Here is a 231,349-nt window from a genome sequence, read left to right on the forward strand (position 1 = left end):
TTCTTTTATTAATATTTTTTTTCGTATTTGCATGTCTTGCTTATGGGTTCGCTTTGAAAATTTTACAAATTGTCGTACATTAAATGCATCTAACCAGATCTTAAGATATGTACCTTCGATATCCGCATGCTAGCTGCCCATCACTGGCTTCAAAGGACGACTGCCGGAATGGCAGGCATGTGGTGCCGTGCAGGAAGGAAGGATCTGATGCATATGTGTACGGCAAGCCAGTAATTCCGGGCTGGGAGGAGCAGGAAGACCTGCATAATGAAGCGCAGTGGCAAATGCGTCACATGCCGTGAGCTGTGAACTATGTGCTATGTGGCAAAGGGAACTGTCAGCAACCAGGATGACTGACTGCCACAGAGTCGTATCTTTTGACCTGTCAGTGCTGCCACCATGTGAGCTTTCGACTATGAACTGGCAAACACATTCATAAATAGTTAATACAAACTTAAGTAAATCCTTCGAAAAGCGCGCTTCATTGAAATGAGTTTAACAGATGGATTTTCATATTGAAAATGAAATGGAAATGCACGCCATTTTAAATCCTTCATCCGCGCAACTGATTCCCGGCTGTTCGTCAGGGAAATGCAAATAATGCAGTTAAATATTATTCCGATTAAGGGGTTTTCCAACGCCATAATCTGCTTTAAAAGTGTGGTAAGTTATTGTCAGCGATTTAATCGAACTATTTGCACAATTTAAGCTATTGGCTTAATTAAATAAAAGTAGCTAAATTTGAAATGAACATAGAATATCTATTTGCAAGTGTGATAGCTACTGAGGCGTTTTGCAGAAAATAACTTAATTTGCAAACTCACTTGTATAATGTCATTAAAGTGCGTGTGCTAATGTGTAGCCATTAACTATATCGTTGTTTTTTCATCTGATTGTCACAAATGACCAAATTAAGAGTGCTGTCCAACTATTCGGCACACAGCCATTTGCAACGGACTGTGATTACCGGACAAATGCAGGTCAGCTCTTAATTATTCAAGTCCATTAGTTTTTTATGCCTTTAATGCGCTGTTTGATGCAAATTCATTTGGTGGCAAATTGTTTTGCTTTTTATTCACAGATTTGTTCGCTTTTTAAAGCTTACTTAGAACTACTTCAATTTATGGTGCGTTGCAACTCGCAGTGGCAAATTGTTTTCACATTTTTTTTTGTCTGCAACAATTAATTAAGTTAGGATCAGATCGAATATTTTAATTTTAAATGAAACCGCACGTGAGCAGCAGTTAATTAGAAAAACAGATTTTAAATAAATTAAGTGTATAGTTTAATTGTGATAATTTTAATATGTAAATGTATGCCCCTTTTTTCCCAACATCAACATCAATTCCTATCGTCAATTAAAATAGATTGCTATGGCCCATGCAAATGACTGTAATTCACCCAGTGGATGGAGTTGGGTGCTCCATCTGGGAGATTCGCCTCCTTGGCGGCCTTCTAACCATTCAAAGCTCACTGCCAGTTGGGCATTAATAACGCACGATAGCCCGTTTGAAGAATGCGGAACCCAGATGGCTGACCACCATCCATCGCACCATCCATAAATCAGCCGGGCGGTGTGGGAACAAAATGGTTAATTGGATGGATGCTCAGCCATTGCTAATTGTCGCTGGCAAAACGACAATTGTCGCAGCCAATTGCCGATTGACATGTGCAAATTGTAAGTAAATTATTTTATAAAAGTCAAACATTGTGACGGCTGCTATCGAAACGGGCACTTATCCGATACACATATATGTGTCTTATCTATTGGATTTTTTCTCGACTGAGCCCACACAACGCCAAATCTGTGGCAGCAACGTGTGGGTATATTTATAACCATTTTTGTCACTTCTAAATCGCCGTGCACAGAGAGAAAATCGGTAGTTAGAATAACACATTTAGCAAAGGGGAAGAATGACCCCTCTTACATTTGTAATATATTTAGTTGAAAATATTTCATTACAAATAAATAGGAATGAATAGGCAGAAAAGTATGGTCATTCATAGCATTCATAGGCTGTATAAATCAAATATCATAAACAAATATTATAAAAATATTTAAGTATAAATTTCCGGGTCCGTTATATTTTGTATGGCTATATTTTAAAATTACCTATTTTTCAACTTCTGTATTTAATGTTCAAGATGAATGTAATTTGAAATATATCTGTTTTTTATAACACTACCCTGTGTACTTTCAGCAGTATATACATATATGTTCTATTCGCGTGTGGACCTCAGTTGATAAATCATGTGGCAATAGCCAAGAGTGGGCAGCGCTCACTGGTGTCCACATTGCAATAACTTGCAGCATTGCAGTTGACCGCCGTCCCGCAACCGTCGACCCAGAATCGCATTGCACAACCGCCCTGGGTGGAGGCTGCTGGCCAAGTGGGTGGTGGGCGGTGGGCGGTGGCCGGAGTGAGTGGTGGAGTGGGTCACTTGCCTTGGGAAAATGGAGCCATTAAGTGGCCTGAGAGAGTGGGCTACTTTCGCCGTTCACTGCGATACTTTCATTAGTCAAATAGCCGGACACTCAGACGCTCTCGAGGGCGGGCAATTGGCCTCATCGGAGTTCCGCCCCAAACGCGCCAGTGGGTCAGTTAGTCAGTCAGTTACTCGGTCACCCAGTCGGTAACCTCTCCATCCGGCGGACTTCTATTTAATTTTATGCTGCGTGCGTAGGAAATGCGCTTAAATTGCCGCTAATTGCAATTTGCTGTGAAAATTGCAATGCAATGAGCGCGAATTGAATTAAAACGCCGCCGCACCGCAAATATATATAATTTGTTTCGCCTCCCCTTCAATTTTTGATCGGCAATTGTTTGTCGAGCTCTCAATCAGAAAACGGTCAAATACCTATTGGCCGGACAAAATATTTAATCAATGTAAATGGCATCTGCCATCGCCGGCCCCCTTTTCCATGCAATCGACCGACCGACTGTCGCCTTTTCTGATGTCAGTGGCGCCTCGTTTAATGACTATTATTGCTATGGGATGGTATACGTAATAAATATACTGGTGCAGGTTAATATTTGCACTGACCAGAGCGAGCAAACAGTTCTTGAACAGTAATTAATATAGTCGCTTTTTATGCAATCAAATTTGATTAAATCAATAGATTTTTGGATCAATATTTGGTTGGACTCTTTGTACATTAATGAACTAAATAAAATATTTCTTTATTTGGTTCTCTAAAAACTAAATTTTCGTTGTTGACACACCTCTGTGCAGTTTCTGTACTTCCTTATTTGGAAATGTAAAAATCCAAGCAACGATGCTAAACGATAGATGTATAGGCTTTATTAATTTGCAATATAATATCACCTGTCTGGCACATCATTGTTGGTAGCCATGAATAACATTTGCTTTGCATAACGTGAGGTAATTAAATGCAATTTGTATCGCGACTCATCTGCAAAGTCATAAATTAAGTATCCAAGTATGTGCGATGTTTTCAACTCGGCCTCAATCATTTATCACTCGGATTGCTACGTCGCCCATTGGGATAGTGGCAGTTGATTGTCGACGTTGCTGACTCAATCGGGCAACTGACGTCATGTCCAGCATTTGGGATTCCTCTTTTACAATGACGCAGCTGCATTCGCAGTGCAAGTGGCGCCAGAAAGAAGTCCCAAGGTTGTGTGCCAGCCATTTGGTCACCGATTTCGGGCTACTGCCACCCCACAATCTAGCGCCCGCTTGGACGACCTTGCCCCGCAGCGGCAGCGGCAGTAGCAGCAAAATGGGCGACAGTGCCAAATATCGATTGAAGCTGCGTAATGCATTTTCTACTAGGTACGTAGTTTGTTGTCCTGAAGCGAAAGCAGATCAAGGTCGTCTATTCCGGATGACTCATTCAGAGACGAAATCAAATAGCATGACATATTAATATACTTTCGACGCAATTATTTTTAGAAAGTTGTTATTGTTACTTTTATTTACATACTGTCATAGGGGGTGGTTCTTCAGTTCGTTCAAGATCCTTATGAGGTAGGGTCTTAAAATATTATCGTCATATCGTTTCGTATGTGAAATTGAGTCTCCCACCAAATCTGATTCCTTCACTGACCCTGTTCATCCGCATCTGCATCTGTATCTGTAATTTCGTGGTCATTTAGTTGGTGTTCGATGGACCGCCAGAGGATTGCGGTTGCATCCCCCGCTTGGCATTTGCGTTCTGATTATGTTGTTGCCTTTGATGTAACAACACCGCCATTGTTTCGGTTAATTAAAATTTGTGGTTGCCGCATGCATGCCGTTGGCTGAGTGTGCGAATTTCACTAAATTAGTGCGGACTCTTCAGTTCAGCTCAGTTCGGTTTGGTTTGGCTGGGCTCGCCTTTGGGTTTGGTTCTGGTTTCTGGGCTCTGCGCCTGTTGCCGTTGCCTTAAATATTTAATATGCAGAGCTTCGATGCGGACGGGCATGAAATTGCCGCACTTGAAGCAGCCCGGGCTGTTCTGGTTGGAGTCTGGAGCTGGGCAAGAAGTTATCTGCATTCCAGCAGAACCAGTTTGCCAGCCTCATCCAACGATTCCTGCGATGCAGGCGCGGTGATTCATGCACCATCCACCAGACTCAGCAGCGTCCGATTTGGCCGTCTTTGTTTCGCCTCGCTTTATTTTACTTTGGCTTCTTGGTGTCGCGAATCTGTTGGATTCCCACGCCGCGGTATGAAAAGGCTAGAACAAAGGGGCGTATACGTAATCAGGCTAGGGTCGTTAGCCAGTTGGCTGGCCCCAAAAACTTTTCGCATTTCGCAGCCACGCATGCCAATCTTTTCATGACAAACTTTAATGGCCATCTAGCCATCACAGCTCGAAATACTTCCCCCGGCTGGAGACTCAGTACGCAAAAATCTTGTTAAGCTCTAAGCCCCTTGTGCTGCCACCGATGGCAACTATTAAACTTGTTTCCTGCTTTTTCCAGACGGAGTTGGCTGTAAGGAAAACGAATTTTATAGAATTTATGGCTGTCTCTTCGAAGGGATCCTAAAGTTTTTACAGAAAACTTACAGTTGAAAGTTATTCGTATCTTTTTTCGTCAGCTTCGACGGACTTACTGAAAATTCTCAAGGATTTTCGGTTTTTCTAAGCGAAAGTTAATCTGAAGTTATGCATAGTTTCAGGGTAGTAGGACAATTACTTGCTTCCTTACTTACGCAAGGAAATAGTAATTTCCCCTTTTATTTACGTATTCAATAAAAACATATATAGTTAAACAAAAAAATCTGTTATAAATAATATGAATTATGTAATGATCGCCTTCGGTAAATAATTTATGACTAGCAATAATTTGCAAATATTTCAAACATTTCGATGCTTTTGTCATGGGGTAAACAATGTGAGGCGCAGATTTATTTAATCTGATATAAGGCAATTTTAAAATTTGTATGACATTCCAGCCTTTACCTTAAGCAGCAACACATTGGGGAGGATAAGATTTCGATCGCGTATACAAATATTCCATCAACATAATGTGGTTCAACAAATTTTGAGCGGCCCAACCGCCTGCAAAGTCAAAGGCGATGGGATCCGCGATAAGATCCTTGCGACACACGACAATGGCAAAGACGATCCCGAATCGGCATAAATAAAAACCGCTGAAGATTTGTGTCTCATGGATAATGTTTGAGCTACTACACACACACTCGCGCTGAGTGGAAAGTGAGGACTTTGTGGCTGAAACCCTTTTGGGCCACAGCAACTTTCACGCGTTCCGCCGAAGACAATGTTATCATAGGCCCATATTTGTGCAGGATGCGAAGGCAAGGGAAGGAGCTGAGGAAGCGCTGGTGCCGCATAAGAAGAACGCAAAACTCGTATTTAAAAAAGAACGGGGAAGAAAAAAAAATGTTTAGGTACCGAAATGAAAGAAAACGAGCCACAGAAATTCCAGGCCAAAGAGGCCGCCGCCCAGGCTCTCAGATACATTTACACAGATACAGATACAAATGCTCGCAGTACATTTGCGAGTGTATTGGTTCGGGGGAGCTCTTCATGCGCAGACGCGCAGGCAGAAAAGTTGCACGAATTCGCGAAATTGGCCACCGCAGCAGCAGAAGTAGCATCCACGGGAGCCACGGATCTCGGGATACATATTGAATTTCATGGATTGCCATTGCCGGCTGACCTTTCCCCCGAAAAAAGCCAAGTCCAGGATCTTCGCTTCCTTCCTTCGCTGAGTTATTAAACAAGTAAAGCGAATGCGAGCGCAGTCTGCTCAACTTAATTACGGCCGAACTGGGGAGCAATGTAAATTGCCCGGACGCCTGTCGTTTATTTATAGAAAATAATGAATTGAACAGGTGAGATCGAGCCGATGATAAGCATAGAAATTCCAGCATACCCGCACACACAGTCGGACCAACAAAAAGCCTGGAAAAAAAGTTAAAATGAAAAGAAAAACAAAACAAGCCCGACCAAAGGAAGCTCAACAGCAGTTGCGAGTTGTGGCATTGCGAAATCGTCGAATGGCGAACTGCAAACTGCGAGCCGGGCAAAAAGCAGAAAGCAATCCAATTTACTGATTTATTTCTTATTTTACTTTGACTATGCAGCAGCAGCAGCAGCAACAGAAACCACAACGGAGGCAGTCACGGCAGTAGCTTCTGAGCCTCGAATTGAGCTCAGCGTTCAGCAATACACCGAGAGAAACAATGTAAACTAGATGCTTAAAGCTAGTAATGCTATGTTAAGAATACAATCTTTTTGATCTTGGTTTAAAAAATATATTATTGTGCATATTGACATATGGCAGTCACTATACCATTCTACATAGGGCATATATAGTAGGTATTATATAGAAAGTATCTCAAATTTTCGTTCTGTGCACATCGAGCTTCAGTGTCAGCTTCACCGCTCAGTTGGCTCTCCTCGACCGATGGAGTTAGTGGGCCTGCTTGGCTTCGCTTTGATCTTGATGCTGGGCTGCGACGCCTGACAACGATGACGAGGCACAGCCCCCGACTCCTTGCCGCAGCCCCCGCCCCCAACATCATCGTCATCTACATCTGCCAGCCTCAGTCAATACAAAAAAACACAGAAGTACAACGAGCCAGACAAAAAGAAGTCCAGGAGGGCAACGTAAAAAATGCAAAAATAAGGGGAATCCTTGCTGATTGCGAGAATTCAGAAATACCCTATCCATTTAATAAGTTTGACTAAGCAATAAAAATAAATAAAAAAAATATTTAATGAAGATAAGTTATGAACCAGTAATAATACACATATTTTTGTATATAAGTTGTCAATAAAGAATTTATATTTTTATTGATAACTATTCGCTTTTAAAAATATTTTCTCTGACTGCTCCAAAATTCCCGCACAGTTTAAGAAACGGAGAAGAGAAAGGAGGACTCCAGTGTTATTTGGGCAAGGCAAGAACAATTTGAAGATTCTTGTAGGCAAAAGCTGCTGGCTGCTGCCTGCAGTTGTTGTTGGCTGCACAAATGCAGATGCCACGACATTATTTTTGCCACTTGGCCGATGGAAGCCGCTCCACCATCCACCATCGAATATCCACCATCAACCATCCACCGTGCCACAGTCATACAACAGGACCGGCCGCAAAGCGATGACTTGGTTCGCATCTTTGTCGCTCATGCTTTATTTAAGGTTTCATGTATAAATATTTTTATTTATTGTGCAACACATTCGCACACGTTGCGAGCCTCACTTCAGGATGCCTTACTGTATGGCACGACTGCAACTGCAACAGCAGCAAGGCGACCCGATCTCAAAGGCAATGGCAACTATAATGATGATGATGTGTAAACTCGCGGTGGGACGCTTAATTTCTACCTTGGCCAAGGCCCCGGATTGGAATGGGTATTGGGTTCGGCTTTGGCCAACCGATGCCATGGGTAGGGCAAATATAAATACCACTGTGCCCGCATTTATATGTGCCGCATCTGTACATACTTGTATTTATTTATATATGGCAGAGTTCTCCCTGTTGCACTGTTGCCAAGTGCAGTCCGTCCGCCAGTCATCGTCGTCCCGTCCATTCGATGCGATATCGGCCGCCCAGGGCTAGTTTATGGGCCCGGTCAGAAGGAGTCTCTGGGTCCGTTGAGTGCAGTGGGAACTGCACTCCACTCCACTCCACAGCCGCCGGCCGAGATGCGAAAGTGATAATACAAATATGATGGGGACCATAAAAAGTGAGTGGGCCAACGGTGGGAAAGTGTCTGAGGTTCTTGGCATGTTCTCCATTTCGTGACGCCAGTGGGTGTGGGTGCTTAAAATGTAATGGCTGTAAATGTTCTATTTATAAGTCTGAGTGGGTGGAAATAAAATGTTATAATTCGGATTTGTAATTAATTTTAATGGTGAATTGTGTAGATTTATCTCAATGTCATGGCAATTATACTACTATTTAATATGAACAAACAAATATAAGGGATACGCTTATGGTGATTTGAAAGTCTCATAGTTTGTCGACCAGTTCTATTGCTCAACATTTATAATAAATTTTATAACAAGAAAAGTTATTTTCGTTAAAAACTTCACTTATTACGCCATGCTGACATCAACGATCGACTTATATTACTGACACCCGTGCTTCCATTCAAAGCCATTGTCATTACTATCATCACAACAATCATTATCATCATTCTCGTGGACTGGAGTTATCCGCAACCTAGACCCAATCATCAAGAGCAAGAACAAAGGCAACAAAAAAATCGATTTCATTCATACGCAATTGCGTTGAAATCTGTCAATGACACGTTCTCGATGCTCGCCGGCCACCCCCTGCACCTTCGCCTGCTGCACACCACCCCACCACACCCCAAAAAGGGGGATCCACCGGTCCGCCCAAAGGCAGATCCACTCTGCCCGTTCCATTTGCTCTGGAAATATCCCTGCCACTGACAGACTGTGGCCCAAAGCTGTTTCATCCGAGCTACTAGCACCTGCATAGAGGATTATGCACTGAGAAAAATACTTCTAATTGGAACTCCCATAAGAAAGAGACATTTCCTTTTAAGATTCTACATCTATGGGATTCTACTTCATTGTACTTTACTTTTCTACTTTTCTTTAACAATTAAGATCCTTTTTTCCCAGTGTACGCAAACGATAGGTGGTGGTGTAAGGGGGGTATAGTGGGTGGCGAGGGGGCACACACTCATCACGGCCATTGACAAGTAGCTGTCAGGCAGAAGGGTCAAGGGGGGAAATTCGAGCGAGCTAAACCGACGAACGAGCATCAGGAGCACTTTTTGACACAAGTAACTGGGCTGGCACCCTTGCCCAGGGTCAAGGGGATGGATGTGAGGGATGGGATGGTTGGTGGTGGATGGCGGCAGGGGGTTTTGGCTCACGCATCACAATGTGGCAAATCAGGCACAAAAATCCAATATCCTGCAATGAAATACAATTACACGGTGCACACAATTCGATTTGGCCCGGCCAGAGTTACTTATCATTTTAGATTTTCCAAAATAATTGCCACAAATCGGAATGTGATTGAGGTTGACTGTGTCGAGGGTCATGCGTGACTTTTCTCGCAGTGTAGGGCCCCTGCAATTATTGTTACATGATGAAGTGCTATCGATGTCTGTTTCGTTTGACTGATTCTCAGATTCGATGGAAAAACGAGCAGCCCTCGAGGGGCGGCAGGTGTGTGTGTGCGTGAGTATCTGTGTAAGTGAGAGTATCTGTGCGCGTAGCATGTGCGACTGTGTGCGGGGGCATGGAATTTTCAAGACCCTGTTACTGCAAGTGCCGCCCAGGTCTTTTAAAATATAAGAAGACGAGGCTGGCATTCAAATCTCTGCCCCCAGCTCGATGACTTCACACATTCCACAGCGAACGAGAGGGGTGTGGGATCGAAGAACTTCCTTGAAAACCCCCGTCTAAGCCAAGTGAAGAACTTAAACGTCGAACCAGTTTTTGGTGAATGAAAAGCCAGCAAGCCCAAAGTTGCACACAAACTCCAAACTCAAAGCAGAAGAAACCCGAAGCGAAGTACCAGAAAAGGGGGGCCCCCACTGAAAAGGGGCAGCCTGGCAGCTAAAATATAATAAAAAGAAATTAAAATAAAATTCAAAAATGTGCAAAACGAGACCGAGAACGAGAAATGCTGCATGCCAGTCTTCGGGCATGAGGGAGCGGTACTGGAGAAGAATCTCCGTGGAACCTGTTGGACCAGTCACACACACAGGCAGGCACACCAACAACCGAATGCCACCAACGTGTTTGTGCCAGGATAAAAGGCAAGCCGGGTCGCTCCATGGGTATATATATCCATCTCTTTTCGACCCGCTCCGGAGGATTTCAAGTGTAAAACGCTGTCGCTTGTGGAATGCGCGCACACACACAAACACAAGCGGATACAACTGCATAGATAGCCCAACATTTGGCCATATTTTGCTGCACTAAATCAAGCGTTTAAACGAAATTCGAGTTGGGCCAACAAGCCAACGAGCCGAGCTAAAAGCGTTCATATTTTCCCGATCGCCAAAAAGAAGCACCATAATTTATAGATGCCGTTTGACTAAATTCGTTTAATTCCAGTCCTACCTTTACCCACACACCTATATAATATATATGCCTACGGTTTACCTGTGCGATACAAAAATAAGGAGGAAAAAAAAACGGAAAATAAGGCGAGAGAGCGAGAAGTAAAAGGGTTTTGGTTTTGGTTTCGGTTTCGGTTTCTTTGGGACCTTCGCTCTCATCGATCGTTCCGTAGTGTACATTATAATTTATAACTTTATCTAAACGATGTGGTGGTGTTTAATTTTCGACCTCACCTTTTCCAGCTCGTTTTTGTTTTTTGTTGCCGTTTCGCCATCCCATCACCATCATCATCATCATCATCATCACGGTTGTTTCTGATGTGGATTCGTTTCATTGGAGAACTGTTTCCGCTTCGCATGACTCACTTTTCGCTGTTTGCCCCGGGGTCTTGAGTCTTCTCCTTTTTTTTTTCTTATTTTTTGGGAGGTCTTTCTTTATCGCACACTAATTTGAATAGGATTCCATTTCGTGATGAACATATCACCGGGAACGGAAAACATCCATGGGGGGTGGGAGGGCGTTTGCGCCCAGCTGGACGCCCGCAACTGACCACCATGAAGTTCCCGCTGCCCTGGCTATATAGTATCTTGTTAATGAAGAAATAGATACACAGACGCCCCGAGACGCCTAGGTATTTAAGATCGAGGTCGGTGCCCGCGGGGTGACGAGTGAAAGTCCGGGGAGAAGAGGCTGGTGTGTTCGGGTCGTGCATTGTCTGCCACACCGCTGCAGCCTCAAGACAATCGCTTCGTTTTCGCAAATTGCAAAGGGAAAAAATTAACAAAAGAAAAGAAATGAAGAAAAAAAAACAAACGATACCACCACACGTGCTGTGCGAGGTCATGACACGGCTATCAATTTGAACAGAAACATTTAGCCCTAGGGAAATAGCTGCCAAGCATCTGAGACTCTTCAAAGGCGTGAAATCTGAGCCTGCTCCACGGGTTCATCAAGCCGATCGTAAAACATAGCCTATGAAATAAAATTAGAACTCATTCAGACATCAATTAGAACCGAGCATGCAAATTTCAACCAGCGGCATCGATAAAAGCCCGGATTAAAAGCCACCGGAGCACCCGAGAAGACCACTGTGAGATGGATTGATTTACGTTGAATATGCAAATTGCAGCGAGCCAACGTTGAAAGCTTTTAGAAGAGCATTTCGAGAATTTGAATAAATATTTAGGCCCATCGGACACAGAGAAAAATAATCAGAATCAAGCCAGCTCCTGTGGCAGATGACACGGCCAGGGAAAACTCGAAGTTGGTCCTGAAGAATGCCGGAACCCATAAATAAATGCGAATCACTATTGAAATATATAAAACGAAAACAGGATATGTGTCATATCAAATTTTATGGAACTACGTAGATTCATTGGCTGTCGAAATCGTTTGGCAATCATCGAAGAGAATAGATATCTTACGAAAGCTAAGCTTGCGTTACTAACTTTAATTTCCCCTTTTACTCATACTACATGCTGTTAATAAATACAACATCTTATAAATTGTGGTTGGGCATTCCTTAATTAAAATACTTTATAATATCTAATAAGCATTACAAAGTTTGTGGTTTAGTTCGAAGCTCGTTTTCCAAAACTCTAAAGACTCAAATTAATTAATTCATTTCAGATTGCGCCCTTGTATTACTCATGTATTCTCGGCGTTAACCTGTGAATTAAATTGAGTTCGCATAAACACCTCTATTCATTGCACCACTGTGCCAACATCTGTGCTCGCCGTTCTCTTTTGTTCGAAAGAGAGCGTTCGGATGGTTCTCTTAGCGCCGATTGTCGAGTGCCGAGTGTGGTTCGTGTTCGCATCGTTAAAGTTGTAGCACTCAGGGCGGATGTTTGATTTCGATGGCAAAGTCAATCTGTTCGGGTTTCTCGTCGTGGAAGGTTCGTTGCGCGCGCGGAAAAACTGAAAATATCGGTGCGAAATTCGAGCGGAAAAACGCTAGAAAAGAAGGCGAGTGCATTTCCTCGACCTGAGAACGCCGGTGGCCAAGGAGCTTTGCAATTAAATCTATTTTCGCCGACCTAAGTACACAAAACGTAGGAGAAAATTAAAAAGAAGAAAAAAAAAACAAATCTAATCGCTGGCAAATCAATTGCTAAGGAATTGAGTACTATTCGTTGTTATGTCATGGAAAGTCTCTGAATAAGTTAAGAAAATACTTGTGAGAAATTTAGCGACCTTTCAAAACTAGAAAGTAGAAAAGCAAAAAGTGCTAGACACGCGCTCTCTCTTCGACCACCACCCACCACCACCCACTATCGCCATCCCACGTTTACTACCACGTTTATTGCTCACGCGTGTTTTTGGGGCCTTTTGTTTTGTGCGCTCGTGTTTGTGGCCGTGTGTGCCAGTGTGTGTGTGTGCGTGTTAGCCGGCAAGTGCATTTGTGTGAGTGTGTGTGTTTGTTGCCGCGAACAGCTGTTCACCCAGACAGCATGCAGAAGTAAATACGAAGAAGTGCTGCAAAATAGAGTAAATAAAATAACCGGCTAAAATAAAAATAAGAGAAGCATTCAAAGGCAAATCAAATTTAGCCCCATCATCCACTGTGTCTGCACACAGAAATCACCCATCAAAAATGGCGGCCAGGAGCGTGCGGCTAGCGCAGCTTTTGCTATTTACCCTGCTCTGCGGCTTCGTCGGCCTGTCAGCCGCCAAGCACCTGGACCTGGATGGTATCCACCACCACCAGCACCACCTGCACAGCGCCACCACGCACCACAGACGTCGCCTACAGCGGGACTCGCGGGCGAAGGACGCCGTTGGGGGATCGACCCACCAGTGTGATGCCGTCAAGAGCTACTTCGAATCGATCGACATCAAGTCGAGTGGGACTTACAGCGAAAAAGGTAAAGTTCACGCCATCCATCCGTAGAGTTATAATATCGAGTATGCACTTGGACATGCGGGCTGGGGAAGAAGCGGGGAACGATGGAGGAAGTTAAAGCTACCAATATGGTTAAGGCCCCTTAGGAGCAAACGTACTAACTTTAAACTATGCAGAGGAAAACGTATGTTATTTCCCCAGGTCACTAGAGTGGTTCGAATACTTAAAGTCTAAGTTATCTACTCCATTAAATAAGAAAGAGGTACATAAATTGGGATTATTGATAATGGTTTTTCAATTTAATTACTTTTGCATCCTCTCCGTTTAAAAACATTTCTTTTGCGGGAAATTCATTGCCTTGATTTCAGAGTTTGTCTTAACCCTCGCCTCGCCATCAGTCTTCCATACTTCAACCAAGTAAATCGCGCGTCAGCCAAAGTTTTTGCCATCCCGCAGCTGCAGTTTCTCTTATTTCTAGTCCGTTCTAGACCCCATCCGCTTCTCAATCCCCGCCAGAAACTAGAAGCATATGCAAATTCATTGAACTGAGTGAAACCCTCGAGCGGGCAGCCACTCGAGGCGAACTATGACCACTCGAACAGCCGGGCGCCGTTTGCAATTAGAAGATTGCGCATTGAGCAACGCCTCGGAAAAGTTTTCGACGTGCCGTGGATAAAGTTTTTGGCCGCGCCAGGTTCATTACATATCGGATCTGGCACCTCGCAGATGCAGAGATACATAGATACACAGGCGGCGGCATCATTTGTTATTCTGATTTCTCGACACTGCCATATCAAGTGGCACGCATCTGAGGCCAAACTGTGTGAAGGCTATGGAAGGTATATTTATATTTACCACAGCCGATATCCACAAGATACTCGACATATTTTTGTTTATGCATATTTCATACCCGAAGTCAAAAATAAGACCGAATAACCAAATAATGCAATACAATCCGATAATATCAGTCGAAAACGAGCGAATGTACCCAATATATATCTGTTTCGTGTAATTGAGTGAAAAATAATTATTATTGATTAGCCGACCTTGACTTGGTATTTACGCGTTTACGCACAATTACATGATACACAGCCGCAAACTCGACTGGAATACAAATGTATCTGGCGATGATGTTGCAACTTTTCCCTCCAATGCTTACCTGTCTGCAGAGGTTCTCGGTTCTCTTTGCTCATTCTGTTCAGTCGTTCCCACACGCAGGTAGTTAACGCCAAGAAGAACTATCTATGAGATACATTGCTGAGCAGACCGCATTGCCATGGCATCAAAGTGTGAAGAACCGAATAGCCAACCGAGAGTTGGCGTTACAAGTGCATGTTTGTGTGTCCCAGAGACTTATCCACCTGAATGCCAGAATGCCCAATTGAACTGGTAGCTGGAAGTTATTAGCGCTGGCTTTGAGGAATTTCAATTTGGCTAATGCCAGGCGGCGTATCTCCGATCAGCACCTATGTATGTATCTCTGTATCTCTGGTCGTTGCTCCTGCTTAAGTATGCCGAACCTTGTTTTCGACATTTATTTACTGTTTACATAGTTCCACTTGCGCCTGCCTCCGCCTCCGTAGAATTTATGCCCCGCCAATGTATCTATGTATATCTGTTAATGTATCTGTATCCGTACAGTACGTATCCGTATCTCCATCTATATCTCTTTCTGTTTGCTCTGGAGTGTGTTACTTTTACGTTTATGTGCTGTTTGTGATGCTAATCTCTCGTCGGTGCCATGCATACGATATGTTTCTCCCGATTTGCTTTTGCCGTGCAGTTCCCGGTAGAGGCGCTCGGCATAAAACTAAATTTTAATTTAATTGCGCACACCACTCGACTGCTAATTGAGTTGGCTTTGCTTTTGGGCCAAAAAAAAAAAACAGTATTACTCCGTGCCTATTAAAATGAACATTAACATTGGCGCGTTACAAAGACGCACAGGAAGTCGTAGCTGCAGTATCTAATCGTATCGCACAGTATCTGTATCTGTTTACCTGCAAGTATCTGTAGTATCTGTATCTATGCTTAAGGCATAGCAGTTCCAATGCCCCCGACCGTGTTACTAAATATTTAAGCAACTCGCAACAGAAATTAGAGCAAGCCATGAGATATGAGCCCATGTATCCGCGTATCTCCTCCGCCGGCAAGTGTTTGTGTGCCGCCTGGCTAGATAAGTGAAAAGTGCAAATAGAGAAGGCAAAGGCAAACGTGACTCGTTTGGAGCGGGGAAAACTGCTTAGCAGACAACTTTTCAAACGGATTCCATTTCCCTGACATGTACGTAGGTATGCATACCTGCAGTTTGGGTGCGTGGGCCTACGCTTATGCTTTTGCCATCAAAGGAGCTCATCCTCGAGTAAAAATTTTAATTAACTAGAGAACTGCGCATATGCCCCAATCCCATACCCAAATCATTAGTGGTTAGAGGAAGAGCAGCACAGCTCACTATCGCTCGGCACTGCCAATTAAAAGTTGAAGTTCCATTCCATGTGAGATGGCAAATGGCATAGAACTCCACTTAAGGCTTAACTGCCAACATAAATGTGCCAAATTTCGACTAAGCGAAATTCGTCAAAAAGTAGCAAAACCCATCAAGCTGAACCAAAAACGATCCATAACACTTATGTCGCGACGATCGTAAAGATCGTCAGCCAAATTCCGATTGCCCGAAACTCGTTTTGTATTTTGTTTTATTCATGAGATACACGTTTTATCCGGAATATCTGGTGGATAATTAAATATTTATTTCTGTTCCAGTTGCAGTCTGAGCTACCCTTTTACTCGATGCCCACCTCCATTCAAGCTTAGAACACAACACTCTCATCCCAAACTTATCTCATCAATTAAGTTCTGAGTTCTTTTCAGTTAAGTTTAATTGCCGACTCTTTCTCCCAATCGATTAAACTCTAAGCCAGAAAAAATTCTTAATTGATTTGGTGCTGGACACAAAACTAATTACGACTGCGTTTTAAGTATTTTACGAAGGTTTCATCCAGTTGCTTAATGGCTAGAAATGAGTTTTCCACTCCGCTTTCCACCGAATCAAGTGGAAATAGTCAATGGGTTCGGGCTTAAAAGTTGGCTTAATCGTCATTCAATGCGGCACGTCTTTGGTTTAATGCCATGGAAAAGCTAAGACGTGGGAAAAGCACTTGGCAATGTCTGTAGAATACGTCTGCCGTCAATAAATCACGGCTAAGGATTTAATGAACTCTACGTTTAGTTTCCTTAAAACTCAATTTAAGTATTTTCAAATTTTCAAAAAATTCAAGCACCTTAAACTTACATCTTCAACTTATTACATTCTATTCTATAGTTTCTTTGTGGCTCATATTTAGTGTACTACCTTAGCCAATGCAATCTTTATTAAGGACAACATTCAACATTTATAAGGCACCATAAAACCATTAAATAATGGTATAAAGCTTAACTATAGATAAGATACAATAAGCCCGCTTCCAACACCTTGATACCCAAAAGTTTATCATCAATCTTAGGAATGCGTTTTACGCTCATATAAATTGAAGGAACCTCTTTTGTACCGAATATTTTAAGGCAAAGGTCTCTACGATATTACGAAATGCCCAAAACTATTTTAGATTTTTTTATATTTGCGCTAATTAGTTTCAATTAAAATTAACGACGCCTATGCCCATCGATTTCACACGCATATAAAAAAGGCGAAAAAGCAAAAAACAGACAGCGAAACATAAAAATCTTGCCTTTGTATGTGGCCACTTTCTTAATGTTTGCTTTAAATTTGTGTTTTTTTACACATCTGACCTCAATACAAAAGGCAATTCGAGAGTGGCTCGATTCGGTTTCCAGTGCTCAGTTCAGTGTTCAGTTCAGTGCTCAGTTCAGTGTTCGAGTTCTGTTTAATTTCAGATGGTTGTTTCGAAGGCGGAATGATGTCATTGATTGGCTTTCTGGGTTTGCGTGCGCAAAGTATCTTGTAGTTGTCAGAGATCCATGGATCCAGATGTTGTCGACTTCAAATTGGTTAAGCACATATGTATCATCCGTCTAACTCTCATTCATTCTCAGGTGTGTCCATTGAGGGGAACAAAACGATTTCCAGGAACACACCGTTCTGCATAACAAAACATGAGCGGTAGTGACAATTTTGTCCGCGGGTCTGTAAATACATATCTCATTTTCATTCATGCCTCGAGACACTGAACTTCAGACATGACGGGTTCAGTTCGGTTCAGTTCAGTCCGGGTTGGCCTGACTTGACTTTCTGAACCTGTTTGGGTTGCGTCCAGCCATCAAGAGGTCGTCTTGCTGTCCGCACATTTTAATTAGAATCAAGCCAAATTGGAAGTAATTAAGTATGTACAAAGCTTGTCCAAAGGAAGTTGTCAACTTGTTGGACTCTTCCGCTCGGACTTGTCGTGATACCAAACTCATTCCTATTGTCCCCTTGCTGATATTGCTGGAATGCATTTCCCGATAAGACAACCTGTATGTTGGCGGCGATAAGATAAACTTCGAATGGCAACCAATTAAACATTTAGCACTGGCCACTTTGTGTGTATCTGCTGGATGCGCCCCCTTAGGGCCATAAAATGTGTGAAATTCGTCTAGGCAGCAGCACGGACAGGTAGTAGATACATTTGTATCTCACGCTCTTCGTTACCTGCCGGCATCTATTTTTAAACATACACCAGTGAATTCGTCAAACAAACAAACAAACGCCAAGAGGTTGCAGACAGCAATTGTATGGGCAAATGTATCTGTATCTAGATATATCTGCATTTGTTTCTGTGGCGATACAATTTTCCACTCCCTTTGACCGATTTGCTCTGGTCAAGATGGTCGGGGCAACTCGTTGCTTATGCAACGATGATGCAGCCGGCAGCACGAGCAGTGAAGTCAAAGCCAAATTCGCCGACGACTTACTCTTACACACTGGGAACACTTAGCTCCGTCCCGAATATCCCAAATGCTCGGATGCGATACTATATGCCCTCGATACCTTATGCTGGATCTCCATCATCGTTTAGAGTTCTTGGCTCATTGTTTGTCCATGTCTTTTGTGCTGCGTAATCGTTGTTTCCAATGAACAGACACACACACAAACACTGTGAGGTACAAACGTCGCCGGATTCTTTCGTTTTTGTGTTTTTTTTTTTTTTTGATTCATGGATGCCAGTGGCGCGTTGTTGTTTTTGATTCTTTACTTTTGGATTGTTATGTTCACGGAAAAGGTAAAGGTTAATGCCTAGTGAAGTGTGCACAGCATCGGCATAGAATGAGGGGAACTCGAGTCGAATTCGAACGCAGATACAGATACAGATACAAATGCAGATATCTGGATACATAACTAACTAGTTGGCATTTCCGCTCCGAGTGGCGTTACCCCGGGGTTTATAATGCGTGTAATCGGATTCGGTTTGTCGGTGGAAAGCATCTCATTCGGTTGCTATAATTTGGTAAACACTTTTGGCACCATTCATTATTTATTTTCTTTTGGAGATACTAACTCTTTTTACACCTTTTTGATTGGGAGATTTCAATACCGTGGATATTCTTAAATAATATGTATCTCTAAGTCGCCTTCTAGTCCCTAACTCCTATTTACATTGCGCCATGTCTGCGACCGCACATAAATCAATTATTTGCACCTAAAGCCCATAAATCATTTTATGACGAGCTACAGCAAAAGACAAACATTGGACTGGTCAAAAAGGCCAGACATATAGACAGATAGAGGGGGTGGAACACGAAAAGCCCTCCACTGAGCCAAAAAGGTTAGCAAATTGCCAGAGTCGATTTTGTTTTCGCAATCTTGTTTTTTATTTTTATTTTTATTTTTTTTTTTTGCTTGGTCCTAAGTGCCCTGAAAGCCTGGCTAATATGGCGTTGGCGGTCTTGTCTTGTTATCGGGAATCAACAAAGGCCACAATAAAAATATAAAACACACACATCATATGTGTGAATGATTTCTCAAAATGACCTAAGGCACTTTGATTTTTTTGGCAGAGCTTTTCGCTAAGCCGGGCTTGTTTTGTTTCCCTTGAGTATTTCGACTTCATTCAATCGCCATCCGACGCGCTCTCTTTATTTTGTTCCCCTATTTGCTCGGCCTTTTTGTCCTGCCTCTTTTTGTTATTGTACATTTATATGGTTTATTGACTTTGGCCGGAGGTTTTTCGTTCTTAGCCAGTTTTTTTTATGCAAACTGAGCTGAAGTGTAAACAAGAATGGAAGTAAGTGCAAACAATAAAAAAAGTGTTAAATATGTTTAGGGGGCGTCAGGGGAGGTGAGATTAAAACAAATCAATAGAAATATTTCAAAGTTCAGAGTATAGCTTAAAGCTGCTTTAAAAATTTAGAATCAATATAGACTTTTTTAATGATATTTATCTCTTTTCTGTTTTATCTAAGTATTTAACGGCTTATAAACGAAAGAAGATAAAGTTCTGCAGGTGAAAACTTCCCTTCCATGAAATCAGACATTTGGCATTTTAGCACGAGGCTCCAAAGTTTAGCACTCCAATTCACACACCTCGATGATTGACTAATTCGCAATATCTATTTGTTCTTCTCCATTTGCAGGTGCGTATGTCGAACTAAAAGTCAAAACAAACAGGGAAATGCTATCTGTACAAATGTTTGCCTTCGCCGGGCAAACACTTATGTAGCAGATACAGATACAATGTAGCATACACAGATATAGATATACTCGTTGGGTACCTGTGCGGTAAGTTGGTCATATCCAGATAAGGTGCCCGAATGCGCAGTCAACTAGACAGCTTGACGATGCGACCCCATGGCGAATTAAAATACCGGAGGTGTTCGAGTGTGGATGAGTTAAATCCAGCCAGGGATCATCAATCATTTAATAATAAATGCGCGACTCAACGCCAACGCGCTGCAAACTGACAAAATTGACTAACTAAAAGCCAAAAATAATCATAAAAACAAAAGGCGATCCAAAAGCGGTATGAAAAATCCCCCTACGCTTGAGCGGTACAGAAATCCACCAAATATGAATATAAATGCGAGCTTAGCTCCAACAGAACAGTAGGAAAATTTAATAATATTAATAAAAAAAACCAACTTTGGAGAGGGAGGGCTGCTTTGTCTGCAACTCGATGCCACCATTCACTTTTCGTTATTAATATATACGTATTCTTTTGGTTAAAATTATGCTAATCCGTTGAAATATGATTATGCCGAATGACAACAGCGTGACGGGGGCGGAGGGCGTGGCTGGTCTGGCCTGGCCTGGCGGATCAGTCGCATATATGTCGGCAGGTGTGCCCATTAAAACGAGGGTTTTGTGCATAATTTGATTGCCTTTCGCAGCTAATTTCGTTTACTGCGAAACCCGAGTGCCGAGCACTCTCGTCTAATTAAATACATGGCGGAAATTTTCATATTAAATCATTTGCGAGTTCCCCTCGCCCAGCGTGGAAGTGAAACTTTTTCAATTAAAGGAAAGTCGACCTTCAAAGCAAACAAATTTCGAAAATGGAATTGCTAGCGAAAAAGTAATTTAATTAGCTTAGCCCAAATAGGAATAAACAAAACGAAACCGATTCACAGAAAAGTCCTTTTCGCCTCAGCGTCTCCAAGTTGAAAACGAAAGGGTTAAGCGGACCAACATTCGTCGCGTGCTTTTTCTAGCCAAGAAAGTTTCACTTCGGTTTTGAAGGCAGTGCCAGTCGCCAAACTTGGAGGCGCCAAAAGCAAATGGCTGAGAAATAAAACAAAAACGTGGGTCTAAAAGCTATGCAAATTGGAACTGGAACTCGCGGCAATTCGGCCAAGTGTTGACTTTCGTCATCGTCAAATGAATTTCTAAAATTTCTAGGGACCATAGGAAAAATAAAGGAGTTTACAGGATCTGTTTCATAAAAATCCAAAATTCGAAAATTGCCTTTCCGGTTTATAGGCTTGAACAATATATCATAGTTCGTAACGTCACCCGACTACCAATTGATCGTATCTTCCTCTCAACAACTCAACACTTCCGGGCTGTAATTTTATCAAAATTTCAGTTGACCATGTCCGGCAATTGGTTCAAATGGACTGCTCTTCACGGGCGGCCAAGAACTGTCGGCTTAAACACTAATGGAAGAATTCTACGGCTTTTGGACGATGCCGTAGTTCGATTTCGGCAGCCATTCTACGAATCTTGGCGGCGTCGTAGGCGCCTTGAAGACATTGAAAAGAGAGAAATCCCAGTGCGACAGCAAGTTCCAAGGATACGGCACAATCGTTGTCCAGGGGCGAAGGAAAATCCTTGCCGCAAAATGCCCAGTGTTCTTCCTGGGAAGGGTGAAGTGCTTGTTCCCTCTCGCATTCAACCGCCACGGAATTCAATGGGTTTCTCAGTTATAAGATTATTTGGAAGCTCCACTAATGATGGGGGTTCCGGTGAACCACCGGAAAATCGCGAAGGAAAGCTCATTAAGTTTACAGTGGGTTCTCGCATAGCCAAACCCAAAACGGGCAAGATTGAAATATCAAAAAAAGGACCATTAGGTTTTGAGACAACTAAACTACCAGTTCAAGAATCATTACCGCAGTCTGATTACTTATCAGGACTATCGAAAAAAAGTCCAGACAAGGATACAACTCCAGACACCAGCACCACACAAGCTTCAGATCGATCGGGAAAAGAAGGGAATGAGGAAAAAATTAAAGATGATATACCTAGATCATTCTCAGAATACATCATACATTGGGATTCCGAATCCAAAAATCCTTCAGGAATTCAGTCCCAGCAACCCGAAAGATGCGAAAGTGCTGGAAATCCTCCATCTGGAGGGAAACCACCCACCAAACCTCCAACAGGACCCAGTACTCCGTCAGGTCCCAGCAATCCTTCAAGACCACCATCAAGAAAGGATAATAATCCATTTAGCGGAATGGGATCCGAACCGCCTAAGAAGCCACCTTTGGGAAGTAAGCCTCCTAGCAAATTACCACCAAGAAGTACGTCTCCCAAAAAACCACCAACAGGCAGTACACCGCCCCAAAAACCAACAAAATCTAGTAAGCCGCCAAATAAACCACCAGCGGGACCAGGGAAAAAGTCAGCCAGTAAACCACCCACAGCAAGTAAGCCTCCTGTTAAATCTCCAGCAGGAGGACAAGGTCAGAAAGGTGGAGCTGGAGGTAAGTCTGGAAAGGCTTCAGGTGAACCGAGGGTCATAACCCTAATGCCAGGCGATGGCATCGGGCCAGAGATATCGATGGCAGTGATAAAGATCCTTGAGGCCGCAAAAACTCCTTTAATCTTTGAGCCTGTTGACGTGACCCCCGTGTTGAATAGCCAAGGTATGACATCGGTGCCCGAGCAGGTGATCGAGAGTATGAACCGAACGAAAGTTGGTCTCAAAGGTCCACTGATGACACCCGTGGGCACTGGCTTCCGCTCCCTCAATCTTACCCTGCGCCAGCTATTTAACCTATATGCCAACATTCGACCGTGCAGATCCCTGCCAGGTGTGGAAACCGTTTACGGCGATGTGGACATAGTGACCATACGCGAGAACACCGAGGGTGAGTACTCGGGCATCGAGCACACCCTGGTTAACGGTGTGGTGCAGAGCATCAAGCTGATCACTCGGAATGCCTCGCTCCGGGTGGCCGAGTACACCTTCCAGTACGCCCTGGCTATGAAGCGGAAAAAGGTTACGGCCGTGGCTGAATCGCAGGTTATGAGGATGTCGGACGGGCTATTTCTGCGGTGTGTCCGCGAAATGGCAGCAAAGTATAAGAGCAAAATGGATCAGGCAGGCATTAAATATGAAGAGTCCACCATGACTACCGTCTGTCTGAATATTGTCCAGGATCCCAAGCGATACGATATGCTGGTGCTGCCCAATCTGTACGGGGATATCATTTCGGACACCTGCGCCGGATTGATTGGTGGATTGGGTCTGACGCCGTCGGGAAATGTAGGCACCAATGGCGCCATTTTCGAGTCCGTTCACGGAACTGCGCCTGATATTGCTGGCAAGGATTTGGCCAACCCGACCGCCTTACTGCTTTCCTCCGTGATGATGCTGCACTACATCGGATTGCATGAGCATGCGGACAAGATAGAGAAGGCAGTGCTGAAGACTATTAGGGATGATAATATTCGCACCATGGATCTGGGCGGCAAGGCCAAATGCTCCGAGTACACCGATGCCCTGATCAAAAACCTTAAGTGATTCACTTTTAGAAACAGCAATGCTTTTTTATCTTTCAACTCAATGTAAAACTTTATTAAAGTTCAATCGGTCCTTGTATGATCTTCATGTTAGATTCTAATGGACACAGATTAAGCATAAGGTAGCCCAATTCAAGCATAGATAAATGGTTCCCTTTTTAAATAAAAAATTACAATATATATTTGTGCCTTCCGACTGTAAGCCGACCTCCACTTTGGTTCATTTAGCGTCTTATGATTTTTTGAAAATTCAATAAAACAGACTCCCTTTCGTGCCCAAATGACTTTGTCAAAGCATCTCCACCCGGCATGAGTTATCTGATGGCTCTGATCACACTAATTTTGCAACAGGCTATGAAGTAACCAAACATCAGAGGAAACCGCCTGCTCTTGGACGAGGAGTCAAAAGCCAAAGCAGACTGAATCAGCCGAGACCACAATGCCACTCCACCACCGATCCCACTAACCCTCCGACTGTCCTGGAAACGGCTGAAACTCCCCCATCCCGACAAATTCCCAGCCAGCCAGTCTAACCAGTGCCAAAGTCAAAGTCGGACTGCCAGAAAGCCAGAGAGCCAGTCCCACAGCCAGAGTTAGTCACTCTCTGGGCCCGATGCAAGTCATCAACCGCAGCACATGGTCGGTAACTGGTAAGTGGGAGCGGGGAACTGGGAACTGGGAACTCTGGTTCCAGCCCATTCCACTGTCCCCTGGCCAAGTTACGTTGCATTTTTACATGCATGTTCTGTTCAGACCGGGTCCCAGCACAAACTAAAACTCAAACTCAAACTCCGACGTGGAAGTCGACTCCTCGGTGTGCTGCGTTTAAAAGAACCGACCCTGCTCCTAAACAAACCGAAACTACTAGCCAACAGCAGCAGGCAAACAAGTAGAAAGTCTAGGCTGGAGGAATCGACTAGGACATACCCAGTTTTTTATGTATTTATATGTATACGTAGCAGATTTAAAGCCGCTTAAATTAGACTCCATGTGATTTCCATTTAAGGTTGCGATTAAGATTTATGATGGTATAAAAATTCATGGGTAACTTACTAGATTTGTAGGGTAAACATGTACACTTGAAGAATCGTTGACGACTTTAAGAAGCTTTTAAATAGTTACTTGTATCTTTCTAACCTTTAAATTATCAAAAGTTATAGGGCCAGAAATCCTAATCATATTTAACAAAAGTCGTTTTAGAAGTAATATACCTTCTGTATGAGCCAAAAACACTGGGTAAAAACGGAAAGAACAACACGTAAGGGCACTCCTTGGTTCGAGGTTCAGTGGAGCGTGCAAGAAAAAAGAGCAGGAAGAAAATGCCACAGAATCAGCCAAAGAGCCATATAAAAATTAAAAAGAAACCAAAGGAAAAAATTTAATTTTGTGTGCAAGAGCGGGACAATGCGATGGTGTGTGCGCGGTTGTGTGTGTGAGTGCATTTCAAAGAATTTTGATAAACAACAAAGCGGTCGGAGGGAAAGAGACAGGGAGTTGGAGGACCCCAACAGAACCAAAAGATAAACTCCGTTTTGTGTATGTGAAACAAAAGTTGAGAATTTTTCAACGCACAGTAACCGGTTTTCGGTTTCATTTTCCCCCTGCGCTTCAACACCCCCTCCCCAACCGACCAAAAAAAAAAAAAAAAACCCAAAACTTCTGAAGCTGACACCATGAGCTTGGTCAGGAAGCGGAAAAGGGGATGGCCCCCCAACCAAAAGGAAAGGGGCGCGAAAGCGCCTGCAACTCGATGCGGCCTAGTTGTCGCTGTCTTCCATTCATAAGCGCCCCTCCAACTGCAGTGTAGCCCAATTTCAATTGGCCAAAACACGCAAAGGCCAAGTTCTGCTGACTTTATTTTTTCCAACGAATTCTGGCCCACTTGCGAATAGACAAAGAGCAGCTGAATAGAAAAACACTGGGCGCCATAATTGCCATGCACCATGCCTCTGCCATTGCCGCTCCGCTCATTAGAATGCTAATTTGTAAATGCAATCCGTCAGTTTCCCTGGAGCTGTGAACATTTGTGCCCTCGTAATTGCCCCCGGTGATTTTGATTTCCCTGGAAATGCCGCAATACGAGTCCCATGAATGATGGCCAGCGAATTATATGCATATATGTATGTTTAGTGCGCCGGCCCAAACAATGTAAACAGATTTTAATGGGGAGGCAGTGGAAAACCAAATGAGATCACTTCTCCCTTCAAATAGAACACTAATCGCATGGGCAGACCAAGTAGAAATTCTGCGAATAACTAAAGTACAGGCCATTTGATTGCAAAGATATGGCCTATGTTTTATCTAAGAATATTTACTTTGCCAAGGTAATTAGCCAGTCACAACGCTAGATAAGCAAAACAATTCATATATTTCGCATTTGCTATGCGCATATTGATTACGAAAATAATCAGTAAATTTGTTAGCTTACCAAGTCCAAGGCACTTAACATTTTTAGCTATCTCGTTTCTTTCAATCTATCTATATATAGACTTTCTTTCTATTCGGGTTACTTTTCCATTAGCCGATAAATTCACTCAGCCATAACCCCGTTGGCTGCTTGAAAAGTGGGTTTAGTTTGATGGTTTGCGGAGTTAACCCCAACTTAAAAACTAATTTCCCATGTTCGTACAAACATTTTCACGCCCAACCCATACCCAAGTTCGACCCACCAGTGTTTTACCCCCATGACATGGGTTCCGAGCACTTCTACAAAGATTTACGACCGCTGTCAATAGAGCTTTGCATAACACAAACTTCCACTTGGCAGCAGAAACAAAACAGCGCCGGCTACAAAAAAAAAGAAAGTATTTTCGAATTTAAATCTATTTGTCACTTGCAAAACTTTTGCTACCTTTTTTGTACAAAGGTCGGACCATCGGACTCTGGGCACAAAAAAGGTAATGCAAAGTGGCAGTTACAAATTTGCTGAAATCAAATGCGGCATGAACAACAACAACAACAACAATACGGTGGTGCAAAATAGAAGACCGGATATATATGGGCCATGCACCAAAACGTTCCATTTAAATGAGTTGGATTGCCCACACTTAGGTGTTTGTCCCAAGTTCCCCAACTCCCAAGTCTGCATTGTCTTGGCCAAATCGCCACCCTTGTAACGTTTTTCCCAATGACCTTTTCAATCGTGGCAGCCTCCCCAAAACCCAGAGAGGCTAAACACTCCATTGCAGAGACAAGTGGGGATTGGCTCTTAAAAGGGGTAGGCGTGTAAGTACCCTGCATACCACTACTTACTCTAATTTTTTCTTAATAGAACTTTAAATTGGGCTATAGTTGTAAAATTCTAATAGTTTTACAAGCTCAGCAATCACTTATTTATTGTATAATCATTTTACCTCCACATTTAATAGAACCCAATATACCCCTGGAAGAACAATTACACTGGGTGCGCAATTCTCCATCTAGATGGAACAATAAGAAACAGAGGAACAAAAATGATTTGCATTTATTTATCTTGGTAGCTCTTCATCGTCCTGCTTCTGTGTTTGAATTTGTTATTATTCTCGCACTCCGGAGGTCTCTGGATTCGGTTTGGGTTGGTTACTACTGCTCCGTATTGTTGTGTCCGCTCCTTCCACCTCATCAACCCGATTCCAACTCCATTTGGCTCCATTCTGGCCCCCTCGCTTCGCCAAACATTTCTATGCGGCGATGATAAAAATAATCCCATTTATTGTTTAATGCTTAATAAATAAAGCAATTTTTATTTATTTGCCAGCAGTTTGTTGCTGTTTGCGTTTGCGTTTCAGTTGTTTCTTCTCCACCATCCCGTTGTATCGCCTTCGTGCAATTGCGTTATGTGAGCTTTATTGATTTTTATGCCTCGAAGATATGGTTGTGGCGATGTGGTTGTTGTTAACGCCGGCAAAATACCATCAATTGTTTATTGTTTTGATAATGCGTTCGGTTGTACTTTATTGTTTGTACTTGTGTCGAGGGTTTTGCGTGCAATCGTGGGAGTCATCGATAACGGTTTCGTGTCGACGTAACAATTGCCAACAAAGCGATAGTTAATTGGGATCAAATTGAATATGGTTTGCTGTCTGCGTATGCAGGGTTCCCTGTTAATTGAAATATTTGGGGAGCAATAGAGTCCCATTAGGAACCACTTTATGGAATTGGAAGCAATAAAAAAAAAAAACAGCTTCAATCACAGACTTTAAAGTTTTTGCTTTGAATAAACTTGAATGCGCGTTATTGGCCTCATAAATATCAAAAATCTATAGCTATTCTTATGGCTGAAACTAGTTTTTGAATTTATTTATAACAAAGATTGATAATAATCTTTGGTTGGCGCCTCAACTTTGTCTTTCAAATATTCGTTTAATAACCGCATTGTCTGTTATTCAACCTTTATGTTACAAAACTTAAAGCTTTTGAGGTTGACGTGATCACGTTAAAAGATAGATGATAGAAGATGAAAACCAGCAATGAACGCTCTTAAATCCCAACGTGTATATCTGTTTTATATAATCCAACTTTAACCTTTTGCTTAGTTTACCTATACAATACATTAATTTACCCTTATTGATTACCATGGTCACACTATTCGGCATCCGTTGCTTCAAGCAACCATTTGGTCCCACTTCCTTTTCCCCACCACATCCTTAACACAATCAGTAATTTAGTTCGACTTGACTTAACTTTAATTTGCTGTAACATAAGCCAACGATTAAGATAGTGCTCTGGATCCAATCCTTCTGGCAGCCAATTGGCCTGCTTCAGGATAATGGCGTTCAAAGCCCCATCGGGCTGGCATCCGTTCACTCCGGCTGTCTGCCCCTCCGTTCACGTGTTAAACAGGAAACCCGCTCGGGGTCTCCGTTGTTCCGCCGCCAACTATCGCGATTCACATCTACGTACATGTATGGCGATGGCTGCCGTGCATCCTGCCGTTCTGCCTGATTTGCCCAATTGTGCAGCTATATGTATATATATACTCACATATATCTGAAACTGAGGAGAGCGCTGCAACCGGGAAGCATAATAAAATTGATTGCAATTTTCACGCTGGAAGCTTGGCTTTCCCGGAGCTCACGACCCAGTTATTCCACATGAGCCGCCGTCAAGAGCCGGTGCCCCTTACATGACGGCCAAAAAAAAAATAAAATAAAAAAATGGGTAAAGCCATGAAAATAGCACGGAAAATGGAATATAATACAAGGGAACAACTTTTGCATAATGCGCTTGCACTTGCAAACAAAACCCCAAGCCCACTTGCTAGCTACATAATAGATTTTCCGTCCAGCCGAACCTGAAGTGGAATGGAACTCTAGGTGCACGATGACCTTAGTCGGGGTTCATTGCCTTGCAGGTCAACCGGTGCTCGAGCATAATTTTGGGCCTGGCTTGTTTAAAATTGCATACTGTTTATTAATTTCCAACTGCTCCTGATTCTATATACTTTCCTCGGCCCTGTTTGTCCAACTTTTACCACAGCCTCCACAGCTGCGCAGGCGAGGCTGTCGCATCATTTAAAATTTACAACTTTTAATTGAAAAAACACTAAGCAGGATCTCGTGATGAAATATTACTGCAGCAGTTCGGATACTTAATTACGTGCATATATATATACACGGGCGTATCTCAAGCTCAACAGGTTACTGTGCAGATACTCTGCGCCGTCCCGTGTCACGTAGCTCTGGAGGTTGGCTAGTTGGTTTTGGTTTCGGTTTACATTCTTAATCACCGGAACTGGCTGCACTGAGTCCAGGTAGCCGGGCGGCAATTAGTGTCTCGGCCACGCCCACAAAAGCCCCACCAAATCCTGTAGACCACCCCAAACGATCCACCAAACCACCCAGCTACCCACAAGGGCAACAACAATGGAGTTCAGAACGCGTAAGTTTTCTTTGGCAGGTTCGTGTTGCTGCTCTTGTTGCGGGTTGTTCTAGTTAGTTGAAGTGCTCTGACTTGCCAGCGTTTACAACTTTGCTTAAGCTTCTTTGGAATTTCGCAAAACATTTGAAATGGCCGGGAAAGAGCACTTAGGGAATTAGAAACTTCCTGAATGCAGTTGCGGAACTTATAACTGCAACGATTGGTAAATAAAATTTAATTTCTATTGAAAGGGCTACCACAGAGGCTTAGTAAATAAAATCTGTCCCTTGTACTTTGTGGGGTTTTCTTTACTGACTTGAAAGCTTATTGCGAAAATTCAACTTAAAATCAGAGAACAGCTCAAATGGCATTTAACCTTGAATCACTTATAGAATCGATCGAAATTCGAGTATAAAGATGAAATTATTTGTTTGGTTTTTTATGCTGATCCCCAATGTGTTGTCAGCTGATTCAAGCAAACATCTCCATCGTTTATTTGTTGATATTTACTCGCTTTTTTGTATACATGGAGAAACATAAGTAAGCTCGAATATCCCCTGCGATGCGTAATTCTTTTATGGGATTCTCCGTCATCTTCTCGCGCAATTTCAATTATTCACACTCGACATTTAATTGTATTAATTAAAGCAGCACGAGAATGTTGAACATTTATTACATGTCTCTGCAGCAAAGCCGCACTCTTTTCCTCCTGGGTGACCGTGTCCTTATCAGCGACTTTTCCCCTTCTCCTTCTAGCGCGCGTTTCCGGCGTTAATTGAATGCAGATTCCACAGACATAGTGGGCCTGTGGGTGGTGGGGCGTTGGGGGTGGATTGTGGGTTGCAGGGACACTCGCTTTGCACTGCCAATTAGCGCAGGGTGTGGTAAAAGTGAGGGGGTAAGGGGGAGCGGAACTGAGACATTCTGACCTCTTGGCATTCATGGACTCTTTGCATTGCCAATTTATATTCTTTGATTGATTATGGCAAATACATTTTTTATTTTATCGATCGGTTGATTGATGTTCTGCAATTGCCGATGGATTCGAAAATCGACGGTAATTTATTTATGCATATTAATGAGCCATTTTTGATTGCCGGGGTGTCATTGAGTCAAGTGGGAAAAGTGCAAAAATAGAGGACAACAATATGTAATGTTTCGGTTTTAAGTGTCCTTCTCCTGGTTATGCAAACTTCCTGGTTTTTTCTTCTTCTGGTCCATCAAAGGCCATTGCCACGTGTCTCCAGCTGAAGCGGAATACAACACCTGCCTCTCAGCCTGCCCCATAAATAATTTATTTAACAAAAAGCATTCCCAATGGCAGCACTGACACTTTAAGCAGCGCACTCGTAATTCCGAAATGTCAGCCAGCCCAACATTTCCATTCCACCCACTCTTTTTGCGCTCCGGCAGCCACTTCAATTTGCCAGCCAGACAGAAAATCATCTGAGCTCTTCCTCTTCCATGGATCATTGTTTCAATGGCATAAAAACAATGGCAACAATAATAATAAAGCACATAAATAAATGATAAGTCGACCACATGCACAAAAGGACGCGACACACGTCACGAAAGGAGATGGCAATGTCATCGGGATGGGGACAAAAAATATAGTACCACCTAAACTGTAATATTCAACACGGTGAAATATGGCTGAAGTTGCTCTGAAAGACGTGTTTTTTTTGGTACGCTAAGAGGATATATAAGAGGTATCAGAAAAATACACGAAGACAGCATTAAATTGGCTCAGATGAAGAAGAACTTTAATGGAACCATGACCAAGAACCATTACTTTCTGAAACAACGAGTTAAATGTACTTAATTATTGATGTAACTTCTAAAATTACTTAAAATTTTCTCATACATAGAGAGAAGTTGCAATTCTCGATAGTTAGTAAATTAAACAGCACATGGTGGCCATAACGACCATAAACTTGGTTCAACTAAAGCTACTCCTTCCGAACCACACACATTGCCCCAGTTGAATCTTCTAGCTGATGATTGCAATTAAATACACATAATTCCCGGCTAATGACTTGGCTAGAAGCAGCGGACAAAATCAAAGCGAGCCGCGCTTATCTCAGCCACGTTAAGCTGGCAACATAATTTAAGTCCCACAGACACGCAGACAGCCTCCCTCGAATAATCGCAGATGCACAAACACATGCGCACACACAGGGAAACTGACGCCGGCAAGTGTTGGCCACTTCCGTTTCCGGTTGGCGCTGATGATGCGACTGCTGCGACTAACTGTGCCGCTGATATAGGTTAAAGCTCTGCACTAAATAGAAACTGCCATTTAGTCTGCGTGACATCATCCCCCCTTTTCCAAACCTCCGATTCCCAGTCAATTTCGCAACTGGCTAAACTTTGACAATTTCCAACAAAAGATTCTCCCACTGAATTTAGGCAGAATATCAGCAAGTTGCCAAAGTTTTTGCATTTCGCCAGCTGTTTAGTCTATAAGGAAAACAAGAGACCAACATTACTTCCCCCAAGCCCTCGAAGTGCTGGCCATAATTTACATAACTCTGTGCGCAATAAAAATTAATTTGCTGCCCATTTGGAAGTGCTTAATTTGTAAACGAGACCATTGGGGTCGTCATGGAATCGCTTCAAATTGCTGACTAAGGTTGGAGCTTGTATCCAGAAATACATACAAACACGTACAAATATATATATATAGCTCTGGTGTTGGTGGCTTTATCGGTGCTGCCTTTACATGTTTAACAAGCTGTGCTTGCCTTTTGTTGTGGGCGCAGGATAAATTAACTTCAAGATGAAAAAGGGAGCAGGAAGGATCAAAGGGGAAGTGTTGACATGAAGTGAAACAGTGTAGTTACTTTGTGTGCAAAATAAAATCTAACAAACTGCGAACTTTCATTTTAAGTTATACAAAGTATATTCTAAAGAAAAAGAATAATATTATTTCACAACAAAAAGCTTTTCTATCAGCAAGAACGGTGTATCAAATTTTATACTTATATAAAAGATGTTAACATCGCTTATGTTCATAAGGTATAAGCCATTTTGCAGTACAGTATTTTTTAATTGTCTTGTTTACAAACCATTTCAGTTGCACTGGGACCTTTTTGATATTTTCTATGACCTTCAAAAAATCAAGATTCCGTGTATATAGGGTATACAAGATTCCGCCTCAGCTGACCGTCATTCTTTGGCATTTATTTCAGAGATTTTATCGCTGCTCAACGGCAAAAGCAACATCAGCAATCCGCAAAACACGAGCAACTTTTATGGCAAAAACGCAAATGGCGATGAATGTTTGCAATAAAACAAAAGTCGAACAATGCCTGGTTGTTTCTGTTTCTGTTATTGTTGTTCCTGTTTTTGTTGACTTTTTGTTAATGTTTTTTTTGTTGTTGTTAGTGGTGTAAGTGTTCCTGTTGTTCCCGTTGCCATTGCTGTTACTGCTGTTATTGTAGCATTTATTGTCTGACCCCCAATAGCCGGTTGATTTTAAAATGTCTCTACTGCCTTCGGGTGCTGTTAATTATGCAGTTGACTGGGCGAATTTATGGTTTTTTACTGGCTGTGGAGGAATGGGTTCTGGAGATCGCACTCGACAATCACCAAATTCCCTGCACTTGACACCCATTCAGAGGAATCAAATCGAGGATGTAGTCTCAAGTAGCAGCTTCCTCATTGTCACCAAATGGGTTACAAGAGCGCAATTGTTCGTCGTTATTTATCGCCCAGTTGGTAGTTGATTAATAATTGTCATAGGCAAAATGCGAGACAGCACAAAGATCTGAAAATAGAATCATCAACATTTGCGCTCTTGACTTTGACCTCTGTGGGTGTCCCTCGATTGGAGCTTCCGCTCGGCCTCGAATCCCAGTGGGCGGACACATACATACATATATGACATATGCAACCCCTTGTGGGCTCGACAAATGTCAAGTAAATCGCGTCAACTGTACAAGAGCTGCGACCTCGACAGTCCGGGGATGAGCAAAAACCCCAAGCTACGTACATCCATCCATCCGCATGGAGAAGGCCAAGTGTGGGGCGCTAAGTGGGAACCCGGGGGCTGTCTGGATATTTGTCTGTAATTCCGTTCATGTGGGCGTGCGTTACGTAAATCCAGACGAGCCATCTAGCTAGCCTGTCGCCGTGCATTTAATGCATACAAATTGGTATGATTTAAGAGAGCCTGAAAAATGTTGAAAAAATTGTTGACGGGGCTGGGCCGCAGATTAAACAGAAACTGGGTGCTGGCATTAAGGAACGACTGGTGCATCATCATCATCATAAGTCTAATGCGCCACTCAATGAGGGTGAGCAGAGACATGGATGTCTAGTAACATCTTGTGGAGCTTATACTTATATGTATGTACTGCCTGGCTGTAAAATGTTGGGCATTCAGCAATGGCAATATACTCTGCATTACTAGGGCTTAGTCTAGTCTAGTACCTTTCCTCAACCTTTTACACAAACATACATTTGCACTTGGCTTTTAGCCACTCGAAATGGGTGCATTCAATCGAGTGACGGCCACTGAAAGTTTCCATCTGTCGAATAGAAAGCCAAAATAAAATGATTAATAACTTTTGGCCATGCACTCCACAAACGCTGGGTTTTTTGGCTGTCAGAGACAGTTACCCCACCAAAACTTTTCCAATAAGCCCCTCAGTAAATCCGAAATCTGCGCAGGGCATCTGGTAAGTGGCTATCAAGCCATCCCAATCCCAGTTTTTCCCGGATGCAGCTTCCCCCAACATTTTCAAAATTGTACATTGCTTTTTGTCAAGAACTTTTCACGCTTGCTACCCCATTTCTGGTTGCATGTCAACGCGCTGCCATCGAATGCTGTCATTGTTTTCAACTCGGCTGATTTCTAGCTAAAAAATTGAGCTTATCAAATAAATATATAAACAAGATAAGTACTTATAAAAATGGGGCACAATTCGGTGAACATTTTAATCTAACAGTGCTGAATCATCATCTTCTAAATTCGGTCACAGATTAAGTGGTTCCTAACATTTTAAATCTTCCCAAAGCAAAGTTATTTAGCTTTTTTGTATAGTGCACCGTCAACTCTGCTGGAAAAATATTAGCAAACTGTGTCAGCTGTCATGTGGCACGACCCGTGGACTTGCCGCCCGACAAACTGCAGTGCGTGTGGCGGTGCAATGTGGTGCAGTGCAGTGCGGTGGTGGTGGGGTTGGGTTGATGGTGGTGCCGTGTTGGAGCCAACCACTTGACGATGCGTTATTTGTCTTTCGACACGGCGCATCATCAACAGCGGGGTTGCTGTGGCTCCTCATATTTTATTCAAGGCAAGTGTCATGTGCACATGAACTCAGTCAGTCAGTCGGTGAGTGAATAGCAGCCACTTCCACTTGGCCAGGCATGAACTCTGACCCCCCACAGGAAAGCGCCTCCTTTGCTCCTCTTTCCACATTTTCCGCCCCCTTATTGGCCATGTCCAGCTGGTAAATGGCTTTTAATTGCCGCCATGCTGGCGAGACGATGAAGAGGTAAATGGAGGTGAAACAGTGCATTTTCCAAACATTTTCACTCAATAAACTGCACTAAAAATAGACGCCGCCGCATGTTGAACTTTGACACACAAGCAAGCAAACAAATTACCTCTAGAGGCCGATGAGGGAAAATGGGGAAAATCTTCCTTCACGCACAAGTTGCAAGTTGTATAAACAAATCTGTTTCCATCAGATCGCCTTCTCCGTCACGATGTCAGTCAAATGCATCCACTATTGCAGCTGTGCCCCTGTTGTTTAGCCCGTTGTTGCCACATAATTAAATCTGAATTCAAACAAAATGCGCTAAACATTTCAAAGTATTTTATGGTTGTCGGATGGATATTAAAATAGGGCGGTTACATTGTAAATAGATAATAGAAATAGGGGAAGTTGATGTGAAGGATGATTTGAAATTCACTCGATTTGGGCAACTTCAATATTTCATACAAAAATATCTTGTCAATATATCCATTTCTACCTATGAACAATTTTTGGAGTAGTTCTCATATAAATTTATTATACAAAAATCCATTTCATATCATTGACTAAATCTGTGCTTAATTTCTTTTCTTTCGTTACAGGTAAGGGGCACCGATTTCCTATGGCAGCGCATTTGTAATTTGTATCTGGTTGAGTACACATAAGTATAAGTATCTGCAAAGTTGGCACTCGCCGCTTGGCTTGCCAGACACGCAACAAATAAGTGCAAGTGGTGCGAGCTGTTTGTTGCCTGCTCGATGTCCTAATGCCCCAAACAACAACTTTTAGCGGCAACAGGCCAAGAAAGAAAAGGAGTAGCAGCAGCGTTAACAAGGAGAACGAACAGGGAAATCACAACAATTGCCAGCAAAGTCTTTAAACGGCAAACGGGGACAGATACAGATACAGATACAGATAGAAAGACAGGGCTACAGACAGCGGATTCTGCTGCTTGACAACAAATGATGGCAACAATTGTTGCAGACACATTGACGGCAGCAACTACGAGGAAGGAAACTCACTTGGCAGGGGTTCAAGTAGCAGTTTGGTGGAGCAGCAGGGGAGAAGTTGTAGGATTTTTGCGTTTAGTTTTCCAGCTTCTTCTTTATCTTTTGGTCTGCCGCTGACAGGCGAATGTTGCATGACCGACTGAACGCACATTCCACTTGGCAATGCTGATAAAAAAAGCTAGAATGAGCAAAAATTTCAGTTTAAATACCATTTTATGGGATTTCAATTACAAAGCTTGGATAATGAACTGTTCAACTGAAATGTTTATATTAACTATACTAAATAGTAAGTTGTTATATCACAAAAGGGAAATGTACCTAGGCAACTCCAAAAAATGAACTGGGGTTTTAATGATTGTCAGCTAGATTCTAGCTAAATTAGCCGCACTTCCCGGAGTGCCTGCAGCATGGAAAATTGATAATGAGGCGCAGACCAGACTTCAGAGTCTGCCATATTTGGCAGCAAATGTCCGATACTCCCTGTGGACGGATGGAACTGAATGAATGGCCGGCTGGAGTTGCATGAATGACTGGTTCGCTGACCAACTGCAGATGCTATATACAGATATAGTAGCATGAAGTGATATGGCATGGTGCACAAACTCCCCGTCAGTTTGTCTGGGGGCCGTGGAAAGCAATCAAGCGTGCGATAAGATAAGCCTGAAGCCTGAAGCCCGAAGCCAGCTTACAGCTCACAGCTGAGCGGACTCAACCTGACTCCCTCCCGAGGGCCAAAGTTTTAATTATGATTGACATGCGGTCGGCGTCGACGTTTCGGTTTGGTTCGGTTCGGTTCAACATCCCCTCGCAACGGCATCGATTTCGACACAACTTAATTTCTGAAGAGGGTTGTTGATTGCCCCGCTCGGTATCCCCCAACTTCCATTTGAATGTCCCCCTGCCTTTGAAATGACGGTGTTGAAACTCATCAGTCAAATGCGAGACAATTGCAACACAAGTTGCTGCCACGGACCACGGAACCATCCCTCAAAACCGGCAAATCTGCCCTAGATGAGGGTTGATTGTGATCCACAATGGGCGCACAACTTGTTACAGAAGGGCGCCGAGACAGTCGAGGGTATTGTAACATTTTGCACACAGAAATATTAAATTATGGTCGCATTAACTGCAAACACGCAACACGAACAAGTCACTCCGTTTGCGTGCTTGCATAAATCTGGCACGCAACAAAAAATATTTAACTGATGGGATTACCGGCGATAGGGTGGTCCGCTTTAAGTCCCGAAAACGGAACAGTTGTCATATCGATTTATGAAAATTGCAGAAAGTCAACTATACCCTCGAGATGATATGGCAGATCAAAGGCATAATTTTTGACATATTTTATTGGATTTTACAGGCTGATTCGGGATGTTCGGTAATTGCAGGATGTCTAATTATATATATACAAACAGTTCAAAGGATCTAACATGGCTAGATACCTTCCGCTTTATTTTTATTCGAAGTTATATGTATATGCACAACATTCTATTGCTTTGCTCTAAAAAGTAATACTTGTTAGTTTAAAAAAAATGCGAAGCTCGGTTGATTTATCGTTAGTTTCGTTTTTATGGTCTTGTGCCAAATACTGCTGAAACTTTTGGCAAATTGTCCATTTAACAACAGATAAAACCGACTTTACCTTTCAAGTTAAACCTTTTGGCTTATTATCCTTCGTGACAGGCTGGCAAGTGTGCGGGAAAAAGCTTCCTCCGGGAAGACTACACATTAAAATGAAACATTTCCCTTTATAATCCTTCGTGACAAACATCACTTATCATTCACACTGTCGTCCCGACATTATGTCAGATTTCTTATTTATATAATGGTCGTAAAGCAGTATTTCCTTTTCGCCTCACTCAGCCCGCATTTGAATATTAAAGATTATGCAAACGGATGGGATGTTTTAGTTGGCCGCAGGGGGTCTTTCGCTTCCTTGAACTCTCCCAGGTTTTTTGTTTTTTTCGTTTTTCTTCTATTTTTTGTCATATGAGAATGGCCAACCCATTCAATAAATACACTGCAAGAAAAGCAAGTAGAGGAAGGAGTAGGTAGGAAGCCTGAAGCAGACAGACAGACTGCCACCCGCAGAGCCCAAAACTTCCGTTCCATTTAAGCCGTTAAACGCGCAACGCATTCATCTTAATTAACAATCGCGGAGCGGGGGGAATCAGGTGGGCCCTGTCGCTCAGTGTACGAGGGTAAACAGCCAAAAAGTTTGCCGACGCCAGCTTTGACGTCGCATGCAAAAAACCCCTCACACACAAAAAGGATTTTGTCCGCAGGAGCAAACAGCCCCTAGATTTTGAGCCACCCAACGACCACCACCCAAAATTCCTGTCCACCCGGCAGACGCAACAACAATGCCGCCTAAATGCCACTATGAATGATTGCTGCGGCGCGCTTTGTTCATGTTCGTTTCAAGCTTTCAAACTAATCACTGGACAAAAACAGGTGCCTAAATGAACAACTAAATAAAACATGTAGTACATTTTGAATATCGCAAGTTTTCATTTCATTTTAACTGCTGTACTTCACCAATCAAGAATAATGCTTTCTTTGCTATTAAAAATGCATCTGAATGCCAAGCGAAACACGTCGAATTTTCTCCGCGTGCATACAGGATAGACAGACGGGGCTTGGACTTTTTGTGCGGCGCAGCGGAAGTGAAGCAAAGCGGAAGCGCTCATACGCCATGTTGGCTGGCGGTGGGGCGATGTTTGAAAATTGAATAAGCGCAAGTTTCGCGTGCCAAAAATTGTGTTTCTTGTTGCCGTCCGTTTTCTTGGCGCTCCCCTTTTTCATTACCAGAAACTGGCACTAGGAAATTACTCGAGACCCGCCCGTCTTGCGACTTGCGACTTGCAGAAACTTGGCCAGCGATAAAAAGGTCGCGACTCGGGCCGTACAACTCAATAAGCCAAGTTAACAGTCGACTCGGTATCGACTCTTTTGCTGCTTGCGTCTGTGTGTGGGTAACGCTACTACCCTTGTTGCTGGCGGAACTGACAGTTACCTAATGGCAAACATAGATAAACCATTAAGTTTTCGGTGGAGCCCAGACCCAGTCAACAAAAAGGAAACCGAACGAAAAGCGGCAAAGTGTGCGCAGGGCACAAAAGTTAAATTTCAAGCGATGCCCCGGCCTGTCGCTCATATGAAATGCGATCGATAATTCGGGCTAAAAGATAAATTGCCGTTATGGCCAGGACGGGGCAGCAGCCGTAGTTGGCTAATAGCGTCGCTGATTCCATTAATTTGCCCACTGACAGCATCGAAGGAAGAGCAGAAACAGAAGCAGAAGTAGGAGCAGGAGCAGCAGGAGACTGACCTGCCCTCATCCGGAGATCCAAGCTCAGGTCCATTAGCTCCAGGAATACCCAAATCCGGCTACGGCTTGCGCCATTTTGACACTAATTAATTAAGTTTTATTCTCTATTCTTTTTTTTCTGCTGATGCTGTGGTTCCCCCTCTTGCGAATTTATTTTGGCCAAATCAGGCAAATCATAGCTGACGTATTATGTGGCATTTATAACCAAATAGGAATGGAGCCCAAACATAGCATTATTTCATTTCTTTGAAACGAAAAAACTTAACAATCTCTAAAATATATTCGCAATAAGCGTACAATCATTTCCTTTCTTCAAACTATTGTAGCTTATCTCCTCAAATATTGCGGAAATTGCAATGCCCTCAAATTTCAACGACAACCACATAAAATCATACCCAAATATTTAGTGTTCTACTCGTAAAATACATCAAGCAGCAGCATTCCAGAAATCCCCTTGGGGCTTCTCCATCAACAGCTCATTAAATAAAGTGTGTGAACTCGTCGTATCTGAAATAAATATCTATGCAAATGGATCGATTGCAAAGTGTCGCCACAGAGAGCTCTGTCTTTGGGCCTCGTGTAAAGTCAACTATAAATAAATATTAATTAATTCTGGGGCACACATAAATCTCCAACTGAAATGCATTCCGAATGCTCCCCTACCCGAAATTTCTCATATTTTTTATTTATTGTGAACATCGTGTGTATATGTTTCTTCAAAAATTTCGAAATATTTCCCTTTGCTGATTTATTAAACAAATATTTGACCAATAAAATTGACGAAAAATACCGCGGTATGCCAGAAAAAAAAAACAAGAAAATATGTTTGTAATAAATATAAGCTATATATAAATATTGACCGAACTGTAGGGTATATGTATTGTATATATGTGTATATCGGCCAAATGCGTTGCCTATATCACGTTCAAAGCGACCAACCGAAATGTTGGCACCCAATCTTTACAGCATTAAAAAATATAAAGAGAGAAAATTTGGTAAAATAGGCAATGTATGTTTGAAACGCTTGGTCCGTTGCCTTTTTTATGTTTTATTTTTTGGCGCGCTGCTAAATTTAGCTGGCAAATATTTGCGGCCCAAAGTAAAGAGAGCAGAGCCCAAAGCCCACCGCTTATGCAATGCAATCCGGATGGTAGATGGTCGGATACTCGGATGGGGGGGATGTTCTGTGGGGCATGGGGATGGGGATATTTTCGGGGTGCCCCAGCCATTTAATTGCCCCAGCTCCCAAGTGTCAAAGACCCTGTGACCGAGTGGACCAGAGTGGGAAATCAAAAGAGAAATAAAATATCAAATGAAATGTTGACAACTTGGCAACTTTCATCGTACAGCGCTTCATTGCGTTCAATTGGATGGCAGCAGGGCAATCTCAAACCAGATCGTTCAGTTTACTTACTTATTTGAGTGCAATGTCTGCTATTGAAATGCATAATAAAATTCAAAAGGAAAATCCAAAAAAAAATTGCACAGAAATGTGCAAGTGATTAGGCAAGATGGGGGAAATTTTAAATTCGCAACGAAGTGCATGGCAAGGGAAGCAGAGATAATAAACGAATAATTTTAATATATAATATATATATATATATGCATATTTAAAAAAAATTCACCTGAAAGAGCAGTTAAATAAAAAAGCTTGCAAATAAAAAAAGAGATAATAAAAGAGAAGATATAAAGAAGTCTGAAGGTAAGATGCATATGAAAGTACTAGTACGTCATCGTAAACCATTTTTGTGTGAGGGGAACTTCTGGCATAAATTTAAGTTCCCACTGACAATGGGTAAGAAATAAATGGCGAAAAAAACGAGGCACCGGGGAGCACAGACACGTTTTTGCAGTTGCCAAATTAACGGGGCGCAGACTTTCAGCACAGACTGTCGCCGGTCGTCATTGTCGCTCGCTTGGCTGCAAACTGCAACAACTGCAGCAACTCGTTGCAATTTTAGTATTGCCGCTGCCGATGAGTCAGGCCGCATCTCTGTGCCGACGTCTCAGTCAGCAGTTTGCATTTTAATTTTCATTTGTGCATTTGGCTGTGAAAATCGCTTTTCTATATGCCACACCGAATACAAAAAAAAAGTTATTTAGAAAAAAGAGCCAAATGCAATTTTAGTCTCTCCTTTTTTTTTTGGCAATTTTCACAGAAATGCGATTTTGAATATAGTCTCTTCTATGGCCTTTTGTCTCTAAATTGAATGCGTTTTAGTTTGCATTTTCTTGGTTTTTCTGCTCCTGCTGCTCTGGTGTTTTTTTTTTTTTTTCAGTTTTATGTTATTATTTTATATACATAGCATGCACGTGCTTTTTGATGATGCAATTGAAAATCGACACGCTGCCAGAATTCATTATACACAAACATAAAACTGGGTACATATATGTATCTGAACGGCACACTGTTTGGCTGCTCGAATAGCAGCCGGCCATTGGCGATTGGGTGCTGTGCTAATTGTTAGGCCAACACGCTACAAAAGCAAAAGCAAACTGCATCGATAAATGAATAAATATACATTTTAGAAAAAAACTGAAATAGTGGAAAAACCCAGGCAACTGGATTTGTACAAAAGCAGCTTTGAGTTGTCTAATCAAACGCGTGCAGAGTGTTGATAAAGAACTATTTACACAATGTCTTTGCTGTAAAGACTCTCAATCAAACAATATTCTTGAAGTCCCACTCCAAACTAGTTAGGTTTCAGTTTTGCTTATTTTGTTTAGTGGGAAGTCCCGAAATTGGCACTTCATCCACGTACCTTTCAATTGTCAAGTTCAATGTCATTTTAATAAAAGCAGTGATAAGATTGTGGGTTGCAATAAAACGATATTATTTTGATAATGAACTTGAAACGCACATATGTTCTTGATAAGCACAACGCAGTCTACAAAAAATTGTATTTTTAAATAAATAAAATATATTGTGTTAGCTTGTATTTCTATCTAGCTAATAATAGCAGCAGCAACATTGCTGCAGCAACAACAGCAATCACAGCCAGTTATTACAATTGACCCGTTTCGCAGTTGGCCAAGTGACATCAGCCAGCCAGCCAGCCAGCCCCGACCGAAAGGCAATTGAATATAATGCGTCTGCCGGATTTTGTGAAAATGAAATCCGAACATCGCATCTATTGCCAACTCATGGCTGGCTTTTAACCAATTTAATGACTAACCAACGGACGGCCAGTTAGCCACATGTCCCATGTGATTGATGCATTTTTATGACATTATTCGAGCGTGGGTGTGTTTGGCGGGCAGTGTGCTCGTAATTGCTTTCAAATAGCTTGTACTAAAAAAAAAATAAAAATTCCACCCACCGTGTGACAAAAGTGCAGTAGAAAGTTGGTGCCATAAAGTCTCCAGTTGGCAGCTTCATTAGGTTATTTATTTATGTATTTATTGCCGCCGCTCAACTGCGCGGCAGCTGAACAAACTTTCCCGGGTCGCGGCGTTTAACACTTAATTAATGCATATTTAACCGCCGGCAATTTGAGGCGGGCTAATTACAAGAGACTCCATCCAAACTGAAATTGGAAAAATGCGAGAGGGGTCTTGGCGGTGTTAATTTAAATAAACGGAGGTTTTTTTTTCTGCGTTTCAAGCCCGCAAAGTCAACTCATTTGCCTAACTGCCAAAAGGCTTTGGGGCATAGACAGCAGTCACAACATTCGATTTCAAGCGAAGTTTTGTATTTTTGCCTTTTTCCGCCTTTTGACAGCCGACTGACTGTCAGCTGCATTTAACTCGAGACGTTGTAAAATATATAACATTATCGCTTTATCGTAATTATTTACCCCTTACATAAATTATCTTCAAGTTTTTGCCTTATCAGCGGCTTTTGCGACTGGGTTTGCGTTACTCGCCTTTTTTTTCGCAGACCTTGCTAAAGTGCCATAAATTTGCTTATTTATTGTTCATGTTTTTAAGAGTAAAGTGCACAAGTTTTTTAAGCCCTTTTTAAAGCAAAAATTATGTTGTAATCAAAAGAAAACTTAATGATTGATGAGTTCCTTCACCTAAAGGTACACGAAATCTTCTCTAATGAAGTTAGGCAAAGTTTGAAACACTAATTGATTAATCTCAAAATTGGCTAAACTTCGTATTCCCTTGGTTCAGAAATTGCAGTTCTTTCGTGCTCTTTTTATTTTCAGGCATCTTCGTGCTCTGCCAAGATTTTAATTAACTTTAATTTAGTTAATTAAATGTAGTATTGCTTGCGGTGCCGCCATTCGCCTTTGGCACTTTATTAACAGCAATTAGTTAATTTTAGTTATTTCAGCCAGTGAACTGTGATCTCACGTTGCGCCACTCAGGCCGCCAGTCAAATAAATAAATAAAAATAAAATATATACAATATATGCACCGATGTGGGCATACTCGTATATAAGGACACATATGACACATGGCAATGTCGGCGCCGATTTCGTGACAATTTATTGGACATATCAATGACAACAAAAAAGGAAAATGCAATTGCCCGAAATCCATTTGGCATAAAGTTTGCCAAACTACTTTCGGGTTTTTCACTCAACACACTCGTATTTTTTGCACAAAGGCTGCTGAAAATCGCAATCGTAAATGTCAGTTTGCTGTGGTTTCTGTTGTTTGCTTTTGTTGGCTAATTCTGAGATTGCAAAACTGAGAAATTGTCATCCAACTTTTTTTTCTTCGGGTTTTTGGCTTTGCTGCCAGCCCAAAAATGGTCATGATGCAAAATGTCAAACGCAAGTCATCGCCATACACGGCGAGAAATAAGTGGTTGGCATAACAATTTGACTTGTCTTCAATTAATTAAACGGCCACTACGTTGTAAAATTTTACTGCTAACTAGTTTACTTATATCTCCCATTTTGCTGAAATGCCTTAAATTAATTAAGTTAGAAAATTAGACAAACATCTATAAATCAACACTGATTCGCGAAACTTGTTTAAGTAGCCGAACGTGTATTCAAACCAATGCCTAAGATAAATCGCAATCAGCTCTGAGTTCCTGACCATCTCATCTTTTCTACCCGACTGCCCGACTGCCAATTTATGGCCTGTGACCGACCAACGAACGAACGAACGAACGGGCCAGGTTGTGTTGGCCAAGTTAACTTGCGGCTGTTTTGTGCCGCTGTCTGTGCCCTGTCATCGTCATCCTTTTAAAGCTGCTTAGGCGGCACGCCTCACTACCAACAACGGCATTAGCAGCTGAGCAGCAACAAAGGCCAAGGCATCCATCCACAGCAACAATAGCAATAACAGCCGGCACTCAACAACTTCATTTGCACCGCTCTTCTTGGCATAGCTCATATTACACGCACCGTCTGCTTGTCGCCATCGACTTTGGCTACATCGCTATAAGGTAGATCCTTCCCTCTCCGCCGCTCTCCATGTCGAACTCATGCACAATTAGTCACTTGCAAGTCAATTAAGTTCCCAGCGCGCCAACCGCAACAGAACGCCGGCTTTCCTGCCACATGCCCCCAGATACCCCAGCTCCCTCAATGCCACATCCCCTGACACCCTGCCACACATGCCCATTCGTTTGGTGGGCTGGGTGACGATGATGATGATGGGGGAGACACACTCACGGATACCTGTGGCACCGTCTGGGACAGGGACATCACGGAGTCCACGGAGAAAAAACCCGATTAGTATATTAGTCCCATGACTTGTGCTAAAAGTTTGAAGGAATATGTGTTTATATTTAATAAAGTACTAATTCCCCTTATATGAAAACTTGCCAAAATATAACCATTATAATTATATAAATCAAAAAATGTGTTAAATGATCACATCACGTATGTCTTAACTGCAAAACAAAGCATATCAGAAATGCTTTCTATTGTTGCTCGTAGTTTAAGGCACAGCCCTATTGGTTTTCTAACTTCTAAATAGATGGCATTTCGCTCAGTGTATCGCTGGTAGTGCGAAGGAACTAGCACGGATCGCGGCACTCATTTGCAGTAAAAAGCAATGACAATGTCGGCGACAACGACTGCGACAAGAAAATTAAAGACAGACCCCGTAGACATGGTCTGGAACACCATGGACACTGGGCCACAAGAGCTCAAGGAGGACGAGGAGGATGGGGAGGCGGAGCAGAAGCATGGGGTTTGCGGTGGGTGAGCCGGGCTAAAAGTAAAACAAAAACCATATTATTAACGCCTCATTAAATTTTTAACGATTTTAAATTACAGACTGCGGTGCGGGGCCAGCTAATGAATACAAATTGGCCGTACTGTGTGTGCGTGTGTGTGAGCCTCAGATTAAGATACAATAATAATAATGCCTGTCTACAAGGCTTCACCTATGGTTTCAGGTTAGGAATAAGACATCGGGCCATTTCTGGCCTAAATGCTTTTCAGTGTTTAACAATGCGTAATTGACATTAATTATTGAAGCGGCCACCACACCCAGCTGACTTCAGACGCCTCTGACGTAGCCAAAATCGAATATTAATCAGCCTGTGCGCCGATAGTTGTTGTTATTCCTAACATTTTTTAATTGTATACACTTGTAACATGCAAATGAGTTTTGGACATAGACAGGGGACATGGGCACGACTATTCGCTGCTAGAAAAAAATAAAAAATTAAAAAAAAAAAAACAGATCAGCGGGACGGCGGAGAGGTTAGGGTGCTCTGATATATCACGACTTTGACTTTCCGAGGCAAACGATCCAAAATACCAATCCAATCCAAACCGATCCGATTGGAATGACCACCAACACCAGGCCTATGAATATTCAAATGTAGTTTTTCCATTTTTTTAGACCAAATCGCTGTGAACACTCAGCCTTTGTTCATGCTCGAATTTAATGATTTTTTCTATGTTCGCATGGCAAATTAAATGTATAATTAAGAAATAAATTGCTTCCGTTGACGTTTATTATGTGACAGCCTCTCCAAATTCTTGAGACAAACAACAAAGAATGAATTTGTATGGAACACTCTTTTGACAAAACTATTTATTTTGGGTATCTGTCCGTTTGACACGTTTTAAATATGTCTCAGTTATTAGCCAAAGTCCAAAACTTTGTTGGAAGAATTTAAATTTATGGTTTTGCGACAGAGACAGCTCCTCCCAAAGAATTATACAAAAACAGGTATTCATTCATCACTATTTTATTGCTCATAAAAAATGTGTCACAAGTATCTCAAGCAATTACTTATTTGCGAAATATAGCCAAAACTAAAACAATCATAATAAAAAGAAAACGAAACTATAAATTATATAAGATTTGAGTGCCTTAAAGATATAATAAAGTTTATGATAAATCTTCCGTCTGCATTGGGAATTTCTGCACAACTAGAATTTAAGTTAACTTATTACTTTCGATCCAATCAACTCGGGGGTTAAACATTTTCTACAATTTACTTCCGCATCCATTGGCAGCATTTTCGTCGATTTTGTTGGCATTTCATTTGGCAATTTCTGAGGCAATTTTTTTTTGTTTGAATTTCTTTTATATTCTATAGCGAAAAAATTCGCCTTCCCCCTGACATAATTTTCTCTAAAAGAAAATAAACGAGTGGCTCGCACGCTCGCCGGCTTTTTTGGCCATTCCTCATGCGGGGTACTGTGGTTGTTCTTGGACGGACGATTTAATATCAAAGCAAGCCGCCAGCAGACACAGGGCATTTATAAACATATAGTGTATAGTTATATACGACTGCTGCCACGCCCCCCGTGCCATCGGAATCGGCCTACGCGTCTGTGGTTGTTTTTCCACTGTTTTTGAGGGGTGCAAAATCGAAAACAAAACTTAAATGGTTCGAAACATGAACTTTTTGGCGAATTTGCCTAGTGTGCGCTTTCCGTTTCGATATTTATTTTGGCTTTTAGTTTCACACAGACTGCAAGCAGTTTGCCAAACAAAGAATGGCTATAAAAATACAACGTAGAAAGTGTCAAAATTCAAGGAATCGCAATTTATGCAAGCGTCACTGCGATAAGACATCTAAAATCGGTTTCTTTCAGCCCGATTGCGAATTGAGGTCTGAATCAAAGTTGGCTCTTTAATTTTTGGTGGCTGTGTGGGCGCGTGTTTGGGCCAACATTATGGTCGAGATGGGGAGAGTTGCGGTCAATAACTGGTTTCTGCTTGGGTCGTTTCGTCGTTTTCGAAAATAGATTTCATTTTTATTGAAATTATGACATTCATCTTAATTTGCACCATCGCATAACTTACTAATTCTGTATTTGTCTCTCCTCCTTTGCAGGTGTGTATGTGACCGCAGGCCGAAAACTGGTTTCTATCCCGCCACCACCAGGTGAATCCAGACAAACGTACAGGTGGGGCATCCATCCGGGCATCGTTAGGTGGATGTGCCAAGACAATTTGCTGACTTTCGCAACTCATTAGGAACTGCAAAACGTTGCACAAGAGAACTTGACAGCTAACGAAGGTCCTTAGCCAGTAGTCCTTTTCCTATTCCTTCTATATTCGCACTACAATTTGACTACAAGATACAATTTCTTTTGCTGCCGAAGTGCAGGAAAAGCTGATGTGAAAAATCGAAAACGTTTTGCAGTTTATATTAGGTTGACTAGGTGAATAGTGATTTTAATGGTATAGATATGACAGGACGAAGAAATGCAACATTTCAGCTGTAAAAAATAAGCAAATTTAAGGGTATATCGATAGATATTATAGATATCTAGATATATAATTTAAACACGTTTTTTGAAAATGTACAAATTTAGCAACACAAATTTGGAATTTTTAGAACCCTTAAATTTTCTCTCGTACATTCACCACACGACTTATCATTTCATGTTTCCCGTCAGTTCCTTTGACCTTCCGACCCTCAATCATCCTTGAACCCAGCGAAGTCACCCCTGGAGTGCAACTAGGACTCCCCGGCGGAGGCCACATGCAATTACTTCAGTGGCGTTGTCGTCATGCCTCATTGCGGCTCAGAGCATAGCTGGCACATGATAAATTTCCGGGGACTCTCGGGATGGTAATCCGCTCGTTTGTAATTCAATTAAATGGAAACGAGAAAACAAAACTGCAAGTGTATCATTAATTTGAGCCTGTGCCAAGGCCTTGCACATAATAGGCATACACATTCGAGTATGCACAGACTGGCGTAATAGTTATCCAAGTCTATCTCCATATCCATATCCATAGTCATAGCCACATAAATATCCATGTGCATGCCTGCTGTTTGGAGCTGTCATTAATCTTTCGACAGCCACAGCTCCCCCGCCCAAATGGCAAAAACTGTGAAAATCATTTTCAATGGCAAGGCTTTGTATGCTGTATACTGTATAGTAAGCTGGATGCCTTTGTCTAATGATCGCGTGCAGTTTTTCACATGTTCCCCATAATGGGGCCGAGTGCTCATACATCATATTTATGCCAAACTATTTCAATATCCCCATGCACATTTGACAACCCGAACGTACGTGTACATATATCTATGGATATATCTAAGTAGGCCTGCTCCGACGGCCAGATGGAGAATTATGTCGGTTGATTAATGTTCGGCTTGCCATCCAGATGTCAGCTTTGTGTATGCGCACAGCGTTAATCACGGCAGCAGTTTCTGCTTTAATTACTGAACCTGGTTTCCATTCCAATGCAATTAAATACTCACATTGAGGCGATTGATTGATCCTGTGTCTTGACACAACAACAATTTATTCATTGTGAGAGCTATTCACATTTATTTACATACCACCCACAAAGCTGTAAAGTGTGGCAATTGAATTTGAATACTGGCTTAGGCAAATCACCAGGCACGGACAAGAGAAAAAACTGTAACAGAAGTGTTGAGATCGCACTAATTACATGTCAACAGACACACACGCCCAGCGGCAACAGCAACACCTATTCCCGCAACAACTGCAGCAACAGCAACTGCAGCAGCAGCAACACCAATTCCGCAGCAACGCCAACACCTTGGCGCATAAATTTACAGCCAACGACGCATGTCACATGACCCCTTCCTGCCTGCCTGCCTTCCTTCCATCCTATCCTTCAGATATGGATATTTATATATATGTTGCATGTGGAGCGGCGGCTGCCTCAATAGTGTCAAATGTGAAATTTATGTGGGCAAGTGAGCGACAGGCGGAGCATGCGCAGCCATCCAAGCTAAAAGATTATACAAATTCCAGATGAAAGTTCCTTCAAACTACTTAGCATTTTTTTTTAGTACCAGCAATTAGTGGTCATGCAAATTGCAGAGACATGATCGCCGAACGGAGACCAAAACTAGGACGTAGCTCATAACTTCATCGAAAGCGGGTCATTTAACTGAAATGCACTCAGTTCTTGGGTATACTCATTTATTTAAAATCAACTGTTGCCATGCTACATATGTGAAAGCCAAGTGAAGATACATTTTATTAATCACATTTTGCATCTAGAAGCTTCAAGATAAGTATCTACATACATAGCACATGCACCCAATGAACAATTTGATAGATTGATTGTCAGTTGCATTTTGCAATGCAAATGCGGCCAAGATTTATACAACAAATAATGCATGCGCATCACAAACTAAAAGTGTTCATTAAAGTGCGGAAAACAATATATATATAAGCATGTTTTAGACATGTCTGTTATAAAATGCATTGATACGTTTGCAGTTCGATTTAATAATCTGCATTATTATTAATTCAGTTCATTGATTTATGTTTTTGATATTTATTTATGTTAGCATACCCACTGTTTTTTTAGCATTCATTAATTTAAGAGCATTTGCGATGCAGTGCAGACAGGCACGCATTTTTTTTCTTTCAAACTATTTTGTTTTCTATGCGTTTCTCTTTAAAAATGCAAATTTTTTCGCTCGCATATTGTTTGTCGGTCTTTTTTTATTATGCCTTGTGAGATATGTAGCACACGTCCATGTGGAACCGGCGTCTGTCCGTCTATCTGTCCGTCCGTTTGTCAGTCAGTCATGCAGTCAGTGCGTCAATGCCTCAGTCCTCAGTCATTCAGTCAGTTGGGCAGACAAGCGTGTCACTGCATTGCCATCGGCTATAGTTTTACAGAGAAAAAGCAATTCATTCAGTCACGCACACTCATAGATCCAGATACATTCATTCAGATTTTCAAGCGTTGTGCACTGCTGATTTTATGTTATGTTACTTAAATGCTGTCACACAAAGGCGCACAAATTGAGTCTTTACTGTGCCTGCATATGGGTGGACAGCGAGGAGGAAAATTCTTAACATTCAAATGAGCATGGAACACTGCACGCCCACACTGTCAATTGTGTTCGAAATAGTTCTCTTTTTGCTGTTCTATATTTATCAAGTGACAAGGCCTGTTCGATTCAGAAAACTATAGTTAGGCTGTCATACACGGTTCAAGGGTATTTTGATTAATGAGTTGGTTGTGCGAGTGACTCACTCGCTTAAATGGGAGAATTATTTTTGGGTATCAAGTTAATCAATTTCACTGTTTCGGGTGCGTGGGAAAGTCCCTTGTAATGCGCTTTTAATTGCAACGAACACAGAAATAATTGCACTCAACTCGGTAACTGAGGCAACTTTCACTAGCTGTAATTCAAACTGACATCTCGTCCCCAGGGAGAACTCTTTGCCAGCAATTACAGACACAACAAAAACGCATAAATTACGTCCCAAAATTGGCATCGAACCGAACAACAAAAAAATGAAACAAAAACTTTATAAGGAAGTTGGGCACCTACGTGTCGTATACGTAATTACAAATTTATGTGAATGCCGGTGGATGTGTATGAAAAACAATTACACGACCGCACACACCACACTCTCGAATGCATAATGCAGCAGTTGCAGTTGCACTTTCAGTCGCTCTGTCATTGAGTCCGTTTTTTTTTTCTTAATTTATTTAGTTTTCAAGCCAGAGTTGCCTTTGGGCCACACTTGCCAGGAGTGTTGGCAATTGAAATCAATATGCTCGAGCACACTACAAATTTGTGCGGTTGCCAAACTGGATGATCGACCCACGCCCGAAAATCCGCTGAAATAAATGTAAGAAAATTTTAAAGCAGTCATTTTGCAATCGTATCTAATGAGGTGCGAAGAGAGGCGTTACAACGCCCCAAAGAAACTAAAACCAATGCAACAGAATATTGTCAACAGCTTTGCTTACAACGGTTTGCACTTTAGGCCTAATCCCCCGAGAAGCCTATGTGTCTATATATCTTTATGTACTCATATAACGACAGCGAGTGGGCAGAAGTCGGGGAAAACTTGCTCCTTGGACGGCAAACCACTGATGATGAAGCCATTAAATGGAAAATTATATGCCGGCGCTCGGTAATTGGCCAAGTGCATTGAAATTAAACCTGGTTTAGTGTCTTGCAATTCGAGTTTGAGTGTGGCGATTACATGAAAATTTAGCATTCAATAAAATTCAGCTTTAATGCAGGGAAATAAAGTTCGAATACTTTGGCTCAATCAATTTTCATTTCTTTGTTTAAATATAATGGTAAATGAAAATGTACATGAATGAATTTAAAAATTTATCAGAACACACTTAATTTTCCGTTTTCCTTCCAAGATTTTAGCTTGGCAATTTCGACATACATTGAAAGCCAAGAACTCGCGGATTAGTATTTAAATTCTTTCAGTATTAGCTTTGCTGAAACATTCCGAGCTGCGGCTTAGATTGAACCAATTTCCCTTCTTCGCATGCATTATTCATTCCATTGTACGAGTACTTGGCCTATGCATATAAAGTACGCAAAAGTTCGTTGAATTTTAAGAGTTTTCGCGCACATTTAAAAATAAAAACCAACCCACGCCCAGAAAAAACCGCGAAAAAACCGCGGCGTGCTATATACATAAGTACTTCTAATTGCTTCCGTGAAATGAAACAGACCAGGAACCACATAGACAAACATACACTTTTGTATAATTTAAACAATGCCAAGGAAAGACGAAAATATATGAAGATGATTTTCCGCAGAAATACGTATGGTCCAGGGGAATCGAAAGCGAACGATGACGTAGGTATTGCGTATTTTGTTTAGTTTTTTTTCAAATTCTTTTTTTAAGGAAACTGATAAATAAACAGCACGTGAATTATAAAATGCAAAATGAAAGAAAACAAATCGCGCACAATCGACAAACAAAACGAGGCGAGAAAATACACATGTATAGGCGAAATCATCTAGGAAAACTTTGCAAATTTCTTCGCCCCAAGCGACCTACGTGAGCAGCATGAAAAGATTCCCTACGATCCCGAAGTGTTTGCCCGAGCAAATGAATGGGAAACCCAATGACTGGCTGTCTGTCTGAGTGACGACTGACTACTACGATGCTTGGTAAAACAATGGCCAAGAACGAGTGAGAAAAGCCGGTGGTGAAGTTGGGAAGAAAGCCTGAAATGAAAATCTCCGCCAATGTTTGCCCTCCGTAGCGGCGTCTTTCTTTTATTTGGCTTTCTGTTTGCTTGGCGGCCCTAACGCCAAAACTCAATATTTATTCTTTTCGATTTACCCGCTTGCTTTTCGAAATCTCCTTGGTCTGGCGTGTATCCGCATTAAGTTTTATTTTTATGGCGAAAGCGTAGAGCGTAGAAAACGCTCTTGGCTTTTGGCCGAATCTGGCTTGTTTGTGGGCGTAATTGAAAAACCCCGACGCTTAAAATGGCCACAACTAAATTTGTAAGGCAACTATTTAGTGATGGTTTCACTGCTCCATCTACTGGCCAGTCCCCCTCCAAAATTCCCCGCAACCTCAAGTCGTTGCGATAAATCGCTGGCTGCAGGCTCCAGCGTGGCCGGCCAATGCGGCGTATGCGCAATTTGTGCTGCACTTGTGAGGGCTTCTCTACCCCGAAATAAAACTGTCGAAAAGAAGACTTGCGGCCATTTGCCAAACGCTTGAGCTTAGCACATACAAACTGGCCAAGGTTTCAATGGATTCCATTTTCTTTTTCCAACGATGGGAAAAACTGGGTGGGTGTCTCTGGCCGCAGTTAGGCAAATATTGAAGCATTGAACACGTTTTCGAGTAAATTGCTATTTTATTGTCCCACCTTTTGGCTTTGTTCGGTTTTGGAAGCCCGGTGCTTTGGCCTCGGACAATTTTATTACAGGCGTTAAAATCGGGGTGACATTTGGCATCATATGGTTATAGGTATTTGCAAATACCAATTTCCCTTTTTGAATTCATTCTATTACTTTGAACACAGTTCCATTTTTCTATTCTTCTTTTTGTTCTAAAAGATTTCATCAGCATTCACCTAAACCATCAATATAAATATACTTAATAGTTGAAAGTAATTAAATGAACTACCAATATTTCTGGCTGTTCTATTTTATTTTATTTTTAAGAAGAGACTATTTGAACTCTTTGTTCTGCTTTCGAATCCAATAATTAGCCATCTGTTTGTAAATACCCTCTTAAATGCTAACAATTCCGATCGTTGGCTTATCTCATCGCCTGGCACCTTTAGTTCCTCAATTTAATAAACATTTACGAGAGAGTTCAGGCCAAATCGAAAGGAAGGCAGTAGGGGCTGTCGAGGGAAGCCGAAGCTTTCATTGTTGTCATGCAATGCGCAAACACAAAACTAATTGAATTTTTCGTAGCTCTTTTCCATCCTTGCCATTCTGCAAGTCAGCAGTGGCGTTGGCTGTCAGGGGGCTCGTTGGAAAATCGGTGGGAAAACAACGGGGCCTTTTGTCTATGCCGTACGTGCCACAATTCCTAGTTGACACGATGTTGTTGTTATTGTTGGTGCTGTGGGCTGCATGTTTGCTGCTGATATTGCTCGGAAACATAATCAACATATAATTAAAAGCTACTAACATGCAACACATTACACGCAAAGTATATTGTCGTTACACAATGCAAAGTGGGTAGGGTTCTTCAGCATCTAAGCCCCTAGAAATTCCATACCACCCCTTCGTTTTTTTTTTCTCTGTTGTTTATCTAGCGTCGGACTGACCCAAAAATCCACTTCACGCCCAAAGCAAAACATGCTGGGTTTTATTATATTTATTTTATTTTATTTTATTTTGGTCTTTATGCTGAGTCTGGGTCTTGGCTCCATTTTAATGGCCTGCATGGTGCGTTGCAATTATAATACGTACAACACAACCGACGACAACAAGTGCTGCTTAAGTGCTCCATGCAACAACAACAGCGGATTCGGATTGTCCAGAAATAAATGTGACCTAATTCAGTGTTTTTTGGGGGGTTTTCTGTTTCTGTTTCTGAAATATTGTAGTTGTCATAATTCACTTGGTCTGCTCCATATTTTGTGCAAGCTCTGCACTTATTTTGCTTGGCCTGTAACCTGAGTTTTCGTTCATGGGATTGGCATTACTAGAGTACGAAATACTTGAAACACGAGACAATCGCTGCGAGAGCGTAATTGTATATATATATATATATATGCATATATAGCACCGATGTCAAACAATAATACTTAATAATGCCTCGCTGGGCATGGCCCATATTTAGTAAATTGGAATCGTGGCCGGTCGTTATCAGTTGCAGCAGCTAGAACACTAGAACACTAGAACATTGGAACCCCATTAGCAACAGAGACAGCAGTCTTAAATTAAATTAAATTTAGAACATGTGCTTGAAAAATCTGTTCTGTCGGCAATAAACTTAAATGGTTAATGATCCGTGGAGCAATTAACATTTTACAGCATAAACATGAAATAGAAAAAAAACGGGGCTAGCATCATAGTACTTACTTAATCTGGCAGTTAGTATACGATTTTAATTTTCAGTTCCTGCAATTTCATCCAGGTAATCCACTTGATGGAATCATTTCCTGCACCTAGCATCATCAATTGGCTGCAATAATGCCAGATGCTGTCAGCAACACTCAATAATTTAGCTATATTACGCAGGTTTTTGCTGATAACGAACTTAATGATCCTAAATTCTTAAGTTCCCATTCTGAAAAACCTTTCCCATACGCATCACTTATAGTTACGAGCAGCCAATGGCAATCAGTAGAAATTTGCGTACATTAAGACCATGGCTTTTTGCTCTGCAATTGCCGGCATGACATTTGCCGGCTGAAACGGCCGAAACGGCTGAAAAAACAAGTTAATTACAATAGGATTACCCGGCGCAAACAAAGGGGCAGCCACTGCCACTGCGACTACGACCATTGCCCATTGGCCTTCCGTTCGTGCCGCATATTTTCCCATTGGCATAATCTCATAAAATGGCATTTATGCGGGGTCCCGTGCGGATTTTCATTCCCCAGCGCCCAAACCCCAAGGGGGCTTGTTGATGCGTTAATTTGCATGCAACATGCACTATGATTACCCGCAATTTGCAGCAGCAGCAGAAAAGCAGCGGCAGCAGTGCCGCCAACTAGATCGCCATTAGCGGGCTAAACACTCAGAGAAAATAAAATAGCATTATTATATTATTTAAAGTTAATAGAGCAGGACCTACAGGATTCTTCAATTAACATAGTTTGCATTATTACATGCATACATTGAGACCAATTTACTTTTAAATCATAGTTCTATAAAATGTCCTAAGAGACTATTCCAAATCGCTTATCCAAATTTTCCAAGTGTGGCAGCTGGGAAATCGTAATGGAATCGAAATCGGACAGCTGGCCACGACCATCGGCCAACTGGGCGAGCAGAATTGGTTGCTCTTGGATCGCGTTTATTTGTTTGTTGTGCTTCTGTTTTTGTTTGACGCCGATGTTTGCACAACTGCAGTGGAAAAATCGCAACAACAAAAAAAAAATACGTAAAAATTGCTGAAGAGCCATGGGGAATACGCCTCGCTACTGCCGTTTTCGATGGCTTTCATTTGCTGGGCGCCCAGTTGTATAATTTGCAATTGTTTGTTGTTGGCTTGCCCTGCGAATGGGAATGCGAATGTGTTGCTGCCCGGCAGCAACATGCCCAGCAGCAACTTGCAACAGCGGCAACTTGCAGCAGCTGAGCTGGTTTTAATTATAAAACTGCTGCTACATCTGCGGCTCCTTTTTCGTGTTTGGTTATTGTCAGCGATTTCCTCAATTATTTGCCTTCGTTTGTTGTTCTCTTGTTTTCACAAAAAAAAAAAAAAACGAAAAACGAAAAAGAAACAAATGAAAATAAGAAATGCACATAAGTTCAACAATTTTGTTGTTCGTTTATTTTCGATTTGTGTGTTTAACATTTGCTTGCGACCAGCTTGTTGTAATTTGATTTCTTTGTTTACACAAGTATATTTAATGCCCGGTTCCTTTGTGTTTCGGGTGCTGCACTTCATCATCATCGCCGAAGATGGGTGAATCATGATGATGAGGATGGGAGGATATGCATTCTGGGGTTTATTAATAGTCCGTTCTTTGGCATTTCTGATGGATGCCGTGCATTGGCATTAAGTTCTTTGTTCGTTGCATTTGAAATCTCCCTATAGAGATATTTTTTTTTTTTTGCAATCTGTCTGCCGCTATAAAGTGCAGATCGAGATCCGAGAAATTAATGTTCAAAGATTCTCCGGGCCAAAACTTTCCATCCAGTTTCATTAGTTCTGCACATATCGCTGAAATTTGCATATAGATTGACTCAACTCAACTTAACTCGACTCGCAGAGGCAACTCTCTTTCTGCTGGCTCATAAATCTAAATAATTAATAATTGTCACTGCCCCCCGAAGACGGCGACTGCAATATGCGGCTAAAATGCTTTTCAATTAAATTTTTAATACATTTAGCGAGGCCGCTGATGCAGACAACGGGAATTTCGCGTCTGCCTGGCGCCTGCCGAAATCGCAGACCAATCCGAATGAGCTGGCCAAATATGGGGGCATGCAACCAGTAACTAGCAGATTGCAACTACCATGCTGTGGCACGCATAATCTCAGCTGACAGTTTCATCGCTAGATTACCACAAAGTGCAGTGCGTGCAGCAGGCCGAAGGAAGCTTAGGTACGGATACACATGCGAGATACAGATGCAGATACAGTTACGCCGAGATACATTTGTGTGCATTCAAATGCGAATGCAAATAAATGGCAAAGAGATTGTCGCTGCAGCCGACGCAATAAATTTTACATGCCACGCAGACGTGGCGCCAAAATCTGCCAGCTTCGATGTCAGCAGAGCAACAGCCACAGCAGCAACACAACGTGCAACTGCGACACCAACACCAACGGCAATGTTGCAAGTTAGCATCCGTGCGGAATTTGCCACACAAATTGAAAACTTATGCGGCACATTAACAATTTACCAGCAGAATTGTTGGGATTTTCCCGCGTGGCAGCTGCAACGCCAAATAATCGCTGCCAAACATATGCAAAATAACAAATATTTTAAAATGCCACCACAGTGGCACAGTGAATACGAAAAATTTTATATCGGCTTAAATAACGCAAAACATCATTTAGGAATCAAAAATGTGTAACATTATATTCTTAAGATTGAATAATTTTTCCATCTAACAAAACGTCAAATTTGTGTGTCAATTAGTATTTAAAATAAAATATTGAATCAAAACTTGAATCCTTTCCACTGTGTCTCATCTGGATATTTACACGTACGATTTACCTGGCTGTGTAGCTCCCACAATTGATATCAGTTTCGTGGTAGGCAGGATAGGTTTTCCCGACATTGATTCGGCTCAAAGTGAAACAGTTACGATAAGATATGAAAATCGCAAACATACAATTGTGGCCAATAAACAATGTGGGCACGGGGCTAAAAATAGACGGGCATAGTTCAACGAACCAGAAGTTAAGGTAGTTTAATGTATAAGAATGAAAATGGGGAAAAATGTGAAAACGGAATGGGGGGAAATTCGAAAAAAGAACTCGCCATCTGATGATGATCTATGTTTGGGACAAACGTGTCATAACAGCAAACAGAAAGCAACGAACCATAAAATGAACAAGAGGCCAACAACACCTTGATATGGGGTGCCCTAACCCCTGAACCCCTGAACCCCTGAACCCCCGAACCCCACAGCCCCCGACCATTTCGCCATTTGTTGACTTAATTGTTATCACCCTCAAACTGCCGCCGCCGCTGCTGCACAAATTGTTCGTGTTTGACAAGTAGTTGTCAACAATTTTTTGATAAAAAAGCTGAAATAAAAATGAAATTATTGTGTGTGACATGCAGGCCCAAAACCCGTCGTCTCCCCCTCCCCTCCCCCTTTTTAACACCACCACCCTGCCACATTGATAGGAAGCCTCTGCCAGCCGCGACGGATGTTTTTATTTGGTTTGCATCGCAGTCGCTGCACGTTCGTAAATTTATTAGAGAATTTATGGTTTTGGGCAATCGCTTGGACTATTTGTTGCGACCTGAGTAGAAATTAAATCGATTTTCAATCAAGGCCGTAAATTATACTCAAAATATATCACACATTTTTTTTTGGGGGGGGATTATATGTATTTCATTAGGTAAATATTTGGACTGATTTCAGTGGAATTTAAGTTCGTCAAAAAACGAAGGAAATTAAAGGGATTCCAGCATTCATTTTGTAATAAGTCAAAAAGTTGTTGCCATTGTTTGCATAATCAATTTAAAGTTTAATAACGTGCATTTTTGTAGGGCAGACAAGCTGCATGCTGTGCACTGGGCAATACTTTACTTTGTAATTAAATTATTTTTTACACAATGCATGTCAAAATATTTCGGCAGACATGGCAGGGATCTGTTTTAATTACAGCATCCAGGTCCAACTTTCTGGCATTCGGACGGGTAGGAAATTCTCCTGGCTCTTGGCTTCATTATTATCAACACGTTTACAGTAAATTGTGCAAATTGAAAACGCATACAAGTTGCATATGCCACCGGGAAATGCCCCGTCGGAAGGAGTGGGGGGGAGTGTTAAAATAGCTGTGGAGGGGAAGTGGCAAGGATGTGGCGGAGTAAGGACACTCGAAATATGTCAAGGTATGCAAAATCCACTCCCATACGCAAGTGTTTTGCGGGCTAAGCGCTTTCTTGGCTACCAGCCAACTTGGCTAATGCCAAAAGACAAGTAACCACAGAGCCAGAGCCTATTTGAGTGGATATTCATACATACATATATGTTTTGTGTGTGTGCGTATGGCGCTGTTCATCTGTTCATGTATGCCATCCACCCGCAACGCCCCCCTTTTACAGTGAAGACAATTACAGTAAACAAATTCGCACACGTCGTCAGTTGCATTTGCGGTGACAGGCTGGAAAACAAGGCCTGAAAATATAGAGAGACAGTAGCACAGAGGGGCATGGCTTTTGAAACGGGTGGGGGGGTGCTCTGTTTCGGAGGCGTAATGGGGCCACTGCCTCTGCCCCTGCCCCTACCCCTCCTCCTCTGGCCCGTTACGCCCCCTTTTTGCGGTCAGGGCCGTTGCTTGGTATTTTTGGCAGAGCATTTTCTGGCCATGCATGAGATTTGCATTTTTTACACACCCTGCTACCAATTGCCTTTGAAGCACGGCGAGAATTACTAACAATAGTATATAAAATAGTACACAATAGTACAGGATATATATATCAAAATTTTAATGTTTATATTGTAGTATTATTCTCAAAATAGTGCTGCCATTACTTAACTTGTTTTACCTAGAACAAGACTGCTGATGTAATCTTCAGTTTGAAGTTATCCTCTGAAATAGTCGTACTAAACTTTCGTTTATTATAATGGTGCCAATTTTTTTCCCCAGTGCAGTTGCATCTCTCTATATTCGGAGCATCCCCAGCTCTCCACTTTAGCCGTCTCCGCTTTGGGTCTCCCTTCACGTTCCTTTTGCAATTTGGCAGTCCGTTGCCAGAAACAGTTTGCCATAGCATACTTTTCTGGGCCACGGCATGATATATGTGTGTGTATGTATGCATGCAGGACCTCCCAATGCGCCTGTATGTGTGCATGCACGTTGCAGCAATTGAATTGAATTTCTGCTCCTCGAGTTTTGAGCTCTTGAGCCACAGAAAAGAGTTGGAGGCGAAACGTTTGAAAGCGAAGAATTCCAGCATTCCCAGTGCAGTTTTAACTTGCACTGGCTTCCCTTTTTCACTTTTCCTCCGCTTTTCCTCAGTTTTTCCAGTTTCTCCTTTTTGTCCCCCCTTTTTGTGCCCTTTTTTGTTTTTCCCCCCCAGACAGAGTGACTCGCTGACTGAGTGACGCCTGGGTTTCTGGCCAACTGCCATGCGGGAAGTGGTGCTCCCTTTTGGCCCACAGCTCTGGACCGATTTATGGCCGAATGGCAGTGGCAAAAACGCATAAACACATCATAGCCAAAGGAGACTGGAGGACACGGGCCCTAATCGATAACTTACACAATGCAATCGCAAGGAATAGGAAAGCCAAATCCTTTTTTGGCCCCTCGAGGAACACAAACAGCTCGCAAATCGATGGCACATAACTAAAAGCTGTTCGGTTTTCATCTCTGTCGAGCTTTGATTGACTGGCAGCAGGTCAATTCGAGGGGATATGTATATCATTTTGAGGGTAATGCCTTTGCGCCAAGTCTGTTGTCATTTTCCAGGCGGGAAAAGCGTGTCATGGCCCCGGCGATTAACTGCAGCTATTGATGTTTGCCATTAGTTAAACCGAAATAGACGCTGACTGCATCTGCACTTTTAGCTTTTGTCGAATTCATTCATTACGCTTGCTAATTTCACAACAGCCAACATATGGCCACCGAATCGGGGCACTCAGCGATATGCATATGAGAGATATTTTAAGCGCTTCGAACATCGTGTAAAAGCCATTAATTTAAATTATATACAACAAAGCGGGCAGATATCCATAAAAGTCGTATCTGTTCTTGTCATTGCAGTTGTCATAAAAAGTCTGTCACACGATTTGTTTTACTACTAATTTATGGCAGCAGCAAACTGCGGGGATTCCCCTCATTAACGCATACAAGTACGAGTGCAGAGGGGACTTTACAATTGAAAAAAGTATCTTAGAGATACCGAAAAAAAAACAATTTCCTTTCAATAAGCCCTTGCAATCAACGGTCTTTTGTCCACATATTTATTGTCCTAGCTTGTGCGGTTTTTTCGCTCTTTTTTTTGCTGTTTCTTTCTTTTTTGGGCCACAGCGATTAGTAAGTTGAAAATCGTTTTAGCCCACTTTCCCCCCCATCCATTGTCATTAGTGGAATGTGCTCGTATTTCAGAGGCAGCTGAAAACACAATCAATGCCCGCTGCGCGTTTTATGGGCCACAAAAGCCAAACAGCTACGATTTTTGTCATTTAGCCAGCTTAAGAAAGACAAAAAAAAACAATTGCAATTATGAGCAATTTAAAAGTTATTAACACGACCGCCCGTAATGAAACAAGCCGGCCAACTTGGTTCCTGCTTCTGGATTGTGCATTTGTTCATTGTAAATTGCTGAGCCCACGCGGCCAATCGGAAACTATGGCCACTTTGCTGTTGCATTCGAGCTGGCCAACACGCCCACACGCCATTTTAAAGTCATAAACAATTTAGCAAGCCAACCCAAACGCCCACACACACACAGTGAGCCGCAAAGTCATGAGTAAATATTTGATTTGTGCGATAATACGAAAATGATACAGGCGCAGCAGGCGTTTCATTATGATGCAACTAAAGATGAGCTGTGATGATCGATAAAATGGGTTTATTACCAGACAGCAGTATATTAAAATCTATCTTTACTTTTATTAACAACATGCATATGCGGCTGTGTGGATTCAGCAAGATTTGATTATAAAATGTATTTTATGAGTATAAATGTATACACAGATTGTGCAAATGTTATATCGAACTAAGATAATAATTGTAGTGGATGGGATATGCTTTTGCAATTGAAGTATAGCAATCTTTTGCCTAAAAATCCCCTTAAATCCCCTGTAATTTCTCTGATTTTCTAGCTGCCTAATAATAGACAAAATCCCAATCGCAATCCAAGCTCATCTCCTCTTTTCTTTTTTAATTTTCCAGGCGCCATTTGTGGCGGAAACTGCTGCAACAATGCCACGGAGCTGGAGCTGCGGGACAAAGCCGCCGGAATGTTCGAGCAACTGCTTCATCATCACACCAGCAGCCTGCGCGGAGTCCTCGAGACGAATGCCAAACAGTTCCAAAGTGAGTATCCATCTTTTTGGGGGACAGCAGAAAGGATTAGTGGGTATGGTCGAGTGAAATCGAAAAGAGCCAGAATGTCTTTCTATGCAAATCACTGGGCAAAGAGTCTGAAAAGTTTGCTGGGCGTTAGACCAAAGTATATTTTCGTGGCAATAAATAATTTATCATATGCAAATTCATCTGGCTCAGCACAAAAGTTATGAGGATAAAAAACAGCTTTTGCGAATCGCAATCTGCGAAGTGAGCTAACCAAATTAAACTTGAAACGCGAAATGCGAAATTGATTTGTAATTTGAATTTGTATGCAGATCAAAGCGACTGTATAATAAACTGATATGAAAGTATATGTACGTTATGGTATATACATATATAGGGATTCATAACCATAAGCGAGCTGTTTTAAAATGCAGCGAACGCGGCTCTGACTGCATCTAATTAAAAAAGCATTAAATAATGTTGTACCCTGTTGTTGTGGCCGCTGTCCCTTTTTTTTTTTTTAGACAATTTCGCAAACTTTGTCTGGGTCACGTTTCGGCGCTGCCACGCCCCCTTCTGGGAGCTGCCCCTTTCACACAATGCCTGCAAATTGTTGTCGTACATGCTGTAAATCTCGCTTCACTTTAAGGCAGGTTTTTGGGGTGCTGCTGTTGCTGTTGCAGCTGCTGCTGCTGCTGCTGTTGCTGCTGCTGCTGTTGCTGCCTCATTGTTGTTCTCGCCAGTCTGAGTTTGCAATTCTTGGAAATGGGCGCGTATTCGAAAAGACTTTAAACACGCCCCACTCGTTGTACATACATATGTATATGCCTACACGAATATAGGGAATATATACTATACTCGTACTGAATGCGGATTCACCATATATATATATATATACATAAATACATTTGGCGAATTTGTTTGCATTTTGTGTGTTGTCATCAGCTTAATTTATGCAAGCCCATTGATTCATTCGGATGGGGGCTCATTAAGTTTTTTGGCTTCCTTTCGGCAATATGAGTACTGAAAACGAAATGTTCATTAAATTCATTTGGGACTTAGGGTGAACGCTACTTGGTTATTTAATTATTTAATTTCTTAATAGGTAATTGAGCAAATCACATGATTAAATCGCCAATTAAATTGATCAATGAAATAAATGGTGTATATATCGTTATCGGCTGTAAAAATGACAAGAACACAATGAATTCTTTATTCGATTTCCAGCTAAATTCACTACCAATATATTCGAAATGCAGAGTGTTCCTCAAACAATTAGCATTCAATTTGCATTGGAGAATTCAACACACAATGATGTCACACAAGGCAAACACCGATGCGTCCCACGTTTTATTAGGTAAACAGAATGTGCAAAAAAATTAAAATGCAATCGGCAAAGTCATTTAGCCTAACAATCGAGGAATAATGCAAATTACAATTATTTAAAACCAATAGCCAGTGCAATTTATTTGTTTTTGTGAGCAAGGCTAAAAAATGAACCATATGGAACACTATCATTTCGATTGATGGATGAATGGGGTGCAGCTAATGGTGGCAGAGATTTGTGAAAAAGTTGGCTAATTGATTAAACATATACATACTATATTTAACTTTCAAATCATGGCCTGTTACTGATATGACCGTAACTGATAGTTAAAGGGTAACTTGACTGTCGCTGATAACGCGTTTCTTGTTTGGGCCAAAAACTTGTGTCCCAAATGGTGTACTCTTGTGCTTATCGGCGCGACGTTGCTATGGCACGCGTTTCCTTTACTTGCACCAGAGTGGCCATAAAAATTGATTTACTTTCTTGGCAGCACACCCGGCGTATGCGTAATGTTTTGCCATTGGAAGGGAGGAAAGCAGCACGCCAGACTCCCGAAAAATGCGCAACTATAAAACTTTATGCATTTCTTGGCAATCGCTGGTGTTATTGCTCTTTCTCCTGGTCTGCTAACGCATAAAATATTATGGTATGCGAAATAAATGCATATTTCTATTTTGTACCATAAACTTGCCAACTACAACAGCTTGTGGCATATGCAATACAAGCCCAGGCTTCCTTCCTGTTCGAAAAAGAACCCCACCTTCTCCACCACCCGCCGCCTCCTTCCGGTTGCAGCTCATCCGCCCTCGTGCCACGCCCCTTCCGTTTCCGCGTCCATTGTTGCAACTGCTCCTGCTCTCTCGCTCTAACCCTGCCATTGTGCCGCTGACTGCTTTGTTCGGCATATTATTTTTAAGCAAGTATTTGCGTGTTTAAACACGTTTCGCAGCTTACGAATTATACGGGGCCCCCCTAATAACCCCAATCCGCAGATCTGCCCGATCCCCAATTCCACATTTCTGCCACCAACGCACTGCGTTCCCATTGCACTTACCACGTAGTCGTCGTCACCACCATCATAATCATCATCATCATCATCTTTGCAGCTACTTTCGTTGTCACTGATTCACTGGAAAAAAATATTTCAAAAATTTAAGATTGATATGTGGATTGATGTTCAAGGAAGATATTGATATTCTTTTTAATTTTAAAGTAGTTTTTATCATTTTTAAATACATTTTTATTGGTTTTTTTATTATTAATTTCTTTTTTTTTTTGTACACTGTTTAATGTCATTGCCGTATTGGTGTGTTGCTCACGCGCTTAATGCGTTTGGCTGCAAAACATCTCGACTCTCCTTCCTGTCACCTGGCCTCCACCCCCGTAGGCCCCCCTTTTTGTGCCCCATCCAGACCCCCCACCCCCTCTTGTGTGCAGGGGCGTGCGCCAGCATAAAAGTTCCAAATGCTGACTTACTGCTATGCCTGCACAACTTTTGCCCCTTTAAACAAAACAAAAACAAACAGCATCGTGGAAAAAAAGAAAACAAAATTGTAACTGCAAAAATTATTTCTTTATTTTTGTGGCAGCAGCGGCAGCTGCAGCAGCAATGCGTGCACTTTCATAAGTTGCAACTAGCAGCTAGCTGCTAGCAACTTGTAACTTTCCCCACCCCAACCCCATCCCTGCCACCCAATTTCACAACTTGGGCCGGGCTTAAGTCTTTTCGGCCATATCTCGTACTTTGCCTGGCTGGCTGGATGGCTGCCTTCTTGTCTTTACGGCTAAAGTGGTTTTTTGGCCGCCATCGCTTGTTAGCCGGCTTTTGTTTGCCTTGTCACCGAGTGCAGGCTGTGCGAGCGAGCTTGTGTGCCACGGCAACAGCTATGCCTCTGCCTCAAGTTGTTGCAGCAGTGGCAGGTCCCCAAGTTTGCTGTTGTTGTCATTAGGTTTTAGTATGATTGAGGTGACACCGATTTTGGGGTGAGCATGGTATGGCCAACACCCGCTAAGCTCTGCATTTTTCATCGCCTATAGGGAACTGTTTCGGATTTGGACGCAACTATTGATCTGCTATATAAAGTGCTTAAAAATGTTAGATATTTTTATTACGTGTATAAAAACATATTCGACCATTAAGCTGACTTATCAGGCACTTAAACACATTTAACTAAATTATCCCACCGCCAAAGTGTTATTTTTAGCCCAAACTCGTTCGGATCTTCGCCATTCTTTTTTTGTATCTCTTGTTGATGTATCCAACTTTTTTCGAGCTGCGACCTTCAGACTCCAGCTTCGATTCCTCAATGAAATCGAGAGGGAACTGAAGTTCAGACCCAACGAACACCTGCTAATCGAGGGACTGAGGAAAACGCCCACAACTAAAACCAGTTGTAATTCTATTTGGCATCGAAGATCTTTAATTATTGGCGTGTTTGACAAAGCAAATGGCGAATTACTAATGGAGCTGTTTTAAGCAACTTTAATTTCCACTCGTTTCATTAATTAGCAGCGTCTCAAAAACAAACAACATCGATGCCATTTCGTCTGGCACTTGCGTTCCAATATCGCCATTTGTGTTTGGATATATAATTACCATAATTAGTTACTTGGCAAATTAAACGCTAAAAGCTCGCGCTTGTAATTAACGCGCCACCAAAAACGGAAGGCAACTCGATGCCGCTCGGCATAAATCAGCAGGGCTTCCACATTTGGTACGCAAAGTCTTGCCAGATCAAATAACTACCATGCCTCATGCCCCTTTGGCCAATTGATGCATATGCTCTGAAGCATTTCAATATGTCAGAGCGGAACTAAGCCGAAAAAGGGTCGACCTCCGCTTTGAAAACTCCAGTTTCCCAACTCCACAACTCGCCTCCAACAATGAAAAGTCATCCAATTACTTTGACATTTTGTAGGGGCTCCAGTCGACGAGGCCCCTCCGGTTTGGATCGGTTGGTATACTGGTAAGATGGTATGGAGGCATGCCATGGGCTTAGGATGAGATGAGTAGATTGCCGCAGGGCTCACAGCTGTTGGAGTGGCGAGTTGGATAGCTGGATAGCTAGATGGTTGGATACTTGGATGCTTGGATAGCTAGATTGCTGGATGGTCGGGTACTCCGGCGAAGGGGCGTGCCAAGTTGGCACGCCTGCAGATAGCTAGTTACAATACATGCACTTAAGCCAACTGCCACGCACAATGGGCTGGATTGGGCGGAATTGGGTTGGGTCACCAGATGGTGCAGTGGAGCAAGCAGTGCTCAAGGAGCCATGCGAATCTTGAAGGACAATTTGTACTACCTACCTATCTTAAAAGCAACACATTTTACAAGGAGCTTAATTACCAATTCATAAGTCACTGATGGCAATTAGTTACAAAAGATAAGGAGTCTATCGATAATGAGATCTGATTGGAATAAGTTTTAAATTATAAAATTCAAAAAATATATATGCTTTAATATGTATTTCAATGAACTACGAAGTGACTAAAGTAATAAAAGTGATACTCAAGCCACTGTGCCTATCTCGTGTTTCCATCCACTTCCTCCCGATTGCCGGTTGCTGGTTGCTGGTTGCTGATGACCAGGCCCAGAGAACTGCTCCCGCCAGACGGACAGACGACCAAGGAGGCGACTTCAGGGCCGGGTAAAAAGTTGCCACAGTTCAAAAACGAAGCTAAACGCGGCTAAAAAGCTAAGCCCGCCAAACGGCAAGAGAGCTAAAAAAAAAAAGAAAACATGAAGTGGGGAAGAAATGAAGAGCACTAACAAAGTTGCTGGGGCATTCATAAGGCGGCAACAGGAACGGCAAACGGATACCGCAGTTGGGATAGTGGGCAAAATACATGCATATAAAATGCAAATAAAAATGCGGCAGATACTAAAATTGTAATATCCGCACAGGAACGCAGGCAACAAACAAAATACAAATAAACGAACCAGCAATGTTCCCAGTGCCCCGAGCAGCAAAAGAAGTCCGGCCACAGAACATAAAAAAGCAAAATAAAGGAATATATATGTATGCATATATATATATATATATAAATACAAAGCGGCAGGGAAAAAGCGGGCAAAATAAAACTAAACCTGTGGGTTGTGCTCGCTTTCGTTCGAGTGTGTGTGCTGCATATTTTTGCCAAGGCGTGGGAAACAGCAACACAGCTTGTGGACCGCGGTCGCATCTGCCACTGCCGCTGCCGCTGGCCCCGATCCGCCACCGCCGCCCTCACCGCCTTTCGCACCATTTTGGGGCTTGCCCCGGGCCACGAATCCCCATTCGAAATGCCCCATCCGCTGCCGAAAGCGAATCCCAAACCGGTCGCTGCCTGGAACTTGGCATGCTAATCTCGCTCCTGCCAACCAGCCGCCGACTTCTAATGAAGCAATGAAGCCAAAGACGCCAAAGTCCGCAGCATTTTCCGATATTTACACTATGCGAATAGCTAAGCAAAACACTGATACAAAAAATGCAACAAATTCTATTAATAACAAAACATTTTAGCTAGTATTTATTGATTTCAACTGGTTTAGGCCATGGAACTTAAAAATATCTTAAGGAATTGCTTATCAGTAAATATTCATTAAAAATTAAACCTTTACACAGTAGAAGTTGATTTTCTCTTCTGAAAATCTACATAACTCAATATTTGAGTAGCAGGTTCGTTTACTTTTGCCCTGTGTAAATCCTAAACTTCCCATTCATAAGAATGGATATTTAGTGCCTGGTCACGGGCTTGGTCTTTGTTTTGGTCTGAGAGTCGGAGGAGCTCCATTGGGCCCTTTTCTTTTCAATCTCGCAACCTCCAACCACCTGAACTATGCTAGCCGCACTTTGTTGTCTAATTCAATTTCATTGTCTGTTTGCCCATTAGTGCGATTTTCCATGTGTGACGAGCGTGAATCCCTTTGCCATTTTCCTCCCACCCGGAAGGTCTTTAAAAAGCACAGCACAAAACAAAAAAAAAAAAAATAGAAGTGAGTGGCCGAGCTTAATGAAATTTTCATGTTTCATTGGGAAAGCCATTTGGCCTGCTTTATATTTGATTGCAGGCGAAGCATAGATACGGGTAAACTCCTAGCAGCCACAATAAAAATGCTCTTGGTTAATTGTCAAAGGTGTGTAAGTGTAAGTGGGTGTGAGAGCGAGAGGGCACACGGACGGACAGAGATGGCGAGATAGAGCTGGACAGAGATTCCAATTAGTTGCAAAACCCGGCAAGAGTCCAGCAAATTGCACATATGAAGTTTTGTGTGAGCCCGCAGGTGAAGTGCTGAGTTAACAATTTATGAGATACAAAGATGCAAATGCATAGCACCTGAGGCGGCTCTGCGTTTCTGTGGGCCCCAAACCTAATTGAGCGTATTAAGCCAACAAAAGCAGATGCAATAATACATATCAAGCATACGCAGCGTTGGCTGCTTTCAACATTTTCCCCCCCTGACAATTGCTCACATTGAGTTGTTCATTAAAATTGCAATTAGACATTGAATCGTAGGAAATGCCACAGCAACCAGCCAGCCATCCGAATATCCATCGAAAGTAGTCTGGGAATCCGGATGGGGAAAATTGCCCGGGCTGCTTCGGATAGATACATTTGCAATCAATAGAAGCTATTTTGGGCATGTCAATCATGTAATTGTTTTCTGCATCCGCACTTCCTCTGCAGCAGCTCCAGCTCCACTTTGAGCCCCATTTCGCGACCCTTTCCGATTTAATGAGCCAATCGAGCTGGGATCCCGATGTAGCCAGTGTGAGAATATATATAAACTGATACATATATCCCAGCGCGTCAACACGTTCGACGCGGCGTGTTAATAATTAAATGTTTCCGCTAGTCGTCGCACCATTTTAACTGTGCCACGTCAATGAGATTAGCGACAGGATGTGTGAGCTCCGCATTCCCAATTCCCCTCCTGGATCTCTATCCATCTATCTGGTATTTGACGTTATTATGGTTGTTATGTATCGCTAGCGCGTTAAATAAATTGACTGGTATTGTTTATCGCATCCTGCGCAATTGTCGAGCGATTAGCAATCCCAGCAGATGGTAACCTTTTTCGCACCTTTTAATAAATAAAAATAACACATAATTAACTATAAGTTGTTTATTAGCTCCTATAGCAAATATTTTAAAAGAGTTGAAGGGTTTCAAGGGAACAACACATTGAAAAATCTTTAATATTATAATTTGAAGATGGATAAAAATTTTTATTTGATCTCCAAATTCTACCCTTGATCTGTCGCACCAAAAACTATTTTGATGTGAAACCCCAAAAAATTGATGATCCTCTTCTGAACGATTAGGTTGCCCAAAGTTCGGGGCCCAAACTCGTAAGTTTTGCTAATTAAAAAGGGTAAACTCTGCTCGCCTCGGATGACGCATCAAAGGCCATTAGCCGATAAATGCAGAACCGAGACCCTCAAGAAACTGACACATCGACGCGGCTCCAAGCCAAGCCCAAAAACCAGACCCCCAGACACACAAAGACTTATTCAAACGCTGAGAACGGAAATGCTCCAACATCAAAATCAAAATGAGCCGCAGAACACACATAAAACCAAACGGAAAATAAAAGAACAAATCTGGAAACACTTTGGCCCTGTCGAAATGTGTGTATTCTGTTGTTCTGGTCTCTCCGTTCTTTTGTTGCCAATTAACAGAAAGATTGACACTTTCGTTTGAAAACGATATACAAGACAGCATATTGCAATTTAGAATTTGTCAGGGGCCAAAAGAAGGCGGGTCAGTATGTGTGTGTGTGTGTGTGTGTGTGTGTGTGTGAGAAATCACACGCCGATTTGACAGTTTCCCCCGATTGTATACAGATAACTCCCTCACTCGTCTATAGCATATAGATGCCGATATCTGGCCTTGGCCATTTGTAATCTGCGCTAATGACAGGCTGCCAGAGGAGTGTATCTGTATCCGAGCTTACCTTTGTATATCTGAGTATCGATAGCCAATCTGTGTATCCAAATCAATTCGCACAACTGCTGCTGACACCTTGACAGATAACGTTGTGTCACATTTGGTTTTTCTTACGCTCAGCTCTGTGATTAGTGTCTGAATATAAAGAGAATTTAACAACCTGTACCGCCCGAATCGCCGGATGATTGACAGATTATAGATAGCAGTCGATAAATGGTAATTAAAAGGGGAGTCTAATAAAGAACATCTGATTCCAATACAGCAAAAACTAGTATTCATTTATTGGTAGAAAATATATTTATAGAACTTATTAAAGCCTTATTAAAGTAAAAACTTTTACTGGTATTTATTTTACTTGTTTTTTTAGCAACAAATTGCTAACTTAACCTTTTTTGGGGTTTAATAATGCCAGTAATGGAATCACTTTTTTAAGTAGATTTCAGCTTGTATTTCAGCAACTTTATTCATATTTCATTTTACCTGGCAAGGATAACAGCCATATTAAATTGTATTTCATTAACTAAAAGCTTACTCATGCCCAGAAATAAAGAGCAATGGCAACAATTCTTTTTTCCAAGTGGGCGGAAGTGGAAGTCCCAGCCAGTCCATTAGGGCAAAAGTTCCCAGCAAATCCCAGCAGGGGAAACTTTTGGCGGCAAAGTGATTAAATTTCGCTAGGACTAACAATAACCATAACAATATTTTCATGGATGCTTTTCTCTCTGATTTCATTGCGGCAGGTCACGTCCTGGAATTGGCGCAGATTTCGGAGAACATGACCCACTCGCTCTTTTCGAAGGTTTATACCCGTATGGTGCCTTCATCGCGTATGATGATCCATCAACTGTACACCGAAATCATGAAGTAAGTGCTCGTATTTACTCTAATAAAACAACGAACTAGCTGTATTTAATTAATTCGAGTATAGAAGTTTAATTCTAATTGAGTAATTTCTCCTTTAGCCATCTGATTTACACCTCCAACTATACGAACAGCAATGGCCAACTGGGCAGGCGAGGAATTGGCAGTGTCCAGAGCAACTTGGAGGAGGCTGTCAGGCACTTCTTTGTTCAGTTGTTCCCCGTGGCCTACCACCAGATGGTCCATCTGTCCAAGAACAATTTGGGTGACTTGCACGAGGACTACGTTAACTGCCTGCAGCACAACTTCGACGAGATGCATCCATTCGGGGACATTCCCCAGCAAGTGCAGTCCAACTTGGGCAAGAGTGTCCATATGTCCAATGTCTTCATGAATGCCCTGCTCCAGGCCGCCGAGGTCCTCAGCGAAGCGGATGCCCTTTATGGCGAACAACTGACGGACACGTGCAAACTGCATCTCCTCAAGATGCACTACTGCCCCAACTGCAATGGACACCATTCAAGTTCTAGGAGCGAAACGAAATTGTGCTACGGCTACTGCAAGAACGTAATGCGGTAAGTTGAAATGCGGAAAGGGGTTTCGATATGTTCAAAAGATTATATCAATTTATTTACATATATTTTCAAAACTATAAATTGTTATACCGACCATTTGTAATGCCTCTGTTTTATGATCTTCAGCGGCTGTTCGGCGGAATATGCCGGACTACTGGACAGTCCCTGGTCAGGTGTAGTCGACTCCCTGAACAATCTGGTCACCACCCATATTCTCTCGGACACCGGCATCATTAATGTCATCAAACACCTGCAGACTTATTTCTCTGAGGCAATCATGGCTGCCATGCACAATGGGCCTGAACTGGAAAAAAAGGTAAGTAGATCCTTTCAAAAATTTAAGAGCAAACGAGCGAATAAGCGAAGCTTTAAATAACTTGCTCACATTAAGTATTCATTAAGTGCACTCGATTTTAAATCGCATTATCTCTTATTGCATAAACATATAAGATGTATGAGTGGAAGATATTTCAAGGACACAGCTCTGATTTTCAGACATCTATCTGCAGATGCGATCGATTTCGTTAACTGGCGTCCCAAGGACACGATCGTTTAATGGTTTAATTGCCAGTTAATTTATGAACATTTTAAATGAATTTAATGGATCGGAATTCAGTTCCGGCCTTCGAACTTGTTCTGCTCGCTGCAGCGGCAGTAGTCTTTAAAAAAATATCTTTGGCATTTCGAGATCTTGTTAAACATGCACATGACATCCAATTGATAGCCGTTCGCACGATTGGCATGTTGCCGGGAATTTAAAATGCTAAATTCGAGTGGAGTCAGAGTTCAGTTCAGTTTAGTCCCGTACCCACCATAAAGTTGCAATTTACATGCAGGGCGATGAGCACTTGGTCAGCTTAATATAATGGGTCAGTTGGGAGGCGGGCAGACACGTGCGCCTTGCATGAGCGGCGGCGATTAGCAAGTGGAAATGGAACCCCCCAAACCGAAGCTCTACATGGTTAACATTCCCCCAATTGTCTTGCAGGTAAAGAAGACATGTGGCACGCCCAGCCTGACGCCCTATTCGTCCGGAGAACCGGATGCGCGGCCTCCGCCCCACAAGAACAACGTAAAGTGGGCCACTGACCCGGATCCGGGCATGGTCCTCTTCCTGTCCACCATCGACAAGAGCAAGGAGTTCTACACGACCATCGTGGACAAGTGAGTATTTAGACGATGCCACAAACTATATTGATTGGGTTGGGATTTCAACTAGCAACTACATTGACTGACCAAACTATGACTTAAAAAGGATAGTGTCCTTGGCGAGGATTAACGCTTCTTGGGCTTGGTTATCATGGCGATCACGTCCTTCAACAGGCAAAAGTACAACGGCGTCACAATGGCCACAAAGAAAATCAAATTGGCGAAAAATCCATTCTTCACTGGCACACGACAGCCCTGAAAATTAGAATTAAATATTATATTAACCAAATTCGAAGCTTAATTATATGCTTTAATATTTAAAACTTACATGTCGAGGTATCGGTGGCATTGGGCGAGCCAAGCAAAAGTCGTGGGCCAAATGATGCATCCACAATACTAGCTCCTTGAACATTTTGTTTTTTTTTTTAAACTTATTGAACAACACAGAATAGTTGTTGTGAATTTCAAAACAACGAAATAGTGAATTGTAACAACAAGCTTACTAAGCTCATATAACTTTTTCATTCATCAGCTTCTGCGATGAGCAACAGCACTCTCGTGACGATCACTCCTGCTGGTCAGGCGATCGTTTCGGGGACTACACTCAGCTGCTGATTAATCCGGGCACTGATAGCCAGCGATATAATCCCGAGGTGCCCTTCAATGCGAAGGCTCAGACCGGCAAGCTGAACGAGCTGGTCGACAAGCTCTTCAAGATTCGCAAGAGCATTGGAGCTGCGGTAAGTTTGGTCCACCATTTGGGCATTTGGAACACTTTATTCATTTTTCGGCACACCTCCACAGGCACCTTCCAACAGCATACAGGCGACGCACGACATCCAGAATGATATGGGTGAGGGCTCCGGCGGCGGAGAAGGTCAGATCGGCGACGATGAGGAGGAGTATGGAGGCGCACATGGTTCCGGAGATGGTTCCGGCGATGGTAAGTTGTTACAAATCTTTAAAAGTCCCTACATGGTCGCTTCCTTCCGTAAAAAAAAAAAAAAACATTCCTCTTAACCCATTTTCTTGTTTTATTTTCAGGACCCCATACGCCCATCGAGGAATCCGAAGGCACCACCACCAACGAAGTGGAGTCGCGTGACAGCGGCAAGACCAGTGGGTCCAACCCACTGGAAGGCACCGCGACGTGGATGCTCCTCACTCTAGTCACAATGCTCTTTAGTAGCTGTAGTTAAGGATGCTGCCCCAGCCCAAGGGATTGAACACAAAAAACGCAATGCCCCCCACTGTGCGAGGGCAATGAATGATGTAACCAGAAGAAGAGCAACAGCAGATGCACACGAATCGAGTTAAATCATTAATTAATAACTATTATCATTATTATTATTATTTGTGTAATTCTTAAGTTGTTACAAGTAATTTATAGGCCCTAAGCGCATTCATCTAGCAATCGACTAACAACTTTACAAACCAGAAGCGAACCGTGAAACCCTTGAAGTGCACCTCTCCTTCTAGCTTTTCCAAATTTGATGCTCATCGAACTTCCATGCCGAATCCAACTAGACTTGTGTGCCATATAAATGCGTTGGATATTTGCATACGAATCGAGCAATTGCTAAACACAACTAACTAAAAACGAAAATTAAACTAAATAGGCTCGCAATCAAGCAGAATCCCTTTTCCATAGAGTGTGCAGTTTGTTCAGATACATGTTAATATATATAGCGTACAGTACACAAAGCTCAATGTTCAAAGCAAGTTGTTCCTTTTCGGTGTAATTACACAAGTAAACAGATCTAAAATCAGAGGCGTGGCACCACATTCAATTGCTAGGTTTTTTGGGGGCGATCACAATATATTATATACGTAAAGGATATAAATCTGTTAGCTGTAGCTCAGTGAATGTTAAACTAAAATGAAATTATTGTTGTCTACACCTTTCGAACTGAACGAATGCGAACAATTTTGAAATTGATCAATTGGGTAATCGAAATGCGAAATGCATACGAATGGAATTTAGTTGAGTAAACGCACGGAAAAACTAGAAGACTTACAGCTTTATACGCAAACAAAAACGAAAAAAAAAACGAAGGCAAATCGATGAAAATCTATTGATATATTAATACGTATATTATATGTAGCATTACTTAAATTATATGAACAAAGAGAGAAGACGACCTTGGGGGGATAACAAATGGAAAAAATGTCATACAATGCATTCAGCTAATTAGAGTTCACAGAGCACTTGGATTTCTTCTTGGGGAGAGAGTGCAGAAAATGCAGAGTTCAGCGCACAAATCACAGTTCGCAAATTTGCAATTTCAATCGAAACTAATGTTGCAATCTTACGGATACTTTACAGTGGGGCAGAGCGCTGCTGAATCAAATCCAGAGAGCAGCGCTGGCGGCACTCTAAAAAAAAAAACAAGTAAATATATATATATACAAATGAATATGAAATATGCATTAAAACGAGTATGGCGCCAGCGATAAGAATGCAGTCTATATATATACATATATATATATATAAATACATAAATGAATTAACTAATTAAATCGTAATTATATGCTAGTGCGTAAACGTAACGATTAGCGCGTAATGTGTAAAAAGCAAACAGTTGAACGAAAACAACAAATTTAGTTAGTAGCAAATTAACAAAGGAAACGCCAACTGCCGCCGCACACAAATTGGCATATAGGCATATATACATACATATATCGCATATACACTTCGATTCGATCGAAATTAGATCGTATTGTGCCGGCGAGCTGGTTGAACTATGTATAATTATTATTTGTATCATTATTATTTAACTATTGCATGTGATTAATAATATTTAAGTTAAACGTAAACGCAACATATTAAATTGTAACTCGTTGTAAATCTATTCGGAGATAACCAATGCGAATCGAAAATTGCACTAAAAATAAATGTACTACTTTTAGATGCCTAAAAACCAATAAATAATTATGTAACAAGAAACGCAAGTCCAAGAAGTTTATTGAAAGCGATACGCAATAGTGCTATGAGTGTAACGGCAGACAAGCGAAAATGAGAACTTTTGTAAATTTCATTTAAAACCTGAATAAACGTCAATATTTGAAATTCAAATTTAGCGCGTCTTAATTATGCAAGCAGGTGGCAACACCATTGAACTCAGCATTCTTGACTAGAATCGAATACACATGTGTAGAATTGCGGGTGGCAACTTCCATCATATGAAGAAGTCAGAGTGGCAGCTCCGGACATGTAAGCAAATACTCTACATGTTTCCCGACATTAAAAGTACGTGTATTTTAAAGATATAATGATATGGTAATAAATATTTAAAAGTGTAAGTTTATGGTTCACGAACATTTAAATGTATTAATTTTGAAGTTATCTATAATTACAATTATCTATAACAACAATTTTCATTATACATTCTACATATGTAATTATGTAAAAATATAACGATAGTTTTATATTTTTAATTTATCTCACATCTCAATCTATAGTACCATCTCTAATCAAACGCGTTTTTGGCGGGAAGCGTTTACATTCTCATTGTTTTCCCCGCATTTCCCAGCAAACAGCGTCCGAAAAAACACCTTTGGCAAGCAGCTGTACGCAATTTGTTGTTCATTGTTGAAAGTACAAAAAAAAAAAAAAAACCAAGCCCAAAATGGCTCGACGAGATTATGCCCAAGACCGAGGTAAGTACAAAGAAGTCTTTATCTTGGACGAAGCATCAAACATTCAATGTTTGTTGATTTGCAGAATCTATCAAGACCTTCCTTTCGGAATTCTGCAAGTGCGACGATGATGGCAAAAAGGAGTTCGTCTACGGATCTCAGCTGGTGAAGTTGGCCCATCGAGAGCAAGTTCTGATCACCATCGATCTGGATGATCTGGCGGAATTCAATGAAAGTCTCGCGGAGGCGGTGGTCGACAATTGTCGGCGATACACGTCCATATTCAGCGATGTAATTGCTGAACTCCTGCCCAGCTACAAACAGCAGGAGGTACACGCCAAGGATGCTCTGGATGTGTACATTGAGCACCGCCTGATGATGGAGTCCCGCACCAGGAATCCCATGGAACAGCGCGATGAGCGGAACTCTTTCCCCTCGGAGCTGATGAAGCGATTGTAAGTTTTTCAATTGAGCGATTTTCGCAGTTTTCCTCCGAATCTAACTCTAAAAATCGAACTCCTTTTAGCGAGGTGGGCTTCAAACCACTGTCCACAGAGAAGGCGCACTCTATTCGCGAGGTTAAGGCCCAGCACATTGGTAAACTGGTCACCGTTCGCGGCATTGTTACACGCTGCACGGAGGTTAAGCCCATGATGGTGGTTGCCACCTACACATGCGATCGCTGTGGCTCGGAGACGTATCAGCCAGTTAACTCGCTATCCTTCACGCCCGTGCACGATTGCCCGTCGGATGATTGCCGAGTGAACAAAGCGGGAGGTCGTCTGTATCTGCAGACCCGCGGCTCCAAGTTCGTCAAGTTCCAGGAGGTCAAAATGCAGGAGCACAGCGACCAGGTGCCCGTGGGCCACATTCCGCGCAGCATGACCATCATGTGCAGGGGTGAGGTCACTCGAATGGCCCAGCCTGGGGATCACATTGTGGTCTCTGGAGTGTTCTTGCCACTAATGCGCACAGGTTTCGCTCAGATGATTCAGGGTTTGCTCTCGGAGACATTCCTTCAAGCTCACGTGAGTTACCTCGTTTAAGTGCAACAATATTATATAAATGTTTAATATATTGTTACCTTCCTAATAGCGCATCATCTGTATCAACAAGAACGACGAGATTTCGGACAAGGATGCCGAGCTGACTCCAGAAGAGCTGGAGGAATTGGCCCAGGATGACTTCTACGAGCGCTTGGCCACCAGCTTGGCACCCGAAATCTATGGCCATTTGGATGTTAAGAAAGCGCTGCTCTTGCTGTTGGTCGGAGGAGTTGACAAGCGGCCCGATGGCATGAAGATTCGTGGCAACATTAACATCTGCCTGATGGGAGATCCCGGTGTGGCCAAGTCGCAGCTGCTGGGCTACATTAGCCGATTGGCCGTGCGATCGCAGTACACCACAGGGCGAGGTTCTTCGGGGGTGGGTCTTACCGCTGCGGTCATGAAGGACCCTCTCACAGGCGAGATGACATTGGAAGGAGGAGCTCTTGTGCTGGCTGATCAGGGAGTCTGCTGCATTGATGAGTTCGACAAGATGGCGGATCAGGATCGTACAGCCATTCACGAGGTGATGGAACAGCAGACCATTTCGATAGCCAAAGCAGGCATCATGACGACCCTAAACGCTCGCGTTTCCATCCTGGCCGCTGCTAATCCCGCTTTTGGACGCTACAATCCTCGTCGTACCGTGGAGCAGAACATTCAGCTTCCCGCAGCCCTGCTCTCACGTTTCGATCTGCTGTGGCTCATCCAGGATAAACCGGATCGCGATAATGATTTGCGCTTGGCCAAGCACATAACCTATGTGCATAGCCACAGCAAACAGCCACCCACTCGAGTAAAGGCTCTGGACATGAATCTTATGCGGCGCTACATTAACCTGTGCAAGCGCAAGAATCCAACTATTCCGGATGAGCTCACCGACTACATTGTGGGAGCTTATGTGGAGTTGCGTCGGGAGGCGCGCAACCAGAAGGACATGACCTTCACCTCGGCACGTAACTTGTTGGGAATCCTGCGGTTGTCCACCGCTTTGGCTAGGTTGCGTCTTTCCGATAGCGTGGAGAAAGATGATGTGGCTGAAGCACTGCGTCTGCTGGAGATGTCTAAGGACTCGCTCAACCAAATCCACGAGCACCAGAAGGGACAGTAAGTAGTTGCAAAGGATGTAAGTAAATCCTTGTGCTAACAAAAATATTTCTCATTTTCAGCGTACCCAACACTTCGGATCGAATCTTTGCCATCGTTCGTGAACTGGCTGGCTCTGGAAAGGCAGTCAAAATCTCCGACATCATGGACCGCTGCACAACCAAAGGATTCAAGCCCGACCAGGTGGACAAATGCATCGATGATTACGAGGAGCTCAATGTCTGGCAGGTCAACATGGGACGCACGAAGATCACATTCATGTAGATCGCACGCTTCATCCCACATCTTACATTTAGTAAATAAGTTTATGTCTCTTTATCGCCAATCGTTAAAACTACTCTCATACATTGTCACTTTACCATTTATCATTGTCATAAATAAATAAGAATTTTGTATTTGACTTGAGGAGTGTGTCTCCTTTGTTCCAAAATGTATGCTGTTTTTCTGGTTAATATGATTTTATTTTATATACTTTTTAAAAGACATCCAAATAACAATACACACTTTTGCAAATTGCATTTAAAACTACAATAGATCTGTTGAATTCCACAGCTTAATCAAGTTACGAGAACAGCCCATGATCCTTGCCTATAAATTCGATGTATTATTCCTTTCAGGACCTCACACAATACGATCGTCACATACACACACGATCCACGTCACTGTGGGACAACGATTTACACACACATAGAGATATATTAAAAATGGTGCAATTTTTCTACTAAGGACGATACACAGATTTTGTTATAAAGCCAAGTTCCTTCGAACGAAGGGATCTACATGCTCTTATTGAAGCTCAGGGCGGCTCGGAGTTTATTCCGGACTCGCGGCGAGTTCCATCGATTTCCGCCTGCCGATCTCAAACCGACGACGGATCGCAACTCGTTTGGGGATATACCCTCGTCCACGTCATCCGCCTCCGTCTTGATCTCCATCTTTTGGACAATGAGCCGAACCAGATGGTGCTGTTGCTCCAGCATGCGACTTATGTCGCGCAACTTTCGCCTCTGCCGTTCCAATTCTGCGTTGATGTAGTCATCATTGTTGTCGAAGGAGATGACGTCCATGGAGGCTGCATAGAAGTTGAAAGTGTATTGGATGGACCTAGTACCAGATCTTTTCCCAGACAACTTACAATCCTCGGTGAATGGATTCGAGAACCACTTGCGCAGGATGAAATCGCAGAAGCCCAGCTTGCACTTGGTTTCATTGGGATACTCAATCAGCTCCATCTTGTCAACTCGCTGCAGCCAGACATGGGGCAACTTCCTCTCCAGCTCCGTGTGGAGCACCACCTGCATGGCCAGTCTCTTGAGCTGGGCATTGCGACGCACTGACTCAATATCGCCGACGGCCAAACCGATGAGCAAGTTCATCAGAAGAATGGGCATAAGGATCATAAAGACACCTGACATAATAAATTTAATATCAATTGAAGGAAATGTAATGGTGTAAACAATACTTACTCAAAATCAAAAAGGATGTCATGGGCACTTTCAACTGATCCCGATAGTAGGTGTTCACATAGGTACCCACAAAGTCCAGCTCGCCCAGCATCATTGAGAAAGTTCGCAGCAAGGACATGGGTATGTTGGAGAAGGACAAGTGGTTCGGTTGGGGGTCAATAATCTAAGGGATAAGTAGGAAATATCTCACTCGAAAAATCCAAATAAAAGCACCTACCTTTGAAAGTAGTATATAGAAAGCCAGACCAAAGGCGATTATAAGTATGGAGAATACCATCAGCACTTTAATGAGCGTCTGCAGAATCTCCAAGAACATGACCACATAGATGCCGACCTGGTCGAATCTTTGCAGGAACAGTAGCAATCGGAACCACGACAGAAAGACTGCTATTGAAGCGGCCGAGTAATGAATGGTATTGATTCCTCCATCCGGCTGAAATGCCGGTGTTACCATCACCAAAGCCGAGATGTACAGCACCCAGGATATCAAATTAACTGTCTCCAGGATATAGTGCAATTTCTGCTGGTATATCTGTATTAGTTCCCGCATCGAGTTGAGCAGTATATAGACCACGATGACCACCGCACAGAAAAGTATTGCAGTGGTTCTATTTATACGCTCCTCGCAGGAATCCAAACGAATCTGTGATGCCACCGACGGGTTCTGCGAGAGATTCATGGTCAGCTGCTCCCATCTGAAAAATGGAGGTGTTGCTATATGTTTTCGGGTAACTATGATCTCAACTCACCCCATATTGCAGTATTGACTCATCGTCTTGTTGTCCCCAGCCTTCAGTTCGATGTTGTTCATCATCAGCGAAGAGTAGATGGTTACAAAGACCAGGAATATCGAGTAGATTAGCAGGTTGGCCAGGTGAAAGTACTTGCCGTAGGAGTTCCACTTCATCTGCAGATACTTCTGACTGAGCGGATGGGCCAGCAGCTCCACCCTGCCATGTGTTACCATGGTCTGATCGAGGGATTATAGGGAAACATATATCAGAAATGGGTAGCATAAAGTCTAATAAACACGCACACAACATACAAGATACAAAAGCCGGAAAGTGAGTCGGTTAGTGGGTTAGTTTGGGGGACGGTTCACAATTGCAGAGCTCTGGGACCTTTAAGAGAGTTCGGGGACACTCACGTTCACCACGGCCAAAGGCGCGGGTCGCCACTTGGGGTCATTGAACTCTTTGCGCTTGGCCTCAATCTGTTCGGGTGTCTTTTGGTAGGGCCAAAACGAATATTTTATCTGGATGGTAACCAAGTAATGAGTATCGATGTATGGAACTTAGCCATTAATATGAATTATGGATCATGATGTGCCCGCTAAACCTCATTCTATACTCGATTGTGGGCTACATCCCAGCCCACAATAACCCCAAGATCACGTATCAAGGCCAGGAAGGAGGAGCAACATTAAAAAAACACGCATGCAACAGATCTGGGAAGGATTCCAGTTTCCGCTTACATTCAAAGCCGGCAACGGAATGGGACTGGCGGTCGTAATCGACTCTCCGGTTTTCTCATCAATCTTGGCAAACATAAAGGGGCATTGCAAGAATGCGAAAGAGTATTTGATCTGGTCACGGCGATGTCAATGGGGGCGAATAGAAATCAATTAGCTTCGATGGAATGAGATGATGATTGGGCTTCACCCTGGGAAAACGACAAACTTACGTAGAAACTCTTCGAGTCCTTCTTGCAATTGGCCTTGGTAATGCACTTGTCCTGCACCGCCTCGAATACCTTGGGCATGGAGGCAATTAAGGCGAGGGTCACGCACGGATGCTTGTCGGAACGCAGAGCCATCACCTCGTTGGCCCGCTCCTCGTGGGTGACCATGGCCAGGGCAGCCTCCGGATATTTGTAGTAGATGGCATAGTCAATGGCACTCATGTCCAGAACGTTATAGACCAGCTTACAGCCCATAGACATCAGCACGGAGATCGCATGGGGCTTATTCTCCATGGTGGCCAGGTGAAGAGCGGTGTTCTAATGGGGATTAGCCATGTTTAATGGTTACCTTGATTAACCAAGTTGCCAAGTATTATCACTCACCCCATCCTTGTCCACCTGATCGAGCAGATGCGAGTGCACCGAGTGCAGCAGCTCGATGGTCTCGGTGTATCCGGACATGGCCGCTAGCTGGAGAGGATTGCGTCCGGTGTGGTCCCGATGGAGCAGGGCTCCTCGATTGAGTAGCAGCTGCACCACTCGCGTGTGTCCTTGCTGCGAGGATATGTGCAGTGGTGTCATCCCTGCACCGTCACTTTCGTTGATGATGAAGGATCCCTTCTCGGAATCCAAGAGCTGCCGCACCGTATTGTATCTTCCGTAGCGTGCGGCAAAGTGCAGCGGACTCTCGTTGTTGTTGTTCTTCAGGTTGATGCAGGCTCCCAGTCGAATGAGGTTCTCCAACGAACGGATGTGTCCATCCCGACTGGCGTAGTGCAGCGGCGAGCAGCCCATGCTGTCCTTCTCGTTGAGCAGCAGCTTCAGCTGCGCCTGCGTCTGGCAATTGGCCACCTGCTCCGCGAAGTCCGTCAGCCGGCCGCCGTTCATGATGACGAAGTGCAGCACATTGCGGGCGGCGGCGTCCTTGACACTAATGCACGCCCCCAGGCGAATCAGGAGGTGGACTGGAAAAATGGAAAGCCAAGTTTACACAATAGATATATAAAAGGGTTAACTAAGGTCACCTGTTTTCCAACCGCTACGAGATGCCGCCAGCAGTAACGGAGAGCGATGCTCCTTGTCCAGGGCATTGATGTCCGCTCCCTCGGCCACCAGATAGGACACAATGTCCGGATGATCGAACATGGAGGCGCAGTGCAGCGGCGTCATCTTCTGCACATCCGTGCAACTCAGACATAGTCGCTTCTCCATTGGCTGCATCTCGAACATGAGCTTTACAATGTCTATGGCTCCCTAGACAAAAAAAAAAACAAAAAGAACAAGAAGCGGAAATGGAAATGGAAAACCATGTCGGAATCATTCATCCGTAGTATGTATTTCCCCAACATGAAAAGTGCTTTGTTTTGTTAACGGCAAAGTCACGTTCTTCTTAGTGAATTTGCATAAGAATTTGTCAAATTAAAGTCAACTAAGGACACCAAGACACGAGGCAATCCGAAGGAGACCGAAAGGAAACCACCACAGCCACTTTTCACCGCCCATTGGATATGCTTTAATGCTGTTTTCCTTTCGCTTACTGGCCAAGAACGCTTTGTTTGCTCAACTCCACGTGGAAATATGAGAGTTTTCAATTGCTTGGCAGACTGTCAGTTGGTCGCCGCTGAAGGATTTCCCAGTCATCAGCACACCTGTGCATCCAAAGCATACACTCACCTGGGCACAAGCCAGGTGCACTGGCGTCGAGAGATCGTGTTGCTGCGTAGATATCTTGGCCCCGGACTTGAGGCACAGCTCCACAGCCTTGATGTCGCCACCATGGACAGCCGAATGGAGCGGCACATTGCCCTCCGAGTCGTAGAAGGATATCATCTCCTCGCGGGTGCAGCCGCGCTGCTCGCCCCACTGGAAAATGAATAAAAACATTAGATGAGCTCATTCCTGCAGAGATTTAATTGTGAAAAAAAGAAATTAACAGACTTGTTTGCGTCACCGTTCTCGTATTTATCCTCAATGGTCTTAAGACAGCTTTTAAAAGCAGGTGTCAATATATTAATAACAATAGCTACACAAAAGATTAAATTACTATTAAAAAACTTGAACAAGTAATTCTATGAAGCGGCAGTGCAGTCTAAGCTCATACTTATATCTAAGAACATTCCTTCTATAATTGATTACACATTTAAGTAAACCAAGTCAAGAAAAGCAATCAAAATAACACATCACTCTGTTTTTTTTTTCTTTTTTTTTGCAACGCTTTAACTTTTGGGCATCCTAGAAGTGTCTTAAGGCGACCAGTAAACTGTTGTCCAAAGTGAATGACCGACCCCGCCTGAGTTATCCAACATCTGATATTTTTCTGCAGCTTAAAATTTTGTGGAAAACATGTTATTCTCCATGCCTTTCAACTCTCGACAGCGACAGTGTGACCCATAACAAATTTGATACTTTTTAAAGAGGTCGCTGACAACGCGGCGTATACGCAACTTCAATCAAGGAGCAAAGCAAAATCAAAAACCAAATAAAAATAAACCCAAAACCGAAGAGAGTGCACGAAAGGTCTGGATGGGATGTAAGTAAGAAAGTAAGTAAGAGGGGTAGGAGTTGTAGGAATCAAGCAAATCGGGTCAGTGTCCAATGGGGATAGCTTCCACAATAGGATCAAAGCTGGATGAGATGACATACTCGTAGTTGTAGCATGCAGCTGGGACAAGTGCGAATCGGGAAATGGAAAGGATAACTTGCCTGGAAGAAGACCTCCATTGTCTTGGAGCTGGCATTCTTGGCCGCTTCGTGTATGGGATAATAACCATTGTTACAGGGCTTACGTGGGCATGCATCGAACTCAGTTATCTGGAAGATACGATGAGTTATTGTAAACAAATATAAATGCGTCTAATATAATATGCTAGCACTAGGAACATACACACACGCACACAGACACACTCTTTAATATTTGGGTCTAGTATAAAAGCAGGCAAAACAATTTCAATTTTCTTCTACTGCATATACCAACCTTTATTTTTCATGTTCTCTATGATAAATTAAACTTTTGTACGGATGAGTGTGTTTTTCGAAAGGACGATGGTGGGTGAATCAAGTTGATTAATGGCTTAATATAAATCAAACCAATGCAAATAAAATGCATGAGTAAATACAAAAGCAAGGCCGAACATAAAAAATAATCAAATGAAATGATTGGCCAAAACTCACACCACTTACCAGGATGCGAGCGCACTCCTCGTGATCATAGATGGCGGCCAAGTGCAGAGCGGTACGTCCATGTTCGCCGCCCTGCTGAATATCGATGACATTGCGGTACTGACCCATCACCCGAAGGGACTTCACTTTGTTCAGCTCGGTGGCCAAGTGCACTGGTGCCTGCTTCTTCTCGTTCAGCACTCCCGTATCCACTGGGCTGTAAGGATTGTCGGCAAGATATATTTTGAAGTTCAATCGGGCTAAATCAACCATGGCTTGAGCCACTTACATGGACAATAGATAGTCCAGAGCGTCGTAGGCATCGCTCTCCACGGCGATGTGGAGCGGGGTATTGCCGGCATTATCCTTCGCATTAAAGTCTGTAAATCACGCTTGATAAGGAGTCCGGGTTAATGGCTTTATCCGTTCACTTACCGCCATTCTGGTCGCGAATGTACCGCAAAATGTTAACCCTATTACGGGCCGCCGCCTGATGGGCAGCCGTTCGTCCTTTCGCATCCTTTAAAGCAATGCGCGAGTTGTCCGCCATGAAGAGTCGCTTGAAGTCGTCAAGGTTTCCGGACTCAGCCGCCTGAAACAGGAAAAACAGGTGTCTTTCACTTTGCAGCAACATCAATTAAAACATTAAGCTATGTTTGGTTTGCCAGCACTGGGAAAAATACTTAATTAAGAAAAATTTTAATTTATAAAACTGATTTTGAACTCTTGTTCGGAGGTGAGGAACATTCCTAGTATTCCGAGTCTTTAACTTCCTTCGGGTTAATAAATTAAAATGTCATAACAATACAAAATTCTTTTGCATGCAATTTATTTTTTCTTTTAATTTTTGTGTTATAAAGGTGCTTTGCTAGTTCAAGGCGAAGTTCTTTTAGTTTCATTTACTTTCTCTAAGAACTTTCTGTTTGCCTTTCGTAGTGCAAAGCAAAGAAAGTGCAAAACATTGTCCTACAGCAAAATGTCAATAGATTTTAGGACATTAACGCCTTCCGGCGACTGAGTAATTTGATTGTCTTATTGCCTTTCCTGTTTTCTTCAAAAAAAAAAAAAAAAAGAATTTGAAAACACTGTATTGAACAGCGTTTTTCTGGAAATGTCCAGGAGTATAATTCTGTGAATCACTTAAAAGGAGGGGGTGAAATGAAACTTTTAGCCAACCCAGAGAGGTCATTTTGTGATTCGCGCGTGGCTAATTTAATGAGTTCGCCGGCTGCAGTTTTACCTCCAGATAGTCCACGATTGGTATCTTTGGAGTCGAGGACATCCGCAGGATGCGTGCCCACTTTTTGGGCAGGTTAAGCGGCGCCATTGCAGTCATTTCCGGTTCGCGGGCACAGCCGCCCATCAAGAATCGCAGCGCACTGGCGAAATCTTCCCTCTTAGGAGTCTCCTTGTCGCCCGAAGTCATTGTCGACTTTAATTACATTTGTGTTTAGTTAGTGGATTAACTCTTATTGTCCTTACAGCTCAGCTGGCAACATCGGACGAAGTTTCGAGAGAGCCTTGACTTGTTATGGATTTTTTCCAATATGATTTCCATATGCGTTCGCCTTGTGCCTTCTGAATTCAGTTTCTGATTTTCTGCCTTTACGTGATGACTCAATGGGTCCTTAATGCCAGTGGACATTCAATTAGAATGCGTTTTGCATTCCAGAAATAGCGTTTCGTTACGACAGCTTGTAGTTTGGTTATGCGAACTTATGAACTGAGTCCTTTAGCTCATCTTATGAATTCAGCTCTGTTTTGCAGTTCGTTTGGTGTTTTAATTCCGATCGAAACTCAATTAGATTGCGATAATCAGAAGACTTGCAGCTTTGATATGCGTACGTTTCATAAATTGCAGTTTTGTATATATTGTTATTGTTATAAAAAAAAAAACAAGTTCAGTTGTTATCACTATTTGAGCAATATTTTGTATATTTAATGTTATATTTGTACTGTGGAATGTATTAAAGTTAATTTTTCAAAATTCGCGTTCACTTGTCATACGAATTTTAAATGTGTAAAATATCCTTGGTGTTGCACGGTTTTGTGTATAAACTTTTTTTTCTTTAGCACAAGTCGTTATTGAGTTAGTTAACTGCCACAAATGTAATAAATGAAATTGCTGTGCCACTGATTTGCTGCCAAGTTAACTTGATTTTTGGTAAGCTCGACGGAGAGTAAATATATCCAGAGGAAAAAAAAAGGTTGAGTCCACGCGGGAAGAGTCGCTGAATGACTGAAATCTCGGACCAAACAGTCTTGCTTTTATAGCCAACTGGCGGCAACTTCGGGTGCGTGTGGCACAGGTCCTTTTGGAGAAGGATGCGCTTCGTGTTATTTTGTTGAACTCGCCGGTCAATTTTGGTTTCAATTTCAATCTTTCTTTCTCTGGCGCTGAATGCGAAAAAGGACTTGTTGCTCCAATCACTTCTAGGTAAAAATATCCTCAATGGATCTGTTAACTGCTTGAATATAAGTCATTAAAATAACTTATATTTGCTTAAGTCTTCATAAGTGTTCTTTTATATTTTTTATAAAAAAAACGATTGACATTTTATTGAATAATATCTATCGGGCTTCCTTGGCCGCTTCTCGAACATTCAAAACACGAGGCTAGGTGCACATCGAGAAGCATTTATCATGGCTCTCGCTGCGGGAATTGCCTCGGGTCTTCACTTTGGAGAATTGCCGGCCCGCACCTGCATGGAACCCATTCTGGATCTACTCACCCGCAATATCCTGAAGGGGCTGTCACGCAAGAGGCAGACCTCCGCCGGCGGTTCGGCTGGCAGGATGGCCTCCAGCGGCGTGTCCGCATCATCGCCATCGATTTCAATCCGCTTGGGACCCGCACTGCGCTCGATTATCATTGAAAATATCCAATACTGCAAAAAGATGTCAAATTGGTTAAGTTATGTTAAGTCATAAATTATTTATAAGTGCTGGCTAATTATAAAATGGAATATTATCGAACGAGTTCGAACTGAAATTCGAATAGGTCTAGTATATTTAATCCACTTCACTTCTTAATTTAGAATATAATTAATATATTTTTCTAGGTTCAAACTGCTTTAAAACCAATATTAACATGATTTTAATAAAATAATATTATCATAAATTTCAAAATGTGGCGCCGTGGCTTAGTTGGGCAAAGCGCCTGTCTAGTAAACAGGAGATCGTAAGTTCGAATCTCATCGGGGGTTTTTTTATCTGAGAAGAGCACATCTACCTGGCGTCACCATAGGTGAGGAATTGGCACAGATTTTAAATAAAAGCTATCCCTATTATACAAAAAAGAATCATTTTTCTTTTTTGCTGTTTCATACCTTGCTGTTCCGGCCGGTGCTGCCGCTGCTGTTGCTCCTTGGCTTGGGAAGTAGCTTCGGCTGGGCCTCCATGAGGTCAGGTGGCGATAGGGCGCCGCACTGACCGCTGTAGACTCCGTTGTAGAGCTTGGGCATCCTGGTGCTCTTGGAACTCTGGTTGCGTTCCGTGGCCGTGGCCGGAGCTGTAATCATAAAGGGCCGCTGGTCGCGACTGTACGCGCTGGTTAGTGCCTCGTTTGTATTTTGCAACTTATCAAACATCATCGGGCTGGGCAGCAATCAGTGGACTAATTAGATATTGATTGGGTTAAACGGTTTGCAAACGCGTAAACCGACAGCAAAGCAATTTAGATAAACCGTGTGTCACATGATATCGCCAGATATAGGAGATACGAGCGATACGACGATTCACACTAGATACAACTGTGTCGGACTAGAACTGAAGCGTAACTGCAACTAGGGCTAATTTAGCAGTAACCCTTGGCCAATTTACACGCACTGAGCCGTATATATATACTGTATGTATAAAAGTACAGCTGGCTAGCAAGTCAATGGCCATTTGTCATTCTACACATTTATAGCCACTGCCGCCCGAGGGAATCGAAGCCGGGACTCCCTTTCGCGGGCCCATTAACTGGAACTGTCTAATTAATGGTTTGTTTATTTTCGCCACTCGACTGGAGAAATTTGCATAATGCCAAGCCTTTGTAAATCCAGACTTACTTAACTTCCGCCAGCCCCATTTTCGAACTGCTTTCGACGAGCAAAGGATTCAAACTGCAAGGCTTCTCATAGTGCGCAGATATTTCTAGGCGGGTATTGAACATTTAATTACATTGAAGAGATACTTATCAGATGATTTGGACGATTTCCGTCTAATGAAATTAGAGGTACTAAGCCTTAGGTGAGAAAAAAAGCTCTGATTATTTCTACACCCAATTGGATGAGTTGACAAAACTAGAGGCTTTTTGATTAGTCTAAGTGGTGATGGTGGGCAAATATCAGAGCAAACATTGACGGGCCATCGGGTAAATAAATCCCTTAATTAAAGGGAAATTTAAGGGGTTACTTTGGGTCATGAGTACACTATCTACATGGTCTTGCAAAAATGGTGGATATATTATTCAGATTATTGCCTTACCTTTGCTATATTCCAACTATTCAAACCCTAGCTCGTTTTTCCACTCAGCGCGTTTGGTATTTTCTTGGAGAGCAGCTGACAGGATGCACTTACATTTTCAATCGACTTTGAATTTAAAAAACTTGAATTTGATTTTGATTTCGGCCAAGACTAGAACGGAGCACACGGGGCAGGCACAACTGCGACAGCAGCAGGAATTTTCCGAATATTTTCGCACTGAGTTTAGCAGCATTTAAGGCTGCTTGCCATATGTTTCACTCTCGATCCTCTACTGCGACGTGGAGGAAGCACTATAAGAACGCGAGCAAGGACTTTGGCCTCTGCCTGCAAAGGCAAAGGGATGGTGCTTAAGGATATAGCTAAATTGTGCTCAAACTTTCACAGCTCTGATGGACACTGATGGATTTAATTATGAAACTTAATTAGCACCTTTTGATGTACAATTTGTTCAAAGGGGTCGAATATTCCTGTGAGTTTCCTGCTGAGTGATTTGCGAACCGACAGCCTCGATAGCTGGACACCAACTGAACGTGGCAGCCTTTGGGCCCTATAGGTTTCCCAGCCAGAACGGTTCAGACCAGTTCGGGGCGGTCCTGATAAGCAATGTCAGCCTTTCGTCACTCTCGTCTCGTTTTGCCGCGACTGCCGCCATTAGCACATTACCACTCCGGTATAATCAAACCGATATATTGTAGATACCATATGCACACATGAACATCCACAAACAAGCGAATCGCCGCTTTTGTCACCCACATGGTGAAATACCAGAGAACCCCTGGGATAGTTCTGGATGCTTTAAAGGCTTCTAGCTCAAGAAATAACTGGAGATGGGATGTTTCTATGCCAAATCGTGTACAAGGTAGCATAGGGATGTATTAGTGTATAATCCATGTTTTAAAATGGCCAAAGAACAGCTACCATTTAAACATTCCTACTAAGAATATTCATTTAATTTTAATATTAACAATAATGCTTTTATAACTGCAACAAAGATGCATATCTACTTCATAGGACATTTTAAATATTGCTTAGCCTTAAATGTTTATATGTATGCAGTCCTTTGAACTCCTTATATAAACCGACGTCATAACCATTCAGTGGGGTTGAGTCCCAGTCCCAGTCATTATCGCATTCACCCCACTTCGGCACTGGAGATGGCTATTAGCCAATGAAATTAATTACTTTTTAAGTGACGGAGTAGCAGGGCAAAGAAACAACAAGCTAATTTATTGAAAAACTTTCAAAACGCCAGGTAAAATTCAATTTAGCGAACAATAAAAAACAACAACAATAAAACAAACAGGAAAGAAAGAAATAAAAACAGTAGTCCTCACTCAAGTGGAATGGTCATGAGTTTGGCGGGCAGATTGGAAAAGAAGAGCACCAATCCCAGGATAACGATCAATATGAGCAAAGTCCACAGGACATACTTTCGAATGACTGGCCAGAGGATGTGCTGAAAGGATTTGCAAGGATGCGTTAGTGGATTGAACGAGCTGTCCGGTCTGCTGTAGGTTAATTTAAAGAAAACATTGTCAAGTTGGCCAGAGCTAAAAACAAGTGGAAACATACTAAGGCGGCTCCAAGGCCATCGGTGGATCCTGTCCACGACCAGCCGGCCGGTTGACGGCCTCCACATCCGTGCAGACTTCGATGCTCAGCTGCATTTTGCCCTGGAATCACTCAAGAGGTCACGGATAACAAACCAAGGATATTTCCACCAACACTCACATTTTGAACTGCGGCCTGGCTGCGTTGCGATGGATGTGCATTACTTTGCAGCGGAAACCAGCCGTTGATGACCTTGCGCTTGAAGAGATTGATGCGCTTCCTCTTCTTGGGATATGGCTTACATAACTGGGCAGCTGGATACGGTGCGTACATGTTGGAGAGATTGAGCTCCAGTGCGGCCAGATACTCATCCTTGGTTAACACATCCTTGTCCCACACCTGCAGATAGATAATAGGCGGCTTCTTGAACTCGATTTCCTCCAGCAGCCCCGCCTTTCGCCGGATTACCATCTAAAAAATATATAAATTATAAAAAGAAACGGGAGCCCACGGAATAATTAATGGTGAAAAGGCGCCGCAGTATTGTTTACCCTGACCAATTAGGCAAGGTCACGGCTTACCAGGTCCTCGTTGGGGGAATACTTGAGGCCGAAGACCATGCGCCAATTAAATGCCGCATCTCCTGCAAATGAGCGGTAATGGATATCGGTCGATTGGCGCTTGTCCTCATCCTCGCACCATCTGCCAAGTACAGCGAAAAACGTCGGTAATTGCATATCGTTTACCTAGATCCGCTTGTAACCCATGGGGTAATAAGCAGCCCCTCCGGTTCAACAGCCCCCCCCCCCGCACACCCGCACACTCACCCTATCACGTAAACGTCGCTCATTAGTTTGCCAAAAATGTTTTTGTCGCCCGCCTGAATCCCGACCAGATTCTTAACCACAACACGCACCTCGAAATCCGCGGGCGGCACAGGGGTTATATCGATGGGACTGGGCACATAGATGTTCGCCTCGAACAGCTCTATCCACAGTTGTAGTTTGCCCTGGACAATGGGTTGCATTAGTAGTTTGGTTTATTATAAATATATATCAAATAAAAATAATACTTTTTTATATCGAAAATAAAACGTAATATGTTTTATCAACATTTATCAACATATTTCTCACAGATTAGTTGAATATTGATAGAGACTGTCTAGACACTTTTTGGCCATATATGTATAGCTTTAATTTGGCCATGCTATTTTTAGATATTCTAACTATGTGAGTGAGTCATTGCATTGGGATAGGTTTGCACCTACACTTCGTTGCCTAACTTACCTGTTCGACATTTGGAAAATCATCGCGGCAAAGGGAGCGGGTTTCCACATGTTCGGGAACCAATTTGTAACCAAAGGATGGCAACTTATCCATATTCTTAAGCACGGCTAAACTAAGTCTCTCCTGCAGCTCCTCATCTAAATAGTTATATACTGATATAAGAAAGTATGATTTTAGAACGAGTCAGTAGTAACCCACCTTTTGAGATCAAAGTTTCGTCCCCAAAAAGCATTCCGTCCACCTCAATTACATTACCATAATAGTAAGGGGCCTGAATGCCTCTTTTCTGGCACAGATCTATGAGAATTTCCGAGGGCAACTTAACGTCGTGCCAATGATTATAGCCACTCTTTGTGTACTCATTGGCCAAACCCACTGTGGCACGATGCCTAGTTCGCCAGCGATCCTCCAGATCGATGTTTGTCTGACCGATCACCTCGTCCTTGATCTTGTCATGATCATATACCATGACTTGCAGCATATGATCTCCTGGCAGCGTAGCCTCCATTTCAAATAGACGACCGAAAACTGGATTACTGTGGTTGGGTGAGAAATGGGCTCTATCGGAGAACGTCTTGCCGCCCAGGAACAGCTTCACATAGCAATCGGAGTCACCTTTCACATCTCGAGGACGCATCTGAACCCCCTGGACTACATAAACACGTACCAATAGTTTTACGGTCTCACCCAGCGACTGTAGTGTGGACTGATGTCGAGGATGTATGGGATTTGACATGTTGCGAACCATGTCGCCACCACCTCCGGGATCCTCAAGAACCGGGCACTGACAAGGGGTCAACTTGAGTTGCAGCTTTAAGGTGGCATAGATATCTTCTTTGGGTGGACCATGCTTTTTAAACTTCACGCCATGAACCAACTGAACGGGAACCGCCCAATCCTGGAGGTATCCAAACTGGGCCTGCTTCTCCAGCTCTTCGTAGTAGATAACCAGGCGGTGCTTGTGTTCGTGGCACATTTCGGCCGCACTCCAATACATCGAGTTGTAGAACTTAGTCCACCAGGTGAACTCTCGCTCCTCGACCAATTCGTGGTCATCCAAATCATCGTGGAACCTTAAAGCGTGTCGATTGGCATAGGGGGCTGGACGCAGACCGAACGCGAAGAGCAGTCGCATCCACCAGCTGCTAATCCTGGAGGGTTTGGTCTCCTCCTCTTCCCACTCCAGTTCCTCTTCCTCATCCTCATCATCTTCATCCACACTAACCGTGGTGGAAGCTTCTGCTGCCTCTTGTTCCTTTTTGAACACACACTTGAGGGTCCTGTCGCGTTGCAGGAAATTTGATGAATTGGGTATGAGAGCTGCACCCAGAATGGACTCGCTGCTAAATCCGGAGAGAAGGACATCGGTGGCTATGATCGCCGGCCAGTAATCCTGTTGATCTGGCAAACTCTGATCGGGGTACTATATAGGTGGGACCTTACTTTTCTACGATATGAACTTACAACCACTCCAGATGCGTAGGCCACCAAAAAGTTTATGCTGTTCCGGATGCGTGCTGTGGAGGGTCCACTGGACAGGACCAGATCACCCATCATTAAATTGATTTTCCGCTTACCAGCAGAACTCATGCTGCTCTTGGAGTAATTGCGTAGACCCACGAAGAAAACCTCTAAGCTGTAATGGGCAATAGATTAAACCAAGTTTCGAAAAATATTTACCAAGCTTACACAAAATTCTGCATAGTTGGCCTGATGGCCATTGGAATGCCCGTTGCAAGTTGTGGTTCCTTTTTATCATTCTGACCAGTGGTCAGAGATTCCATGGAGATTTGAATGATCTCGGCTGACATCAAAACCTCTGCTTGTAGAGTTCCTTTTCTAGCAATTGGCACCCATTTGAGAGGAGGTGGTGTCAGGTACTTCAATCTCTGTAGTTTTCGCAACGGATTCTTTGAGCAACCGAATACTCCTGCATCCTCCCAATTGGAATCACTTGCCCGATCCTCGCTAATAACACTCATGGCCACGCTTCCCATGCCCACAAGGTCTTCTGGTAGACTGCGTTCCGAATTATAGAATTCCAAGGAAAGTAGAGGAGGGTTCTTTAGATAGAGACCAATGCCTCCTGGTAGTGACACCCAGTTAAATGTGATCACAGCATTCCAAATTGGCGATAGGGTACCGGGAGACGTATACGTTTCACATGCCTGGTCGGCAAACAGGACTCTCAGATGTGAGTCACATATGTTCTTTTTTTCACCACCAGGACGAACTTTGGCTTGGTGTATGTAAACGTGACAGAGGAAGTGTGTCTGTTCAGGATTCAGCTGCCACAACATGGGCTCAATGTTGGCCCACTCTTTATTGACAACCGCAAGAAATCGTTTTCGCTCCCGTTCCACAACAATGGATAAACATCCTGATACTATGGCCGTGGTGCAACCACAATTGGGGCAGGTGTGCGAACAGCCCGCGGACTTGAAGGAAAAGCTCTTTAGACGCCAACAAAGGGTCTCCTGATCCTGATCCGCATCCTGATTTCGTAGATTCAAAAAGAGTTTGGCGTTCAATCGGCAAACACCCACATCTTTACCGCTTGCACTTAAGGAAAGCACCAATTCTGGCCACTCGTCCTGGGTGCGTGCCATACTGGAAAGGGATCCGATTTCAGCTACCAAACGCTGTAGCTCATTAACCACATCGCCAATGGAAGTGTCTAGGTGTTCCAGAAAGCAGCTGCGTAGTTTCTGTTTAAGATTTTGAAGTTCCAGTGGCAACTTGGCGAAATAGTCCAGGAGGTACAGCTGCCGATTGATATCCCAGGTGGTGCGCTGTGGTTGCACGTCGTGGTCGAAACGGTGGGCATCTAGACCCTCCTTGATTCTGGTCAAAATATTGTTCACAATGACCTTCAGGCATTTGGCCTGCTCATCATCCTGGAGTGGATATTTGCGTTGAAAGAGCTTGAAGGTGTCCAGTTCTGAACGCTGCCATTTATTATGGATTAAAATAGAAGGTGGAAAACCGCAATAGACGTACCATATAATTGACTATATCCAGCATGAAGAAATCACTTTCGTACTTGGCTCGATTGTCCGGCAAACGGACACGAAACATGCAGGACTGAAAAGGTGCCTCCCGCCGGAAATTCTTTGAGTTCATTGCCGACTTGAATCGATCTAAAGGTGTCCTTAGTTGACCCTCCAGCACGTTCGAGGTGTGTTCGGCTAATCTCGCCGAGATCTTGTATGCCGTACCCGAGGTCAGGATGTGGTGACCCATTAGTGGAAGAAACTCAATCAGATAGACATCGTCATGCCAGAAACGGGTCTCATCCAAACCTGGCACCGTCTTGGAGGACAGCGTGTGTGTGGGCTGGGAATCCGTTAGCATTTCAGACCGAAGTTCCATTAGAAGACGACCAACATAGATCATAGGATTGACAGGATCGTAGAGATGCAAGTAGGTGGGTCCCAGAGAAGGAGTTCCTATTTAGTTGTTACACAAAATCTGCCTTTCGTGCCACACATGACTCACCATTAAACGCGATCTCCTCAAGACACAATTCAAACTCAGCCACGCATTTCCATTGCAGATGTTCATGGGCAAAAATTAGGATGAGGAATCGCTGGGCCACCGACGGATACATCCAGGCAAAGTTGATCTCGTAGTTCCACACGGGCGTCGTCGTGTTCTTGACCACCGGCGTTTTGCCCTTGAAAGGATGGAATCTGTACTTTAGAAACGGAAACATATAAGTCAATGCCGAGAGCCAAGTACATTGAAGCCGGCAAACGATACTTGAATCATGTAGTTGCTCTGCTTGATGAAGTAACCCCGGTAAAAGGCGACGAAGTATCGAATATTACTTGGGGCGAAGATGTTCACGTTGGTCAGTAGATTCCTAGGGATGTTCGGTTCTAGAGATACATCGAAGAATACTTTAATACTTTAATACTCACTTTTCGATGTCATCAAAATCATGATCAACCGTCCACTTGTTCAGATTTTGTGTGTCCTGCTCCTCAGATCCGAGGGCATAAGACACCGGACTGTGCTGGGATACGATGGCCAGATCCAGTTGCAAATAGCCGTGCGGTGCAACGGCATTCTCTAGGGTCTGGTTTTCTCCAATAGGAGCTTCCAGGCGACCCCACTTCTTGAAGTAGCCATGATTGGACTGGTTCCACACACTATGTAGATCAACCAGTAGTTCACCCACTACCACATTTTTCTTATACGTCATGTGTTTCTTTAGCTCAAAAAGGATCGTTAAGCGCAGGAGTTCGGTTAACGTACAATGGAACTCAAAAACGAAGTACTGAGAAGGCGTAAATGGAATATCATTAAAAAAATTTAGTTTTATATGCACAATTCCCATCAAAACACACACCTCATTGAAGAAGGGATTTTCTGTATTAGGAAAGGATTTGGTGCTCTTCGTCATTTTGTCCAAGCTAATCCGCACGTACAGCTCGCCGGTGGTCACTCCCACTTGGGCAGCCTTGTGCACCGTGATGCAGATGAGAAACTCCTGCGGAGCACCTGCGAAACAGTCGTCCATGTAACTCATTATCTGACCAACTCGACTAGGAAATGGGTCACGGGAATAGTCATTTTCAAAATCGCCTCGAAATTTGAATGGAAAGCAAGTGCAACGGCTTTTCAGTGTTTCGAATGAGCAAAGGCTCATGGCTTGGTTCGTTCAGTTCCAGATAAATTCTTTCTAAGGTATACAATATTAGGTAAACAGCATTATAAAATATAAATACTTTTTATTAAGATATATTTAAAATATTATATTTCATGTATAAAATATGCAAACCACTTGTTTTATACCCGTTATTCTTTTAAGTTTCTATTTTGTTAGTCGTGTAAAATTCTATATCCACCAACTATATCCACCTATCTGGCAGCACTGTAAAGCTCCCAGTTAGACTTTTGATGTTGGATGTTTGCTGGGGAGCCGAGCTTTCAGCTGGAGCAACCTGCTTCCCGCGCACGTATTGGTGGGGTTGCTGTGGCAGCAACGAGCAGCTCAGAAGCAAAAAACGACTTCAGTTCGAAAGCACGCTTCCAAGCAGACGGTCGCACATTCCGATTGGCAGCCGAGTGAGTGACGAGTGAGATTTAAGCCACGATTCGAGTCGAGTTGAGTCGAGTGACGAGCGCAGCATTTAACGCAGTGTTTGGTGCCTGGGAGCAGAGGCATCCAAAACACACCCTACGCTCTCTTCTTGGGTCCCAGTTTTAAGCCATCGGTGCGTCTCTATCCGGATTTCGCTGTGTGCGTGATTTTGTGTATAATTTTTTGCGCGCGCTCAATCAAAACAGTGCTGCGTACTACCCGTTTACTTACCAGCATCAACAATAACTCAACGACTAAAAAAAAAAGAATACTATAAATATAAATAAAAAGTGCTGTGCTCTTCTGTCCGCTCTACCAAAGTTCTCGAATAATCAAATATTCCGGAATCATTGCAGTTTGATACATCCAGTGGGTCGTAAATCTTCGACGAACCGTAAATTATTTAACAGCTCGCTACGCAGCGTGCTCATATTTTACAGGTAAGTTTTTGCCTTAGTTTCTGGGAGTGCGCATATTTCTGGAAACCCCCACAAACAAAAAAACATCAGCACATCGAGTGCTACTGTTCCCAGAGAAAAGCCACCAATCCACCCAAAAACCACCCAACACCCACGCCCTGGGCATCACATCTTTATCCTGGCCCAGCCCTCGACCATCCGCTTTTGTTGATACGCACACACATTTTTTTGCGTCGCTCCTGCTCGTGCTCCTGCTCCATTGCCACCTCCACTCAGCCGTCCCCTTTTTCATGATTGCTGATGCTGCCCCCACTCCGCTCCTGAACTCCCTTTGGCGCTCCTGCGCTACGGTACCGTTGCCTTTTGGGGCCGCTGCCCTGGCATCTGTGCCACTTTTCAATTGCGCGGCCTTTCTTTAAGTTTATCACTAATTCTACCTTGCCCGTCCAAACGGGACACGCAAAGAAAATGATGTATCTGGTATAATCAGTTCTATAAAGGATTGATTTTTGACATACTTATAACATTAGAAACTATAGTACAGCATGTGTGAAAGTAATTTTCTAATCCTCGAACGTTAAGAAAGGAAAGTCGTGAAAACATTTATAGTTTTTTTTTATTTCTACAGTTTGCTTTGGAAACCATCGTGTCGATTCTTATCAATGCGTAACATTGAAAAATATTTAAATTACTTCTTTCGCAGTAACCACTAAAGTGATTTTTGTTAGCTAGGTTTGCATATCCCTACAATAGGCGTATCATTTTAGAATTTTTTAAAGTGTACCTGCAGTGAAAGGTTCCCTTTTGCAGTTCCCTCTCTTTGTAGCTCAACCTCTCTCTCTCTCTCTCGTTTTGCTTTTGTTGTAGAGTGTGTAAATTTTTTCTGCAATTTCTTCGGCTCCGCCGCCATTCGCTTTTTGATCTTGAAAACATGCTGACTCCGAGTTCTCTCCCCTTTGGAGCAACCTGTCCGCTCCACGAGGGTTCCGAACAAGTTTGTCCGGAAAACCAATAAAGCAAGTAGAATTGCCTATTGGAAATGAGCAAGAAGCGAGACGGAGGCACTGGCAGAGAGAGATAGAGCCAGAGCAGTAGAACAAAATCGCACAAATCTCGTATTTGATATCGCACTAAATGAGGGAATGGGGCTACGAGGCTGATTATGATTACTTTGCAGAACTGCAGACTCACTTTTATTTCGTTAGTTTATTTACTGGCCAAATTACCAATTAAATTATTCGAAAAAGTTTATCTCAGCACGGAAATGTGGAAAATTATATAAACGTTACGTGACTATTAATTCAGGTTTGATATTTATCTTTTAATCTGTCTGACAACAGTCTGCATTAATAAAAATAAAAAAGGGGTAAAAATAGATCCCATTTAAAAAAAAAAAAAATAAACTCAATTAAATAAGAACCTGGAATTGAGAGTGCAAAATTAATAGCTCTCATAGTTTATAAATTAAATCCCCATAAGAACTACAAAACTGAATAAATTTAACAACCAATATTTTACAAAAACTCGGAAAGAAAAGCCCGCCAGCATTGTTGACATATTTATTCAAATATACGTAAAACTGGCTTTAAAATTCAAGCTAATTAAACATTTACAGCTTGTTGAACTATAGAACGTCAGAGGGATTTACAAACGTATGTACAACAAAATACAAATTGTAATTTAAATTTGCAATGAGCTATGGGACAACAAATATAAATATTTTGTTCTTACTGTATTTAATATTGATGAAGTTCCTCATAAAACTTAATAAGGCAAGAGGAAATATGCATTTTATTGGGTCAAAATATTTCATACGGAAAAGCATTTTGCAACCCATGGTTTCACTCTGATCTCTAAGGCTTGAGGGTTCGATAATGCACCTGTCAATAAGGGGGATTGGCTAAAGAGTGGCTTCCCTGGCTTTCTATCTACTGGATAAATGGAAATCCAAAAGGGTAACAAATCACTGAAACTAGCTTAAGCGGGTGATGAGGTACAAACTTATGTACGTACTTTGCAGCTGCAATCTGGACCTGCAACTGGGTGCCAGAAACTTGTATAAATATTTAAGTAGGGATTTTTTTTTGCTTCTGTCCAGAATCGAAGGCGTGACAAAACGATTCTCAGCACTCCGAAAACTGTTAACCGTGTTTGCCAAGCCAACCCGGTTTTTGGCCGATGTGCCAGCGCACACACACAGAACTTGGTCTAAAGAGTTGGCCAAACTTTCCATTGCGAAATCGCAGGTGAGCGCACGCTAATGCACAACCAAAAGGCAATAACTCAATTGGCAAATATCCGCAGCAGTCGGAGAACCATGAAGCTGACTTGCCGAAATGTGCAACATAACTCAATTAGTGGAACAAGAGCACTGTACAAAACAGTAGGTTGTCGAAATGACGCCTCAGCGAGCATGAAATTGGCCAAAAGGCCAATGGATATAGGCCAGGCCCTTTCATATATCAGTTTTACCCCTGCTTATTTAGACCAGCGACTTATTGGACTTATTTAGCTACCAAAACTCGATGTTAAACGACTTTTTTAAGCGCCGTTCCAAGGTGAACGAGCCACCCTGAACAGGGTCGAACTGGACAGTGTATCTGTATCTGAATCTGTATTTGTATCTGCAAGTTCACTAAAACGTATCTGCATCGGGTTACGTGTTGCGCATGCGTTGTCTCTGCATATTTTATGGTAATTCGAACTTGATCCACTCGCCGCCATGGACTTTCACACACATCCACCACCCTCGCGAGTGAAGTTCTTCACTGGTCCGCTGGAATGGAATTTCCCACAACCATCTTGTATTACAGGGGCTTTCTGTTTGTGGCTCGAATTACGTCCGCCTGGTGGCAAGTTCATTGCTTCTAGTCGGTGGTCAGTGGCAATTAAAATCAAGCCAGCCATTCTTCACCCGGCAACACTTCATTCCACCATTAGATCTCCGCCTCTTTGGCTTAAATTGCCTGCACTTTCAGCGGAAATACGGCAGGCGAACAGTACACATATTTCGAATGGCTGTCCCACTGTGATTTGCGGCAATTGTCCAGCTGTCCAACTGTCCAGCTGTCCATCTGGCTGACCGACCATCCGCCTTGGGCCTGGGATACTTAATCGCCCTGGCCATATCTGCGGCTTTCCACTCCGATCGATCGATTGGAGGCTAGTTACTTTGTCATTGTCTCAATGCAACAATGTTCAATACGAAACCAACTGAAATCCCTAGCTGGCCATTTCGCAAACGTTTCTATTGGCAATGTAAACTGTCATTGATTTAAGTTAATTAAAAACTTTAACCCAGCCAATTGGAGCTGAACAAAAAGGGGGAAAACTAATCAAGTTATACAGCTTAAATAGGCTTATACGGGGGAAATTGAAATTGTTAAGTTACATTTTGTGTGTTTTTTTTTAGGCTGAAATAAGCTTTCAACTGATATGCAGCATCATTAATGGAATCAACATGTAACATAGCTTAGCATTTTACCCTTTGAAAACAGAAGGGAAACCGACTGATTGATTTTCAAGTCTTACATTTGTGAAAGTAAATTAACTTCTAACTTGAGCAAACCACAAAGCTGAAGATTGTTAGCCCATCAGATCTAAACTAAATTTTCATAGGTAAACACAAAGAGAAAATCCTCTTATGTCACGATAAATTTTGCCCTTTAATCATGTGGTTTATTCATAATCACCTTTCGGAGCCCTTGGCAATTTTCCCATCGGTATCTGTGTGTCCCATTTTCTCATTTCTTATGCCCAGCAGGTGCACATAAGTGTTTCCCCGTCACATGATTAATGAACCAAAACTAGTAATAACTGCACGCATTGTTCGGGAAGCCAAAAATAAAAAATAAAGCGGATTGTAAAAATGTTTACTTTCGCAAGCCATGAAAATCTACAGACAGACAGCCAAATAAAAAAAAAATTGTGACGATTACGCAATTGGAAATGCGTAACTTTGATTTCTGGACTTAATTGCGGAGGCTAGGGAAAGTAAGGAGTATCAGCAATTAACGCAGTTACCCACTTTAATCGCTGCTCGCCCACCGAACTCGGAAGCCCCCAATTAAAAGATACATAATGTTTTCATTTGTGTTAACCATTTGTAATTGATTGATATGTCGACGTGGATCGAGTGTGCGTCTTAAGTTCATTTTGAAATCTTGTTTAGCTTTTCGTTTGACTATTTTTTTTTTGTCAGTTTTCGTAAAGAAAACAAAAGTGAAAGTCCAAATATGCAAGGCGACGTGCTGCTGCAACAATGCATATTAATTTTTGGTTTTTGTTTTTAGTTTTGTGATGGCACGCCTCTGGCTGAATTTTGGAGTTTTCTTTGCTTCGCATATGCAAAGTGATATACGCCAAAGAGCGCGTTGGCAATTGTTTGACCAATTTTAGCCCACCCTCTTGGCCAAATGCGCATGCTTGGCTCAAAGCAGAAGTAGGCAAAGGTTTACTTTAGTTGCTGCCTTTACTTTTGGATTTTTTTCAAACACTGATGCAATTGGTCTATTACGCAGAAACGGACAAGTTTTGGGATATAAAAGCACAGCAGGTGGCTGGGCCAGTTTGCTGGGGGTTTTATTTTGGAGTGTAGAGCAGTGGTTCAGTTTGCCTATTTGGTTTAGTTTTATTTGCCATCAATTTGGTCTAGTCAAGCGATTGCATAAGTTTGTTTTAAGGCCCGAAAGTTGCACTATGTAGAATACACTTTATATGATGTTAAAGGCGTCATCGTGTTTATTATGAAAAGAATTTAAAGATTCTATTCATAAAACCAACTGTGCATCAAATATTATTTTATCTTCTTGAATCAATTTGTGTCTGTTTGAATTTCGTGACGAAAGACACTTTATCTAGTTGATTCTTAAACTTCTCTTCATTAAATATGAGAAATTCCCGAACTTATTACCTTATCTCGCAGAAAATATGTAGAATATTCAATTCGAGGCATAAATCTTAAGTGCAGATTATATCAGCAGGCATAAATGCAACCCTTTTCGCGATGACTCTCTGCGTTCTCACATTCCCGGCAGGCTTACAGGAAGTTGTAAGTCTGTCTCCGTTATTAGATAAGTTGCATAGTCTGTGGGGTGTGTGCGGGGGGGGGGTGTGTGTGTTAGGGTCTGAAATTACGAACGTCATCAAAAACTTCCCACATAAATTTATTCCAGCTCTGGGTGGGATATATGCGCGTACTCTCGCCGAGCGATGCGATATTTCATAGTTGCATAGGCGGTGGCAAACACTTTTTTCCACATTTTTTTTTTTTTTTTTTTGTACTCCCATGCGTTGGGAGTAGCATGTGTATCTACACTTTTTCGCCAGTCTGAAATGAACCGAACCCAAGTGAAGCGAACAGAAATGAAATGAAAAACTTGCCCCACAGTCGAATGAGTGAGCTTGCTAAATATCGAATGAGAAGCATTGATTGCACTGCACAGCCAGCATTATTGCCAAATTGCAAAATGTGAATCGGCTTGGCCAACACAAAGTTACGGGAAAAATTATCTTTGCATGTGGCAGGAAGAGGAGGAAGTGCCAAAGGTTGTGAATGTGAAAGTTGAGCTTGGCCGAAAGGAGAGGCGTATTAGCCGCAAGTTAAGCGCATTGAACTTGGCCCCTTGGGGGTCCAAAAGAAAGTTGAATATGTTAAGTAATCAGCGAAGATCCCAGTGCCAACACAATCCTCCGTTTTTCGCACTTGAGCTCGCGTGTGTGGATGCAACTGTCACTGCAAATATGTATCTGCCAGATACTTATTTCATTTAAACATATGAAAAGTAACGTGTGAGAGTCGAGCTGCTGCGACTGCAGCCGCCGCTCGTTTAAGCCCGCAATTTGCGCCCCGTGACTCGAAATGGTCATTATCTAAATCTAGGGGGGGCACCTTTATACCTTAATGCCTCGCCGGGCCCCATGAATCTCTGCTTTATTTCCGAACTAAGCATCTGTTTAGCCTGTCGTCCGCCCACACAGCGCACTGAAAATGGTCGCCCAAAAAAGGGTAATGTGCGGAGACCCCACCAACTTTAATGGAAATTTATTTGCATCTGTTATGAATTGAAGTGACAGCGGGCGTTGGTTATGCTCCACTCGGTTATGTTTTGTCTCTCAAAGGCAGGAAATTGTCGCTCCACACAGCACACATGGCGTATGTGTAATCTCGCTATAACAATAGCTTATGTACTCTCAATTGGAAACAAAAAAGTACAGATTAATAAAAATAAATAGGGACTACCCCTTAAATGGCACAAGTGAAGTGGGAATGTTTTATTTAAAGCTAGAATGGAATATTTGGGCATTACATCATAGTAGTTTATTATATTTAAAAGGGCTTATGTCTGTAATGTGTTATTTGTTTATCTGAGGGTAGAATATTATTTATTTAATTTAAATATACGCACAATTTCAACATAAAAAGAAAAACTTGCATAAGAACCAACTGAAGTCGGTCGTTCTTGTCAACTTATTTATATGCATAGGTTATATAACTTGACTTCCATTTTTATTCCAAACTTTTTGTATTCTACCTCAACTTTGATTTGACTTTGCAGCATCTTTCTTCTTTTGTTTATCTTTGTCAAAACGCCTCATTATGTTGAGCAAACAAACAGAGGCTGTTTAAGGCATTTCATCAGTTTATTTTATTGATGAAAAGTGAAAAAACCAGTAACAATAAACCTGCGAGCAGCAGACAAACATTCAGACAAAGGCAAATCATTTGCCAGCTCATTATGAGCTAAATAAATGTAAGTGTGTCAACCTCGCTCAAGCTCTGTAATTCAAACAGACAGCCACAGATATAGATACATCTACATCTACAGATACAGATACATTTACAGACATAGTACATTACCCGTCTTGCAGCTTAACTGGAGCAATAAACCAAAAAGCCAGAGACATTGAACAAAATTCTGGTTCGGAGCATTTCACTTTTCATAGAAAGACAAGGCACACAACTGAATAATTAAAAAGAAGAAAAAAAAAAAATTAATAAAGAACTGGAGTGGGTTGACCGAGGGCGGGGGAATATACTCAATTAAGTAAAAATATATGTATGTATATGCAAAGTTTCTTTTCGCTGTCCACAACGATGGTAATTGGCCCCAAATAGTTTCATTTTTCTCCAGCCCCTCTCACTTTGATATTTACCTTAAAGTAGGTCAGTGTCTGAAATGTTATTCGACTTCTCGCGTTCTTGACAAAAATTTGATGCATAAGCGAAAATATTTGGGTGGGTCAAATAAATAATGTTTCGAGTAAAAGAAGTACTTTAATTATTGGGTTTGGTATAAAGTTCGCAATTGCTATTATCTTATGCTATCAAATATTAGTGAAAAAATTCACGTATGCATAGATAAATGAATGGAATTTCACTTTCAAAGATCGTTTAATCTACAGAAACGTAAAAAATGCATTTTAGCCAGCATGCGTTCTATCAATAGTCTTTGCATAACTAAATTATGTGCTCGCAAAGTTCATCAAAATTTTGACAATCTCTGATTAAAATCTTTCAGCAAATTGAAGTTTTGACATTTTACCTATGTCACCAGAAAGTTTTCGTAGACATTTGCATATCAACTCCACCCACAGCTCTTTAGTAATCAAATCTAGAGTTTAACTTTGGAAAATTTCCTCAACGAACTAGAAATATATTCGCAAAAATGTATCGCATAACTCTGCTAAATGGCCAGACGTGTCTGGGTCTCTCGTGGCCGGTTGGGCTATAGTAGTTGACTTGTTTGCTGGTGACAACCCACCGGCCTGGCTACCAGATTGGGGTACTGCACTGTGAGAAAAACTAAGCAAGAAATTCGAAAAATATTATGTATTACGTATTATTACTTTTAAGGGGTTTCTCATTTGATGCCAAGATACTGAAGATAGTTCACATTTAGAATAGCTTTATTTTTATCCAAATGTATTCAGGACTATAGCGCTGTTTGGTTTCAGTGCACAGTGGTATTGCTCTCGTAACACTAGCCTGTTGTGGGCGTGGTCGAGGGGAATTGAGACCGGGGCGTTGGCATCTGCGCTCGCTTATGGCACACGGCTTGGTCCAATGCACATGGCCCAAACGAAGCTGTCAGGTGTTAAATTGGCAAGCCATCAAATGGCAGCAAACATGGCAACAAACATCGCCGAAGCGAAGACCATTGACCTAAAAAAAAAAAAAAAATAGAAGAGCGGAGTCAGACAAAGGGGCTTACTCTTCAACTCGAAGACCTTTTGGGACTGTTGGGCTTGGGTTTGGGTTTGGGCCAGGGGTTTCGACTTCGTCTCGTGCCGGAGCCCACTAATTATGTCAAATTAACGCACTTCATATGATTATATAAGCAAACTAACAAAAACTAACAGCCAGCGAGTTGAATGACTTCGCAAAGTGAATAATGATATTAACAAAACTGAATTTGAACGACACTCTGTTAGCCCTTTGAATGTGAGGTACTGTCGGCTCGTAAGATTCATTTAATTAGACCACTTTTAAGGTATAATTTTGGCAGCGTCCTGTTGTAAAATTCTGGCGCTTTGCCTTTGTGTAGATTTTGAAATTTGCCGCTCCAAACGCTAACGAAGTTATGCGCCCGGCTTTTCTCGTTTCGCCTTACATTTGCATTAATTAAGCGAAATTTATAAATAAATTGATTGTGTGGCTCGTGCGGCTGCGAAAAAAGATGAAAAAAAAACATCTAAAGTAAAAACAAGAGCGTCAATATTGCGCTATATTTTGCTCGATTAATGGATTTTTATTCCAGTTCGGGTTTAAAGCCTTTTTTATTGGAGACACAAATTTCGCAAGCTGGGGCGACAAAGAAAAAACGCAAATTGTTGGGTAAACTTTTTCAAGGGACATCAGTTGGGTAAGGTTTAAATAAAATGTATTTTGTTTTGATGACAAAAATATGATATGACACACAAAAAGAATTAATTCGGATTAATTAAAAAAAGGGTTTTAAATGGACATATTAAAATAATTGTTAATTAAATTTAAGCCCTCTGCTATGTCAACCAAAATAAGATTTATTTTTGTAAAGTATTAACATTTTAGTATGAACAGCATGTTGGGTAGTACAATGAATGAAACGAATAAACAAATACTCCAAAATCCAAATAATCCAAGAGTAAGCGTCAATAATCGGATTATTAGAAACATTTTTAATTATTAGAATACAGATTTAGAAAATAAGCAAAGCTTTTATGAGTTTTGTGCTTTTATGTTCTTTACTGTGCTAGCCAACAGATTTAGCCATTAACATTCCATTTACTTTAGCCGTTTAAAAGCCGAGCATTTCCCACACACATCCACTCTCATATGCATACTTAAGATCTCGAGCAAACGGGCGGCTGAGCCACCCACCTGCATTTAAGTACTGTTTGGAGAGTGCGGTGACCCAATTGAGGCTTATTACCCTATAATTTAATTACCCATCTTGGGAGTTTCGGTGCCGAGTAACCGCAGCTAAAGACCCAAAGAACGGAGTGCACAGAATTTTCCCACGCTTTGACAGATGGAAAAGTGGCTCTGTGGTTCTGCGGCGGCAGTTTTGGTTTGCAACATGATGGGTTTTTCCTCGATTGCCATTTCCAATTTCCCAGCTCCAGTGAGTCTCGGCCACCACCCGGCCAATCAAATCAAAAGCAAAGAGCCAAGAAAAATGTTTAACGGCCAGCGGAGCAGGGAGGGAAAGCAGAAAGCATTGGCAATAAATAAAATTTCTAAATTCTTGGCAAGCCAACGAACGTGACAAGTGTGAAACACACATCAATACGAATGAATGTGAGAGTGCAACTGGGAAATTGTCTTGGCTTATATGAAGCAACTCTGGTCGAGAAGTTATGGCCAAAGGTTTCGACTAGCCTTTCGAAGTTCGAGCGAGCGCAGCTTCCCTTTGCCTTAAGTCTGTTTTTTTAATTAATACGAGTTACGACTTTCTTTAACCCATTTTGGTGTCGAAAAGAGCGGCTGCGAGTACAAGAAAATGACTTCCAGTCCCACAATTGAGACCCGCTCGAATTTCCTTTCTGCAATAGAAAATACTTTAATCACCGTCGAGATGCCAAAAAAAAAAAAATGTGCATTGTTTCGAGAGCTCTCAACTTCCACTTCCCCAGCAGCCGGTAAAACAAAACTTTCTACGGCTAAAAAATGCTGCACGAGCATGTGCAAGCATTTAATTACGCAAATAATAAACAAAGCCAGAGTCAAAATCCAAATGCAAGTCAGTGGCGAGAGCCATAAATTTGCAATTTATTTGCGGCTTTTGGCGTTTTTTTTTTATTATTATTTGTGGATGCCCATTAAGCTAAATGCATATAGATGTAAATAGATGTAAATTGATATCGGTAACCAATGAAAATATTCGTATTACCTGTATAACACATGTGTGGGTTAGCTTTTGATTTGAATATTTGCAGTTTATTATATAACCATATAAAAACACAGACACATACTTGTCTCTTATATTTGATACAAATTCATTGAATTTACCTATAGCTTCCCCTTGAAATATGTAAAGTTAATTCATATTTGTTTTATGAAAATTTTATGTTTTTCAAACAGCTATTTGAGTTTGCTGCGCACACATGTATCTTAAGTAGATATCCAGACTTAATATTTGAGTTAGATGAAAAGCTGATGCTGAGCTTGCTGAATTTTTGCCAATATTTTGCATGGGCCACTTGAAAGTTAATTACAAGATTCGCCCCCTCACGTACCAGTGAGTGTGTGTGTTAGCCACGTTGCGTTGCAAGAGTGTGTGTGATAGCTAATGGCAAGCTTTTGAATTTGTATGGGGCTCATGTGGCATCGGAAGCCAGAAACGAGAAACCAGCAGTGGCAACTTAGTGGGTGGCTGCTCGAAGCTTTTCCGATTTTCCACTCAGCCAAGGAATTAATTAAAGCTCAGAGTCAAACTGTAGCATTATTTAATATATAAGGGCAAAGGTTGGAAACATTTCGAGATAGAATTAGAAACGAAACTGCAGATATATAAATAAATTTGAAGCTTTAAACTGAGAATTAGCAGAACACAATACTTCATATTTATAACATTTTTTAGAGCCTTCAACTTGAGTTGTTATCAAGTAAGCCGGTTTTATGCAAATACTAAAATCCCTGGTATAAAATTCAAATTAGAATGCAAATACAAATTCTTCTTTTTGACTTAAAACCTCCCGCAAACAAATGACTTAAGCGTCAATATTCGTAAACAATACCTTGTTTTTGGCCAAGTCCATATTATAAATTCAATGTCACAACCATTAAGCGCTTATATGCACATCCGTTTGGCAGTCATTTGCATGTCTTATCACAAGAAAATTTAAACTAATTTAAAGCCAGAACGCCGGATGTCTGAAACAATGGAAAAGCAATTAAAAATTCTGTGATAAACTTTTGTTGTGTTGAAGGGTTTTTGGGTGGGCTAAAAAACAGGGGGCGGTATGCGGGCTAAAGTGGGGAATGTGGCGCCCACAGAAACTCGGCTTATGTGAATATGTACACATATGTAGGTCTGGAAAGCGTTTTGCACTCAAGTACTTTATGCACTCAGTGCCTCTCTGGGTTAAAAGCTAAAGTCATAATAATAGAATTTAATATTTGCACCATAAACGTTATTTAACAAAAAAATTAAAAACTCAAAGAAATCGAATTTATGTCAAATAAATGCTTAAGATGTTGCTTTGCTTTTGCCTCTTGGTTTCGAAAATAAATTGACATTTAAAGTGCTATTTCTTTGACCGCAACTGTGTGGGTGTGCGAACACAATTACATTTCGGCCAAAACATCATTACGACTGCAAGAGGGGCAGCGGGACGTGGATCCCAGCTTTTACCGGGCTCAAAGGGACCCAGGCAAAAGAATGAGAACAAAAATGTTGGCAAGGAAAATGTTTTGCCCGTAGCCGCGACTTGGCAACAGTACAGTACAAAACAGAAGTGAACAGAACACCGAGCAGCATCGAAACTGAAAAACCCAGAGTCTGAGAGGGCTTAGCTCCGCTGCCGAGTGCTCTACTTTTCCAACTTCAATAGCTCGTGACATTGTTTGTGTATGTGTATGCATGCATACATACGTACATATGTATATATATTTACCCAAATAACTAGGCACACATGTACAGCTACAGCTGAGAACTTGGCTCAAACCAGATGGCAACGGCAACAACAACAGCATCATCTGAAAAGAAAAGTGCTAAGCGCGAGGGAGAAATGGTGAAGAAATAGGGGGAGGAGAAAGCGGGGAAGTTGTTCTACTGCTAATAAGAAAGTTAACGTGGAACAAGATGCTGGAAATTGAGATTCCCGCCGACTCAATGAATTAATGAATGAACGAAAGCTTGTAATTTACTTGAACAATTTTTTAGCTGCTCTTGGAATTAACGTAGCTCGTTATCTGATGACGACAGGCGGTGTGCTTAGTACACACTAAAACCTTAACTAATTTGGAGTTAAATTGCATTTCGAAATTGTTTAGAAACTTGTTTAAAATACATATTTATAGATATATGTTTATTGTTTAAAGCTCTTTAATGGGAATACCTTTAAATTTCTCTATAAATGTATACAAATGTAATACATAATAATAAAAAAAATGGTTTTAATCTTTCTATAGCCATACACCATTTCATTACAATTCTACATATTTGAGGTATTACAAATTGAACTTTCTTTCGTTTCGAACATTTTCTGCTGAAGTCGTTCACTAATTTTGAAGGGCCAACTTTACATGTTAATTTGTTAGGCACGGGGCACGTACATACAAACATGGCCGATAAGAAATGCAACCTGGCTAGAAACACTTTTCTTGTTTATATACGCTTCTTGGTATTTACGTTATTATGTTGTTTGTTCGTTGTTTATTTCCTTTGACACTTTCTTTTCTGTATGTTTTTTTTTCGTGTGTGTGTGTGTGTGCTGTGCCCAACCGAGTGTGCGGCACTTAACATGAAATTAAGTAAATTAAGTAAAAATATTTTAATTCAATTAGAAACCTCGCAACCCAGAGTGCTAAATGTGGAATTTCTCTTTGTCATTGCAGTTGAAGGTAGCTCCGTGGAGGAAAACAGCCCCAAGATTTCGAAAACAACGAAAATGGTCTTCGACTGCGGAGTCTGGTGTGCAAAGTATTTGCTTTGCATATTCAATTTTATATTTTTCGTAAGTACAGATGAAGTAATGTGGGAAGGGGGTTTATTATGCTATATGCACCAGGTAATGCATATGGGTAACGCATAGAGGTGCGTTCATGTCATCCGATGGTATCCCATGCCACATCGCCCATCCATCCAAATTCCATTGCAACTCAATCAAGCAAATCTCTGCGCATGCGCTGGTGCTTTTTGCATTTTCCCGCATTTTCAACTTGGCGGTGGCGGTTCATTGACTTTCAGCCAACATCGTCATCATCATCATAATCATCATTACCATCATGTTGATTGCCAAACGTCATCATCGGCATTTTCAAATGCAATCAAGATGGGCAGGCAACGTCATAATAATAACAACAATCATCAAACTGCGTTTGCATGTCCAGCGGGGGGAACTATGTTGTGTTTAATGCTTTATGTTTCAGTGTACACACATAAATGACCACTACCACTACACACATATACATATATATTGTTTAATGTTTTTTTTTTATATATATATTTATATTGCAGGTGCTAGGCACAATTATATTCGGAGTCGGACTATGGCTGGCCGTGGACAAGCACTCGCTGATTGCTCTCCTCAAGTTGGTCGAGAGCGAGCGCATTGAGGTAAGACCAAGTGAAGACGGGGGTTTCCCCAAAATCCCGCCCAACTCCGGGTGAAAGTGTTGCCGCAGAAACACCCCCTTTTTTTATGTCGAAAAGGCCCCAAGAAAGCACTGCATTCCACCCAGTTACAACGCAATTTATACGCAACCCATCGAAGTGTGTAATTCACATATCGAAATCGTAGTGAATCAACCCCGAAATATAGATCAACCTCACGTGCAGGTGCTTCAATAATAGCTGGCACTGGTACTATGATTATTAGAAAAATATAATTATATTGTAAACATGCGGTCCGGGTGGAAATGGTCAAAATGTGAGGCACGAAAACGCTAATCAAAGTGCACAATGCACTGTGCTGACACACTAACAAACAATAGGGGATGGCTATAAATGCCACTTTAATTGGGTCGAAATTGTATATAAGACAGCAGAAATACAATGGAACTGAAAGTAGTGGAATCTAAAATTTAAATAGAGCGACAGGAAGAACTTTTCCACTACTTTTACATTTCGGTTTTTTAACTAATATCAATCTATAATTATACACATCAAGCATATTCAAAGTAAATTTTTCTTAACCTTATTTGTAATGGATGACAAAATGTATTTTTCATGGGTTAAGTGCATATAGACACATTCTGTTGTTGTGTCTACACATCTACATTTAATATAAACTACACAACATTCGACTAAACTTTTAGAAATGTACAAATCGTTGTTTAAAGCCACCCTCTGGGGTCCTTTACTCAATTCACACAGATAAACTTTTTCAACTATGACAATTTCCATCAAAGTTTGCATGTTCAGTGTTAACTAAAGTTTGTAGTGAAAATTCCCTTTGCTATCTGACTGGGCGTAAAGGGTTTTTCGCTTTGGCAAAACAAATGAAAAGTGCATGTCCATACGGTTACTAATTGTGGGGTCACCTAAGATAAACATGCTAAGGCTAATTGAGAACCTTTACACGGAAATGTTTCACGGGTTGCGTTTGGTCAATGAACTTGCACTCTAGCTTTAAAAGACATACATATCTCAGATCTGACAATTTGCCTACGGCAATTGGGTAAAATGTGCACATAATTCAATTATACGAATGAGGATGGAGACAATTTTTGGCCAGTTCAAAGTTTAATTACGTATACGTAGCGTGGACCCCATCTGAATTTACCCACACATTTCTGATTCGTGTTTCTGCTCTGCTCTTTTTCGTTTCCATTACAGCAATTTACACAGCCACAGGCCATAGAGCAGCTGGCCTATGTGCTCCTCGTCATCGGAGCCGTCATGTTCTTCATGAGCTTCTTGGGCTATCTGGGAGCCATGCGCGAGTCCCGCTGTCTGCTGTCGACGGTAAGTGATCGAATGGAATCTGTGTTGGAGGTTTGGACCCGGACACACAGACAGTCCGTTTCAAAACTGAAAGTCATTTGCAGGTCTTTAAGATTTTTATGGCAAAGTTGCCTACTGTGCAATTTAAATTTATTGTTAAATACTATTGTATCTATCTTCATTAAATGTCACGTTTTTGTGTTATGAGTATCTTAACTTCAACATAAAGATACTAAATGATGGAACTAAATAAGAGTTGATTAAATGTTTCCTTCCACCTATTCAAATTTGAACTGAAAACCAAACACAAAATTTAAATTTAACTAGGAATATATTGGAAATAAACCCGATTTCTTGAGGAGGAAACAAATTTGCTTTTCATTAGCGAGTGACTACCATACAGTGCCGAGAAGCATTGTCACACATTTACATTTTCCCCGCCCAATCATTGAATCCAATCAGAGTTGTACGAGCTTGCATCATCGGGTACATTGTAATGGATGACAGACAGCCACCGAAGATTCACGGCTCCGGGGAGTGGAGCTGGTGGATTGCCACTAGCGTTTGTTTGCATTTTCCACCGAATAACTTTAAAGAGTTGAAGAGGATTTCCATTTGACTTTGACTCTTGGCTGGAAAAACTATTGACGGCACTCGAGAGAAAGTTGTACATAGCGGGGTGTATCTATAGGTGAATTATCGTGCATATAGATACAACCATATCGTGAAGCCAGGGCATGTTTGAACGATTGGTTAAGCGGCGACAAGCCCTTCACTTGGCCATGTCTCTGTGGTCTGCGCCTGTGAGTGGAATTGTAATTTCTTTGGTCTGGAAAATAATTTACATTTGCACCACAAGTGGCCTAGAGGGACGGACAGAGGACAGACTTTCTATGGTCGAGAGGGCTCACTCGGGGCGATTGTGGTAATTAATAAACCGTTTTATCACATTTACCTGCATTACTTACCCCGGACGCGCCCACATTTCTGGGCTTGGTCAGCTTAATTGCAGCGACAAAACAGGTGAATTTAATTTACCTTATCGAGAAGGGGAAAATCAGTCGAGGGGAAGGGCTTTGCGCATGCGCAACGGTGCCGAACACGCGACCTGCATGCGACCCTCTTGGGTTTTGCACTTAAATTAGCCAAGGTCGTTTGGTTAACGCATCTGAAGGCCGGCTCAGCTCTTGGCATGGCTAACATGTCTTAGCATTGATTTTTTATAAGACGGCAATTTATTATTTAGCAAAAAAAAAACTGCAGCCACTCGCGTACCTAAACGGTTTCAAATCGCTACACTTGGCATGCAAACAAAGTGAAGCTGCTCTCCATAGGCCGCAAATTCGGTGAGCTTGCATGTGTATCTGACAGATACACTGGCAGGCAGGCGGCTACCAACGCCCACGATGGCTAAAATGAAATGCTGCCAGGCGTAACAGCCGCAACACAACCAGCTAAAACCGAGCATATCAGAGCAGCGTATCAGGGCAACAACCACAACGACAACCACGAGGGCGACAACATTACGGAGGCACTCAGAAAAAAGACTTCTTAATTGGTCTCAGATTATGAAAGATGCTCTGCAATAAGCTGAATTTTTTCCTTTGCAGTGAAGAAATATACATAATGAAACTGCTCTTAGGTATAGGATAATTTGAAATGTTGTTGTATATTTTATTTCTTTATGTGCGCTACCTAGCTAGAGTAGAAGAATGAAAAGCCACAAGAGATTTTCGAAACATGTAAGAAAACATTAAGAAATGACCTTCAGCATTTGTGCTGCATGCTGCGCGCTTCCCCAACATCCGCCCAACCATCCCTTCGCCCACTCGCCCCTTTTGAACCGAATATGTATCTGTATCTGTATCTATACGTGGACTTTTGCGGCTAAATGTGTACTTGGGCCTAACTCACCACCAGCGGCAGCCGACAAATGCTGCACATTTGGCTCAGGGTCAAAACGGCTAGATTTTTCTGCACGGCTCACAAAGTGCCCATCAAATTGGGTCAACCGCGTGCGAGAGTTATAAATAAACCAGGCAACCGTAACAAGAAATCATTGAATAAATGTATTATGCAATAATGAACGCATTTATATTTAAGCGTGAAGTTTTTATTAATGCGTGCAAATTGAAGATAATTTTTGTGATCATAAAGAGCCACTAGAAAATGTGGCTTAATAGATAAAGCTGCAGATACAATTTAAATACAATTTTTTTAAATATTCATTAAATGAAAATCGCTCTCTCTTCACAGTATGGAACCTTTTTGATCCTGCTGCTGATTGCCGAGATCGTTGCCGGCGGATTGGGTGCCTTCTTCAAGGACAAAGTTCGTGCCGAGAGCAAAAACTTCTTGCAGACGACCATTACCAGTTATTCGCTGGGCGAGAATGTGGATGCTACCTCACTGATGTGGAACCAACTGATGGGCAACTTTGGGTGCTGTGGCATCAATGACTATCACGATTTTGATGCCTCTCCAGCGTGGGTGAACGGCAAGGGTAACCGCACCATTCCCGATGCCTGCTGTATCCTTAAGGATGTGGCCAAGTTGGTGCCACGCGACGAGGACTGTACAACCAACCCCAGCGACAGCAACAGTTTCTACAAGAAGGTATGCTATAAGATAGCTACATAGATACGAATTCGTAATTAATGTTGTCTATCGTTTTAGGGCTGCTATGAGGTGTTTACCGAGTGGCTGATTCGGCAACGTGAACTGGTCATCGTGGCCATTGCGGTGGGCATTGTGCACCTGGTCCTCATTATTCTGGCCTTTGCTCTGTGCAAGGCCTTTGCCAAATACAACGATATGCGTCTGTAAATCGGAGATGACGAGGACAGCGGATGTTGTGACAGTTTTCAGAGTTAGCAAAGTAGACGTAGGAACGAGCCAAAACAGCAGGACAGTGAAGAGCGACGATCCCTCCTAGAACTCCCCCAAAAAATACAACGCCCTACCGAACACCGCGACGTGCTCAATGGAAACATGAAATATATTCAAATGCATTTGCCGCATGGAACGGGACAGACACGAGAACACAAAACAGTTTAATACAGCTCTAATCTAACAATAAGCTAAGATCATAGCCAGCATAATCCATTTACCGATAATATTCAAGAATATCTTACAAGAAATGTTGCTCAATGTTTTGCCAGCAAACGAATGGGTCGGATGGATCGCGAAGGTTTTTACGAATGAAACTCACACTTGGAATATTTATTTGTAAATCTGTTTTGATAGCAGTTTTTTAGTTGTTAAGTAGTAAACTACAATATGCGTAATATTGTAACTATTTTTCTTAGTCTATTACGATTTTGTTATGCAATCATGCAAGGCATTCGAAAACCACTCAAAAACATCACAGAAATCACATAAGTTAAGACGAATGACAACACACATTTTTGAGATTGAGCGAAATCGTGAGATCAATTTTGAAAGATGACTTTTAAAGAAGCATAGAGCATAACGCCCATTAAATTACAAGCATGCATATATACAAATATCGATTGAAAATGATAAGAAATGAAATGGCATTGACATTGTACTAGTATGTGTATTAGTTAATAAGTCTCTAACCTTAAGTTGTAACTTTAGTTGTTTTTTCTATGGCTATCTTCGAGTTTTTAACTACATACGCCGGGGCGCGCAACTTCGTGTTCCCGGCTCTTTTGTTAAAAATGAATGTTGTACATTTTTGAATTCTATATATACATATATAACTATTATTAATGCATATTATATACACGTATGTCTGTAGTTTACTTAATGTACTTTTTGGAAATCGCGCAATGAAAAAGCCGTAAATCGAAAGCATGAAACTAAAACACACACAAAAACGATAAAAAACCTCCCAAGAACGCGAGGAAAAATCCCCATTTAAAGATGTACATTTATGAACGTGAACGAAAAAGTAATTAAAATAAAGAAAAAGTAAATGAAATTTTAATGGTTTATGTGTATGGAAAATATGGTCATTTCCGGTTTTGGAAGTTTGCGCATCTTAATAACAGCGACACACAAACAGTACAGTTAACAGTATGTTAACAAGAGCTTAAAAGCTCCAATATGAAAGGCGCCAGTTTTGAATCAAGTAAAACTCATTTTTGTGCTAGCACTTTGCTATCATTTATTTATGAAAAACTTTTAAATATATTTATATATACGTGGAGCTAAAATGATTTACTTAGTTGTGTAGCCTGGAAACAACCGTGTAAATGATATTTCGTAGTTATTGTATAAATTGGAACCCAAGAAAATAGTTTCGTTCTCATTTGGCAAAATATGCGGATCCATTTCCGCTATTTCATAATTTAGTAGCGTTCTTTTTAATAGTACAAACGCTTAAGTACATACATTTTATGGTTGATCATCGATCAAATAACCACATACTGCAAATAAAATTAGATTTTCTTATTTAAAATTCACACGCATTCTAGGACTAATCTACTTGGAATATATAAATATATATGTATAGGTGTGTATATTGTAGTTGTTCGTTAATAGTGGATTACTTATAGAGCTGTAGATGCCTGCATTATCCTATTGGAATACTTGTCCTGATGACCTCACAGAGCGGCTGTTGCGGCATATTCAATATGCTATATTCATCTTATGCGACTTTCTTGATATTTGTAGGTGAAAATTATTGTAGCTAAGATTGGAATTGTTCTGGAGTTTCAGCAGAATGTGATGAAAATAAGCGTTTTGTAACTTGTCATTCGGAATCGGTCGTCCCTTGTACTCATCAATCATTTAATGCGATTAAGTATTCGAAACCGGAACTGGAGATCGAAAATTTAATCTAAGCTTGAAGTTTATATCAAAAATAAACAAGGTAAACATAAAAAATCTCGCTCACACTTTGTGTTAAATTCATCGAATATAAATTGTATCTCTTTTCTTATTCCCTGCCTTTTCCTCTATATTTTGGTATTTAGTTGGCTGCGTTCCCTTGATCCTCATCAAAGTTGGGGTTACTCAGGAATGGTATGGAGAAGTCTACCATATTTGGATAGACCAGAAACTTGTTTACAGCCTCGCACAGTTTGCTCTCAATAACATTGGTCACAATGGACCAATCGACGGATTTGTCGCCCACTTGGGGCTTGGTGGATATCCAAAGGCGAGGCGGTCCGCGAAAGCTAACCCACACTCGATCGGATGGTGGCGGTGGCACATTTAAAGTGCCACGGGCCACCAAACCCTTGAGATCTACGCGCAGTGTGATATTCGCGTTCATGTTCTCCATAGCTCGTTGCACGTACGGCAGCTCGGTGGCGTATTGAAATAGATTAGAGGCGGCTATGCGGTCGACAATCTTAAAGATGCGACGCGCATTACCGGGTGAATTCTGAAAAAATCTGGAAAAAAAGGTGAAAAGATATTAGAATTGTAAGCACTAACGAAACAAGTAGTTGCAATATTTTCTATACTCACTCCGTTCCAGCCGCATTCTCTGGGGCATTTCCCGGCGGTGGGCTCTCGGATTCAGTTGATGAACCGCCCGAGCTCTCCGCATCACTGTCATAGATGACGTTCTCCGAATTTACCTCTGAAAGGCTGCGCAAATCCTGTGATTGCTCCGGCAGCATCGAGGTGGTGGGCACATTATCGGTGGCCATTGGTGACTTTGTCTTGCTGCGTATGCGCAGCAGATTCAGCTTGGTAGTAACTGTTATGTGTGCCAATCCCTCGTAGGTCACATCGGCATCAATCCAAACACCGCGTTCATCCAGCATCGGTTGGGAGACACGATGACATAGTAATGGGGACTCACCCAAATATATGTTTGTGATGATAACCTCCTCCATGAAGCTGGGCAGCTTAATAGAGTTTAATTTCTTTTGCAAAACCTCCTTGAGCTTCTCGTGCAGCATGGCATCGTGTAGCCAGCTGTATAGGCATCGTCCCAGTAGTACATTAGCCCACACAATGCTGCCGGAAGGACCCAAGAACAGCGACTGATCAATGCCCTTCCACAGCTCATCTTCCTGACGTTTGGCACGGCGAGACTGCAAATAGTTTATTGATTAGCTTTCTGCTTACTAAATTGACATCTTTCATATAATGAAAATTCAAAAAAAAAAACCATATAAACATACTTTTCTTGGCCGCCGATCAGTGGTACGCATTGTTCCAACGGAACTTCGGGTAACAGGAATAGTGCTCTGGTTACAAGCCTTCTACCAAAAGCCAATTAGAAATAATAAATAATAATAAATCAAATAAATCAAAACTAAAAGACTACAAACAAAGGTAGCTAGCCAGTTGCGTACCTGGTAAACGGCCATGAATCGAACGTAGTCTGGCGAATTCCTGGCCACATTGGCACTCATGATCATGCCATCGAAGGACTCCTCCTTGGGTGTGTCGAGTAAATCCTCTTCGGTGATAGTCTCAAACTGCCCATCTGGCGTCTGCTGATCTGTTTCATCATTACCTTTCCCAGCCGAAATTTCATCTTCAGACTGAAAAAAAAAACGGTATAGATTCAAACATAAGGAAAAAACTCTTGAATTCCATTCCTGTTCGCTTACCTTGACGCCAGCCTTTCCCATTCCAGTGACCAGAAGCAAAGCCTGTCTAGCTGCCGCCGCCTGAAGATCAGAATCCTCCACGAATCGGGCCATTGGCACCTGAAGGTCCTGTTCGTGAACTAAGCCCCTACTGGCGTTTGTGAAGCGTCGATACCAGTCTTCTTTTTCCCGATCACATCTCGAGAAGAGCAGTAAACGCACCTCATCGCCACAGGGCACGGTAATGTCGTTGAGCTCCTTATCCGGATTAACCGTGTTCCGCAGTTGCTGTAACTATGGATAATAATCAAAATGAATAATTTTTAAATCAATCATTAAGAATTATATTACATCTGCCTGCATAACCGTGCCCGCAAAGTCCACTAACTTCTCCTCCTCTCCTCCGGGTGGTGTAGTTCCCGATGATGAAGCAGCTTTAGCTTCTTTGGCATCCGTCTTAACCGTTGCCTCTGACTGGCTTTCAACGGAGCTTTGCTCATCGGGCACATCCCTGTTACTCTTGATGATCAGTTGTATGGGATATTTGCGATTAAAGAAACTGAAGGGAAACATAAATACTGTGAGTAACCCAAACTATAAATTAGAGCCAAAGCACTTACCGCTTATTGGCGAGACCCAAAGGCAGTAGTTCTATCCGGCAGTCTCTGAGATCATATGAACGATGATCCGTAAACGGGATCTTGTGACGATCGATTGGCGGCTCGTTCCACATGCGTCGCTTGGGTATGCGGGCATTTGTACCCGACATCTTTAGGATACTGCCATCCAAACGCACATAAACCGCTCTTGTGAGGCTAAAGGAGAACGTGTTGGGGTCATAGCTGTTAATCTCATTCATCCATCCCGCATATGTTTTGATCGTCTTGTGCTCCTCAACGGCAGGAATCTCGCAAATCGGCATGAATTTGTAATTGGGAATGGCGAAGGCCACTCGTTCCGGATGCGTGGTCAGCATGAAGTCCTCGAGCAAAGCTCTCAAATGACCACCACAACAGTCCATAACCGTGAAGAACAAGAGGGTGGCGAAGACTCCTCGCAGAAAATCGGGCACTGGCAAAATCATCAGTAAGATCAGTAAGACGGAAAGAAGCACTGGCAAGGCAAATGCCGTGGCGCCCTGATGCTTCTCTCGCCACTGAGAAACACTGAGCATGCTTAAGTTGGAGAAGAAGCTGATCCTGCTCCTGGTGTCCCGAACACCTGATTCTTTTTCCACATATGAGCTGGCAAGCGTACTAAAGCCCGGCGCCACAGGAAGAGTTAGACTAGCTCGAGAATCGGCATCAGCTCCAGCATCGGTCACTTCTTCCGCTCGCTTATTAGCGACATCCTTTGAGTGATCGATGTGCACTGCAGTTGAAGGAATCATATCCTCGAGCACCTCCACGCCGGACTCGATCTCCACGTCCTTGCGGGCCAGCAGGATGCCCCGTTTCTTCACCTTGCCACTGGCGATAGCAATCTCCGCCTGCTGGCTAGTGGAAGGCTCGCTGCCCGCCTCCACCACATTGCGCCGCCGCAGAAAACCGGTTCGCACCGATGTTGCCGGCACTGTTGAACCACTGGGACTGACATCTTTTTTGTTCATGGCCGGTGCCGCTTGTTGTTTGGCCTTTACCTTGGATCGAATGTGGGCCAGGCCACGTCGCAGACGAGATCGCTCCGAGTGGCCAGTGGCTGCCACTGTTGGCACGTCGCCACTGCCCAAACTTATGCTATCGTGCTGCAGCAGCTCGGCCTCCACGTCCGAATCGGAGTTCTGTTTGTGTTCCAGGTCCAGGGGAAGCTCCTCACTAATGGATGTGTTCACGGTGAGGCACTCGGTGTCCGAGTCGGGATCGTTGCTCCAGCCTGTTGATGGTGGATCGGCTACTATAATAGGTATGGCTGCAGTTGGTGGCAGCTTTGAGGACTTGATCTCCTCGATGGTTTGTGTGACCTTGCCCTTAATTAGTCGCCAGGTGCCACCGCTGGAGTTGCTATCGCCAGCGGCGACAGCTCCGCCCACGGAGCTGCCTCCTCCACCTGCTGCACTGGCCGTCGACAATGTGGATATGATACTTGGACCGCTGGACGTCGGTGATACACCTTCAATGCTGCCGGATCTGAAATTTTGAATTTGTTTTTGGTTATTTTATTGTAAGTTCTAGATATATTCATTGTTTGTTTTGTCATTATTGACTAAATAAACGGAGACGTGTAAGTAAATGTTGCCCAGAAAGTATGCTACGAATTTCAATCAATGTTGATGATTTTAAAAGAACACTTTCCTAAAGTTCATCATTCCTTTCCCAAAACTAAGCAGAATATAGAAAAACGTTGGCTTTGTATTATTCCAGAAAAAGTATTTTTATTTATTTGAGAAGATATATGTTTTTTTTTTTCATTTATTTGTTTATTTACTTGTTTCATAACCTGCATTTTTGCCTCAGTGACTGAGAGTGTGTGTTTATGTGGGGTGTTTAGTGTTATTCCAATTTCGTTTTGTCGTATATAATCGCTTAAAAAACGACCTTGTTCTTGAATACATTTTGTTTATAATATAATCCTATATGTATACTTTCCTCTGTACGGAATTACATATTTGTATTAATTAATTTCATATTTGACTTGCTGGAATTATGGTTTGGTTTCTGTTTACTTCGTTATCCTTGTTCGTTTTCCTTTGAAATATTGCATTGGAGTACTGCTGATATCTTGGTTTGCTATTACAGTTTATTTTTTTGACTTTATTATTATTTTGAAAAATCGCGAATGTCTCTAATATATGTTTTAGGTTTGGATTTCGTCATTGACTTCTATTCCTGTTTATTTTATTTTAGTACATACTTTTAATCTATGGTCTGTTTCGTTTTTTTTGTGTTTCGTAACATTTTTTCCGGTAATTTAATTGAAAACGCTTCAATGCCTGGAGCAAAAACACGCAAGAAAATCGAAACTGTTTACAAATATTATGTTAAATCAGTTTTTTTCCCTTCAGATTGATTTTTCGGGCTTTAGAAAACTACAAATATTTTTTATTGATTTTCCATTTTTTCAACTTTAATTTTGTAAAAATTAAAAAAATTACGTTTATTGAAAATTACTATAAAATATGGAATATTCCGCTAGTTTCTTGTTTTTATACGCTTCATAAAGATTACGTGTCATATATATATATATATATTTATTTGATTCACTATATAGTTTTCATATCTGCCAACTGGTTTTTGGTTTACTATTTATATGGTTTGTCTGTTATATTTCCACTTGTATAATGCTAAAAAATTATATGCCTTTGCTTGGTTTGTATTGTTTTTTTTTTTTCTGAATATTTTGCTAAAAGGAATACATTAGTAAGGGCGCTCAATTTCAGTTTATTCAAAGTACTAAACATTATATATATGTACATATATATATATAGACGTAAGTATATGTATAGGCGTATATGTCACTCTGTTTTCAGCGCATACGATCAAAGACAAATTAAAATGGAAGTGCTGGTGCCGTACACCAGCATTATAGGCTACAATTTTTCAGTATCAATTTGATGCTTTATAAAATTCATTAATTATGTTTAAAAGGTACCGAATGTTGTTTTTAATATTCATTTATAACCTTGTCTTTTGATGTTTTTAATCTATTTTTTTACGGCGATCTAAGCATTGATCCAATTAGCGTAAAATTGAAATTGTTTCCACATCGTTCTGGAGCTCAAGTGTTTGAGGCTAAAAAATTGTCTATTTAAAACGGGTTTGTTTACTTTTTTTCGCTAGCTACAAAACCATATACTGTACAAAAATTGTGCTATGAAAATACTCAAAAAATAAACAAATTTCTCTCTTCACATTATCAGCTAAGTGCCGTCCAACCCGAAATGAAGAGTATTTTTGTCCTTAGTTGCCAATTTTATTTTAGAAGAGTTCTTTCTCACCAGCAAAATCAAAATGCGACTTAAATATGCATAATGCACTACGCACGGTTTGACTTAAGGGTATTTTTCTATATATTTTGTTTTATCTTTCGTTAGCAGTTACTTGAAGCATTCATTTGGGGTTCGTCAAAAATATTATCTTATGTTTTAAATTTATTGAATTGTACTACGTGTAAATTTCATATAATTATGCAATTATTTTCTTTTTTTTTTGTTTGGTATAAAAAACACATATTGACCAATTTGCTGTTTAGATGTTCAGTTAACATATTTAAGTATGTATGTAATAAGTTCGAATTTCAATACTTTCCTTTTCAGAGTCTTTCTTATCGTTTAAGTATTTAATTGTATGTACTAACAGTTTTGTGTTTTTTGTTATTTCTTGTTATATTTTTTTGTGGTTCAGCTAAGTTAAAAGTTTTATTTATTTACAATGTTATAAAAATTACATACAAGATATATATAAAAATAAATAAAACACAATTTACTTTATGTCCGTTTATTAATTTCAAAAACTTTTTTTCATTCATTTTCCATTTTTTCTTTTGTATAAAGTGTATATATCAAATATTGTTTTTTGTCATATTTTTTTAAAAATATGTATACGTATAAAAGAATAAACAAAGTATAAAAATGTCTCAACGGAGTTTGTTTTTTTTTTTAAACTACCAGGAAACTACTTGCAACTACAAAAGATACAAAAATATATTTAAGAATTAGGCATACAAATTTTCATTGTCATTATCGGTATAATAACAGGATCCATATAAAAAAGTCAACATAAACATTATCTATAACAAGATTCTCTATAAAACTAAAGCTGTCAATCCGACTTATATCCGTAATCCAAGCTCAGAAGTAGGATAACTTAAACGTCTTTGCCTAATTTTTATGGAATACTCGGGAAACAAAATAAATAATGAAACAGAACAAAAAGGATTAAGGATTGCTTATTGATATAAATATTTTTTTAACACGCTACACAAGATTCCAGATTCCTACGTCGTTAGCAGCAAAAACATTGAGCGGTTTTCCGTAAAGAATTCTCATCTCTATCAACTTTTTTTGGTATAGTAAAATATTTGTTTGATAAGTTACTTCTTTATAGCACATTAAGTTTTTTTTAACATTTTCATTGAGTTTTTGTTAAACAGGTAAAATATAAAGTATATGTTATATAAAAGTATAAAAATCTATAAAATATTAAATTTTACTACATTTAAAAAAACACCATCATTACGCACAGTTATCGATAGCCATTGACCGATTGCCGTTTACCGCTAACCGATTTCCGTTTCCGTTCCGTGTTTGCTTTTGTAACAGATTTTGCCTTTATAAAGACTAGCATTTAATTACTTTGAAAGTTTTAGAACATATTTGCACAAATTGTTTAACACTACATAGAGCAGGCTGTTGTATTTGATATAATATTTAATTGGGCTTGTTGGTTTTTGTTTTGTGTAGAATCATTCGCTTTTAATACACGATATTTCGGTAAGTATTTAAAAGTAATAAATTATAACCAAAACAAACGAACGCTTCGAGTCCACTAATTAATTGGTTTTGCGGTTTAAAAAATATATATGTAGTATATATATATGATACATATTCAATAGTTCATTGTAATATAAAAATTCTAGAAAAATTGCTATAAACTTGTTTTTCTTTGAAAGTGCCACGCAATCAACTTGAGTTACAACTTTGCATGACTTAAATTTTGTTTTTTCTTTTTTTTTTTTTTGTTGTCTTGTAAAGAAAGCGCGAGCAAAAATTTGCTAATAGATTTGACTATTATTTATTAATTATATCATAGAAGTCCAAAGCGACTTGACCTCTCACGTTTTTGGTTTATCAATTCGAATTAGATCTTTAGTACTTTTGCTGGTAGTATAGAAAAAATATCGTATTGTTTGCATGCACCGTAGCAAATTTTGTCTCGTTCCTTAACGCGTATAATTTACAAAATAATTTTGCTCGATTTACATTTTGATAATTTTCCATAAGTATTGCCCTAGGTATAGATAGATATTCCATTTGATTTTTATAGTTAGGATTCACGGGGAAATAACCAAACGCGAACTTTAAGCCCTGTTCGCATGTCAAAAAACGCATGCCAATTAGTTGAAAGTTTGGGGAACCATTGGGTTTTGGTAATATTTGACTACTTTGGTTATACGATTGCAATTATCTTGTATACGTTATGTTTGTACAGATACATATCTTTTTTAAGTTGTTTATATATTTGGTATTCAATAATACGCTTGAATCGTTCACGAAATAGTATTGCACATAATTTGTATATATTTAAATTTTCTTTAAATGTTTTAGCATGTCTATTTATCTTCGCGTTTTTGGTTTTATTTTTGTATTCAGTTGTTTGGACTAAACTAACTTCTGAATAATCATAAGAGTAATAAAAAAAAGTTTATACAAAAGTTTCTATATAAAAAGTTGTCTAATACAAGTATTCATAGTGTTAATAGATGTATGTCGTATATAAAAATTACTTTTTACATTACAGATATATTTATATATTTGCAATAATATATACGTTCTTCTATAGCTTCGGGAGGTGAGCCCGCTGTCCCTTAGTTAGCAACACGCCGTAAATTAAATAACAAAAACAATTGGTTAATAAATAAACAAAATATGACATTTCAGTGGAAAATCATAAATAAATCATAATACTGAACACAAGCAATTTGACTGTTTTGTTTTTTTCTACATTTTAGTTCTAATTATATGTATATTTTTATTATTATTTTTTCTTCATTAAGCCAAATGGCAACAAATGCAAACAGACTTTCAGTGTAAATGTGTTGTTGTTGTTGTCTGTGTACGTACGTGTATGTATGAGTGTGGACTAGATTATAATTAAAAATGAGCCATCAATATTAGGAAAGAAGAACCTATCTCAGAGTGTGGGGTTTAAACTCATTAATTAGTGTGATTTCAATGTGCCAGCAAAACATAAAACGGAGTCGTGTGAAAATCGTAGTGAAAGCCACCTATTGGCAGGAGTGGTAACAAGTTAAGAATCGTTTAGTAAGTGTATAAGCTTTGTACGATTTTCACATACCCTAATTATATAATTAGATAAGCAGGAATAAGTAGCATGTAACGGGGAAGCAATCGCCACCTATTGGTTTTGTGTGTTTTATAAGCTTTGTACGATTTTCACATACAATAATTATATAAGTGTTAGATAAGCAAGAATTAGCAGCATGTAACGGAGAAGCAATCGAATATATTGCACAGATAATATATACGATTCTTCAGTGGGAATGCTAATAGACCGTATTATGTAAGGATTAAACAAAAATAAATAGGGATTATAACTGTATGCAGATATGATATGATTAAGCGATCTCTTACCAATTGTGTCGTAAGAAATGGCTAGCATACAAATGTCAGACATTTTGCATATTGTCTTTTCTAAAGTCTTTTGTAAGAATTTTATAAATTGATCTAATTTCGGAAAGGGCTAATACAAAAACCGATGTAGTTTTGATTTTGTCACAATTTAGGAACTTAAGGACAGCCCCTGCACACTCAAGCAAAAAGCCTTTTCGAGAGAGGGTGAGCAGCTCACTAATAATTTTAGGACTAGCCTCGATTGGCATACAAGATGATGGCTACTAAGTTATCTAGTTACAAAAAGATTATAATATATGTAAACGGCCCTTTGCGAGGAAATTGGCTGACTACGAGGGTTCCTTTTTTTTTTCTTTTGTGAGATTAAATAACATATTAGCAAACATAAATGTTGCTAAAAATATAAAGTACAAAAAATACTGTGCAGGCATCGAACGCAAAATCAAAACTAAAATTTCGGTTAAGCAAATGTAAAACTAGCAAGCGCGAAACAAAAAAAAAAAACTGATTGCCGAATAAATAAGAACTAAAAACTATGTTGCTTTCGTTTCTCGCCTCTAAAACTGTAGACTCTGGTGGCTATTCAAAGGGACACCTTTGTCCAGCTCCCGTTGTATTTGCACCTTGCCCTTCGGAATGGGTGATTCCCCCGGGCAATTGTCTTTTGCTTATGAGAATAGTATCCGACTGTTGTGTGTGAGTGGGTGTTGGTGGTGCGTGTGTTGTCTCTAATGGTTATCTACTAGATTCTTCGCCTTCGATCCGCATCTCCGCCAGCGGCATCTAGTGCTGCCACTCCCGCTCCTTCTGCGACTCCTCCCGATCCTGATGATTCTGTTATGATTCTGGGCACTGCCAGCGCTGCGTTTAACAACCGGTGTCGTTGCTCCCTCTGTTGGCGTCTCTCGTCGTGCAGCGCGGCCTACCAGCGCCGCCGTTAACACCAGCGAAAGGGGACCGCACGCGGCCGGTCGGCTCCCTCCTTGACCAGCGGCTTGTGATATTCGCGTCCAGGTCGCGAATGGATGACGGCCCAACAGTGTTCGCAATAGTACTGCAGACAGGTGACATTGGCGCAAAAGAAGGGCGCAAACTTGCCACCACAACGCTGACCCTCGCACTCGTCGCACATCTGATCGTCCAGGACATAGGGCTTGACCTCCACCCGCTTGTCTATATCGCCATGCTGCAGCTGCACAAATCTGGCTGAGATGGCCGCTATGTAGCTCTGCTGATTCGAGAAGGCCACACGTCCAGCGCCCTTTGGATACTTTAATTCCGGATCGGTGTCAATTCCAGCATAGCATACTCCACCGTACAATCTATCCATGATCATTGCCAGTTCGAAGGCCTTCAGAGGACGTGGCACGCCGCCCACAAACACCGTTTTGCGTGGGTCCAGTGACATGGTAGCATCAAGCACATAGTCCGCATCGGCCAGGCGCCAAGGACGAATCTGCACTGCCTTATCCTTGATCGTCGGCGAAGAAACGCATAGATACAGCTTGTCCTCATCCGTGATGCACGAGTCAATTAGCTGCTGCACACTGCTCTCGTCCTGGAACAGCAGGAAGGCATATCCCTTGGGCGGAAAATACGACTTGGATTCCGCCTTGTGTGGCCAATCGACGACCAATGGCCCGAAGCGCCGAAACGAAGTGGTAATCTCATCCTCATCGATGTCCGGTGGCAGACCGCCAACGAATACCTTCCGGGAGAAGCGAGCCGTGCCATCGCCGACGTTTCCTCCATTTCCGCCCTGGATGGGTGAGTGCGGCGAGTGTGGAGAGAGCCTCGATGGCGAACCCATTTTGAGGGCATTTAAGTAGACGGATGGATCATTTCCACTGGCTGCTATGGCCATAGCATCGGCCTCGCTCAGATGCTTCGGACCGCCCATCACACGCATCCTGTCCTGCATTAAAGACATGCTGTTGCTGCCATCGCCACCACCATTTCCACCCAGCGACATGTTGCGCATATAATCGCACAGTGAGTTATCCAAGCCGCCACCGTGGTGCATTTGTCCATTGGACGTCATCATGTTGCCATAGCTGTTGCCCAAATAGGGCGCATCTCCGCCACCAGTTGCTCCGGCTGAGACCATGCCAGTAGATCCGCCACCACCACCGTTTCCAATCGAAAGTGTCGGTATATTCATGTGCCCACTACCCATGCCGTCCATGTGCATATTGCCATAGATAGCTGTGGGCGAGTTGCCCTTGATGGGAAAGGATATGCTGCGACGGTATTTGGGCGACACGCCCATCTGGGGAGGAATGGGCGAGATGCCGCCGCTGCTGCAGCCCGCCTGAGAGCCGTTGTACGGCGATCCTCCGCCTCCTCCACCCGGCGACGAGGGGCTATGTGATCCTCCGCTTTCCCGAAGCTGCTGCTGCTGCTGGTGATGATGGTGCAGGGCACTCAGATTCGGCGACAGTTGCTGTTGGTGCTGATGGAGCTGTTGCTGCTGTTGATGTTGCTGGTGCTGCTGATGCTGTTGTTGATGCTGTTGCTGGTGGAGCTGGGGCGGCTTGTTGAGATTGAGATTCGGCAGGCCACCGCAACTGCAGGAAGAAGGGACAACAAGATGAAGAGGCTTTTACAACATTGGCAATTTTTAGTGGATGATTTTTGAATTTTGGACTGATATTGTGATTCTGATTGATTCAGGTCTGTATAGTTTGTTGCATTATGAAAAAGGAGCAATTTGTTCAAGGATTTGCTTCGGATTCGGATTTGTTTCGGTTCGGTTTAGTGTAGGTGTAGGTGTAGGCTTAACCCATTGCCGCCCGGCGTTCGAAAATTAAAAGTATTGTAAACGAAAACAGTGAAAAACTGAAAGTAATCGTGGCGGAACTTACATGAAATTAACAAATTTGTTGTACATTTTTACGGACACTCACAATCACACACAAAATTTTGGGTATTGTTTTGTCGAAACATTAACTAGAAATGACTTATGCGAATATGAGACAAGCTACTATAATATACTACATTATTCTTAAAGCCTACTGCTATGATGTCAGTTTAACAAGAAACGCAATGAAATATTGTAAAATTTATTTATTTGTTTAAATTCCTAAACCATCCGAACTATCCTAACTTATCTTCTCATATCCTAAATTGCTCCTTTTTAATTTAACTTTATGCTCGACGTTGCTTTGGTATTATTTGTTATATATATAATTTTCCCGATTTTTGTTGTTGTTGTTGGCGGTTGTGGTGTAGGATTACTGTTGCTGTGGTAAATAGTGTGGGTGGCATTTGGTGGTGGTGGTGGTGGTGGAACGAGTTTTGTCTTGGTGGTTTTCTTTTTTTTTTCTTTTCTTTTTGTGGTGGCTTGGTGGCTTTGGCTTTGGCGACACATCCAATCAAAATGAAAATTTCAAGTTACGCTGGCGCTTTGTGGTTTATTTTTGTTTGTTTTTGGCGAAGGTTTAGCATATTATCTTTTTGAAAGAGGCGCAGTTATATCGGCACAGCAGTTGAGTATATTTTTGGATTTGTTAGTTCGGTTTTAGCACTGTGCCCGCGAACGATCGATTGCTTTATATACATATGTATGTATGTATCCTTTTTGATTTTGATGATTTTCAATACGAAAGGGAAAATATCCAACACTTAGCACCACAACAAACGTTTCGAGGCAGTCAAAAAATTTGCCCAGAGAAACAAACGAAAACCGAAAAAAGGACAATCATTGGTCTAGAAAAAAGTAACAACTGAAAGCCAACCAAAAATAGTCGCGCGGCACAGTGGGCGGCAAGGGGTTAATACGAGGTAACGAGTACACATGTCCGCTAATAGAAAACTAAACTATGTGTATAGTTCAAATGTGTATCAATTCGTTACGTTTATGTTTGTTGTTGTTGTTGCTGCTGCTGCTGCTGCCGTCGCATACTGTTGGCCAATACTTGGGTGTGTGTTTAAGTGTGTGAGTGTTGATGCTTTGACACGTTCATGCTAATTGATTGGGCCAAGTGCAGTGCATGCCCAACTGTAAGGCCACCGAGACATGAAATTGCATGGAAATTTTTAATTTAAAACGTCGCCGACGAGACAACTTGCGTTGCTGGGGGCCTGCGGTGTCTCTGGTGGATGGGGTGGGGCGATAGCGAAAATGTAGGGGGGGGGGCGGTGAAGTGGGTGGCTTAAGGTGGCATCCACAGCCCGATGTTGCTGCTGCTGTTGCAGATGATGATGATGCTGCGGGTGCTGATGACGATGATGAAATGTGTGTATAACAAACATGTAGAAACGTGTACAAGTGTAAATAGATAAAAAAGCGGCAACAACATGGAAAGGCGGTGGGTGGTTGCGTGGGTGGCTAACTGGATGGATGGTTGGATGGTGGTGGTGTGAAGCTGAATGATAAGGGCACGCGTAACAAGAGCAACGGAAAGGCAAAAAGCAACGACAACTAGTCAGTAGCACCATCATCGAAACGAGAGGTTTGGATACGATAATAACGGCACCAGGCAGTGCTGAAAAATGCAATTATAAAATGCAATTAGCCCCCGGAAACTTAATTAAAAAGGCAACGGAAATGAATGAATACAGTGTGCTGCGAAAGCGAGGCGACACAAAATAGTCAACTCTGATTGATGGCCAAATTGAAAATCGGACAGCCAAATGCTCTTCAAGACCGCCAATAGACGCTATAGACGTGTTTGCATACGATATCAGCTCACGGAAATCAATAAAGCGAATCAGGCAAGCGCAATGACGTCAAACGGTTGAAGGTGGCAATAGCTTCTTCTCAGGTAGCAAAATCCCAGCTAGACTTGCCTTTTTCAATATTTAAAAGCGAGCGAGGGAAATGGTAAAAAAGCAAATGGAAATGGAGAGCAGACAGAAACAGAACTTGAGCGGAACGTTGGTGACGTTGATGTCCCGTTGACGACAAACCCACCCACAACAAACCACCGCCCACTGGGCCAGACGGGGCGGCACTTGAGCTGAAAGTTGCAGACGGGCAGAGGATACAAAATAAAAAAAAAGAAGGAAAAAGGTACACACGTATATATATGTTGCATATTGCAAGGCAGCATAAACAAAGCGCACCCACCACCGCTGCTGATTCAGATCCTTTAGCTAGTGCACTCCACAGATGCTCCAAACAAGAACAACAACAGCAGTAGCAACAACAAATGCAGTTGTGCAGTGACAAAAGCAACAAAAGCGTAGACCGACGGACGGGCAAGTTTACGGCCATTGGCACACGCCGGCTGCAGCCGGAGTGCATTAAAAATGCACGAATGGTGCAGGATATACATACATACATATGTATGTATGTATGTTCATGTGTGTATATGCGCGCATAAACAAAATCAAAGTCACAAAACTGCAGCCAAGTAATTTGTTGTTGTCAACGGTCAACGAACTTGGGGCCAAAAAAAAACTTCAAGGAAAGTGGGTTGCAGCAAAATAAGGCTTTTAAATGTGTAGCAATCTAAAATCTTTTACGTCTATATTCCAGATAACTTGCAGTTTTCAAAGCGGCAACTCTAGAAAATAAAATCATATCACAGAACAAAGATTTTTGCGCGCAAATTTAAAGTTTCCATACGAGCAAAGATTTCATTTCAAGGAGATTTAAAATTAAAACATCCCTATAGATAGATACAACTAACTCGTAGGATTGGCTTTCGAGGCGATCACTAAGCTCTGTGAGTCACTAAGCAAATGTGTCGAATGCATGTATTTCCGGTGTTTTGTGTGGATGGAACTATGGATATATCTTGTGTGGGATATGTATTAGCTCGCATGACAACAACAACAACATTAGTGTTACGATGGTTCCTTGTTAACTCTACACACTTGGACACACATCATCCGCCCAGGAAAGTGTTATACAATTTCGGCACTCACCTTTTTCGATTGAAGAAACCACCGGCTTGCATGAAATTATTGCGCAGACTAACTTCGTCGTTCTGTGTTCATATCAAGCATCCACATCGTCATCATTGCAGTTGTTGGGGGGGGGGGCATCGTCATTGGCAGAGATGAAACGAAAAGAACATTTTGCAATAGTGAGTAATAATGCCAAATGAATTTTGCAATCGCCAGCGGCACATCTGTTGCAAATTTTGGCAAATGTTCTGCGCTTGCAGCAAAAGTCACATACTTATGTCGCCCCGAAACCACCGAAATAGCCACACGCGACGTTCGCTGCGAAGCCAACGCATCCGTACCCGTTGTATCTGAATGTGAATCCGAATCTGAATACGAATCCGAAATCGGACAGCCAAAAAGTGAAACTATTTGTGGCCGTACACAGAAATCAAAAGATAAGTGTTCCACTAATTTGGCCAGGCGAATGCTAATTGGCGACCGACAACGATCAGTGAACAAACGCGGCGCGTTCTGTACAATTTATGTTTAATTGCGACAAACTTGGACTCGCGACGAATGAATATGAATCATAATTTGTGGCGGCCTGTTTCGATAAATGATAAGGGGGGCCCAGGGAGGGCGAACGGTGCGGAAAATAAACAAAGTATTGAGTTCACTGCCAACGGCTCTAGATTAGACAATTTCCTATCCATTCCAGTTGGATTTTATACAGCGACATAAATGGGCTTTGAAGTGTCCAAAGAATACACCTAGAATTCTTTCCCTCATTAAATTTCTATAAACCTAAAATCATTTTGTATTTAAGTACTTAATGAAATTTCTATAGTCATGGCTATTTAAGCATGTTTGAAACTGCTAGCCGTAAATAATTTGCAAAATAAGCATATTTGATAGCTGGATAGATATGTTTAGTTGTGACTATACCAACACGTGTAACCTATTAAAGCGGACTCCCAACGAAACTAATAATAATTGCCATGCTGCGTTAATTAAAGATAATATCTATAACTTAGATAGGCGTTTTCCTATTTCTTGGACAGCATTTCACTATTGCTGCACTTTTTACTTACGCCGAAGAGGGATGCGGATCCGGCATGCATCTGGGGCTGCGATGGACTGCTGGAGAGGGAGTCACAGTTGCCCACGACCAATCCCAGCCCGTTGTTCTTCATCCCGAGCAGATTCGATGTGGGCGAGGCATCTCCGCCGCCACTCGCTCCTCCACTGGGACTATGCTTGCTGTGATGGAAGGACTGTAGGATGTCGTCCAGGGACTCCTCGTTGGCATTGAATCGCACCGAGATCGGGGTGCTGCTGCCCAGGCCAGGTGGCGATTTTGGGGCACCGGATAGAATGCCACCCACTGCAGTTCCTGACGATGTAGGCGATGTGGCTGCGGATGCGGACGCGGAAGTCGAACCGGACAGGTTGCTGTTGCTGCCGCTGGCACTGCTGGTGGCACTGTTGGCTGTTGAATGGAAAATACGGGTTAAGTTGTCAGCAATCGAAAGCAATTCACAGGAAGGGGTCGTGTCTTGGAATTGGATAACTTGCTCATTTAAAATCATTTTGAGTGCCATTTTGTTATAAAAAAAAATTCAATTACTTTTAATCAGTTTGATCAAAAAGCGAAATAATACAATACATATAATCAAAGATACGATTAGACAATATAATAAGTAACAAATGATTAGTTGACATTTGAAAAAGTTCAATTTGCAAACGTGAGAAATCAAACCGGGCATTGATTTATTTATCTTCACATTAAGTTAACTGTGTGACACCAAGGGATTTCCACTTGAGCAGGTTAAATTCCGCCGAGATCTCCGGGTGTGGACACTTACCCTTTGGTAACTTGAGCGAGTCCATGGCGCCCGCACCAACACTTTCTACAGCTGCACTTGGGCGGCTCCGCTGCGCCTCAGTTCCGCTGCTGCCCTAGATGCCCTTCATGGGAAATGGGGGAAATGGGAAAATGTGAAAATTGGAGCACGTGGAAATCGGAATCGTTGTGGAGCCGCGCAATCGGAATCCGAGTGTCCCAAACATCAATCAGCGGCACATGAAAAGATAGTGAAGTAGAAAGACGAAACGTTAGGCGGGTATATAGGTAGGTAGGTAGACAGGCGATATGTTGATCATATTTTGGCCTGAACACTTGCTGTTTTCGAAATGTCAACGTCATGCGTGTGTTGTTAGGGGGAAACGAGCCCCTCCACCTCCTCCACACGCCCACTTTTCGCCGCACAACACCCCCCCCCCCCCCCTTTCTCATTTGCCATCGCAGCACTAGAGCCGCACGTAATTGCGTTTAAAAATAAATAAATCGTACGGGGAAAAGGCGAAAAAAAAAGCAGCAGTGGCAGCAACAACAAAGCGACCAAAGCAGCAGCAATAGCTATTTGACATTAATTTTTATTTTGCTATTTTTAAAACCCTTAATACATTTTTACCAGTGACCGTTTGGACGATCTTCGCCAGCTCATCAGAAAATCATTTCAAAGAAAATTTATTTTCGCAGAGCATTTTACCATTTAACGATGAAAGGAAAATTTATAAGAAAATATAAGTTACAAATTGGGTGAATAGTTTCACTCCAATATGCTGACAAAACATTGTATATTAAAATACTAATATATTCAACTAAATAAGCATATGCTTAAAAAACTGGGATAAATGTATATATCCCATTGAACTTTAAATTCTAAATTGGCTATTAGAAACTGACGGTTTGCACAGAGCGCATTGGTAATTGCGTTTCGATGTGACTGAGCTATTTTTATGGCCAACAAGAAATTCCCTATCTATTCACGTTCTTTAATCGGGCTAACAACGAAAAGCCAAAGATAAAATGGGTCACAAAATGTGCAATGCGTGTTGTGGGAAAAAAGTGAAAGAAAAAAACAATGGAACCGAACAGCAATCAATCATATTATTGATAAAAGCAAACTTGGCAAGCGACGGGCCAAAAATAACAAATAAACAAGTGCTATTCTAAACTTTTGCCTTTCGTATTTTGTGCATGAGTAATAAAAGTGTGTAGATATGGCCTGATAATGGGGTATAGCGAGTTCTAAATTGGTAGCGCTAGTCAAGTGAAAACCCGCCTGGTGGGGGGATTACAATTGATCGCTTTTCCAATTACAAAAGCCACCCCCGGAGGCAAACGATTTTCAGAGCCCGCTGTTCCCGATGTCGGTCAAATATGCTACCCGTTTTGCATATAATACGCGCAGCATATAGAAACACTGAGGGAAATAGGTGCCACACATTGCTATGTTTAGTTTCTCAAAATATGCAATTTAAATCAAAATTAAACTATTATAATGTGGTCAAAGTATTATTATAAATAATTCAATAAAATATTTTAATCATAAATAAAGTATTGTTCCAAAATACTCGAAAAAAAACTGTTTTTGAACAAAATATTGCCTACTTAAAGGAGCATTTACATATGATATGTATTGTTTTCTTCTTAAGCTTCTTACATTTTAAGTCCAAAAATAAGATATGCAAAGTATCTGAAAATTTCGTTGAGTGCACTAAACTATCCAATTTCTAAAGCTTTTCGTCTGTCCCTGGACACGCACTTCATTTTGGGCTGAGCGACCGGAAAACGTCTATTGTTCTGAAAAAGGGGGGAGATGGGCAGACAGAGGCTCTTAATTAGTTAAATGCGGAGAGACAACGAAATCGCTGTGCCAATGAAATGGCTCAGTCGGGCATGAAAAACAGACCGCAGGTGCCCCACACTTTTCCAGTTTTTGAAACTGGGCTGGGGATGTAGACAAAAGGAAAATAAAACTGGCATAATCAATACACAATTTTGCCCTACAAACGAGACGAGAGCGACCCCCAAAAAATAGCCGAAGAAGGAACGACGACGACGTACAGCAATAACAACAACAAAGACAGTAACGCCCCCATGGAGCGCACACACACACACACACCACGAAGCACTCACATACACACAGGCGTATCACACGCACACTTCAAAAGTAAACAAGTGTAATGTGCCGCCAAAAGCACAGACTGCTTGGCTCAGCTTCAAAAAGAGCGGCGGCTTAGGATTGGGGCATTATTTTAGGGGTACTTTCCCAAGTTTCACAGCTTCTTCTACAAAATATACTTGGCAGTAGTTAAGGAGTTATTTTCTAGATCAGTTTTTCTTTTTTTTTACATCTTTGGTTTTCTGTATTTTTTAGTTGGTATTGAATTTAACATTTCTTTATTGTATCGTTTTCAAAATTTATTTAGTTTTTCCATTTAGGGTGTGCAGCAGCGAATAGTAAATCTTAACTCGTATTTGTTGATAATGCTTTAAAGTGATACGAAGAAACCCATTAAAAAACTACCCCTGAATGTGGCCAAGTGTTAATTTATAAAACCAGTTATTCTACCTGCCACCCCAAAAAATTCGAAATTTTGTTTACCAACTCGAGAGCTCAGAAACCGAGAAAAGTGGAAGAGCCGCTCATCTTCAACTGAAATGCAATTGTATCTTTGTATCTCTATCTGTAGCTATGAGTGTGCAAACAAATTTGGTTGAAAGGCTCTTGGCAAATGAAGTTTGTTTTTGTTTGTCATGCTGCTGCTGCTGTTTTTTATTCTCCCCTTTTTGGTTTTGGTCCCACACCCACCCCTCTGGAAATATTATGCTTTGTGTGCACTTCTATTATCACGTCTGCAATTAGAGCCAAAGTAACTGGGCCAAGTTGCAGCTTTCAGCCAGCTTTTCTCGTGCTTGCTTCACGGGGTTGGAGATTTTTTAGGGGTTTATTGCGGCGTTTGCTTTGCTCCACCGATTCGTTGCCGTATTTGCCAGTTGCCCCAGTTCCAATTGGTTACGTACACACTCTCTCACACACACACACTCGCACGCACACTCACTTAATATACACACGCGCTGACGGTAGATAATGCCAGCCCTGGATAAAAACTGGGGCAAATAAGTCCGAATTTTAAATAGGATTTTTGACAGGTGCACTGAATAGCGGATAACTAACCTTTTGCTGCGTTATTCAATTTATTTTTTTTTGTGTTATGTCGAATGCCGAGAGCGCACGAAGATGGAAAACACGACGAAAACTTTCAGGTGCAAGTTTTTCCTGCGCCAGTGTGCGTGTTACATTTCCGGGGGTGCACACTCACACAAACGCACAGCCTGTGACGTAGGAAAATTCCTTTGCACTCGATTCTCTCTTTCCGTACAACGGTAACTATTTTTAACACAGCACTAATAAGCGATTTACACTGGTAATTTTTGGTTATAAAACGATTTTAACTATTTACACTTTTGACTAATTTACGCTATTTAGTTGCATTTAATTTTCAAATTTAAGAAGAGCGCCCTGACGCGTTGTTTTCTTTCCTGATTTTCCCGAGCTGCGGTCCCTTCCGCTCGTCAGCAACGACTGTGATGCCAAAAGTTTTCACTGCTGCCCGCTTTTCCACGAAGCTGCCACTCGCCCGAAGACGCACGACGAAAAATCAATCATTCTCGCTTGTTTTGCTTTCGTGCGATGCACTGTAGGCTTAATGGTACCTTTTTGTGGCCAAAATTAATAACTTTAAATCGGAGAGATATTTTGTTTATGTTATTTGCATTGGGTGACACTAGCCCATATCTTTTATAGTACCAAAAATTCTGGTCGTGGCACCGCCCCTTATATTAAATTAACTCGTTTTTTTATTGAGATTTCTCTATTTTCAGTTTAAATCTCAAGTTAAACATAAGTTTTTGTTTCAGCTAATATACCTAAAAGCGCTATTTACAACACTCAATTACAGAATGGAGTTTTGGCCACAAAAAGGTACCATTCAGCCTATAGTGCGTTGTTTGGAACCCCTTCTGCCATAACAAACCATCCAACGAGCCAATCGATTTATCGATAACTTTACATGTCACTCGTAATTAGCAAGGAAAATAAATAATGGCCCCAATGTTGTAATAATTAAGCTAAGCACAGCAATTATGTGTAATTCAGCCCTATAGAAAATTATATAAAGCGCTATGTTGTCTGGCAACGCCACAGCTGTTTTCATAGCGCAGAAACAACAACAAAGACTGGTCAAAAAGAGCACACACACAAGTGAATTACATAAATCTGCATTACTTACAATAACAAAACAGCTCCAACGATCCAAATGGATATTTGTTTATATCCGCGTTCTTTTGGCAGCAGCACAAACGCACACAACCACGCACATTCAACGACACACGCGCTGCGAATTTGTTATTGTCTTATTGTGTTCTCCTCTTTCTGTTGCGTTTCGCGTTTGGCCAAATCTTTCAAATAATTGCACAAAAACACTGACGAACAACATGCGAAACCACAAAATATACGTGTACGCTGTGTCCTTCTCGCTAATTAAATATTTTACAAAAATATGTTCATGTTTTTGTTTTTTCCCGTGTGTGATATTTTCTACAAATTTTTCTATCGAGAGAACGAAAGCTAATAAGACAAGGAAACGGACGAGACTCAGAATTTCATCGAAATTCGTCGCCTGCTACACGGCGAAGCTTATTATTTCAGAATAGAAGTATTGTTTAAATATTTACCTAATGGCAACAATGGAAACTATTAACAAAAAAATTTAATCTTTCACTGATATGCCCTTATGCCCTTATTACTACAGCGATATACCGCAAGCAAAGTTATCGATATACCACAATACCACAAACAGCTGACACGTTAGAGTTGGGCAACTTCGCTGTTTATTAAGCGGGCTTTTTAAAATCTCTAAAATCATCTTTAATAGAAGGTTGTACATTTTGTCCGTATGTTCTTCTTTATTCTTACTCATACTTCTAAAAGCTTACTCTCAATGGCTGTGATTGGGTAAATCCCAAATTCTTCTTGTGGGAGTGTTGTCGCTCTTCTCTAAACATTGGCAAAAAAATCTCAAATAAATATTACACTTAGAAAATACTACCATTAAAGATATTTATATATAAAAACACCAAAATTATTGTATTTTACTTTTTATTTTCTTGATTAAATCGCCCATTGTTATTTTTAGCTACGATGGCACATACTTGCTTCAACATAGGCTTTAGACTTTAGAATCTGCGATAGCACTTTACGGTGTGTACTTTTTTGCAGTGCACCTTTAACAAACAAGCCTCGACCGGTTCTTGATAAGATTCTCAGATTTTCAAGTCCGAGTTGTCTGACCGCTCATCGCAGTTTTAATTGGTATTCCCACAATGGCGGATGCATTGCGCTTTGTGGCCTGGAGCTGCTGCCTCCAACTGCTGTTCCTGCTCCTTGGCGTTCAGGGGTATGAAGTACCCAAGGCTAAGATCGATGTTTTCTATCCCAAGGGATTCGAGGTCTCAATTCCCGATGAGGAGGGCATCACCCTGTTCGCCTTCCATGGCAAACTAAATGAGGAGATGGAGGGCCTGGAGGCTGGCACCTGGGCACGGGACATTGTCAAAGCGAAAAACGGACGCTGGACCTTCCGGGACCGGATTACGGCTCTAAAGCCTGGCGACACCCTGTACTACTGGACATACGTTATCTACAACGGACTGGGTTATCGCGAAGACGACGGGTCGTTTGTGGTCAATGGGTACAGTGGTAATAATGCCTCACCACATCCACCTGTGGTTCCAGTCTCCACAACGCCCTGGACTCCACCTGCCGATCCGGATATCGACATAAGGTTGGGTTGTACTACTCCCAAAACCGAGGTCAATGGAGCACCCACTCGCTGTGCCGGGCAGCTGGTGTTCGTGGATGAGTTCAATGCTGCAAAGCTGGATCCCAATAAGTGGAAAGCGGAACGCAGGTTTTCCGGTCAACCCGACTACGAGTTTAATGTGTACGTGGATGACGCTCCGGAAACCTTGTGCTTAGCCAATGGTCATGTGGTGCTCTCGACGAACACAATGAAAAAACAATTCAAGAAGGGTTCGGGTGAAAGTTTGGATCTGGGTGAAAAGTGTACGGGACAAGCGAATACCCACGACTGTGTAAGAAATGGGCGAACCCTAAATGACGGACTTCCGCCAATGGTCACCGCTCAGTTCTCCTCCAAGGATTTCTCCTTCAAGTATGGTCGCGTGGAGGTGCGAGCCAAAATGCCGCGGGCACAGTGGGTGACTCCACAAATCTGGCTGCAGCCCAGGCGTCCGATCTACGGAGTGGATGATTATCGGTCGGGACAGCTGAGAATCGCTTATACCCGTCCGAATGGAGGTAATCTGGATTTGTATGGCGCCGCCGTGCTCTTTGCAGATGAGCCGCTGCGATCGGTCAAGAATTGCCTGAAGCCAGGTACTGGAAATAACTCCGAGGACTGGAGCGATAGTTTCCACAATTACACCCTCGAATGGACACCCAGGGAACTTCGCTGGCTGGTGGACGGCAAGGAGTGGTGTGTCCAGGGAAGTGCTAAAGGGTCTTTCAGCGAGACGACTGCCGCCGGAAAGAGTTTACCGCAGGCCCAGAAACTGGAGGAGGGCACTGGACTGGCACCCTTCGATCAGGAGTTCTACTTGACCTTCGGACTCAGCGTGGGCGGTTTTAACGAGTACCAGCACGAGATCAAACCCTGGAACGAGAGGGCGCCGCAGGCGCAGAAAGCCTTTTGGAAGGAAGTCAAGAAGATCAGGGACCACTGGCTGGACGAGGGCCACATGAAGATCGACTACGTAAAGGTGTACTCTTTGTAAACTCTGTAATCGAATTACAAGCATAGGAAATAAAACAAATATAATTAACATTTATACAATACATTTTATACATTTACATCTAAAATTATGCTAGAAAATGGAAGAACTTTCTTAAATGAAAATCAAGTTCAAAGGTTCTTACCTGTTTATTTTTTAAATAAATTTCCATGCAAAACAAGCAAAAACAAGCAAAAAACAATTGTAAATTAAATTATTTATTTAGCGGTATTTAAACGTTACTTTTCCAACCATATGGTTTTATTTAAGCATGGCACTGCCGTTCAACCAAATATGTTGAATGCAGCCCTGGCTGTTTATCGATAAACTGCTCACATAACCTGCTGCTGCGGCCCAAAGAATTTATTTTGTCACCCGAAAACCGTAAGTAAATGGATATTAAATGATAGTTGAACGCTTTTCTAACTTAAGACTTGCAGATACCAATAAGATGCACATCACACGCCTCGCCCTTCGCCAGATTTCGCGCCAAGTGCAGCTGCATCGCATGTACAGTGCAGCGGCTCCGGCCGCCGCAGTCTCGGGTGCGGAAAAACTGGTGCCTCCCGCGCCGGAAGGAGCCGCCAAGCCACCCAATCCCAAACTGGACTCGATTGTCAACAACATTGCCGCGCTCAATCTCCTCGAGGTGGCCGAGCTGAGCACCCTGCTCAAACAGAAACTGAACCTGCCCGAGACCGCATTTGCCCCACAATTCGCCGCTGGGCCGGCACGTGCTGCTCCCGCCGAGGATGAGGAGGAGGCAGCGCCCAAGAAGGTACAGACCTCCTTCAAGGTCAAGCTGGTCAAGTTCGACGAAAAGCAGAAGGTGGCGCTGATCAAGGAGGTGAAGAACCTACTCGAGGGCATGAACCTGGTGCAGGCCAAAAAGTTCGTCGAGAGCGCACCGACCATCGTTAAGGAGGACATCCCCAAGGAGGAGGCCGAGAAACTCAAGGAGGCACTGTCCAAGGCGGGCGCCATCATCGAGATCGAGTAGGATCGGCCACGGTGCCTTCGTTTATCCACTTTGCGTTTAGCTGCTAGTTACTGTTTTAATAAAAAGCCAGGCAACATTTGCTGTAAACTTTACGTTTTGTTTAACCCAATATTTTGTTTTTGCAAAACAGAAGGATAGGTTTTTAGACAAAAGTAGGTAAAATACTTTTCGCCTAGAAATCGCAAAAGTATTTACATAATACAAACTTTCTTGCAATGCTGTGGTTAGTTTACTAGATCAAAACATAATTATATTTGTTCATTTACATAATTATATTAAGGTTAATATCTAGAGGAAAAACTTTTAAAAAAGTCTTTGTTTTTTGAAAAGCCCTAATCGCACTCCAAATAACTTATATGGATTGCTCGTAGTTGGCAACGCAGCAAATTACGTGCAACTTTCTAAGCGTCGGCCTGGAAAACAATCCAGCCCAATCCACTTTTACCTTCCTTTTGGGATTAAACCTTAATTAGTGTCATAGTCGGCGATTAGTGGTGTCCTGCTAATTGGTGTCGTGCGTGTCGTGCTGCGTTCTAGTAAATGCACCAAATCAGATCAGTAATCAGCTCTTGCTGACTCAAAAACACGCGCCAAATCCAGCTAGATGGTACCGTTACATCATCATGGTCTGTAAACGGACGGATCACAATGGCGCCGAGTTTTCGATTTTATTTATAGCCACTAAAACTGGCTCGAGCGGAAAGAAGATGCCAATGTGGAGCTACGTTTACATACCGCAGAGATGAGCAAACAGACGGACACTTTCTTTTATCCCATCCGGGGGAATCATGCGGCGCTGCACGCGTGCGCAGCCCGGCAAATTGGGTATCAGTGCCAGTGCCAGGCATTTCTATCACTTTCCTCGCCCAGAAATCGGGTTGTTTTTGTCTAGAAGCGGTACGCGTAAATTCGGGTAACCACTAAAGCCAATACGAGTTAGAGGCCGAGCACTTCCCATGCGTGAGTGCTCTACATTCTCTCCCGGACCAGGTGAAATAGGCGCCACACGATCTTCGGACAGGAGCGGATTTGGGTGCGAATCATATGGTGAAATTCACTCAATGAGAATAGCAAATGCGTCACGAAACAGAAAGAAGTTCGTTCATATCCTGCTTAAGATATTTTTAAAATGTTTGTAATTATATTCGACATTTAAACTATTGCTTCCTTTTTTTAATATTAGAATATATTGAGATAAGAAATGACTGTCCACGTTTCCTTTGAGCGATTTGGAGCCGTCCCTGTGCACGGTGCATAGGTTGTCGGGTTCTCTCAATTAGCACCTGAGCAGCCCACTGGGCTGGCCCATCCGACTGTGCCCCCAAAACTCGGGTCTCCAGCGGCAGTATCCATTGTGTCACACGCGCGAGTGAACGTCTCTCTCGATCGGTAGCCAATCCGTACCAGCTCCGTTGCAGCAGCTCTAGCTCCAGCTAACCCGAGTGAAAACCGAAAGTGAAACCGTACGTCAATCCATCATCATGTCCGCCGGTGGCCGTTCCTCGCAGCTTTTGGCCCTCGTGGTCATCTTCTTCAGCAGCTATATAGTGGGCATATACAGTGCGGCACGTGCCAGCAGTTTGGCATTAGCTCCACTGTCGAAGGCTAATGAATCCCTGATCCTGGCGAATGATACCCTCCTCGCGGAGGATGGAAACTCCAGTTTGGTCCACAGTGGATCGCGCCATCCTCGCTGTAAGTTTGAGCTCCTCCTCAGCAGGTTACTCTTGACGAGATCGGGCCGGTTGAATGCCGGCAGTTTGTTTTTCCGTCGTGGTGGAAGTATGTGGGTCAGGCCTCAATTATCACCCACTGTGCATGTACCGCAGGTGGATTCTTTAGTCTTAGCTGTCCCCATGCCCTACAATCATCATTGCTTCCGCGGAAAACGTTTCCATTTGCGCATTGCATTTCTGAAATATAAAGTGGAGCATCGCTAAGTCATATTTGTTGTGTTTTGAGGTTTGATTTCTAGATGTTCAAAAATAGTAACTTTTCTATATTTGGCCACTTATCTCTTAGAAGAAATTTATTTGTTATAAATTATTATTTAAAGTTCAAGCTTATCCAATTATCTCAAAGATCTCTTACATTTTCTGTAACAAAAAATTAAGTTTTTGTTAGTATCTAACTACTGTATAGTTATCAGTTTGGGTTTTACAGTCATAGATAAAGGGTTGACAGCAATTTTATAGAATCATAAAGTTACCAAATCGTGTCCCTCCGGTAATAATCCGATAATCCCTTGGATTATCCATATCATTTTCACTAACATTTCAATGACCATTTCTTTCATTTCTAGGGTTTCCTTTCTATACAATTGGTCGCTTTTCCAACGACATCTGTGTGGGCAACAACCTGCTCCTGGGCACCTGCGTTATAAACGGAGAGTGCACCGATAACAGCGGCGTTGCAGCGGGCAGCTGCTCCTCCATCACAGCGCAAGCCATTTGCTGCATTTGTAAGTACTTTCGGAAACGTTCAAGTTCTTTCATCAGGTATTAAATAACAAATTATGCTTGCAGATCAAAGGACATGTGGAGCAAGTACTTCCTACAATAATACGTACTTTTACAACAGCAATTATCCCGCTCCATATGGCGGCGGCGGACGGTGTTCCATTGTGGTCACGCCACCGGATTCGTCAATCTGCCAGCTACGAGTGGACTTCCTTTCCCTATCGCTGGCACCACCATCGGGAGATGGATCCTGCTCTACGGATGCCTTGACCATCACTGGCGGAGCCTCGCAAGTGCCCAGCATTTGTGGCGAGAACGCCGGTCAGCATGTGTATGTGGACTTTAACGGCGTCAGTCCGATAACCATCTCAGTGGCCACCTCCGGAAGTTATACATTCAACCGCAACTGGCAGTTCCAGATAAGAATGCTGGGATGCACGTCGGCCACTTTGGCTCCGGCCGGTTGCCTGCAATACTATATGCCCAGCAGCGGCACCCTGGCCAGTTTTAATTACAATTCGGCGGCGGCCTCCGCCCTCAATTCCATTGGTGTGCAGGGCACGAGACAGTTGGCGAACACCAAGTACGGTATTTGCATACGCAAAGCAGCGGGAATGTGCTCCATTACCTACAGCCAGGTTGGCTCCGATACGTATTCCTTTACGCTGACCAACGATGTGGGTGCCGTGGATCCGACTCTGCTGGCCACCTCATCTGTTCAGAGTCAGGAATGTACAACGGACTATATCATCATTCCGTCGCCAACGCAGGGCGGAGTTGCGATGCCCAGCGATCGGTTTTGTGGATTGGGTCTGGTATCCACGACCACATCGGCGAAGCCATTCGTTGTCTACACAGTCACCGATGGTAATGAGGATATGGACATATCGAATCGCGGCTTCTACTTGTCGTATTCGCAGAACGCGTGTCCAATTCTGTAAATATGGTATACAATAAAAGACTTGATAATCATAGCATAACAAAAAACCGTGATACATATCTGGAGAAGAGAAATTGGGGATCCTTTCGAGGAATTTGGACGAAGCATCTGGTAAATTTAAACATTAATTAACATACGAAAGTGTAAAAACAATAACCATTTCCGATTTAAACCAATATTCGTTTGATTTCGTGAACTTAGCAATTAGCAAAAATGATCTAATAGGAATTTAAAACAAATTCAAAAAAAATATCTGTAGTATTTTGCGGTTTTGGTGACAAAAGAGTTAGCGGTTTAAAACGGAAATGTCTAAATTTTCCGAACAGAAATTGATATTTGAATTAGATCAGTGACAAGTAGTTGAGTATTTTTATGCTTAGTGCCTTTATAAGGTACGTTGCGCATTTAATAAATATTGCAGTCTTTAATTCTAAACAAACAGATGACTTAGGCGGATGTAAGTCAATAACAATGGCATTATCTAAGCTAATTGTTATGCAGTGCATTAGGACAATACTGCCAGCCGAGTGAGACTGTTGATTTCCGCCTCCAACTCTTTGACCTACAATAAAAAACCAATAAAAATAATGTCGCATGGAATCAAAACTTTATAGCACATTACCTTATTTTCGAAATGTGACTTAACTTTCTTGTCGGCCATCAGTTGGAAGGCTTCGTTATCCAGGCGCATGCGATACCGCTGCAATTCGGTGACCAACTTCTTCAGTTTTTTGGCATTGGCCTTCTGCATTTCGTCTCGTTTTTCCGGCGTCAGATCCAATCCATCGCTCAATTTCAAGCCAAAGGAGCAGAGTGCTCCTGCCGTTGAGAAGTAGCTGAGTTGCTTCGAAATCTTTGAGCTCTCGTCAAACAATTCCAGTTCCACGTCTTCGCAGCGAGATAACACCTTGATCTGCGGCAAATGACGACGAAGCACTCCTTCCGAGTCCGTATTCTGGGCAAACAAACTGAGTTGCGGATGATGGCGCTTGCTAATCTCATTGCGACTCTTAACCTGTCGCACATTATGGCAGATGTTCACTATTTCGTTGACCTCTTCCTCCAACTTTTCATCCTTGTAGTCGGACAGTTTAAGCTCTATATTAAGGGGCACATGCTGCAGTAATTCGGAAGCCACAAAGGGAGCATACGGGGCCATGGCCTGCAGTCCCCAGCTAAGGCAAGCGGTCAGGGTGCCCACATGGATGTAGGCATCAGCACTGCGATTTCCTATCGCAGGTTTGGTTGTTTCCTGTCGATTTCAGCAGCTTTTGTTGATGCTGAGTAACAATTGAATGACAACCAACTTACCAAGTAAGTATCACAGAGATATTGATAGAAGAAGGTCTTCAGGGCTGCTGTGGCCAAGTGGAAATTGTAGTTGCTGTAGCTCTGCGAGCAGACAGACAAGGTCTCCGCGAGGCGTCCGACGATCCAGCGATCCCAAAGGCCCAGATTCACACCTTCAAGAGTCTCAAACTGATGCAGCGAGATTCCCAGTCCCTTGGCTGAGCCGAGGGTAAATCGCATAGCTTGCCATACTTTGTTTAGGAAAAGCTTATTGGTGTGGCAGGCGTTCACATCGAAGCTAATGAAGTGACTCTTGATGTTGTGGCTCATCAGGGTGAAGCGTAGAGCATCGGTGCCGCACTCTTGAATGCCATTGGGGAACATTTGCGTCATTCCAATCGTGGAGGCCTTTAACTCTGAAGGCGTAATAATGCCCGCCTCGCACGATTGCTCTAAGCCAGCCTTCAGGCTCTGCAGATGTAATATATCGTTAAATTTTATTCTTGGCAAGAATGGCCTAACTTACCTCTAAACTGGCGCCCTGAACCACCTGCTGTGGGGCCACGATGTTGCCGATACTCTTGGACATCTTCCGGCCATGAGCATCGCACACAATGCCGTTTAGCAAAATTCTCTGAAAGGGTGCCTCGCCGGTCAGCTTCAGACCCAACATCATCATGCGCGCCACCCAAAAGAAGATAATATCATGGCCAGTCTGCATTATGTCCAAAGGATATCTTTCTTTGTAGCTCTCCTCTGGCCAACCGGCTGTGGAGAAAGGCAGCAGCGATGATGAAAACCAAGTGTCCAGTACATCCGGATCACGTTTCAATGTAAATTCTTCGCTACCAATAAGTCTCATGGCTTTCTGCCTAGCTGTCTTCTCGTCAAGGGCAGCCACCCATTGACTGTTTCCCTGGGAGTCGATGACCTCGTATGCGGGCACCTGATGCCCCCACCACAACTGCCGGGAAATGCACCAGTCGCGGCTATCCTGTAGCCAGCGTTCCCACTCCGTTTCGAAGTTCGGAGGCAGGATTTGCAGACGTCCACTATGAAGTTCAGATAAGGCATCCTTTGCCAAGTCTTTGCACTTAAGAAACCATTGCGGCAATATCATGTACTCTATGACGTCCTTGGAACGCGAGCAGATGGGCAACTGCATGGTATGAGAGCGCACCTGTCGCAGCAAATCCATCTCTTCCAGGCGATTGACGATGAGATCTCGCGCCTCGAAGCGCGGAATACCCTTGTACTCAGAATAGGCATCCACCACAAGACCCGTTTCAGTAAAGACCTGGCGAGGTTCAAGCTTATGGCGAGTGGCCAGCTCGAAATCAAATTTGTCATGGGCTGGTGTGATTTTCACTGCCCCGGTGCCAAACTCCTGGTCCACGGTGATATCGAAAACGAGTGGAATGGTGTCGTCACGGAAAGGATGCTTGAGCTTAACCTGATCAATGTTTCGGTACTTGGCGTAGCGCGGATCCAGCGGATGTACTGCGACAGCTACATCACCCAAAATTGTCTCTGGTCTAGTGGTAGACACCACAATCTCTTCAACCGAACCATCGGGCAGTGCTTCACCATCCACTACGTGATAGGCGAAATCGTACATTCTGCCAAAGAGTACTTTGTGATCGTAGCCTGGAACGGATATCTCTACCGGCTCCGTGATCTCTACACTGTCCACCTCGATATCAGATATCGCGGAACGTAGAGCGGTGCACCAGTTGACAACCGAGTTGCGCCGCTGAATTAGGCCTTCTTCAAAGAGTCGCTCGAAAGCTACGTTGACCGCATGCGCCTGCTGCTCATCCATTGTGAAGTATTCTCGTTGCCAATTCAGTTTACAGCCGAGTTGGCGGAGATCCTGTACGATACCAGCACCCTTTTCCGCCTTCCAGCGCCATACTTCGTCCAGAAAAGCAGAACGTCCCAATTCATGACGGGTTTTCGCCTGAGAAGCGGCAATCGTGCGCTCTACGACCACCTGGGTGGCGATACCCGCGTGATCTGTGCCTGGTACCCAGTCCACCTGGTAGCCAAGCTGTTCGCGCTGGCGGGCAATCACATCCTGCACGGTGGCCATCAGTGCATGGCCCAAATGTAGATTCCCGGTTACATTTGGTGGCGGTAGAAGCATGCGATAGGTCCCCCGCTTGCAACTGCTGGCTGAAGCCTTGGGCAAATTTGCCTGGCGATGCTCCCGCTCCCAGTAAGCATTTTCCACTGGTTGTGGCTGGTATCCTGCTGCCAAGGGAAGCTCATTAGCCGCATCTAAAAGTGGAAAAAAGTGAGTTCTTTAGCCGGCACTGGGGTTTTGAATGAAACTGGAGGTAACGCACCTTTAAGGGTACTGTAGTATAGAGAGTACACCCTTGGCTGGCACAGGTACTTGTGTCTGAGCAGTTTACTGCTACAATTCCCAATTATTTGCATTTTTAATGTTGTGTTATGTTATGTCAAAAAAAATTGTAATCTTATTGGTGATGGTATAAAAACAGCTGAGGAGATAATCGATATACGGCTTATGGGCGCCAATTTCAAACGAGAAACGGTAGAGCTTTCCTCCTCAATTTTTTTTCAAACTTCATTATTTATTTGATTTGTCAAAAGAGAAACATAAAACATCTCAGAGGGTACGTATGTGAATATCAGGATCCAATGTAATTTTTTTTAATTTATAAAAGAGAACAATTTTATTAAGAAACCATAAAGAAAAGTACGATAAAAAAATATATTTTTCAGGCACTGACACTGCATGAGGTGTAATGATCAATGAGCCGGTCTGCCTCCCGATAGCCCGCCTCCACAGCTCCGTGAACGGTGGAAAAGTGATTCCTGCTAGACGCTTCTCCGGCAAAAAGGAGGCCTAAATGACCATCTTCGCCCAACACAGGAGACTCTAGATCCCAGGGGCCCGTATTCCTTTCATCGGCCATAACTCCACGATAACTCCAACTGCCACGGAAATTCGGATTCGAAAACCACGAGCTGCGAACGAAACGCTTTGGCGGCGGAATTTCGAAAGTGAGGAACTTTCGGAAAAGCCAGTACAAGCCCTCAAGGACTTTCTCATCGGACAGGGTCTCCATGTGGCGTCCATGCGGACCATTCACCCAGGCCATCAACATTCGGGGCTGACAAGTGATCATGTGTACACCGGTTATACCCTCCACCCAGAAATATTCCGTCTTTCGCAGCTCTATCAGATCCTCTTCCAGCCAAAAGCAGAAGAAACCCACCCAGCCGTCAGGAAGAGGTTGCTTCTCATACTCCAAATACAGTTTGTTCACAGTGCCCAGGGTGAGGCTGCGAATGGCATTCACCTTGGCTGCGGGCAGCGGCGGGACGAACAGTTTCTCGTGCTGCTCCTGCAGGACTCCCAGGGAAACGGTGCAGATGACGTGGTCCGCCTCGAAGTAATCCCCATCCTGGCAGCGCAGGATTACCTTACGGGGGCACGCCAACTCAATCTTGATGACCTTCATATCAAGTTGAATACGTCCTTCCAGTAGACCCAGCTCTTCTGGCGTATCCGCGCTGACCTTCATCAGCAGCCGCAGGAAGCGCCGGTAACCCTTCGTTCCCCAGTGGAGCAGCTTGTCGCCATCACATTCGTGGTACTCGATGTGTTCCCTAACGGAGACCTCGAAAAGATTGTCCGCACCAATAATAGAGCTTTCATGCTTCGCAAATGTATTCAAGGCCTCACTAGCCACATCCCTATTCACTTGGGGTAGCTCGGACTCGATCTTGCGCCAGAAGGTCTGAGTCAGGTGGGTGCCAAAGGATCCCACAACCGGGTGAGGTCCACTCGGCATGCTCTTCACAGCAATGTCGTGAATCCTGCAGGCCAACTCATGTGGAACCACCTCCTTGTTGGATCTCACCCTCTTTATGGGACTGTAATAGTCGCCTGTCTCGTGCAGGATACCCATATCCTTGACCATGTCGTATACACAATTTTGCTGCTTTCCATGACACCACTGGGCTCCCAAATCGATGACGTTGTCACCAAAATACACGGTGTTGATCCGCCCGCCAATGCGATCCTCCGCCTCCAGGATCTGAACATTCTGGAAATTGTTTTGCAGGAGTCGAGTGGCGGCGGCTATGCCCGAAACTCCTGCTCCGATTATGATTATCCTAGAGGAGGCACGGCATTTTTCCATTTTGAAACGTTGGTAGTTAAGTTCGACAGAAAGAGCAGACGATCAACGAGCTACTGATGAAGTTTGTGGGCTAACTTGGCAAGTGATGGATGCTGCATTTCAATGGCTTCCACTGCGGTTGGAGTACAACTTTTTGCACACTCTGCTGGTTTTCAGCCACAACCATGTAACATTGAGAATCCGGGTCACAGAACATAAAAGTCGTCTTAGATAATATTGCTTCGGCTTTTATTACTTAATATGATGCGTAAAAAATTATGTTTCATAAATAACTTAAAAGTGGCATTTTTTTCTCATTTGGCGCTGCTATTGCAAATAACAATTCCACAAACAAAATGAAGGGGAGCTCAATAAAAAATGTTTGCAAAATTTTCAAATACGATAGGTTTAAGCTCGATTACTTATGGTGCTGCCAACCCAATCGAAGTCGAAGAAGTGCTTCACCCCTGCGAGCTATCGACTCAGTGCGAAAACGATAGAAGGCTACGCAGGCAGAAACAACAACAACGTCCCAGGCGAAGAAAATATATTAAATCCCCTGAAAAACCACGAAAATCCATGAAAATTGCACCCAACTAGGAATTAGAAGTCACTCCCTACACCAGCATGGCATCCGCTACGGTAAGAAATGTATGTATGCCGCACTAACACCTAACAAGCTGCTTGATTGGGGTGCCATTCTGACAATACGATCCGAGGTTTTCCACGAAAACTCATATTTTACAACGAGGCAAGCCAAACTAATCCCACATACGTGTTACACAGGTGCCGCTGCTCGACGATGACACGATACCCTTTGGCGAGGAGGACGAGATGCGGGATCCCAGTCGCGCGGGTCAGAAATACACGTATGCAGAACCATAATGTTTGTTGATCAATTCCATTTACCCCAACCCAACCCAACGCGTGTACTCCACAGGCACCCGTACGTCACCTTCTTCCACCTGTTCTTCAGGGGCGCCGCCATCCTGATCTATATGTTCTGCGGTTGGTTCAGCGACTCCTTCATCACCAGCTTCGTTTTCGTGGTGCTCTTCCTGTCCGCCGACTTCTGGACGGTGAAGAACATCTCGGGCAGATTGCTGGTCGGTCTCCGCTGGTGGAACTACGTCGACGACGATGGCGTATCGCACTGGGTGTTTGAGTCAAAGAACGTGAGTCACGAGCATAGCTAACTAGATTGCCCTTGATAATGAAACGCAGTCTGAATCCTACCAGAGTCGGGTCAACAAGAACGAGCAGCGCATCTTCTGGCTGGGACTCATCCTCTGTCCCGTCTTCTGGGGCCTCTTCTTCCTGTTCGCCCTATTCGGCCTGAAGTTCAAATGGCTACTGCTGGTAATGATCGCCATTGCGCTGAATGCCGCCAATCTGTATGGCTACGTCAAGTGTAACTATGGTGCCAATAAGGATCTGAATTCCGCCGCCACAGACTTTGTGAAAACGCAGTTCTTCAAGAATGCCGTGGACATCATGACAAGGCCCAGTGGCGCCCCACCGCCAACAAATGTACGCCCGACGGGAGTCGTTTGAGCTGGTGGAGACGCCATCTACTAAGTCACCTTGCCACCGTCTGCTGCAGCGCATTCCAAAGAGTATTCGACGCTTCTTCTGGCGCGGACCACGACCTTCGATTGGCATCGCTGTCTGTGTACCATATGTAAAACTTAATTTAGCCATACTGCAATCTACCATAATCATTTCTTACTTTTACTCGGATTAAAGGACCGCATGTGCGTGTGACATGCAACCAGTATGCCACATGGTTTTATTTCGAATGGTTTAACTACAAATTTAAGAATAGTTATTAAAAGGGATTCAGATATAGCGAAATGTGTTTTATTTTTATTCTCTGCATCTTAATCTGAGTACGAAAGACGTGAAGCAAATAATTTTCATTACTGTTAGATTACTATAAATTATTTAGTTTATTTTCTTTTTTGTCATTTTAGTTTCATATATGAAACTGTCGTAAACATATATTTAAAAATGAAGCGTAAATATAATCATTCCTGCAAAACTAAACTAAATGAAATTGCAAAACAATTTAAAAATATTTTTACATATTAAAAAACCTGATAATTTTTTAGTTCTTTGTTAGTGGCAATAACGGTTCATAGGCAAAACGCAGTGTGGTAGTGGACGCCACAACAAAGCTTTCCGGCTCAGTGAGCGACGGGCACACTGGCACAAAGCACAAAACAGAACAGTCGGTCGGAAACGGAATCGAAAAGAAAGAAAGAAATGCAATCTGTGCCGTAAGCGGGGGCGTGGAACAAAAGTTTTTGCAGCCCGGAACGAGTTTCATTGTTAGCTGCAGAGCAGCAGTGCCGTAAGTCCGCCAAATCCCCGCCAGAACCGGTGACGTACGCACTGCTGTGGGTTCAAAAAAGGGGACTCGAAAGGCGGGATAACCGTGGCGAAGAAGGGCGGAGGTGGAAGGCGGCGTCGACAGAAGCAATCAAGTGGCAACAGGAGATAGCCGGGGCAAAATGCAAAAAGTTAATTAGTGGGGGCCAAATCAAATCGGACACCCCGCCGAGGGCGACACCATGGAATTCGCCGACCTTATAAAGACCCCCAAGCTGGACGGTGTCCTGCTGCACGACCCATCGAATGCGGGGGCGTCGGGTGCAACAGTTGGCACACTGTGCATCACAGGGCACCATTTGCTGCTCAGCGCCCGCCAGGAAACCAGCCAGGAGCTATGGGTAAGTGGGTTGAGGCCTGCCCACCTAATCCGATGTGCTTCGGCATCAGTGGAGCGCTCATAATTGAATTAGAAATTCATCATGCTCATCCCCCTCTTTTCAGTTGCTCCACAAGAACATCGACTGTGTGGAGAAGAAGCCTAGTTTGTCGCAGAATATCGTGGTCGGTGGGATTATCACCCTGAAGTGCAAGGACCTGCGCATCATTTCGTTGGAGATAAAGTGCGGCAAGGAGTTCTTCAACGTGGCCGCATCGCTGGAGGCACTCAGTGCCATCCAGAACACCGAACTGCTCTATCCATTCTTCTACCGGCCCATGTACTCGATCCTAGAGGACGGCTACACGATGTTTAGGTGGGTACACGGCTTCTCCATAACTAACAAATTGGCTACAATTCAATTAACCTCCCCATCCAAACGACAGGCCCGAGCTGGAGTTCGCCAAACTCATAAGCGGGGTTGGCATGGGCGGTGCGTCCTCGCCGAATGTGGCCAACATAACAATTTGCATGCCATCAACTTCGACATCGACGTTGACTGTGGGCGCCGGCATTCCCCATCCTCTGCAAAATGGCTATGCGATAGAAGCCCTTGCGTGTGGTGTTGGTGGTGTGGGAGGTGGTGCGCTTCAAAGTCCCCAGGCCTCCTGCGAGTGGCGCATCACCAACGTCAACAGAGACTTCAGCGTCTGTGCCACATATGGCGCCACGCTAATTGTACCTAAAGCAATTACGGACGAGCAGATAGTGCTCTCCGCTGCGTTCCGCGATGGCGGCCGCTTCCCCGTGCTCAGCTACAGGCATGAAAATGGCGTAAGTCATTGCATCTACATCATCAAATTTTATTAAATTAATTCAATGATTCATATTTGCAGGCCACACTAATGCGCAGCTCCCAGCCGCTGTCCATTCAGGGCATCAAGCGCTGTAGAGCTGACGAGGCTATCCTTAATCTGGTGCTGGGTCGCAGTCGGAAGGGGTTCATCGTGGACACTTGGGGTAAGGGCAAATCGAATACGGAAACTGACCTGCACTACTCGCAGTGGAAGAAGGTAAATCGTTCAATTGGAAACGTCAGTTCGCCCGCCTCTATTTTGGACAGCTTTGCTCGGCTTATCGAAGCTTGCAACGATTTGGGATGCAGTACTGATAAATGGCTATCGCGACTGGAGAACAGCGGCTGGCTTAGTCTTGTGCTGAACTCACTGAACGCCTCCTGTGTGGTGGCCCAATGCCTGGACCAAGAGGGAAGTCCAGTGTTAGTGCACGGTGCTAAGGGGTTGGACTCCACGCTTATAGTCACCTCACTGGTGCAGATCATTCTCAATCCGGACTGCCGGACTGTAAGGGGGTAAGTAATCATATTCTCCTTACCTTGAAAAAGATATTTATGCCGTGTTCCCTTTGCAGCCTGCAGGCTTTGATAGAGCGCGAGTGGATCCAGGCGGGACATCCGTTCGCCTCGCGTCATCGCTACTCATGCTATACACCAAATCAGACACGCAATAAGACCTCTGGTGCCACCTTCGTCCTATTTCTGGATTGCATTTATCAGCTTTACACGCAGTTCCCCTGCAGCTTTGAATTCAGCACTCAACTGCTGATCCTTCTATTTGAGCACAGTCACTTTTCGCAGTATGGAACTTTCCTGTGCGATTCAGAGCGGGAGAGAAACGAACTGAATGTGCACACCAGGACGACGAGCCTGTGGTCTTATTTGAACCGGCCTGATGTCCTTCAGACATTCTTGAATCCGCTGTACGAGCCTAATGCCAATGTGATATGGCCATCGGTGGCGCCCATAAGCTTAGAGCTGTGGAGTGGTATGTTTAAGAACTTAATATATGAAACATTACTCATCAAACATGCATTTTAGATCTCTATTTGCGGTGGGTGATAGATCAACGCAGCTCAGTCACAGTCATGTCGCAAATTCAGGAACTTGTCACCCGCGAGAAGGAACTCAGGACTCAGGTAAGTCCACTTGAGTATTGATAGCGAAATGCTTACTGATGACATGTATCTTTCAGGCCCTCAAGTTGCGCAAACAAGCCATGGAGCTCGGCCAGGAAGTGTCCAACCTCATGAAAAGTGGAAACGATACATAGTCGGCTACCTCAAATGTTCTCTATCTTTTAATCTCCTGCATGATATACACTTATTTTTGATACGTTCTGTTGCAAGATTTCGACAATTATTTAAGCACATAGCAAAACTAATGTTAAGTCACTAAAAGTTCCATTTACAAGAAATTATGCTGAAGGAAAAAGAAAATAAACAAGGTAATTAAATTATTGGATAAACCATAGGATCTGCTTTTGGATCAACTGAAACACTCAATTTTAGACATACATGTGTCCATTTTTACTAACTATACTTCTATTGCATAAGTTCGGCAAAACAGTAAGAAAACTCTCCTTGTAAAACGCTCTCTACTCTCAGACTCAGATTGGGATTCGAAACAGCACAATGCAACTATCAAATATTTGGGTCAATTTTTGACGCATTTACTTTTATGGAATTTTTAGCGTATAAGTCTCCAAAATTACCTATTTATAGTACTTACTTGTGTCAGTTATTTAGTGGTCAACAAGCCACAGATCAAATTAAGTATTATAAACTCAAAAGATTTGCCTTTTTCGAAAAATTGTATGTAAATTTGATTAAATCGCATAAATTTAAAGCTTCAAAAGCGTTTACATTAAAAATATGCTGTGCATGCGTTGGTATATCTAAAAACAAATATTGTAAATTATATACTTATAAATGTTTGTAGCTGTTATTCATTGTGCGTCGATTTCGTATTGTGATCAAATTTGAAATGACAGAAATTTGTATGTAATTTACATTTGTATTGTGCGTATTTTGAGTAATTATCGCTTAAGTGCAATAAATACGTGTTAATTTGCAAACGTTAGCTCTTTTAAACTCGCAGGATTCTATGAGCACCACTTTAGAAAAAAGAACTTTCAAATGCAGTTTTGTATAAAGAAAATTGGTTTATTTTTGCTAGACTCATTTAAAACAACATTCTGTTGTTTCGGTTCACTATTTATTTCGCTGTAAAAACGTATATAAAACTCACTTTAATCAAGTACAATTAATCCCCAATTTTCGATTGTACGCAATCCTCGACAACAATAACAAATTAATTTGAAAGCAAATGTGTTCTTCAACGAAAGAATGCAAAATGAACGAAGGAAAGCTGAGGAGAACATAGAGAAACGAGCTGTCCCATCGAAGTTGCCCGTGATCCTGTCTTAGTTGCAGGCTTCGTCCTCCAAGAAGAAGAACTGGCCGGAGCGTTTCTGTTCTGTGTCCTTGACCGAATTGTTTTTGTTAATGCGGGGTCTGAAGTTGTTGGGATCGCGACGGAACGTAATACCAAGCAGTTCGAGGAAGCGGTTCATGCCATTTAGCAGCGACTGCGGCGAAAAGGCTGTCGTCTTCACTGAAGGCTGACCCTCGATCACGATGACACGGTCGGCGAGGTAGGTGGCCATGATGAAATCGTGCTCCACCACAAATCCAGTTTTCTTGGCGTGCAGAATGTAACTAAAACGAGATACCATCAATATTTGTGTGCAGATTTAAAGTCTATGTAAAACATACCGTTTGATAACCTTGGCGGCCACCAGACGCTGCTCTGAATCCAAGTAGGCAGAGGGTTCGTCGATGAGGTAGACATCCGCTGGCTTGCCAAGACACAGGACCAAGGCGACTCGCTGCAACTCACCACCGGAAAGGTTCTGCACCTCCTGGTCCATGATTTCCTCAATTTTCATGGGTTTCATAACATCGGCAATAAACTGAGGATGCACGTAGGCGTCACGAATCTTATCGTGCAATAAATGGCGAACATGATTTTGGAATTTCGGGGAAATCTTCTGGGGCTTGTAGGAAATATTCAGCATAGGCAGTTCCACCTCGCCATCGGGTTGGAGGTTACCGGCCAGCATGCGAATGAACGTCGTCTTTCCTGTACCGTTCTCGCCCAGGAGCACCAGGATCTCGGAGTCGCTGAAGTGACCCTTTTCCACCGTCAACTCGAACTTGCCCAGGGTCTTGACCATGGCGGGATATACGTAGTGGTTCATGCGCTTGATCTCCTCCTCCGTAGCGGACTCAGATACTTTGAAAGTAAGTGACTCAGTGCGGAATCGCATGTTTTCGGTGGGCACAAAGCCATCGAGGAAAATGTTGATGCCTTCGCGCACAGAGAAAGGCATAGTAACCACACCGTAGCAGCCGGGAACTCCGTAAAGGCAGCATATAAAGTCAGACAAGTAATCCAGCACAGACAAATCGTGCTCCACCACAATAATAAACCTGCATATTACAGAACCACGTCATAATTTTAAACAATGGCACATTATTCATCAACTTACTTGGTGGGATGCAGGAGTGATCGAATGGTCAAGGCAGCGTTCAGACGCTGCTTAACATCCAAATACGAGGACGGCTCGTCGAACATGAAGATGTCTGCATTCTGTATGCATACCATGGCGATGGCAAAGCGTTGCAGTTCTCCGCCAGAAAGCTGAGCGATCTCACGATCACGGATGTGCGATAGATCCAGCATTTCACAAATCTTAGTCTGCAGCTCCCTCTCGTCCTTCTTATCCAGAAGATCGCCCACAGCGCCACGCACCGCCTTGGGGATCTGATCCACATACTGCGGCTTGACCAGCGCCTTCAGATTGTCCTCCAAGATCTTGGTGAAGTAGTTCTGCAGCTCGGAGCCGCGGAAGTAGCTAAGGATCTCCGTCCAGTCGGGCGGATTGGCGTACTTCCCCAGGTTCGGCTTTTGTTTCCCCGCGAGGATCTTCAAAGCGGTCGACTTGCCAATACCGTTCTGTCCCACAAGACCGAGCACTTCACCGGGACGCGGAATGGGCAGACGATGCAGCTTGAAGGAGTTCTTGCTGTATCGATGCGTTGTGTGCTTCTCCAGATTGCTGGGCAAGTTGATGATTGTGATGGCCTCGAAGGGGCATTTCTGGGGAATTGAAAGCACGGGTTATTCCGGGAACTACAGCAGTTGTAGGTAAGCTGACCCACCTTGACGCAAATACCGCAACCGATGCACAGCTCCTCGGACAACGAGGCTATCTTGGACGTGGGCGTCACCTCGATGCAGAGCTTGCCCATGCGCACCACTGGGCAGGTCTTCTTGCACTCCTGCCGACACCGTTTGGGCTTGCACTTGTCATCGCTGACGATGGCAATACGCGTCTGCTTGTCCACCTCCTCGTTCTCCTTTCTGCGCGACATGCTGTTGATAGTTTTCAAATGAGCAAATTAAACAGAATTGGCTTCGATCCACTAATCAGCCGCCTATATGATAATCAGTCCATTGTCAACGTTGCAAATCACCATCCCCGACCGTCAAAACAAAACTGGTGCACCGATTCATGGACACAAGAGCGGGGGTGAGGTGCCAGCGTTTGTCAGTGAGTGAAAGTATAACCTCAAAGCGTGGCCAAAACAATGGGTTTCCACCATAAATTTCTATTGTCTCTCATGCGTCAGGCATTGTTCTTAAATTTCACGTTGACAGAGTGCTGAAATATTTGAAATTTACCTGCGAACTTGGCCGAAATTGTTGTAAAACAGACAGAACGCACGCTCTTGCGTGTCAGCCAACAAGTTTCAAAAGGGGGGAGCTTTGATGAGTTTCTCAACACTACTACGAATAGGGATGCGCCGTTGAAACTATCGATATCAATAAGTGGGCTTGAATTTCGTATAGCATGTTTATAATTATTTATTGTTTTGTGCAGTTATTTTTACATAACATAAGTTTTATAATGTTTCAGGGATTTTATTTAAAGTAAGCTTAGTGACAATCAAATAAAATTTATAACTTCTATCTCTCAATATAGGAACATGTAATTTCCGAACTGATAATATATCCTATAAATAAATATAAATATATATCGCACAAGAGCCGCTCTTAATAATATCGATTATTTAGTGTTTTTGACAATCCCATTGGAATTGCAATCACTAATTTTTACACGTCGTTGATTTGTGTCGACTGCTAAGAAAATGGTCGTGCAAGAAGATAATCCAAATACTGGGGACGTTCAGGAAAAGACGGAGACTGCTCCGGTGGCAGAGCCCTCCAAGATCTTCACGGTGGAGAGTAAGTGCCCCAATCGCCTACAGCCAACTGCCAGGTGGCCCAGACGCCCAACCATTTAACCTAAAATTTAATGCTAATGCCCTGAACTTTCACTCCTGCTGCAGTTCTGCACATGATTAAGGATGCCCAGCAACAACACGGCCTGCGCCACGGCGACTTCCAGAGGTACCGCGGATACTGCAGCCGCCGCATCCGTCGATTGAGGAAGGCCCTGAAGTACCCCCAGGGCGACAAGCGGCACTTCAAAAGACGCGACGTGACCATTGGCCAATTGACAGGCAAGAAGGCGGACGAGCGTTTCATCCACATCCCATTGATCTGCGCCGAGCGGGCCTGGGCGTATGCCATGCAGCTCAAGCAGGAGTCCAATACGGAGCCGCGAAAGCGTTTCCATCTGGTCAACAAGCTGCGCAGGGCCTGTTTCTATGCCCTCCAGCTCCAGGAGTTGTGTAATGTAAGCTGTAACTCACTGTTATGATTAATGTTTATTGAGCTTCATTTATAATTTTCTTGTAGACGGAGGCTTTCGATGCGCGCACTAAGCTAGAGTGCGAAGCCTATGTTGCCTGGATGCACGGAACCCTGCACTTTGAGCTGCAGCTATGGAAAACCGCTGGCGAGCACCTAAAGCGCGCCCAAGTGGTGTACGAAAACCTGGGCAAGGCTCTGCCCGAAGATGAACAAGAGCTTTACCGCGCTAAGGTTAATGAATTTACGCCCAATCTGCGCTACTGCGCCTACAACATCAGCGGTGGCGCCAGTGGCGGCAAGATCGACGAGATCCTGGAGCTGCGCGCTCAGGGAGTGCTTGAGAATCTTGACGTACTGGTCAGTCAGACAAAGACGGAGAGCAGCGAGGGCCTGCAGACGATCGACTGGCGCGGTCGCAAGGTCACCGTGCGTCCGGAGAAGGTGCGTTTGTTCCTGCTCAGTGCTCAGGAGTTGGACAAGTCGCTGGCCAAGACCACCAAGCAGGATGCCAAGATAGAATTGATTGAGCGTATTTTGATGGACTGCAAGGATGCCATCCAGGCCGTTCGCGACGAAATCAAACAGGATCCCAAGCTGCGTTCGTTAACCACCGGTCAGACCGTATCCGGCGTACAATATCTACTGGCATATTTAAGTTATATTCGCCATAGCCGTACACTGCAGCGTAATCTTTGCCTAGTGGAACAGGTAGGCTCGTAAACACAACGTTACTTGGTTATCTTATGCAAAAATATTTCCTCCCCAGGCTAAGCTCAACTTTTACGATCCCAACCTGCAGTCTCAACAAAATGTGGGTGACGGCAAACGCGTCCGACCCCAGGATTTGGCCCGTCTTTACGAGATCATCCTGCAGAACGTGACGGAAATGCAGCAGATAAACGGTTTGGAGGACGACGCCACGTACCAAAGCGAGGTGGAGAACCTGGCCATCACCTTCAAGGCCTTCCGCTGCTACTACATTGCGCTCACACTCATCGACATAAAGAAATGGAAAGAAGCCGTGGCGCTTTACGAACGCGCATCTAACTACGCCACCGAGGCGCTGAAAGGCAAGAGTAGCCCGGAGTTTCAGCTGCAGGAGGAACTCAAAAAGGTCGTGTCCGCCATTGACGGATGCAAGTTCTCCGCCCATGCATACAGTGTGCTGGAGGATGACAACAGCGAGGAGTCCGGAACCACCACCAAGTCGCAGAAGACCACAAAACCGCTGTATGAGCGTTTGTCACTATACAAGGAGGATCAGTCCCTGCACACCAAGGCGCCTAACGTGTTCAAGCTAACCCCTGACATGGAACCCATACCATGCAAACCGATTTTCTTTGACCTGGCTATGACCTACGTGGAGCTTCCCTCGCTGGAGGGCAAACTTGAATCGCCCGGCAAGAAAGGAGCCTCCATTACCGGCTTTGTCAAGGGATTCCTCGGATGGGGTGGGGGCGGAAACAAGTGAAGTGGATTCTAACCACTACAACGTATTCTTCTGGAATTCCACGCATCCATGTTACACTTATAAAGCCTTTAGATCCATGTCCACGCTGCGGTATGTCCGTTTTATAAGTTATTTGTTTGGGCTTTTACCCCCGCCAGATTTGTTTTTTCTACGAAACTTTTGTAAGTTGCATATTGAACAACTATTCGGTAATAAAGGAACCTTTTAGAGAGAACCTTTTTAGAGAGTTCTTCGAGGGCAAATATAGCGTCTATTTCTTACGAACATTAGAGTTAAAAGTTAAATCTATCACTACACTACTATGAATACTATTACAAGGTTTCCTTTTGCATCTGAAGATAGCCGAGCTCGTAGAATTCCATCACCAACTCCCGTATGCGCATATGGTACTCGGAAGTGAGCATCTGGGTGCACTTGATCTCCTTGCCCGTGAGATTCTGTTCACTCATCACGTCCAGGTTGGGTAGGTTATTCGGATCGAAGGTAACAGCTGGAAGGATCCACATGCCGATAGCCAGTCCATAATGCACCTGTCGAACATAATCCGAACTGAGGCGCTGCAAGGAGAATGCTTCACATAGCTCTTCTAGCCTTTCGGCAGCGGTTGTATCCTCCAGCTGGTGCCTTAGTTCCTCACTCAAAGCCTGCGAGTAGGCGGCCAGCAGGGTGTCCGTGTGCACATCCCTGAGTGGCCTTCTCGTGCTGGTGTAAATGAAGTGGAGAATGTCAAAAATAGGCGACGACTTGCGCATGGCCTGCAGGTCGAAGAAGATCACCTCCTCTGGCTCAGAGCGGAACATAATGTTGTTTACCCAAAGGTCACCATGGCAGATCACACTGTTTGGAGCCGCCGCAGTGGCATTAATCTCGTGCTTTAGATTTTCAAACAGATTGGTACGAAGTTCCTCGAGCAATCGAATGGGCGTGGTCAAGCAGTCGTCTGCATTGGCGTCGCCTAGACTTTCCAGAGCCTGCTGCACGGAGGTGTCTAGAATGGTGGCGTAAAAGTCCGTCGCCTCATCGCAGTAGACAATCTCTTGAAGATGATCAGCATGGAAGGCGAAGGAAGAGGATTCCAGCTCTTGAGCGGCCAGCGAGGCAGCATGGAGTTGTGCAAGTTTCTACAAATAGATGACACTCAATAACTATGGCTCAATGACTACAAGTAAATTCTTTCACTCACTTACCTTCATCACTAGAAGGCAGTCGCTCAGTTCCAAGCCCGCCAGACGATCCTTCATGCGAAAACCCATGGCTTTGAGGTCCTGAAGCACGATGATGGGTTCTCCACCTTCCGCATCCCGCCGATCTTGACTCTCCGCAATGTGGCATACCGGAAACAACTGATGACGACTGTGGGCAGCTAATAGGGGCGCCAAGTGCCGATAGGCGTTGATCTCGTTGCTGAAGGCCTCCTCGCATCGGTAGAGTTGCCGGCGCGAAAGGCTCGCAATTTGTCGCTTCACAATGACCGTGACTAAACAGAAAAAAAGTTTAATTATCAATTTAATATGATCTAAATATTGCATTCTCTATCGAAATTCAGTGTTAAATAAACAATGATTCATATCAAATCATAAAAGAGATGTGTTATCTGAGAATGATTTGTGAAAGAGGGGGTGGGTGAGGAAACGCCGAGCAAAACAAACTGTGAGAGCGGCTGGGGCAAACAGCTGACTTTTGTTTACGTCGCCAGCTAAAATTGTAATTTATGAATGAATTGTGCTGGCCTTGCGTGCGTGAGAGCAAAGTGGCGACTCTTATTCGCCGCCTCTCTCTCTCTCTCTCTATCGCGCGTGTGTGAGTGTGCGTGCTGACCTTTAGCAAATCTATATTACGTATATGCCTATGTGTATGGGTGCAATGCATTTAGAATGCGTGTAACAAGGTCAACCCACTCGACGCCGCCGCTCAGCGGGCAAACATTTCAGCTAATATCGTTGCAATTAAGGTTTGAACTGAATAATACTCTATTCATGGTACAAAATAAATATTATTGGTACAAGTACACATAATATTTCAACAACTCGATTAAACGAGATCTCAACGTTAACTAAATATTGCACAACAAAATTTCTCAAACAATGCGATCTAACAAAGAGTACTACCCTTAATGCAAGCCACATTGCAGGGTATTAAAGAGAAAATCAATGCAATGGACTTAAATGTTTTTGAACCACTTTACCGATTTCACTGCCAGCCAGCTCCGGATCCTGATCCTTTCCTGCCTGGGAGATGGTTACACGCTTCACCACGGACATATAGTTGTCGCCACTGCTACTGCCCGCGGAGCACGCGATGTGGGCAATGCTAAAGGACACCAGTTTGCTCTGGCTGAACAGCTGACGCAAGTGCTCAGCGTTCTCCTCGTATTGATTGGTACCATCGTAGCCACCGGCCGAACTCACGGTCAATGCCAAGCCGCCATGCGAAGGTCCTGCTGTTGGTGCCGCTGCCAAAGCCATTCTATCCACTTCACTTGGCTGTCCGACGAGGAATGGTTCGTGTTGGAGGGCTGCTGCCAAATCGTTTGCTAGAACTTGGTTTCTGCCGCTGCAGCATTTTCTTTCTAGCACTGACACAAATCCAAATTGAGTCCAGGTCAGTTTTTTTTTCCGTAATTATTATACAATTTCCGCTGGCCAAAGAATTGGTTATAGCACACCTATGCGAAACGTGTGCAAAATGGTGCAGCAAACCAACCGCCCGCCGAACTGCCAAACGTCGACTGGCAGTCCAAGTGCAATGGAAACTCACTAGAGAGCCCAAATAGCAGTGAGAATCGAAACGAGAACCCGCTGAGAAGGAGAATCAACAATTCTCTCAATTCTCTCGCACGTTGCTCGGTTCTAAATTTGAAAATGCATTTTGAAAGCCGGTAGGAGGTGGCAGGCGTGACTCTCCTCGTTCAGGGTCACCGCACTGCACTTTCACTCGACTCGGACTCGGACTCGGGTGCGTATACTTTATGCGCCGCCCCGCCAAAGCGGATGTTGCTCATACGCCGCGTCGGCCGAGAGTCGTTTGCATTGGCCCACCAATTCGTGCACTTGAAATTGCATTGGCCGTCCTTGGCAGGCACTGCGTGTGGGTCGAGGCAATGCGCATAAAAATTAAGCAAAGCACATAAGTATGTAATGAAAGGGGTTTACTTTTTGGATTAATCCACAGTACTGCACCTTAAAAAGAACAGTAGTCAAAATTAAGCTAGTCCTTAAGTCATTTAGATTTTGGATTTTAAAAATAAGACCTTTTTTTGAAACCATGATTATAAGAGATTGAGCACCAAACCCATCATAAATATGAATTCATAATTTCTACAAATATCCATCTAACACACAATCAGCAGTAGAGTTCCACCGAATTTTCGGTCACGTAGCTGAAGACAAAGCCTAATAAAGTTCAAAGACCAAGCTCATTAACTTTGGCCGCAGTCAACAATGCAGGGGCCAAGCAATTTGTTTATTTATTATATGCATCTACAAAGCCGCTAAATGGCCATTAATTAAATATCAAATCAGCCACGGCCAATAAACGAGAGACCACTCCCAGAGACGAGGCGAATTCGAAAACGAAAAATCCAAGCAGCCAAACAATGTAAATACCAATCCGCTGGCCAAGTTGGATACGCACCTGAGATCGGGAAAGTTCAAGGCTGCCATCCGGCAAGTGATTATGGCAATTTCAATCCAGTGCAGGCAACTCCGGGTAATGCTTCCGCCTATGGGCTGATCGGTTGAATAACCCCAGATTTATGTACGCCCGACACCCGTGGCAAATTAGGGTCAAACATGTGCAGCCACCACGGAGCTCGGCTCGAGTTTCAGACTCTACTGGCTCAGCATTAAATTCAGGGTCAATTGGCACTTTCAAAATCGCACAAAGCTCGGATTGAGTCGGACATGGATTCTGAGCAAACTTGTCAATCATTGTAATCGCACTACTACCTATACAGTGCACGAAATCGGGCATTAGTTGTGAAAATACATACATTTAATATGTGATTGGAAAATATACAAAATACTGTCAAAAATTTGTTATGTATACAATTTTAAATGGAATGATATTGTATTATATGAAAGTTATCCTTTTAAAAAGTTAAACATATAATATTTATTTCTGTGCTGCGATGAATAATCTTTGAATAATAATAAACCAATTGAGTTATCAATTGTTCAAACTATTGTTTTTGCGAGTATTTGTATATGGTGCACGTTGATATATATCTGTGCGACTTTTGCCATGCGTATAACGCTGCCGACTGGCAGTCCGACCTTTTTTGGGGGGCACTTTTATGGAGCATGAGAAACGGAGACAGATATCATTGCTTTTAATTGCCCAAGCTGAGCGCCTAGGCCTAGGTCAGTCTGTACCAGAATTGCAGTCCCCTCCGCTTCGCTCCACTCTACTCTACACTTCAATCCAATCCAATCCACTCCACTGCGACCATAATTAATTTAATAAAATGTAAAGCAGCAGCCTGGTCTGAAAAAAAAACTTGACTCATTCTCGGCGCTCAGAAGCGGCGCTTTGAGCGAGATTCGAAAATCGGTTGACTCACAGACTTGAGTTCAACTCGTTTTTGTGGCATTCAACGGCAAGCGAATAAAAGTTCGCCGTCTCGATATTCTATGATCAGTTTACAGTCTCAACTTCACCCAGGTGTTCCAGTTTCATTTGAAGTGCTTCTCTCGAGGATTAGCCGTTGAAATAAGTCCAGATCAAAGTGAGTGAGTGTCGTGTGTTTGTGCGAGTGGGTGCTTTTTGGAGAACCGAAATCCGATTCGGTTGTGTGGGATCGTAACCTTGACTTTGGCTGAATCAACGTATCAATTTGGACTTGGAATATGTAAATGCATTTAATGGCGCATAATAAAAATGCATGTACAGTGGCTGTGATCATTAAAAAGTAGAAAGGTTTAAAGAGTGTATAATCTAATAACGAATGTCACATTTTCAAGGATTATATCAGGGTTTCAGTTCGAAGTGAATATATCAAAGCCTAAAAAGGATGATCATGATTTAAATCAATTTCATTGCTAACGTATTCTTAATTAATACATTTGGTAAATGCATCTTCGATAATGTCATTATAACGTAAAATAAAAAATAATATTTTCACCAATCCTTATAGCAAATTACCCAATTGCAATTAAAATCTCAAAAGAGTTCTAGAGAGACCACTGTACTTATATCTCAAGCTACGATTGCTTTGTTGCGACCAAATTGGAGCACTCTACGCTTGACAAATAAAGCTCGCCATTTAGTTCGCGGCCAGTCCAATTCTTATCAATAAAAAAAAGCCAGTTCCAAGTTGCAAAAAAGTTCATGGATTAGCAACTGTAACAGTTTGAGCCAAGATCTCCGCGTTGCCCACTCCATTGGCCATATGCGATAATTGATTTTCCCGTACATAATTTATGACGCACGAAACTGACAGCCGACTTGTAGATTAAAAACTGCCACTGACCAGCGGCAATAAATCTGTCCGTATCGCTTTATTAGAACGTTGGACAATAATGCCAGCTCCTGCTCCTTTTCTCCCCTCCAGCAGCCAATCATGCCGACCGCCTGCCAAGTAACGCTGCTCGCTGGATGCCTGCTTCTGGCCATGAGTTCGGTTCGGGCCCAGTTCTTCTACCACCAGGCGCTGGGTCTGCCGGTTGCGCACGCTTACGAACCGGCCAATCCGTACCAGGGATATGCAACAGCCGATGCCCATCCCTCGGTGGTGCGAAATGCCCAGTGGGAGTCTGAGTTGCCGGCTGAGCTGTCGAAGAGTGCGCGGTTCTACAATGATCCCGTGATCGCTGCCAATCTGGCCAAGGAATCACTGCTCACGAAGAAGGAAATGGCAGTGGTACATCGTGAGGCGGAGAAAATACCGCGCGAACAGGTGTACAAGCTCTTCAAGAACGCCGGCTATCTGAGTAGCAGATAGAACTCACGATGCCAGATGAGTTCCGTTCCCCACGTGCCTTGTTGTATTTTAGCTTGTAAATTGTTAATATATTGTACATAGTACTCTACATATTAAATGTTTTTTCTATAAATGACCGTTTGATTATAGTGACTGATAGGATGATTTTGGTATAAAAGTTGGATTAAAATGCTACACAAGCGTTCACTGTATATACAACTCGGCTCCGTTTCCTGGTAGAGTGGCAAAGACCACTTCGCTAAAGTTGTTGGGCTGATGACGCTCCAGGAGATGTGTTGGCAATTGAGCATAGTAATCGCGCTTCAAAACCTTTATGTACTCATCAGCTGCTTCTATGGAATCGCACATGGCAACTATACAACCGCCCCAACTGAAAAAGAATAATGTTGATTAAATTCATAGAGTCACTAGGATATCGGTTTTCTTACCCAGCTCCAGTGACTCGGGCGCTAACGTTCTGCTGGTTCGATATGGCAATCAGGCGCTCTACATCAGGATGAGAGCATTCGTATAGCTCCCTTAAACTCTCGTGGGATTGCCGCATGAGCTCACCCAGCTGTTTTGCACCTTCCTTATTGGCTCCGCCGGCGAGTTCCTCACAAATTTTCCGGAATTTGGCCACGCGACCGGATTCTGTTAGGCGGAAACAATGTTATTAACTGATCTTGCAATTTAATATTATTTGCTAAGAGTTTAAATCTTTCGGACAACAAATGAATGTCAACGTATTATTAATTGACTGTAATTATTCATTTGGTGATCAATAAATTTAATGTACACGTAATGATTCAGATTAAATGTGAAATCCTGATTGTAAATGATTAACTTACCCTGAATAACATGCAGAGCACGTTGACGCAGCTTGAACTGCTCCATGTGCCGAGTGTTGGCGGATAGGAACTTGGTCTCCAGTTCCTGTTCGGTGACTCCCAACTCCTTGCAGATATCCGCTCGCGTGTAGTTGCTCTTCGTTAAGTTGTCCTTAATCAACTTCTCGAAAGTCTCATTATCCATTTGGCACGCCTCCTCTAGATCAATGAAGCGCACAATATCCTCCCAGTTGATCAAGCCCTTGCGCTTGGCCAGCCATCTAGTGGCCAATCGGCATTCCACCACTCGTTCATTGTAGTCCGACGAAGCAGCCTTGTTCTTTTGAGCCAGACTGTTGGCCACAACGAAGCACTTGCCCGCTGGCAAGGTCACCGGAGTGCCCTTGAGCTTGGGATGGAACTCGATGTGGTGGGCGCAGCCAACTCTGCCCAAATAGGCTATTGCCTGATCCATACCACCACTGTGCGTTCCAATGTACTGCTCACACATGGCCGAAATGGAAGCCAGCTCCCTGCGATCTAGTTTCTTGCCCTGGACGTGTGCGGTGGCCAACACAGCGGAGCTGACCATGGCACTCGAACTGGAGAGTCCTGCCGCCAAGGGCACATTACCGTCCACAGCAATGCGCATGCCAATGGGCTTCCACTGGCTGCCCAGACTCTCCTGTATTCCTTTGATGCCGCACAAGAAGTAGTTATACCAAGCGGGTCCACCACTCTTTGGAAGCTCGATTCTAAAATAGCAAAAAAATATTTGGACTTATCATTTCTAAATTCGTTTAGATACCGCCTTCAAGGTGACATTGTTATTATAACAAATTAAATGGAAAATTTTCTAGTGCTTAAGGTCGGTAATTATCATGTTTCTGATTCACCCACCTGAGCGTTTTGAGATCGGCATCGTAGCCCGTAAACTTCGCTTCCTCGAGATTTCTGAGTTGAAGCTGGCTATCACTAGGATTCTTGGCCACTGCAAGGAAAATGCTCTGGCTTACAGCCATGGGCAGCACCGAATAGCCGCAGTAGTCCACATGCTCGCCAATGATGTTGACCCTAGGAGAAGGAGGAGATATCATCGATAAGGGACTATAGATGTGCACCACGAGTGGAACTGCTCACCTTCCTGGCACTCGAACGATAAAGTCCGGATTCGCTCCGAATTGTTGTTTGAAAAATGCGGTCAATTGCTGCACGCGCCCGTAAACCTTGGATTCCGGCTGGAGCTTCTGTGGGGCCACGATTTCAATGCCGGCACCCAAATCCTGAGCAGTTCCGTTCCCGTTGGCAGTCATGTTCACCTGCAGGCGGGTGAAACTTTAATAATGCCCATTATTTTCGCAGTCGACGAACCGTAAACGTGTCGCAACTGGTTAATCTAAATTTATGGGCAAAAACAAATTTACATACGTAAACAAATAGCCGTGGCAAAGGGAAAAACAATTGCACCTGTGGTTGTGCAAAAATTAGCTTATCAACCCATCTCACCTTATCAATATGTCCAAATAGCTATTAGCACACAAAGTGATGTACTAACATTGCGGTTATCAGTTGGGGAAACGGCATCAAAGTCACTAAAACATTAGATTGACGCCAATTTGACCGCTTAATTGGGCAAAAAACAAGTACAAAAGTGCAATTTCTGCCGGTAAATGAAAAGGAAGGGTGTGCGGGAGCGAGAGGACTATAGCCAACAGCTGTTATTTAGGAGTTGCCAGGCTTGCAGAAGCATTAACCCTTGAAATGCGCAATGGATAAAGATTTTATTTTGAATATTTATCCGCGAAATTGATGTTTATGTCTAGTCCCAACTAATAGTAAATTATTTGGCAATAAAGTTCTTAGCTGGTAATTGTTTTTCAAAAGTACTACCGCTTAAACTTACTGCCGCATAATCTAAATAGACCATTAATGACAAACATGACATTTATCTTATCTCGAAACCATAAACTTAACCTGTATTGAGCTTACCTTTTGTTTACATACCAGAATAAACACAGATATAAAGGATTTTGTCAAGATTTTTACACTTTTGCCGATACATACCCAACAATGCCTTATCTTTCTCTGTTTGAGGTCAAATTAACTTGGTGCCGTCTTATCAGAGAGGAGTTCTAGTTTTCGGTGTGAGCACGTCGCGTTCCATCAAGCAACTGAGCAATCCGGCCCGTTCCGTTTCCGTTTTTGCTTAGTCCGGAATACTATGAACAATAAAGTGATACTTCCTTATCAGTAGCATTACTGAAATATAAATGCTCGGAGACCTTATAGAACACCAGTTTCCCAGCTAGCGATGTTGCACTGTGTGTATCAGTAGGAACTTGTTGAGAGCTTTGTTAGTTTATAACTAGCTGTCTTTACCGTTAAATGGGTCAAACATCTTCATAGCATATGAATTCTTTCTTGTTAGCATTCTAAAAAACTGGTTTCCAAATTTTGTCTGCTTTAAAAAGTGGTTTTGACATCCACTTTGCGAAAGGTTATTACCTTGCTTATTATTTTGCCATTAATGTGAAGTATTTACAAAGCTGATAAGGTACAAGTGTTTCGGGGAGCTCATCAATTTTTTCGTAGATAAACTTTTAAAATACTTAATTGATTAAAATGTACAAACATTAAAATATACAACTGTTGTTGTTTCAGTATGGTACGGATTTTCGTCTTTGATTGCAAAAGCCTAAAATATCCGTTTTGGAATTTGAAATGTTGACTGTTGCGGTTAGGCGTTGCCAGACAAGGGCATTGCCAAGTGCAGCTCTTGAACCAGCGCTGCCAGCTGGCGTCAGTTACGGTTTTCTCGATTACGGTCACACTGCAATACTTCTTCGTTGAATTGGAACTATTTTTTTGTTTTCGAAAACGGATAATTGCGAGCAACGACTGTGTGAATAACCACTTGCACCTGCACCGTAGGAGCACCACCTGTTGACCCCACAGCGAAGACAATCGGATCAATGTCGAGTTTACAGCGCACGATGTTGAAGGGCAAGCTGCCACCCACAATTCCTGGCGGGCGCATTGGCAGAGCGTAAGTGCAGGGTATTCTGCGACTGGAGTGGGGAGTACGCAATCTCTACCCAATTTGGCTAATTACAGGGACTCGTTCAAGAAGTCGCGCATTCGCGACTACAAGCCGGGCATGTGGAACGAATTCTTTGCGGAGAAGGAGGACGTCACGGTGGATGAGCAACGCACCTTCCGCATCTATCGCACCAAGCAACCGGAGAAGCCGGGTCCAGTTCTCCTTCTGCTCCACGGCGGTGGCTACTCTGCCCTCACCTGGGCGCACTTTTGTGTGAGTGAATGCGATATATTCTGTTAAATAGTCTTAACATGTACATATATCCATTTAAGTCTGAGGTGACCAGCATGATCCACTGCCAGTGCCTGTGCATCGATATGCGAGGTCATGGGGACAGCAAGGTGGACGACGAGGACGATCTCTCCGCTGATACGTTGGCTAAGTGAGTTGAATCCAAAAAAATATTGTTCTCAAAATATGTTTTAGAGATGGTTATGCAAATTTTTCTACTGCTTACATTAAAAACCAATATTTTTAAGATTTTGTCGAGTAAAACTTCTCGCATTAACTCTTAGCTTTATGAACGATTAGGCTAAACTTGCATAATCTCTTTATTTATAAAAATAGCGCACTGCACTTAAAGTAGGTCGATCTATTTGAACGATCACTCATTTGTAAATATTATTTAGTTTTTTATAGTTACTTTATTCACGGTTGAAGCTAAAAACCATAATAATCTAATCTATAATCTATAATAATGTTTAAAATATTCTAAACAGGGACATCGGTGACTTAATCCTGAAGCTCTATCCTGAAGAAGTGCCGCAGCTTTTTGTGGTTGGCCACTCGATGGGCGGCGCCATCGCCGTCCACTTTGCCCACATGGCTCTGGTGCCCAATTTGATTGGAATAACCGTCATCGATGTTGTGGAGGGCACAGCCATGGAGGCACTAGCCAGCATGCAGAGCTTTCTGCGCTCCCGTCCAAAGTATTTCCAGAGTATTCCGAATGCTATCGAGTGGTGCATCCGAAGCGGCCAAGTGCGCAATGTGGACAGCGCCAAAGTGTCCATGCCGGGACAGATAATAAAGTGAGTAGGATTGTCGTAAACGACAGAAAAGTAATAATAAATCAATCCCACGCAGTTGTACAACGAACAAACTGGCAACGAATGATCTGCCATTACCAGATGATGTATTGGAGGAGGCCCACCACAACAGTATGTTTCCCAATCCGTTTAGCATTTCGGAGGATGAAGAATCGTCACCGCCGGGCGATGACGCCGCCGATGGCTCCTCAGAAAGTGCCGCAGCTGGCGCGGATTTCAAGAAGCCCAACACGACCAAATCGACAACCGAAGCGGCCAAAAAGTACGTAGTCCAATTTATTTTATTTTAGTTAAAACACAAATTATTCATTGATTGCTTCTCAGTTACACCTGGCGCATTGATCTGTCCAAGTCGGAGAAGTACTGGGTGGGCTGGTTTTCGGGGCTGAGCGATAAGTTCCTTAACTTGCGCCTGCCCAAGCAACTACTCCTCGCCAGCATCGATGGACTGGACCGCACCCTGACTGTTGGCCAGATGCAGGGTCGCTTCCAGATGCAGGTCTTGGCCCGCTGCGGTCACGCCGTGCACGAGGACCGTCCACACGAGGTGGCTGAGGTGATTAGCGGCTACTTGATCCGGAATCGGTTTGCAGAAGCAGCCAGCGAATTTCGTTGCCACATGCCGTCGTGCTAAACACAACCACCCCCTGAATCCGAGGTTGAGCACAAACTGAGGTCACAAAAGTCTATTTTTGAATGGAGGTGCATTACTCTTTGAACTTACAGATGCGTGCATATATATATATATATACAAAATGTAGTGCGTAGGTCCAGATATATACAGCCGTATATTCTATATACACATAAACTAATAATCCAGTAATTTATTCGGTACTTTTAATTAAACCACTTGAATTTTCAACATTGTACTTTATACTCATTTTGCCAAAAATCTAAGGTCTAAAGTGCTTGCGTTTGGGCTTCTTGCATTGTTATAATGAGTGTGTATTAAATATGTGCCAGATCAAATGAAAATTTAACGAAATCCAAATTATACGAATGCGAATAAGTTGAATAAAGCTATTTATTAATCGAGTGTTACCATAAATTCCCATTAAATTCAAATGAATCTTGGAATTTATTTATTTGGTTTACTCGTCGTCTCAATCATGAAATCATGAAACTTTAAAAACAGGATAACACATTTAGTCCACGAAACGGAAGCCGCCATTGGACTTCATCTTCATCTTGGACTCCAGCGCCTGAATGCGACGCAGACGTTCGGCAATCTGATCTCGAATCTCTGGACGATACTTCTTACCCTGGCCCATGGACTCCATTTCCGTCAACCACTCAGCACGCTCGTTGATTTGGTCCAAAACTGTAGGAGCATGCCAACTCAATGTATAATTCCGCTTTATTCCGCTTAAGAAATATTCCAACTTACGCTCGTTTATGAGATCCTCCTCCGTCACCAGTTGCTCTTCGCGAGGACGACGTCGCGGCTTGATCGCCGGATCGGGCAAATGAGTGCCGGCCATGGTGAACTGCAGCTGCGACTTGGCCTTCTCTCCATGCATTCGGTTGTCGGCGGGCGGGCGGTAATAGCTCTGCTTGTAAGCTCCGCTCGCCTCGATCTGCCGCAGATTCTTACGCTTGGCATTGCGTGCCCGATCCAAAATGGCCAGTGTTTCCTTGTCCGGATCGTTGTTGGTATTGGGACGCGGCGGTTCGGGCAATGGCAATGGCTCCCCATTGCGCAGGCTCTCATCGATCTGCTTGCGTACCAACATCGACATCTTGGACTCCTTGACAAGCACTAACAAGGGAGGTTATAACGAAGCGGAAAATGTACACGATTATCTTTATGGATGGTCCTCTTATCCTCTTATTCCTTAGATATTTGGCATGCCCAAAACGCACTTACATCGGATCAGATCAGCTGTCTCCTTGCTATATTGCACCTTGGCCGAGTGGAAGGCTCCAGCACCGCCAGGAGGAATGCGTTCACTGGGCCACATGGGCAGCTTCTGCGAACCGGGCTGTCCGCCATCCGCATCCGGTTCGTGGTGGGCCATCAGACCACCGGGCAATGCCTTGATCTGCACGTTGTTGAAGCGATGTCGGCTCATTCTGTAAAGCTAATAATTTTTGCTCCGGAAAAGTAAGGCTTGTATATACTATAGAAAATCGCTTCGATAATTTCGTTTGGTGTGTTTGAAGGCTAGCCTCGGTATGAAGTTGTTTTTCGCCGGACAACAAAAGTGGAGACGCATGGCAACCTGGGTTGTTAGGTAAACAGCATGGGTATTTTTAAATCTCGAAATAATTTATTGAAAATAAATATATGTAGGTATTGTATGTGTGTATATGTGTGGGTAGGTACACGCTTGGTTTATGCTCGCATTATGATAATTTTGCGAACATTTAACTGACTTATGCACATTCGTCTACGAGTAGTTGCACTTTTACAATAAACCATTTAGTTTGTGGATCGTTTTGAACTCGCTAAAGTTTGACAATTAGGTTTCGATTATCTTTGTATCCCAACTGGCCGTACAATAGGTTTTTATTATTAAATAAAAGCATCTGCGATTTACAGTGTTGCGGTTGTTGTAAACAAACAAATCTTGGAAATATCGACGAGAAATTAGAAAACAAAAACATTTCCAACCAAGATTTTTACACATGCATTTGTTCGTTTTTATACATTTACAATTAGACTACACGTTTTTACGCTCTTAAGGTAAATATTTTTTGGCTGCCTTCTTTTTTCCAGCTTGGCCCATCGTCGTTTTTTGTTTGAACCTAAGCTTAGCGACATACATTTGTATATATAAATATATATAATTTTTAAAAAAACAACTAAAACATAACATATCGAGTGATTGGCTTGCCATTTACATTATAAACAATTGACTAAAGCAAACATAATAGTAATAGTAGAGATAATCTAATCAATGACAATGGTGATCATGATCGGTATGCAATACATGGATTTGGCTTACGCTTAAATATGCAAAATACAATATGTGGTTCCGATTCTCAAACACAAACAGTGAAACATTGAAACTCTTTTCTGTTAAAGTTTAGTCTAGTGGTAGTTTCCGCCGTTGCGATTTCCTCTGGTGCAGTTACGGTTCAGCAAATATGTTCCTTTTAATTTAAAATAAATTATGTGTACGTGTATATATAAACATATTCATTATGTGACTACTACTTCATTCAGCAAGCCTAGTTTTGATTCGCGCAAACAATTATCAGCTCTCGTTTCTCAATTCTCACTTTTCAATTCCCTCTCCATCCAGCTTTCTTCCTTCTAGTTTTTATAGTTGCGAAAAGTAATCTTAGTCAGTCTCATGGTCACGATGCAGAGTTCATTTTATAATTTTTTACTAGATAAACCATTTTTCGTCGTCGTTCAGATCGGGGTATTTCTTTCATTTGGCGACGTTGTTGATAGTGAATGAAATAGTTGATGTTGTGATTGGGGTTTAGAATAGCGTAAAATGTTGATCAAATTTGGCCAAATTTTCCTAGGTAGAGAGAAGTTACTGTATTCTGTTGTTGCGATCTGTGTGTGTGTGTGTTGTGGGGCTTGGCTTGTTAGTTTAACTACATAAATGGCGACAACATTTACGAAACCTATACATTAATAACATTGACAGTAAGATGCCACGCCCCCGCTGACAACCGACATGGGATTACCGTCGGGGAGTGCAGCATGGGCTCCACAAGTTCATCGGCCAGCCGTTGGTCCTGCGAGCCCGAGTCAATTGATCATATCTTTGGGGGCGCCTTGGCATACAGTTAATAAACTTAACATTAAAACAAACTATCGTCTTACTAACTAAAAACGATTACAGAACGGGATGTGAAAGGAGACGCAGGGTGGACAACTTGACGCGACACAAAAATAGACACGAATCTTAAATATCTAAATATAAAAACATTTATGTTCGTTATGAAATCAAACATCAAACACGGCTCAAAGCTAAATGAACACAAAAACAGCTGGCAGCCTCAAATCTAACGCCATTACATGATGATTTCAAAACCCAGATAGCCCTGAATCTTGCTCAGTTCATTGCCTGTTCAGTCATTTGGCGACACAACGTCTCCAGCTGTTCTAGGCTCTTAAAGTCGTTCATCTTGTACTCGGTGACGTGGGGCGACATGCCCAGGCTGCCCAACGGTGACTGGGACAGGCAATGGTCTACGCCATGATTGTTGTTCTTGCTGCTTTGGTGACAGATATTGTGGACACAGGCACCACCACCACCATTGGAGCACAGACAGCTGCCACTGCCCACGGCGGCAGCAGCTGCTGCCAAAAGTTGCAACTGTTGCTGGTTAATCAAATTGTTGTTCAGCATGCTGTTGTTATTATTGTTGTTGATCAGGATCTGGGGCTGATCGTGCTGGTCCTGATTCTGGTTTGGATTACTAACCATCACAACAGCGGCCATGGTCTTCTTTGGTTGTTGCTCCGCACTGGACACTCCTCCGCTAAGTTTTCTCTGCTGCTGCTGCTGCTGCGACTGCTGATTGCGTTCCAATACCAGGTTGTCGTTAGATCCGTTGTTGGTGAGCACTCCCTGACCGGGCTTAAAGATCAATTGCTGCGGTTGCTGCGGACCTCCGGCCACCAGAATAAGATTATTCAGCGACCGGCGATGCGATTGTGGTGGCGTCTGCTGAGGCAGCGCTGGAAAGTGGTTGTGTTGCTGCAACATCTGTTGCATCTGCTGGGGATGATGATGCGACTTACTAGACGGCGGCGGTGGTGGCTGCTGCTGAGGATTACCCATGAAGCTTGGGTACGAGGAGCTCTTGTACTGCGGCTGATGGGATGGACCGCCGCCATAGCCGTTGTAGTCAAACTGTGGCAGAGGCGGCGGAGCCTGCTGCGAATGATGGGGCAGCGGGTGTGGCAGGCAATTTAGCGAAAAGTTTAGCATGTCGTTGGAGTTTTTGCGGTTGTTAATCCTATCGTTGCTGCCATTTTTAGTATCGCATTTGCGAGTCTTACCATTCCATCTAAAATAACAGCTCATTTTTAAAATGCATTACTTTTTATCTTATTGAAAACCTTACCTTGGCTTGTTAATGTTCCCATTGTTTGGCCCGACGCCGGCTGGCTTGACGTGATGCATTTTGGGAACCATGGAGATCTTCATTTTGGACAACTTAAACTTCAGGTCCTTGAGTTGACTGGCGTGATTCATAAATGCCTCGTTGTGGATAGAGCGGTCTAGAATCCACATAAGCACACCCAAAGTCTCGTCGTCTTGGACAGCATACGGATCCTGCTGCAACGTATTGGTCACAATGTCAATGACCTTAAGAAAACGCAGACCAATGTTTTCCTCCGGTGGTCCTGGAGACTCCAGTGGCTTCATTGGTGTCAGCACAATATTTGTTAGCTCCTCAACCGCCGTGCTCAGCTCCATTTGACCCGATAGCAGTTCTTGTTCTACCCGGTTAAGAATATTGGCCCGTTCCTTCAGCTTATCAATGCAAAGGGCAAGCTTGTGGGAGGCGCCCTTGGTGACGCCAACACTCTGCAGAAAGTCCTCGGTGATCAAGAGCATTTCCTCGTACGTCATGTTCTTGAACAGCTCGATGTACTTGTGCAGACGCAAGGATTTTAGCCAGAGTCCGATTCCCGACATGCCCACGTTGCGCGTGTGGAACTTAATATAATTGGGCTTGAATTCATCCAGACGAGTATCGGAACCGCTGTTCATCAAGGCGCCGCGCTGATGCTCAATCGATAAGGAAAAACTACGGGGCTTGTTGGCAAACTGTGCCAGATTCTCCGTTGAATTGGAGCAGTTGTCATTGACCGTGATCACCGATGAGTTAGACGAGCTGGAACAGCTAGAGATCGTTTGCGTGGTGAGGCTGTTAGAGCGCCGCGTCTTCAGGGCTGCAATCTTGCTGTCCAGGCTCCACCGGTTGATCTCTCCAAACTGATCGCCCACGTTTCCCATAAGGATCGAGGCATAGGGAGGAGGCTGAAGCAATTGCTGCTGAAGATTCGGCGGAGGTTGCGATCGATCCTCAACAGGATTTCCACCGTTACGTCCACAAAGGCTACTGCTGGCCAGACTACAGGCCTCACCCATGTCCGCCGTCACCGGGTCAAAATCGAGAATCTCCGTGCCATTCTTGCTAAATGACGTGTCATGATCGTCGCCACCAGCGATTCCCAACATAGAGCCTGCACCAGCGACCACACCGTTGACCAGGGAAGAGCTGCCCTCCAGCGACAGGCCGAGACTGTTCTGACTAGAAGCTAATTCGTTCAGGGTAATACCATTAAGATTATCACAGAGTGGATTGATCGACCCGCTGGAGCTGCCGCCTCCATTGCCACGCCAATCACCGGCCAATTTGTTTTGCAATTGCTTGCTGGGCGGGGCGATCGTTTGCCAGTCGTTGGTGCGTGAGGAACGGCTGCCGCTTGCGGGGCACAACGAGGATGAGGCCACCGACGAACAGGATGCTGTCGAAGAGCTGGTCGCCGAAGAGGAACAGCTACCACTGCCTGTTGAGCTACCACCAGCGACCAGTTGCGGCGAGGGCTGCAGGAAGTAACTGCGATTTGTCAGGCCCGCCGCAGCCGCTTGGATATGATCCTCCAAGTGACGCAGCCAAATGTTGAGCGAACGTCTGTCCTCGCTGGTGATAGCTGGATGGATGAGTAGGTACGAGAAGATCTGCTGCACCAACTCCGTGGGCACAATTTGCTGCATGGTGTCCTTGACGGCAACTGGTATAAGGGTCAGGTAGATAAGCTTGGCCTCCTCATTGCCCGGCTTCAGCAGAGGCAGCATGTTCAGTACTTCATGCAGAATGTCCTCCTTGCGGGCATACAGCTTCCGCTCGTCACACTGCGCCGATGTGGTGATCTGGAAGTCACTGCCGTAGCATGGCATCGAGTCCTTGTCGGACGACGAGGAGGACATGGCGTCGAGCAGGTCACATGGCTGGAACGTCTTGTAGGCGTTGAGTAGATTCTGCAGGTACACCGGATTGTTGGCATTGATGTCAATAACCACGCTGCTCAGATTGGTCTGGGAGGTGCCCAGGTTCTGGGTCAGGTTGCTGTCGATAGAATACTGTAGAAACTTGAGGCTCGGGTAGCGCAGCCGCTTGAGCAGCGCGTACATCACGACGGTTCGCTCGCAGTCGTTCCACTTCTCGAAGAGATTTGTCACTGTGGTCACCTGCTCGCAAAACAGCGCATTGGACGGCTGGCTCTGGCTGGGATTGGCGTTAGAATTGGGATTGCCATTGGCGTATGTCGCCGTCGTCGTGGCCGTTGATGTGGCCTCCTTGTGGGCTGCAGTAGGCGTTGATGTGGTTGGCTGCATCTCGTTGGATGCACTGTTAGAGTTATTGGTTTGGCCGCTGATGCCGGAGGTCATCGCGTTGTCAGTTCCAGTTGCGTACTTCATCTCGTTGTTAGTTGCTTCTTGTTTTTTGGGGATAGTTCTTACTATAGTTTATGGTATTGTATTTGTTACGGCTTCTTTGTGGTTATTTGGTTGCGTTGCTGCAAGTAAAGATAACGGGGTAGGATTAATAATTGAACTATTATGTAAAGCTAAACTTTGTGACTGTGGTAATACAATTTTTTTTATGCTCAATGAGCTGTATCATTCGCTTAAAGCCTAGTTTAGCCCAATCTAATCACTTCCATAGAAAAATACCACAATTCCGAACCACGTGATCCAATCAATAGCTTCTCCCTTATTCCATGGATTTGTCGCCATTGCTCCACTCGGGATTAGAGTGCCGTGCAGCGATAATAAAATAAACTTTAAGCCGCAAATAACGTTCGAATTTAATCAAATCAGTTTTCGCTAATTTGTTAAATTTACAAGCGCAATAGCAACAACAATTATCTGTAATTGACGAATGGAAATTAGCATTTGCTTGGTCGGCTGGCTTATCAGGAAAGCAAATAAACAAGCAACAAATATATAACACCTTCGATTCGCTTTGATGGCGCAAATGACGAGGGACGATAAATCAATAAAATAACAAACATTTCAAATACGAAATCGCTGATTTCGACTTGGCGGCGTTCGGATTTTGATTTCCGGGCGGGAAAGTAGAGCGGGGGCGAGAAGTTTGGTTAGGTTGTATTTTTTTTGCACAGTTTCGCGCTTTTCATTTAGTTTCGTTTGTGCCCATTTCGAATCTTGTTTCTTCTGCCGCCGTTGCTGTTGTTGTTATTATTGCTTTTACTCTGACGACTTTCTTCGATTTTTGTTGCCGTGTTTTCACAGTAAGCACACAAAACATTGAACAAATCAACGCATGGGAGTCAAAAAATTTGAAAATTAAAGTATCTATTTTTTAATGTAAAATGTAGTTTTAAGAGAAATTGCTGCATTTTATTTTTTTATCCTGGTTTACGACATCGAGTGTTGACTGTAATCTAAGCCAGAGACAGTGTAACTGACTGTGTATTGGTACCCCAACTTAAGTTAGTGTGTGTGAGCAAGCAGTAAAACATAACGGGCCCCAATTACTGCATTTAAAGCACATTCACTGCTATGGAATTTACCGATGTTAACTTCTTTGCTATTTAACGTAACGTTTTATATGAAATTTCACATTTCCCTGCGAGACTGGGAGCGCAAAAGAGTCGTTTGGGGCGACTCGATCTAACGGTACTTGTGCATGTCGATCTTTGAGGTTATGCGTCACTGCAATTGCTGTTGTTTTCTAACCGGCTTGCAAATAAAAAAATTACCGAAGTTCAACAAAAGTTCAAAGTTCAAAGATTGCAAGCACGCACACACACGCAAACGTAAAGGATACTGCAAACTCACACGCTCTTATATATTATCGTATTTTGGCTGCCCTTTCAGCAGTCGCGATCACAGGCGCTTGGCATATTCCGAACGCTTTTATTTACATATGTACGTTGCGAATAAATTTGATTATATCTGCAAAACTGCAGATCCAACCACACAGAACAGAAGAATTGGTTTAGCACAGCGAAGCTCAGCTGAAGACGAGAAGCTGCAGTGGGGAGCACCGCGGAGGAGGAGCGGCTGATGGCGAATGATTTGGCGCTGGCGTCAGCGATTTAGAAAGAAAATGGTGGAGCTGCAGAAGCAGCGCAGCGGCAGGCAGAGCGAAACGGGCGAAAAGGAGCGCGCGCCTTTTTTTTCTGACAGGATTGATGCTGATGCTGATGCTGCTACTGCTGTCAAGAAAATGGGGAGAGCACTCACTTACACGCACACACAGACGGAGACCTTGCTGCGCTCGTCGGCAGTGGTATGTGTGCGAGTGAGAGTGACACACTGAGCAATGCACGGGCAAAATTGCGGTAAATTACATGCATTACATTTAAGGGAGAGGGGTGGGGCTCCTGCGGGGTAAGCGGGTTTTGTTGTTTTCACCACACAGAGCAGCAGCGCACAGTACACAGAACACACAAGATTGGCCCCCAAAATCACGCCCCACCCACCTAGCCACGGTCGGCCAGACAACAAAAATATATAGCTACAGTGCGCTTGTGCCAAAATTCGTTCTATTTTTCAATTACCTTTTCGCCTTCTATTCGCCTGCTGCAAACCTTGAAATTATTTTCTGTTGCAATTCACAGTTTTGATTCGATCAGCACGAGAAACGAGCATATTTCGCTAATTTGATATGCTATCGGATCGCGTATTTATTAATTTATAATTTTCACCTTTGCTCGCGCGCGCGTTTGTGTGAGTGCGTATGTGTGTACTTTTTATTAGCACTTTTGGGCTTTAGCGTTGTTGTTTTTGCTAAACCATTACTTTTTTTTAGACACACAATTCATGGCGCTTACGCTCACAAACGCCCGATTACTGAGTACTGCGCACGGTTGCTGTTGCACTTGGTCGGATGCATGTTTCGCCAGCTAATCCATTTTTTCAGCAATTAATTAATTATTTATTCACGCGAACGCAGCGTTGCTAGTGCTGGAACAAAAATCGATGTGTACTCGATACAGTCGATCTTTCTTGCAAGCGGTTATCGGTTACTTTCCCTTGGTGATGGACGCTCAGTTGAGCAGCAAAGCTGCCCTAGGTTCGATGCCGTGCTCATGCAGCGCGGACTCAAACCACGGTTTTAGCTAGAAAATTGCCAACAAAAATGATCTCCGCGCTTTGGCCTATTTCTGTGGTTATTTGACAGTAAGCGGAGACGGTGACACTGTACCACCAATTGGAACAAAATAAGGATATTTTCTTTTTGCATTTTGCTCGATATGCAATGCAGAAAATATCCAGCGAGGCTCTGAATCAAGGCTCTGGGATAGCGTTCAGCTCGAGGAAGTGATTGAAACGATAAATACATCCCGGAACGGCCACAATCCCGACAAAAACAAACGCTCTGGTCAACAACAATACATCATCAACAAAATTCTTTCAACCTGCTGCAGAGCAAAATGTTTGCCCAAAACCAAAAGGCCAGCTTCCTGGAGCAGACAAAGGCGGCGCGGGAGGAGCGGGCACTGGAAAAGCGACGCGAACAGGCGGCCATCCTGCTGCAGTCCACGCTCAAGGGATATGCGGCGCGTAGGAAGTACCAGAAACGAATCATGTAAGTGTCTATCTACTTTTATGGAACATCCTAAATAGTAACCCGTTTTGCAGACTCGATTTCGATGCCATGTTCACTGAGAATCATGACGATAAGGATGCGGAACTGGAACTCGTGGCAAGCAACGTCTATCCGGTGCTTCGTCGCTACCTCACCCAGATCAGGCTGGACAAGAGCGATGTGCGTGCACGGGAGCGTCTGGAGCGCATCTGCCGTTACATCATCAAGGCAATGGAGTCGGAGAACACCAAGCTATCCTATGCCGCCCTCTGTCTTTTTAAGGAACGCAGCCTGCCCTGGATCGCGCACATCAAGATACTGCTCACGAACTGCCTGACATTGCTGCCGGAGCTGAAGCCGGAAAACCATGCCGACAGCTTGTCCCTTGCCCTATTTCTGCACACACTGGTAGTCTTCACGGCGCCCAAATCCTGGGCGATACTCAGGAATGCCCAGTTTGAGAAACTGCAGCCGGCCATGCAAAAAATCTGTTGTAATATTCAAGGTCATCTGGTGCAGCACGATTTTTACAAAATCATGCGGGTATGTTGTGACTTTTATTCTTTTAATAAGCTTATTCATGTTATTCTCCATATTATCATCCAGCTCGTTTTGATACGCGGCACTGTTCGCGAGGAGTTGTCTGTAAAGCCCGTCACCCTGGTGGCCATCATTACACTTTGCCTTCGTCCCCTGATCGATGGCAACTTCAGTCGTAATCTACTGGCAAAGTTTCTGTCGGAGATTCTGTCTGTGCCCGCTTTAATCTACCATCTGCAACAGAGTGTACCTCAGTGCCTGGAACAGTTCTCATCGATGGGACTGCTTAAGAAGGCGCTTAGCATTTCGGGGGACGTGCAGTGGTTCGAGGAGTTCGGCACTAGCATGCCGGGCACCAAGTCCCTGGCTTTTCTGGGAAACATAGTGAATTTGTTCAATATCGATGGCCAAGGGGAGTCCAAGGAGTTGGCCTATCCACTACTGACTGTGAGTTTTACATAAACGCTTCTTGATTGAAAAACTTATACTTGTAATCCTTATAGGAAACCACCACATCGCTGTTGGAACTAATACCCAACACGGTGACCACTAAGGGAGTATTTACTCAGTGGCACGAGCTTTTAGGATGGCATACTCCGGGTCCGGAGCCTGCTCAAAATCAGAATGTGGCGCTGATTAAGAAGCAGTTCCACATGTTGTGGGATCATCGCTGCATAAAACTGTTGCTCGGAGATCTCTTGAAGCAAATCAATCTTAACTACGAGCGGATCGAGTTTCAATCTCCCCAACAACCATCTATATCGAATCTGCTGCGTCGGGCCTTGGAGCGCAGCTCCACGAGAGGTGTAAACTTAATGGGAGTGGCGAGCAGCAAGCAGTCTAAGCAGCAGTGGCGCAAGCTCGACAGTGCGGAGGTGGTGCAGGTGTCACGAATCTGCGGCATGTATTATGCCGCCCTCAACACGCTTTCCCAGATGAAACTGGACATTCTGACTGGCATTTGCTACAGCGACAATGTGCTATATGATATTTGGTTGCTAATCACGTCCCTTGGCCCCAATTGTGGCATGAAGGAGTACTTGGAGCTGCTGAAGTCCGAAACAAACTTGCAAAAGCCACAGACCGCCATGCTGATGCTCTTTTGCGACTGCATGACGCACTACGTAACGTATGTAGATTCATTTTAAAACTGAACTTAGTTTTAAAACATGTAAAACCATCTCTGTAGGATTCTGGATGAACACGAAATGTACACGGAGCAGAATCCTTTCAAACTCAACGACTACGTGTTGCTGACCTACTTCCTTAATAATATTCTCTATAAACTTATTAACGATAATCTTCTGGGTAAGTCTGCTTTAATCTAATTTAATTAGTTTTCCCTAGTTAGTCTAAATGCAGCGGCTATAAATAAGCAATTAATATTTAATAGAATCAGAAAATAATTATATTTAATTGACTGAAAATGTTAAATGCATTTTGCAATCTCCAGCAGGTGCCAAGAACATTGTCCAGCATCCGGTTTTCCTCTCGCTGCACACTCTGATGCTTTGCTTGTACCGCCGCGATTGTCGTCGCCCATTCACGCCACCCAAACACTGGCTGATACCAGAGGTGAAACCCTCCACGTTCATCAATGACCTGGAAAAGGCCAAGAGGAATGCGATGCTGCTGCTCGCCAAGATGCCGCACATTATACCGCACGAGGATCGGGTCAAGTTGTTCCGAAAGTTCGTGCAGAATGAGAAGGCGGTGATGGGTCTGACGGAGAGTGCCTGCGCCTCACCTCGATCCGCACTAATTGTCATTCATCGCGATCGTATTGTGGAGGATGGCTACCGGCAACTGGCCGCCCAGCCCACGCAAGCCCTAAAAGGTGTTATCCGCGTGCGTTTTATCAATCAACAAGGACTGCACGAGGCAGGAATTGATCAGGATGGAGTGTTCAAGGAATTCCTTGAGGAGACCATCAAAAAGGTGTTCGACCCGTCGCTGAATCTCTTTAAAACCACCTCGGATCAGCGATTATATCCCTCGCCCATTTCCTACGTCCAGGACAATCATTTGGAGCTCTTTGAGTTTGTGGGCCGCATGCTGGGCAAGGCGGTGTACGAGGGCATCGTGGTGGACGTGCCGTTTGCCTCCTTCTTCCTCTCCCAGCTGCTCGGCCAGACGCAACAGGCCCTGTACTCCTGCATGGACGAGCTGCCGTCGCTGGACAACGAGTTGTATCGCAGTCTTACCTTCATCAAACACTATAAGCAGGATGTGTCCGATCTGAACCTTACCTTTTCCGTGGACCAGGATGTAATGGGCAAAATTGTCACGCTCGCTTTGCATCCGGGTGGCAAGGCGCGTGTGGTTAATGACCACAACAAGCTGGTCTACATACACTACATGGCCTTTTTCCACATGAACACCCAGATACGCGAGCAGACGATAGCTTTCAATCGTGGCTTCCGCAGCATCGTCAATCCAGAATGGTTGTCTCTTTTCTCGCCTCCCGAATTGCAGCGCCTTATTTCTGGGGACACTAGTCCATTGGACTTAAAGGATCTGCAAAAGCATACGCATTACTACGGTGGCTTCCACGACACTCATCAAGTGGTCTGCTGGCTCTGGGATATCCTGGCCAAGGATTTCACCGAGGAGGAGCGCAAGCTGTTCCTAAAGGTATGTCATTCATAGTTCAAGTCAAATTGGTGCCACTAACCAGCCGAGTTCAACTTTTCAGTTTGTCACCAGCTGCTCAAAGCCGCCGCTTTTGGGTTTCGCCCACCTGGAGCCACCATTCTCGATTCGTTGCGTGGAGGTTAGTGATGACGAGGATACAGGCGACACAATCGGAAGTGTGATTCGCGGTTTCTTCGCCATACGTAAGAAGGATCCACTCAACCGACTGCCCACCTCGTCGACCTGCTTCAATCTGCTGAAGCTGCCCAACTACCAAAAGAAGTCCACGCTGCGGGACAAACTTCGCTATGCCGTAAGCAGCAACACCGGATTCGAGCTGTCCTAAAACAGCTTGAAATATTCCCCTACTTCTTACCTTATTAAAATATGTTATTATTCCTTCTTAAGTATTCTTTCGTAGGCAATTTGGTGTAAATGTATTTCAAATATTTTTGTGGCCGCATCACAAACGGATTGAGAAGCATATTTAATCAATATGAAACACAATTATTAAGAAGTAAACATAAACGTATAGCTGTGATAAAACTATAATAAACTAACGAAGAGTACACAAGAAATAGCAAGCTGAATTACGAATACTGGAACGAACAATCCATTGTGTTGGCTGATGATAAAAGAGAAAATGTCTAGTAAATATTGTAAATTGTGGCATGGCACACAACAAATATCTAACCCACGTACGGTGTAAGCCAAAAGTTACATGTAAACCACGAAAGAAAAGAAAAACCAGAAACAATAAATCTATGTGTCTGATTCATGTGCAAAATGTAAGCCTGTTTTATCAGATTTATTTGGCGTAAGGTAGCCTAAGCGCGTTCCCAAAGATAACAAACTTGCAATTAGTGAGCGCAGCTCAGATTTCCCCGGGTTTTTCCAGCCCGAAAACTGAATGAAAATGGAAATGAAGCCGGACACAAGTGGCGAGCTGCGCGAGTGCGCTAATGACACAAATCCGTCTGCTGTCCCAAACTCCTCGACTCACTTCCTCCGCTAATTGCCTGAGTCACACTCGTCGAGGGTCGTCGTCGTCGTTGTCCTCAGGATCGCGATCGGGATCGGGATCGGGTCAGAGGCACTTAGACCGGACTGGTGAATAAGCGGAAATATGGTTGAGAGTTTATGCAAAGCTAGTCGAGTTACGAATTACCGGAAATTGCATATCTGCCTGCCGAATGACTAATGACCGGAGACGGGTAATGGAAATGCGAGCAGGGATTAAGGTAGGATCCTCAAATGTCCCCAGATGATCCAAGATACGTATACGATTTAGAATCAATGATATTTTAGAAATGATTGAAAAGTCATTTTAGGTAATTTTATGGGCAAAAATGATTGAATAACTAAACATAAATATATTAAAAATAGTAAGCAAGATATGGTCCTTTTTTTTTGTAAATATCAGACTGGTGTATTTATCCCCGCACTAAATCTGCATTCCCGGAGGTAATTTGAGATTTTTATCCTGGTCATCGATCGTTAGGGATCTTTATGGGTTCCGTTCCGTTCCGGTTCCCATTTTAATACCCCCAAGCGATGTCCTTTTGCGGTTTTGTCGGCCCGCTTTTGTCTCCAACATCCAGCAGACCAGACAATAGCAAACAAATTGTAGAGCAGACCCACAAACAGGCAATAATCATAACAATAATTTTGGAAACTGCAGAGAGACACACAAACAGTCGGCGGTCGTCGCACAGCCAGGCCATAAAACTGAAACTGGCATCCTCGCATCATCGAGGCTCTCGCTTTTGTTCCACGGTTGTTCCCGTCGTTGAGGAGGCATCAGCTCGGGGACAAAGTGTGATGATTTTTATGACTCGCCTGTGAGTTTGTGCCGCCAGTGTCGCCCTGCCAACGGCACCGGCACCCGAAATGCAGGACAAGTGGCAACAAGTGGCTGATCCGTTAGACGTATCCCTTTTCCATCCCGTCCTACTACGATGCTCAAGTGGCTCGAAGGCGACAGTGTCTTGGCGCCAGTTTGATTTGATGGCCGCTCCCGGCTGCCGCAATTTGTTGTGGCCCAGCATCGAGTACAAAGTACCATTTAAAGGTCTGATTAGCCGGACTTATCACGGGGCGGATCTCTTTCGAGATTCTCCTTCGCAACGGTAGCGGCGATATTTCGCTGCATCTACAAGATGCACGGCAGATTGCAGATAAGTTAAATGCAACCGAACATATGGGTTCCGATCATGACGGTGGAATAGATAGATCTATGAACTGGTTATCAAAGGTTTGACACTCAAGTGCTGTCTCAAGATGATATGCCGATGATCAAAATGTTAAATAACCTAGAAGATACTTTAGAAGTCATTCGATTTGAAGGATAAGCTGTGGGAAAATAATAATAATAATAATAATAATAGTGCAGTACTAAAATTCTTAACCTAAATTTTAAATCTTTTTGTATAGTATCTCTTTAAATATTCTTGTCTAATAAATACCACTTTTAACAAAGAGTAAATATAAATTACTTGATTTTCACACCTTTATTTTATTTGCCTAGATTTGGCTTCATTATCACATTGATGAATAGTAAAATGCCGACATAAAACAAAATGCTCGTATATTTTTTTTTATATTTTTGTTATAATGATAATGCAATGTTATAAAAGTACTTTGTTTGATAATATTTTTGTTTTTTATCTATTGAATTGTGGCAATTCAACTCAGACTGTAAACACTGATAGTTAACAGAGAGTTAACGAAGATTTTCCAATCTGTTTATTGTTTTTAACATTAACAAAATTGAAAAGAACGATGAATAAATTTATTTCTACAAAGTATTTTGGAAATTCCTCCTCTAATTCTATACGCCTAATGTTTTTCTCGTGCCTCCGAAATTACAGCTTCCCATTTCTGGGACAATGTAATCTCGCCGAACATTATTGGTTGGCCCATATCCAAAACGTTTTCCAGTTCCATAAATATTACAAACGATTAGGCGACTTCAAAGAGCGCTCCCCCGATTCCACGAAGAAAAGCCCCATTCCCCATTGCCGTTCCCTTTCCACGTAACGCTATCAGCAGCAAGATGGGTGCCGTGCCCCCCAGTTCCGTGAGAGGAGGTCACCAGAACCGCTCCACGCGGCGTTACGAAAATGGCGTTCCATCTGGCGCAGCGAGTGCAAGCGGGACGGCGTAACGCTCGCTGATAAGCGACCAATGGCAAAGAGATAAACATACACACATGGCCTGACGCACTGGAAGTGGAAGCGAGAGAGCGGGTGAGTGGCAAGCCACTTGAGCATGAGAACAGGTTAGGCAACTACCTGAGGATAGGGATCGGATCGGATCGGATCGGCAGAGTGAAGAGCGAAGTGAGCGGGAGGAACCCAACCGACCGGATTCTGGCAGAACTGAAGTAGTGCCCGCTCTGAGATTCCGAGAGACAGTCTCAATCTGGACAGCAAAGCGATCAGTTCGTGTTCCAGACGTCGATTGCCCACGGAATAATATCAACGTATCACAAAAATAATAGATTACGCACATAGCTCCACGAAGACCCCAAATATGTTGACCTTGCCCAACATCGCCGATCTGCGATTGCAGCAGCAGATCGCCCAGGAGATATACCGCCAGCAGATTATGCAACGTTTACCCGGTAAGTGGAGCACTCCCTGCGCTTGTGATTTGCCGTCGGCTAACCCAAAGTGTCTACCACAGATCCCCTATGCGGCCTGCTACCCAACTTTGCCGGACACTTTATGCCACCGCCGCCACCGCCGCAACCCACTTTGCCCGGCGATGTGGAGGCCAAGCTGGAGAATAACGAACTCTGGCAGCAGTTCCACAGCATCGGCACCGAGATGATCATCACCAAGTGCGGCAGGTTGGTACCATTTTAAAGTCAACTATTTGCTCGCCCCCATCAGCTTATCTCCCATTGATAAGCCTTCTGCTTACTCTTAAATCTTACGGCGCAAACGTGTCACTAACATCCATTAACCAACGCCTCCATCCCTTTCAGACGCATGTTCCCTTCGATGCGGGTTTCCCTCAGTGGACTGGAGGAGGAGGCCAGCTATTGCGTGCTCCTCGAGATGGTGCCCATTGGCGATTGTCGCTATAAGTTCTCTGGATCCCAGTGGGTGCCGGCCGGAGGAGCCGAGCCCCAGAGCCCGCAGCGCATGTATCTGCATCCGGAGAGTCCAGCCACGGGAAAACACTGGCAATCCCAGGCTCTGCTCTTCAGCAAAGTGAAATTGACGAATAATACGCTGGATAACAATGGTCATGTAAGTAAACTTTGTCAAGAATATTACATAAACAAATTTGATCTTTTGTTCTTGAGTAGAAATATATGTATCTTTGTATATCCTCAAACTAACCGTGTATTTTTCTGTCTCTCCAGATCGTCTTGGCCAGCATGCACAAGTATCAGCCGCGTCTGCACGTCATACGAACCTCTGATCTCGGCCAGATTCCCTGGGCCCCCCAACAGGCCTTTATCTTTCCGGAGACGGAGTTTATAGCCGTAACAGCTTATCAGGTGCGTGGTGCTATATCGCAGTCTAAATATGGCACGTGATAGCTAATCCTCTTGTTTGCATTTGCAGAATGACCGCATAACCAAGCTGAAGATCGACAACAATCCCTTTGCCAAGGGATTCCGTGAGTCGGGTCAGTCGAGATGCAAACGGAAGATCAATGACTCGCCACCGCCAACGCAGCCCGAGGCAAACCAGGTGGATCGAAGCCCGGTGACATCGCCGTTAGCCAAACGGTTGCGACTCGTGGAGGAATTTCCCCAGCACCATCATCACCAGAGTCATCACAGTGTTCCTATGCAGCGTCACTATCTGCTGGATGCTCTGGAGGCCAATTTCTATGTGCCAGCGCCACCGCCGCCGGCCATCGAGTATGCCAGGCACATCGGTGGTGCTTATCCAAGTTGGGCTTACACACCGCCATCGCCGGCCTCCTCTGTCTCGTCCTCCTCGGCGGGCTCGACGAGCGGCGAATCTGCTGCCGACCGAGAGGCAGATGCCGATGCCGACACCTTTGTAGATGTGGTTGGAACCGCACCGGCTGCTCCTCCGCCTCCATCTCCGCCTGTGCCAGCCACTGCTACTGCCCCTGCTTCGTCATCCAGCGATCCGACGATGGCCAAGCCGAAGCGCAGCAGCTTCAGCATCTCGGACATATTAGGAACCAGCTCGTCCATTTAAAACTATCAAGTGCAGACGGGTGCATGTGCTCCCGTTTGGCTTGGAATCGGTGCCTTGTACATTTAATTAGCGTTTAGTTGCCATCGTCTGCGTAGTGTCTAAGCTGAATTGTGATATTTTGCAGTTAATTAGGATTTCCAGGTATTTGCCATCAGTATTTATCGTATTTATTATGCAATTTTAATTGTTCACATGATTTCGTAATGGATTTATTGTCTTTGGCATTTTAATGCGGCATAAATAAAATTGTACGTACATATGTACGTATCCAATGAATTCGATGGAGCTATTTCTGGGATGAAACAATGCGGGGAATGTGAAGCAATTAGATGGGACAGATGCGAAGAGCTTCCAGCTCGAAGATCTGAATAAATTCCCCAATAACTTCCCATGACTGCGCTTCGAATCCTGTTCCTCGAGCAATTTGTGCATGCTGTATGCCTTCCATTTGCCTGTCCTCGCCGAATACATAATTCGGCGTGGTTTTGCCTTTGGTTTCGGTTTCATACATATCTCCCGCATGCGAGGCATAAAAACCAGTTCCTCCAGGCCCCGCACCCGCCCTCCCTCTCCTGCTCCAACTTCTTGTGAAAGAAAGAAGGTTTCTAAGAGCAGAACAACCCACCGGCAAGCAGCAACATCGGCAGCAACAACATGGTCATGGGCTTATCAGCAGATCAGAGCGAGCCGCATCTTAAACGCTGGCGCCGGCGCCAAGTTAAATGCGCTGATTGAGCGCCACGATCACCGGCAAACCTGGCGAGCAGTCCAATTCAAATACCCAATCCACAATCTCCAATCCCCAGGACCCACTACCCACTGCAGCCGTGTAATTGATGTTTTCACATTGTAGTTGTTAGCGAAACTGTGGCCATTTACATACATACATACATGCAATTGTCCGGGTGTCCCATCACACATCTCCATGTTATCGAGCGGAAACGAGGCGGCTCCTTTGATGGACCAGTCCGCCAGTCGCAAGTGTTGGCCCCAAAGAGAGCCGGCTAGATGATTGGCCAAAACAGGCAATCTTCGACGGTGGCATTTGCTTCAATTCGCGTTAACAAACAATTGTTAAGAGCAAGGACCACAATGCCCATCGATACCCACACACGTAGCTGCAACCTGTTTTTTGGCCCATTCATGTTGCCGCTGGAAGTGTTTATGGGCTCCACATTAGCCACACTGCATATTCATGTTAAACGTCGCCAAAAGACTAACGACAACGTTTGGCCCATTGTGTTGTTGCCTGCTGCTGTTGTTGTTGCCCTTACCTTTACCTGAAATTTATTGAATTCTCATTTGGGGGCATCCGCTGGCTGGAGCCGAGAAGAGAGAGTCCATGTTTGGGGCCGGAGCAAAGCAAACGTTCGCATGTCAGCGGCAAATGAGCTCCGACCCGGGCTCACTCGGCGATCTGCCAGCGCAGATAAGCCAAGCCATCCCCTTCAGCGGGCATGTGTAATTTCCTTGGAAATTAATGTTGCGGCGGCCAAAATCAAAGTCACGGGCAACATATTTCGCTGGCGACAATTTTATCGGCAGCACAATGAAATCATTTGGAGCCGGCGACGACGTTCCCATTCAACGCTGGCGATATTATGTCTTTGCCGGAGTTTGACAGTCGCATATGTTTGGCGCTCTAATTGCTTTGGTAGTTCGGAATCCTTTATTGCAGAAAGATATCAGTTTTACAAAAAGAACGTCCAATCGGTCAGTTGAGTGTGGTGATTACGAAAATAACAATGTTGATCAAGATGTTGTGCTAATCAAGTTTATATGCTATCGCCAGTGCGCATGTGGGGACGACGGTGCCAGTGATTGGGATTATTGTACTCAATCAATCGGGTCAAATCAAAGCCAGCTGGCACTATATTGGGTGGCTTAACTCCGCTCAACATGCGAGTTTCTTTTCGAGCTGATGGTGGTATGGGAATGTCCGGAAAGGGAGACACATACACCACCTTCTCCACGGGTTTGTCACTTTTCGGAGCAGGCGTGATGGTCTGAAAGATATCGTTTAAAGAAAATAATTTAATTTAAACTTTAAACATACTTTTGCTGGCTCCGGATCCTTCTTGTCAGAATCCTGGTCAAAATAGGCCTCCAGGGCCATAGAAAACTGCTGCAAGCGAGAAACCTTGGCCTGGCAAGGTTTCTGCTGCGAATCGATCCAAATTTCGGTGAAGGCGTGTTTTTGTAAGGCCTCCGTTTCGGGATTGGAGATCAGGTGCTCTTTTCGGACTGTTACTGAGTGGTCAAGGTCAAAGTGTTTTATGCATGGTATCTGGCTCGAGGAAAGTCCCGGAACATCTCTGGGACACAAGGGCACTGGTCTCTGCTTCTGCTCACTGATCGGCGAAACGGTAAACTTCTTGGGAGACTTGAAACAGCCCGCAACCTGTGTGGGCTTGCCAGCGGAGACGCCATCGCAGGTGGATGAGTCGCTGGAATGGACCTCCAAAACGGGCGACTTTGGCTTTACGAAGACGTCGGAAGGCGTGGGCTTCAAAGTATTTCCTGCGCCCTGGCCCAGCTGGGCGGGTGCACCAACCTACGGGAAATTATCTTACACTATGGGCCACATAAAAATCTATTCTACTTGCCATTTTTTTTTCCATGGAAATCTCATCCGCCGAGCCGGAATCAAAGTCCGCGGCGCTGTCGCAGTCGCTCTCCGAGAGCGAGAGGCTAAGGTTGTCCATGATATCTTCGCTTTGGTCGAACGAGTGGAAGGAGTCATTGTCATCGATATCCGAGTGACTGGTATCAACAAGAGAGCTCATTCTTATGCTTATTATCGTTAAATGTTTCACTTGCAAATCTGTTTTATCCGAATGGCGCAAAAGTCAAAATGACAACCACTACCAGGGCTGCCGAGCTAGCTATTCACCTGTCACTCCCCAAAGGGCTTATCTACACGATATAATTTTCGCTTTTATTTTTGTTCTGTTCACAGTCCTGATAAAAATTAAATGTTTATAATAATAAATAAATATTAATGAACATTTTTTCTAGAAAAACAATACATTGAATGAGAATTATAAAAAAGGATATTATTTTTATATTCCACACTCGCCCTTAATCTTATTAAACAATTTAGAAATTTTGCTGGTTAGACTGTAAAATGTACTACATTTCTTATTAAAAATACAGTACATAGAACATACCCTAATGGAAAAGCGGGCATATGGAAAGTACTTCGTCGAGCTTCGCAACTCCCTCGTTAAATGGCGCGTAATTATTTGAATTTGATTTTGTGGTTTGTCTTGGAAGACAAGACAAGTATGCAAATATCTAGCCGTTAACAATGCCGCTGCATTTTGCACTCAATAGAGTTGTAAACAATGCCAGGACAATGTGAACGGACCTTTATAAAGGATGTGCGTACTTGACGACGGCCATTGTGCTCCGGTTATGATTGTTCCCCTTCGTGTATTTTCGAACTGATCCACAGATTTGCCCATATGATCATATACATATGCACCAAACCCATCCGGTGAGAACTGTAGTGGACCTGCTTATGTGGGTGATTTTCATTATCCTCTAATTGTTTGTGCCATTGTTCACGCGATAGGTTTGAGAAATTACACGCTTTGTTAATTGTGCCAGCCCAAAAGGGTCGCCCTTCCTCATATGCAAAGTATGCATTTTCCAGCCCACATGTGAGCCCATTTGCATAAACTGCTTTCACGGCCTTTGTTGTCCGTTGGCCAATCTTCCTGCTGTTGAGCCTCATCTTGGTGGTGGGTTTGTTCTGCTCTAGTTTAAAACCCCAGCTTAGTAGGGTTGGCTGTTGGATGGTACAGGTCGATTTCGGAACCCAGACAACCTGGGTCGGTGCCGGTGCATCCGTTTTATGGCTTGGCCCCGGCGACACGGCGACCTTTCTTTGCCACGCTTTGTTGCATTCTCCTCGCGACCAATATATTTGCATTGGCCAACAATGAAATCTCAAGTACCAGCGTATTGTTGCCATCTTGTTTGCCTAACGCCGGGCGCAGACTAGACTTGTAGTTTCAGAGATCGGCTCAGACGCTGGCTTTCCGGGATTTGGGCTATATACTCTAGATTCCTAAGTGCTTTAAATTAATCCCAATAGAGAAAATCTTGAGGGTTTCAGTTGGATCTTATAGGCATTAAAAAAAGAGTTTAAGGAAACGCAATATTAAAGTTTTTCAGATGAGTTTTTAAAATTAAAGTCTCAGCATTATTTGCTGTATACAATGGCATGAGGGTGAAGATCTCTTTTTAAACTTAGGAAACCGTAATTTATTAACCAATGGGTTTAGATATTCTACTCCTTGTAGCCATTAGAATGAATCCCTATTCTTTCTCGAATTGAGACTTGAATTTGAAGTGGCAGCCACGCGTGCTCCGTGTAAAATGCTTTTCCAACTCATTAGCACCGACAGTGCCAGTTCCCCCTAATAACTAATTAACTTTCGTTTAGGAAACAATTTCCCCCTTTTCTTTTTCGAGTTCCCCAAATTCGTGTTTACACAACAAAAATGCTGCTCGACAAAGTGTATCTAATTTCATGGGCCAACAAAAAGAGGCAACTTGCAGCGTCCGGGCAACAAATGTGGCAGCGTAAAAAGCAACAGCCATAGTGCATTAATTATCCGGGGGACCTGCGACATCTGCTGCAAGCCGATGGCTGAGGGGGCCGAGGGAGAGGCATGTCCATTTAATGAGGCATTCATTGCACTCGCAACCTTGCGCCTGTCAACACACGCACTCGCACACACGGCCGACATCTGTCACCCGTTTCAGTCCGGGATCCCCTATAAAACCGCAGGCTAATAGATCTGAACTGATCCCCAGAGGCATAGAACGACAGCACTACAAACGGCAACAATTTCAAATCGATTTGGTACACTTAGGGAAAATGTTTGACTTTGTACACCAATATGTTCTAGACTCAGATCCTGATACCAATTTATATTTTTGATTGAATACCTCTTGCTTTAATGTGTAATCTGTACGCTTTTACGTTTTTGTTAAGGGGAGTGTACTTTAGTATCTCAAACCCATTTCTTCCAGTGTGCCAAATTGATTCAACCGTGTTTGTTTTTCCGATGGCTGGGCGGGCAGCGCTGTCTGCACCGCCCCTGTGGCCCTCGAATCCAGACGAGACGTGGGTGGTGACGCATGTCATCGTAAACTTCATCATTGGCTCCGTTCAGCCCTTCGGCAGTTGAGCTAGATCCTCTCCAGCTCATCGGCAACTTACATAACGAATTGTGTATTTTCTTTGGCTTCGTCTCAGTCTCTGCCCATTTCATAAATATCATGGGCCTTCGTCTTCGTCTCCGACTACGGATCCGATTCTCTAGGGTAGCATCCGATCCGACCAAGTGAGGGCTGCAACCGAATTTCATGCCTTGTCGAGCTATTTAATTGCAAACAAATTATGTTCTAGCCAGTCGCATCTCTGTGTGGCTAATGGATGTTGCGGCGGAGGATGCCCTGATGATGTTGTCGAAACCCGAACGTTTATCTTGTAAATTGGTTGGGATTAATGTCTGGCGGAAGTTGTGATTTTCAGCCCAAGATCGGCCAATGATAGAGGGCCAACTGCCGGTAGTATTTTTCCTATGTTCAGATATGTTCATTTACCTACAGCGATGGATGGGCGTTCTGGGTTTGAGGGCTCAGCCCAGCAGGAGGATCTATATAATCCTAATTGAAATAAAACAAATTGATTCTCTTATATTTTAAGCTAACTTTAATGGCTTAACGTTAAGCTGAACTTAGGTACTAATCAGGCTAGAATCTGTATAATATCAAAATGAGTACTATGAGTATATATGTATAAATGATTTAGAGAACTTAATCTATAGACAATTAAACTATAGGTATACCCCGTTTTAAAACTTTAATATCTCTAACTTCCTCCCCCCAAAATGGCCGATATGCTGAAGCCCTTGCTCCTTGTAGATGGTTGTTCCAGTGGCTGTTCCTGCGTAGACTGCTCCAACGTGCTCGTTTCACTGCCCACATCCAGTTCGAGTTCTTCGGCTCCCGACTCATCGGAAATGAGATCCGCGCCGGAAACGCCTGGTGGAAGGTTCAGGCCAGGATGTGGGCCCAAACCCGCCTGTAGCATCGCTGCTGGTGGATACATAGGTGAGGCCTGAATCGCTCCTCCATACTCATGGGGTCTCCCAAAGTAGGTACATGCCAAATCCACAAGCGATGGCCTCAGCAGGCTCTGCATATTCTGCTGAAAGTGCTGCATAAAAACGCTGGAGGCACTCCTCGCCTGGAGGGGATGCGGATGCGAATGCGAATGTAGATGGGGCGGTGGAGAGCCCAGGGCCAAAGAACTGGCGCCAGGCACCGACTGATCGTCCAGCGATGATGATAAGGAGCAGGCTGAGCCATTTGATCTCAGGCGCTTGATTTGCGGACCATCCGAATCGCCGATCGACGATGTTCCTCCGGCTGTCTCACCGCCTCCTTTCGTTGGCGACATGTCAGACTCGGATTGGGACTGAGAATGGGATAGTGACGGCGACTGATCTTGATCCTCGCCCGTTGGCGATGAAGACATCTTGCGTTTGCAGCGCGATTGTCCCGTTTCGCGGAAGCCCTTGGCAAACGGATTGTTGTCGATCTTCAGCTTGGTGATGCGATCGTTCTGCGGAAGAAGGCAACAAGACGAGCGTGAAATATGACGATTGCCGCCAGCATAATCTTGGGCAACGGGGAGATGGAGATGGAGAAGGAGAAGAAGACTCATCACATAAGTCACTGGCGTCCAGTAGCTGGCGTTAAGTAACATGGCCACTTGACACCAGACTGCGTTTCCAGTTCTCGGTGCTCAGTTCCACTCCAGATGACTTGACAACATTGTGATCTTTCGGATCTTTCTCAAACCGAATCTCCGATCTCTCGGCGATCTTGCTAATTAGAGGCAGACTGGCGTCGGCTGTCAATGGGCCTAGACCTAGACAAAAACACAGCGAGGCGCTCAAATTTACAAGGATGTGGCTATCCAACTTCCTAAAACAACAATCCGACCCGCTGACTTTCTGCCTGCCCTGCCCACCAACTACACGATCCACGGAGGCGTTCCATGCTAATTCGAGACGTTGACCAAGCTACCCACGGCGTGAGCGATCGCCGCTCGTTTGCCCAAAATTAACCAATTAGTGTGATCGTTTCCAGTCTCTTTGCTCAATGAATTGGCAAAAAAAAAAATGCACACACAAGTAGGAAGGCTAACTTCGAGGACACATGACTCGAATACTCTTGGACGAAACATTTTTGTTAAATACCTAATAGTGCGATTTTAGACAACCTTGGATAAGTCTGTGAATAACATGTGAATTAATCAAAGATAGGATACCATGAGGTGATTTTGAACTAGAAGGGATTCTCATCGTGTGGCAAAGATATATATTTTATTTGAGAGTACTAATTAGACATTGAGCTAGACTCATTACCAAAATGATGGCGCCCATTGAGAGGGTAAACGGAGTAGGGATGGGGATGGCACACCACTTACCTGGTAGGCTGTCACGGCCACGAACTCCGTCTCGGCGAACACAAAGGCCTGTTGTGGGGCCCAGGGAATCTGCGCCAGATCAGCGGTGCGTATGACGTGCAGACGCGGCTGATACTTGTGCATGCTGGCCAGGACAATCTGCGAATGGGGATGGCGAAAGGGGTTTGGACTTGGATTAGTAACTGGAGACGACTTCAAAGCCCTGGCCGCACTTACATGGCCGCTGTTATCCAGCGTGTTATTGGTCAACTTGACCTTATTGAACAGTATGGGCTGCGCCTGCCAATGGGCACCGGTGGCCGGACTGTCCGGATGCAGGTACATCCGCTGGGGACTTTGCGGCTCGGCTCCTCCGGCTGGAACCCACTGGGAGCCGGAGAACTTGTAGCGGCAGTCGCCAATGGGTACCATCTCGAGGAGCACGCAATAGTTGCTCTCGTCCTCCAAGCCGGAAACACTTAGTCGCATCGAGGGGAACATGCGTCTTTAGGGGAAAGGAAAAGCATCTTATTAGTTTAATCAGTCTCTTATTATATAAGACAAAATCATTTTTCATTATATTATTAATACAAATAAGACTTTAATATCATAATTATATGGTATATTTTACTATTTGATAAATGGCTAATTTCAAAGTTGTTATAAAACCTAGCATAACCTTTTGTATATACCATATTAGACATGAGAGTTATCTTACAGATATTTCCCTTATAAATATTACCAAATCGTTGGTATACTGCTTTCCTACAACATTTTCCTCTGTGTCAGATGAGCGGGGGAAGTCCAGGAAAACGCCTGGAAAACCTTAGAGCCTTTGTTTACCGAACAAACTCAAATATAGTCATGCTAGAACGACAAAAGGAGCCCATTCCCGGTTCCAGCGTGGGCGTTACAAATATTTAATTGTGAGATTTCCCTTCCATGCGCCATGTAATTAGGACTGGTCAAATAGAGATTGCCCGGTGGAGTAGGGGCCGTTTTCCCTGTGCTAACAAGGATGCGAGGCCCTGACCCTCGCCTTCAACTCCAAGTCGCTGCCGCAGGAACAGCAGGTGGTCACGGCACTTGGCGCCTGGCCGAAAAATGTTTGCCCTTCGTCCTCATCCTCAACAGCGTCCTCATCCTCGAATGGTTTCTTGTTTTTGGCAATGATTTCGTGTTTCCCTCAACCGATGATTAATTAATTGAAATCCACAGAGCCTCGGTTTGCTAACATTTAATTTGATTCTGGCTTCGGGTCTGCCTTTTCAGCTCCGTTGAATTCCATTAGAGCACGGCACCGAAATATTTCGACATTTGTGCGGTTTAGAATTTCATTTTCAATTTGCTTGCTCTCAGTTTTTGTTTATTGTTTTTTTTTTTCTTTATTTTTTTGGCAAGAGTCCGCTGTCTGGATTTGGACAAACGATTTGTTAAGATCGATATCTTTGGCGCGTCTGCGCATAATTACCAGTGGAATTTTCTACTGCGAGTAAGGAGCATGCTGACCACTTGACGGCATTCGACTTGGCGCTTGACGCTTCGCAGGTGCAGGGACACAAGCCAGGAATGCGACGGAGCATCGGATCTCGGACTCCCGAAGGGTACTCTGGAAATATCCAGAGCTCACTCCAATGTTTACCCTACAATTCCATATAAATAGCTGCTTGATATTCCCAGAATTAGCATATTTAGGAAATTAAGAGTGAGACTATTTATTAATTGACAGCTATAAAACTGGAAGCAAACGACATAAATTTTGAACTCTTCAGATCGTAAGCCAGTTTTGAATGAGTCTACTAGGAATAACATTTCTTATTAGAGAAAGGGTAAAATATTTTCTTTTTTTCTTTCTGCAACTAAAAGTTTGAATCCAATTGAAAATTCTGGGTATATTTGCGCTTCTCATCGAAGTTACCGTGTCGCTTCTGTTTACCGCCTCTCTTGGTGAGTGGAGGAGCCCACACAGTCTAAAAGCATCGTGACAAAGTCATTTCATTTGCCGCCAGTATCAGACATTAAGCGATACGGTTTGTTCTATCTAACTTTAATGGCCGTCTGCGCTTTTACCACCCAAAAAGATGGAACGGTTCAAGTGGCAAGCGGAGCCCAGACAAGCAACTAATTAGTTTTTATGAGCGCCACTTGGCATAGGCATAGGTTTTGGACTTGGGATCGTATCCGTATGGGAAATGAAACGGGGATTGGGATGCGATTGGACAGACGGTGGCACTCTGGCGCCTAATCATTAAAAATTCAAATCGATTGCATCGCGACCTCTCCACCGATGCCCATAAAACATTTTTGATGAGCATAAAAAGTATTTAATACGCAGACTATATGAATAATTCATGGCATATATAAAACAAAAGGGTTGTTCGTGGCTCGAAGTGTATTCATTCAATGCATTTCGAGACCAAAAGTTTATGTTAATGCGTTTGGGAACCCTTTTTGATCGGCTCGAACTGAGGGCAAGTGTGAAATTGCTCGTATCTGTCGACAAGCTGTGGTCACTGTCACTGCCAAAAGATACAGATATGTACGAGCATCTTATAGAATGCAGAACGCGAAGATATTTCGGGGCCGCAGGTTGTTCGCTGCGCAGACAGGCGCCACAATAAAAACGCTAAGAGCTACAAAGATGACGACAAAGTATCCTTGACGCGAAGATTTATGCCAGGCGAGGCATAAAGGAGCGCCGACGAACCGACAGGACGTCCCACTGAGCTCGGCGCTCGCCCGATCGGTCCAGTTGGTCGGTCTACAATAAATTACGATGACGCCACTTTACGCACATTCGAACAAGTGCCGGACACTTTTAGGTAGTCGCCTTTGTGCAAGTAGTCGTGCATCTGATCTGATACTCATAGATACACGATAAATTAGCTCCGGGCGATCGCGCTATGCCTTTGATTCGTACTATCTACGATCTGAGCACGCAAAGTGCCGGCGAACTTGTTCGCTTTACGCCTCGTGCGATAGCCGATGTCCAGTGCGCATCAATTTTGGCTGAACCTGCAACCGCTTTTCCATTTCCCGATTTTCAATTTTCAATTTTCGATTTTCACATCCTGCCGACGTAAGTGCATCCTTCCGCCTTGTTTGCCTGTGAAAATCGTTGTCGCGACGCCGCTGTAAACAATTTGCAGGCGCCTGCATCTAATGAGCCTTTAACAGCAGCACATCCTCGCTGGACTCTACTGAATCGGATCGGAATCGGGATCGGGCCAGGGATCGGGCTAGGGATCGTTATAGGGTGCTTTAAGTGCCCGCGCCCGTTGGCTGGTTTATTATTCTTTGCCCTGCGTCTGGGGTATTAGTTTTCATGTTCGTGCTAATGCATCGCTACATCTATGTTTGTTCCCGATCTCTAAAGTCTGTATATCTCGAGATTCCCCCACTCTTGGTTTTTCATCATTTTCATCATCAAAGATCTTTTCTCTCTGTTCTAAACCTACCTGCCACTCTTGGTGATGATCATTTCCGTGCCAATTTGATGGAACTGCTTCCATAGATCGTCGTTCTGCAGGGTCATCTCCACGCCGGGCAACGTGACTCGAGGTGGCATGATCACGTGCCGTGGCATCGGAATTGGCAGCATCGGCGGAAACGGATCTGAAAAGAACAATAATCAATAGGGGGCTTATAGGTTAACAAAAGCTCAAGCAATCTAACAAACTACTTAGTCTTCAACAAAGAAAATTAAGAATTATTGAAATTATGTAAACATATTAACATGGTATTTGGCTAAAATGAAACCCATTCAAATAACTTAATAGTCGCCATTAGTTTAAGAGCGTGGGTCTGAATTAAAGTGTGACATTTCTGACTTATCCAAAGAGATCTTACGGCATAAATCCATATGATGACTGACATATTTGTCATAAAAACAAACGAACAAACATGGGGTTATATAAAAACGCTTATTTGGCGAACGAGGAACACCGATTCTTTCCCGATTACCAAACTTAATGCCCTCCATCTGGTATCCACAAAATAAGGAGCGATACTTTGGCAAACAACGATTTTGTTTTAGGGGTACGCTGATCCCGAAATTTAACGACCGTCGGCAACAAGAAAAATGCATTTGATATCAAGTTTCTCGATCGGCGATCACTTTCCCACATTACTCAGCTTTATGATCCGCTGGCCATAAACACCGCTACTCGCACACACCCCGCTGATCTTGGCCAACTTTGGTGGGCTGAGACAGTAACAGAAACAAAAGCAGTTTGCCAAAAGTTACGACCATTAATGCTAATGATGGCTAACAGCTTTGCCGCACGCGTAACGGGGCGGATGAGTGATATGAAGGGGGCAAGCAGTTTACCTGGTATGCGCTGCATGATCTGCTGGCGATAGATCTCGTGTGCTATGTGCTGCTGCATGCGCAGATCCACCAGCTCGTTCATGGTGATCATGATGTGTTGGGTCCAAAAATAGTACTAAATCTTTGCCCGAAACTTCTTTGTTTGGCGTTTGTCACTTGCACAATTGTTCCCCAGCACACAAAAAGCACTGTCACAACATATGGCGGTGTCTATTTTTTTGGAGCCCGGGTTTACTTTTTAGCCGAGCACGAGACGCCGCCGATTAGCGTCAATTATGCAAATCACGGCACACAAAAGTCTCTCATGTGCGTGGGTGTTAATTTGATTAGGCCCGGTGTCGCGTACGTGGGTTATTATTTTACCACAAATATATTGAGAGAATTTTTTGTATCTTTGGGCGACGGTCGTGTCTTGAGCTCGCCAAGTTCGCATTTCAACTGAGCAAGTTCCGCTGGCAGAGCGATCTCTCGATCGAGCTGAATGGAACGAGCTTGACTCGTTTCCGTCTTGAGCCATTGATCGAGATTACCTGCTGCTCACCATCGATTGGCTGTGGCAGTGTACGGAGTGCGGGAGCTAGCCGTCCCGCTCTGGTTTGGCACCTCCATTTTGAAAAATCCTCTCGATTTTCCAGATGCCATGGCTCCGCCCACGAAGCGCTGACTATCACTCTCTCTCTCTCTCTCTCTTCACATTGTGCCAGCTCGCTCTAATTGCGTTTAATTCTGAAGTGCGAAGTTGCACAGTCAGCGGAGGAGCAGCAACATGTTGCTTCTGGGTCCATTCGCTATGTGTGTGTGCGCTGGCTGGCTGCCTTTTAATTATGATCATGATGATTGAAATTGTTTTTTCTCCGTCTCCGCTTTTTGGCATCTTTTTGTGTATTTATGCTTTGCCCATTTGTAGCCGCTGCCATCACCATCACCATCATGGTGGTCCTCTTGTCTGGCCTCTCCAAGCCGTGTGTGTTTGTCGTTTTGCTGATCATTTATTACATTTTACCCGGCGCACTACAGAGAAAAGAATTTATTGATGCTGTTTGAACAGCAATTTGATGGTTTTTTATTGAAAAATATTTACTCTTGGTGTGTTTGGCAGCGTATTGTATAAGATATTGATCTAAGTATCAGTAAAAGTTCCAATCACTTACTTTAAAGTACCTTGTTTACCTGTTGGCGGATTGATGTTGGATGAAATTGCTTGGTCATCGTTGCAATAGTTTTTTTTTATACACATTTTAGAGTTTATCAGTAGAGAAGAATTGGTAAATAGTTTAATTAATTAATATATTGGGGCCCATTATACAATAATCTTTACTTTTTAATTAAACGAATAACACTTTAATGCAGTTTTCTCTGTGTAATTATATGTTATTTCGACTTTGACGCTGCGTCATTCAGGCATTGATATGGCGGCATCCAAAGGCCCGATATGGCGTCTCCACTTGCTGGTACACGAATATCTATAGGCTATAGTCTAGTCTACAGATATTGCCGGCGATGCAGGTGATCACTGTTTGTGGATCTGACCTTTTAGAGAGCTTGGCAAAACATTTGTTTCAAACGACGGAAACGCGTGTCGGAGCTGCTTGCTAACAAATTCGAAACTAATTAAGGCCCAATGAGGTGGTCTGAACTTTGACTGAAGTTAAGCATACGCCATGTGGGCCGACGATGGCGAAACGTGCTCGGTTTTTAATGTGTTGTTTTCTTTTTTTTTTTTTTGCCAACGACTAGTCTCGTGTTTGCCTCCAGTGCCACTTCCTTTCAAGTTTAAGACAATCGCTTGGCTTATCTGAACAGCATTACTGCGAAATTCCTGAGGCTCTCGATGGGTAAATATGTAGTTAGCCGAGCTAATTTACACAGCACTTTGCTGGCCTGACACATCCACGCATTATTTTCCTATGGATATGGCCATAGCCACAGTTGGCGGCGATAAGCGTCTGAAATTAATTTACTATTAGCAGGCCATTTCGCCCAAATTGCGTTCTGGCCACGTATGAATGTATGCGCCGTCTGACCATAATTTATGCCTCGCGTTTTCACATTTGGTCGCGCTCATTTCCGGTTGCGTTTTCCGTTCTGCCGTCTTTCAGCTCGACTACGTTCGTCAAACCATTAGACATCGATCCTGTAGAGCCTCTAAAGGGTCTGCCCTTTCAGACCATGCCAATAGCTGTGCAATTTGTCAGCACCCAGCTAATTGGTGCTGCCCCTGTGCCTGCTGTCTGACTAATGCATTTCGGTTTACTTCCGTTCGGTTCCGGATAAATGGGCCAACAGGTAGCAAATGATGCACTCGAAGAACTGCTAGTTGAGCAAGTAGTGTTTGCAATAATTAAAATACCTGCAGTTAGTTCGTTTTGCATGGGTTTCAGTCATCAAAGTATGGAGAAGCAAATTAAGCAAAAATTTCATTGAGTTCAGATAGATGGTCTTATCTATGACACATAGTCAAAGGAATTTTTGATTATTTTACTAGAGTGATAGTATTTCTCTGAGTGTACTTGCATTCCTGCCGCTTATCAATGTTTTGGGTATACATTTCAGAGATACACGTTTCAGACAGCGATCAAGTGAATCAGGGAGGACAAACAGATTGAATAGCCTTGAACCAGGGACCGTCCTCCAACGTCATTGTAAGTGCTATCCGTCCGGTGTCTTTCCACCCAGTTGCGAAATGAACCCGATACATGTGTATATCGGCTATAAAGGGGGCAGGTGGGAGCACGAGCCCTCGGCTTCTTTCTCGCACGGCTGCTCAAATTAAAATTAGCATAAATCGTCTATGAAAGCGATGTAATTTTCCATGGAAAATATGCCCTCCACTCATGTCAAGCGGCCATCGCAATTTATTGATTTAAACTTTTAGCTCGGATTTGTTTGAACAAGCCCTAGCGCCTCTATATACGACTATTAACGGACTGGCACTTAATCTCCGATTCTCTGATTGTGAATTGTCGATGATGGATGGTTGGATATTTGTATTTGCGTTACCCGTGAGTAGATCCATTGTTGCAACACGACCAACGTCTGGTCTTTTGCTGAGGCATGCAAATCTACTTTGGTATGCAAATTAAGTGACTCAATCAATATGGATGCGAACCAAACTGAACTGAACTGAAGCGACTCGAACCACCACATCGATGACCAAAGGAGGCATCATAATCATCTGTGTCCATTGCGGACCTCTTGACAGCTTTCAATGGTCGCGGGACCAGACCTACTCCAATAATTGAGAGGTGTTTAATCGTGTGTTTCGTTTTTGTTTTTCTGCACACTCACGACGCCCGAGATGTAGGCCTTTCGTTATGTTCCGTCTCCACCGGCTACCAATCCACTCGATCGCTGTTTGCTCTCAAATTATCATAAGCAAATAGGGCCCAAGATGCGCCAGGCCAGGCTGGATTCGGATTCATATATTCATAATCATATTCAGATTCAGATTCAGATTCAGATTCGTATTCGGATTCCCCCGTCCCCGTTGTTACTGACTACTTTGCGCTTCTCAGACCCCATCTTCAACTGAAGTGCTAAAGTTGCTGGCGACGCGACGCTCTGAGAGGCGCTTCTGTTGTGTAGACCCTTGAGTTATTACAATATTATATTCAAATTTCAAGTGCTACTGGCTCGCCGGTCCTCCACTCTCCGATCGTCTCCTCCATGAATGGTATATGGTTATAGCTGGGTATAGTTGGGTATCTGGGTGCCGAATCGAAGAATCTGCATATTTTCCAAAGCATCTAAGTATGGTTGTTTGCCTTCGAAGCCCATTGAGTTGGCACTCGGAGATGCGTGTTAATGGGATGTGTAACAACAAGATCATGGATTCAAATTTGGTGTTCAAAAACAATTGCCAAATCGGGTAAGCAAGCTGTGATGGAATGGCCAAGCTGAGGTGCTAAGATCAGAGCTAAAACATTAATGGTGCTTAATTTTTGATACTTAAAACCACTCAATGAATTAATTAAAAATTAAAAAGTTATAGAATTTCCAACACACCAGTCGAACGTTAAAATACATGATCATCAATATTTTTCTAAACTAATAAAATCGAACAATGGAAACATAGTTTAGCCATATTGTTTCTATGCAAATTTTGTAATGTGTTGCTTAATTTATTGCATTCATATTTAAAAATAGTCAAATGTTTTTATATTACATAAGGTATTGTTTAATTTATTTTAATCATATTCAAAAATAGTAATTTAGTTTTATACGATTTTTAATACGTGATATGCATATATTTTTGCAAATGAGTGAATGATTCTAAGCGAAACCTCTAGATTCTCGTAAAAATACAAAATTGGTGCTGCATTTCATTACCAAAATTGGTAAAATGGTGGCGATATGTGGCCAGCTCTAGAGCCAGAAAAGTTCAACGGCCAAAACGGTGACATCAAAGACGAGAGCCCCAGATCGCCGACAGTCAGCCAAAACAAAAGGAGAAAACCCAGTAACCCAAGTCCAGTAGTCCGGCCGGCCAGAAGAAACCATTTCGCTGATAAAAACATCCATTATGCGTAACAATTTGACGGCTTCTTTGGCTACCGATTGCCTTATGGATTCCGAGGCGGCTTTCGGCCTTCGCCTTTGATTGAGTGGCCGAGATGGCTTCGCCTAGCCGCGGGGTAATTGTTGTCGCTAGCCGGTTCGACTGGACCACTGGATGGCATGGAATGGGATTGGATTGGATCGGATCGGATCGGAACGGATCTGGCCTGAGTGCACAATTACAATGGCCGTGATAGAGCATCCAAATAGAGAGCGGCAAAGGGCGAGTCTTGCGCTAACGTCAAAGAGGAAATGCCTTAATCTCGTGACAACAACAGGCCTTCGTCGACGTGCTTCCTCCTTCGCAGTCACTGAGCCCACACCTCCCTTATCTGCACAGAATACACTGAAGAAAAATTATGAAGAAACTTAATTCACAGATGGAGCAAGGTGTTCCTACGCTCGTCGTATCAGAATTCACCGATTTGATAAGACCAATTTTGTTTTTAGCTTCAGATGATATGAATTCATATTCATTTGTTTAATTAAATGGTTTTAAATAGTTTGTTTTATATTTTTCTCAGTGCCCAAGGAACCTGACGATTGTTTAAATCGTATTTGTGTGCCGGCCCATAACGTCATGAGCCCAAATATAGCGAGCAGAGTCGCGTTGTCTCCGATTCCCATTCGTATTTGAGCATCGCACAGCTCCATGTACATACATAGGTGCTCTGGTTCTGGATGTGGATCTGGCCATAGCCCATAGCCATACTCGTAGCTGTCTATCTGGCCCCGTATCTCCGACCGTCTGTGTACTCATGGCACCAGTCATAGTTGACACTTTATGAGCTGCCTGCCCTCCGCCACCGCCTCCTCATCCTCCTCCTCCTCCTTCAGTTTCATGAGTTCCTCCAGTTGCGTTGATTACTCTCTAATGGCGTCAAGACTTTCGCTTTTATGGTGCCTGCACTTCCACGAATCCTAATCAGCGGCGGAGCACTTGCCGCGACTTCATTTAAATGTGGAATTCTCGGGTATGTGTGTACACCATGTAGTTGCTATGGAATTATCGGGAAATTCTAAGGCGTATGGCGGTTTAATGGTAATGAAAGGAGTGCTGGAACTTAATCGGAATTGAGCAATCAAAACACTCTGAAATTGATTAAAACGAGACAGATAATAAATAGCACTTGTAAAATCAATCTTAATATTTAAGGCATATGTACATATGTTAGGAACTTCAGATAAAGAAGCCTTATTAGGTTACAAGATTATGTTTTTTTATTTAATTAACTAAAGGTATATTTAATTGCACCAATTTAACTTCCTCTTTGCTTATTATTTATTTAAGGTTTCCATTCTGAAAGTTCTGAAGAACTTCATTGTGGCGCCAACTGCGTCTGGAGATCACGACTAAACTGCAATTGTTTGTTGTTCAAAATGCTAATCTTCGAAGAGCTGGCAACCGCGTTACACGCTAGATAGTGCAACCAAACTCCCTACAAAAGCTGCCACCCCCTGCCACGCCCCTTCCGCCCACTTCTCTGAGGGAATTCGTGGAAAACGGCACGCATACAGCGGCAAAAGCGGCAAACAAATATGGCGCAAAGTCAAACAAAAACACGGCCATTACTCAATGGCGGCGAAGAGCGAGAAAAATTTATGCTACCTCTGCAATGGAGCCTCCATGAGCTGCTCCATGGCTCCCTACCAGTAATTCCGAGCCATGTGAGGCGTCAAAAGCTTAAATATTTACAGTTGCAAACGGCGACAAACAGCTGAAGAAAACCAGAAAAATAAAGCAAACGAGATTAGAGAGACTGAGCGGACAAAGAGCATGAAAAATATTTGTTAAAAGGCAAATAAATTGCGGAAGATAAAGATCTAATTTTGATTAAAATTTAAGCTTTTTCACAACCTCACCAGCTACCGAACTACCAAAACTACCGAACTTAGGCAGATTTAACTTGGTGGGGGCAGACCTGAAACTGGTAATCGGAGGAGGATCCACAATCACTGAAGCGAACTGAAGAAATTAAAACTTGTCGCATTCAAAATTTATGTTTGTCTTGGCAGGCAGCGAAGGGGGTGAAGAGCAAGCCAGAAGAGCAGGGAAATGTCTTTAATAAATTAGAGTCTGGGGAGTTCGTTATCGCAGCGTGGACAGCATGTTGTTTCTCTATATATGGCAAACAATACGGTACTTTTAACACCAAAATCAGGGCCCCACGATCCTAAACAAAGGCCAAGACAGCACAGAAGCGACAGACGCGTAGCTGCCGTTCGAGCAGCTGGCCCAAACAGCCAAAAAAAAAAAACCCCAAGAGTTACAGATACGAGATACACAGATATAGATACTCGTACGTAGTGGCCGGCTGCCCCCATTTGCATATGAATGTGGTAATGATTACAAATTTCGCTCGTAAAAATGTTTAGTTTGTTTTTTTTGTTTCATTTTGGGAGCATAATTAACTATGTATCCGATCTGAACCGATCCGCACAATTTGCACTGAGGAAAATATATATAATAAGGGGAATTGGGCCAATATTTTAGTTAACTGTACACTTAATGTATTTGTTTCTTTTTTCCAAGGTAATACGCTTACATAATTTATGTATTAAATTTTTTTAGTTATTGTACAAGTTGCTACCGCACAATTGTATGCCACATTTTCGCTCAGTGTACCAATCTGTTGAATGCGTTGCGGTTGCGGCAATTTACCGTCTTGAGATGCTTGTTCCCTTGTTCCCTTTCCGAACGATACGATCGTGTATCTTGTATCTGGTATCGGGCCTAATAGATTCGGGGATACGCATGCGCAGCATCGGATGTCAATGGACCTGATTTTCTCGGCGGTGGGAAAGTGTTGAGCCATTTACATTATGGGGACTTTTATTGAATGAATCGGACCTTTCACAGCCAATTAATAGCGGCTAACAAGATCGATGCTGTTTGTAGATAAGCCAACGAAGCTAGCTGCATAACTAATGGCTTAAGTCAGACGCATGAGAAAAAGCCCACGCCCATTCGGCATATTTTTCTACTCTGCTCGGTTTTCCTGGCTGCCAACTAAACTCATCTACCTCACAGGACTACATGTATGTACGGCTTGGAATTCTGAGATCCTGCCAGTCGGGCTTGTGTTGATTGCATTGGCGCGTTACCTTAATTTCTTGGCGCCATCATTCGATCCCTCTCGCCTTGGATTCTGTGCCACAGCCTCCTTTGCTGCGTCATAAAATTAAAACTCTTCACTCCATCATTTTCGTGTGCGAGTGCAACATTTGACAGGTAAATGTCTGGGAAAAAGGCAGTCAGAACCACTACGCCGCTGACTGGCTGCCGCGCCCTCCAGTGAAGAAAAACCACTTACTACATGTCGGTGATACTCTTAAATTACCAGATAAAAGGTTTTATAATGTACTTCTTTCAAATTTAAAAAACGCATAAAAATCATGTAAATATATACGATTATCCTGTGACATACTTACTTTAACATGTTAGTGAAATTGATGAAATACACATATGGTATTAATGGATTGATCCTTAATAGGGCATCACCACTTCGATGAGTTTTCGACCTGTTCATTCGTTTTTATATCTTTCTTTTTATTAATTTTTGTTTCTTTTTATACATTTTTCCCATTTTTTCTGCTAAGCAGTTGACCATAACTTTTGACAGATTTATTAGGGAATATTAATTTTTATATCAGGCATTTTGGAAAAAGAGGTGTGTGCCCGAGTGCGATTGGGATAGGGAGTTCTCGCTCCCATTATCACCTCCCAGGGTTTTGGGTTTTTACAGTTTTGGAGCCACGACTGCTGTAGGTAAAACTTGACCGAGCCAGAAGCTTCCAGCGAACTCTTCAGGAGATCGGCGATCCCTTCTGGGGGCCCAAAAAACGAAGATCCACTGCTTGTGCGCCTTTGTCTGCTGACTGGAGCGGCTCCAAAGTGTGAAAATGCATTTGCATATTCAATCAACGGCACAATAAATATACCCATACTACACACGAATTCATACAGAGTCGTTAAACAAGATTTACATATGAAAATAACAAAATATTTAACAGCAGCCGCAGACGAGCAGACTGGATGGATGATACCAAATTGAAATTGTCAATAATCGGACGGCGGCTTTGGCGACTCGGCGACCCACAAAAGCGGCACTACGGATCCACGGATCTCGATCTTGGATCTTCGATCTTGAATCTCGGTGCCCACAAATTTCGACTCATCGTGCTCGTGCTTGTGCTCACTCGATCTGTTAATAGCCCACAATGACTTGGCGAAGATGGCACGAAAATATTTGCGTGGGCATTTTGGCCACTGCCAAAATAGCCGGAATTTGTACTAAAATTAACATGCCCGCAATGGAAACGTTTCCCGATCGTGTGGGCCATCTATAGGAATTCCACTGTCAGCCTGACAATGGACGGGTGTGAGAGTTTGGCTATATCGTATCCATCGTATTTCATACAACCAAATCCCGCACACTCGACACGCGCTCCAAAGCCACTCGGAAATCCACAGCTGAACCCACTTTCCATTTCGAAGCCATCTAAAACTGAAAACTTGATAAGCGAAAAATGGTAGGCAGCTGGCGCGTCATGGGAGAATTATCAGCCGCGTGTGCCCAAAGGAACTAGAATCGAGAATCTAAATGCAAAACCATAAAAACAAATTATGAGCGATACGCTAAATCAAGCAGATGCACTCGAACGGAACAATAATCTCGGGCGGGCGGGCATTTGGGCAATTCACTTAATGAAAATGTTGGCACTGCAAGTCAAGTGCTTCGAGCCGCAGCCAAACAACCGAACAAATAAGTATAATTTTTAAAATACACAGAAAAAAAGTTGATTTAGTTCTATTTAAAGTCTTTTTAGCTTAGACTTAAAATTTATTGATGTGGAGTGGTAAAGAACTTGGACTTGACTTGGACTTAGATGGAAGAACTACCATAATTCTTCGGTTGGTTTAAATTATTTCTTTTTGAGCCAAATTGCTCTTTTATTGTAGCATATGGTAACTTTTCCAGTGTAATACCCACAACACACACACTCAATTCCAAGCGACGATTGCTGCACGCAAGTGAAAAATGTTGGCGCCAGGCGCCACTAAAAAATCTTATGAATGAAGTAGACACATTTTTGAGTTGTCGGTGCTGTAGGCCATGTCGACCCAACTTCAGACCCAACTCCACCTCCATTTCATCCACCTCCTCCTCCTCCTCCAGACTTTTCTGTTTGCCTTCTGAGGTTTGTCTCAAGACCGGAATCGCGTCTGTCCTCAGTCTTCTTGGGCTGTCATTATAATCAGTTTCTCGGAAAGTTCTCGCATTTATTAAGTTATTAAAATGAAATTAACAGGTTGCCTTTTGGAAAATGCTGAAAATTCCCTTCTAATAAGTGTGGCTTCAATCTTCAACTGAATAATGATTACACACATAGTACACTCTGAATGTGAGTAATTGCTTCTTTAATATTTTATGGCATGTTTTATATTTAAAAAAATATATTGTATCTCCATATCTCCAGTCCATATGCGATACTCTCGCATAGAGGACCTTGCTGATATATTATTTATTATAACTGCCTTTCAATAAGTTCATTTTAAGTTAAATAATTTTAAGTTCATTAGGCCATTCTCCTGCCCTGAAGCCACCCACCTTCATCCGCGTAATCTTTATCAATCGCACTTGTTGCGGGGCTATCCACTCGTAGTTTTCATTCTGGGCGCTGCTACCTGAGGTTCGCTGATTAGCCGGATCGTGTTCCATATTAAATCCACGCACTAAAGGCATTAATCACCATTTTCACGCGACTTGCTGTCGCCGATGCGATGCCACGATTGCTGGTCCAAGGCCCGCCTTCGTACCGGCAATCCAACTCGTTAGTCCTCCGACCTGACTGACACGTTGCCGCGGCCTGCGGTGTGTTTCCAGGAATAGTCGGCACTCTGGATGGTTAGAAATCGGGCTGGAAAAGCGAAGTAGAGCCAACAGAGCCACCAGGAACCACCGCGTGTTGACTAATGACGCGCATTTAGCAGCGATTAATGAATTTTATGAGCCGCCATAATTTTATGGCACATCAACTGGCCGCTGGCTAGGAAATTCCAGCGAATTTCCCCGCATCCCGACCATTGACGAGCGTAGCTGGAAAATCCGGCGCAAAGCTATGCAGGACCTGCGGTTTTATTGCCCATCCTACCTGACGATCCACGTACTATATATACATATGTACGTATGCATAAGGAGGCACCGGCGTTACGGGTACAATGGCCAGGGTACTTGAGATTTTATGACCACCGCGCCTGGATCTTCTTCATATGCTAATCAAGTGCTCGACTGGGATCGAGATCCCCGGGCCCTTGGGCTTGAATAGGGCGTTTGTATGACAGCTAATGTCTCGCATAATAGAAATCACCTACTTAAAATCAAGTGCAAATTGTAAAGACAGACGCCGCCGCCGCCGCCGACGACGACGGTAGAACCACTTGAGATGGATCTTCGAGGAGATCCTCTTCCCAGACTCAATCCATTTTCCATTCCCATGTAATCCTTGTATAATTGAAACAAAGCGCAATTTGTTTTTACAGTTTGTCGCAGCCTCGGAGATCCCATTTTCCTTTGGTTTGTTTTCATTTCCCTAACGATATGTATGCACTTTTGTTTGTCACAAAGATTTGCTCAAAGGATCTTCCATTCTTACGGAGATGGGCTTTGGCCCTGGGGACATCCATATGCGTACATCTTGTGGTTTATTTTTACTGCTACTTAAACAATTTCGCTTAAATTGTTTGTGCCAAATGGGATTTGGGTTCACCACAAGAGGCTTGGTTAAAGGATAACATCGTTTTGCCATTGTTGACATCATATCGCTCCTTGTTCGCGTTTCCCATCAAAAACAAAAAAAAAAAAAGCTGGGGACAATTGACGGACTGTTGTCATCTGTTTGACAATATCTGTTTGGATTTCGGCTAGGGACTCCCCTTGTTTGGCCTAAGTGGCATCTATCCTGCAGCTGGATCAGAGTGTTGATATAGCCGGTGTTATCTGGGAGGAGAAGGAGGTTCGTCCCTTGAATTTGCGACTGATGGGATCCTTAACATAAACAAGCGAAATAACAACAAATTAGTTTAAACAAAAATTTGAAATGAAAGCAAACTTTTTAAGGCAATCTAGATAAAACATAAATATACGCAGTATAGGCAAAACTGCATTGGCAAAGCTGTTGATTTATCTATAACTTGGCAAATGTGGGAACATATTACTTTGATGCTAACTGCTCAAAAGTAAAATCAAACCTAATCCAAAAATTAAATTATAAAAGCAAACACAGAAACAATTAAATTATATAAAGGGTAATAGTCACTCTATGGGATAGCAGATTTAAAAAAAAATGTTGATTGAAACTGATATAATTCCATGGTTGTGATAGGAAAAGTATTATGTTGTAAGACTCTTTTTGACCTCACTTAAGTATTCCTCTTGGCAGTATCGATTCCATTCCACTGTCCAGTTTCCCAGGCCAGAGACCACTTTTTACCTATATGATAATCACGCCCGGCCGAGTTTTTTGGTCAGTACTCCAAAATCCTCGAGTACGCGCATCTTTCGGCATACCACAAACGATTATCTGCATCGGCGCACACTCAACGAATCCATCCGGGCAGCGTCCTCTCGGCGGTGTCTTCTGGCCAACAATGGAAGCGGTTGAAGTACAAAGCATCGCACTTTATTAACTACTTGAGATTAGGGCTGATAAGGAGATAATCCCAGTCGGTCGGTCGTCAGAACTCCGCACTCCTACACTCCGAGGAAAATTGTGGAAAGGGAGGAGTACTACTTTCGGTAGCTCTGTCGGTGTAATAAGCATAACAATATCGTTGTCCGCCCAATTGACAAGCCAGGCTGGAATATCTAGAGCGATGTTGGCTTGTAAAATGGATCACAGGTACGATGTGTCGATGCTGCCAAGGTGAGATCAATGGCAGCAGCTTATCATCAGCGGGCCCGACCTCTGATCTCCGATCTCCTGGGCCAAAGAACAGCCCTATTCCGCGCTCCACACGTCACTGCACTTTCACCAGACATCTCGTCATCGAGGGCGCAGCTGCCTTTGATCAGTGTACCGTGATTTTAAGCCAAATTGGTAGGCCCTTTCAAGGGATGCCGCTGGGGAAACTGTGTCCGATTCTGAGCCCTCCTTTCGGAGGAGTAGTGGTGTTGGAACCTGGTGCCAATGTCAGGGGTCCTTCGACGCACTTCTTCAATGGCCCAGTGTGAAGTGGTAACATCTAGTGCTGTGCTCTTTTCAGGCGTGGAGCTACTGCTGTGTAATGGGATTTACTTTTAGGACCTATTGTAACTATTTTATCCCTAATTTTTCTTTGTTTTTTTTTTTCACGCACGGTAGCTGAAGCTGAAAGGTAATTGAATTTTCATCTAACCAAACCAGGTGATGGAAGCTCGATCATCACTCGATTAGCTTCTGGCTCTGAAAGACGAATGACAACGCTTCAAGTGTTTATGCAAATGCATTCTAACACCTTGGGACACAAATATTTTCCAACTGCTTACAATCATATTGATAACTTTTATAAATAGCTACCAGTATAAGTTACACATCGAGAAATGGTCAAAGGAGAGGGGTCAGAATTTGATATTGTCATCACAATTTTCACATATCACACACTCATCTTGAGTAGATAGAAGATAATGAACTTTTTTATATATCTAACCTTATTCAAGGCTATCTTTAAAATCTATCTTTACTGTGGGAAACGAATAAGGATTCCCTAAGATACTGTTAATAAAAAAGATTTCGGTATTGCTTGCAATTTCGAAAACAACTAGCTTAAACCCTTGTCTATTGTTTTTTTTTTTGATTTTTTTTCAGTGCAGTTGGAGCTGGGCGAACTGGTGCTCCAAGTTCGAGTTCTTCAACGGCAGCTACTGCACAAAAGTTGCAGGTTGCAAGTGGCTGCAACGTGAGGCGTAAATTAATTCTATTGAATCGCTGGCAGTTCTCTGAAAAAAACCAACTGGCGGCTAGGCAAACAGTCGGCGGGCCAAGACCGGATCACGGGATGGGGGTAAAAAAAAGTGTTGAATCCGTTGCTCCCGCTGCTGTTTGCTTGTTTGCAACTCGGACGACGTCGTGGCTCATTATGCGATCGCGTTAACCTGTGAAATTTATTGTTTGCCCGGCTACAATACGGGTGGGTCGGAGTAGGAGATGGATCGCAGATGGGGCTGGGACCTGGAGCTGGAGCTGAAACTGCTGGCGGAGGAAAAGCTCCAGAGATGCAGGCGAACGCTGCTGCTGCTGTTGTTGTTTCTCTAATCCCGGACTATTGACAAAAACTCAATACCAGTAGTTGAGTTAACAGTTGGCATTGGCATTTATGAATTATGGAAAACCGAGCTTAGAACCGAACGCAGTCGGAGCAACTGCATCCATCAGCTGGACGAGCTTCGGGCGAACAAATGTTTTATTAATGAAACGATGCCACCACAGTGTGGGCATCACTCGATGGAGCAAACGGCCAACATTCGTCTCTAAGCGAGACAAATTACCACATTTCAACACATACTCAAAACTGGCGCTGGGCTCTGCCCCCCAGTGCAAGTGAGCGGATGGCTCCCAAAGAGAGATGCCCACTTGGCTAGAACATAGCTGAAGATAACTATTAAAAAAAAATGGATTAATTATTAAAAAGACAATGGAAAGTGTCCTCTTAGATAAAACTTGGTCTAGAATCTTATTTCTCATTTTTTATATTTCTATAAAAATCACATTTTCACTAGTATCTGCTCTACATTTATTACCCTATACAATCGCCTTCATAAATAACTAAACAAGTTGTAACTACTTGTTGCTCTTTTAGTTTGATTTAGCTTTTTTTTTTGTTAGCTAGTTCCCAACACTGATCCCCGCCCAGCGGATCCCCTTCCATTTGAACTTCCCAGCCAAGTGGCCCTTTTGGCGCCCATTGCAATTGCGTGGCCCTTGTGGTCATTAATAAAAATGTTTTTTTTTCCCTGTGCTGTTTCTTGGTCAACTCCCCGAAAGCATAAGTAAAACAAACAAATGGACGGGCGGTCGCTACGGACAGCTTCGAACAGTTGAAGTTGAAGCTGATGCCGGATCTGGGGCTAAGACTGTTTGGTGGGTCCAGTCAGCCAGCCCCTACTTTGGGTCAAATAAGCCAAGTCAGAGACGTGAGCATGAATCAACCTGTCAAAAGTCTCGTTAACGCCAACAGCAGAGGAGATTCCATCTCTCCCTATAAGCCCGGCCAAAACGAATTTCTTATGAGCTGTAAGCAAGAATTTCAACATTCATTATTTCTTACAATATAATACATATATGCTATAATTTAAAAAAGTTCTTAAAAATATAATATCGATCCTAAAGTAAAGTTATTACTTTATTGTTTATATCACTAGCAACTAACAAAAGTCGCCGCACTTTCATAGTCTAATCTTAACTTAATGACTTCCTCGGCGCTACTAAATTATCAGGCCACCGCCAAACTTCCTCCAGAAGTTAGCATTAGCCCACTGGTGGCTCGATTCCCCTACAACCTAAATAACACAGGCAAGATTATGAAAAGATGCAGACGGGAACGGAACCCCGAGGGGCTGCCAAATCCACTGTGCGGCCAAAACAAGCTGCACCGCAAGATTTCATTAAATGCCGCATTTGGGCAGCACAATAGCTGGCGCCAGGCCATGGCCATATAATCTGGACCTGGTTCGAACTGCAGCAAAAGGGGCACGAACAAATGGGCAGCAATTTCTACATGTTGCGAGCAAATTTGGCTGGAATTCGAAGGCCAAAGGAAGGGTAACAGCGGGCTGTAGGGGGGTGTTTTGGGATAGGGGCCGGTGCTTGGGGCAATGAAGTGCGCCGTTGTGCTGCTAAACGATCTTGCCACCGCCCGTCCACACCATGCCACACACACACACAATGAAAGGGGCACGCACGAACTCCGAACTTGGCCAGCTTGTTAGCCTGGCCCTTCACCGACTGGCAGCCGACTGGCAGCCGACTGGCGCTAACGCTGTCTACACTGGCAAAAATAGTTACACAAATTAGTATTTACTCACTAAAATTAATCAGTTATTTTATATGACCAAACATGTAGTCTGTTTATTTAGAAACTTATCATTTACAAATTTTTTGCATGTTTTAAAATCTATGGCTGCTTTAGGCAAACTAGGTACTGTTTTTTTTCTGAGTGCATCTGGCCTCTTGTCCGGATTGCCCACACGGAATTCGGAGGTGCAAATACGTTCGGGCCAGTCTCCAATTTGTGCTGCAGAGCGATCATCGTCATCACCGGGATGCCCTGCCCCCGTTTCCCCCACCCACCGACCAATGATGATGACTTTGGGGTTCTGGTTTTGTGGCGTCGCCAGCGTCGAAAAGGAAATGAAATATATGTCTGGTCTAAAAGTTATCATTTTATTAAAAAGCGGAGGCAATCAGCGCATTCACATATTAAACTCGACTTGTGGGATCTCCGAAGTTTGTAGGTCGCCGCGAACAGCCAGAGATAGTGGGGTGAGTCACTTTTTCTCGATCGGAATCGGGATTGGGATTGGGATTGGGATCGGACTTGGTTTCGGGAGACAGGGGCGTGGCCGAAGACGTCGCGTCAGTCGCCAGTCTTCATCGCCGTCGTCCCTTTTCCAAATCTGAACACAGAAAACTGACCAACTGTGCGTGGCTGTCTGGTCGTGTGAAGGGTTCTCTTTCTCCTCTGGAATCCCAGATGGGCGTGAATGGGTGTAACGGGCTGATTCTCATCTGGTTAGGTTACAAATGGATTTGTCTAGTTATACGCCTGACTAATGTGGGGACTTCGACAAGTACGCCTGGCTAGGATTACACTTCTGTAACGGGTGGAATTGCTGCTCTCTAATCTTGTGGGTGTTCGGTAGTCATGTAAATTGACAAAATACACTGACATATGCAGAAGCAGCGAACCGAGTAGTCATACCCAAATCCATCTGCCTGGGAAATGCGATGCCCTGGGTTCTCAACTGTCATCTGCAGCATTCATAACTCAATCAGACATCAGACATCGTAAACAGACTGGCTTATCTAGCCGGAGGCCCACGCCCTGTGGCGGGTTAATAAACTCCCAATATAAATGTTTAAATTAATTATTCTTTACTATCGCCGTGCCGGGCGAATATGGGAATCTTGGATCTGTGGATCGGGACCCACCGCACGACGATCTGTGGAGACATTGAAATCCAATTAAATGACTGCCATTAAAGTGCCAGCATGCTGCTGCCTCAAATTCAATTTTAATTGCTTATTCCATAAAAGAGAAAGATGCAACAGGTATCCAAAATAACAAAAACTAGAGACAGAGGTGCGTATTATCATATTAACGCTTTGGACAGAGCCACTCTAATGACTAACCACCCCACCTCCGCCTCCCCCCTGAACCGATCGTAAAATTCCCCAAAAAACTCCGACATCGCGCCCCATCACCGAATCTCACATTTTTTGATTGATGTCCTTGGCCGTCAAACGCTCGCCTAAACGGCTGCAATAAAAAATTTACCACATTGGGGACCCAGCGGGCGGTGCCCTGGCGCCAGTGATATATTTCACCCTTTTCCACCGATCTCGGCTGGAACCTAACAGCGTGGGTCGAACGGCCTGAGAAACTCTGGACTCTGGATCCGCGGACCTTGGGATCTTAGGATCTCTGCATCTCTGCATCTCGAGCTGAAACATTGGACAGCCGAGCATAAAAAGGTGGAAATGTTAAAATTTAATTATGGGTTCGGATCGGGGTTCGTTTTTCAGTTCGGTATACACACATATATCACTGCAATAAAACACACGACTGGTCCAGAGTGTAGAAAAGTCAACAAAAATTTGTTTTTAATTTACAATTTAATATGCGTTATAAAAAATTGGACTCAATGACGAGACATAAATATTTATGAAGGCTCGCTGGACCAGAAAATCGTCCAGTAAATGGGCAAGGTTGTATGAGATACCAAAAAGTAAATGGGCAAGGTTGTATGAGATACCAAAAAGTATCTGGGGCCATGGAGTGCGCTACAGATTTACGCCAGGATATCAGTATCAGGTGTGAGCGGACTCCAGAAGATAGGCCCGAAGATAACCAATTATAGAACCATAAATCGAATGTGCCTTTCTCTAAGTTTCCCCGAACACAATCTATGCCGTGACAAACTTCATTAGCTGGTCGATATGCCAATTGCAAGGAGATTCAGTTTTTCAAATTCGAAATAGAGTTTTTTAAATAGAAACATTTATTACAAAAATTCACAGTATTCAAAGTATACTAGCCTCATAAAATACCTATTTAGGTGCAATTTGGAATCATTAAAAACAACTAAGTATCAGATCCTGGAAAAACATGATTGCTGAGGTCTTAGTTTTTATAATTTAACTTTTCATAACTTGTTATTTCAATATATATCAACTTTTTCATAAAATAAGTTCAGAGAAATATTTTTTTTTCTTCGGTTTAATATAGTATATAGTTAGCTTGTAATATTCAACCAGAGAAGGGTACTTAATCTCTAGATTAACTGAATCCTTATGTGAAGTGAAACAAACCGCACTACATTGCTGATATGCCCGCTGCAATGCCCTGAAATCTTGCGGACACATTCTTGGAGAATTTGTCAAAGGCAACTTGTGACTGGGCTTCATATATGCCACACACATCACGAATCTGGACGCATAAATTGCCAAACTTGGTCCAAAAGTCCGTCCTGTCCAACGAAAAATACCATTTTGGCATTTGGAGGCGTCGATGTCGCCGTCTCGAGAGCTCCAGTTTGGTCCATGCCAGACCGATCCTCATTATTTATTATGAATTCTATAAATATTAATGGATTTTTAAATGCAATTATAACAACTAATTAATAATGTGCATTTTAAGTTGCCAGCGCAGTCAGTCTGTCAGTCGAAATGCCTTTGACGTATTGGCTGCTGACGTATTTATTGCTTGTTTTCTCGCTTCAACGTTTGGTATCCATGGATCTGGTCAAAAAAACAAAGCAACAAGGTGCGCGAAAAAATTAAACGAGAATGTCTGACAGAATTTATTTTAATTAGTGCGAGTGAGCTGTGAGCGGCATGCCAAATGAGTCGATAGAAATGGGTGTACATATGTATGTATGTACATATGTACATATAATATATGTGTAGCTGGAGGCTTCGGGCATTTGGCAACTAACAACTGGCAAATGGCAAACGGCCCGGGGCAATCATAGATCATGGCTAGGTTGATCAGTGATCACAGGCTGAAAATGCCGACACAGTTGCGAAATATCTGCCTGGCAAAAGATCAACCATAGATAGCCGATCGTATCGATTACACACCGTTCGACTTCTGTTGGGTTCAGGTCAATTGCCCTCGGCTTAATGGTAATCGATATGGCATGGAAGCGATACCACTGCAGCCGTCGGGAAGCTGTATCTTAAGTAGCTATTTAATGTTCTCAGATGCCGAGTCGCTGATAAGGCGATGATGGCGTCTCCTACTGCAGATGATCGCCGCGATTATCGGTAGCCCAGAAAAGCACTTTCGGTCGCCCAAAATGCATACGAGAATGCGGCTCTCTCGCGCCGCGTGAGAAATATACATACATAAATATTATGCAGAGAAAGGGCAATCAATCCAGGCATCCCCAATCATCCATCGATCGATCCATCCATCCATCGATCCAAACATCTTAACAAATTATAAGGCCCGAGTGGCGCCCTCTTGGATCGTCGTTAAGTATCTCAACTAGTAGCCGCTAGGCAGCTACAGAAAGTGATCATCTCAACGACAGGCCATCGATCATCCATGGAATACCAAAAAGCAAAAAAAAAAAAAAACGAGAAAAATCCAAATTCAAAACCCCAGATTTTGAGATTCAACGATGCTTTATGCTGGCGTGGTAGAAAGCGTGTTGGAAAATTAAATCATCGTTGCTTGTGGTCTGGACTCCCGTCCCGTAGTTACCTTTGCCTTCCTGCCTTAATGATGCTCTCGACGCACCTTGAGCACCGGCTTAGTATCTACCAAAAACCAAGAAAAAAAACCTGGGGATAAAAAAAAAACAGTGAAGATCTCTATCAGCGGGTTAACTCGTTTAGCATTTAGTTGCAGGCGCCTAACCAGCTAACTTTATCGTGTAGTTTGCATCTTGATGCCCATGCCGTTTTCCCAGGACTATGGATTCTGGACTTGGCCACGCCCTGTCTTATTAGGCGCAGACAGTGTCGTTTATATCATTTATATTATTTTATGACATTTGCCTTTTGTCCGTGGTAAATTATGTGTAACTTGTAGTTTTGGCAGCTCACGATCATCTGATCTTTCGAGCATCCAGGCAGGTGACACACGGGTTTTCGTGGCCACGAACTGGTTAATTAGGGTTGTCCATGATTTATTGATCTGTCGAACTGGGGAAATGTAACCTGTCTCAATGATTATGGACATTTATAAGCTGATGGTCTTTTAATATATGAATATGGCTGGTCATTTTGATGGGCGGGTTATATGTTAATTACCTTTTGCCTAAGAGATTGTGTGGGTTGTTCGAGAGCTTCCGTCCACCCGTATACCCAATCCAAATCCCTTCTCCCCGGCAGCTAATCTTCTCTGGCCCAATCTTATCCAGCACGAACATATGTCGTTGTCAACCTCTGGCAGCTTGACCGCTACCGTTCAGCATCTGCAGATCCAAGGCGGCAGATAGCGGACTCACAAAGATGTCCTCTGGCCGAGGGACTTGGATCGTCTGGCGCCACTTGGCTACTTGAACCGAACAGAGTACCCAGAGCCAGCCACTTGTCGCGTCCTTCTCAGTGCTCTGAAGTACATTTGCTTTATGGAGGAAGGCGCGACGAAGGACAATAGAAAATTATTACTTCAATTGGCGACAGACGACTGTGCTCAGGTACATGCATCTTGAGCAACTAAAGACACCGCCGCCCACGGGACACTTCACACCCAGCAAGGCGAGACACACCGCAAAACGACCTGTCCTGGGAATCCTTGGAATCCAAGGAGCGTGGTCACTTTATGGGCTGTGCCGATGTCGCGTCAACTTATGTGTCTCTGTCTCGATTAGGTTTACTGTCGATCTAGTTTACCATGCACCCGCATGACGCAATTACACCTGATTTATCCGAAGGTCCACCTAGTGTATCTGAACAGAGATCTGCTTGCATCCCACTGTCTTTTGTGTGACATTTCTTTGTCGGTATTTTTGCAGGCGTGAAGCGTTACATTTTCAAATCAAATCTTTTGTTCTAACTGCTGCGATATTTGTATAAAAATATTTTACGATTCTCTGGCGCCGTTCGCTGCCAGAAATCTCCAGTCATCATCATCAGCTGGCCAAGCACCGGAGATATGCCGTCTCGTCCGGATCCGGAGTTGCAGTGGAGACTGGGACATGGGAATGGGCATTACTCGGAAGAGCGTGCCAGGGCGACAGCGAAATGCTAATTTAATAGAGGCTCTTCGACATTGACTTTCTTTCTAGTCCACTGAATGCGAACTCAAGCTTGAAATTATTTGCTGGCGACGAGTCAAGGAAATAAACGCATGTCTGTCGACAGATTTGTCTGATGAATGCACTTATGAGTTGAATCAAGTTCAAGATCAATGGCATTTGAACCAAATTGTATGTAGCTTGTCCTGAAAGAAAATCGATAGATAACTAATCAAATTCTATAATTAGTTCAACTGATTAAAGTAGTAATTAAAGTAAAAGTAATAGTACTAAAAATCGCAAATAAATCTTCACAGAGTTATTGTTTCTATTTTATCCAAATACAAAAATTTGTTCAGACCACAAGAAATAAGGGAAATGATAAAGAACCATTTAAAAATTAAGTTCTATAAAAATGGTGTTTCAAATAAATTGGATTTAAGTTATTCCTTTTTCTTTAAATTACAAATCATTGCATGTTTTCAATTTGCGTTGATGAATAAGTTAAGTTAAGTAAGTAAGTAAGTCTTAATATATTTTAGAATAATATAGCTATTCGTTAACGTATTTCAGTCCAATGTGTTTTAAATGATCAATGGCTCACTAAGTATCAATTATAATACTTCCTGTGAATATAGGAATGTGCATTTCAATCTACTTCCACCCGCAGGCACTTAAGCCCTCAATTTCCAATGCTGACAAGCACTAATCAATAGGCCCTCGAGCCAGAGCCCAAAAACTATATGAATTTCGATTTTCCATTTCTCAGTTTTTTTTTTTTTTGGGCAAATCAATAGCGAGGGCATAGCATATCGAAATTCCAAAACGGGCAATTAACAAAGCCAACAAAATTTATGTTTCACCTGTCTGCAGCAAAGTACATAAATACCCGAGAAATGCCAGACAATGTCGAAGATAGGGAACCCAGCTAATTACACGGGGGCATGGCAAACGACGGAGGGACAGCGCCCAAACGGAAGACGGCTGCAATGGAAATGGCAACGGACATTTTCCGACAGCGCCAAAACCAACAAAAAAACATAAAAACGAAACAGACACACAAGAAAAAAAAAGAATAAACCGAGAGGAGAAGAAAAGGCAACGGCAGCTGAAGACAGCAGACAGGCGCGCTGTGGAAAATCTCACTTCTGAATTACAAGCAACGCCATAGCCCGGCTAAATCCACATCCATATACATACATGCATACATATATCCAAGTCTCCTAACTGACAGTGATCGAGAGGGAGACAGGGAATGCGGCTTGAAGGCAGTGGCGCAGAAAAACACTGCGGCTGATGAAAATCAACAGGGCTAAGCGTTAACTTCGCCACTCGGCTGCACGCAGTTCGCTTTTCCCGCTCCTCCGCTGCTCACAAAATGGCGCCCACCGTCGATCCACCGATCTTCGCCAGAGTGGGACAACACTAGTACCCACATAGCGTAGGCGTCTTCCGCCAGCCAATCACAGGCGCTGCCCACGGAGAACCGGTTTTCCAAGCGTAGCTGCTACCTGCTTGGCATCGGGAAAAACTGGCTGCGACCCACGGCGAGTTAGCACTCGAGCGGAGCTACTCGAGATCAGTTCGTTGCGAAACGTCGAGCGTGAAAGAACCTCAGAGCGCATCTTCAGTTACGAGCGAGTGAATAACAGTGAAGAATTCCAAACTACCAGTTATTATCAGAACGTACTAAGACATTTTACCAAGTGCTATACACCGTGCAAGTGCTTCGAAATGCTTTCCATGCAAGAGCTAATGGATATGCGGATGCAGCAGCAGCTGGCCCACGAGATCTACCGCCAGCAGATCATGCAGCGGATTCCAGGTGCGTTTCTAGACATAAGGTCTATGGGTGTTGATCGAATGCCGTCGGCAAATGGTTTCGCGATTTTCAAACTAAAAAATATGAGAAAATATATGCAACCCAAAAGAGCGTACTTAAAAGTGTTTTAATATTGTGATTATTATTAGTGCTTCGGATTTTATGAGCAATAAATATTCTACTTCAATTTAACTTATCATTATAACTAGAAATTGTGGTCATAACTGCATTGCCTTTATTTTCAATCTTTGATTGAACATATCTTAATAGGTATTATATTCCGATAAAATACAATAGATAGCGAAATTCCAGCTAACTTAGAAATATGATTTCTGCAACACCCACCTCCCTGAAGAGGTCCATTGCAAACCCATGCTAATGAACTAACCAAACCGCTTCTTCCAGATCCCTTTCCATCGATGTTACCTTTCAACATGCCCCACCAGCAGCCGCACATGATGCTGCCCAGTCGTCCCACCCTGCCCGGCGTGGAGGCCAAGTTGGAGAACAACGATTTGTGGCAACAGTTCCATAAAATCGGCACCGAGATGATCATCACAAAGAGCGGCCGGTAAGTTTCATTTTCCCGCGAACCCATTATCCTATGCAAATAGCCCGAGTTTTTCCAAAAGTCAAGTGCGTCGCACGGCCTATGTAAATATTTGCTCCTGTACCAGGGCCAACTTTCCCAATTCCTATCTCATACGAGTACGAGTATGCCTATACCCTGAACCTTTCGATTTCCCGGGCCTAATGTGGCGCCTGGCCATAACTCAAAACGCAGCAGGAGCTCTCGCTCGGAGTGACAACAAGTGCAGTGTAGTCGGCGGAGGAGAACACAAGAGCAAGACGCCGCCCTGGCGCCGGTCCGATCATAAAAATCTTTCTTCTCTCGGTTTCGGCGTTGACAATCGGGTTTGGTCGATCTACCTGCGCTTTTCACACTTTGCCCACAATACCACCATACCATACCATACCATACCATTCCATGCCCTGTCCGTGACCCTTCTCCAAAGCGATGAGACCAGACCCTAGCGTATCTCAGATAGGGGAACTATCGAACAGCGACTACCGAGCGGGAGCCGAGACAAATTTACATAATTATGATCTGAACTCGAAGTTTAAGTTGCAAATGTACACGGAAAGAAATCGTGCAACTACAAGCATTATTTTTGGCCAAGGCTTAGAATATGGCTGGGCATCATAGAAATCAAGAGATCTTGAACATAAATATATATTTGTTATATATATATATATTTCGTAATATTTTATTGAAAATGATTAATATCCAGTAGAAATATTATTTTTCTGTGCTGTTTAATCCGCGATAACAGTCACTTTCTCGGCTCATTAGACATGCATTCGACGCTTGGAAGCCGTTAGGGCGACTCCCAGATTTTGTCTAATTGCTTGGCGCCAGATTGCCCCAGCTCCTCCAGCACTCTGTTGCTCCCCGTGCTCCTCCATGAACCAACGATCCACACAATTAATCATGTGCCGTTGGCATATTGTTTTGGGCTGGCAAGATCTGTTTGCGTTACCTTTTAAATCGATGCGTTGCGCTACGCAGACTCCCCGCTGCCCTCTACTTTTCGGTCCATAATTACACACTTGTTAGCCGGGGCAACAAATCACAGGCGATATGAAGTAAAATAGAATAGATGCCCGGGCGACGCCTTCTTTTGCGATGCTCCTTCCCTGATTTATATGCAGTTCGTGGCAGGCCACTTAATCAAGTCCTATTCTTTTCATCCTTACAGACGCATGTTCCCCTCGATGCGAGTTTCCCTCAGCGGACTGGAGGAGGAGGCCAGCTATTGCGTACTCCTCGAGATGGTGCCCATTGGCGATTGCCGCTACAAGTTCTCCGGTTCCCAGTGGGTTCCGGCCGGAGGAGCCGAGCCCCAGAGTCCGCAGCGCATGTATCTGCATCCGGACAGTCCGGCGACCGGTGCCCATTGGCAATCCCAGGCATTGCTCTTCAACAAGGTCAAACTGACCAACAATACACTGGACAGCAGCGGACATGTAAGTTTGAGTGAGCTCATAGTGTATCTTTTGAATGGGTTACTTATAGTTTCCATTAACATTTCCAGATCGTTTTGGCCAGCATGCATAAGTACCAGCCACGCCTGCACATCATCCGCAGCAGCGAGCTCACCCAACTTCCATGGGCTCCTCAGCAGGCGTTCGTTTTCCCGGAGACGGAGTTCGTAGCTGTCACAGCCTATCAGGTGGGTTAAAGACAACATCCTTTCCGTCCTCCATTGAGGACATGTCTGACAGGACAAAGACTCTGCGGGGGTCGTCGCCTAATTGAGGCATTTTCAAATTTGTCGCCTAGCCAGCCACTTGAGTTTGATCCTAACGAGGATCACAGTGGAACTTTTCAAGTGCCCTCCCAGCCGACGGCTACTTACTGACGCCTCGTAGTTTAAATTTCGACCAGACAAAAACAATAGAGATCGTTTTTCATACTATTTAAATTAGATTTAAAACTACGCGTTTTTTTACATATTTATTTAATCTGCAAATCTTTTTTATAAGGCCGTAAATTTATTTATTGTTCCTTTTTACGATCTAATTGAAAATTCAAGTGTTAAAAGTAATACATTTAGAGCTAATTCGTTTTAAGAATTCATTGTTGTATAAAAACTGATAGTAATTAATCATTTATGTGCTTAAATTAATTTATAAATTTGTTCTCATGCTTGCAGAACGATCGCATCACCAAATTGAAGATCGATAACAATCCGTTCGCTAAGGGTTTCCGCGAGTCGGGTCAATCCCGCTGCAAAAGGAAGCTGAACAGCAGCGGAAACTCGACGCTGGAGTCGGAGGATGATGGCTCCAGTGTGAGCAGCTGCGATTCTCCGCAGGCGAAGCGCCAGCGCCAGGATTTTGAGCAGGACTCAACGGGTAGTGTTTCGCCAGCTTACTATGGAGCAACTCATCCAGTTGCCAATCCTATGTCGCCGTATCTCCGCCATCACTTGAGCTATGGACCCAGTGGAGCTGCCGGATTGCCGCCCAGCATTGCAGCTGCCTATTTTGGTGGAGTTCCTCCGCAGATTCTGCCAATGCCACCAGCCACATATGCGCCAACTGTCGCGCCTGTTAGTCCTGTGGCCTCGCAACCCGTTGGCTCCAGCACACCCACAACATCACCAAGGCCTTCAACCTCAACGAAAAGAAATAGCTTCAGCATTTCAGCCATTTTGGCCTATTGAAAGAAATATTTGGTAAACATACTTAAGTTGGAGTCATCTTCTGTTGTGATTAGTGAGAAACGTGTGCATATACTTTGTAAGCTAATCTATGCTACATATAAGATCGTTTAAGAACCAAGCTGCAATCATATACATTGTTAATTCGTTTTAAGAGTCTTTGGTCAAAATAAACAAATCAGACATCGAATCCGTAGAAAATGCAAAACTATTTGCGGGGGGGGGGGGAGCAACGGTAACCTTCAGCGTTTCCGTTTTTACAGGTTTTTGGCCATATCGCAGTGCCTGGGCCAAAAGCAGTTATGCGACCGCTTTGGCGGGCCTAAGACAAATTAATGCTCTCCATTATGGTGACCAGTCGGTTCTCGAGTCACACGTATCTGAAAAACATCCAACTCCGGTAGTAGTTAAAGCAATTCTCCAAAGATAAGGCGTCCATTATGAGCAGCGATTTGACGGCTTTCAGGCTGTTTGGTCTTTGCCGACTCCCAGCTCCCCTGCGATTCCATCCGCATCCCTGGGACACAGAGATGACGCAGAGGTGGGTGCACGGAGAAAAAAAAGTATCACACATTTCAATTCAACTAAGTAAGTTTTGGCTTATGGTATTGCTAATAGAAATGGTTTTTAAAGTAAATTTAAAGAAAGAAAAATTCAACATTCATCTGATCATTTCAAAATCGAAGCACTTTTCTTGCAGTGCACTTGCTGCTGTTGCCGTCTTGTGAAATTTTCGTTTTATCGCACCTTTTATGGCCATTGGCCAGGCCAAAACGAAGTGGGAGCTGGCCAAGAAACCGAAACAGAAACCGATGCCGAGTCGGTTGGAGAGACTTTGGTGTGGTCACTCCTTGTGTGCATTATCGTGTCAAATGCGACAAATCTGTCTGTGGCCCGGCGGCTGCCTTTCAGCTTGCATAATTGAGCTGATAACTCGGCGCTCCGTGGATGTGTGCGGTCCACTTTTGAGCGTTTCCTAAACGGTGGCGCCAAACATTTCGTGTTTAATATTTTTAATTAAGTTTTTAAGTGCATCCAGAAGGAGATGGGACCACAGAGAATTTATCTAGCCAGTCGTTGCGGATAGTTCAAAGGGGCAACGAATCGATTTGGCTTCCATTCATAGAAATCGATGCATATATTATGCATAATGTAAGCCAAATCAGCGCGAAATAATTCACCAGCCACACGAAGCCGCGTTTCAAGCGGCTTTTTGACTAATTTGGGCTTAGTTTTGTATTAGCGCTTTGTGTTTCTCCTCGTCTTCGATTGGATTTGTTGGTGCATAAATTTACATTTGAAATGCTGAAACAATTAAATTATGGGATTTGCACGTTTTCACCCAAAAACAAAAGGGGCCAAAACAACATCAAATCACATTCGTTGTCGGCGTCTGTGCCTCAGAAGTGTTTTTTTTTTTTAATGTTAGGTGTTTTTTTGCTGACTCGCTGCTGGCTTCTTTTTGAAAAAACGGTGGCAAAAAGCGTCAAAATTCGTAGATTATGAGATAAAAATGGAAATCGAAGTCGCTCCGGTATTGCATTTCTAATTTGCGCTTGTTTTAATATACTTAATGAATTTTTATGTGTAGGTTGGTCCA

General features: G+C 43.2%; 29 protein-coding genes, 3 long non-coding RNA genes, 1 other non-coding gene and 1 pseudogene across 80 annotated transcripts; 17 read left to right on the forward strand and 17 right to left on the reverse strand.

Moving 5' to 3' along the window:
- The first annotated feature begins 12,399 nt into the window (after window positions 1–12,399).
- Window positions 12,400–76,087, forward strand: dally (division abnormally delayed). Of its 2 annotated transcripts, none has more exons than NM_001259756.2 (9): window positions 12,400–13,398; window positions 62,053–62,196; window positions 71,170–71,293; window positions 71,392–71,865; window positions 71,992–72,181; window positions 72,854–73,029; window positions 73,547–73,754; window positions 73,819–73,957; window positions 74,059–76,087. In NM_001259756.2, exons 1-9 carry the CDS (start codon window positions 13,128–13,130, stop codon window positions 74,211–74,213), a joined length of 1,881 nt encoding a protein of 626 aa, NP_001246685.1. In that variant the 5' UTR covers window positions 12,400–13,127; the 3' UTR covers window positions 74,214–76,087. The 2 variants fall into 2 exon arrangements, with proteins under 2 accessions (NP_001246685.1, NP_523983.1); NM_079259.4 differs by having other exon boundaries at window positions 74,059–75,048.
- On the forward strand, window positions 21,357–23,738 carry CG32026 (uncharacterized protein). Its single transcript, NM_168297.1, has one exon. It carries the CDS (start codon window positions 21,401–21,403, stop codon window positions 23,558–23,560), a length of 2,160 nt encoding a protein of 719 aa, NP_729420.1. The 5' UTR covers window positions 21,357–21,400; the 3' UTR covers window positions 23,561–23,738.
- lncRNA:CR45823 (long non-coding RNA:CR45823) lies at window positions 29,839–30,709 on the reverse strand. Its single transcript, NR_133192.1, has one exon. It is a non-coding gene; the product is annotated as a long non-coding RNA:CR45823 (long non-coding RNA).
- Window positions 73,040–73,528, reverse strand: CG43169 (uncharacterized protein). The gene is made up of 2 exons (NM_001259757.1): window positions 73,343–73,528; window positions 73,040–73,269 (listed from the first exon to the last, which is right to left on the reverse strand). Exons 1-2 carry the CDS (start codon window positions 73,424–73,426, stop codon window positions 73,141–73,143), a joined length of 213 nt encoding a protein of 70 aa, NP_001246686.1. The 5' UTR covers window positions 73,427–73,528; the 3' UTR covers window positions 73,040–73,140.
- Window positions 76,088–76,450: 363 nt separating the features above from the next.
- Window positions 76,451–78,695, reverse strand: asRNA:CR45871 (antisense RNA:CR45871). Its single transcript, NR_133193.1, has one exon.
- On the forward strand, window positions 76,491–79,205 carry Mcm7 (Minichromosome maintenance 7). The gene is made up of 5 exons (NM_079260.3): window positions 76,491–76,674; window positions 76,739–77,108; window positions 77,180–77,681; window positions 77,749–78,806; window positions 78,869–79,205. The coding sequence occupies exons 1-5, from the start codon at window positions 76,644–76,646 to the stop codon at window positions 79,068–79,070; spliced, it is 2,163 nt and encodes a 720-aa protein (NP_523984.1). The 5' UTR covers window positions 76,491–76,643; the 3' UTR covers window positions 79,071–79,205.
- Window positions 79,206–79,298: 93 nt separating this feature from the next.
- Window positions 79,299–90,095, reverse strand: TrpA1 (Transient receptor potential cation channel A1). 5 transcript variants are annotated; one of them, NM_001274672.2, is made up of 17 exons: window positions 89,582–90,095; window positions 88,441–88,651; window positions 87,844–87,999; window positions 85,547–85,703; window positions 85,401–85,491; window positions 85,133–85,328; window positions 84,656–84,763; window positions 83,627–83,815; window positions 82,978–83,206; window positions 82,337–82,917; window positions 81,956–82,270; window positions 81,420–81,527; window positions 81,022–81,242; window positions 80,490–80,967; window positions 80,273–80,435; window positions 79,942–80,214; window positions 79,299–79,878 (listed from the first exon to the last, which is right to left on the reverse strand). In NM_001274672.2, the coding sequence occupies exons 2-17, from the start codon at window positions 88,573–88,575 to the stop codon at window positions 79,583–79,585; spliced, it is 3,696 nt and encodes a 1,231-aa protein (NP_001261601.1). In that variant the 5' UTR covers window positions 88,576–88,651; window positions 89,582–90,095; the 3' UTR covers window positions 79,299–79,582. The 5 variants fall into 5 exon arrangements, with proteins under 5 accessions (NP_001261601.1, NP_001261600.1, NP_001261602.1 ...); NM_001274671.2 differs by lacking the exon at window positions 81,420–81,527 and adding an exon at window positions 81,747–81,857; NM_001274673.2 differs by lacking the exon at window positions 81,420–81,527.
- Window positions 88,244–88,317, forward strand: tRNA:Thr-AGT-3-1Psi (transfer RNA:Threonine-AGT 3-1 pseudogene; annotated as a pseudogene). Its single transcript has one exon. The product of its transcript is annotated as a tRNA-Thr (tRNA).
- A 717-nt stretch (window positions 90,096–90,812) lies between the features above and the next one.
- Window positions 90,813–97,566, reverse strand: mfr (misfire). Of its 7 annotated transcripts, none has more exons than NM_001144444.2 (14): window positions 97,205–97,566; window positions 96,773–97,101; window positions 96,342–96,700; window positions 95,917–96,299; window positions 95,419–95,867; window positions 94,108–95,366; window positions 93,883–94,054; window positions 92,617–93,829; window positions 92,419–92,555; window positions 91,960–92,141; window positions 91,714–91,834; window positions 91,313–91,603; window positions 91,154–91,254; window positions 90,813–91,037 (listed from the first exon to the last, which is right to left on the reverse strand). In NM_001144444.2, the coding sequence occupies exons 4-14, from the start codon at window positions 96,131–96,133 to the stop codon at window positions 90,983–90,985; spliced, it is 4,197 nt and encodes a 1,398-aa protein (NP_001137916.1). In that variant the 5' UTR covers window positions 96,134–96,299; window positions 96,342–96,700; window positions 96,773–97,101; window positions 97,205–97,566; the 3' UTR covers window positions 90,813–90,982. The 7 variants fall into 7 exon arrangements, with proteins under 7 accessions (NP_001137916.1, NP_001137919.1, NP_001137915.1 ...); NM_001144447.2 differs by lacking the exon at window positions 97,205–97,566 and having other exon boundaries at window positions 90,813–91,089; window positions 95,917–96,094; window positions 96,160–96,283; window positions 96,773–97,081; NM_001144443.2 differs by lacking the exon at window positions 97,205–97,566 and having other exon boundaries at window positions 90,813–91,086; window positions 94,108–95,359; window positions 95,917–96,115; window positions 96,181–96,283; window positions 96,773–97,062.
- On the forward strand, window positions 97,394–116,960 carry Tsp66E (Tetraspanin 66E). 3 transcript variants are annotated; one of them, NM_168298.1, is made up of 7 exons: window positions 97,394–97,491; window positions 97,864–97,947; window positions 110,969–111,087; window positions 111,591–111,689; window positions 112,911–113,039; window positions 115,275–115,634; window positions 115,695–116,960. In NM_168298.1, the coding sequence occupies exons 3-7, from the start codon at window positions 111,022–111,024 to the stop codon at window positions 115,842–115,844; spliced, it is 804 nt and encodes a 267-aa protein (NP_729423.1). In that variant the 5' UTR covers window positions 97,394–97,491; window positions 97,864–97,947; window positions 110,969–111,021; the 3' UTR covers window positions 115,845–116,960. The 3 variants fall into 3 exon arrangements, with proteins under 3 accessions (NP_729423.1, NP_729424.1, NP_523985.1); NM_168299.2 differs by having other exon boundaries at window positions 97,437–97,666; NM_079261.5 differs by having other exon boundaries at window positions 97,437–97,640.
- Window positions 100,128–100,563, forward strand: lncRNA:CR43970 (long non-coding RNA:CR43970). The gene is made up of 2 exons (NR_073921.1): window positions 100,128–100,172; window positions 100,231–100,563. It is a non-coding gene; the product is annotated as a long non-coding RNA:CR43970 (long non-coding RNA).
- A 169-nt stretch (window positions 116,961–117,129) lies between the features above and the next one.
- Window positions 117,130–139,167, reverse strand: CG43783 (uncharacterized protein). Of its 5 annotated transcripts, NM_001274677.1 has the most exons (11): window positions 138,828–139,167; window positions 134,552–134,654; window positions 133,778–134,175; window positions 132,723–132,784; window positions 120,160–121,665; window positions 119,891–120,098; window positions 119,561–119,833; window positions 119,300–119,491; window positions 119,126–119,206; window positions 118,461–119,035; window positions 117,130–118,384 (listed from the first exon to the last, which is right to left on the reverse strand). In NM_001274677.1, exons 2-11 carry the CDS (start codon window positions 134,574–134,576, stop codon window positions 117,958–117,960), a joined length of 3,747 nt encoding a protein of 1,248 aa, NP_001261606.1. In that variant the 5' UTR covers window positions 134,577–134,654; window positions 138,828–139,167; the 3' UTR covers window positions 117,130–117,957. The 5 variants fall into 5 exon arrangements, with proteins under 5 accessions (NP_001261606.1, NP_001261605.1, NP_001261604.1 ...); NM_001274676.1 differs by lacking the exons at window positions 119,126–119,206; window positions 138,828–139,167 and adding an exon at window positions 137,714–138,129; NM_001274675.1 differs by lacking the exons at window positions 132,723–132,784; window positions 133,778–134,175; window positions 134,552–134,654; window positions 138,828–139,167 and having other exon boundaries at window positions 119,126–119,203; window positions 120,160–121,708.
- On the reverse strand, window positions 121,995–139,358 carry orb2. 7 transcript variants are annotated; one of them, NM_001274679.1, is made up of 6 exons: window positions 139,273–139,358; window positions 138,828–139,147; window positions 134,552–134,654; window positions 133,778–134,175; window positions 132,723–132,784; window positions 123,960–129,415 (listed from the first exon to the last, which is right to left on the reverse strand). In NM_001274679.1, the coding sequence occupies exons 3-6, from the start codon at window positions 134,574–134,576 to the stop codon at window positions 127,786–127,788; spliced, it is 2,115 nt and encodes a 704-aa protein (NP_001261608.1). In that variant the 5' UTR covers window positions 134,577–134,654; window positions 138,828–139,147; window positions 139,273–139,358; the 3' UTR covers window positions 123,960–127,785. The 7 variants fall into 5 exon arrangements, with proteins under 7 accessions (NP_648266.1, NP_001261608.1, NP_001356977.1 ...); NM_001370022.1 differs by lacking the exons at window positions 138,828–139,147; window positions 139,273–139,358 and adding an exon at window positions 137,714–138,129 and having other exon boundaries at window positions 126,208–129,415; NM_140009.3 differs by lacking the exons at window positions 138,828–139,147; window positions 139,273–139,358 and adding an exon at window positions 137,714–138,129 and having other exon boundaries at window positions 121,995–129,415.
- A 557-nt stretch (window positions 139,359–139,915) lies between these two features.
- On the forward strand, window positions 139,916–141,446 carry GNBP3 (Gram-negative bacteria binding protein 3). Its single transcript, NM_079262.3, has one exon. It carries the CDS (start codon window positions 139,921–139,923, stop codon window positions 141,391–141,393), a length of 1,473 nt encoding a protein of 490 aa, NP_523986.2. The 5' UTR covers window positions 139,916–139,920; the 3' UTR covers window positions 141,394–141,446.
- Window positions 141,447–141,685: 239 nt separating this feature from the next.
- mRpL12 (mitochondrial ribosomal protein L12) lies at window positions 141,686–142,479 on the forward strand. The gene is made up of 2 exons (NM_080003.4): window positions 141,686–141,774; window positions 141,831–142,479. The coding sequence occupies exon 2, from the start codon at window positions 141,842–141,844 to the stop codon at window positions 142,388–142,390; it is 549 nt and encodes a 182-aa protein (NP_524742.1). The 5' UTR covers window positions 141,686–141,774; window positions 141,831–141,841; the 3' UTR covers window positions 142,391–142,479.
- Window positions 142,480–143,751: 1,272 nt separating this feature from the next.
- Window positions 143,752–145,816, forward strand: CG13313 (uncharacterized protein). Its single transcript, NM_140010.2, has 3 exons — window positions 143,752–144,085; window positions 144,693–144,851; window positions 144,916–145,816. Exons 1-3 carry the CDS (start codon window positions 143,872–143,874, stop codon window positions 145,788–145,790), a joined length of 1,248 nt encoding a protein of 415 aa, NP_648267.1. The 5' UTR covers window positions 143,752–143,871; the 3' UTR covers window positions 145,791–145,816.
- A 352-nt stretch (window positions 145,817–146,168) lies between these two features.
- Window positions 146,169–149,664, reverse strand: ValRS-m (Valyl-tRNA synthetase, mitochondrial). 2 transcript variants are annotated; one of them, NM_001300059.1, is made up of 5 exons: window positions 149,428–149,664; window positions 147,606–149,359; window positions 147,101–147,550; window positions 146,412–147,041; window positions 146,169–146,351 (listed from the first exon to the last, which is right to left on the reverse strand). In NM_001300059.1, the coding sequence occupies exons 1-5, from the start codon at window positions 149,519–149,521 to the stop codon at window positions 146,295–146,297; spliced, it is 2,985 nt and encodes a 994-aa protein (NP_001286988.1). In that variant the 5' UTR covers window positions 149,522–149,664; the 3' UTR covers window positions 146,169–146,294. The 2 variants fall into 2 exon arrangements, with proteins under 2 accessions (NP_001286988.1, NP_648268.1); NM_140011.3 differs by having other exon boundaries at window positions 149,428–149,558.
- A 142-nt stretch (window positions 149,665–149,806) lies between these two features.
- Window positions 149,807–151,269, reverse strand: CG5653 (uncharacterized protein). The gene has a single exon (NM_140012.2). It carries the CDS (start codon window positions 151,255–151,257, stop codon window positions 149,827–149,829), a length of 1,431 nt encoding a protein of 476 aa, NP_648269.1. The 5' UTR covers window positions 151,258–151,269; the 3' UTR covers window positions 149,807–149,826.
- Window positions 151,270–151,723: 454 nt separating this feature from the next.
- On the forward strand, window positions 151,724–153,066 carry CG5021 (uncharacterized protein). 4 transcript variants are annotated; one of them, NM_001169919.2, is made up of 4 exons: window positions 151,724–151,887; window positions 152,023–152,105; window positions 152,177–152,411; window positions 152,461–153,066. In NM_001169919.2, exons 1-4 carry the CDS (start codon window positions 151,864–151,866, stop codon window positions 152,788–152,790), a joined length of 672 nt encoding a protein of 223 aa, NP_001163390.1. In that variant the 5' UTR covers window positions 151,724–151,863; the 3' UTR covers window positions 152,791–153,066. The 4 variants fall into 4 exon arrangements, with proteins under 4 accessions (NP_001163390.1, NP_001163391.1, NP_729433.1 ...); NM_001169920.2 differs by having other exon boundaries at window positions 151,724–151,878; window positions 152,461–153,009; NM_168304.2 differs by having other exon boundaries at window positions 151,724–151,878; window positions 152,476–153,009.
- A 356-nt stretch (window positions 153,067–153,422) lies between these two features.
- Window positions 153,423–156,647, forward strand: CG5026 (uncharacterized protein). 3 transcript variants are annotated; one of them, NM_140014.4, is made up of 7 exons: window positions 153,423–153,968; window positions 154,072–154,322; window positions 154,393–154,780; window positions 154,843–155,318; window positions 155,378–155,790; window positions 155,844–155,941; window positions 155,998–156,647. In NM_140014.4, exons 1-7 carry the CDS (start codon window positions 153,810–153,812, stop codon window positions 156,073–156,075), a joined length of 1,863 nt encoding a protein of 620 aa, NP_648271.3. In that variant the 5' UTR covers window positions 153,423–153,809; the 3' UTR covers window positions 156,076–156,647. The 3 variants fall into 3 exon arrangements, with proteins under 3 accessions (NP_648271.3, NP_729434.2, NP_001163392.1); NM_168305.4 differs by having other exon boundaries at window positions 155,998–156,297; NM_001169921.2 differs by having other exon boundaries at window positions 155,998–156,272.
- Window positions 156,648–156,950: 303 nt separating this feature from the next.
- pix (pixie) lies at window positions 156,951–159,660 on the reverse strand. 2 transcript variants are annotated; one of them, NM_140015.3, is made up of 5 exons: window positions 159,552–159,660; window positions 159,029–159,242; window positions 158,356–158,966; window positions 157,580–158,296; window positions 156,951–157,522 (listed from the first exon to the last, which is right to left on the reverse strand). In NM_140015.3, the coding sequence occupies exons 2-5, from the start codon at window positions 159,239–159,241 to the stop codon at window positions 157,228–157,230; spliced, it is 1,836 nt and encodes a 611-aa protein (NP_648272.1). In that variant the 5' UTR covers window position 159,242; window positions 159,552–159,660; the 3' UTR covers window positions 156,951–157,227. The 2 variants fall into 2 exon arrangements, with proteins under 2 accessions (NP_648272.1, NP_729435.1); NM_168306.2 differs by lacking the exon at window positions 159,552–159,660 and having other exon boundaries at window positions 159,029–159,312.
- A 280-nt stretch (window positions 159,661–159,940) lies between these two features.
- On the forward strand, window positions 159,941–162,296 carry Srp68 (Signal recognition particle 68). The gene is made up of 4 exons (NM_140016.3): window positions 159,941–160,115; window positions 160,220–160,569; window positions 160,632–161,294; window positions 161,353–162,296. The coding sequence occupies exons 1-4, from the start codon at window positions 160,019–160,021 to the stop codon at window positions 162,055–162,057; spliced, it is 1,815 nt and encodes a 604-aa protein (NP_648273.1). The 5' UTR covers window positions 159,941–160,018; the 3' UTR covers window positions 162,058–162,296.
- On the reverse strand, window positions 162,290–164,775 carry CG5644 (uncharacterized protein). The gene is made up of 3 exons (NM_140017.1): window positions 164,243–164,775; window positions 163,245–163,534; window positions 162,290–163,178 (listed from the first exon to the last, which is right to left on the reverse strand). The coding sequence occupies exons 1-3, from the start codon at window positions 164,520–164,522 to the stop codon at window positions 162,369–162,371; spliced, it is 1,380 nt and encodes a 459-aa protein (NP_648274.1). The 5' UTR covers window positions 164,523–164,775; the 3' UTR covers window positions 162,290–162,368.
- A 1,914-nt stretch (window positions 164,776–166,689) lies between these two features.
- On the forward strand, window positions 166,690–168,107 carry CG13314 (uncharacterized protein). Of its 2 annotated transcripts, NM_001202144.1 has the most exons (2): window positions 166,690–166,783; window positions 167,609–168,107. In NM_001202144.1, exon 2 carries the CDS (start codon window positions 167,618–167,620, stop codon window positions 167,996–167,998), a length of 381 nt encoding a protein of 126 aa, NP_001189073.1. In that variant the 5' UTR covers window positions 166,690–166,783; window positions 167,609–167,617; the 3' UTR covers window positions 167,999–168,107. The 2 variants fall into 2 exon arrangements, with proteins under 2 accessions (NP_001189073.1, NP_648275.1); NM_140018.2 differs by lacking the exon at window positions 166,690–166,783 and having other exon boundaries at window positions 167,319–168,107.
- On the reverse strand, window positions 167,107–170,986 carry Galk (Galactokinase). Of its 4 annotated transcripts, none has more exons than NM_140019.4 (7): window positions 170,872–170,986; window positions 170,314–170,562; window positions 169,948–170,203; window positions 169,708–169,881; window positions 168,829–169,562; window positions 168,427–168,631; window positions 168,049–168,368 (listed from the first exon to the last, which is right to left on the reverse strand). In NM_140019.4, exons 3-7 carry the CDS (start codon window positions 170,118–170,120, stop codon window positions 168,182–168,184), a joined length of 1,473 nt encoding a protein of 490 aa, NP_648276.1. In that variant the 5' UTR covers window positions 170,121–170,203; window positions 170,314–170,562; window positions 170,872–170,986; the 3' UTR covers window positions 168,049–168,181. The 4 variants fall into 4 exon arrangements, with proteins under 4 accessions (NP_729438.1, NP_648276.1, NP_001189074.1 ...); NM_001202145.1 differs by lacking the exon at window positions 170,872–170,986 and having other exon boundaries at window positions 169,948–170,126; window positions 170,179–170,203; window positions 170,314–170,711; NM_168307.3 differs by lacking the exon at window positions 170,314–170,562 and having other exon boundaries at window positions 167,107–168,368; window positions 169,948–170,126.
- Window positions 170,987–171,604: 618 nt separating this feature from the next.
- Window positions 171,605–174,030, forward strand: CG5068 (uncharacterized protein). 2 transcript variants are annotated; one of them, NM_001274680.1, is made up of 6 exons: window positions 171,605–171,853; window positions 171,922–172,120; window positions 172,180–172,289; window positions 172,627–172,938; window positions 172,994–173,218; window positions 173,281–174,030. In NM_001274680.1, exons 1-6 carry the CDS (start codon window positions 171,780–171,782, stop codon window positions 173,588–173,590), a joined length of 1,230 nt encoding a protein of 409 aa, NP_001261609.1. In that variant the 5' UTR covers window positions 171,605–171,779; the 3' UTR covers window positions 173,591–174,030. The 2 variants fall into 2 exon arrangements, with proteins under 2 accessions (NP_001261609.1, NP_648277.3); NM_140020.3 differs by having other exon boundaries at window positions 173,281–173,777.
- Window positions 173,964–175,123, reverse strand: CG5280 (uncharacterized protein). Its single transcript, NM_140021.2, has 3 exons — window positions 174,824–175,123; window positions 174,344–174,715; window positions 173,964–174,277 (listed from the first exon to the last, which is right to left on the reverse strand). The coding sequence occupies exons 1-3, from the start codon at window positions 175,026–175,028 to the stop codon at window positions 174,102–174,104; spliced, it is 753 nt and encodes a 250-aa protein (NP_648278.1). The 5' UTR covers window positions 175,029–175,123; the 3' UTR covers window positions 173,964–174,101.
- An 88-nt stretch (window positions 175,124–175,211) lies between these two features.
- On the reverse strand, window positions 175,212–182,884 carry smg (smaug). Of its 5 annotated transcripts, none has more exons than NM_168309.3 (5): window positions 182,474–182,884; window positions 177,994–180,460; window positions 177,348–177,936; window positions 176,117–176,432; window positions 175,212–176,052 (listed from the first exon to the last, which is right to left on the reverse strand). In NM_168309.3, the coding sequence occupies exons 2-4, from the start codon at window positions 180,360–180,362 to the stop codon at window positions 176,391–176,393; spliced, it is 3,000 nt and encodes a 999-aa protein (NP_729441.1). In that variant the 5' UTR covers window positions 180,363–180,460; window positions 182,474–182,884; the 3' UTR covers window positions 175,212–176,052; window positions 176,117–176,390. The 5 variants fall into 5 exon arrangements, with proteins under 5 accessions (NP_729441.1, NP_729442.1, NP_523987.1 ...); NM_168310.3 differs by lacking the exon at window positions 182,474–182,884 and adding exons at window positions 180,618–180,812; window positions 181,377–181,466 and having other exon boundaries at window positions 175,212–176,432; NM_079263.3 differs by lacking the exon at window positions 182,474–182,884 and adding an exon at window positions 181,749–182,141 and having other exon boundaries at window positions 175,212–176,432.
- A 194-nt stretch (window positions 182,885–183,078) lies between these two features.
- Window positions 183,079–187,461, forward strand: CG5087 (uncharacterized protein). Of its 2 annotated transcripts, none has more exons than NM_140022.2 (7): window positions 183,079–183,504; window positions 183,558–184,047; window positions 184,111–184,491; window positions 184,548–185,173; window positions 185,234–185,352; window positions 185,498–186,678; window positions 186,740–187,461. In NM_140022.2, the coding sequence occupies exons 1-7, from the start codon at window positions 183,350–183,352 to the stop codon at window positions 187,022–187,024; spliced, it is 3,237 nt and encodes a 1,078-aa protein (NP_648279.1). In that variant the 5' UTR covers window positions 183,079–183,349; the 3' UTR covers window positions 187,025–187,461. The 2 variants fall into 2 exon arrangements, with proteins under 2 accessions (NP_648279.1, NP_001261610.1); NM_001274681.1 differs by having other exon boundaries at window positions 185,501–186,678.
- Window positions 187,462–190,090: 2,629 nt separating this feature from the next.
- On the forward strand, window positions 190,091–192,144 carry Doc3 (Dorsocross3). The gene is made up of 5 exons (NM_140023.3): window positions 190,091–190,303; window positions 190,366–190,531; window positions 190,670–190,937; window positions 191,054–191,191; window positions 191,259–192,144. The coding sequence occupies exons 1-5, from the start codon at window positions 190,213–190,215 to the stop codon at window positions 191,868–191,870; spliced, it is 1,275 nt and encodes a 424-aa protein (NP_648280.1). The 5' UTR covers window positions 190,091–190,212; the 3' UTR covers window positions 191,871–192,144.
- Window positions 192,145–193,518: 1,374 nt separating this feature from the next.
- On the reverse strand, window positions 193,519–194,733 carry CG5194 (uncharacterized protein). Of its 2 annotated transcripts, none has more exons than NM_001274682.1 (3): window positions 194,477–194,733; window positions 193,927–194,406; window positions 193,519–193,876 (listed from the first exon to the last, which is right to left on the reverse strand). In NM_001274682.1, exons 1-3 carry the CDS (start codon window positions 194,654–194,656, stop codon window positions 193,646–193,648), a joined length of 891 nt encoding a protein of 296 aa, NP_001261611.1. In that variant the 5' UTR covers window positions 194,657–194,733; the 3' UTR covers window positions 193,519–193,645. The 2 variants fall into 2 exon arrangements, with proteins under 2 accessions (NP_001261611.1, NP_648281.1); NM_140024.2 differs by having other exon boundaries at window positions 193,927–194,424.
- A 2,847-nt stretch (window positions 194,734–197,580) lies between these two features.
- Window positions 197,581–204,141, reverse strand: Doc2 (Dorsocross2). Its single transcript, NM_140025.4, has 5 exons — window positions 203,696–204,141; window positions 202,824–202,980; window positions 199,603–199,870; window positions 199,387–199,524; window positions 197,581–198,516 (listed from the first exon to the last, which is right to left on the reverse strand). Exons 1-5 carry the CDS (start codon window positions 203,784–203,786, stop codon window positions 197,761–197,763), a joined length of 1,410 nt encoding a protein of 469 aa, NP_648282.1. The 5' UTR covers window positions 203,787–204,141; the 3' UTR covers window positions 197,581–197,760.
- Window positions 204,142–221,488: 17,347 nt separating this feature from the next.
- lncRNA:CR46451 (long non-coding RNA:CR46451) lies at window positions 221,489–225,824 on the reverse strand. Of its 5 annotated transcripts, none has more exons than NR_167835.1 (5): window positions 225,564–225,824; window positions 223,772–224,906; window positions 223,377–223,663; window positions 222,860–223,300; window positions 221,489–222,250 (listed from the first exon to the last, which is right to left on the reverse strand). It is a non-coding gene; the product is annotated as a long non-coding RNA:CR46451 (long non-coding RNA). The 5 variants fall into 5 exon arrangements; NR_167838.1 differs by having other exon boundaries at window positions 221,489–222,086; window positions 223,377–223,678; NR_167834.1 differs by lacking the exon at window positions 223,377–223,663 and having other exon boundaries at window positions 221,489–222,086.
- A 445-nt stretch (window positions 225,825–226,269) lies between these two features.
- Doc1 (Dorsocross1) lies at window positions 226,270–229,937 on the forward strand. 2 transcript variants are annotated; one of them, NM_140026.3, is made up of 5 exons: window positions 226,270–226,525; window positions 226,928–227,093; window positions 228,283–228,550; window positions 228,619–228,756; window positions 229,240–229,937. In NM_140026.3, the coding sequence occupies exons 1-5, from the start codon at window positions 226,435–226,437 to the stop codon at window positions 229,750–229,752; spliced, it is 1,176 nt and encodes a 391-aa protein (NP_648283.1). In that variant the 5' UTR covers window positions 226,270–226,434; the 3' UTR covers window positions 229,753–229,937. The 2 variants fall into 2 exon arrangements, with proteins under 2 accessions (NP_648283.1, NP_001261612.1); NM_001274683.1 differs by lacking the exon at window positions 226,270–226,525 and adding an exon at window positions 226,724–226,792.
- Window positions 229,938–231,349: the final 1,412 nt, after the last annotated feature.

The sequence above is a fragment of the Drosophila melanogaster genome, chromosome 3L, assembly GCF_000001215.4.
Source record: "Drosophila melanogaster chromosome 3L".
In the NCBI taxonomy this organism is placed as follows: Eukaryota; Metazoa; Arthropoda; class Insecta; order Diptera; family Drosophilidae; genus Drosophila; species Drosophila melanogaster.

What these genes read in the sequence shown, in the direction of transcription:
- dally (NM_001259756.2), top strand. Translation starts at nt 13,128, where the DNA reads ATGGCGGCCAGGAGCGTGCGGCTAGCGCAGCTTTTGCTATTTACCCTG. An exon ending in TGGGACTTACAGCGAAAAAG is followed by an intron (nt 13,399 to 62,052) that starts GTAAAGTTCACG and finishes TTAATTTTCCAG; the next exon opens with GCGCCATTTGTGGCGGAAAC. An exon ending in GAATGCCAAACAGTTCCAAA is followed by an intron (nt 62,197 to 71,169) that starts GTGAGTATCCAT and finishes TCATTGCGGCAG; the next exon opens with GTCACGTCCTGGAATTGGCG.
- CG32026 (NM_168297.1), top strand. Translation starts at nt 21,401, where the DNA reads ATGTCCGGCAATTGGTTCAAATGGACTGCTCTTCACGGGCGGCCAAGA.
- CG43169 (NM_001259757.1), bottom strand. Translation starts at nt 73,426, where the DNA reads ATGTTCAAGGAGCTAGTATTGTGGATGCATCATTTGGCCCACGACTTT. An exon ending in TGCCACCGATACCTCGACAT is followed by an intron (nt 73,270 to 73,342) that starts GTAAGTTTTAAA and finishes TCTAATTTTCAG; the next exon opens with GGCTGTCGTGTGCCAGTGAA.
- Mcm7 (NM_079260.3), top strand. Translation starts at nt 76,644, where the DNA reads ATGGCTCGACGAGATTATGCCCAAGACCGAG. An exon ending in AGACATTCCTTCAAGCTCAC is followed by an intron (nt 77,682 to 77,748) that starts GTGAGTTACCTC and finishes CCTTCCTAATAG; the next exon opens with CGCATCATCTGTATCAACAA. An exon ending in CACGAGCACCAGAAGGGACA is followed by an intron (nt 78,807 to 78,868) that starts GTAAGTAGTTGC and finishes TCTCATTTTCAG; the next exon opens with CGTACCCAACACTTCGGATC.
- TrpA1 (NM_001274671.2), bottom strand. Translation starts at nt 88,575, where the DNA reads ATGCCCAAGCTCTACAACGGAGTCTACAGCGGTCAGTGCGGCGCCCTA. An exon ending in TCGTAGCGGTTGGAAAACAG is followed by an intron (nt 82,918 to 82,977) that starts GTGACCTTAGTT and finishes CCATTTTTCCAG; the next exon opens with TCCACCTCCTGATTCGCCTG. An exon ending in TTCCGTTGCCGGCTTTGAAT is followed by an intron (nt 81,243 to 81,746) that starts GTAAGCGGAAAC and finishes TCCCTCGATCAG; the next exon opens with ACCATGGTAACACATGGCAG.
- mfr (NM_001144447.2), bottom strand. Translation starts at nt 96,952, where the DNA reads ATGAGTTACATGGACGACTGTTTCGCAGGTGCTCCGCAGGAGTTTCTC. An exon ending in GATTTTGATGACATCGAAAA is followed by an intron (nt 96,284 to 96,341) that starts GTGAGTATTAAA and finishes GAACATCCCTAG; the next exon opens with GAATCTACTGACCAACGTGA. An exon ending in TGAGGAGATCGCGTTTAATG is followed by an intron (nt 95,868 to 95,916) that starts GTGAGTCATGTG and finishes ACAACTAAATAG; the next exon opens with GAACTCCTTCTCTGGGACCC.
- Tsp66E (NM_168298.1), top strand. Translation starts at nt 111,022, where the DNA reads ATGGTCTTCGACTGCGGAGTCTGGTGTGCAAAGTATTTGCTTTGCATA. An exon ending in TATTCAATTTTATATTTTTC is followed by an intron (nt 111,088 to 111,590) that starts GTAAGTACAGAT and finishes TTTATATTGCAG; the next exon opens with GTGCTAGGCACAATTATATT. An exon ending in CCCGCTGTCTGCTGTCGACG is followed by an intron (nt 113,040 to 115,274) that starts GTAAGTGATCGA and finishes CTCTCTTCACAG; the next exon opens with TATGGAACCTTTTTGATCCT.
- CG43783 (NM_001274677.1), bottom strand. Translation starts at nt 134,576, where the DNA reads ATGGACTCGCTCAAGTTACCAAAGG. An exon ending in CTCGCTCAAGTTACCAAAGG is followed by an intron (nt 134,176 to 134,551) that starts GTAAGTGTCCAC and finishes TCCATTCAACAG; the next exon opens with CCAACAGTGCCACCAGCAGT. An exon ending in GGTTTCTTCAATCGAAAAAG is followed by an intron (nt 121,666 to 132,722) that starts GTGAGTGCCGAA and finishes TCAAAATTTCAG; the next exon opens with ATCCGGCAGCATTGAAGGTG.
- orb2 (NM_140009.3), bottom strand. Translation starts at nt 134,576, where the DNA reads ATGGACTCGCTCAAGTTACCAAAGG. An exon ending in GATCCGCATCCCTCTTCGGC is followed by an intron (nt 132,785 to 133,777) that starts GTAAGTAAAAAG and finishes ATATGAACACAG; the next exon opens with AACGACGAAGTTAGTCTGCG. An exon ending in GGTTTCTTCAATCGAAAAAG is followed by an intron (nt 129,416 to 132,722) that starts GTGAGTGCCGAA and finishes TTCTTCCTGCAG; the next exon opens with TTGCGGTGGCCTGCCGAATC.
- GNBP3 (NM_079262.3), top strand. Translation starts at nt 139,921, where the DNA reads ATGGCGGATGCATTGCGCTTTGTGGCCTGGAGCTGCTGCCTCCAACTG.
- mRpL12 (NM_080003.4), top strand. Translation starts at nt 141,842, where the DNA reads ATGCACATCACACGCCTCGCCCTTCGCCAGATTTCGCGCCAAGTGCAG.
- CG13313 (NM_140010.2), top strand. Translation starts at nt 143,872, where the DNA reads ATGTCCGCCGGTGGCCGTTCCTCGCAGCTTTTGGCCCTCGTGGTCATC. An exon ending in TGGATCGCGCCATCCTCGCT is followed by an intron (nt 144,086 to 144,692) that starts GTAAGTTTGAGC and finishes TTTCATTTCTAG; the next exon opens with GGTTTCCTTTCTATACAATT. An exon ending in GCAAGCCATTTGCTGCATTT is followed by an intron (nt 144,852 to 144,915) that starts GTAAGTACTTTC and finishes TTATGCTTGCAG; the next exon opens with ATCAAAGGACATGTGGAGCA.
- ValRS-m (NM_001300059.1), bottom strand. Translation starts at nt 149,521, where the DNA reads ATGCAAATAATTGGGAATTGTAGCAGTAAACTGCTCAGACACAAGTAC. An exon ending in ATACTACAGTACCCTTAAAG is followed by an intron (nt 149,360 to 149,427) that starts GTGCGTTACCTC and finishes TTCCACTTTTAG; the next exon opens with ATGCGGCTAATGAGCTTCCC. An exon ending in ATCTCTGTGATACTTACTTG is followed by an intron (nt 147,042 to 147,100) that starts GTAAGTTGGTTG and finishes TGAAATCGACAG; the next exon opens with GAAACAACCAAACCTGCGAT.
- CG5653 (NM_140012.2), bottom strand. Translation starts at nt 151,257, where the DNA reads ATGGAAAAATGCCGTGCCTCCTCTAGGATAATCATAATCGGAGCAGGA.
- CG5021 (NM_001169919.2), top strand. Translation starts at nt 151,864, where the DNA reads ATGGCATCCGCTACGGTAAGAAAT. An exon ending in CATCCGCTACGGTAAGAAAT is followed by an intron (nt 151,888 to 152,022) that starts GTATGTATGCCG and finishes CGTGTTACACAG; the next exon opens with GTGCCGCTGCTCGACGATGA. An exon ending in CGCGCGGGTCAGAAATACAC is followed by an intron (nt 152,106 to 152,176) that starts GTATGCAGAACC and finishes TGTACTCCACAG; the next exon opens with GCACCCGTACGTCACCTTCT.
- CG5026 (NM_140014.4), top strand. Translation starts at nt 153,810, where the DNA reads ATGGAATTCGCCGACCTTATAAAGACCCCCAAGCTGGACGGTGTCCTG. An exon ending in GACGGCTACACGATGTTTAG is followed by an intron (nt 154,323 to 154,392) that starts GTGGGTACACGG and finishes TCCAAACGACAG; the next exon opens with GCCCGAGCTGGAGTTCGCCA. An exon ending in AAGCTTAGAGCTGTGGAGTG is followed by an intron (nt 155,791 to 155,843) that starts GTATGTTTAAGA and finishes CATGCATTTTAG; the next exon opens with ATCTCTATTTGCGGTGGGTG.
- pix (NM_140015.3), bottom strand. Translation starts at nt 159,241, where the DNA reads ATGTCGCGCAGAAAGGAGAACGAGGAGGTGGACAAGCAGACGCGTATT. An exon ending in TCACTCCTGCATCCCACCAA is followed by an intron (nt 158,297 to 158,355) that starts GTAAGTTGATGA and finishes TGTAATATGCAG; the next exon opens with GTTTATTATTGTGGTGGAGC. An exon ending in GCCGCCAAGGTTATCAAACG is followed by an intron (nt 157,523 to 157,579) that starts GTATGTTTTACA and finishes ATCTCGTTTTAG; the next exon opens with TTACATTCTGCACGCCAAGA.
- Srp68 (NM_140016.3), top strand. Translation starts at nt 160,019, where the DNA reads ATGGTCGTGCAAGAAGATAATCCAAATACTGGGGACGTTCAGGAAAAG. An exon ending in AGCTCCAGGAGTTGTGTAAT is followed by an intron (nt 160,570 to 160,631) that starts GTAAGCTGTAAC and finishes ATTTTCTTGTAG; the next exon opens with ACGGAGGCTTTCGATGCGCG. An exon ending in ATCTTTGCCTAGTGGAACAG is followed by an intron (nt 161,295 to 161,352) that starts GTAGGCTCGTAA and finishes TTTCCTCCCCAG; the next exon opens with GCTAAGCTCAACTTTTACGA.
- CG5644 (NM_140017.1), bottom strand. Translation starts at nt 164,522, where the DNA reads ATGGCTTTGGCAGCGGCACCAACAGCAGGACCTTCGCATGGCGGCTTG. An exon ending in GCTGGCTGGCAGTGAAATCG is followed by an intron (nt 163,535 to 164,242) that starts GTAAAGTGGTTC and finishes TTTTCTGTTTAG; the next exon opens with TCACGGTCATTGTGAAGCGA. An exon ending in ACTGCCTTCTAGTGATGAAG is followed by an intron (nt 163,179 to 163,244) that starts GTAAGTGAGTGA and finishes ATCTATTTGTAG; the next exon opens with AAACTTGCACAACTCCATGC.
- CG13314 (NM_001202144.1), top strand. Translation starts at nt 167,618, where the DNA reads ATGCCGACCGCCTGCCAAGTAACGCTGCTCGCTGGATGCCTGCTTCTG.
- Galk (NM_168307.3), bottom strand. Translation starts at nt 170,120, where the DNA reads ATGACTGCCAACGGGAACGGAACTGCTCAGGATTTGGGTGCCGGCATT. An exon ending in GCCGATCTCAAAACGCTCAG is followed by an intron (nt 169,563 to 169,707) that starts GTGGGTGAATCA and finishes TTGCTATTTTAG; the next exon opens with AATCGAGCTTCCAAAGAGTG. An exon ending in GCCCGAGTCACTGGAGCTGG is followed by an intron (nt 168,369 to 168,426) that starts GTAAGAAAACCG and finishes ATTCTTTTTCAG; the next exon opens with TTGGGGCGGTTGTATAGTTG.
- CG5068 (NM_001274680.1), top strand. Translation starts at nt 171,780, where the DNA reads ATGTCGAGTTTACAGCGCACGATGTTGAAGGGCAAGCTGCCACCCACA. An exon ending in GGCGGGCGCATTGGCAGAGC is followed by an intron (nt 171,854 to 171,921) that starts GTAAGTGCAGGG and finishes GGCTAATTACAG; the next exon opens with GGACTCGTTCAAGAAGTCGC. An exon ending in ACAACCGAAGCGGCCAAAAA is followed by an intron (nt 173,219 to 173,280) that starts GTACGTAGTCCA and finishes ATTGCTTCTCAG; the next exon opens with TTACACCTGGCGCATTGATC.
- CG5280 (NM_140021.2), bottom strand. Translation starts at nt 175,028, where the DNA reads ATGAGCCGACATCGCTTCAACAACGTGCAGATCAAGGCATTGCCCGGT. An exon ending in GACAGCTGATCTGATCCGAT is followed by an intron (nt 174,716 to 174,823) that starts GTAAGTGCGTTT and finishes CTCCCTTGTTAG; the next exon opens with TGCTTGTCAAGGAGTCCAAG. An exon ending in GGAGGATCTCATAAACGAGC is followed by an intron (nt 174,278 to 174,343) that starts GTAAGTTGGAAT and finishes ATGCTCCTACAG; the next exon opens with TTTTGGACCAAATCAACGAG.
- smg (NM_001144452.2), bottom strand. Translation starts at nt 180,362, where the DNA reads ATGAAGTACGCAACTGGAACTGACAACGCGATGACCTCCGGCATCAGC. An exon ending in GGGAACATTAACAAGCCAAG is followed by an intron (nt 177,937 to 177,993) that starts GTAAGGTTTTCA and finishes CTGTTATTTTAG; the next exon opens with ATGGAATGGTAAGACTCGCA.
- CG5087 (NM_140022.2), top strand. Translation starts at nt 183,350, where the DNA reads ATGTTTGCCCAAAACCAAAAGGCCAGCTTCCTGGAGCAGACAAAGGCG. An exon ending in AAGTACCAGAAACGAATCAT is followed by an intron (nt 183,505 to 183,557) that starts GTAAGTGTCTAT and finishes CCCGTTTTGCAG; the next exon opens with ACTCGATTTCGATGCCATGT. An exon ending in ATTTTTACAAAATCATGCGG is followed by an intron (nt 184,048 to 184,110) that starts GTATGTTGTGAC and finishes ATTATCATCCAG; the next exon opens with CTCGTTTTGATACGCGGCAC.
- Doc3 (NM_140023.3), top strand. Translation starts at nt 190,213, where the DNA reads ATGTTGACCTTGCCCAACATCGCCGATCTGCGATTGCAGCAGCAGATC. An exon ending in ATCATCACCAAGTGCGGCAG is followed by an intron (nt 190,532 to 190,669) that starts GTTGGTACCATT and finishes CATCCCTTTCAG; the next exon opens with ACGCATGTTCCCTTCGATGC. An exon ending in CGCTGGATAACAATGGTCAT is followed by an intron (nt 190,938 to 191,053) that starts GTAAGTAAACTT and finishes CTGTCTCTCCAG; the next exon opens with ATCGTCTTGGCCAGCATGCA.
- CG5194 (NM_140024.2), bottom strand. Translation starts at nt 194,656, where the DNA reads ATGAGCTCTCTTGTTGATACCAGTCACTCGGATATCGATGACAATGAC. An exon ending in TTTCCATGGAAAAAAAAATG is followed by an intron (nt 194,425 to 194,476) that starts GCAAGTAGAATA and finishes AATTTCCCGTAG; the next exon opens with GTTGGTGCACCCGCCCAGCT. An exon ending in AGGATCCGGAGCCAGCAAAA is followed by an intron (nt 193,877 to 193,926) that starts GTATGTTTAAAG and finishes GATATCTTTCAG; the next exon opens with ACCATCACGCCTGCTCCGAA.
- Doc2 (NM_140025.4), bottom strand. Translation starts at nt 203,786, where the DNA reads ATGATCACCATGAACGAGCTGGTGGATCTGCGCATGCAGCAGCACATA. An exon ending in GATCATGCAGCGCATACCAG is followed by an intron (nt 202,981 to 203,695) that starts GTAAACTGCTTG and finishes TGTTCTTTTCAG; the next exon opens with ATCCGTTTCCGCCGATGCTG. An exon ending in ATCATCACCAAGAGTGGCAG is followed by an intron (nt 199,871 to 202,823) that starts GTAGGTTTAGAA and finishes TTTCCCCTAAAG; the next exon opens with ACGCATGTTCCCCTCGATGC.
- Doc1 (NM_140026.3), top strand. Translation starts at nt 226,435, where the DNA reads ATGCTTTCCATGCAAGAGCTAATGGATATGCGGATGCAGCAGCAGCTG. An exon ending in GATCATGCAGCGGATTCCAG is followed by an intron (nt 226,526 to 226,927) that starts GTGCGTTTCTAG and finishes CGCTTCTTCCAG; the next exon opens with ATCCCTTTCCATCGATGTTA. An exon ending in ATCATCACAAAGAGCGGCCG is followed by an intron (nt 227,094 to 228,282) that starts GTAAGTTTCATT and finishes TCATCCTTACAG; the next exon opens with ACGCATGTTCCCCTCGATGC.